The 286,184-nt window shown below is 40.4% G+C and overlaps 1 protein-coding gene across 2 annotated transcripts; it reads right to left on the bottom strand.

Moving 5' to 3' along the window:
• Positions 1-76,146: 76,146 nt before the first annotated feature.
• On the bottom strand, positions 76,147-280,785 carry GRAMD4 (GRAM domain containing 4). 2 transcript variants are annotated; one of them, XM_081330928.1, is made up of 21 exons: positions 280,372-280,785; positions 239,318-239,522; positions 224,900-225,020; positions 215,969-216,089; positions 208,652-208,710; positions 198,437-198,569; positions 195,369-195,394; positions 194,441-194,532; positions 192,791-192,882; positions 190,080-190,128; positions 187,953-188,024; positions 187,514-187,557; positions 187,295-187,404; positions 184,560-184,714; positions 179,847-179,994; positions 178,764-178,857; positions 177,563-177,647; positions 174,454-174,522; positions 95,287-95,382; positions 85,230-85,298; positions 76,147-76,166 (listed from the first exon to the last, which is right to left on the bottom strand). In XM_081330928.1, exons 1-19 carry the CDS (start codon positions 280,398-280,400, stop codon positions 95,338-95,340), a joined length of 1,749 nt encoding a protein of 582 aa, XP_081187054.1. In that variant the 5' UTR covers positions 280,401-280,785; the 3' UTR covers positions 76,147-76,166; positions 85,230-85,298; positions 95,287-95,337. The 2 variants fall into 2 exon arrangements, with proteins under 2 accessions (XP_081187054.1, XP_081187053.1); XM_081330927.1 differs by lacking the exons at positions 76,147-76,166; positions 85,230-85,298; positions 95,287-95,382 and adding an exon at positions 169,101-173,353.
• Positions 280,786-286,184: the final 5,399 nt, after the last annotated feature.

Genomic DNA, 286,184 nt, shown 5'->3' with positions numbered 1-286,184 from the left:
GATTGAAATCCTAAAGTATGACTTCAATTGTAGACAGCCTTGTTTGGAAATAGGTTTTCTTCTTTGGAAATGTGAAACATATATTGCATATATGCGGCTCTGCCAAAAGAAATAAAATAGTCAAGGGAACCAGTTGTTTGCAAGAGTGTTTTAAAATTACTGTACATATGTTTTCTCCTTGTTATTAAAATACCACATGAAGTTTAAGATCCATTTCAAATCTATTTGCTAGTCAGCTACATTTATGTCTAATGAATAACTATAGTAAAGGCTACAGCATTGCTTGGTAACCACAATTATTCAAATCAGGAGGGAAATGAATGCATAAACATCCATAATTTTGGGGTCTGCAGTGTGGAATGATTTAAAAGCAGTATTCAAAGCTAAAGTCTCAGCAAGGCAAATGAAAACCATAATTTCCATAGATGTACAGAAATCACAGTACTTCGAGTTTAAGAAGTCAGCATTTAGAGGAACATATGTTTAGATTGCTTATAATTATTCTCATTAGATGCATCATGTATTATTGTCTATATAGATAAATATTCAGCCTTATACACAAAAATATTTTACATTTCTCTGGTTTAAATAAAGATCTCATATAATAGGCTGATATATGAAATACCATAATCCTATGCCCCCAAAAATCTCATTGCCCTTTAGTCAAAGGAAGTCCATAGTCAGATCAGAAGAAATTGATAATATATTAGATATCTGCTTCTTCTCCATATCCTGTTTTTATATGATAATTGAGGTACAATTTTGGATAATTCAAAAGTCTATACATTTATATGGTGAATAGATTGATCTTAACAAATGTATTTGGGTGTAATGTTTAGCAGACTCCTGAAAAGGAGGAGAGCCATTATAGAAAAGATTCCTTTAACCCAAGATAAGAGAAAAATGTGCAAAAGAAACTCAGAGCAAGTCTGACTTGAACTACACTAGATATAATTTATCTGTGGTAGACTTTCAAGACTGTTTATCCTACTAATAATAAAGATCATTCCAAAAATTCAACTGGCTCTTGTTTCTTGAGTTTGCCAGTCTCCAAGTGTTGATTTTGGTATTATTTCTTTTATTGACAAATTTGGCTAACATTCTCTGGCGATTGAAGGATAGTAATATTCATTTGTTGCATTGCAAATATTGTGTGTGTGTGTGTGTGTGTGTGTGTGTTGCAATATGCTTTAAATTTAAGTTGTAGGAGATTAGATGTTCTAAAATCTCAGAATGTTGAGGCAAATAAAATAGCTCTCAGAAGACAATTAGAAAGATAATTAAATTGATTTCTGTGATTCCAGCAGAGAAGTAGCCTTCGTAGTTGAGAAGAACAACCATTAGCAATAACTCACCCATTCTGTCCATAAAAACTGAATTGTTACTTATAATTGTCACCAGAAGCCTTTGAGTTGTCCTAGTGATAGAGCTTGGTTACAGTTTTCTTCAGTTTTATTTTAGTAAGAGGCAGGTCAGGGACGGAGTACTATGCTGTTGCCCTTGTGGCTTGTCACTATTCCAAAATCTACCCGTTGATCCAAATCAGCCTTCTGCCTGCCCCTATTATGTACAGTAGCTGACATTATGAAGAGCACTCTGCCACTGCATAATGTATTGACTACAAGCAGTTGTAAATCATTGTCAATGGAAAAAAAGAACTTCCTTCACATTGATCTCATTCAGCATAGGCTACCAGATCTGGCCTGCCAAAATCCAGCACAAACAATAGAGGAAAGCAAAGGAGTTTTGAATTCTATTCTTCAACCAGAATGTACACATAGAAGGCCTTCCTCTTTATGCAGAAGCAAATGAGAGGAAAATAAACTGAAGTTTGTTTATTAATATTAGTATTACAAAGCTGGATTGCACCTGGCTGATTTGAGAGAAGCTAGCAGCCAGAGGTTTTCATGTCAGTTATATCCACAAACAACCACTCAGCTTTCATGGCCATAAAATATGGGACAAAGTGTGAGTCTTTTCAACTGCTATGTTTATGTCATTTTTAATCTTTTTAACTCTCTCGTTGTCTTTTACTATTTTATTCTGTTTTACTTTTTGAGCCACCCAGTCAGGAATACGAGATGAGTGGCTATTAAATTTACTAAACCTATTTTTAAGGGTTGGGCTAAGCCTATGTTTGCAAATCATGCCGTAGAGCACTGTAATCTAGCAAAGTTTGGTTTATTCAGCAAATTATGATTAAAATAAATCAGGACTTAACACAGTACATGAGACATTAAAATAAATTTTGGTTTCTGAAGAGAAAAAATCCTAATCGAATATTAAAAATACACTGAACTAAAGAACTGAGCACTTCTAATGTATGCCATGCTATTGACATATTGTAATAGGCTGAAAGGAGGGATATACATTGAAGAAATAATAGTAATAGCAATATTTTACTTGCAATTATAATTGCAGTCTCAGATCTGTTCTTAGGGAAGCCTGCTTTGCCTACCCAGTGGGCAACAGTCTTAAAAATACATTTCCTCTGGGATCAGTTCTTGCTGAAAAAGAACCTGATCTATTAGTTGGAGTTGCAGTCTTGGGAATCCACAACTTTGTTCAAATGCAACAAATGCCAAAAATAATTTTAAAGGTTCCTTTGAACATGCAAAGAACAAGAAAAAGGTCAAGGAACTGGGATAAGGTTAAAAAAGAAAAGAAAATCAAGACTGTAACTACAATAGTGCAATTAAAAAAGGTCCATTTGAGGGGGGGTGCCTCATACATAAAGAACAGGCAAAGCTTTAGTTGCTTTGTGACTGCCCTTATCTTGATTTTTTTTCACCACATCCTGTGGATACCCTGCCAAGCAAGCAGTAGCAATTAAACATCTGTTCTGTATTTGCACAACAGTCCTAAACAATCACAGTGTGGTACTAGGTTAGAATTACAGACAGAAGAGAGGATTCCCTGGAAGATTTTGCCTTCCAATTTCTCAAATGTTTTCCTCCTGGGGGGGGGATTTTTCTCTCTCTTCTTTTTACTGATCCGAAGACAATCCTTGCTGCAAATTAAATCCATCATGGGACTTATAAAGTCCCTTACTTTAGGACCCAGGCTCAAAAACAGAAACTGTGACAGGGACCTTGGAATCCTAGTGGATGATCACTTGACTATGAGCCAGCAGTGTGCAACAGCAGCCAAAAGAGCTAATACAATCCTGGGTTGTATAAACAGAGGCAGAGAATCAAGATCATGCAAAGTATTAGTACTACTTTATAAAACCCTAGTAAGACCATAACTGGAATACTGCAACCTGGGCACCATACTACAAAAAAGATGTTGAGACTAGAAAAAGTTCAGAGAAAAGCAACTAAGATGATCCAAGGCCTGGAGACTAAAACATATGAAGAACGGCTGCAGGATTTGGGTTTGGCTAGTCTAAAGAAAAGAAAAATTAGGGGAGACATGATAGCTGTATTCCAGTATTTGAGAGGCTGCCACAAAGAAAAGGGGATCAAATTATTCTCCAGAGCACTAGAGGGCAGGACAAGAAACAACGGTTGGAAACTAATCAAGGAGAGAAGCAAACTGGAATTAAGGAGAAACTTCCTAACAGTGAGGACAATTAACCAGCGGAACAGCTTGCTTTCAGAAATGGTGGGTGCTCCATCACTGGAGGTTTTTAAGACTAGACAGTCACTTGTCTGAAATGGTTTATGTTCTGCTGCTTGAGCAGGGGGTTGGACTAGAAGACCTCCAAGGTCCCTTCCAGCTTCTATTCTATTCCATTCCATTCCATTCCATTCCATTCCATTCCATTCCATTCCATTCTATTCTATTCTATCCCTGCATCCCACTAGGAGAACTTACCCCAGATTCACTTTTTGTTGGAAATCATGCAATTGAATGAGCATAGTGAAAAATGCAGAAGGCATATTTAATATAAAGCTTATTAAAACATTTTTTACAATTATAAAACTAAAGAAAGATATAAAACAAGTGAAAATTGGAGAAAAGAAAAACAAATATATATATAAAAGCTATCTCTGATCTTCTCTACAGCAGTTTAAAAATGCATTTATCATCTGTCCTCCCTCTTACATCGCAATTCTCTTCTTCCCATATTCTGCCCGTTCTAATTATCAATCCATGTCACCAATTCTTTTTTTTTTTTTGCATTTTTAGCAAAAAGTCCAGGAAGAGTTTCCAATCACTAATAAATGTATTTGTTGTCTTCTTAATCAAGCAAGTTAATTTTGCCATTTCTGCAAATTCAGTCATCTTCACCAGCCATTCATTCCTCTGCTGTGACTATTTTGGAATTTTTTTCCTCTAAAAAAGAAGGTATTTTTGATACCAGATCAGTTCCCAGCAAATCTCAATTGGCCCTGAATTTTTGTTAGGGCTAGGGATTTCCTCCACAAATGCCGTAAGCTGCCTCAACCTTCAGCTCTTTTCCTGCAAACATGATTTAAAATCTGCAATGCTCTGTTCAGTATGTGAAACCACTTGATCCATCCACTCAACTGCAGTACCTTACCAAGAAGCAGAATCCAAAGACAAGTGGAAGTTATTTTTTTGCCACTCTTGAGACATTTGCCTTGATAAAAAAAAGAAACAGTAAACTTACCAGCAAGACTAAGGATAAAAAAATGGACATCAGAATGGCATTTCTTCATCAGCCGAAAGGCCCAGGTAGAAATTCATCAGTAATCCCAGTGGTCATTACATAAGTGACATTTACATAATTTAGTTAGGCTGAACAATAGCCAAGATGGAAATTTGTAGTGATAAACACGTATAAAAATTCTGGACACTTGACTTTGTCTTCTAGCTCCCCCTGCTGTAAATTTCCTTTTCAATCGCTGTACTTCAGAAAACTATCTCTTTTGCTTCGCACAGTTTTACATTTGAATATTCATTACTAATGTAATGGCCTGGGTATTTTATAGCACTCTTCTTGTCGTCTTTTTACAATCTCTGAGACTTTCCTGGCTTAGCCTTACTGAATGTAACTTCCAGATCTCGTAATTGTCTTAAAGCATAAAAAGCCATTTTTGCCACGGAAGCAAACAAGTACAGATCTGGAAATTTTGATACATGTAATCCTCGATTTGCAACCATTCATTTGCTGGCCATTCAAAATTATAATGGCACTGGGAAAAGTGACTTACAATCATCAAGTCTGACTCAGCCTTCAATCCTTCTGAGGTCGGTAAAATGAGGAGCCAGATTGTTGTGGGCCATAAGCTGACTGTAAAACCGCCTAGACAGGGCTGTAAAGCACTGTGAAGTGGTATGTAAATCTAAGTGCTATTGCTATTTTTCACACATGTGAAAAATTTATGCATCCCCAGATCACATGGTTACATGATTAAAATTCAGACGTTTGACAACTGGGGTCATGTGACTACCTTTTGCGGATCTTCTGACAAGCAAAATCAATGGGGAAGCCAGACATACTTAACAACTGCAGTGATTCACGTAACAATTGTGGCAAGGAAGTTGGTAAAATGAGGCAAAACTCATTTAACTTCTTGGAATACGAAATTTGGGGCTCAATTATGGTCGTAAACCGAGGATTACCTGTATGTAAAACACCCAGTAACCCCAGAGCAGTAATCCCAGGCCAAAACATTAGTCTAGTTCAGGGGTAATCAACCTTGGCTCTTTTATGACATGCTGGCTCAGGAATTCTGGGAGTTGAAGTCCACCAGTCATAAAAGAGCCAAGGTTGCCTACCCCTGGGCTAGGTTAATAGAAAATTTGTAATAGAATATTGTAATAGAATATTTGTAGCTCAGGGTTGAACTGTGGGGTCTGTGGTGCTCTCTGAGCTTGGTGGTTTTCTTGCAGTTGTTTTGTTACCCAACTAGGTAATATTACCAGCATTGAGCTGAGAGAGCACCAACAACCTCACAGTATTTTCATATTATTGTCAAGAGAATAACATGGACATGAAGCGTTCATGGGATGTGTAGGTCAAAACCAGCAAGATGGCAGGCAGAATGTTGTGATGCAAGTCATGCCTCTCTTACACATTGTAGGTTCAAAAGGGTTGGTTCTTACATCACAATCTCTCTTTGCCCCCTTGCTGATTTTGATTTTAAACTTAGGGAAAAGGTTCTATACTTCGGCAAAGAAAACAAAATCCATAGGTATAGAACAGGTGGTACCTGGCTCAATAATAGTAACTGAGAGAGGGGTCTAGTGAACAACCATGTAAATATGAGCCAGTGGTGTGCTAAAGCTGCCAAAAACACAATGCAATCGTAGGCTGCATTATCAGAGGGATAGAATCAAGATCACGTGAGGTATTAGTACCTCTTGATAAGACCACACTTGGAATACTGCATCCAGTTTTGGTCACCACAATATAAAAACTCTAGAAAGACTGCAGAGAAGAGCAACGAAGACAACTAGGGGGCTGAAGGTTAAAACATATGAAGAACAGTTGCAGGAATTGGATACGGCTAGTCTAGTAAAAAGAAGGGCTAGGGATGACATGATAGCAGTGTTCCAATAATTGAGGAGCTGCCACAAAGAAGAGGGGGGGTCAACCCAATTTTTCAAAGCACCATAAGATAAGACAAGAAACAATGGATGGAAACTAATTAACGAGAGAAGCAATTTAGAATTATAGAGAAATTTCCTGACAGTGAGATCAATTAACCAGTAGAACAGCTTGCCTTCAGAAATTGTGGGTGCTCCATCAGTGGAGACTTTTAAGAAACAGGACAGCCATTTGTCTGGAATGGCATAGGATCTCTTGCTTCATCAGGGAGTTGGGCTAGAAAACCTTCAAGATCTCTTCCAACTCTGTTATTCTGTTTATTCTGTTATTCTGATCTGCCTATTTCCCTCTCCTTGGACTCTGCTGCATGGAGTGCCCGGGAATTAAACTTAGCATGAGTCTTTATCATTTTAATTATAATTAAATCTATATAGCCAAAGTAGAAAATGAGCCAGGACAGATTTACAATAAGCATGGTAAAATATCTTTCCTGATGCTTAACTGAGAAAGTTGCCCAAAAGCAAAGATTCTCCAAGGGTACTTGGCTTTGCTACAAAGGAAATGGCTTGTAGCTGGATGATTATGAAATTCAAGCCGCTTTTCCTTTGAAGCCCTCAATGTGTGACCTCTCCATTAGCTTAAACCTTTGAAGTTCAAAAGAGTCTTAGCAAAATCTTTAGAGCCTAGGTGGGAAAATACCCTATAGAGAACATCCCTGGTTTTTTTTACTCACCTTTAGACACATAGGGCACAGAATAGATACAGAATCTGTGACGGTCGAGGACTAAACCATAGACTATCTGCAAAGTCCAAGGGAGTAAATACAAGTTGAATCCCAAATGAGTACAAAGTAACCTGAGCAATATTTTTCATGGTATGATTGGATAACATGAGGATTTCCATAGTCAGGGAAGGCAGAAAGAGAGGCACAGAAGGCAGGTAAGTAGAAATGCCCCTGGTAGCATGGAATAATATGATTTTTCTGCTGCCCTAAATAATACAGTTCTATTCAACCTGCATAAAAGCTAGCATTTAATTTCCTCTGTAAGAAGCAAATGCCTACTTATTCAAATGTAAAGTGGAAGAAAAGACCTGGGACTTGCATTTTATTTTTTCCACAATAATCTAAAGTGGCATTTTTTATCATCATCCAGTTTCTCATAAGTTTGGGGAAAATGAACTGGGAAATGAATAGTGATGCTTCTACCTTGCACAGATTTCTTGGAGGACTTGCCCCCACCCCATACAAAAATGCATTAGGCCTAAATAAGAGGAGTGAGTTTCTTCGGCAGCCTGAAGGACAAAGATACCTCTTAGGGTTCAAGTTGGAAAGACCAAAGCTGTATATTAGCAGATGAAGATTCCTTCTGTCCTTGCAATTAACCCAGCCTGAGAGTAGTGGTTATATTTCATCTTATCATGAGCCTGAGGATAAGGGAGTGTTCAACCTAAGGTAAAGTAAAGATTCCCCCGCACATGCGTGCCAGTCGTTTCCGACTCTAGGGGCCGGTGCTCATCTCCGTTTCAAAGCCAAAGAGCCAGCGCTTGTCCGAGGACGTCTCCATGGTCATGTGGCCGGCATGACTAGACGCCAAAGGCGCACGGAACGCTGTTACCTTCCCACCGTAGTGGTCCCTATTTTTCTACTTGCATTTTTACGTGCTTTCGAACTGCTAGGTTGGCAGAAGCTGGGACAAGTAACAGGCGCTCACTCTGCTATGCAGCACTCGGGATTCGACCCGCCAAACTGCCGACCTTCTGATCGACAGGCTCAGCGTCCTAACCCACTGAGCCACCGCGTCCCTTCTGTTCAACCTAAACAGGGCACCTATTGCTCAATCTATTAGCCTCATCTTGACCTGACCACATTTGTCTTCCAGATATCTTTATAGATCTTGCTTCTCAGTTTAGAAGCATGTTTATGGAAGGATGTTTATTTATTTAAAGCATTTTTAAATCCTCCTCTTTAGCCACCTGGGCTTCCACAGTCCATTGGAGGAGGGAAAGGGACTTTCATGTCTGGAAAATAATGATCTAAAAGATAAAACACAACAGGAAGCGAGAATAGGGAAGGAAGAGAGGCAAAGATACATTCCAGTACTGAGTCTTAAATTTGTGAGAAGGGAATCAAACCTCCACACTAGTCAATCTCCCCATCGTTTAACAGGGCAAAAGGTTAAAAATTACAGTCAGGACAAAAGGTAAGAAATTGCAACAGGTTCAACACAAAGATTAGAATGTAAACGGAGGCCCCAGCCTCTCCAGGTGAACATTCCTTCCAGGATGTCAGAGTTTTTTTGTGGATTTCTTTTTTTTTTTTGCAGATTTGGCAAAACTTTTGCCAGAGAAATTGGGTTTGGCTAGTCTAGAGAAAAGAAGGCCCTGGGGTGACATATTGGCAGAGGGGCTGCCACAAAGATGAGGGGGGTCAATATTTTCCAAATCACCAGAAAGGCGAGACAAGAAGCAATGGATGGAAATTAATCAAGGAGAGAAGCAACCTAGAACTAAGGAGAAACTTCCTGACAGTGAGAACAATTAACCAGTGGAACAACCTGCCTCCAGAAGTTGTGAGGTCTTTCTTTAAGAAAAGACTGGACAGTCCCTTGTTTGAAATGGTATAGAGCCGTGGTGGCGAACCTATGGCACGCATGCCACAGGTGGCACACAGAGCCCTCTCTGTGGGCACACGCACTGTTGCCCCATTCCTAGGCCTTCAGCTGGGTTTTATAAAACCTTTTCGTTTTAGGCCTCCACTGCCATGGGCAAAAAAAAAAAAGGTTCATTCAATCAATCAATTTCAACTTCTCAGGGGGAAAAAAAAGATCTCGCAGAGTTGGAATTGATTGATTGAACATTTTAGTCCCACCCAGTCTGCCATTACCACTGCAGCCACACCCACCCAATGGGCCACATCCACCCAATGGGCCACGCCCACCCAATGGGCCACGCCCAGCCAACTGGCCACACCCACCCAATGGGCTACACCCACCCGGCACCCAATGACACATAAGTGAGTTTTACGTTGCAGTTTGGGCACTCGGTCTCTAAAAGGTTTGCCATCGCTGGTATAGGGTCTCCTGCTTGAGCAGAGGGATGGACTAGAAGATCTCCAAGGTCCCTTCCAGCTCTATTCTAATTAAGTAACAAAAGATTCTTTCCCCTAAGAGTGTTACCTCCAACTGCAATGTTAATTAAGCAGAAGCTGCAAACTCAGCTGAGAACCCAACCACAGAGTGCTCCCTTTTGGAAATCTGGGTAATTACACCAGAATTCCTACAGGAAGGGCAATCTTTTACCTGCCTTTGAGAAATAGAGGCAAGAAGACTCTCCTATAAAAAGAGCTATAAAGAAAGACTTAATTTGTGGCCACCTTTGATGGTCCTCAACCTCACCTCTGATTCAAGCAGCTGTGTGCAAAAAGATACTGATTTCTTTTCTAACAAATTTAAATATTAATTTTTAAATTATGATTAGCTTAATTTTGTTTAAAAGGTGACTGGAGGTTACGGCCCCGTTTCTTCTCTGTATTTACTTTTGTTTACTTTTTCAAAAACAGGCACTAAAATGTCACAAAAAGTAATATAATTTGATATTTTATAGAATAGTATGTAGAGGGATGATCTCATAATTTCTGAAAATGAACGAGTGGTGATATACAGTTAATAACCCAGTATTTTATTAAAGAAAATATTCCGTTCTTGCATATGGATGTGCCCCCTTGTTAGACTGGAATTATAATAATAATAATAATAATAAACCTTTATTGTCAAAGTACAACATGTGTACATTGAGATTAGCTGAGCCTCCCCCCGTGCTCTCTCCCCCCAACACACAGTGACAACAAACCCTCCATCCTACCACACCGTGTGAACCAACTACACCACACACCGGCCTCCCCAGTCAGTTCTGCATAAGTTCACAGAGATTATGTCCCATTTAAAAGCCTAACAGCCCACGGATAAAAGCTATTTTTCAGCCTGTTGGTACGGCTGGCTATATTCCTATATCTCCTACCGGATGGTAGGAGAGTAAAGAGATACCGTCCAGGGTGTGAGTCATCCCTGAGAATCTTCCTCACTCTTCCAAGGCAACGAGCCCTGGCGATGTCATCCAGTGGTGTCAGAGAACAGCCCACAATGTCTTGTGCTGTGCTCACTACCCTCTGTAATACTTTCCTGTCCGCGGCTGTCAGACCAGCATACCAAACCACAATACCATACGAGAGGACGCTCTCTATAGTAGACCGGTAAAAGAGGGTCATTAGCCGTTGTTCTACCCTAAGAAAGTGAAGCCTCTTTGGGCATTTCTAGCCACCTGGGTTGTGTTAACTTTCCAGGTCAGATCTTCACAGAGGTCGACTCCCAGAAATTTAAAGGAGGAAACTCTCTCTACACAGTCCTCCCCGATGTAAAGTGGGGCAGGTTCCTCCTTTTTTCTCCGGAAGTCTAACACCATCTCTTTCATCTTGTCAATGTTTAGGTGCAAGTTGTTGTTACTACACCACATGGATAGTTTTTGTACCTCCGCCCTATATGCCGTCTCATCCCCACCTGTAATAAGACCCACCACAGTTGTATCATCTGCGAACTTGATTATCGCAGTGGATGGGTCAGATGATACACAATCATAAGTGTATAAAGAGTACAGGTAGAGGCTAAGCACACAGCCCTGTGGCGTGCTGGTGCAAAGCTTCAGGGGGGTGGACAAAGCAGACCCAACCCTAACTGTTTGTAACCGATCCCTAAGAAAGTCTTGAATCCAATCACAGATGGCGGGGGAGAATTTCAAGTCAGTCAGCTTCTCAATGAGAATGCTCGGCAAAATGGTGTTGAAAGCCGAGCTGTAGTCAACAAAAAGCATCCTGACATAACTTCCAGGTCTCTCGAGATGACTTGCTACAGAGTGTAGAGCAGTAGCTATGGCATCGTCTGTCGACCTATTTCCCCTGTAGGCAAATTGATGTTTATCAAATACACTGCATTAAGCCAACTCTGATTGATTAAAAAGCACAAGTTTAAACTAATTCATAATTTAAAGCAGGGGCAAACTATCTTTTTCAGCTACACTTTGGATGAGACGTATTGAGCCATTCTCCAATAATGTGATGGTCTCAAGATTTGGGAGGATAAACATTTTTTGTCTTTTCAGGAAGCTAAGTGATAGTTTAACAATGAAAATAGCTGTGTCAATGTTGATGTTTAATTTGCTGAAAGATTATATTTTGGGACAAAGGTGGGGCTTTGTGAAGATATGATGGACCATCACATTTGTTATATGATTTGTGTAGAATCCAGCCTTGATGCTGAAATGAAAAACAGCTGTCTCGTCTCCACTGCACTGGGAATATGGACTGAATTGGATTCACACATCATATGAAGGCAAAAATAAACCAATACCATCTATGTGTGAATCAAGCTACATTCTTTCATGTCTATCAACACCTGTAATGAAATGATTCCTCTTCTTCAACCACCTTCTTCATCAAGCTAGAGTGATGCTTTCTCAGTAAAAAAAAAATTCCCCTTATACACTTGAACAACTGAAACATTAATCCTACTCACCAATTTCCTTGGCAGGAATGTGTTGCTGATAGATGTGTTTCTTATCTTGAATGCACATCCCTGATCCTTTAAAAAAACAACAGGTGGGGAAAAAAAATAACCAGCTGCCTCTCACAGTTCTGAAATAGAGATGATGACTGCAGGGTATATTTTAGTTAGGTTTTTAGGCAGCTTTTTCACAAGTATCTCTTAGCCAAAGAACCTTGTTACCTTTTAAATGATAAAATATAGAATAGAATATTTTATTGTAGGGTATAGAATACTTTATCTGTCCAAGTGTGATTAGACACATAAGCAGTTTGTCTCCAGTGCAGAAGCTCTCAATGTACATGCAAAGCAATCACAAAAATAATGCCAATAAGAGGGGTAGTAAAGAAGGTAAAAAGGATAACAATAATGCTATAGCCATGCAACATGGGCAAATTCACATAGACATTAGACAGTACTGTGAGAATTAGGTGTTCAGCAGAGTATTGGCACGAGGGAAGAAACTGTCACTGTGTCTATTTATTTTGGCTCAGAAATAACATGCAATGCCCTATAGCAGAGTCTAAAGGGGAGGAGTCAAAACAGTTTATGTCCAGGATGTGAGGTGCTTCCTTCTCATCCACACAATATTCAGGTCTTCTAGGAAGGCAAGCTGGTTGCAACTGCTCTTTCTGCAGTCCTAACTATCCATTGGAATCTGTACCTGTCCTGTTTGGTTGCTGCACCAAACCAGACAGTTATAGAAGTACAAATGGCAGACTCAACAATTCATCTGTAAAACTATTTCTACAACTCCTGGGGCAGTCTGAACTTCCTGGGCTGTCACAGGAAAAATGTTCTTTGTTGTGCTTTTTAAATGATGGTTCTAATGTTAGGGAATCTCTCCAGTGGTGGGATTGAAATATGTGAACAACTGGTTCTCTGTCTGGATGCAGCTTCCAGAAGTCCATTCTGGGCCTGGGCAACAAAAAATTAGCTACCCGTTCTGCCGAAATGGTGCAAACTGGCTGAATCCCACCACTGGATCCATTTCAAATCCTGGGAGATATAGAATCCAAAAATGTGAAGGATTCTACTGCTGATACTGTGCTGTTGAATATAATAAGAGACGGTAGAATAGAAGGGTCCTCCTAAAATCCACTCTCATATCTACAGTGTAAAGCATGTTCAGCTCCAGATAGGTCTGGCTGCACCACAGGGCTAGCTGTTCAACCTCTTGTCTATATGCAGACTGATCACTGTTTCAAATGAGACCAATGACTGTTGTATCATCTGCAAACTTCAGTACTGGGGATTCAAGATGTTGCAAGATGTAGTGCAGTGCCATGTTGACAGCATCACTTGCTGATTTTTTGTTTGGTAGACAAACTGCAAGAGGTCTAATAGCAGATCTGTAATGATTGCAGCACTAACCTCTCAAAGGTCTTCATAACTACAAATGTCATAGCAACTGGTCTTTAGACATTTAGCTCACTGATGAGGGTTTATTAGAAACTGGAATGATAGTAGAGTGTTTGAAGCAAGAAGGAACATAACACATCTCCAGTGATTTATTAAAGATGCAGGTGAAGAAGGGGGCCAGTTGTTCAGCACAGGCTTTCATACAAGAAGCGATTATTCCATCTGGGCCTGGTGGTTTTCCAATCTTTTGTTTATGAAATAGACCTCATGCATCTTTTTCTAAAATTAACAGAGGTAGGCCCAAAAGGATGGAGATAGGTGTAGGATATTTGGCTGCTGTTGGTGTATTTGAAGTGGGGAAGGTAGCAGTAGATGACAGTGATCACCTCTCAAATCTACAGTAGAACACATTAAGGTCATCTGCCAGTTGATGATTCTCTTCAGTAAGTAAGTAAATCAACCTAATTAATTGTGTATTCATTCTTTGCTTCTTTTACTGAAAATCATAGAATCATAGGGCTGCAAAGGACCTTGGACATCTTCTAATCCAACTCCTTGCCCTTATATCATCCTGGACAAATGGTTGTCCACTCTTTTCTTGAAAAAGTCCAATGATGGAGCAATCATAACCTCTGGGAGGCAAGCTCTCCTTACTATCCCTCATCTAGAACATTCATGAAGATGTTGAAGAGTGCTAGCCCCAAAGCAGAACCGTGAAGTACTCCACTGCATGCTTCCTTCTATGTAGACATAGCTCCATTGAGGACTACATGTTGAGTGTGATTTCTCAGCCAGTTGCAAATGCATCTGGTGGTGATGCTGTTTATGACATTGTTCTATTTACCAAGAAATAGGTTGTGGTCTACTAATTTATCGAAGAAGGCAATAGGATTTGTCTGGCATGATTTGTTTTTAACAAATCCATGCCGGCTTCTAGTAATTGCTTTGTTTATTTCTAGATGCTCACAAATCTGCTGCTTGATTATCTTTTTTTCAGGATTTTTCCAGGTATTGATGTCAGGCTGATTGGTCTATAGTTTCTTGGTTCCCCTTTTCCCTTCTTTGTAGATTGGAACCACATCAGCTCGTTTCCAGACTTCTGTCAGTTTCTCCCATGCTTCAGGAGCTGTAAAAGATTTTGCTCAGTGGCTTTGAGACCACATGTGCCAGCTACTTCAGAATCCTGGGATGTAAACTATCTGGTCCTGGGGATCTGAATTCTTCTAGAGTAGAGTCCCATTTTCTTACCTTACATTTACTTGCAGTTTGCCTGCATCTCCCACAGAGCTGCTTTTCATAATTTGGGATTCCCCCCCCCCCTTTTTGCATGAAGACAGATGCAAAGAAGGTATTGAGAAGCTCTGCTTTTTCCTGCTGCCTGTCACCTTCCTTGCCACCTTCTCCCATTAGCGGACCCATAAATTCCTTGACTTTTTTCTTGTTCCTTAGGTATTGAAAGAAACCTTTTTGTTATTTTTGGCGTGTGTTGCAAGGCTTAGTTCATTCTGAGCCTTGGCTTTTTTTAATTCTGTTCTTGCCCATTCAAGATATTTGCTAGTATTCTGCTTTAATTATGTATCCCCATTTCCATTTTTTTATATATATACTTGTCCTTTTTTCTTTCAGTTTGTAAGAGAGTTATTTATGCAGCCATGCTGGTTTCATCCAAGGTCTCTTATTTTTATTTCTTTGTGGTATTGTGTTTGACTGGGCTTTTATGATCTCATTTTTCAGAGTTTCCCAGGGTTATGATCTCGTTTTTTCAGAATTTCCCATTTGTTTTCCCTTTAGGATTTCCATCCATAGAATCCATATTAATCTCTCTCTTAGTTTTTGAAGTCACTCTCTTAAAGTCTAAAATACTGTTTGACTTGATTCAATGACCCATGCCTGTATTATGTTGAATTCTAGCATGACATGGTCACTCTCCCCTGGGGCTCCTACAAGTTCTATTCCTTCAATCATTTTAATCCTATGGTAAAAATTAAAACCAGTATAGTTAACCCATTAGTTCCCGCTACCTTTCAGGTGACAAAGTTGATGTCAAGAACCTGTTTGATCTCCCACTTAACCATGTGTCCAAGGAGAATTATATCATTGATAGTCCTATCACACTTTGGATAAAAATTTTCTTTTACTTACCATAATGGTTAATGTGATTAAGTTAGTAGCCTTTTAGCTACAAAATCCAAATGCTTGCTCATGAACACTCTTAGCAGAGATAACTTTTGTGGTGTTTGAGATAATTTTTTTATTTTTATTTTTTTTTTAATTTTAATTCCATTTATATCCCGCCCTTCTCCGAAGACTCAGGGCGGCTTACAAGCTTAGCAGTAGCCTTCATTCTATGTATATGCCTGCTTATTAGGGTTTTCACACACACCCCAAGCGGCATTATTACAAAGTCAGCTTAATTGCCCCCAACAATCTGGGTCCTCATTTTACCTACCTCGGAGGGATGGAAGGCTGAGTCAACCTTGAGCCTGGTGGGATGCGAACCTGCACTAATTGCAGGCAGCTGGTGTTACTTAAGGAGGCATAATGCTTTCCAATCAGAGGAAAACACTCATTTTATCCAAATTTCTCCAACTTGACACAGCAATTCCCATCCAGGAAAGAACTGTAAGAGAGCTTGAGTTAGAGAAGCCTAATTTAATCTCTCCACAAACTCTGCCAGGAGATGTGCCTGTTTTTCCCCCAGTGGTTTCGCACTCTGATAGAAGCACAGGAAAAGAGTTGACACTATACTGATGTGCCACAAGAGAGACACATCCTTCTTAAAAGGTTTTGTTTGCTAAGAAAAGAATGTGCAGCCGCCTGTTTAATTAACTGTCTTAAAGTGACAAAGACAAATTCTCCACTTTATCTGTGTATTTCCTTGTACCACAATTAAGCTTGTGCATTTAATACAGCATGGAAGCAAAGCAAAAGCTGAAAGTTGGAATCATTAAATAAAGAGGGAGAAAAAACCAAGGGGTAGCTTAAAAAACGACAACACAAAGACTTTTTAGAAAGGTTATCACATCAGTTGGATACAATGCTATGCCATGCATTTGAACTGTTAACGTATAATAACAATATGTGTAGTAGTAGCATTCTTAACTACATTAAATGGCATGTGAAACATTATTGTTAACTATTCATACCTACTAAAAATGCAGCTAAGGCCACTTCCTTACTACTTCCTTACTACCAGATTGTAACATCATCCAATCAACACTGTTTGTAATATCATCCAACAGTTATGGAATCATACTTTTTATTGCTTTAATGATGGCTAGGTGGTGATATCAATTATATGTAAGGAAAAGCCTAAATTTGCTCATGACTTAATTCTAGACCCCTTTGTTTGGGGGTAGTATAGCCCCTGATGGAGACTTAAATTATCCAACACATTAAAGCCGCATTTTCAGTCCTGATCAGCAAAATTACCAGAGATAACAATGTATTGATCTTAATCTCGATCAAACAAACCAATTTTATATTCCTTCCTTTTACTTTTTAAAATCCCTTTTCAATTATTAAGACATCAGTCCAATTCTTCTGTATGCCCAGTGAAGCATTTTTTCCATATTATTCTTTTTAAGTCCACTTTCAGATCAGTCTTTTTCCACTTTCATAACATTTTCAAACACAGTCTATCTATAGTTAGCTATACTTCCAAAATGTATTTCAAATCCACTTGGACCCTTAATCCACTTTTATCCTTTCAAAATTAAAGTTTAATCACACTTTTGCTGTATTAGCCCCCACCCCATATTTTAATCCTGAAACTTATATTTAAACTTCTTTCACTAAGGATGAAGGAAACCCACCTGGTGCTGTAAAACCTGTGTATCCAAAGAGAGCTAATAGCTGAAAAGCAATTAACAAGACATTTCCAAAAGTGATTAGAAAAGAAGTTATGCAAACCCAGTGTCCATTTAAAGGTGCCAATTTGAATTTGAACAACATGGTCATTCTCTTTTCTCTCAGAGCTATACACTCACCTGAAAATGCTATCTTGTAGTTTCCTCATGAGGAGCAACTGTCTGGAGCACTTGTGGGCAATCTCATGTCTCCTGAAGAAGAATTATCAAGAGCTGGTCTACTAACCAGCTCTTCATTCCGTGGTTGTCAGCTCTGCTTTAAGTTGGGCAATTTTCAGTTCACCACTTATTTCCTGGAAGTCTGTATATTGATCCATGTTTTTTTAGATTATTCTTGTCTGTTTTTTATGCCTTGCCTGCCACCCAAAATACAAAGAAAGACCATCTAAAGAGAAAGAAGGGAAAAAAACAGGGCAGGAATCAAAAGCAATTTGTTTATCTTGGAGCTACGGCCTAACAATACGGTGGTGACCCAGCAGTTAGAATGCGGTATTGCAGGCTAATTCTTCTGACAGCCAGAAATTCGATTCTGACTAGCTCATGGTTGACTCAGCCTTCCAGCCTTCCGAGGTCAATAAAATGAGGGCCCAAATTGTTGGGGGCAATTTGCTGACTCTGTAAACTGCTTAGAGAGGGCTGTAAAGCACTGTGAAGCGGTATACAAGTCTAAGTGCTGTTGCTATTGCTATTGTGTGGACTCAATAATGTATGGTAATTTCATATGATTCCATACCTTATATTCCTTTTTAAAGGTAAAGGTAAAGGTTCCCCCGCACATGCGTGCTAATCGTTTCCAACTCTAGGGGCCGGTGCTCATCTCCGTTTCAAAGCCAAAGAGCCAGCGCTTGTCTGAGGATGTCTCCGTGGTCATGTGGCCGGCATGACTAGACGCCAAAGGCGCACGGAATGCTGTTACCTTCCCACCATAGTGGTCCCTATTTTTCTACTTGCATTTTTACGTGCTTTCGAACTGCTAGGTTGGCAGAAGCTGGGACGAGTAACAGGCACTCACTCTATTACGCGGCACTCGGGATTCAACCCGCCAAACTGCCGACCTTCTGATCGACAAGCTCAGCATCCTAACCCACTGAGCCACCGCGTCCCATATTCCTTCTTGCAGGATGAGTAAATAACCACAGCCTCTTTGACATATTTAGATTTTTTCAGGACTCAGCCTAGTGTTACCTTTTTCTCAGTTACTACAGAGGTTATTGCTATTTTTATACTCATACTGAAACATTATGGATACAGATTTATTTATACATTGGATATGGCAAGCCATAACTAACTTATGTATTTCCACAAGATAATGGCAATCAGAATCTAATGCAATATTTTCCTTTCTCTTCCCTAGCAAGGGAAAGGCCAGTTATTATTCAACATGGCAATAACTTGGTTAAGTATGAATGATAAATTAATCTCAAGACATTCATTTTTGTTATTGATCCAGTTTTTTTCCCTTCTCTTTAATGAGTTCTAAGGTCTGATTACTGCTGATAATAAATGGGAACAGGTTTAAACTACAGGCATGAATTTCAATAAAACTAAGATTTAATTCTTGATTTTCCTAGTCAGAATGGTTTTTACCAGGAATGAGCAGGCTACTTTAGACATCCCAAAAGCATAATCATGATTTTTTTTCTTCATTTTACTCAAATAATACAATAATACAGAGTGCTTTTCACTTTCAATAGAATGCATCTTGATGAATGTGGAAGAAAACTCCAAAGTAAATGCAACTGGCAATGACCACAAAGTATGCTAGAAGTAAACCAAAGATCTAAGAACTTAACTATACATGAATTAGTCTGTTATTAAGGATATTTAATTAAGGGTGGTGAGCACAGCACAAGACATTGTGGGATGTCCCCTGACACCACTGCATGATCTCGCCAGGGCTCGCTGCCTTGGAAGAGTGAGGAAAATTCTCAGGGATGACTTACACCCTGGTCGGTATCTCTTTACTCTCCTACCATCGTGTAGGAGATATAGGAGTATAGCCAGCTGTACCAACAGGCTGAAGAACAGCTTTTATCCATGGGCTGTTAGGCTCTTGAACGGGAAATAATTTTATAAACTTTATGTATGATTGACTTGCGAGGCCGGTGTGTTGTGCAATTAGCTTACATAAGATGGAGGGTTTGTTGTGACTGTGAGTTGGGGGAGGCACGAAGGGATGCTCAGCCAATCTCAATGTATACATGGTTGTACTTTGACAATAAAGGTTTATTCATTCATAGATTTTAATGGCAATGTATGTATTTTCATTTACAGATATAGTTTTTTCCCATTATAATTTCCACCATTGCATACTACACCTAAAGAATTTCATCTACCTTTAAAGCCTCAACATATTGTCATTATAACTGTAGTTAATCAAATGTGTAAAATGGCCACCAAATAAATAAGAATGATTCTTATATCTGTCCACAGATTGATATGCTAACATATGTTTGATGTTCTCTGATGTTCATCAGAAGCTTTGCATTTCAGTCAAGATCACCATGTGACACACATTATAGTCCAAATATTGTTATATCCCAGGAGAAGGGTATTTTCTGAAGTGACAATGACCACATTTTAGTCATTCATATATCATAGTTTGCAGGAGCAGAAAAGACATAGGAAGAGAAGGGACCATCCCTAGTTTTCCAAAGACTGAAAGGAAAGGCAGTGAGGGTGGGGGAGGAATACTTTGAGACTTGCAAGATTCTGTTATAGACTTCATAGATCTGGACCGTGTCAGAGCAAGCACCATCTTATTGCACTGAGATAACCCAGGAATAAACACAGTAAACAGTGGTTTGTCTTAAATGGTGGTTTATCTTACACTATCTACAATATCATACACCAGGAACAATATTCATACATGTGTTAATACAGCAGGATCCAACAAACCACAATTATAGCAGGAAACAGAAGAGAGAGAAACACTCCAGCAAAGCCTTCCCTTTTTATACTCAGGATCTTAAAGGGACACAGACCTTGCTGAGTCATTCCTATCATTGCATCATCCACCTTATATTACTTTACATCATTACATAAGCTGTTTAGCTATTAAATTAATGCCTTGGCATACGGTTCACTGTTGCACTTCTTGTCTGGACTATCTTGAAGGGCGAACATCAGTCTTGTAAGTCTGAAAGTATTTATCTCCTCCATTCTTCTCTTGACTCTGCTTCAGTGGACTGAAATGTCTTTTTCAGTTGTGTAGTCTGTGGCTCTGCCTCCTGTCCCTCATGGTTATTTCCAAATACCATTACATCCAGTGAAGGAAATCAAAACAATACCAAGAAGAAGATAAAGATAAACCACTTTTATAATTTTGCCAAGAAAACTGCATGGATATAGTCAACCAGGATTCAAATTTGAGCCTTAAGTGTTTTGTTTTTTTAACATGTCCTAAATTTTTCAGTACCATCAATGATCCTTGATTCCAGTCTAACAACCAGGAAAGCGTCTGCTTCTTGAGCACACTGCTTCTATTGCTTCCATCTGCCTTTCTCAAGGGTCTAGGGGTGCATTGGGCCCTCCATTGGGTAGCACTTCACAGGCAAGAATAGAGGTGAAGCTGTCAAGCAATGTCAGGTTGCTTTCACCAGCCCATGGTGAAATTTTACATACTGCCAACTACAGAAGTCTCTTTGTAGTTTACAATAAAAAGGTAATTTTGAAAGCTCCATTAAAAATTTGGCCTCTGCGGATGGCAGATGATTTTCCTTCTCTTACAGGGGGAAGTGGCTCTCTGCCTGGATATGGAGGTATGTTGCTAGGATTCTATAAAGAATTCAAGCTGGGCTAATCTACCCAACCTGGCTCATTGCCCTGTTGGAAGGCATTCCTCAAAAATAGGAGGTTGTCACACTTACAAATGGGCTTCAAAGAAGGTCTTTGAATCTTCATTAAAGCAAAGAGTCCTTCAAAGAGCTCCCCACTGATAGCAAAACTATGACTTTTAAATACGAACCATTAAAACAGTCCAAAGACAATAAGAGCCTTAAAAATAATGTGAAGATGAAAAATAATGTGAGAAGGTGGCCTCTGAACTCCACGGGGAACCAAACAACCAGAACAGCTTCAGAGAAGGTTGAAACAGTGTCAGTGTCTGTTTTTTTTCTCCTCAATTCCAGTCAAGATTACCTCAGTGAAAGCCAAACTGTCAATTAAAAATGCAGCAAGGCAGATACCAGCCAGGACATTTCAGTCCTTAAAGTGCAGTATTCAGTGCAGTAAAATAGTACAATAAATGTAGCTGCCAAACAGCTACAGCATGAGCGAGCCTACCTATAGGAAAGGTGCACCTTCAGGCACCTTAATCTGTCTATTCCATCTGCCTTGGAGCTGGCTGTGGTCAATGAATAGCTTGTGTTAGTCCCCAACTATCTCCCCTTGACAAAAGATGAAGAGGGAGGGAGTGAATGACTATTCTCTACAGCACTGTCTTTTTTCATTTTAGCCAATTCATGTCCCTGGAGTGTTCCTGCCAGTTTTTTGTTTTTTTTCCCCCCAGTTCCTTTTCAGCAACGCTCGTACAGAAAGGTTGGAAGTAATTTCAAATTCAGTTCTACCTCTGAGAAAACAAGCCTGTCCAGCATAGTTGATAAACCCATTTTCTGTAGCCATATGCCATAGAGGTCCAAACTAAACAGTCAATCCCATTGCTCAATTCCTTACATTTTGGTAATCCAAAAGAAAAGCCCAGTTCAGAGCACGGGGATTCTAAACATTTCTATACAGCAATTTTTTTAAAACAACAACAACAACCAACTAACAAGGAAAATCAATTGTCTGAAGCAAATTGGTAACAATCTGAAGATTCTGGTTTTAGAAGTTGCCACTCTGAGTTTGCACTCTGATCCATCAGGGTGCCAAAAGCCTAAAATAGAGAAGATAATGTAGAAACATCCATTTTAGAATCTAAATTTCTGCTAAGTTTCCTGTAAGACAGCGACAGCACACACCAATAGGTGACAACACATAAAGTCCTGGGTTAGAGTTCCTTCACACACACACCACATCCCATACACACAGCATCGCTGGTGAAATTTAGATTTATCTATATTTCTTAATTGTTATGTCCACCAGTAACTCAATACTGCTTATTTTGTATTTGGATTTTTATTATATGTATTTCTATTTTCCCCCAGTTTCACCCATCCTGTTCCTTTAATAAAGCATTCAGATCTACACACATGGTCTGTTTTATTGGAGGATATGTGGATTTAGTTGCATGTCAAGCTGCACACACACAGTACTATGTATAGTAAGGACAGAACACATATGGACAGACTAAGATCCCTTTAGTATCATGCAGCCGACATCTATTCCGTTCTTAGCTCCTTCATAATGATTTTTTTTATTTCTGATAGAACTTCTCACACTAAGATCGGAAATGATTACTGTTTGATTTACAGAATAAGATTTGCACAAGTCCAAATGCACCAGTAAACATTTGGAACTCTACATTCTTCCCATTGTGTGCCTTTCCATAATGTGGAACCTTTAGTCTTTTCTACCTGAGTTTCCAATAAAAAGCCATGTTTGTGTGTAAAATAAATCTATTGAGGCAAAATCACCACATTTGATTTAGAAGGTGCTATGGAAATCTTGATGTAGACCACATGTCTTCAGCTGTTATCTGGGGGCTCTGCAGATAAATATTAGAATTGGGATCTGAAGAATACTGCCACTTTAAGCCAACAAAAAATATCTGATACAAGTTGTTAATTTTACTAATGAGAGAGAATATTTGTAGCTCCAGGTTGAGCTGTGGAGCTCTTGGCGTTCTCTGAGCTTGGTTGTTCTCTTGCAGACATTTCATTACCGAACTATGTAAGTGCAGTAATCCTGAACATCAAAAAAAAGGAAAGAGATCATCCAGACAACATCTTCCAACAAAACGGATATCCACACAACTTCATCAAAAAATGGCTGACCACTCAACCCAATACAACACAACCAACACAAACTGTGAAAAGGATAATACTGCCATACATCAGAAACATCTCAGAAATCACCCAGACTTCTACAACCGTATGGCATCACAGTAGCACACAAATCAACTGAAGGCCTCCAAAACATGCTAAATGGAGCAAAAGAACCAGTGGTCCCAGAACAAAAAAATGGAGTCATCTATAACATACAGTGTAAGGACTGTAATAGCCACTATGTTGTACAGACAGGCAGAAGACTACCGGAGCGCATCCATGAACAACAATTAGCAGTCAGAAGACATAATGCAAACTCCTTAATTTCATAACACATGGACAGACTTAACCATAGTTTCAACTGTGAACATCCTAGACCAGGGGTAGGCAACCTTGGCTCTTTTATGACTCGAGACTTCAACTCCCAGAATTCCTGAGCCAGCATGGCTGGCTCAGGAATTCTGGGAGTTGAAGTCCACGAGTCATAAAAAAGCCAAGGTTGCCTACCCCTGTCCTAGACCAAGCCAAGTCCATAAATACTAGAGATTTCCTGGACGTCTGGTACTCAGACAAATGAATCATCAGTAGGCACATAGAAATAAACAACATTTACATACTATTCCAAAAAACACAAATTAAAAAGCCAAAAAGGAAACAAAAAGGCCAACACACCTCCTCACCAGCAATCAACATCCAGATGAACAGAGATTAACTACAAGATCAAAACTAGATCAACAATCAAAAAGTAAATAATATCCCAATCAAGAAACTATGAACTCAAACAAACAAGCTAACAACAGCCTAATCAAGGAACTATCAAGACCGCTCTCCCTGGCATGTATGGAACAGGCTACCAATATATAAAGTAAGAGCAAACCTCACTCCTCCTAGCACTGATGTTACCTAGTTTGATAATGAAATGTCTGAAAGAACACATCCAAACTCAGAGAGCATCAAGAACCCCACTGTTGCTAATTCTGCGATGGTTTTTTTTTCTTTTTTTATGTTTAAGTTCTTTATTAGTTTTCTAATATTACATTTACATATTTGAAAAGCAACATGGCAGCTGAGTACAATAATTCCATTACATTTAAATATCATCAATACAAATCTCAAGGGATTACAACAACTAATTTCCTCTCTTTCCCCCTTAATATATACTGTCCCATATTCAAGCCAATACAATTTTTGTTCTATCAATCAAACAATAACTTTCTAACATTCATCAATATTCTTTAGTTTATTTATTTATTTATTTATTTAATTAAATTTTTATACCGCCCTATTCCCGAAGGACTCAGGGCAGCATAAAATATAATATAAAAATAGTATAAATTAAAATAGATTAAATTACATAAGCCCAACAATTAAAACAATATTAAAAGCTAAAACCCCTTCAGTCCAGGCCTGATAGATCAAAAAACCAGGTTTTCAGATCCTGGCGAAATGAACGCAGATCGGGGGCGGTCCGAAGTTCCACCGGTAAATCATTCCAAAGGGCAGGCGCGCCCACAGAGAATGCCCTCCCCCTGGGGATCTCCTGCCGGCACTTCTTAACCGCCGGCACCCTGAGAAGGCCCTCCCTGTGGGAGCGCACAGGACAATGGGAAGTTGATGCCGGCAGCAGGTGTTCCCTTAGATAATCCGGACCCAAGCCATTTAGAGCTTTATAGGTCATTACCAGCAGTTTATGCATATCTTAATTAATTTAACATTCCATCTTTTAGATAATCAATGTCCTAATTTTTTCTTAATTTTAATTTTCCATTAATATTTTAAATTCAATGTTTAATCTTTATCATTTCCAAATTTTAAATGACTCCAATTTCTACTGCGATGATTTTTTCACACACTGATGTGGGGCTGGCCATGGCATTACCCAAATAGGTCAAGTAGACAGATACCTGCAGATCTCAGTCTAGATTTATTTTATTTTTATTTATTTATTTCTTGGCTGCCCATCTTATCATGGGGTAACTCTGTATAGTTTGCAGAGAATCTGTATGTGCTATGCCATAGTTAGACCTGAACCTCAAAGCAGTCAATGACAAATGCACCTGAAGGGTTTCAAGCCTCAAAAGTCTGTCTGTTGGCAGAAGGGGGCTGTCCACGATCAGAAAGTTTCATCTAAATATTTTGCAAGGACCAGAGATGGATGGAGAGAGTGACCCCGTGAACAACTGGATTTCTGGAAAGTTTGGAGCCCAAAACACTTTTTAAAAAAGTGCTTCTTTCTTTATCTTGCATATACCTCCAATTCATATGTTGGGCTGTAAATGATTACAAGCAATTATTAACATGCTTGGCAATTACCTTTCCTACTGATTTACAGGCTGTATTTGAGCATTGTCAGATAACATCTGAGAAGCCTATTTATCTAGTGGCTGGAAGCAGGGACAACTGGTAACTCTAATTGTAGTTGACAGAATACAGAACACAAGACCTTTCTCCATCAGCTTCTCATGCTTATTCTTTTTTCGAGCAGATGCTTCTACAGCTTCAGGCACTTGTCTGCTAATTCCTGGTCCCGGAAGAACTTATTAGGAAGCGCACCTGTCAGCAGAGACATGGCAAATATGTGCCAATGCATGTAAAGGATAACAAGCAGCAGAAATGCCACAAAACAAGTCCTTGCCTGTCACTTGAAGACTGCTTTCCAAAGTGAGAAATTACCCAGGGAAGGTCCCTGTCAGTTTGCCAGGCATGACAAGTCCTAGGGGTTGCAGCTGCCAAGGAGAGATCATATTGGAGAAAACCAAGATGTATCCCTGTCCAATTGCTTTAAAGCTGACATGTTCCCTTAATCCTTGCTCAGCCCAATAATGTTTTTCAACTTCCCTGGTTCATTACATGGGCTCATGCTTGATTAAGTCACTAAGGCAGACAAGGCGAGTTGGTGATTTGGATAAGATACGTCTCTGATAAATCACAACAGGACAGTCTGTCAAAATGAATGATTTGATTTTTCATTTTGTTGGTTGGCATATCTTTATTTTTATTTTCCTACATTTGCCAACTTTCAATTCACAAACACAGTTTGACCAACGACTTAGCAGCCATGATGAAAGCACAAAGATAATACAGGCCATAGCTACACTCTTGGTGGAACAGCTGCCCAAAGGTTCAGAGGAGTGCACTACATTTTGAAGATGAAATGTTCCAATTCTAAAATATCCCATTCTGACCTAGAGGTAAGGCATTCCAAGGATAAAATAGAGGTCACAACAGTTATTTGGGGATTGGGGACCATTTCTGACCAGGGTGGAGTTACTTCTTCCAATTTAAGAACATTACCAGTGACATAGACTGCTCCAAGATCAGAATGGCAATTCCAAGGTTGGGACATTTTGATCTCCATAAGTTTTACACACAATCATTGAGAATCCATTTTTTTAGAGAAATCCTTTGGTTTTTCTACAAAAGTAGGAAATTCTTGTAGGGTTTCCTTTGGTTATTCAATCTTTCAGGCAGCTGATTATATACATTTATCTTAAAGAGTTTCATTCTGAAAATTGCTTGTTGAATTTTCAAGAGAAAGAATAAATAAACACAAAAATATTTATTTATTCATTTATATATATATTTCTTATTTCTTAACCACCTATCTCCCTCAGAAAGAGGTTCCAATAATTGATTGGAATCAGTTAACTTAATCAGACCTTAACAAATTAACTAATTCATGTGCATATAACAATTTGATACAGCAACCCACTATAACTCAATTTAAGACCACCACCCAGAATTGTTGTAAGTCAGACAGCATATATACATTTAATAAATAATTGTTAAAAGCAACGTGAATGGCTCATAACATTTAAATAATCATTGGAATCTATATCTGAATGGGAATAAGAATTGGTATTTAAACCTATTTGAAACACTCATAAATGGAACCATATGGTTCATATGGAACCAGATGTATTCATACACAATTAATTTGATTAAAAATAATCACAGCACCATCCCACAGAAGCATACTCAGAAAGCCTATGGAATTCAAAATAGATAATGCCATGAGGCTGTTGCATAAACTATTCCATAGTGATTTCAAAATTATATATTACTTTCTGATTTGCATATTATAAGGTATGCATGGACATCAAGATGTTCGAAATCAAAAATCCATACATTATAAAAATTAAACTTCCTGATTCTCTGATATATCGATTTGTATTTTGTCTCTTCATTATTCTGCCCAAAAAACATAGTCTCTTGACAACTACAAAGGCTACTCTACAAAATATGGGGGTTTGATTAAAAGTAATGCTTCCACCTCTACAACTTTGGTGTCAATGGAAATAATTAGTTCTATGATCCATTTGTTTCTTTTGTTGCTGTCCATAAGGAGTTTTCTCCAACACCAAAATTCAACAGCGTCAATACTCTTTCTAGCCCGCATCTTCAAAGCCCAACTTTCACTTCTATTAGAGGAAAAACCATTGCTTGTACAACTCTGGTCTCTGTAGGTCACAGCAACTCAACATTTTTTTCAAGCCCTTCATTGCTACTACATCAAATGCTAATCTGGAGCATATTTCTTGAATGCCGGTTCCTTTATGGTTGATTTTTGTATGCATACTTTCAAGTTTTTTGTATGCATACTTTCAAGTTAATCTTCACTCCTGGCAATTGCCTAGAAAAACCCAAACCATTTTCTTGCAAAACATTTTCAGAAATAGTTTGTCATTGTCTTATTCCTACAATCAAGAGAAAGCGACTGTCCAAAATCTGCCAGCTGGCCTCATGCCTACGATAGAGCCAAAACTCACAGTCTCTTGGTTTCTAACCTGGTGTCTTTAATGACAGAATCTCAAGACCCTGCCAGAGTATCCCTCTAGCCCCCCTCTTCTACCAAACTGAAATCAAGGTGGGGATATTTGGAGAAGAGTTGGCATGCAAATGTTTGCAAATCAATTAATTAGTGTGTAGAGTAGGAAGAAAATGGGAAATATCATAGGTTCAAATAAATGCATATAATAAATAAGTTAGAAGGTCTTAGTTCTGTCTGAGAGATGAGATGAGAGCAATCTCTTGAGGAAATATCCTCAAAGAATGGCTAGGATGATATCTTTGTGCGATAGGTAAGGGGATGTGTGGATGAGCCTATTAATTGGAGCAAGAGATGGTAATTGGACTAAGATCATCTAATGGGTTTCATGGTGATATAAAACCTGATTGGTTTGACTCTTAAAAGAAGGTTCATAAAGTAATGTGAAGCAATTCCCTTGGATAGCAAATATGCAAGCCATCACTTCTTTAACACAGTGTGACATCTGGCTGTCAAGTTTTGACTACAAAAGGATGATGATATGTCAGATAATTTAATCTGTTACCACAGGATGATGAATGCATCTGTGCTTACATTAATATATAGTATTTGAAGTATAGGGCTATAAGCAAGGTTAGCAGATAAATTTGTTAACTTTTTACTTAATATGCAGAGGCCTGAATTAAGAGGCCAGTTCTACAAAAAGGCTAATCAGTTGGGAGGGTTTGTAATTCTAATCCTTATTTTTTAATGCAGTTTAGCTTGAAATACATATCCAAGGTACGTCATAAATGCAAGTCAATTATGAAACCCACACAAATTTGCTCAGAAACAATTGAGTCTCTCTAAACGTGGACATTGGATCACAACGAAAAAAAATCTCAAACTCTTTTGGAGTCAGTAAAAAACCACTCAGGCTGAAATATACAAGCATTACCACCACCCCAAAAAAACATACATCCTGTCCCTAGGTGACTGCATTTAAAATATTGAAATATAGCATTCTTTGAACATGCCCCATTCAAGTAAATAGAGTATTATCTATCTGTTCTCTTTTAACTTCAGCTGTTTGCTTGCCTGCCTAATAAGATGTTCTGCTGACAACTGTGTCACCTAACAAGTGAGTCCCTAATGACATATTTTATTGTCAGCAGTATAAATAATTTATCTCTTATATTTTACATAGTAGAACTAAAATATTACTACACAGTTTGACATCATCAAAGTAAACAACTGAATTTCTCTAAGCACTAAATGGGATGTTCTAATCCTTTCAAAAGTACAAAATATTGCAAGGGTAGGAGAAGGCAGTTAAGAAAAGCTGAAAATTCTTTTTCTTTTGGTTTGCTCTTTTTTCCTTTAGCACAGAATCGAGCACAGATATGTATTTATTTACCAGATTCAAATCCCACAGGATCCTGGTACAAATCAGCTTTATAGATATTAGCTCTAAAGATCTATTCCCATGCTGTGCCTAATGAATCATGACCTCTGTCAGGTAACTTGTGAACCAAGCTAGAATCCCAAACTTTTTCTTCCAGTCATTCTGGTCGCCTTTTAAAACATTTCTTCTATTCAATTGTATCCTTTTGCAAGTGTAGCAACTAGACTTACCAATAAAGAATATTTGTAGCTCAGCAGTCCTTGGTGCTCTCTGAGCTTGCTTGTTTTCTTGCGGATGTTTCATTATCCAAAGTAGGAAACATCATCAGTGCTAGTGACTAGCTCTCTGATGATTTTACCTAGTTTGGGTAATGAAATGTCTGCAAGAAAACAAGCAAGTTCAAAGGGCACCAAGGACCCCTCAACTAGACTTACATTAAGTATCCCAAGTACAGTGGTATCATGGATCTGTAGAGGGCAATTACATTACTGACAATTTTATTTTCAATTATTTCTTAAAGATCCCTAGCATGGTTTTTGCCTTTTCCCAGAAACCACATATTCAGTCAACATCTTCATTGAGTTATTCAGCATTTTCCCAAGATCTTTTGTCTGGATAGTTATAGACACCTGAGAGCAGATAACTGTATACGTGAATTACTTATATTTCATTTCCCTGTATTGACCATCCAATTTTACCATCTTAGTTTAGGATCACTTGCTAACCTGGCCAACTCACTATTTACCTTAAGTTAATTTATGGATATATTCCAATGCAGAGTGTTGAGATACTCAACTTTTTACATCTCTCTATAGAGAAACTGCACACTTATTTCTATTCTTTGCTTTCTATTTTTTAATCAGTTAGACTCCATAAAAAGGATTAGGTCTTCTTAAACCAAGGGCTATTAAGTTTATGCAAAAATCTTTGGTGAGGAATTCTCCAGTGGCCTTTTGAAAATCCAGATATACAGCGTTGTCAAGGTTACCAGAACCTATGTGCCTACTGAATCTCTCAAAAAACTCTGAAGGTTGGTAAGGCCAGATTTCCATTTGTGTTCTGTTCACTCACTGAAATTGAGAGCACCAAACATGTTTCCTCTTTCCAAAGCATGCTGACTAGGTCTGAGTGGTTGGCTGAGGAAGTGACTCCATCTCCTAGCCAGTCACTTGCCAATGAGTCAGTTGCAGCTGTAAGCCACTAATTAGACCATGAATTTAGCAAGCAAACTAGCAAAAAGACACCCCAGCTAGAAGAAAAATATGCAGCTTCACTCCACTAACCAAAAATCTGAAACAATCTTATTGTATCCAAATTTATAATACTAATATCAAAGCAATCCATTATTACTATATATTCATTCATTCATTCCATTGTGCCAATGGTAAAGGGTTCTATGTACAGGGTGTACATATGTTAACTATACATTACTTCTGCATTCTCAAAGAAAGTCATCATCATCACTGAAAGACAAAAGATGATATATTTGCATATAAATTCAATTTGCTAGTATACTGCATGTATTTATTACAATTTTATAGTGCTTTGGATTTGAACGCCAAAGGTGATGTATTTGGGTCCCCACATACCTTAAAGCAGCTTGTGCTATAAAGTCCCTCAGGCTTGGAAATAGACCAAATATTGACATATATAGCTTAACATAAAAGGAATATATGCACAGTCACATACCGAAGATCCAAAGAGCCATGGTGGCACAGTGGTTAGAATGCAGTCTTGCAGGCTGACTCTGCCAACTGCCAGCCGACTGCCCGCAGTTTGATTCTCACCAGCTCAATGTTGACTCAGCCTTCTATCCTGAGGTCAGTAAAATGAAGACCCAGATTATTGTGGGCAATATGCTGACTCCATAAACTGCTTAGAAAAGGCTGACTGTGAAATGGTATAGACGTCTTCGTGCTATCATAATAATAAGAGTTAATAATAGCTAACATTTCAGCTAAAATATGGAATGTCTTCCCATAGTAAAAAGTGTATGACCAGATGATGAGATCCTGCTAGGATTTTAAATAGCTTTATAGTAGATGTGGACAGAAGAAACTTCACAGTATATCACCTATATAGTTGTTCTCCAACAGAAGTTCAATGACAAACACACACCCCTAACCCAGTGTGAAGTCTCCTCATCAGATAGATCAGGCAAGGAACTGTTTCAAACAGCAGCAAAATGGAGTCCCAACAGTGTCCAAAATGGTTCTGGTCATCTAAGACAGAGTTCCTCAACCTTTCTGGCTTTGCAGACCGGTGGGGAAGGGGGGAGAGCGGATGGTCCCATGTGAGTGGCTGGCAAGCACACACACACACACACACACACACACACACAAACACAGTTCCATTTGCATGAACAGCATGCATATGCACCCGCTGCGGACACAAATAAAGTACACTTGCGCACGTGCTCGGCCACTGTTCATGCAAGTGGCAATGCGTGTGCACGTGCTCACCCACCATTTCTGCGGCCTGGTTGCAAACCTCTCATGGCCCACTAGTGGGCCACATCCCAGAGGTTGGGGTCCCCTGATCTAGGAGAAGTTGGAGAAATGGGTTTAAGGATATGTATCTCAGAAAAACACTTTAAACAATATACCTAGTTTAGCTTGCACTGATTGTTCAGTTCTGGGTGTCTAAGTGAACAGCCTGGGTTTAATCTCTATTTGTGTCAGAATCATTTTGGAGACAATATTGTCAGGTTAGCTTGTTGATTTGTTTATCTGGTGTGGTAGTGAGCCAAGAGATTTTCTCCATAGACAAAAAATTAAATCTTTGGCCTTTCTTTTTCTTTCTCTTTCTCCTGGGCTAGCAATCCAGGAAGGGAAGAGAGACATAAACAAAGAGAATATTCTAGGTCAGGGGTAGGCAAACTTGGCTCTTTTATGACTCATGGACTTCAACTCCCAGAATTCCTGACCCAGCCAAGCTGGCTGAGGAATTCTGGGAGTTGAAGTCCATGAGTCATAAAAGAGCTGAGGTTGCCTACCCCTGTTCTAGGTTATGCATTAATGAGGAAATAAAATTATAGAGCTGAGTCTTAATTAAAAGGCAGTAAAATGAGAGAAAATTTTGAGGCTGGACTGCAATATGATAAGGCTAAAATTTAGCAGGCTCAATGGTAATGCCAAATAAATAGAGACATCTCCCAGAATACCTCTTCCTAGAGTCCTTATTGTTCCATCTATCTACAATGTCAGGGCATTTTGAAAGGGTCATATAATTATAAAGATCTATAATTTGCTTCCTGACAAGGCTGTACTAGCCATATGTACAGGCAATTTTTTTTCAATGACTAATGATGCTTTAGATCTTAGACATGGATTTTCAGTGCTATGGCTAATTTGTCAAAGAGAACTTTGGTATTGATCATTTGCTGCAAATCGCCTAAGAACATTTTTATCCTGCAAAATATATCAATTTGTATTGGAGAACTGAAGCCTGAAAAATTTGCATTTGTGATTTTTTTTTACCTTTTTCAATAAAATTTATCTTCAGCTTTAGTTTTGCAACACAAACTAATATTATTTCGTTTATTCTTTTGATGTGCTGCAATTGATTTACTTGTCCCTTAAATGAAAACATTCCTTCCTGCCCTTGAATCTAAGTAGCTGGTAATGGTAGAGCTCAATATTTTTCTAACTTTTTGTTTGTTGGTTCCACGTTAAGAATTAAGATGATGTATCTGTATATCAGGCATTTGCATTCATTCTGGTATTCACATTACCTTTCTTCACATTCTTGCCATTCCTAGCAACTCTAGAATCTTTTGCTATTAAAAGCTAAGTGTACAGTGACATCTCCTTTCCCCAGAAGCAAACTAAACTGGCTGTAAAATCTTACTTCCTAGCCTACCTGAAACTTTGGTCTAGCTTAGCGAGCCAAGGGTAAGTCATGACATTCACACAGCTCTGCCAACCAACTAATGAAAAGTTGGAGAGTTCAGGAGGAACATCTAAGAGACTGCCAACACTGTCTTTCATTCATCTCCCTCTGTAGGACTGGCTCCATGTATCCTTGATTGCACTGACAGCACTCTTCTTACGGCTGAAGGGTACATTCCATTCCAGAATAAGTCTTAATCTATAGGAAGGAAGAGAAATTCTGAATAAAGTTAAGAAAAACCTATTAATGGTTAAGAGCAGTTGATTGGTAGACTAAATTAATAAGGAACACGGTAGGGTTCCCTTCACTGTCTTCAAGTAGAGAATGAGCTTTCCGCTCAATGACACTTTAAATTCAATTGCTGAAATGGGCAATAGGTTGATTCTGATGAGCTAAATTGCCTCTTCAAACTATTGAATCCTATTCTGTATAGATGTGAGAGCCAGTTTGCTCTGGAGCTTAAGGCACCAGGCTAGAAACCAAGAGACGGTGAGTTCTAATCCCACTTTAGGCATTAAATACAGATGTGTGACTTTGAGCCAATCACTCTCCCTCTCAGTTTACAATGTCAGGCTCAGGTGACAAGCTAGGTGACAAACCAATGGATCATCAGTCAGCTTATTTTCCCCCGCCCCCCCCCCAAAATAGTAGATCCTTCACTTGCAGGAAAAACTATGAAGGAAAAAAAAACATATATGTACACACACACACACACACACTCTCTCTCTCTCAAGTTGCATTTCTGAAATGATAGTAATACCCCACATTAAATAAAAACCAGGGCTTTTTTTGTCATAGAATGCACAGAACGGCGTTCCAGAACCTTTGTTTGAATGGAAGAATTGGTTCCTTCTAAGCTGCCAGTGTGAGTACAGGTATGGCTGCAGAGTGATTTTGTGGACCCCCAGCAGCCCGATCCGGGCTCCTCTGCCGCCCAGATCCATGGTCAAGGAGTGATTTTGTAGCCCCCACACGGCTTGATGCAGGCTCCGAAGGCCTGGAGAATGCCTCCGGAGCCCAGATCTATGGCCGTGGAGCAATTTTGCAGCCCCCTGCAGCCCAATCTGGGCTCTGGAGGCCTTTTCCAGGCCTCCGAAGCCTGGATCAGACCGCAAGGGGCTGTGGACGGTCTCCTGGCCTCAGATCGGAGTCACAGCAGGAACCGTGGCAGAAAGGAGACAGACCTTTTCCAGGTGAGTGATCTGTGCCTCGGAAGCTCCCTAAAAGCAGTTTAAGGGCTTTCAACTGGACCCGGAGCTGTGCATAAATTCCAGCACCTTTTTTTTTAACAAAAAAAGCACTGAATAAAACCTATATTATTTCTGACATAGCACTTTCAACATACATTGATTCATACAACCAGCTGCTTATTTATTACACCTCTTGGTTATAAAAATGTGTATACCACCCGAAACAATTGATTCCCCTGTGATGAAGTAAAATCCATTAAACAAACCAAAAGTCTTTCATAACAGCAGTACCCTACTTGGTCTTCAGATCTTTGTAATTTTACCTTGTTTTCATCCTTTACGACTGGAATAATTGATTCCCAGGTGAATACCTACATGAAGTTGGATATCTAAACTGTTCTAAATTTAATTTTTTAATTGCTGATGTTCTTCTTTCATGCTTGCAATTTGCATTATAGCCACCTCAAATATATAGCCAATGTTTACATTCTATAAAGTTAAAGGTAAAGGTTCCCCCATACATGAGTGCTAGTCGTTTCCAACTCTAGGGGCCGGTGCTCATCTCCGTTTCAAAGCCGAAGAGCCAGCGCTTGTCCGAGGACGTCTCCGTGGTCATGTGGCCGGCATGACTAGATGCCAAAGGCACACGGAACGCTGTTACCTTCCCACCGTAGTGGTCCCTATTTTTCTACTTGCATTTTTACATGCTTTCGAACTGCTAGGTTGGCAGAAGCTGGGACGAGTAACAGGTGCTCACTCTGTTACATGGCACTCGGGATTCGACCCGCCAAACTGCTGACCTTCTGATTGACAAGCTCAGCGTCCTAACCCACTGAGCCACCGCGTCCCTACCTTACATTCTATAGGAAGGGCTATTACAGTTGGTTTGTCTCCTGCTTCTACAATATAAAAAGTAATATTACCTAGGAAACATGCACACTTTCCCTTTGTTCAGGCAGCTGAAGCTTGTAAGATAGATGGACTGATGAAATTATACAAATCCCAGCTGAAAACAGCCAGTTTTCCCTACTCCCTTAATGTTATTTTCTAAAGTATTTGTCCAGTTTATGCTTAAATCATTCAGAAGATGGAACTTCACAACTGCTTTGAGAAGCTATTTCACAGTCTATTAGATTTCCCTCTTAGAAATCTTGTCTGGAAAGTCAACCTTAATCTTCCTTTGCTCAATTTCACCACATTATTTCTAATTATATCTTTTTGAGCCACTCTAAACCTGGCTTTTCTTGATATCTATCATTTTTTTATATTCACATAAACTGATAGGACCTCTGGATGACTTTTGAGGAATCACTTTTCCTCCCTTTTCCTCCGTCCCTCTCTTCTCCACGTTTGATATTTCTTTTTTAATTCAATTTTGGAAATGTCTGCCCATTTGTTACCATCATACCTCTGATTGTTAAACCCTAGGATGGATATGAGACTTTTAATTGGTGCAATAATTTGCATTGCTAATTAACCTATATATAAAACCAATTAGCCTGCCTTTTACATCTCTCATAGGTGCTGTTATAGGAGTAGAGCACCCAGGGAAACAGGTCTTGGTACATGAGTATAAAAACATGCAAGGTGAGGACAGGAAGAGAATGAGTTGAAGTTCAAATGACAAATGTTGCAGTGAACCACACTCCTGTTTGAAATGGCAGCATGTTGTTACCCTCTGTGACTAGGGGTCTTCAAACTTGGCCCTTTTATGACTTGTGGACTTCAACTCCCAGAATTCCTCAGCCAGGCACGCTGGCTGAGGAATTCTGGGAGTTGAAGTCCACAAGTCATAAAAGGGCCAAGTTTGAAGACCCCTGCTCTGTGACACTTTCCTGCCCTCTTCTAGAAAGTAGGCAGTCCGTGTGCCCTGAGTATCCTCGGTTGTCATTAGTCAGTTTGGGGGGTGGGGTTCCTCATATAAATCTTTGAACAAAAATAAAAACCTAGAAACTCTACAACATTAGTGGGCGTGAATCTCCAGTTCGCTGTACAACAATAGCATGAAGAGAACTGAACATGGATAATATATCGGCATATATGTGTGTTGTGAAAAGAATAGCCTGCAGGGCAAATTATCTGAATGCAATGAAAAAGAGGGGTTCAAATTCATTTTCTTTGATACGATTACAAGAGATAGGCACAGCGGTTGAAGCTCTTCCTTCTCTCTCATCTACGTAGATGCAGCTTCCTTCCCCTCTTGCCCTGCTTGTTAGCTGGGTTGCCTATCCAAAGGAGAGAAGAGAGATAAAATGGTTTCGTAGTTTCTCAATGCAATAACAAGACGCAGCTGTTCAAGGCAACAGAACTCAGGCAAACAGATAAATAAGCAAACAACAAAACTGAAGCAAAATGGTTAAACCTCTCCTTAAAATAAACCCCATGCACACATCCCTGGTGCCATTCACAGATTGTGTGTGTCAACATGTCAGTCAGATGTCATGTAAAGCATGCCGTTTATGCTCCTGGAGATTGTTTTGGAACAGGGTTTCCTGTGTGGCAAGAGGTGGAGTTGATTAGAGGTGCCATGGAATATATTTTCCATAGGAGTGGCTCAACAGGAAGCAAACAAAATTCTGCAAGCATGTGCATGTTGTTAACAAATGCCTAGCTAATTCTAGTTTTTATCCTTCTGCCAAAAGGAAACCCATAATATTCACCCTAGGTTGTCAGGTGAATTATGGCCTGTTTATGGTGGCTAATGACTGAAACCTTAAAAATTCTTCCTGAATACTGTTGCCCTTCCAAGAAGATAGGATCTGTCTTAAATTTAGTTCACCTGGACAGTCCCTTTGCCCCAAAGAACAATTGCATCCAAGCAAAGAAGGTCCAGAGAAATGCTAGTAGTACTAATGAGTGAGACTTTATTCACTGGGCTCGTGAATTGATTGTATGTTGCACATTAGGAGCTGACTACAAACTGCATGGCAATTTATCACTGGATTAGTCAAGGAGCTTAGGTAAAGCTCTTCCAGTAAAAAGAAATGAATAAGATGGGAATTTCAAGAGACAATCTAATGAAAGTACCAAATGAGTCTTTCATCTTCATTCTAAGGCCTTCTCTTAAAAGAAGGTCCATGTAACTGCTGGGAATCATATACAAGGGTTGCCCCCAGATTATGACAAATGAGATAACAATTCTACTGCATTCCCCACTACCTTAGGCAACATATTAATCACATATTGTAAAAATAAATCAGATTTTTCAGAGAACTGATACTCGACCACTGTTCAACATTTTTGTCATTATGAGTTGAAGATATTTATGCAACGCAACATGAGCAATTCTGTCATGAAGCCAACTAATTAACTTATTATCCAATGGATGTGCTGCAATTCTTGCTGGACTCTGTTACTGTATTTTAAAATCAATCAGGCCACAAAAAATAATATCTCAGGCAAACAACTAGGCTATAACTCCTTTCTTCAACCTGTTCTTTTTCTAGAAACAGGAGACATCAATGAGAATTCTTCTCTCTGCAACACATATGTCAATATAACTTTTATTAATAAAGCATTACCAGTCCAGATTGCTGAGCTTGGTAAATAAATACTCCAAAAACTCAAAATACAAAACCCAATAAACCCCCATTCCCCTGCCAACAACAACAACAAAAAAAAGCACTTGATGGGCTCCATATCATGCTGGGGTCCTAAAAACCATGTTTTTAGGTCCTTTTGAAAGAGTATCAAGATGGGGGTCAATCTTATCGCTGATAACCAGCTTAATTGAACTCAAGATCTCCCAATTTCTAGCCTGGTGCCTTAACCACTACAAAAAAGCAACAGCACTTAGACCAGACATGTCAAACTCGTGACATCACATGACATCGTGCAACGTATCGGGACGTTTTTGCCATTGCTGACAATGGGATGGGCGCAGCTTCCATGTGATGCATATGGCCTGCAGGCCGGCAGTTTGACACCCCTGACCTAGACCTATATATTGCTTCACAGCCTTCTCTAAGCAGTTTACAGAGGCGCCATATGGCCCCCAACAATCTGGGTCCTCATTTTATGGACCTTGGAAGGATGGAAGGCTGAGTCAACCTTGAGCTGGTGAGATTCAAACTTCCAAACTGCTGGCAATCAGCAGTCAGCATATTTAGCCTGCAATACTACATTCTAACCACTGTGCCACCAAGGCTCTTCAAAACCTATTCATAGAATTATCTTTTACGATAGTGCAGAGAACATACTGTAGCTACTGAGAGTGCAACCAGTGGTAATATTAGTTATAAGGCCATGGCAACAAGGAATGTCTGAGCTTGTTAACAGTAGGATTTGCAATGGTTTGACTTCAGTTATTTCAGAGTTTACGTGAATACAAAAAAAAAACCCCACCTGTTGGTAACTCATTAAAAAAACTGGATCAAATCCAGGTTCACGTCAAGAATGAAACTTGACTTCTTTAATGAGTTTTAAATAGGTTCTGCATTCATGTTGCTGGTACGATGGCAGCTTTTCAGAATTGCATCTCAAGCCCTACGCAACCCGAATACACCATCCTATTATGTTTCCTAGAAGTTCATCTTTCAGTTGGTATAATAATATTTATGAGAAACATGCTGAGATTTTCCCTTTCTCTTTATAACATGCTGCCATATTCTTCCACAACTGATACAATTAGGCCCTGCGGTCTCCCATTTTTCATAGCAGCAGCCAATAGTCTGCAGAAAACATGAAGAAAAGTCATGCGGCCAAAATGATTACATTGTATTTTTTTTCACCTTGATTATGAATCACTGCATAATACAGGTAGAAGTAGAGGTAGAAAAACACACATACCAATTAGGTGTATTACCAGCTGCAGAAGAGAAGGTTATATAGTGAAAGTCCTTTCATAGCATCGTTACATGCTGGTTTTCGCCTCTGAAATTTATTCAGTTGTGGAAGCTTTTGCTTTGTAACCTGGCAGTGGCTTTTTGAATAAAGGTCATTTCTCCACTAAATATTTATGCCTACTTCTAGAACATCCAACTATTGAGCCAAAGTACAGGGATAATACCTGTATATCATTCATCAGTAACTGGGTGAGGATATAAAGGTGCTATAAGTCACTACTCGGGAAATAGCAAAGAGCATCAGATTGGCAGTATAGCATTTACCTAAATTTAACTCCTATTCTTAGCTTTTAACCAAAGTTGTGGGTGTAAAAACTTTTTGATGTTTTCTATTATAACTTTTTTTGAATAAAATATAATATATATTTTTAAAAAAAGTTGTGGGTGCACCATCACTGGAGTTTTTAAGAAGAGACTGGACAGTCATTTCTCCTAGATGTTATAGGGTCTTCTCCCTACGCAGGGGGTTGAATTAGAACAGGGGTCTTCCAACTTGCCCCTCTTATGACTTGTGGACTTCAACTCCCAGAATTCCTCAGCCAGGCACGCTGGCTGAGGAATTCTGGGATTTGAAGTTCACAAGTCATAAAAGGGCCAAGTTGGAAGATCTCTGAACTAGAAGATCCTCAGTGTCCCTTCTGACTCTTGTTATTCAATTTCCTGTGTTCAGGATGCATTGAACTGGCTTAATAGTGATTGCACTCATGTATTTTGTTCCTATGCTGATCCCACTGTTTCTTTGTTTAACATTTCACAGGGTTATAATCTTAGACTTTACAGTTATATAACTATTGTTCCACCTAAATCATCATTCCAGCCCTCTCTGGGCTACACAGAAAATTGAGTTCTTGTCATAAATAGTTGCTGGAAAGATTCTTATAATCTAAAAACATAGTTTTTAGGTTTTGGTTTTAAAGTGTGAGAGGATGGATCACCCAAGTGGTAATCCAAAATGTGCAATGAGCTTCTAACAATAAAATGTTTAATAATCCCACCTTATTTTCCACAATTTAAGGTTGTGTCCATAATGCTCCCATCTCCTATTATCCTGCATACAACCAGAGCTTTTTTTTCTCATAGAACGCTCAGAACGGAGTTCCGGCACCTTTTTTGGATGGAACCTTGTAGAGTAGGCAAGGTGGGTTGTATGACATGTGTGAGTTCCAGCACCTTTTTCTTTGACAAAAAAACCACTGCATACAACAATCCATGAAGTAGACAGGACTGAGAGAGAGCAATATGACCAAAGTCTAAGGATTAGAATCATGACGTCCCCATTTCTAGTCCAGCACCATAACTGCTACACTAGACTAGTTATGAGCATAGGAACAGTTGGTAAATAACTCTGCTGCAATTTATCTTCAGTAGATTTCTTATTTTTTTTTTTACTTTTAAATGGGAAATGGAGACTAGAAAACATGAAATGTCTAAAATAATAAAGATTCGATTTGTGTTTCTAATTCATTAGGAAGACTGGATCCAATCTGAACAGGATCAATTTGAAAAAAGTCCACTAAGTCTTGGAACTGATAAGAAAGCAGCTGATCAAATCCAAAGGATCATAGTTTTGATGAACTGAAAAGCTTATTTGATTGAATCTTTTTTAAAGTTCTGAAGTGTCAGCCAACCACCATGTGTATACAGATATACACATTTTAAGTGGCTAGGCAAATAAAATAGGCTACAGGTTACTAATAAATTAATTCTAAGGATGGAGCCATGTATTATATCTAGTCAATTTATTTATTACTAAGTCACATGAGTTGCTAATGGTTCCCCAAAGTCAGTGGTATATATTCATTCGTAAATTCATACATGTTTTACAACTCCTTAATTATTGAATAAGGTATAAGTACGTTTCCAAGGCATCTGTTATTCATAAAATAAACTTGGGCACTCTTAAACAAATGCACTGCTCTCTACCCAAGAGTATTAAAATGAAAGCTATGTATCCCCTTCATGGATTACTGCCTTGTCGTGGCGAAGGGGCTTGCGTAATTCAATGAAGCTATGAGCTATGCCGTGCAGGGCCACCCAAGACGGACAGGTCATAGCAGAGAGTTCTGACAAAACGTGATCCACTGGAGAAGGAAATGGCAACCCACTCCAGTATCTTTGCCATGAAAACCCTATGGACAGTACCAAAAGGCAAAACGATATGACGCTGGAAGATGAGCCCCTCAGGTCGGAAGGCGTCCAATATGCTACTGGGGAAGAGCAGAGGGCTAGTACTAGTAGCGCCAGAAAGAATGAAGCGACTGGGCCAAAGCCGAAAGGACGCTCAGCTGTGGATGTGTCTGGTGGTGAAAGGAAAGTCCAATGCTGTAAAGATTTTTTCTCCATAGGAACCTGGAATGTAAGATCCATGAATCAAGGAAAATCCTACAAGCTAGACTTCAGCAGTATGTGGATCGAGAACTACCAGAAGTACAGGCAGGATTTCGAAGAGGCAGAGGAACTAGAGATCAAATTGCCAACATACGCTGGATCATGGAGAAAGCTAGGGAGTTCCAGAAAAACATCTACTTCTGCTTCATTGACTATGCTAAAGCCTTTGATTGTGTGGATCACAACAAACTGTGGCAAGTTCTTAAAGAGATGGGCATACCAGACCATCTTATTGGTCTCTTGAGAAACCTATATGCGGGTCAAGAAGCAACAGTGAGAACTGGACACGGAACCACTGATTGGTTCAAAATTGGGAAAGGAGTCCGGCAAGGCTGTATACTGTCGCCCTGCCTATTTAACTTATATGCAGAGCACATCATGAGAAAGGCAGGGCTAGATGAATCAAAAGTTGGAATTAAGATTGCCGGAAGAAATATCAACAACCTAAGATACGCAGATGATACCACTCTAATGGCAGAAAGTGAAGAAGAACTAAAGAGCCTCTTGTTGCAGGTGAAGAAGGAGAGTGCAAAACTTGGGTTGAAACTTAACATTAAGAAAACCAAGATCATGGCATCTGGCCCTCTCAATTCCTGGCAAATAGATGGGGAAGAAATGGAGGTAGTGACAGATTTTATTTTCCTGGGCTCCAAGATCACTGCAGACGGGGACTGTAGCCAAGAAATTAAAAGACGCTTGCTCCTGGGGAGGAAAGCCATGGCAAATCTAGACAGCACACTAAAAAGCAGAGACATCACCCTGTCAACAAAAGTGCGTATAGTCAAGGCTATGGTCTTCCCAGTTGCAATGTATGGCAGTGAAAGTTGGACCATAAGAAAGGCTGAGCGCCAAAGAATTGAGGCCTTTGAACTATGGTGCTGGAGAAGACTCCTGCGAGTCCCTTGGACTGCAAGGCGATCAAACCGGTCAGTCCTAGAGGAGATCAATCCTGACTGCTCTTTAGAAGGCCAGATTCTGAAGCTAAAACTCAAGTACTTTGGCCACCTAATGAGAAGGAAGGACTCACTGGAGAAGAGCCTAATGCTGGGAAAGATCGAGGGCAATAGAAGAAGGGGACGACAGAGAATGAGGTGGCTGGATGGAGTCACTGAAGCAGTAGGCGTGAGCTTAAATGGACTCCAGAAGATGGTAGAGGACAGGAAGGCCTGGAGGAATGTTGTCCATAGGGTCGCGATGGGTCGGACACGACTTCGCAGCTAACAACAACAATGTATCTGTTTTAGCAACTTCCTGCTTTGATGTAGAACAAATCAAAACAAAACAGAGAATCTGCTGATGCTGAGGAGGAGGAGTTGCTTAAGTGAATCTTCAAGAGTTTGCCTAGGAGTATTGGCAGGAATTTAGGATAAAAGTATTTAATCAGATCTGAAAGATTAAATTATAGAGTGGAAAAGGATTGCTACAATCCAATTCTTGCCAATAGCGTTTGTGTATATGCATTGGGATCATAGAATTTTGAGTGGAAAGTTCATCTATGTAGAGGATTATAGATGGCTAAGCAGACAGCTCCTCAAACTGCAGATTATAGATGGCTAAGCAGAGAGCACCTCAAAGTAGAGGTCCAATAGGATAGCAGACAAGATAGCTTACTTAATCCTTCTTTCATCAACTAAGGAGTTCTTGCAGTTATTCCCATGCTAGCCATGGTTGCAGTTCAAAAGAAGGATTGAAGCTCTTCTGTAAAGTAAGTCAGGGCTAAATATAAAGGAGATTACTAATAATCGTAGGGTCTTACAAAGTAGATTTTTCTGGAGGGCAAGGAATGGTATCTAGCAGTTACACAGTTGCAAACAAAATCAGAAGCTCAAGGCATTTCCTCAGATATTTGCTTTTCAGAGGTAAAAGATAAGATGGTCCCACTCCTCCTGCTGCTAGCAATTGTAACATTATTGGAGATCTGAAATCAGAAAGAGCCCTCACTTGTTAGAGGGTGTACCACTGAAGATATGCAGAGTTCTAAACGATTACAAGGGATGCGGTGGCTCAGTGGGTTAGGACGCTCAGCTTGTCGATCAGATTGTCAGCAGTTTGGTGGGTCGAATCCCGAGAGCTGCGTAACAGAGTGAGCGCCTGTTACTCGTCCCAGCTTCTGCCAACCTAGCAGTTCGAAAGCACGTAAAAATGCAAGTAGAAAAATAGGGACCACTACAGTGGGAAGGTAACAGCGTTCTGTGCTCCTTTGGCGTCTAGTCATGCCAGCCACATGACCACGGAGACATCCTCGGACAAACACTGGCTCTTCGGCTTTGAAACGGAGATGAGCACCGGCCCCTAGAGTCGGAAACGACTAGCACGCATGTGCAGGGGAACCTTTACCTTTACCTTTAAATGATTACAGGATAATTCAGTAGCAGCAAGTCTCATTACACATAAAAATCTTCAAAACACAGTTGCACGGCCTTAGCCCAGTTATCAATGAATGCTGACAGAACATTCACAATATATCGAATAAAAAAAAGATTAAGAAATAGATAGGGGAGAAGGCCTTCCTAAAACACATCTTGAAGAGAGGGAAATCTAAAAGAGAAGAAGGGCTGGGGGAAAGTTTCTTTTTTCAACAGGTCAGGAGAAAACCTGGCATAGGAAAAGCTTTTGAAGACCCTTCTCTTTACCCCTCCCTCTTTACCCCTCCCTCATCATTTACTCCAATGGCTCCTTAGTGCAAATAGATGGTGCCATTTCTCACAATTAGACAATTACAAGGCCAACAAACTAGTTGAGGGAAGGAGGCATAGACATTGTTGCCCCCCTCCATATGCCTTACAGCTGATTGCTTGGTCCTCTGCCCGAGGCTTGCACTTCTTGCTCAAAAGCAGCAATTCAGCAGCAGCAGCAGTAGTAGTAGCTGTTATATGCAGCAACAGTTGTGAGAGTTGAAGCTGGCAAGGCTTGAAATAAGTAGCTGGAACCAGGCAGGATTGTAGTGTAAACTCAATAGATGTGCTATCCACAGTCCAGGCTGAGAAATCGTGGCAGGAAAGGAAAACAGAAGGATAGCCTGCATTGAACAAGTGGGACACTAAAGATAGACAGCTAGATTTTCATTGTTACCAGGGATGCCAATATTTGCAATATAGGTTTCTTATCTACGCAAGCCAGAGACTCTGCTGTGCAAGTTCTTGAGTGTCCTTGAGCTCTCATGGAGGCAGAATTATCGCACCATTGCAACCTAAGGTAAAAGGTAAAGGTTCCCCCGCACATGCGTGCTAGTCGTTTCCGACTCTAGGGGCCGGTGCTCATCTCCGTTTCAAAGCCGAAGAGCCGGCGCTTGTCCGAGGACGTCTCCGTGGTCATGTGGCCGGCATGACTAGACGCCAAAGGCGCACGGAACGCTGTTACCTTCCCACCGGAGTGGTCCCTATTTTTCTACTTGCATTTTTACGTGCTTTCGAACTGCTAGGTTGGCAGAAGCTGGGACGAGTAACAGGCGCTCACTCTGTTACGCGGCACTCGGGATTCGATCCGCCAAACTGCCGACCTTCTGATCGACAAGCTCAGCGTCTTAACCCACTGAGCCACCGTGTCCCTTTAAGATACATACAAAGCTTGTTGAAGGGACACTCTGGATTGGTGGCTTCTCTGCCTGCTCACGTAGAGACCTTTCCAATGGAATTGCTGCCCAGACCCCCAAATAAAAAGAATAATTGCTCTCAGGGATCCAGGACAGTTAAGGAATAATAGGCAAATGTCCCGCATTTGTTCTCACCAACATTTGCTGCCTAATCCTTTCAGTGTCCAGTGTGAGGTCAACTCTCGTCACTCTCAACTAAGGAAGAAGTGAAAAGGCTTGATATCACACATTGTTATTAAAAAGGCTACAGGAGCAATTTATATTTGGACGTTTCAACATCTTTGTTAGGGTACTTTTAAATTCTTATTATTAACACCTACTTCATTAAAAAAATATCATATTTTTTCCACTGCTTCATCATAGACTACATTTTTGAGGTTGCTATTCTTGGAAGATTCTAATGGCAGCAAGAATTAAAATGTCGTGCTTTTAGAAATAGTGGCAATTATCGGGCTCATGACTTTCTGTCAGAAAAGCGGAACCTGGGATAATAAAAAGATGTCATTATTTCAATTTCACAGCTTCCTTAGAAAATGCAAGTATTAATAACATAGAGACAATTGCATATTGAAGTAAATACAGGCAAATGTTCTGGATTTAGACAGGCAAGAATTCAGATTGTTCTCTCTTTAATTAGTTTCTTATTCCCAAGGTATTCATGGAAACACAGCCAGACCAGAGGGCATCATTACCACAAAGGAATTCAGTTTCCTCTTTTTCCCCCTCCTTCTTTCTCCCATTTACACACCTCCTCCATCAAGCCGCCTTCAGCATCATCTTCTCAGTTGTCTCCTCTGTCTTAGCCTAGACAATCATGGTGGTGCTAGCCTTCCGAGCCACAAAGCCAGGAACCATCCGAGGAAAAGGTCTGGCCAATTTTATCATCCTTTCTTTCTCTGGAGTTCAAGTTCCAATCTGTGTCACCTGGCTGGGAGTTTCTTCTCCTTTCCCTGAATTTGACATGAGTTCCCAACCTAGAGAGACCCTCCTTCTATGCAGAGAAGAGTCTATTGCTATGTGTTATGGAGCCCTGGGCTACTTGGGCCTCCTATCTACCACCAGCTTCACCATGGCTTTCCTCATTCTCTTTTAAAGAACAAGAATTTGGGGAAACTTAGTTACTTAAGATCAGCATAGTTTTAAAATTGGAGGAGGAAACATCAACAACCTGTGATGTGCAGATGACACAACCCAGATAGCCAAATAGATAGTGGGGGAAAAAAATGGGACTAAAAGACCAAATGAATGACAATGGGTACAACTGCCATCCTTAGAATTGATAATGAAGATATTGAAGTAGTGGAAAGCTTTTAGGATCAACCATCAGCAGTAAATTACCCACAGCTAACAAAATATGCCTCAGACTAGCACTTAGTAGTGCAGCCATGAAAGTCTTGGAAAAGATATTCAGATGCCGAGTTACATATATACCTAGTAAAGGTAAAGGTTCCCCCGCACATGCGTGCTAGTTGTTTCCAACTCTAGGGGCTGGTGCTCATCTCCCTTTCAAAGCCGAAGAGCCAGCGCTTGTCTGAGGACATCTCCATGGTCATGTGGCTGGCATGACTAGATGCCAAAGGCGCACGGAACGCTGTTACCTTCCCACTGTAGTGGTCCCTATTTTTCTACTTGCATTTTTACGTGCTTTCAAACTGCTAGGTGGGCAGAAGCTGGGACGAGTAACAGGCGCTCACTCTGTTACGCGGCACTCGGGATTCGACCTGCCAAACTGCCAACCTTCTGAACCACAAGCTCAGCGTCCTAACCCACTGAGCCACCACGTCCCTTATTATGGCATATTCCCTGTGATTCTCTGAGGAAGGAAAAGCTGGAAAGGAGGAGTATTAGTACTATTAAACTTTGGTATTGGAAAAGAGTCTTAAGGATAGCACTAGTACTTAGACTTATATACCACTTCATAGTACTTGACAGCCCTCTCCAATCAGTTTACAGAGTCAGCATATTGCCCTCACAATCTGGTTCCTCATTTTACTGACCTTGGAAGGATGGAAGGCTGAGTCAACCTTGAGCCAGTCGGAATCAAACTCCTGCAAGTGCGTAGAGTTGGGTAACTGAGAAAACAAACAAATGGATCCTTGAACCAGTCAACAGGGAGTTCCCACTTAAAGCACAAATGACCCAGCTCAATTTGCCCTACTTTGGATATATTATGTGAAGATGTAGCTCTTAGCTCTGTAATTCTGGGAAAGGTAGAAGGAAGAGAAATGGATGACCAGTAGCAAGTGGATTGACCTGGTTACCATTAGAAGACCTGAAAGCTCAGGTTAGGGACAGATTGTTGTGGAGAATATTGTATCTTTATGATCGCTAAGAATCAATAACCGTTTTATGGCACATAATCGGTCAAGCAATTCTGGAAGCATCATCCATCTATCCTATAGACATTTTTCCATTGTCGTTCATTTATTGTATAGACAGTCCTAACCCTGCACAGACAGCAGTTGTTAATGAGGAACCAAATACTGCAAATACCTGGAATACTGCATCCAGTTTTGGTCACCACGATGTAAAAAAAGATGTCGAGACTCTAGAAAGAGTACAGAGAAGAGCAACAAAGATGATTGGGGGACTGGAGGCTAAAACATATAGGGAACGGTTGCTGGAATTGGGTATGTGTAGTTTAACGAAGAGAAGGGTGAGGGGTGACATAATAGCAGTGTTCCAATATCTCACAGGCTGCCACAAAGAAGAGGGAGTCAAGCTATTCTTCAAAGCACCTGAAGGCATGACAAGAAGCAACGGATGGAAACTAGTCAAGGAGAGAAGCAACCTGGAACTAAGGAGAAACTTCCTGACAGTTAGAACAAATAACCAGTGGAACAACCTGCCTCCAGAAGTGGTGAATGCTCCAACATTGGAAGTTTTTAAGAAGAGACTGGCCAGCCATTTGTCTGAAACGGTATAGCGTTTCCTGCCTGAGCAGGGGGTTGGACTAGATGACCTCCAAGGTCCCTTCCTCCTCCTCCTCCTCCTCCTCCTCCATCATCATCATCATCATCATCATCATCATCATCATCATTATTATTATTATTATTATTATTATTATTATTATTATTATTATTATTATTGTCAAATATCCTCTTACTAGAAACAGATTGGATGTCAGAATTCAATTGGAGTCAGATGACATGAAAAATTAATAAATAAATGTCTAATTCACCCCACATATTATTTGGGCCAGCCACACTTGCTGAAAAGCAGTTCCTTTTTGACACAGTATTTCACAAGATACTATCTGATTCATACCCAAGTTAAACCTACAAAAATTCTGAAATCAACATGTTCTCCTGCATGTGCTTAAAAAAACAATACCGCCTTTATGTGTTTGGGCATCCCGGTTTTCATTAAGGATACCCCATTAGTATTTCTCCGAGCTGATGTTCAGAAATAATTGCTTAGAGTGTTGTACAATTATTTTTATAGTTCTCACCTTTTGTCTTCTCTGGGGTTGCTTTTCTCCTCTGTGCCTGTGGTTCTCTGTGCAACATCCTTAAAGAAGAGCGAATGAGAAAAGGATAAGGTGCAGTTGTAGCAGCTGCTTTTAATATTTAATTTCCCCCACCTTCTGTTTTTCTAAAATCTCTCTGAAAACCTGACGGGAATGAAGCATTTTAAGGGCGACAGGCAAAGCTGGTAACAAAACACATGCTTCATTCAAAACTGAAAATGATGTTTACTTATTTGCAAATGAGAAATTATGCAAACATTCCCTGCCTTCCTGTATACTCAAATTGATCGGGGAAATGCCTAAAATCACATCAGTAGTAAACAGGGTCTATCACCACCTCTGCTTCAATAGCAGTGCACAGGGTATTTGCAAAGGAAGCTTAGAAGAACGTCTGTTTCATTAAAATGCCATTCAAGTTCTGATATGACTCTTTTGTGGAGTAACAACTGGTAACGAGGGGGATGAGCAAGGGGAGGGGACAGATTCCGGCTGCTTTGTTAATATTTATTGGTATGTGCAAACTTGTAGGAGTGGTGATACAGAGAGCGATAGAAAGGGAAAGCATTTAACAAAAGCCAATGAAGAAAATGTACATGGCTCAAAATATAATATACAGACCTTCATTCCATTGGCAGAATTAAACACGTGGGGTTGAGTACACTGTACAAAGCTGTAACTGGGCATCATATTTACGTGCTTAACAGCCTTCTCCGAAAAGGAAAGGTTGGAGACCAGGTGAATATGGTCAAGTATGGACAGAGAGGCTTCCTTCTTCTTCACTCTGGCTTTCAGAGGTGATGGCATAATAAAGGTAAAGGTAAAGGTTCCCCCATACATGCGTGCCAGTCGTTTCCAACTCTAGGGGCCGGTGCTCATCTCCATTTCAAAGCCAAAGAGCCAGCGGTTGTCCGAGGACATCTCCGTGGTCATGTGACCGGCATGACTAGACACCAAAGGCGCACGGAACTCTGTTACCTTCCCACCGTAGTGGTCCCTATTTTTCTACTTGCATTTTTACGTGCTTTCGAACTGCTAGGTTGGCAGAAGCTGGGACGAGTAACAGGCACTCACTCTGCTATGCAGCACTCGGGATTCAACCCACCAAACTGCCGACCTTCTGATCAACAAGCTCAGCGTCCTAACCCACTGAGCCACCGCATCCCTTTTGATGGCATAATACCTTCCCTCAAAAAAAGCATAAGCATCTCCGCATGCATCCCTGCATAAACCAGACATAAATCCAGTCTACAGGAGAACGAGGCCAGGCTTACAAACCAATTGATTATATTTGCACAGCAACCTAAGCCAAGAAAACAAACAAATCACTTTGTGGTTTAAACTGATATGTGAACGGAGCCTAAAATAGCCTTCTTTTTAAATAACCACAAGAATTCCGGAATTGTCAGTGAGAAAACACATCTCTTGGGTTGAATGATATTATTATCATTCGTACAGACTTTCAGTCCAGAGGATATTCAAATTAAGTGATATTAAAAACTATGAGAGGAGAATATTTGCAGCTTATGGTTGAAATGAGGGTACTCTCTGAGCGGGGTTGTTTTCTTGCAGACATTTCATTACCCAAACTAGGTAATGTCATCAGGGTTAGTAGGGAGTGAGGTTTGCTCTCAATGTATATTCTAGTGGCTTGCCTTGTCAGTCTGGGTGGGAATAGTCTTGGTGGTTCTTTGCTTGGGCTGATGAAAACTCTTTAATTTCACAACACGTGGACAGATGTAACTATAGTTTTAACTGGGAAACTGGGAAACTGTGACCAAGCCAAGTCACTAGAGAATTCCTGGAAGCCTGGCACTCTGACAAATCAGCCATCAATAGGCACAAATATATAAACAAGTTCTACATACAGTTCAAAAAAGACAATCAACAAACCAAAAAGGGAACACAAAGACCAAAACACCTCCTTACTACCAATCAAGACCTAGATGAGCAAAGATTAACTCCAAGGTTAATATCAGATCAACAGTCAAGAAGTAAACAATACCCCAATCGAAGAGCTAACAAACAAGCTAACAGTAAACATCCAATCAAAGAACCACCAAGACACTCCCACCAACATAGACAGGGCAAGTCACTAAAATATAAATTGAGAGCAAACCCTAACTTCTTACCAGTACTGATAATGTTATCTAGTTTCGTTAATAAAATGTCTGCAAGAAAACAAACTCAGAGACCACCAAGTACCCCTCAATAAAAACTAATATATATATATATATATATATATATATATATATATATATATATATATATATATATATATATATATATATATATATATATATAAATCTTTTTTAAATTGGTTTTTTAACTTTTGTATGGTTGATTTTAACTCCCTGTAAACTGCCCTGAGTCCTCAGGGAAAGGGCGGTATATAAATGCAATAAATAATAATTATATATATATATATATATATATATATATATATATATATATATATATATATATATATATATATATATATATATATATATATATATATATATATATATATATATATATATATATATATATATATATATATATATATATATATATATATATAAAATCTGATTCTGATTAAACCAACTATACAACCATATGATGGTGGCGATTATTGGATATATACAGTAGCTTCAGCACATAGAAGGCAATTGTGTCTTTATGCCATTGTAGCTTTATAATTCACACAAACCTAGGCCAAAAGTAACTTCTGAAAGTGATATCTTATATTAAGTGATGCCAAAGGAAAATCAAAAGAAAGACAAAGATTCTTCTTTATATTAAATTAAAACTGGATTTAATTTGGGTCCTTCCTGAAAACTCAACCAGCCAAAAACCTTGAAAACCTTTAATGTTTTCAACATTAATATTTGGAGACTACAAAAAAAGCCTTAACTCTCTTCCTCCCAGAATGTTTACATTACGCATTCAGAAAGCCTGTCATTTGGAAGTGAGATCTTCAATTCTGCATTTCTTTGGAAACACCTTACCATAGATGCTTCCTTACCATAGATGCTTCCTTTTCTCAACTGGGCCCAGCTTAACATGCTCAGGTCTACAAAATTTGCAAAATTGCCTGCCTGTGCAAGTCTATTAACATACCTGTGATTTTGCTGAAAATATATTCTGTAAAGTTGCCAAGTTATGCAGAAATTATTTTTAAAACACCAAAAAGCATCAAAACAAGTTTCACTTCATCATCACCATGAAGAACTGATTGAAAATATCACTTTAGGTGAGAAATCACACCTAATGAATCACGTTCATTATCAGCTTGAGATTCATAACAACTGTGTTGTTTCACTTTAAAGCAACCTAGACAAAAGACAACGCATGTAGCCTTGCTGTAATTAAATCACACTCCAGGGTAGAGATAATAGCAAATTATAAAATGGCTTGGAAAAGTGACAGTAATTATTCTTCAGGGATCCTTTTCTACCAGAGTTTATAGAGTTCTAAGACTTGACAGAAAAATCTCTGTTTCAATGAATAACTGTGAAAGATCAGAGCAAATAAGGAATCTTGAGTCATTAAGCATTTTACCCGCTATATATTTCTTTGTCAAAGTTCTTGGTCCTAATTCTTTCCTACTGAAACACACATTTTTGGTACCCATATATCATGACATTATTTGTCACTCTCCTACATGAAATATATGCATCTGAATTACATTTTCATTTTTTTTTAATTTTGTTTGTTATCTGCAATTCTGAACACTCAAAACATAAGCTAAAGAATGCGAAGCTCAGAGACCAATCCAGTTAACTCTATCTTTTCTAAACTGGATGAAAATCATGTTCCTTTTCACTGCAGGTGTCAAGGATAAAAACCTGGATTTTCTGCACACAATGTCACATACTACATCTACCAAAGAGCAAGCTAATGCATAATATGTCCAATAAATAAGCTACAATACACAGAATGGATTGTATCAGAAAGGTAGGCAAAAAATGACCCCTCAACCTAAAATCCAAATGAGACAGAATTATTAGACAAAAATGTAATATGGCTTTGGTGCATGATGAACCCCCATTCCCTATAATCAAATGATGTGTAACCAACAACTTGTAGTAGCATGAAATATCAATATTTAATTCAGTTGAAATATCTCTATTGTCTCAATGAATAGTTTCAGCTTCAATGCAATTGATCTCTCTCTCTCTCTCTCTCTCTCTCTCTCTCTCTCTCTCTCTCTCTCTCTCTCTCTCACACACACACACACACACACACACACACACACATTGTCCCTTTGCTAATAGCTGTCTATTGCTAATGAGCTCTGATCATGCTGCATGGACTTTTGAATACACAGAAAGAACTGCAAGAAGATAAACCAGCGGTCAAAACAGTCCAGATTGTTTTTCATACTGAAATCAGGAGGATTGGGAAACACAAATACTGGACATTTGGAAATTTCCAGTGTATTATATATTAGTGCTGCAGGGAATATGTTGATGATCAAAGAATTCTAATATGATCATTCAGCTACGCACTGAGTTACATGATGGTCAAAATGTGAATGCAAACTTAAGTACAAAATAGCTGTAAAGTGAATGATTTTCATTTCTAATGCAAAGTGGAAGTCTCAGGGCATTTTGCTTTCACTCTATTTCCTCTTTCTGACCTCTCCCAAAACAGTTTGAAACCAACCTTCAGTTATTTTCTTCTCTGCAGTGCTTGGAAATGGCAGAGGACCCTGTAAGGCAATCAGCTCTTCAAAAAAGAGAAAGTAAAAAATAGATGCAAACAATGACATTACTATTGTGTATTGGGTTCTGAAGTGTAGTGAAGACGCCAGGCATATGAGTACAAATGAACAGTTGTTTTATTGGCAATCATAACTGTACTGAGGGCTTAGGGTGTACATGCATTCTTATATACCTTTATACAACCAATCAGATTGAACCCAACAATCCCGCCACTTTGACTCTTGCCAGAACTGTTAGAGTTCAATACAAGTGCAGGGGAACTGTTAGTTCCCAATATACATGTGAATAGATGTTTCCCAAACCTCAATACATAACACCCCTTCCCCTTTTAAGGAACAGACAGTATACTCTTATAACATTACAGCTTACATTTTTTTCACTCCAAACTTCTAATACATAGTTGAATGATTGACCCCATTCAAGGTTACATACTCCTATAACCCTTATTCAAGGATTATAACACTCACTCCCAACCACCATCAGATTCTGTGTGATTGACCCCACTCAAGGTAACATCCTCGTATTACTTGCATTTACTGGACATTGCAACAAGCTCTATATCTTTCTGCATAATTAACAGAAGCCTCCTCCCAATGCACTTTTTCTTTCAAAATGCAGATGGCTTAATCACAAAGGCATGCATGAAAAAATACCATAATAATTGTCTTACAGGACAAGATGAGAACTACACTATGACATGGGGCAGGAACCTTTTCTGCATAAGCACGACTACATCAACAAGGCTAGCTCTTCTCTTCTCTTCTCTTCTCTTCTCTTCTCTTCTCTTCTCTTCTCTTCTCTTCTCTTCTCTTCTCTTCTCTTCTATTCCATCCCATCCCATCCCATCCCATCCCATCCCATCCCATCCCATCCCATCCCATCCCATCCCATTTCATTCTATCTGAATATATAAGCCACCCTCCAAAGGACTCCCACTTCAATGAGTTTAGCAGAGCACATAGGTTTTTCTAAAGTAATCTAAAAAACCAAAACTTCCAGATTTAAATTTCTCCTGAGCTGCCTTTAAAGGTAAACAAGGAGTTGAGAGATTAAGACAGATAACTCACTTGCAGACTGATGTATCAATAGAGTTTTATATGGGCTTTTGTTGCTGTATTTTAAATTAACCTAAGTCCCAGACAGATTTTACATGCAACCTGGGCTCTGCCATTTCATTGTAGGAAATTAAGCCTACATAATAACACTTCCATAAAAAGGGAGCAATGAATAAAGCCTTGCAATGAAAGGAAATGTTAGAGAAACTCCAGAGAAAAGATAAAACTTCCAAGCAATAAACATTCCATCCACACTTCTGTGAAAAATATGAGAAAACAATTCACTGCTTATTCTTTCAAGGCTCTTCTCTGGAGACAAGCTTTTTTTGTAAATTGCACTGTTTTGATGATATAAAAGTATTTCATGTTGCTATAAACTGGCAGTCATGCAAGAGTTGTCTTATTAATATTGCATGCTGCAAGGATAAATTAAGAAGCAAGTTCAGTGTTCGGGGAGAGTTAACTTCGTGTCATTTGCTATGCTGGGACAAGAGCTGAAAACAGATGAACAGCAACGTCACTTTGATGCTGTGTAAATGTATTATTTGACTAACATATCAAATATATCACGAGAAATACAGGACTATGAGAAATAGAGATTGGAATTAAAATTGCTGGGAGAAAAGTCAAACTCAGATATTCTGCTGACACTACTTTGATGACTGGAAGCAACTGAAGGTTAAAGAAAATAGTGCCAAAGTTGCCACATTGCTCAATGTATTTTTTAAAAAACTAAGATTACATCAAAAGGCAATGCAAACTCACTGCAGATTAATAGATAAGAAGTTGAAATAGTAACAGGGTATATCTTCCAAGGTCAAAATACAGAGATAGTGACTATAGCCAGGAAATAGACATGTCTGCTACCTGGAAGAAAGACTATCCAGTGTGGGTAAACTAGAGATATTGTATGGACTTCAGAGATACTTTCAAGGCCATGATATTGTTAATGGTTACCTATGAACTGTAGTGTAAGAAAATTGCTGGCAATATTTGGATTTGTTGTTAGCTGCGAAGTCGTGTCCGACTCATCGCAACCCTATGGACAACGTTCCTCCAGGCTTTCCTGTCCTCTACCATCTTCTGGAGTCCATTTAAGCTCACGCCTACTGCTTCAGTAACTCCATCCAGCCACCTCATTCTCTGTTATAGCCTTCTTCTATTGCCCTCAATCTTTCCCAGCATTAGGCTCTTCTCCAGTGAGTCCTTCCTTCTCATTGGTAGCCAAAGTATTTGAGTTTTAGCTTCAGGATCTGGCCTTCTAAAGAGCAGTCAGGGTTAATCTCCTCCAGGACAGACCGGTTTGGATGGTAAGAATAAATAACTCATGACTAAATAAAGTAAAACTAGACTTCCTGGAAGCCCTAATAATAAAACTAAATCTTAAATAATACTGTAATATGAAGGCAAGAATTACTGCAGAAGACTCCAATTTATGTTATTGTTTTATTTTATTTATATACCATATTTTTATTTTTACAAATAACCCAAGGTGACAAACATATCCACCCAACATTCTTCCTCATATTTTCCCCACAGCAATGTCCCTGTGAGGTGAGTTGTGTTGAGAGAGTGACTGGCCCGAGGTAACCTAGCTGGCTTTCAAGGCTAAGGCAAGACTTGAACTCACAGTCTCTTGCTTTCTAGCCCGATACCTTAACAACTAGACCAAATTGGCTCTCTTGTTTACTAATGCTTGGTAAACTCAAAGTTCATCAAAATAGGCCAGCAGACATCATGAGGGCCAGATACTGCTACCAATGTCACAGGTATGAATTTACAAGAACTCAGATAAACAGTTATTGACAAACAATTCTAGCAAAATGATATGCATTAGATCAGCAGAAGCAACTGAAAAACTACTTTTCAGCAATATTATAGAATATCAATTAACAGTATCATAATAAACGTTGTGAATCTGCTATAATATTGTTTGCCATTCCATCAGTGTGTTCATTAATAAAATGAGCAAAGACAAAGAAAAAAATGAATAATCAGAATTCTTATCATGAAGGTTCTCAGAATTGCATAGTTTAGACATTTATAAAGGGATAAAATAATGCTCAGGGCAATTCCATAATCTAAGCAGGATTTCAAAATTCTCTAATATTAAGCCCAGATAGCTCACCTCAGAATTTACACAAGATGGACTCAGTAATGGCCAGTCTTTCAGTGATTGTGTGTAAATACACAATATAACATGCATACATGTATAGAATAAATATGGACCACCTAATTACAATATGAGAACAAATTCTTATTTCTAAAAAACCTACTTAATTTTCGCTCATATTAGTTAACAGTCTTTGACACTTGCTTAAAGTAAAAGTAACTAGTTTCCACGCACAATTCTCCTAAAATCTTTTTAGCAAGTTGTTGAGAGGAGAAGAAAGAAGATTTCAAGACCTTCAGGGTATCCCAAAACAACCTAAGGGCACAAACACCTTTATATTTCCTAACTGAATTACCATGAAGTAGAGTGATGGGTCTTTTCACTGATAATGCAGCATCATGGAGCTGACTCTTTATGTTGCCGATTCTTCCTCTGCATTCTCGACTCAAAACTCCTGCAACCTTTTCTTTTACAAATGAGACAGGCAGAATAAAATCTATAGTTTTCAAAATTCCCAGCATGAATCAAAAGTATGTAGGGAAGGAGAAAAAGTCCCCTCCCCAATACTTTTGGAGGCTGATGATTCAGTACTATGTTCCTAAGACTCAGGCAGAAGTCTTACTCCATTGCCCCTGTATTCAAAAATGCCAAAAAAATTGAAACTCAAACCTACTTCATAGAACTTAGCAGTGACCAGAGGAAGTCTCTGGAAAACAGATTAATGACAGGGATCAGTAACAGTAATAGAGTTGGAAAGGAACTTGGAGGTCTTCTAGTCCAATCCCCTGCTCTCACAGGAGACCTATAATATTTCTGATAGATGGCTGTCCACTCTCTTCTTAAAAGCCTCCAGTGTTGGGGCACCCAGGATTTCTGAAGGCGATTTGTTCTACTGGTTGATTGTTCTCAGGAATTTTCTCCTTAGGTCTAGATTGCTTCTCCCCTTGGTTAGTTTACATCCATTGTTTCTTGTCTTGCCCTGATGGAGTTTGGCACTGCAGCATTCACAATCTTTTAAAACTGACTTTAGAGTTTGCAGTTGATTAGACATTAAACCTAAAGCAGTGGTTAACAATCAGTGAAGCTCACTAGTTGTCTAGGATAATTCAACGAAACTTGAAAATATCCTTAAAAAAACCTGCTATTAAATCATCAATGTGGTAATAAGGTGCCTGTAAACAAATAAAAGTCCGTCTTCAAAATAGGGTTGTTGTTTTTTTGTTTCTATCTTGCTGGGAACCCAGGTTTGATGAGGAAGTCACTGTAAGGATTTAAAGCATGTAAAACTGAAGCCCATTCTGTTAAAGCACCTCAATATCAATTCCTCTGCTACTATCAGGCTTTAGCCCCAGGGTTTGAAGTAAATCACAGCTCCATCAATACTTCACTCTTAGTTCAAACTCTTGGCCTGACTTGGCAGCAAATACACAGATATTATCAGTAAGATTAAAATCTTCATTGCTGACAAGAATGAAGGATCCCATATAGCCAATTGCTCCGCTCCAGTGCAAAAATATCAGAGTCTTAATGTGTGTTCTCAAGGTTTTAAACCCTATGCTTCTTCCTGCCCTTCCAGATTAATAGGCAATTGGCTGGTGGCTTCAAGGTCTTGGGCAGCTAAGATATATTTACCTAACACCATCCCTTGCCTGGGAAAGCTAATTCCCATCTTATCAGCCTAAGACTCATATTTACAAAGTAACTCCCATTAGGAAAAAGAGAAGAACTGGAAGTTCATGGATTCTTGAGATGTCTGCAAAGTACTACATGTGGTCCTCACTTACTGACCGTCTTGGTTAGCAAATGTTTAAAGTTACAATACAATTTCCAATACAACTGTAACAACCAAGTTTGCAACCAATCACGATCACCATTTGTGAGCTTCACAATTAACTTCCAACAAGCAGAATTAATGGAGAACAAGGAAGTGAAATTGCAAGTTGTATCACATGCAATCTTGCTTACTGATCACAATTACTCATTTAACAACCATGGTGGAAGTGAGGTTGTAAGTCTGGCACAGTCACACGGTTTTTTACTTAGTGACCACAGTGCTTTAAGACAGAGTTGCCAGTCCCCAGTGAGGACTATCTACATAATATCTTGACTCATGTAATGGAAAAAAATGTTGTCTTATTTTCTGTGGTGAGATTTCTAAACGCACAACTATTCTAAGCAGGATGCCAAATCTGGTGGATCCCTAATCTGATCTAGCTGAGCTCCAGTCATTACTACTGCAATAAAATAATATTTTATTGAACAGCTAGTAAGCCATATCAAAATACAGAATACAAAATACAGAATAATTGAACCATGTTAGAAAATAGTAATAAGTAATAAAAAAATGCAAATCATATTTCTGTGTTGCCTTTACAATTTACCCCTAATAAGATCCATATATGCAGTTCTCAATTGTACTGTTTTGTTCAGAATAAAGGGATCTACTTCAATAGATTTTCCTTTAAATAGTACTTGAAGCCTTTGAATGCTGCTTCTGAAAAGAACACCTAAGTTACTGCAACAAACTCTGAAGTCACTTCTCCATGTGTATTTGTTCATGGAGTGAACCAATGTATCTTCTGAAGTGTTGATAGTGGGAGCTTTTGTATTTTAATTTGTTATTGTTTTTTTCATGTTGTGAGCTGCTGAATCTGCATACATTTGTGGTGGGATATAATAATAATAATAATAATAATAATAATAATAATAATAATAATAATAATAATAATAATAATAATAATAATAATAATAATAAGAAGAAGAAGAAGAAGAAGAAGAAGAAGAAGAAGAAGAAGAAGAAGAAGAAGAAGAAGAAGAAGAAGAAGAAGAAGAAGAAGAAGAAGAAGAAGAAGAAGAAGTTGGAAGGGACCTTGGAGGTCATCTAGTCCAACCCCCTGCTCAGGCAGGAAACCATATACCATTTCAGACAAATGGCTGTCCAGTCTCTTCTTAAAAAACTTCCAGTGTTGGAGCATTCACCACTTCTGGAGGCAGGTTGTTCCACTGGTTAGTTGTTCTAACTGTCAGGAAGTTTCTCCTTAGTTCCAGGTTGCTTCTCTCCTTGACTAGTTTCCATCCGTTGCTTCTTGTCCTGCTTTCAGGTGCTTTGGAGAATAGCTTGACTCCCTCTCCTTTGTGGCAGCCCCTTAGATATTGGAACACTGCTATCATGTCACCCCTCACTCTTCTCTTCATTAAACATATAATCATGATTGATCAATCAATCAATAAAATGATTTCTATAGGCCAGTTAAATTGTTCCTGTTCTATGTCAGCCTTTCATTCAGCTGATTTCAGTTGAGCAAGTATTGCTCCAGGCAAGTGCTGAGCATGCAGCATTTTACTTTCAAAAAAAAAACAATTTACAGTTTCTCAAAATTGTGAAAGCAGAATCGTTTGGGCCGGCAAATAGAAAACTTCCACACAACTGCAGAAAGTATCCAAAGTAATTAAATAGAAGGTAAGAAAAGATAAGGGTGAAGGTTTGTTCTCCAAGCTTTGTTCTCCAACCCACAAGCTCGGAGAACAAACCTTCACCCTCATCCTACACCCGAGCTACAGATATTTGCCACTATTGCATTAAGAAAAGACCTTAGAGGTTATCTAGTCCATACTTGCTCAGGGTGGCATCCCCTGCTGCAATGTTTCTCAAACCTGGCAACTTTAAGATGTGTATGGACTTCAACTCCCAGAATTCCCCAGCCAACAACCTATCATAGATAACCTGATGGCGAGTTTATAACTCTTTGCAGGTACCAAGTATTCATTCTGTACCATGCCTAAAAAGCTACTGAGATTTCATTCTTTTTATTTATTTTTTCCGACTTGGGTTTTTCTGAATTCGCTGCTTGGTGTGTGTGTGGGTGTGTGGGTGTGTGGGTGTGTGTGGGTGTGTTTTTCAAAAATTGCTGATTGTAATGCAATGCACATTTCTTCACCCAAGGGGAAAACAACTGATCTTGTCCAGCCTACCAAATCTTCCTCATATTAGGAAAGACCAAATGGAGACCTCTCTTTAACGTGCTGCCATTGCAGTGAGGCAATTTATCAAATGCACAAAAATCCAGACTGTGGATTTCATAGTTATCTGTAATGTCAGAGGCTGCTAATGGACCATAAGATTTTCCAACTTCTCCATAAGCAGTTGCTTAATGAAAAATCAGTTAAATCGTTCACAGATCACTTGCAGCTGTGCCCTTTTGATTTGTTCCTGCATTGCCTAGCAAAGGTTACATTAACAGAACAGAGAGCAAATGAGGTGTAATTTTCTTTTTTTGTTTGTTTTCCTGCCCTCCAGGCTTTTCTGATTCACCTCTTTTCCCCCTTGAACTCAGAGCATAATTGGAAGATTTGCCAATGTCTGAAATATGTCTGAAACAAAGAGTATTTTGCCTATCTTGTAGATAGTAGCTCCTGGCTGAACTTGTAAGGGCTTGAAAGGCTAGGCCTGGTGAGTACCTGGATGGAAGACTCCCAGATAATTATAGGGCTCCTAGGCTCAAAAAGACATCCTAGAAAGGACTCAGCAGTAAACCACCTTCATATTACCAGGGCTTTTTTCCCCATAGAAAGCTCAGAACCACGTTCCGGCACCCTTTTTTGCACACACACACACACACAAAAAGCTGAAGGAAACTTTCCGGAGAGCCAAATTCTCCTCAGGCAGCCAGGTTGCAGAGCAGCAGAATGCATCGCAGCGACGGGCCTTCAGATGGCTCAAATCGAAGGAAATGCGATCCTTACAGGCTAATTTAAAAGTGGGAGGATAAGAAGGGCCGAGTGTGAACAGGTTGCCTAGCAACCTGCTTAAACAGTCTCTGTAACTTTCAGCTCCCGGTGCCTTGCCTTTTTTAAGCTGGGAAGTTTAAAAAAAAGGCTAAAAAGAAGGCAATAGAGTGCTATCAAGGAAAATGTATAGATATAGCCCCCAAATGTTTAGGGAACCTTTATTTTTCATACACTGTTCGAATTTTGTTTTAATGCCATGGTGATACACAATCAAATGTACTCAGTCTTTTTTTTTAATCCCAAAGCATCTGTTCATTAAATATAGTATAACAAAGTTTTGGATGATGGAATTATTTTTTATCTAAGGATAATTAATAACAGCTCTTAAATCTGTTATTTTGTTTTATTTTTGCACAAAAAATTGTATAATTTGCATTTGCATTCATTTACAAATATAATATGTTGTTAAAATGTATTGGTGTTGAAATAATTAGTGCACACATATACCTAAAACCAGTTTATTGCATTTGGCAATTGTACTAAAAAAAAAATCTCATTGTCAACCAATATAATTCATTTAATTTGAAATCAAGTGAAAAATTGATTTAAATTATTTTATTAAAACAAATTAATGGCAATTCTTTTATAAGACGTTGCCTCAAACAAAATGAGTTTGACATGCCTGCTCTAGATAGTTGAATGCTCCAAAATAAATTCTAGACCAGGCCTGTACATGCAGCCTACCAAGCACCCTTGGACAGAGCACAGACTTTTTTTTAAAAAAAGTAATAAAATCACCACCACTGCCCTGAAAGTCCTGTTGCCTAGTGCCTCGATGGCTTACCATGACCACGAGCTCCAACACTGTAGATGCTCCTCTAGTCACCAAATCATTGATTATCCCACCAGCATTCCTTTGCAGACCACAGAGAGTTTTAATTTATCAGTGTGGGCCTTTCCCTTCTACAAGTTGCACAGACCTCTTCTAGATTTTCTTCTTGTCTTTCCGAGTTAACTCCTTGGTCTGTCACTGAGCAAGAATTGACTTTGTAGGGAAGCATATTATCATTTGATGTATATTTAACATATGTTCTACCTTTATTTACCGATTATATAATATTTGTGTGAAATTCACATGGCGAGGTTTGGGGCAACTTACAATAGAAAAAAAATATATTTTTAAAATCTGCCAAGATGAGAGTTCCGGCACATTTTTTTTTTAAAAGAAAAAAAGCACTGCATATTACTGTCAAATAAACTTGCATGGCTGCATCCATGATGCTGCCAGGTGTTAAGGCTGACTCACAGCAGACTTTATTTTTATAAAGATAACCAGTTTCCAGGTCCTTCCAGATGTGTTCATCAGCCTGTTCAAAACCATCTCCAGTTCTGTTTGATCTCTTATATCAGTTGAACCAGGAGCTGAATCAATTACATTGATGGTACCGCTGAGTTCTAGATGAAATGCAGAAAAGTCATCTTTCGAGATATGCTGCAGCCCTGTTAGAATTGGGAGTAGTTCACTTCCTTATCTGTGGGAAGTATTTATTTATTTATTTATTAGTTGAATTTGTATACCGCCCTATTCCCGAAAGACTCAGGGCGGTTCACAGGGCAAGTTAAAAACAATACAAAAGAGAGAATAAAATTAAATTAAATTAATACAAGGCCACAATTAAGATAACATTAAAAATTAAAATTTAAAATTAATTTAATTTAATATTTAATTTAATTTAATTTAATTAATATAATTTAAAATCCCTCAGTCCAGGCCAGACAATTCAAACAACCAGGTTTTTAAGTCCTGGCGAAACGAGCGAAGGTCGGGGGCAGTCCGAAGCTCCATCAGCAGTTCATTCCAAAGGGCGGGCGCACTCACAGAGAACGCCCTCCCCCTGGGGATCACCTGCCGGCAGTCTCTAACCGGCGGAACCCTAAGGAGGCCTTCCCTGTGGGCACGCACAGGATGATGGGAAATTGATGCTGGCAGTAGGTGCTCCCTAAGGTAATCCGGACCCATGCCATTTAGGGCTTTATAGGTCATCACCAGCACCTTGAATCTCACCCGGAGGGCAACTGGAAGCCAATGCAGCTCGCGGAGAAGAGGTGTTACATGAGAGTATCGGGAAACTCCCATTACTACTCACGCAGCTGCATTCTGCACCATGCTTCACTTCCTGGCTTTTTTCTCCACCTCCTGCAGAGAGGTGTCCTTGGCAATTTAAAGTCTTTGTTTCTGAGCTTTGGCAACTGCATGGACTTGTCCCTGCAGTTTTCTTGCAAGACTTTTGGAACCAACATACCATTGCCTCCCTCTTTCCAGGCATAAAGAGAAGAACTGCCTCAAGGTCACCTATCTGGCTAAGGTAGGACTCATGGTCTCCCTGATTCTAGTCTGCTATTTTTAACCACTATACCAAATTTAAGGTTTACATATGACAAAACACTGGCTATTTCCCCAGTATGTCGTAACCCATAACAAAATAATAACATATTGAACTGTTGCTTAAAATAACAGTACCACATACAAGGACCCTTTCATCTATTTAGTGAAGTTAAAAATTTCAGCAGTGACAGAAAGTTATTGCTCTTCCAACATAGCTTGGCTCAAATGCATTGAATCTTTTCTTCCTAAAACACATTATTTTTTAAAAAAAATTATGTTTAAAGTTTCAAGCAGGGCAATGGCATCATTAGGTACACACACAATGCACATAACACAGAGAATCACACCCAAACACACACACACACTCTTTCCATCACAGAATGGCAATCAAAGAATAACATAAGGCAAATGCATAAAGGAACATCTGGATAGCTTAGCATCTAGCGCTTTTTTCTGAGCCTTCAATTTTAGTTCTACTTGGATTTAGTCAACAAATTTTAAATGAATTCAGGGACACCTCTCTTTTTTAGCTGTCATAGGTCACAAGACAAAGGTCACTGCAAAGAAGTTATGGGAATGTAGGAATAAAACCAACCACCTACACAACACACTGACACACTTTAGCCCTACTGTATAATCTGAGGAAGGCATTTATTTCAATATATTATTTTTTAATTTTTTTCTTTAAATCTTAAATCGAATTTAGTTAGATTGGGCCTAGCTGACAGGCCTGCTTTTTGGGGATAAATGTTTTACTATTGATATTTTATACATGAACAGTAAAATGTTTTACTATTATTAGACATCACAGAGGAAGCATTGTTGCTAAGAAAAGGTTGCCAAGGAAATGTTTCTGTGTTACTAAGAAAACACCAAGGGTATGTCTGGGCAATGACCAAAAATTAAGTTCAGCAGAATTACCTTGACTATTACTTAACAGATACTTAGATTCACTGAGCTGGAAAAGCCATTCAGGTCTTCAGTTTAACCCTTTTTTCAGGATCAAATTGAGACATTCCCAAGAAATGCTATTTTTAACTCTAAAAGAAACCTGAGAAGTATTTTTCTTAAACAGAACTGATCCTCCCAGCAACGCTGTAAGGTAGGCTGGTCTGAAAGAGAGTGACCTGGGTCTTCTAGCTTTTAGTCCAACACCTTAACTACAGCCCCACATCAAACCTTATCCAAAAATTGCAGTGCAGTGGGGAGAAAAGTATAGCTTTACACTTAGGCAAGAAAAACCAAATACACAGATGTAGAATAGGTGGTAGCTGACTCAACAGTAATAACTGTGAGAGGGATCTAGGTGTCCTAGTGGATCTCCACTTAAATAAGAGTCAACTGTATGCTACAGCTGCCAAAAAAGCCAATGCAGTTCCAGACTGCATCAACGGAAGAGCAGTGTCACGATCACTTGAAGAGTTAGTACCACTTTGTATTGTTTTGATAAGACCACTTTTAGAATACTGCATCCAGTTCTGGTCACCATAATATAAAAATAATAATGTTGAGACTCTAGAAAGAGTGCAGAGAAGAGCAACAAAGATGATTAGGGGACTGGAAGCTAAAACATATGATGAACGATTTCAGGAACTGAGAATTGCAGGATCCATAAATGAAGGACCCATAAGGCACTGTATTTTGATTTGCTTTCATTCTAGCATGTTAGCCTCTAGGGTGCATTGCAATAACATCAGAATGTTTATTTTATACTATTGTGCTTGTAGGCCATTAAGAACTCAAGGGGACATACATGGGGTTTCCTCTGATTTTTATCTCCTGCAGGTTGTTTAGTAGGTTGGACTGGGCGAGAGCAACCAATCCAAAGTCACTGAATAAACTCCATGATCAAGTGAAGACTTCACTTTGATTTCCTTGATCCAAGTTCAACACTTTAACCATAATACTTTCCTGCTTTTCTATAAATATAAAAACATTACACTCATAACTTGAGGACTACCTGTAGAAGCATCTTCAGCCAACTGATTTCCCACAACAGATTGACAATTTATTGGGCCTGCATCTTCCATCTTGGGAGAGATAGAGAGGAAGGGATGATGCTTAAGGAACAATCAGATAAGAGAAGGCATAGCCCACAGCTGCCCAATGGGCAGAGAAAGAGACTCTGAAAGGAACCACCCTAACTTCTCAGGCTGTAAGAGAGACGGTGAAAAATTTGTTCTGTCAGACTTGGAAGATTGGGGTGACTTACAACAAAATAGAATTAGGGCCATGTTTCCTGTCTGGTCTACCTGGGAAAGATGAGACATAGTTATATTGTCCTATACTCAAGCATTTTTGCAAATCCTGCTAGTCAGAGCTGTCTAAGACACTCAAGTCAATAGTCCTATTAAGAAAACCAGTTATTAAAATTCTTTCCAAAGATGGGAATGATACAATTCTGCCCTCCAAATCCTAATAAATTTCCATCTATTTTTCCCTTGCCTTCATTTTGTAAAAGCTTTTCTATCAGCCAAAATTACCTATATGGTAGTTATGATATGCCAAAACAAAAACTCTGAATGATTCATGCTAGAGATAAACAACTGAGCAATTCCATTGTCTCATTGTCCAGGCAAATGTCTTAGATAGAGAATCATTTTAATGGGTATTGTTGTGACAGCATGATGAAATCATGGAGACAAGTGATTGTACCAAACTAAGACAAATGAAATATTGAGAAACAGAATACTATACATCAATAAAGGTAAAGGTAAAGGTTCCCCCACACATGCGTGCTAGTCATTTCCAACTCTAGGGGCCGGTGCTCATCTCCGTTTCAAAGCCGAAGAGCCAGCGCTTGTCCGAGGACGACTCCATGATCATGTGGCCGGCATGACTAGATGCCAAAGGCGTACGGAACGTTGTTACCTTCCCACCGTAGTGGTCCCTATTTTTCTACTTGCATTTTTACGTGCTTTCAAACTGCTAGGTTGGCAGAAGCTGGGACGAATAACAGGTGCTCACTCTGTTTATTTACCATCAATACATGGTTTATTTACATGTTTATTTACCATCAATACATGGTAAATAAACAAATAAGCTATATGTGACTTGCCCAAAACTACAAACAGAACAGTAAAGCATCCAGGGATGCCTACTGGAATTTGTCCTAAGAAAGGGATTTAAGAAAATCTGAACTACCTTCTTCTTTGCTTTTAGCAGCCATGCATAAACCAGGGATAAATAGAGGATGAAGGATCAGATGAAAAAATATTTAACCCTTGCTTCTGCATCAGATCTTTTGTTATTTAAACTGATCTCAGGCTACTTTTTTTCTTGTAGAGTTCCAAAACTATTTTTGAAATTTTGGAGATAGGAAGATAATTTGAGTGAAAAAGTGGATGAAATCTTAAAAGCATTTACCCATTTCATTCTACCATTTGCCAGTACATTAAAGCAAGGAAGCAATAAAAACAGTTCTAGCCCTTAATTTGCAGCACCATTGTAAAACAAGGGTAGAGAGTCTTCCTTTTTCTGGATCTTTCACTGTTTTACTGAGATCCACCAAATGTATCTAGTGATCCTGTTGGGTGGGAGGAGGAGTGGGGAGGGGAAGGAAGAAGAGGGAGGAATAGGAAGTAGTAGTAGTCACTAATTTCAACTCTCTGCTGGATGCCAAAATTCAAACTAAAGAATCCCTGTTGACAATTCATCAGCTCTCCTGAATAGACTGAGTGAACAGTAATCTACAACCTCCCCAGTAATTAGTTCCACTTTGAACCACAGGAGTGTGTGGGTTTTTTTTTTTTTTTTGAGAAGAGTTATTATTGCATACATTTTATGGAATCCCATTTTTACCTTTGGGGGGGAGGTGTTATGTTCGGAACGACGAGCGTTGACAGCGAGCAGACCATTGTGCTTGTTAGAGAACGTTTATTGAATGCACAATGGTCTGCCCGCTTGTGGCCGTTAAACCCCATATTTATATACCAATACAACTTACCGTAAACAATAACCAATCCCCGGCCAGGAATCTCCCGCCGGGAATACACGTCCAATCCCTGCACCAGGTTTTCCCGCCTAAGGAAAAACCACTCCCCTTTAACTACGGACACAACACCCCTTCCCCCCCAGATGAATGTTATTATTTGACATAGTCCTTTAAGTAACTAGGAGGCTTGTGAACCCTGGCTGGGTATCTGCCAGATGTGCCATCAGTTGATGTGCTATCCCTGGCTGGGTATCTGCCAGATGTGTCATCAGCTTCGTTATTTGATTCCCCTTCCGTCCCAACTATTTGTGTTGGTGTATCAATTGATGAAGCACTAGTGGGTTGTTGGGTTACAATGAGTGGCCCAGACATTGGTGTAGAGCTACTCTGAGGAGATAATTCCACCCTGGTTTGTATTCCTACCCCCTCCCCACCTAGTGTTGTGCTTGCCTGGTCTAGTCTGTTCATATTGTTGTGTGTTGTAACAATCCTATCATTATTCGCCTGCACAATTTCAGGAGACCTTTTCCTTAACTGATCGATGTGTCTCCTAATCAGCCGATCCCCTTCCCCCTCTATAATGTAAGATAACGGCCCAGTTTTGTCAATAACTACCCCTTGTGACCATTTATCCCCCTGTCCATAGTTCCTGGCCCATACTAGGTCTCCAATATTGAGAGACCTGGTCGGACTGTCCAGTTCAGGTTCCATAGGAAGTCTGTCAGGGTGTAGTCTGTCAAGTTTGGTGGTTAAACGTCTGCCCCACCTCATTTCAGCTGGACTTTTCCCTGTGGCCATGCAGGGTGTTGTATGTTGAGCCAACAGGAACTGAGCCAGTCTCTGATGCCAATTACCGTGGATGATTCTTTTCAATGCGTCTTTTGTTGTTCTGACATGTCGTTCAGCCAATCCGTTGGAGGAGGGATGGAAAGGTGCCGACGTCGCGTGCCTAATCCAATTGGCCTTGAGGAAATCCTGAAATTCAGTAGATGTGAATTGGGGCCCATTGTCAGAGACAATCACGTCAGGTAACCCATGGGTGGCAAAGAGTCCCCTCAGAACCTGTATAGTTTTGGCGGAAGTCATGGACTTTACAGGCACGACCTCCAACCACCGGGAGTAACTATCCACAACAACCAGGAATGTAAGACCCTGGAAGGGACCTGCAAAATCAATATGAATGCTGGACCATGGGTTCCTAGCCACCTCCCACTTGTGTACCGGTTTGTGTGATTGTTCAGGCCTGGACCGCTGACACTGATAACACCCAGCTATTCTTTCCTCAATTGCCGTGTCTAACCCAGGCCATAAATGACTCCTAGCAAGGGCTTTCATACGAACAATTCCAGGGTGCCCTTCATGCAGTTCCCCAATAACTGTGTTCCTATGACTTTCAGGAATAACCACCCTATTGCCCCACAATATACATCCCTGATGAGATGACAATTCGTCCTTCCTTCTAAAATAAGGCGTGAATTTGGGGTCAGGATTTTTATTAGGCCAACCACCCTGTACCCATGCTACAATTCTGCTGAGGATGTGGTCCTTATTGGTGGCTGCTGCAATGTCCTTAGCTGTCAATGGGCATTCAGTAAGTTCGTGTAAAGAGAGGATTTGCCCCACAGGTGCTGGGTCAAGTCCTGTATCTGCTAGGGGTAATCTGCTGAGGGCATCAGCATGACCCATCTCCCTCCCAGGTCTATGTTTGATGGAGAATGTGTATGCAGATAAGAATATAGACCCAGTGGCGTAGCGTGGGTTGTCAGCACCCGGGGCAATTTGCGCCCCCTAACCCGGTGACGTCATGGCACCGCCGAAAAGACACGCCCCGCAGCGGCGTAGACTTTCCAAGAAGAGTCACGCGCATGCGGGATGCTTCCGGGTCCCTCTCGAGGGCGGCTGGGCGGGGCTCCGACCTGCAAGAGCCGCTGCATTCAAGCTCGCACGTGAGCCCCACTAAATAAAGCCACGCATGCACACGAAGCTAGGCCAGCCGGCCGGCGGGTCTGTCTTCGCTCGGCCAAGCCTGCCGGGGCACCTGCGGGGCGCTTGCGGTTGGCCTGAGCCTGGGCGGAGAGTTGGGCGCTTCTATTTATTTTATTCAGTTTATGTGGCCGCCCATCTCACCTGCCGGACTCGTTTTGCTTTGCAAGAAAGAGCAGCTCGAGAGCGGAGCCAAGCCAACTCTGTGCAGCCCTTGGGGCTCCCTGAGCAGCTCAGTGCGAGCGCGCCCCCCCCCAGATGTTGCGCCCGGTGCGGCCCGCCCCCCATGCACCCCCCACGCTACGCCACTGTATAGACCATCTAAGCATTCTAGGGGACATGATTTGGGGTGTCTGTTTGTCTGTGGTGAACAAGCCAAGTAGAGGTTTATGATCTGTGTATATTGTGAAGTCCCTACCATAAAGGTAATCATGGAACTTTTTAACACCAGCCACTATGGCTAATGCTTCTCTGTCAATTTGTGCATAATTCCGTTCAGCTTTGGTTAGAGTTCTGGAATAGTATGCAATTGGCCTCTGTTGTCCCTGGTCATCCATGTGGCTGATGACTGCCCCCACTCCATATGGTGAGGCATCACATGCTAGATATATTGGCTTGTTTTCAATAAAGTGGGTAACCGTGGATTGGCTAGACAATATGTCCTTCAAAGTTTGGAAGCTGAGTTTGTGCTTTTCTTGCCACTGCCAAGGGGTCTTCCTGTCTAACAGCCTGTGTAAGGGTTCAGCAATAGCTGCCTTATGAGGCAAGAAGGTGTGATAGAAATTTATTAATCCTAGGAAAGCTTGCAGTTCCGCCTTGTTTTTGGGTTCTGGTGCTAATTTAATTGCTTTAATTTTCCCCTCTGTGGGATGTATACCCAATGCATCAATTCTGAATCCTAAAAATTCAGTAGATTTTACACCAATAAAACATTTTTCCCTTTTTAACTTAAGCCCAGCATCTCTAAATTTTCCCAGTACCTGTTCCAACCGGTCAGCTAAGATTTCTTCAGTTTTTCCAGCTATTAGGACATCATCGAAGTAAGGGCATACACCTGGTATGCCCTTTAAGGTCCTCTCCATCACCTCTTGGAAGATGCCTGGAGCTGCAGCTATGCCGAATTGAAGTCTGTGAACGCGGAACGCCCCCTTGTGGGTAACTATCGTTTGGGCCTCGGCGGCTTCCTTAGACACAGTAAGTTGCAAATACGCCTGCGCCAAGCCAAGCTTGGCAAAGATGGCGCCGTCCTGGATCGTCGCGAGGACCTGCTTCACCGTCGGAACCGGGTAAGCATGCTTTTTCATTGCTAAATTTAGAGTGGCCTTATAATCGGCACAAATCCTCACATCCCCGTTTGGTTTGAGGGGTGTGACGATTGGTGTCTCCCAAAGGCCTCCTTCTACCGGCTCCAGCACGTCCTGGCCTACTAGCTTATCTAATTCGGCCTCGATTTTTTGTTTAAGGGCGAACGGCACCCTCCGGGCCTTAAGCCTAACGGGCTTAACTGCTGGGTCTAAATTAAAATTAATGGGGGAGCCCTTGTATTTACCTAATGACCCATCAAATACGTCTGCGAACTCATCGCAGACAGATTTGAGGGTCTTACTGTGTATGGTATTAATTCCCCCCATCCAGATTCCGAGGGCCGAGAACCAATTGAGGCCTACTAAGCTGGTTCTCTGGCCTTCGGTAACCAAAAGATCTAAAGAGCCTCTGAACCCTTTATACTTAACACTGACTGTGGCCTTGCCTTTTATTTTTATGGGGTTTTTTTGAAAATCTGCTAATTGAATTCGGGTCGGGTTCAGGGGAATTCTACGGCCGCTTTTGTTTTCTATGTACTTAAGGGTATTGCACGATATTATTGATACTGAGGCCCCGGAATCTACTTCCATCTTGCAGGGAATGCCCTGCAGTTGGACTTCTATTTTCAATTTAGGCCTCAGTATATGGTTGATCCTGGGGTTCCTTACATAGTTGACTCCCACCCCCTCCCCGCGGGTGGAAGTGCGTGCCTTTGGTCTGGGGGTCTCTCTGCCACAACAAATGGGGGCTACCTTACCTTCGGGCCATGCGTCGATTTCGTTGAGACGGTTATCGCGCGGTCGGCTACAGCAAATGGCCTGGATGTGGCCCGTTTTTCCGCACACTCTGCATTTAGCAGTGCGGAATCGGCAGGTTGCTCGGGGGTGGTTGCCACCACAGCTACCGCATCTTGCTTCTGGGTTGCGTGGTCTGGTCTGGCTGTCCCTCTGGGGTCTTTGTTGTCCTGGAGGTTACTGTCTTCTTCCGTGGTCGGAACCATCTGTGCGTGAGGGTCTCGCCGCCATCTTCCCAAACCTACGGGCGATTTCGTCAACGTCGGCTTCCCACTGGTAATCCACCTCCCCACCGTTCACATGGCTCTCTAGGTTGATTTCAGCGGAGGTGCCCATGCTGTTGTGGGGGGGGTCTCGTCTGCCGGTTGACTCGTACGTTAGTAGTTCGTCTAAGACTTCTTGTAAATTTCCTGTGGGCTTTGCGATTATCCTGTTCTGTAAATGTTCGTCTCACAGCCCCAAAACCACTCTGTCGCGGATTCGAATTTCCAGATTGTCATATTTGCAGCGCAGGGCCGCTTCTCTGACTGCCGCCACGAACTGTGTTATCGACTCGCCGGGTCTTTGATTTCGTTTTTCGAATATTCTTCTCCAATATAATTCCGACCTCTTCGGGGTGAAATGGACCTTAAGCTTGGCCAGTAAGTCGGCGTAAGACACACTGGAGACCGGCAATGGTTGGCACAGACCGACGGCAACCCGGTAAACCGGTGTGCCACTGATAGTGAGAAGTGCAGCCGCTTTCTTCCGGTCATCAGTTATGCCATTTACCAGCATAAACCCCTCAACTTGGCCAACATACTCTTCCCAATCTTCGGGGTAGTTGGGGTCGAATTCCTTCAGGGAACCGACTTGCGCCATTCTGTTCGTTTTTTGTTGCGGCGATCAGCTTCGGTTGACTGTGATTCAAATTTCCCGCTTTTCGCGCTGCTGGCTTCCCACTGCTCCTTCACTGTTCCGTCGTCAATCCCACCTTCGTCGCCACTTGTTATGTTCGGAACGACGAGCGTTGACAGCGAGGTTCAACAAGAGAACGTTTATTGAATGCACAATGGTCTGCCCGCTTGTGGCCGTTAAACCCCATATTTATATACCAATACAACTTAAACAATAACCAATCCCCAGCCAGGAATCTCCCGCCGGGAATACACGTCCAATCCCTGCACCAGGTTTTCCCGCCTAAGGAAAAACCACTCCCCTTTAACTACGGACACAACAGGAGGGAAATCAGAACTTTAAAAGTAGATGCACTGGCTCTCAAACAGTTGTTTTAACCTAAGGATCACAAATCTATGCATATAGCACCACTTACTGGCAAAGTCGTGAAAACAAGATTATTAATTCTTTTTTAGTCATACGTTTTATAGGAAGCTAGTGTCATGGTCTTCCCAGTTGCTATGTATGGCAGTGAAAGTTGGACCATAAAAAAGGCTGAGCGCCAAAGAATTGAGGCCTTTGAACTATGGTGCTGGAGAAGACTCCTGCGAGTCCCTTGGACTGCAAGGCGATCAAACCGGTCAGTCCTAGAGGAGATCAGCCCTGACTGCTCTTTAGAAGGCCAGATCCTGAAGTTGAAAATCAAATACTTTGGCTACCTAATGAGAAGGAAGGACTCACTGGAGAAGAGCCTAATGCCGGGAATGGTTGAGGGCAAGAGAAGAAGGCAACGACAGAGAATGAGGTGGCTGGATGGAGTCACTGAAGCAGTAGGCATGAGCTTAAATGGACTCCAGAAGATGGTAGAGTACAGGAAGGCCTGGAGGAATGTTGTCCATGGGGTCACGATGGGTCAGACACAACTTCACAACTAACAACAACAACTATTTTGCATGTGAACAGCATAGGAAAACCTTCTCTTTTCCCCCCTTGGACCTCCCATTGTCCATTGTCCACCAATGATTTGCACTCGTTTTGTTTTGTTTTGGGAACAATTTGTCTAGCTCAGATGTTCCCAGCCAGTGACCTTGGGGTGTTAGGTCTGTCCCAACTTCCAGTCAACTCACTTGCATTCCAAATTTCCCTCTCAAGCCTCCCTCAGATTCCAATGCATTCTGTCCCTGCTCCTGTTACTGTTGCGAGTGGGGCTGCATAGCAAGTCAACCATGACAGATACATTCTAGAACCTCAGTGCTACTACCGAGAAATCCGGGTGATCCATAATGCCACCATTACAAATATAACATGAATTTGAGGAACTGGAGTAGAAGTGACATACACAGAGTTTGGAAATACAGGTTTTGTTATATAATTCAGGGGTCCTCAACCTTGGCAACTTTAAGACTTGTGGACTTCAACTCCCAGAATTCCTCAGCCCTGATATAACTCACAGTCTTGGAAAAACTTAAACCAGTGTTTTGGCAACTTTAACTGAGTGGAATCTCAACTCACAGAATTCTGCAGTCAGAACATTTGAAAGTTGCCAGGTTTGAAAAACACTGGCTAACCCAACTGAGACTTCAAATAGAAAACAAGCCACCTATCTAATGCTGCAAATGATGGTTAGAGAAAGAGGCATTGATGGCAATGGAAAGAGCAGCTTCAGAGAGGCTAGTCTAGCAGAACGTTTAGAAACTGGAATATTGTAGACTGGGAAAATCTGTTTCAAACACATTTTCTAATTTGATAACATTGTGTATTTTATTACAGTGAAATACAATTAAATAATGTAATGCATCTCCATATGCTTTATGCTTTTCGTTACTGCCTTGTCCTTCCAGTGAATTTCTCAACACAAATATTGGTTCCAGTTGTGGTAACTGGCAATTACCAGAGACTAAATAAGATTTTTGCATGGGGCAGGATTCTATATGGGAGCAACCTCCAACATACACACTTTCAAAACAGGAGTTTGCAGATTCTCAAAAAAGGTGAAGTGAAGCTTTGCCTGTAGGGAAACCTCTGACAGTGTTCTCAAAGACAGATCCTCATGACAGCCATTTTAAAACTCCAGGTGAGTAGATGCTGCACTGCTGGGATTTCGGGAGGATACAAAGACAAATACAGTGTCTTATGAAAAGGAACAACAATGCTGCTTCAAATGTCAGTTCTAAGGTTTGATTGTAAGCATATCATAACGTGAACAGAAATTAAATTAGAAACACTGCTTTTATTTCGGGTTTTCCTTGGACTCAGGCATAATCACGTAGTTCTCTAACCTAGAGTATGGAAGAGATTTGCCCCTATATTTTCAGCATCACAGTCTCATTGGAACATCTTTATAACATTCCATTCAAGATTTAAGCAAGCCTAACATTAAACCTATCAAATATTCATACTAAACATTGTTGTAAGGGCCCAGCCCCGTCTTTCACTTCATCATCCTCTCTCTTTCTCATGATTTTCTAGGGTTATTCTCCATCCTTAGAGTCTATGTTTCTGTGTTTGCTTATACCCTAAGTTAGCTTTCTTTAAATGCACCTTCCAGCTACATTGTCTGTACTGGCTGAGAATTCAGGACATTATAGTCAACCCTTCTAAAATTCCAGATTGGATAAAGCTGATTTGTTATTTATGATTATTCATCAGATCCTATCCACAAAGATTCAGGATAACCACCTTGATATGCTTAGATAACCGTACAAACAAGTAGCATAAAAAAATCTAGAATCACAACATCTCAAATCAGGGACGCGGTGGCTCAGTGGGTTAGGACGCTGAGCTTGTCGATCAGAAGGTCGGCAGTTTGGCGGGTCGAATCCCAAGTGCCGCGTAACAGAGTGAGCGCCTGTTACTCATCCCAGCTTCTGCCAACCTAGCAGTTAGAAAGCACGTAAAAATGCAAGTAGAAAAATAGGGACCACTACGGTGGGAAGGTAACAGTGTTCCGTGTGCCTTTGGCATCTAGTCATGCCAGCCACATGACCACGGAGACGTCCTCGGACAAGTGCTGGCTCTTCGGCTTTGAAATGGAGATGAGCACCGGCCCCTAGAGTCGGAAACGACTAGCACGCATGTGCGGAGGAACCTTCACCTTTACATTTACCTTATGGCTATCTACAAAACAATCAATTAAAATACACCCACGTTACAGCTTATTTTAGGGTTAATGTTTAGTTCTGTACCTGGGTATCTCCATGCTTGACTTCCAATCACAAACTGACACACAGGCTCACACATTGCACTAAACTATGCCTTGTTTCAATTTGGATTTATTGAATAAACTACATAGTATGCAGTGTGAACATAAGTGAACTCATCAGCTGGGATTTACAGACCACAGTGCCTGAGGTTAATAGCCTATATGAAAAGAAAAGAAATATTACGATTTATATGGTTTGACTGTAACAAGAGATTGAGTGAGACACTCTTTGTTAATTGCAACTAAGAGCTTTCCAAAGACAACAGCTGCAAGCACTGTTTGCTTTCCATGAAAACTATTTATCAGTATTCTTACCTCAAGCCATTCCTTCAGCAGATCTGGGGCCCTTGAAAAGACATAATGAAAGAAGCTCTGGAAAACATGCTTTTCCTTCCTTAAGAGCCCAGATAAATGCTAATTATTCCAAGGCAAGCTTATGGATTGGATCACAACCAAGGGAGTTTTCTATAGGCTTGAAGACAAGCATAACATAATATTTCCCAGAAGTACATCAGTAACATTATGTCCCAGAAAGCCTATTATATAAAACTGTCAGATTGCAGAAAATCACAACTAATGAATCCTTTGGATATAACAAGTACCAACTTCAGACTAAATGGAGGAGAAAAGTAGATTGCTAACATCTAGTCAGAGAATTGTTAATTAGGGTGTAGATAATTTGGTTGACCTCCTATTACTTTGAAGGACTACCATTCCCATAGTGACTTGCAATTGTCTATGGTAGCTATGGTTAATAGGAACTGAAGTCTCTAACATTTGGAGAGTGAGACCCCTTGCTTTATCACATTTGCAATCTTTATCTTTTACTGATTTGATTGCAATTTGTTTCATGTTGTGAGCTGCCCAGAGCTTGGGAGGGTTGGGTGATATACAAGTTTAATAAATTATTGTTGGTTGCATGCTCAGCCTGATTTTTAGTCCAGAATCTGGGAGCCTCCCAGAGTTTGTGATAAAATGAGTGACTACATAAATATTTTAAATAAAAGAAATAAATAAATTTGGCATTTTTTGTCCACCTATCAAGTCTTTTAAAAGGACCCGGAATAAGCAGATGTTGTTTGATGGTGTTAAAGGTATGGTTGCAAGGTGTAAGCTGTTCCACGTAAAGCTGCCTTTTGCAATGGTGACTTTGTCAATGCCAGTAATGTTAAAATGGTGCTTCAGTTGTTTTGCATCCAAGGTATCTAATACTATTGGTACCACTTTTGCTTTCTTTTGCCATTGTTGTTCTACTTCTATTTTCAGGTCTTTGTATTTTGTGATTTTCTCCAGTTCTTTCTCTTCTGTTCTGCTACCTCCAGATATTGCCACTTCCACTATCCAAACTTTTGTTTTGTCTTTCTTATCAACAACTTTTAAGTCTGGGTAGTTGTGTGGCATAGCTGTTTGTTTAACTGAATTCTAAAGTCTGAGAACACTTTAGGTTGTGTTTTTTCCCCCCAATTTCTATTACATCATCTATTTGGTGGTCTCAACCATCCTTCCTTGCAGGCAAGTGGTATTTCTTGCAGATCTTCCAAAGCATCGTGGTTGCCAACTGTCATGTCATTGTTTGTAATCAGCCTGTGCACCGCAGCTGCCATGGCTATAAGAGAAGAGGAAAGGGATTCCAACCATTTTGGTGTCATGTCCCTTTTTTATTATTATTGTCATTTGTTTTTATTGTTTTAACTGACCCTGTTAATTCACTTTGAGATTTTTTAATGGAAAGGCTTAAACAAATATTTTATGAATAAATGAATTGCTTTAGGAACCCTCTACCTCCTTACCCAAATGCCCATTCAATGCATCCTCTATTTTGCACATGTGTCAAAATGCAGATCCGCCTTCCTATTTTTTCAGGAACCCCTGCCAATGTTCTCAGTAGTCCACCCAATCCCTCTATTCCTGTCTCTGCTCACCAGTTTTTGCAATGCGTTGTTCTGTACCAGCCTGCTACCGGCCCTGCAGAAAAAGCAGGGACAACCCCTTTACAAATGGCAAGAGGCTGGAATAAAGCCTGCCAAATTTATTAACATAAAACAGAGCAAAATAAGACACCAACCATGAAACAGGAGCTATGAAACAGGAACTATTCAAGCGGTTGCCTTCAGCAAACCAGCCCTCCCACGCATTCCCCTTTTATACAGTTCAGGGCGTGGCTTCTCTCTGCCTCCTTCCGAGGTGCCCCATTGCCTTCCCCTGTTTACTCCTGATTGACTGCCTCCTGCGTCGGGCGTCCTTGAACAGGGCCAGCTGTGGGTCATCTTCATCCACGCTGTCAGGCTCACACAGCTGGGTCTCCGTCGTGACCAGGTGGGAGGGGCCTGGCTGAGGGCTCTGCGGAGCCACAAGGCCATCAGCAGCAGGCTCTTCAACACCCCCCTCCTCCTCCTCTGAGTCGTCCGACCCAACTGCCGAACCCACAGGCTGACCCTGAATCACAACATGCGTTGCTTCTCCTCCTGTACTTCTCTCCCTCCTTTTCGCCCTAGTCCTCCCAGACTATTTGAAAATTATTGGTGGTTTTTTTTTATGTTGATTCTTCTACAAATTTTACTCCCTCCCACCCACTCATCCTCTCTTGGAATTCTCTTAGTTTAGGAACCCCCATGTAAAAGGTGATTGGGTTGCATTCTGAGGGCAGAACAGTTTAAAAAAAAGTCTTTTAATATGCTAAGAAACTGTGCAGCATGGTGGGAGTGCTGAGGTGAGCCCAACGAGAGTTCATTTAAGCCTGTTTTTATTGGGAGAGCTTAGTTATATGTTATATCTCAGCCTAATCTTTCAAGTCTATAATAAAGAAAAAACAAGAATGCAAACCACCACAAGGAAAAAGGAGGTTAAAATGTCATTTGAAGAAAAAAAAAGGGAATTCTGATGTCAACTGAGATGAATGCTACTGTGACAGCCCTGTCACCCAGCAGACAAGCTGGAGTAGATGCTCGAGGCGCAAAATGCCACATCTTTTCATGTGGGCTTATTTGAAACCAAACACAAGCGCTCCAGCGTGGAAGAGGTCTGGGGCCAAGAATCATTTCCCTTAAAGGAGAGTCATAACATGTAAATTTTATTCTCCTTCTCTATAATGTTCATGGACGTGTTTGGAAGCAATTGTCCCAACAACACAGCTTAATCATAATAGATCCCCTTCACAGAATATATATGACAGAGTGAATAAAGAAAAGCCATTTTTAGGTTGATTGCAGATGTACTAGCTCATAGAGAAGCTGTGGTCATAATTCAGAATACCTTGTATGGAAGAGAAACAGCCATAACCATTTTTCTCTCTTCCTTGGTTATCAGAAGGGTACATAATACAGTCCACCTACCCTTAAATTCTGAAAACAGGCAGACACAAATGTTCTATTATGTTGTGCAGCACAACCTGATTATGGCTTCCCTTCTTTCTTGTTCTATATAAAGGTTGGCACTAATATGATACTAAATGCTTCTTTTTAGTAATATACATTTTATCCCCAAAGTAAATACTCACTTTAGAAAAGACATTTGCACTGACAACTATAACAATAGGTTTTAGTTCTTTCTCCATGTTTTGTTGTTCTCATTACTAACTCTCTCCAAGTTAGTGCAATCTGCATATTAAAAATAATTGTTTTCACCTGAAAACAATCCTTATGTGTCTAATCACACTTGGCCAATTGTTAGGCATATGGTGTTAGCCTACAATGTTGGGTTGAAAATATATTAACCATAATGCTATGTCTTTAAGTTGTTAATTGGCCAATGGGTGTGTAAGTGTTCTCATGGCCATAAGAGGAAGCTAGGAACGTAGCTTCTCTCTCTCTCTGAATTCACTGATCTCTACTGTTACTGTTTTTTGCTCTGCTGTTGGTTTACTACTGTTGTAAACCTGAACTGTGTATTGACCTCTGGACCGGTAAGAAGACTTTGTATTTTGGATTGCTACTTGGACTGTTTATTTTTGACTGTGCATTTTTGTTTTTACACCACCTCAAAGTAAAATACTTTTTGCTTTTAGAACTCAGTGTATTTCTGTGTGTGACTTTTACTGCTCTCAGTGCCCTTCCTTGTCTGTGCAACTCTTTGGTAGCACAAGGAGACCTCTGCACAACAAATTCCATAACACTGGTTATGGGCCCAGGCCTGTACTGAGAGTTAGTACACACAGTATTCCTAGCTGAGTTTGTATTTGGTGTAAAATGGCACAGGAACTGTTGTCAGGCATCTCCTGGATAACCCGGTTGGATGGGACAAACTATGTTTCCTGGTCCACAAAATGCTGCTTGCTTTTGCGCAAGGAAGGACTATGGGCTGTTGTAAATAACCCACCAGATACTACTGCTTGGGATCCAGATGACGAAGAGGATGCAAAGAAGTTAGACAACTTTAAACGTAGCAATGAGAAAGCTCTTTGCATTATTGGACTAACACTGAATGACCAGCAGCGTGTCCATATTCGTGGTGAGGAGTCTGCTGCTAGGTGTTGGGATATTTTGCGAAGGCTTTATGTTCGAGACAGTGTGGGTGCACATATACACCTTACACGTAAGCTGTTTAGGGCTCGTCTGCAGAAGAATGGAGATATGCTGACCCATTTAAATTACATGAAGGCAACTTTTCAAGAGCTTCATGAAAAGGAGCTGATTTTTTCAGAGTTGCATCAGGTCTACATTATTCTGTCATCTTTGGATGAGAGTTATGATGGATATGTTTCTTCTTTGGAAGTCCTGACCAGAGAGGAACTGACATTGACTAACATTACTGGGAGACTGCTGGAAGAGTCCAGAAGGAGGCGTGACAGAGACCAGCTGAGAGAGACACAGCCACAAGAGGAGCAGCAATTCACCACTGCTTACAACGTCAAGAAATGTTATTCTTGTGGGGCTAAAGGGCATATAGCCAAATTCTGTAGAAAGGGTAAAAAACAGAATGCAAATAGCAGTGGGAAGGCTAAAAAGAGCATTGGTTTGGCTATTTCTGGTAAACCAACATCCAGAAACAATGAATTGTGGGTTGTTGATAGTGGGGCTTCACAATGCATTACTAAAGTGAAAAAGAGGTTTGTTAATATGAAAAACAGCAACCAATATGTTTCACTAGCAAACGGTTGGAGGATGAAGGCCTCTGGTGAAGGTAATTCCTATTGTCCATGCATTGATGAACAGTTACCTATGTTATATATACCTAAACTAAGATTCAACTTGTTATCTGTAAGGGAATTGGTTAAGGTTGGGTTTGTGGTAACATTCAGAGGGGAGCAATGCACTATTGAGTGGAATGGAACCTGTGTAACTGCTAATTTGAAAAATGGTTTATTCATTCTCACAAGTAACCAGGTTAGTACAGTTAAAGCTAACTCGATATGTGAGAACAAGAAGCCACATGATGAATGTATACATTTATTGCATAGGCGGTTAGGGCATGTAAACTTTAACTCACTACGTAAAACAGTTGAGTTAGTAGAAGGAATTAAACTGAAGCCATGTAGTAAGTATTTGAATTGCAATGCCTGTAATCAGGAAAAGAGTAAGGCAAGTCCGGCAAACAGGATAAACAGCTTCAAAACAACTGTACCTTTGGAAGTTGTGTTTGCTGATTTAATTGGACCCATGAAACCAAGTTTAGGAGGGTCATGCTATATGTTAAGTATATTGGACCACTACTCTAGATATGGTTTTTGTTATCTGCTTAAGTCAAAGGCAGACACTTTCCAACAATTTGCAAACTGGCTGAAGTTCGTGGAGAGAAAAACAAAGAGAAAGGTTCAGTGCATAATTACTGATAATGGTACTGAATTTACAAATAAGTGTTTTGTTGATATGCTACAATCAGCTGGCATTGAGCATAAACGTTCAGCCCCTTATAGACCTCAACATAATGCTTTTGTTGAGAGACGTGGGCAAACGTTACAAGCCATGATTAGAACCATGTTAAGAGATTCTGGCTTAACAGATAGACTGTGGGGGGAGGCAGCAAAATGTGCAAACCATGTTCTGAATTTAGTTGTTAATACTTCTACTGGTAAAATACCATATACAATATGGCATGGTAGAAGACCAAACCTTGATTACCTGCACACGTTTGGCACCCCAGCTTGGGTCCACATTCCTGCACAACTCAGGAGTAAAGGCCAACATAGGGCTAGGCAATTATACTTCGTAGGTTACGAAGCTAACCACAGATCCTATCGTTTCTGGGAACGAGGCACAACTAATGTATATAACAGTGCTAGTGCAAAGTTCCTTGAGCACGTTGGTTGGGATAGGTTAGAGCAAGTAACTGTTAATACTGATCCTCTAGTGTTTGAGGACTCCTCTGATAACGTAACTAGTAATGATAATGCATCTCCTGTAAATATAAAAGATGAAGAGGAGATAGGGGAGATAATAGAGGAATCAGAGGAAGGAAAGGAGTCTGAAATTCAAAGCCCTGTAATTCCTTGGCGTTCAATGCGTATCAGACATCCACCTGATCGCTATGAAGCTAGTATAGTATGTCAAGTTAGTGTAGAGCCATCTAACTATGATGAGATCAGGATGTATCCTGAAAAAGAACAGGCATCATGGAAAGCTGCAATGAACAGGGAGTTGAAGTCTTTGCAGAATCTCAAGGTTTATCAGAAAGCAAAACTGCCACCTGGTGAGCAAGCTATAGGTTGTAAATGGATATATAAGATAAAGAAAGGTGTAGACGGGACTGTAACCCATAAGGCACGTTTGGTTGCACAAGGTTTTGCCCAAACTACTGAGGATTATGACGAAGTGTTTGCACCCAGTCTAAGGGCAACTACTTTAAGAGCAGCTTTAGTATGGGCGGCTAAAAATCAATATATGGTTAATCATGTAGATGTTGAAACTGCATATCTACATGCTCCATTGCAACATACTATTTATTTAAGAATACCACCAGGATTGACCAGTGATAGAGACCATGATTGTTGGGAGTTAAAGAAAAGCCTCTATGGATTGAAACAATCAGGCTATGAGTGGAATAAATGTATAGTTAATGAGTTAAGTGCATTAGGTTTTGTAGCCAGTAATGCTGATCCTTGTTTGTTTAGAAGAGAACACAACGGAGCATTATCTTTTCTCTTATTATTCACAGATGATATTGCAATAATAACAAAAACTGAGTTAGAAGCACAAACTATCATTTCAAGATTGCAAAATAAATTCACAATTAGAAATCTTGGAGAAATTAGCCACTATTTGGGGTTAGATATTGTGAAAACAAATAGGGGTTTTAAGATGTCACAAGCCAGTAAAATATCTCAGTTATTAAAGAGATACAATATGGAAATGTGTAAACCAGCAAAAACTCCGATGGCTATGGATTTTAAGGACACTAATGTTGAGAGTCCTGTATTTGATAAGACTATGTACCAATCTTTGATAGGAAGTCTTATGTATCTGAGTAATTGGTCTAGACCTGATATTTCTTACTGTGTAAATCAATTAGCTAGGTACAACAATAATCCAACTGTTAGACACTGGCAATCAGCTAAACGAGTATTAAGGTATTTGAAGCAGACTATTCACTACTCGTTATATCTAGAGCCAAATCGTGAGTTAATCCTTACTGCATATGCAAATGCGAGTTTTGCCTCTGATTCAAACACTCGTAAATCTACCTCAGGGTTGGCTGTAATGTTGGGTGATTCTTTGATTGGATGGAAGTCCATTAGGCAAAAACACATAAGCTTGCCTACAATGGAGGCTGAATTTTCATGTCTATCAGTGTTATGTACAGAACTGCTAGTGTACAAACAATTATTGTTAGATATGGGTTTAAATATAAATGATCCATTTATTGTGTATGAGGACAATCAAGCTGCAATAAAGATGGCTAATAATGCTGCAGTAAGAACAAGATCTAAACATACTGATCTTCGTTATTTGAATGTCAGACAATGTATCAAAGATAAATTAATACAGTTAGAGTATTGTCCATCTGATGTAAATATTGCAAACCATTTTACGAAGGTACAAAGTGCTGTGAAACACAATGCTAATTGTGAAAGAATGTGCATAAGATTGTAAGAGTTATATATTATTCTACCCAAAGGGGAGAATGTTAGGCATATGGTGTTAGCCTACAATGTTGGGTTGAAAATATATTAACCATAATGCTATGTCTTTAAGTTGTTAATTGGCCAATGGGTGTGTAAGTGTTCTCATGGCCATAAGAGGAAGCTAGGAACGTAGCTTCTCTCTCTCTCTCTGAATTCACTGATCTCTACTGTTACTGTTTTTTGCTCTGCTGTTGGTTTACTACTGTTGTAAACCTGAACTGTGTATTGACCTCTGGACCGGTAAGAAGACTTTGTATTTTGGATTGCTACTTGGACTGTTTATTTTTGACTGTGCATTTTTGTTTTTACACCACCTCAAAGTAAAATACTTTTTGCTTTTAGAACTCAGTGTATTTCTGTGTGTGACTTTTACTGCTCTCAGTGCCCTTCCTTGTCTGTGCAACTCTTTGGTAGCACAAGGAGACCTCTGCACAACAAATTCCATAACACCAATGAAATATTCTATTCTATTCTATTCTATTCTATTCTATTCTATTCTATTCTATTCTATTCTATTCTATTCTATTCTATTCTATTCTATTCTATTCTATTCTATTCTATTCTTTCCAACGTATATTCTATTCTATTCTATATTATTCTATTCTATTCTTTCCAACATCTATTCTATTCTATTCTATTCTATTCTATTCTATTCTATTCTATTCTATTCTATTCTGTTCTGTTCTGTTCTGTTCTATTCTATTCCTTTCCAACATATATTCTATTCTATATTATTCTATTCTATTATTTCCAGCATCTATTCTATTCTATTCTATTCTATTCTATTCTATTCTATTCTATTCTATTCTATTCTATTCTATTCTATTCTATTCTATTCTATTCTATTCTATTCTATTCTATTCTATTCTATTCTATTCTATTCTTTCCAACATCTATTCTATTCTATTCTATTCTGTTCTGTTCTGTTCTATTCCTTTCCAACATATATTCTATTCTATATTATTCTATTCTATTCTTTCCAACATCTATTCTATTCTATTCTATTCTGTTCTGTTCTGTTCTATCCCTTTCCAACATATATTCTATTCTATATTATTCTATTCTATTATTTCCAACATCTATTCTATTCTATTCTATTCTATTCTATTCTATTCTATTCTATTCTATTCTATTCTATTCTATTCTATTCTATTCTATTCTATTCTATTCTATTCGATGTCAAGGTGCATTTAACAAAGAGATATGGCCCTCCAGATGTTATAGGCAGATATACTGTATATTTCATTTTGTAAAGGGAAGATAAGGGAACAAAAGCAGGAAGTACAGGAGAAGGCCATTGGGTTTGACCAATGTTCATTGAACTGTATTTCAACTCCCTTCAAGTAAAATTACCTGTTGTTGAAAGAAAGAAATCATCAGTTCTGATCTTTGATTATTGTATCCTGATCTTCGTGATTGTATCTGTTAAAAAGAAAGAGAGATTTTGTTTCCCATCAGAATGAGGAGGAACAGGAGAGTAAGTAGATTTTCATACCTCATGGGTGTTCAGGTATCTCAGTAAATCACTATGGGAAAGATATTACAGAAGAAAACATATGTTGCGGAAGGAAAAAGAGGGGGGAAAGATCTGCAAGTAAACATTATGTTTCTGGGAAATCAAATAGGTTTAACTATTGGGTATTTAAATTGAGATTCATAAAAGTTCTTTATTGCCCCCAAGCAAAATGAACAGAAATTGCTTAAATGGTATGAAGATGGTAGACCAGCTTTCCTAAATGGGAATCCAAATCCAGCAGCCAATTTTTGCTGGAATTTAGGAAGGGAAGTCCCAACATATGTTGAGGTAGCAGCTTGAATATGACTGCTGTAGATTAACAATGGAAAGTATCCAGCAAAAAAAAAAGATCAGTTTGACCAGACACAGACAAGGGTGTTCCAATTGTCCAAAGAAGATTCAGGAATTGATTTCTAAGGATTATCCATAGATCTTTTTATTCAATCACAGTAAAATCAACCCATAATGTTTGTTAGGTATATAATCCTCCTCTACTCATTCATTGAACACACCTACAAAGAAAATACTGCAGACTACAAAACAGTTGTTGTTGTTAATCTTCAATTTGATTCACAGTCTGGGACTGGTAAAAACTTAACAGTTCAACGCCTAACCAAGGACCTAAGAGCAATTAAAGTAGTGTCTGAGTTCTGAGTATCCAGGCTGCCCTTTGGGTATTGCTCCAAAGGCTCCTACTACTATTGGTACAATTATTGATTTCTTCCTCCATAGTCACTCAACTTCAATTTGCAAATCATGATATTTTGTTATTTTTTCTAGCTGTTTCTCTTCAATTAATGTGTCACCTGGTATTGCAATATCAACAAACCAGATTTTTTTTTTCCGCAATAGTGATGTCAGGCATGTTGTGAGTCAGATGTCTCTCTGTTTGGATCTTAAATTCCCACAGGATCTTGACTTGCTCATTTTCAAGAACTTTGTCAATTTGGTGCTCCCAATAATTTTTGCTGCATTCAAATCCAAACTTCTGGCAACGCTTCCAATGTACAATTTTGGCAACTCAGTCATGACATCATAGATAATCAGCCTGTGAGATTTTGCTGCAGCCACTGATAAGGTCATCCAGTTTTATCTTTCCTGTTGCATAAGCAACATTTGCTGTTGTTGCCAACCTGTTAACTTTTTGCTTTCATGGAATTGGTCTGCAAGGCTTGTTGTTGGGCAGCCAAAATGAAGCCTTCAGTTTCTTTCTTCAGAACTCCTGATCTCAACCTATTCCATGTTAGCTTGAAGGACATTTCCTTCAGTGTCCTTCAGGTATTAACTGTGCATAGGCTTCTTGCTCAATTGTTTCCTTTCAATATTCTGCTTTTAATCTTGTTGTTTTCAAGAGGTTTCCCTTGTTCACTTCCTTCAGCAGAGGCTCTTTTGCTTTTTTTATGTCATTTAAGCTATATTTTTCCTCTTCCACAGTTTGTTTTACCTGTAAGAGATCTCTGCCACCCTGATTTTTACTGCATTTTTACTGCATTCGAACTCAAATTTCTGGCAAAACTTCCCAGCTATGATTTTGGCAACTCAGTCAGGTCAAGTCAGGTCAGAAGCTTCCTAAACTCCTAAGTTCTTGTACCTTTCTTCTGGTGTTACATGTTTTTATCAATTCTTTATTATCGAGTTTGAATCTGTCATCTTCAACCATTTTTCCTGCCTTAACAGCAATTGTTGCACATTTGTCAATGCCAAATTGCATCTCAGTGTCTCTGTTAACTCCTCAGTGTTTTTCAGCAGTGAGTTCAATTCAGCGTTTGTTTTTCCAAATAATTTTAAATCATCCATGTAGATCAAATGGGAAATTTTCAATCCTTTTTTTGTCAATTCATAGCCACAGTTTGTCATGTTCAAACTGCTTGTTAGTTTAAATATTAGTTTGACTTTGTTCAGTCACCTTTGCCTGCATTATGGTGAATTCTAGTATGACATGGTCATTCATTGTTCCTACAACTCCCACTCCTTCAAACCTTTCATGCCTATTAATTAGAATTAAGACCAGTAGAGCTGGCCCTCTAGTTCTGGCCCCCACCCTTCAGAAGACAAAGTTTTCAGCTAGGCACCTCAGGAAACTGTTTAATCTCCCACTCTCTGCAGAGTTTGTTTCCCAGTTGATGTCCTGGTAGTTAAAGTCCTCCATTACTACAGTGGTATGTTTCCTGCATACCTCAGTTAACTGATTTGCAAAAAGTCCATCTATTTCCTCTGCTTGGTTATACACACCTACAACAATGTCATTTCTTTTACCTCTAATATTCACCTCTTCTTCCCATATTGTTGTTTTGTCTGTTTCTTTTGAACAATTTATATCCTCCTATCAGTATGTTCCAATCATGTGTTCCATCTCACCAAGTTTCGGTAATAGCAACTGTATTCTGCCTGTCTTCATGTACTTTGAGTTCCCCCTCTTTGTTCCCCAGACTCTGAGCATTAGGGTATAGGCATCTTAGCTCATTGTGGCTGAGTCTGCATTTGCTTTCTGCATCTCTTGTTGACCAGGAATTCAGACATAAAACTGGTGTTACCAGCTTCTTTTTCTCTTCTACAGTACAAAGAGTTGACCTTGAAGTCCCTTCTCAACCTACAAGTTGGTGAGAATGGTAGTGTCATATGGCAGAGCCATGTAAAAAGGTAAAGGTTCCCCTGCACGTGCGTGCTAATTGTTTCCAACTGTAGGGGCCAGTGCTCATCTCCGTTTCAAAGCCAAAGAGCCAGCGCTTGTCTGAGGACGTATCCGTGATCATGTGGCTGGCATGACTAGATGCCAAAGGCGCACGGAACACTGTTACCTTCCCACCGTAGTGGTCCCTATTTTTCTACTTGCATTTTTATGTGCTTTTGAACTGCTAGGTTGGCAGAAGCTGGGACGAGTAACAGGCGCTCACTCTGTTATGCGGCACTCAGGATTCGACCCGCCAAACTGCCAACCTTCTGATCGACAAGCTCAGCATCCTAACCCACTGAGCCACTGCGTCCATGTACAGCACAGTAAAAAGAGCCAATTTGCTGTAGTGCTTAAGTCATCAGGCTAGATATTGGGATACTGTGAGTTCTGGGCCCTCCATGGGCACAAAACCAGTTGTATGACTTTGGACCAGTCACTTTCTCTCAGCCCTAGGAAGACCATCTCTCAAATCTTGCCATGAACACTGCAGGGATTAATCCAGGCTGTCACCAGGAGTCAAAAATTGAATCAACAGCACAAAAAAATGTGTTAGGGGAAAAAAAAGAAAAGAACTTCTTGAGAACAAAGGGTTACTCAGCAGTTCTTAATATACCATTTCGCACATGGAATTTAAAAGTAAATCTGTACAGAGCATCTGGCGGGTTATATCATTAAATGTGTCTGCAAAATATTGATGGGATTGACTCTCCCTTAAGACTGAATAAAGGTACTTCAAAATCTTGCCAGGCACAAACATGCACAGATGACCTCAAAGAAGCTGTGCCAAAGAGTAACACTGTTCTTGGTTACACTAGGCTTCCCTTTAAATGAACAGCTCAGCCATGCAAATAAGCTACAGTAGGACATATAAATTGGGAACAGAAGGCAGTCAGTTGCTGCAGGTGATGTACGCTTACAGTTCTCCTTGTATTTCTGACTCCATTTACTTAAAAAGAGATTCCTAAATGTTGGTTATCCTCCTCTTCCTCTTCTGGATTTTTAATATCATCTATATTATTCTGATCTTCAGACTGGCCTTGGACTACCTTGGACTATGGAAACTAATCAAGGAGAGAAGCAACCTAGAACTAAGGAGAAACTTCCTGACTGTTAGAACAATTAACCAGTGGAACAGCTTGCCTCCAGAAGTTGTGCATGCTCCAACACTGCAAATTTTTAAGAAGAGACTGGACAGCCATTTGTCTGAAATGGTATAGGGTTTCCTTCCTGAGCATGGGGTTGGACTAGATGACCTCCAAGATCCCTTCCAACTCTGTTATTCTGTTATACTTCATTTTTAACCATTCTATCACATTGTTTTCTGTGTTCTTGACCCTTTCAGCCCTCTGATTCAATGTTCAGTGATCTTGCACTCTTTGGAATAACAGACAGAGCTTTACCTATTGCATAGGGGGGGAAAAAACTTTATACATAGAGATGTAAAGAATCTATGCACATCTTAATGTTTAAAAGCCAGAACCTTTCTATTTCTGAAGAGAGACCTGAGTGTGGATCAAATCAGCTGAATACACCAACGTTAGAAAAATACATGTGCTGATTGTAACTCAGATGTAGTTCTCCTTGGTGTAGTAGAAAAATGTATCTTGTTCTGAGACCAAGTTTAGAATAATACTCTTGCTTTTGAGTTTCTTTTCCACTTGATAATTCTGGTAGGTTCTTGGCCAGAGAGTTCAAGCAGACTCATATTCTCTTTCCTATTTTCCCTTTGATCTCATAGGGAAATTGAGTTACTGTGCAAGGTTTCTGATTTGCAAAGTATGGCTTGACCTAGTTCAGAACCAGTTTTATCTATAAGGATCTCAAATATGTCAATAAACAACTGCTATTTAAGAAATAATAATAATAATAATGTGTGATTCACTAGAACAAAAAGTACAACTTAGGGCTTTTTAACAAATACTAAACACTTAAGCATTTATGTACTTTATTTCATTCTCTTACTTTGAGCTGTCCTTTTCTGCAGATCCAAAATAAGTCTTATAGAAATCAACTCATATGGGTGTTGTTCTCCTATAGTTGAAGAATTTGCAGTCACTCCAGAACAGAAAGTTGGCATCTGAACATTGAGATTCATGACAACTAAACCTAAATAGGTAACTCAGGCTGCAAAATCTCATACTCTCTCCCATCCCAACCAAATGTATCTTCTACATGTCTAAAAAAGAGATAATTAAATGAGTTAAAGCTCTTCCTCAGGCTCAGTTTCAATGCTGCAGTAATCTGATTCTGGGAATGAATTCCATTAGCATTGAAACCTAATATGCTGAGTGTGATATAAAAACAGAACATTAAAAAAGATCCCTACAGGGTGACAGTGAAGGACTATCTTGTCCTGCATGTTTGTATCTATGGGGAAATGCAGAAGGAGAATCTCAGGCCTGCACTAGCCTCCCAGATTTTTTTTGAAGCAATTGGTACAGAAATACCTTCACTGATGTTACATATTCTGTAGGTAAATGTAGTCTTTGTCAGTAGTGCTATACTGGATTTAGTTTTCAGAAATTAGTCTAATTCCCAAACAAGTTATCAATAATCACTTCATGTTGTGATTCAGGGTCAGCCTGTGGGTTCGGCAGTTGGGTCGGACGACTCAGAGGAGGAGGAGGGGGGTGTTGAAGATCTTGCTGATGAGAGCCCTCAGCCAGGCCCCTCCCACTTGGTCACCACGGAGACCCAGCTGTGTGAGACTGACAGCGTGGATGAAGATGACCCACAGCTGGCCCTGTTCAAGGACACCTGATGCAGGAGGCAGTCAATTAGGAGTAAACAGAGGAAGGCAATGGGGCTTCTCGGAAGGAGGCAGAGAGAAGCCACGCCCTGAACTCTATATAAGGCAGGGGTGTCAAACTCAATTTCATTGAGGGCCACATCAGCATTGCGGTTGCCCTCAGGGGGCCGGGTGGGTGTGGTCTGGGTGGGCATGGCCTACTGGGTGGGCATGGCTAGAGTGCATATGGCCTACTGGGTGGGCGTGGCCAGCTTTACGTCGTTCGCATCAAGGGTGCCTATGGGGGCCTGCGCAGGAGTGGGACAGATCTGGGGGTCTCTGGCAGAAGGAGGGTCTCTGGGCCAGGGCCAAGGCAGTGGGGGCCGTTCCCTCACTATTTCCAGGATGGCTTCGCGGGCCACATGAAACCACTTCGCGGGCCGGATCCGGCCCCCGGGCCTTGTGTTTGACATGTCTGATATAAGGGGAATGTGTGGGGAGGGCTGGTTTGCTGAAGGCAACCGCTTGGATAGTTCGTGTTTCTTAAAGCTCCTGTTTCTTGGTTCGTGTCTTGTTTGTTTTTGTAACTATAAATTTGGCAGGCATAATTCCAGCCTCTTGCTGTTTGTAAAGGGGTTGTCCCTGCCTTTTCTGCAGGGCCGGTAGCAGGCTGGTACAGAACACTTCACTTGGTAGAAAGCAAATGTCTCATTACCCAACATTCATTTGATGTTCTGTTGTAGTGTACCAAAAAGCTGGGCCCTATCATTTTATCTACACACTTCCTTTCTGATGAAGTATTGAACGCAGTATCAAAAATAGAAGGAATGGCAGTTTTGTGTAGTGGTTAAGGTATTACACTAGATTCTCAGTGAAAGCATCAGTAAATGTAAAAAAAATAGCAGAAGAGTTAGCTTTTGTTCAGATAAGCTAACAGTGTGAAAGATTTTAGGCCTCCACTATGTTTTTATGTATAATTAATATTTACATTCATTCATAAGAAACAGTTTCATTTTCAATTGTGTTTCTAAATAAAATACTTTCTGTATGCAAGAAAGGGAAGATCGGTAAGGCTACCAAATCTGGATTATGAAAATTAAATCTTAGCTAAGAGAAAGTTTTGGTATCTCTCTGCTGCCATCCAGCTGTTTCCCAGATCTAGTACCCCCAAGACAAGGAAAGTCATATGAATATTTGCCCCATGAAAAGGACTCTCATTTGAAACGAGATAAGACTGAAAATTCTGAGAATGATATCAGTCTCCAAAAACCAAGGAAGGTTCTTAGCAACTTCCTTTATTGTTCCTCATCTATAGAGAGAAATCTTGCCAAACTGAAGTGGACTATTTGGATGAGGGGATAGATGAGGAACTCATCAAATTTGCAGATGACACCAAGCTGGCAGGAATAGCCAATACTCCAGAAGATACGCTTAAGATACAGGAGGATCTGGACAGACTCGAACACGGCACTATCTAACAAAATGAAATTCAATTGTGAAAAATTAAGGTTCTAAGGCAGGAAAAATCAAATGCACAGGTATAGTATAGGTGGTACCTTGCTCGATAGTAGTAACTGTGAGAGAGATCTCGGAGTCCTAGTGGACAATCACTTAAATATGAGCCAGCAGTGTGCTGCAGCTGCCAAAAAAGCCAACACAGTGCTAGGCTGCATTAACAGAGGGATAGAATCAAGATCACGTGAAATACTAATACCACTTTACAATGCTTTGGTAAGGCCACACCTGGAATACTGCATCCAGTTTTGGTCACCAATGATTCAAAAAAGATGTCGAGACTCTAGAAAGAGTACAGAGAAGAGCAACAAAGATGATTGGGGGACTGGAAGCTAAAACATATAGGGAACGGTTGCTGGAATTGGGTATGTGTAGTTTAATGAAGAGAAGGGTGAGGGGTGACATGATAGCAGTGTTCCAATATCTCAGGGGCTGCCACAAAGAAGAGGGAGTCAAGCTATTCTCCAAAGCACCTGAAAGCAGGACAAGAAGCAAGGGATGGAAGCTAGTCAAGGAGAGAAGCAACCTAGAACTAAGGAGAAACTACCTGACAGTTAGAACAACTAACCAGTGGAACAACATGCCTCCAGAAGTGGTGAATGCTCCAACACTGGAAGTTTTTAAGAAGAGACTGGACAGCCATTTGTCTGAAATGGTATAGGGTTTCCTGCCTTAGCAGGGGGTTGGACTAGATGACCTCCAAGGTCCCTTCCAACTACTAATTATTATTATTATTATTATTATTATTATTATTATTATTATTATTATTATTATTATTATTATTATTATTATTATTATTATTATTATTATTATTTACATCATCATTCTGAGAATTCATGAGGAACTGTTTTACCTCTCTTCCTTCCAAACTGTCTACGCTATAGGACAGATACTGGATGCATTAAGATAGCTATGAGTAAGAGTATAGAAATAGGGTTTAAGGAATAAAAAATGGATAATAAACAAGAAAGCACGTTCCTGTTCAATTAAGAAACAAACTTTGTGGTGCACCTTGATAATATCATTTGCCCCAACAGGCCTGGGTCCTACTTGTGTTTGAACTTAAAGCACAGATATGCTCTATCTGCAACTGGGTTCACAAAAAGAACAGCTGTTCTCAACCAAAGCTAATTATGTCAGCCTCAACATAACATAATTTTCTGGAGTATTCAGTCCTTGCTATTGAAGATGCTTTTATTCAGCAAATTTTAATATATACATCCAGAAAAACAGAACTGTCAATAAGCTGAAGCCCCAGTATCTATCAGCTTCTGCATCACTCTTGTCTCTGAGAAATATTAACTCTCAGCTGTTAGGAATTCTTACTTGCAAGTACTGCTATAGCAGTATTTCTGAATCTTAACAACTTTAAGATGCATGGAGCTCAACTCCCAGAATTCCCCAGGCAGCTGGCAGGAGAATTCTGGTAATTGAGGTCTACACTTCTTAAAATTTATGTGATTGAGAAATACTGTAGTAGAATAGGCAGGCTGAAAAAATTAGAAGTTAATTTAGACACTAGCTCTTTCTTCGCATTCTTCTCATTATTTCATATTCAGGAGATTTTGCACTCAGTCCAAAGTTCTGAGTCACCAGTGTACAATCAAAGGAAAGGAAATGTGTTTGCCTTTGGATAATCTTTATCCACAGCAAACCTCAAAACATCACACGAAACTAGTCTAGACAGCACAGACGTTTACATCATAAGGGATTATATTTTAGGAAAGAGATGAATAACCATCTCCTCAACCAGCCATGGTGCTCAACTGAAGAATTACTCACCCCCAAAAAGTTTACAAAATAAATCCATGTCCTGCTATTTTCATTAATCTCTGTGTTGACACCTAATTTAGAATTTGTAGGATGGATACCAAAGAACGAAGGACACCAAGGGATATGCCAGGACACTAATAAATCTTGGAAAAGTTTTATTAAGACATCGCCTGGAATATATTTATAGCATTAGGAGAAGACCTCAAACAGCCAGTGAGTCTGAACAGCAAGGAAGACTATATTCCCAGAAGTCAACTCATAAGGAAGCTGGAGAAAAGAGGCCAGTACTAGAGTCCTTTTACCCACTCTCCCATCCTTTGGAATCCTCTCCTCTGTTCTGGGATAATTAGCAAGGGAAATTAATGTTTGCATTTACATCCAATGGAGAGGGACAGATTACAAGAGAGTAAGCAAGCATGCAATAGGGAATACACATTAAAAAGAATGTCTCGGTGCTGGCCATTTGCTGAGGGGGCTGGCGGCTGTGAGTTTGGAGCCACTTCATACTGCAGCACAAACTGGTAGGAGGGTATTAATTAACTTCCTAGGGGAGAAGAGTTTGAGAAGAGACGGATTATTTAAGCAATCTCTCAACTCTGTGAGGGGGAAATTCTTTAGGGAAAGGGGGAGGAAAATGGGTCAGAAGGTCAAACATAGTCTACCCACTTAACATCAACCCAGATAAGACAGGAAATCCTTTTTTTTTTTACAAAAATGCTGAATATATTCAGGAGGAAGTCTCTATCCTCTTCAATTTACTTGTTATATTCCTACCACAGCTTCCAATCCAATTGAACATTGAGAGTCTTGGTTAACAACTGCCTTGCCAAAACCACTCTACACAGCCTGTGCTACCTTCCCTATTTTCACCCTCTGTGAACTATCCAAGGGAGTGTTTTTCAAGCTTGGCATTTTTGCTGCCAGGAGAATTCTGGGAGTTGAAGTCCACACATCCTAAAGTTGCTGAGGTTGAGAAACACTGCTCTAAGGCCTTTGGAGCACAGAAACATGAAGCCTATACTCTAAAGCAACCTTCCCAACAATGGAGCCTTACAATGCATTGGGATTACAATCTGCCATCCCAAAACACCAGGTTGTGATAGCCAGTTACTTCACATATTGGAGCCATTTCTAGTTTGAAACAGAAAGTATCTGAATACATTGTGATGCCATTCTGTGGGAGTGCCAGCCCTATGGAACCAACTTCTCCTTGAGCTCCGGATGGCCCCGGATCTCCGGTCCTTTCGCCGCGGCCTTAAAACACTTCTTTTCCATCAGGCTGACCTGGAGTGACTTTCACCTGCAAATGGGATTACAAACACAGTCATTAGTCCAGATTGCCCAAGAAGCTTTCACCATCTCACAATTAGATTTCCCATTCTAGCAGCATCTAAATCAATACGATATGATTAGTTACTCTCATGGATTACATGCTGCCGTACAAAACCTTCACATTAGGGTTTTTAAAATGTTTTTTAATTTTTAACTTCAATTTTAATTTATTTTATTGGGGCTGTTAATTTAATTCTTTTTAACTTTTGTATCGTTGTATTTTATTGTTGTTAGCCGCCCTGAGTCCTTCGGGAGATAGGGCGGCATATAAGTCCCAAAAATAAATAAATAAATAAATAAATCTAGCTGTCTGGCACAGGAATGGCTACAGTGTAGGATTTAAGCTGGATGTTAATGTTGGCATGCTGAATTCTGATAAGTATATACATGCTTCATCTGCACAGAGTAGAGTCTCTTAATCATGCTTTATTAAAGACATATCGCCATGTCAAAAAGTTGGCTAAATGAGTCATGGTATTGTAGATGTATATTTCTATAGCCCCAGGCTACACTACTAGAACATTACAAAGAAAATAGATGAAAGGCATTAAGCCTAATGCAATAAATGGATCATTAAATGCAAAATAGCACACAAAGTTATCACGTGAGAGCCATAGATACAGAATTGTGTTGCAAAGACCTTACTCAAGGTCAACTGCTCAACATGCCAGGATGAAAGGGCATTGTAAAATTATTATGCTTGCTGTTACTGTGTCACAAAAAACTAAACACTAGCAAAGAAAGCCATCTGGACAAAATATTGCCTTTGGCTTCCTCAACCTCATAAGATAAATGTGCTGAGGTTTTTCCTGTAAGAGCATGGATCTTAAGAATGCCACTATTCCATCACAACTGAGGCATGAATTCCAGCAAGGGTGAAGGACAAGTTACACTCAATAGCTTCCTAGTAGAAGAGAAGCTGAACAGAGCCTGTTTCTCGCTGCACTTGCAATGGTTAACACCTCTTCCCATGGTGTTTGCTGCATTAGTCAAACATCATTTCCAGCAGCAAAAGTAAGGAAAAGAAGGAAAAAAAGAAAAAGAAAAAGAAAACAAAATCTTGGGGAAAAATAAAAAGCTGCTGAAATGCACACCACAATAATATCATTAAGATAAACACCCCCGGGGCTTTCCCCTTCCTTAGTGGGCTTTCAAAGTCCAGTAAAGGGTGTCATTTTCTACATTTCACAGATACGCTCAGAACTTTCACCTGCAAATGGGATTACAAACACAGTCATTAGTCCAGATTGCCCAAGAAGCTTTCACCATCTCACAATTAGATTTCCCATTCTAGCAGCATCTAAATCAATACGATATGATTAGTTACTCTCATGGATTACATGCTGCCGTACAAAACCTTCACATGCTCAAATCTGAGTAATTCAATCAGGCGCTAATGGATTCTGGGAAGGCTTCCACTGTCTAGAAACTTAAAGTGATTCTATCTCTGTAATAACTTGCTATTATGCACCTGAAGCTAAATTGCCTGACAGGCCCATCGCTGGACAGCAGTGATTAAAAGAGGTCAACGCTCATCATTGAAAGTGGATCTCTGTTGAATTCACTTTAGAAAACACATTCCAACGAGAAGAAAAACAAGCCTGTTAATTGCCTTCCAATGGGGAGAGCCCCTGAAATTCAAGTGTACGAATTAAAAAATTAACTGAATCATATTTCTTTCTGACAGAGCTTTGTACCGTTGAAAAGAATATCAAAAGGCTTTAGTACATTATATCTGCTTTTTCTGGGGCTTTGGGGTGGGGGGGTTTTGGTCCTAATACAAACTGCTATTCTCTGAAAGAAGCTGTCGTTATGGCAATGAACTGGGATCTCTCTATCTTTCAGAAACAAAAGCTACAGCTCGCTGCTCGGTTGATTTCATTATATAACTCATTGAGTTGGCGCGTTTTTCTTTGCATTATTGGTAATATGCAGCATTTAAAAGGCCGTGCAGCCAAGAAACAACAGAATGTATACAAGGGAAGAAACAAAGCTTTCCCCCATACAATTACTTTTCCCGAAAGTCCACCAGCTCCCCACAAGGTAGTATCTAGCTAACCTGGCTGATCTCCAAAAGTTAAGTAGGATCAGACTTATAGGTTCCAGAAACTAGGAACTCAAGAGACAAAAACGATTTTCCCTACTACTGTCAAGCAACTACATCAATATGGTCAGTCACTAGGAATTCAGTCTCATGAAGGGAGCCTTTACCTTTCCTTCTATAAGAGAGGCACAAACAGACTGATTTTGGGGGGTGGCGGTGTGTGGAATCAATTGTTGAAGGAAAAGTCTTCATCGTGGTTCAATCTAAGCCAGGAATAAACAACATGGTGACTGCTTTAGGAAGAAGGTTGCAGTGTATTGAAGAGGACACCCAGACAGGAAGATGGCTCTGGAAGAAAAGAGAGCAAGCACATGTAGGGAGTGGGTTTTTATACACTCTGGAGTCTTTTGTTTAGCGTTCTTCCTGTGGCATAAACTTTGACCTGAGTCTGAGTGTTCCCTTTGGCATCTGTGGGTTAATCCTATTATGTCCTGTTTTAGAGTTTGGGTGGGGTATGTAGATTTTAGGTGTCTTTGTCTTCTTAATCTTCTAGCTGGGGGCCTCCAACCTTCCTGGATTATTTACATCTGCATTTCTACAGAGCTGGTTTTTGCTTGGGGGAGGGAGAGGTGGGGCTATTAAGAAAACTGGGCATGCTTTTCTGCCTCTTTAAGATCCTTTGAGGAAATATATTTTTCTGCCCTTTTAATATTTCCTTCTCTGGGGGGCTGACTTCCCACAAAGGGAAAGGGGCACTGAAGAACCCACAGATGCCACCTGGAAAGATTTCTTCCTATACATGAGTATTTCTCCAAAGCAATCAAACTTATTCTAAAATCTGCAATTCACCAATTGTTTTTGTATTGGACAAGATTTCCTCCCCCCCCATCTTATCCAATACAAAACAAGCTTTTAAATTCTTCCATACTTTTCCTTGGGCAAAATGGTGTCAAAAGGGGGGGGGGAAGGAACTGGCACTGAAACTGGCCTTGAGATGGACAAGTGACAGGTTAAAAGAAGAAATTTTTGGTAGGAGTTGCAGCTATAAAGGTTCTGAGACAAAAAAAAGCCATGGGAAAAATGGAATTAAAAGAAAAAGAAAAGCTGTTACACTTCAGTGCCTAAAATCTTGGAGCAAAATACACAAGTTCTTAGTAGGCAGAGAAGAGGTGAGCAACCTGGCAGCCTTTATGGTAGCAAAACTAGAGGTTACTTTTGGCTGATTATGATAAAAAAAGGAGAAAGAAAAGTAAAATAAATCAAAGTCAAATTGTTTGGTATTATCTAACGTTTGGAGTGAATAGAAACTGTTGCAGTTTGGCCGGCATGACTAGACGCCAAAGGCGCACGGAACGCTGTTACCTTCCCACCGTAGTGGTCCCTATTTTTCTACTTGCATTTTTACATGCTTTCGAACTGTTAATGAATGGGAAAGCAACAGGTAGAAAAGAGAGAATAGGATGGTGTGTAGAGAGACCCATTCAGCGAGGCAGATCTTAGACCTAAGTAAAATACTCAGGAGAGACTGCGGTGACTGTTGGAGAGGATGGAACAGAAGTAAGTAGAGCATGAGTACTTGGGAAGGGGGTGGAGGAGAGAAAATTGATATATCTGCATCAAGGTAGTGGTACAGAGAGATGGAACTCTGTGTTGGAATCTACTGAACTACATGAATGGAAAACACATGACATTTTCGCCTCAAAGGCCAAATGTTGGAGAACAGCAAACATCAACAGGACAGTCTCAAAAAGAAGAGACGGGGCAGTTCAGGATATCAAGTTCTACATTTTTACCTACGTGTTCCAAGACATCCAGTCTTCACATTGTTCCACTTAAGACCATATTTACAGCAAAAATATGACCCGCATCCCATCATAAGTTCAGGATGCTCATCACTTCCATAGCTTTGCACTGCTGGCTTGGAAATGGCCCGGTTCCAAGATGCATTTTGTTTGTGTGCTATCAAGCAGAAACAGAACAATACGCTTTTCCCTTAGGGATAAGACTGCTTAATGCAGCAGATTCAAAAGATAAAAGAAAAAATAACTTTCCACAGAAACTTTCCCTAGCAATAATCAGCAGTGAACTCTGCCCTCATTATAAAACTCTACACAGCCTATCATAGGGAAAACCGGTACCCTGAAATAATAACATGTTATTTTTCACCTCAATATTCTCTGCAACATTCTGTTTTTATTATTCCATTCTGGTATGCTAACCATTTGGAATGTTAATCTTCATACTTTTTATTATTTGTCACAAAACATTAAGCTGCAAAAGAGCTCTGGGATATTATGTGTGCTGCAGTGTCATCTAGTGAGTAAATATAGTTATTGCATCCAACAATGAAGCTCAAAAATGAAGGGAAATTTTGAGGCAAGGCTTCAACTCCCACTGAAATCACTGGGCAGAGAGGCCTGACTCCATTTGGTGATTTACTGTGGTCAATATTTTTAACTATGTTTTTGCAAACCACTTAAACAGGAAACAGCTACCTAGAAAAGGGGCCACTTTAAATGTAGCAAACATTGTTGAGACTAATAAAAATTTCTTCATTTAGCACCAAGGACCACATAGAAAAATTCTTAATTAGCATAGAAAATACCATGCCGATATAATTTCAAAGCTGCAGTTTTATTCACAATTACTTGGGCGCTAAACGTCTAAGGGGATTCTCAGTCATCCAGGTGATGAATGATATGACCCCACTTATCCTACAGTTCTTTCAGCAGTTCCAAGAAGTTTCCACACCCATTTGCACCTTGATGCAGGTAACCCTGAGGATATAGATCAGGGATAGGCAATCTTGGCTCTTTTAGGACTCGTGGACTTCAACTCCCAGAATTCCTGAGCCACCATGGCTCAGCTTGGAAACCTCTCCCTTTCTCCTCAGCATGGCTGGCTCAGGAATTCTGGGAGTTGAAGTCCACGAGTCCTAAAAGAGCCAAGGTTGCCTACCCCTGGTATAGATAACCCCCCCAAGTGGGCTCAATAACTGTCAGAGAGCTAACAACAGACTTCCAGAGTGCTAACAACCAGATGACTGAAAGGAATATAAATTCTTCTATTCCCCACCATTGCCAGAACTGAAGAAGCTTCTTGGATGAGAAGCAAAATCTCTTCAAGGAAAAAAAACAGACAGTCCGTTTGCCTTTTGAAATGCACCTTTAGGACGTACTCAGGAGTTTGTGAGCTAGAAGCCACTGAGTCAGACCCAAAGCAAATGGAAAATGCTCACCTTCTTGATCTACTCTCAGTAACAAGCCCTTTCGGGAATATTCTGGTGATCCCTGATTCCATCCCATGCATCCAATTTCATGCTGGAATTCTGCTGGACATTATCCTACCTGTCTCTCACAGCCCCATTCTATATCTTGGCTTGCATCTCTTCCAATTTGCTACAGAACTTCTTAAGATCTTCCGCATTTACCTCCATGAAAGGTGCACAGTGTCATTTAGGCTAAAGCTACTGCATTCAAACTTTCCCATGATTATGTACAATAACCGAATACTTAATTATGGAGTTTTCTACTCCAAACGTTCATTCACATGAACTAATCTGTCCTGGTTCCGTGCAATTCTGCCTTGAGAAACTGAAGACCATTGACAGAACATCCAGAGTACTGTTGGCTATTAGCCCTCCTAATCCTTACACTTTCTGAGTCTTTCATAAAGAGAAAAAGCCGACATTTAAAGTTTACGGTTCAAAACCAGACTGGTACATTACTACTATTAAACAATAAAGCTATTAAAGTAAATTTAGGCTGAACAATGAGCCTGTCACCAAGGATGATGTACAAATCCATATAAATACTACAGACAAGCTGTAATTAAATTCCAGTAGTCCCTTAGCATCTTCTAAACACGAGCCCGTGGACATTGAAGGAAGCTTAAAATAAAGGTGTTGCCTCGTAGGCTTTTAAGAAGAGAATATTTTCATGCAAAAACTCCTATTCATTGCAATTTGCTTAGGGAGTCAAGAAGCTTTCATATACTGTATAGCAGGGGTCCCCAACCTGTGGGCTGCTGCCTACTATGGATAGTGAGGGGATTGCAACCGGGCTGCAGAAATGGCCAGTGAGCGTGCACACATCCTCACTTGTGCAAAGCACATGAGGGTGTGGGTTCCATTTGTGTGAGCGGCAAGTGCACATGCACGCTGCTTGCACAAATGGAGCTGCATGCACACACGCTTGCTGGCAGCTCAAGTGGAACTATCCCCTCTCCACCCCATCCCCCCCCATCTGCAAAGCCAGAAACATTGGGGAACTCTGGTGTATAGTGTATATGTATGTTACATGCACACACACATGCTAACTGTTCCGATTCTCACTCAACTCACCCAAAGAAACAACCAAAAAAGAAATGCATGCCCATCTAAACTGGAGGGGAAAGGATAAAATAATAAATAAATAATACTGCCAAGACTTGTCTAGTCATACATCATGTGCTTTTATTTGAAGACTCTGTATTGCACCAAAGGATATAGGCACTTCCTAATTTATCCAAGAACCCAGATCACAAGGTAAACAAATTTAATTCCCACATTATTTCTATTGTTATTAGTTATAGTCATAACATAAATTATTAAGAAAAATTAAGAATTCAGTATAGATAAATGACTGCACTCTTTATTTAGAAGCCTTAACCTGGTTTGCCTCTTGCTCTTGAATTTTGTTTGATCACATGTATTGAACCTGCACAATAGGACGCTGAGCTTGTCGATCAGAAGGTCGGCAGTTTGGCGGGTCGAATCCCGAGTGCCGCATAACAGAGTGAGCGCCTGTTACTCGTCCCAGCTTCTGCCAACCTAGCAGTTCGAAAGCACATAAAAAGGCAAGTAGAAAAATAGGGACCACTCCGGTGGGAAGGTAACAGCGTTCCGTGCGCCTTTGGCGTCTAGTCATGCTGGCCACATGACCACGGAGACGTCCTCGGACAAGCGCTGGCTCTTCGGCTTTGAAACGGAGATGAGCACCGGCCCCTAGAGTCGGAAACGACTAGCACGCAAGTGCAGGGGAACCTTTACCTTTACTTTACATATATATATATATATATATGTTTGTGTGTGTGTGTGTATGTGTGTGTGTATATGTGTGTGTGTGTATATATATATATATACACATATATTTGTTTTCTGAGGTTTTCGCGGGTGTTCGTATGTGGATCTTTGGTTATTCGGGTTTTTCCCCGCGTAGAACTAAAGGTGTAGGAGCGACGTTTCGACGGAATCCCATCCGTCATCATCAGGCTGGTGGCTTCTGCTTCCTTCTTCTGGGAGAAGCATGTGGCTGTTTGTTCCTCTTTTTTAAACTGCCAGAGGTGGTGTGTTCTGTGGGTGGAGGTGTGCTCTGATTGGGTGGGGGATTACAATATATATATATATACACAATATATATATATATATATATACAATATATATACACACAATAAATATATATATATACAATATATATACACACAATATATATATATATATATACACAATATATATACACACAATATATATATATATATATATATATATATATATATATATATATATATATATATATATATATATATATATATATATATATATATATATATGCAAATTATTCAAATTGCTAATAAAGAATTTTGGGAGGCTGAGATGGCCATTTCGAACTCTTTATGTTCTCATCAGTCAGTCATACCCTTTATCTGAGATTCGAACCTGGGCTGATTGTATATTAGGCAGTTGTTTTTAACTTGCTGAGCCACAGGTTCTTTCTCTCTTTTTATTAGCTAGAAGGCAAGGCTAAATATATGTTAAGTATTTGTCAAGGCTTTGTGAAAGCACCTTGCTAATTAACTCTTTCATTCCTGCTTTGGCCTGTCTCAAGGCTTATCCACAGGATATAGTCAACTATGACAGCTCATTATTTGTGCAAATTATTCAAATTGCTAATAAAGAATTTTGGGAGGCTGAGATGGCCATTTCGAACTCTTTATGTTCTCATCAGTCAGTCATACCCTTTATCTGAGATTCGAACCTGGGCTGATTGTATATTAGGCAGTTGTTTTTAACTTGCTGAGCCACAGGTTCTTTCTCTCTTTTTATTAGCTAGAAGGCAAGGCTAAATATATGTTAAGTATTTGTCAAGGCTTTGTGAAAGCACCTTGCTAATTAACTCTTTCATTCCTGCTTTGGCCTGTCTCAAGGCTTATCCACAGGATATAGTCAACTATGACAGCTCATTATTTGTGCAAATTATTCAAATTGCTAATAAAGAATTTTGGGAGGCTGAGATGGCCATTTCGAACTCTTTATGTTCTCATCAGTCAGTCATACCCTTTATCTGAGATTCGAACCTGGGCTGATTGTATATTAGGCAGTTGTTTTTAACTTGCTGAGCCACAGGTTCTTTCTCTCTTTTTATTAGCTAGAAGGCAAGGCTAAATATATGTTAAGTATTTGTCAAGGCTTTGTGAAAGCACCTTGCTAATTAACTCTTTCATTCCTGCTTTGGCCTGTCTCAAGGCTTATCCACAGGATATAGTCAACTATGACAGCTCATTATTTGTGCAAATTATTCAAATTGCTAATAAAGAATTTTGGGAGGCTGAGATGGCCATTTCGAACTCTTTATGTTCTCATCAGTCAGTCATACCCTTTATCTGAGATTCGAACCTGGGCTGATTGTATATTAGGCAGTTGTTTTTAACTTGCTGAGCCACAGGTTCTTTCTCTCTTTTTATTAGCTAGAAGGCAAGGCTAAATATATGTTAAGTATTTGTCAAGGCTTTGTGAAAGCACCTTGCTAATTAACTCTTTCATTCCTGCTTTGGCCTGTCTCAAGGCTTATCCACAGGATATAGTCAACTATACCATCTCAGCCTCCCAAAATTCTTTATTAGCAATTTGAATAATTTGCACAAATAATGAGCTGTCATAGTTGACTATATCCTGTGGATAAGCCTTGAGACAGGCCAAAGCAGGAATGAAAGAGTTAATTAGCAAGGTGCTTTCACAAAGCCTTGACAAATACTTAACATATATTTAGCCTTGCCTTCTAGCTAATAAAAAGAGAGAAAGAACCTGTGGCTCAGCAAGTTAAAAACAACTGCCTAATATACAATCAGCCCAGGTTCGAATCTCAGATAAAGGGTATGACTGACTGATGAGAACATAAAGAGTTCGAAATGGCCATCTCAGCCTCCCAAAATTCTTTATTAGCAATTTGAATAATTTGCACAAATAATGAGCTGTCATAGTTGACTATATCCTGTGGATAAGCCTTGAGACAGGCCAAAGCAGGAATGAAAGAGTTAATTAGCAAGGTGCTTTCACAAAGCCTTGACAAATACTTAACATATATTTAGCCTTGCCTTCTAGCTAATAAAAAGAGAGAAAGAACCTGTGGCTCAGCAAGTTAAAAACAACTGCCTAATATACAATCAGCCCAGGTTCGAATCTCAGATAAAGGGTATGACTGACTGATGAGAACATAAAGAGTTCGAAATGGCCATCTCAGCCTCCCAAAATTCTTTATTAGCAATTTGAATAATTTGCACAAATAATGAGCTGTCATAGTTGACTATATCCTGTGGATAAGCCTTGAGACAGGCCAAAGCAGGAATGAAAGAGTTAATTAGCAAGGTGCTTTCACAAAGCCTTGACAAATACTTAACATATATTTAGCCTTGCCTTCTAGCTAATAAAAAGAGAGAAAGAACCTGTGGCTCAGCAAGTTAAAAACAACTGCCTAATATACAATCAGCCCAGGTTCGAATCTCAGATAAAGGGTATGACTGACTGATGAGAACATAAAGAGTTCGAAATGGCCATCTCAGCCTCCCAAAATTCTTTATTAGCAATTTGAATAATTTGCACAAATAATGAGCTGTCATAGTTGACTATATCCTGTGGATAAGCCTTGAGACAGGCCAAAGCAGGAATGAAAGAGTTAATTAGCAAGGTGCTTTCACAAAGCCTTGACAAATACTTAACATATATTTAGCCTTGCCTTCTAGCTAATAAAAAGAGAGAAAGAACCTGTGGCTCAGCAAGTTAAAAACAACTGCCTAATATACAATCAGCCCAGGTTCGAATCTCAGATAAAGGGTATGACTGACTGATGAGAACATAAAGAGTTCGAAATGGCCATCTCAGCCTCCCAAAATTCTTTATTAGCAATTTGAATAATTTGCACAAATAATGAGCTGTCATAGTTGACTATATCCTGTGGATAAGCCTTGAGACAGGCCAAAGCAGGAATGAAAGAGTTAATTAGCAAGGTGCTTTCACAAAGCCTTGACAAATACTTAACATATATTTAGCCTTGCCTTCTAGCTAATAAAAAGAGAGAAAGAACCTGTGGCTCAGCAAGTTAAAAACAACTGCCTAATATACAATCAGCCCAGGTTCGAATCTCAGATAAAGGGTATGACTGACTGATGAGAACATAAAGAGTTCGAAATGGCCATCTCAGCCTCCCAAAATTCTTTATTAGCAATTTGAATAATTTGCACAAATAATGAGCTGTCATAGTTGACTATATCCTGTGGATAAGCCTTGAGACAGGCCAAAGCAGGAATGAAAGAGTTAATTAGCAAGGTGCTTTCACAAAGCCTTGACAAATACTTAACATATATTTAGCCTTGCCTTCTAGCTAATAAAAAGAGAGAAAGAACCTGTGGCTCAGCAAGTTAAAAACAACTGCCTAATATACAATCAGCCCAGGTTCGAATCTCAGATAAAGGGTATGACTGACTGATGAGAACATAAAGAGTTCGAAATGGCCATCTCAGCCTCCCAAAATTCTTTATTAGCAATTTGAATAATTTGCACAAATAATGAGCTGTCATAGTTGACTATATCCTGTGGATAAGCCTTGAGACAGGCCAAAGCAGGAATGAAAGAGTTAATTAGCAAGGTGCTTTCACAAAGCCTTGACAAATACTTAACATATATTTAGCCTTGCCTTCTAGCTAATAAAAAGAGAGAAAGAACCTGTGGCTCAGCAAGTTAAAAACAACTGCCTAATATACAATCAGCCCAGGTTCGAATCTCAGATAAAGGGTATGACTGACTGATGAGAACATAAAGAGTTCGAAATGGCCATCTCAGCCTCCCAAAATTCTTTATTAGCAATTTGAATAATTTGCACAAATAATGAGCTGTCATAGTTGACTATATCCTGTGGATAAGCCTTGAGACAGGCCAAAGCAGGAATGAAAGAGTTAATTAGCAAGGTGCTTTCACAAAGCCTTGACAAATACTTAACATATATTTAGCCTTGCCTTCTAGCTAATAAAAAGAGAGAAAGAACCTGTGGCTCAGCAAGTTAAAAACAACTGCCTAATATACAATCAGCCCAGGTTCGAATCTCAGATAAAGGGTATGACTGACTGATGAGAACATAAAGAGTTCGAAATGGCCATCTCAGCCTCCCAAAATTCTTTATTAGCAATTTGAATAATTTGCACAAATAATGAGCTGTCATAGTTGACTATATCCTGTGGATAAGCCTTGAGACAGGCCAAAGCAGGAATGAAAGAGTTAATTAGCAAGGTGCTTTCACAAAGCCTTGACAAATACTTAACATATATTTAGCCTTGCCTTCTAGCTAATAAAAAGAGAGAAAGAACCTGTGGCTCAGCAAGTTAAAAACAACTGCCTAATATACAATCAGCCCAGGTTCGAATCTCAGATAAAGGGTATGACTGACTGATGAGAACATAAAGAGTTCGAAATGGCCATCTCAGCCTCCCAAAATTCTTTATTAGCAATTTGAATAATTTGCACAAATAATGAGCTGTCATAGTTGACTATATCCTGTGGATAAGCCTTGAGACAGGCCAAAGCAGGAATGAAAGAGTTAATTAGCAAGGTGCTTTCACAAAGCCTTGACAAATACTTAACATATATTTAGCCTTGCCTTCTAGCTAATAAAAAGAGAGAAAGAACCTGTGGCTCAGCAAGTTAAAAACAACTGCCTAATATACAATCAGCCCAGGTTCGAATCTCAGATAAAGGGTATGACTGACTGATGAGAACATAAAGAGTTCGAAATGGCCATCTCAGCCTCCCAAAATTCTTTATTAGCAATTTGAATAATTTGCACAAATAATGAGCTGTCATAGTTGACTATATCCTGTGGATAAGCCTTGAGACAGGCCAAAGCAGGAATGAAAGAGTTAATTAGCAAGGTGCTTTCACAAAGCCTTGACAAATACTTAACATATATTTAGCCTTGCCTTCTAGCTAATAAAAAGAGAGAAAGAACCTGTGGCTCAGCAAGTTAAAAACAACTGCCTAATATACAATCAGCCCAGGTTCGAATCTCAGATAAAGGGTATGACTGACTGATGAGAACATAAAGAGTTCGAAATGGCCATCTCAGCCTCCCAAAATTCTTTATTAGCAATTTGAATAATTTGCACAAATAATGAGCTGTCATAGTTGACTATATCCTGTGGATAAGCCTTGAGACAGGCCAAAGCAGGAATGAAAGAGTTAATTAGCAAGGTGCTTTCACAAAGCCTTGACAAATACTTAACATATATTTAGCCTTGCCTTCTAGCTAATAAAAAGAGAGAAAGAACCTGTGGCTCAGCAAGTTAAAAACAACTGCCTAATATACAATCAGCCCAGGTTCAAATCTCAGATAAAGGGTATGACTGACTGATGAGAACATAAAGAGTTCGAAATGGCCATCTCAGCCTCCCAAAATTCTTTATTAGCAATTTGAATAATTTGCACAAATAATGAGCTGTCATAGTTGACTATATCCTGTGGATAAGCCTTGAGACAGGCCAAAGCAGGAATGAAAGAGTTAATTAGCAAGGTGCTTTCACAAAGCCTTGACAAATACTTAACATATATTTAGCCTTGCCTTCTAGCTAATAAAAAGAGAGAAAGAACCTGTGGCTCAGCAAGTTAAAAACAACTGCCTAATATACAATCAGCCCAGGTTCGAATCTCAGATAAAGGGTATGACTGACTGATGAGAACATAAAGAGTTCGAAATGGCCATCTCAGCCTCCCAAAATTCTTTATTAGCAATTTGAATAATTTGCACAAATAATGAGCTGTCATAGTTGACTATATCCTGTGGATAAGCCTTGAGACAGGCCAAAGCAGGAATGAAAGAGTTAATTAGCAAGGTGCTTTCACAAAGCCTTGACAAATACTTAACATATATTTAGCCTTGCCTTCTAGCTAATAAAAAGAGAGAAAGAACCTGTGGCTCAGCAAGTTAAAAACAACTGCCTAATATACAATCAGCCCAGGTTCGAATCTCAGATAAAGGGTATGACTGACTGATGAGAACATAAAGAGTTCGAAATGGCCATCTCAGCCTCCCAAAATTCTTTATTAGCAATTTGAATAATTTGCACAAATAATGAGCTGTCATAGTTGACTATATCCTGTGGATAAGCCTTGAGACAGGCCAAAGCAGGAATGAAAGAGTTAATTAGCAAGGTGCTTTCACAAAGCCTTGACAAATACTTAACATATATTTAGCCTTGCCTTCTAGCTAATAAAAAGAGAGAAAGAACCTGTGGCTCAGCAAGTTAAAAACAACTGCCTAATATACAATCAGCCCAGGTTCGAATCTCAGATAAAGGGTATGACTGACTGATGAGAACATAAAGAGTTCGAAATGGCTATCTCAGCCTCCCAAAATTCTTTATTAGCAATTTGAATAATTTGCACAAATAATGAGCTGTCATAGTTGACTATATCCTGTGGATAAGCCTTGAGACAGGCCAAAGCAGGAATGAAAGAGTTAATTAGCAAGGTGCTTTCACAAAGCCTTGACAAATACTTAACATATATTTAGCCTTGCCTTCTAGCTAATAAAAAGAGAGAAAGAACCTGTGGCTCAGCAAGTTAAAAACAACTGCCTAATATACAATCAGCCCAGGTTCGAATCTCAGATAAAGGGTATGACTGACTGATGAGAACATAAAGAGTTCGAAATGGCCATCTCAGCCTCCCAAAATTCTTTATTAGCAATTTGAATAATTTGCACAAATAATGAGCTGTCATAGTTGACTATATCCTGTGGATAAGCCTTGAGACAGGCCAAAGCAGGAATGAAAGAGTTAATTAGCAAGGTGCTTTCACAAAGCCTTGACAAATACTTAACATATATTTAGCCTTGCCTTCTAGCTAATAAAAAGAGAGAAAGAACCTGTGGCTCAGCAAGTTAAAAACAACTGCCTAATATACAATCAGCCCAGGTTCGAATCTCAGATAAAGGGTATGACTGACTGATGAGAACATAAAGAGTTCGAAATGGCCATCTCAGCCTCCCAAAATTCTTTATTAGCAATTTGAATAATTTGCACAAATAATGAGCTGTCATAGTTGACTATATCCTGTGGATAAGCCTTGAGACAGGCCAAAGCAGGAATGAAAGAGTTAATTAGCAAGGTGCTTTCACAAAGCCTTGACAAATACTTAACATATATTTAGCCTTGCCTTCTAGCTAATAAAAAGAGAGAAAGAACCTGTGGCTCAGCAAGTTAAAAACAACTGCCTAATATACAATCAGCCCAGGTTCGAATCTCAGATAAAGGGTATGACTGACTGATGAGAACATAAAGAGTTCGAAATGGCCATCTCAGCCTCCCAAAATTCTTTATTAGCAATTTGAATAATTTGCACAAATAATGAGCTGTCATAGTTGACTATATCCTGTGGATAAGCCTTGAGACAGGCCAAAGCAGGAATGAAAGAGTTAATTAGCAAGGTGCTTTCACAAAGCCTTGACAAATACTTAACATATATTTAGCCTTGCCTTCTAGCTAATAAAAAGAGAGAAAGAACCTGTGGCTCAGCAAGTTAAAAACAACTGCCTAATATACAATCAGCCCAGGTTCGAATCTCAGATAAAGGGTATGACTGACTGATGAGAACATAAAGAGTTCGAAATGGCCATCTCAGCCTCCCAAAATTCTTTATTAGCAATTTGAATAATTTGCACAAATAATGAGCTGTCATAGTTGACTATATCCTGTGGATAAGCCTTGAGACAGGCCAAAGCAGGAATGAAAGAGTTAATTAGCAAGGTGCTTTCACAAAGCCTTGACAAATACTTAACATATATTTAGCCTTGCCTTCTAGCTAATAAAAAGAGAGAAAGAACCTGTGGCTCAGCAAGTTAAAAACAACTGCCTAATATACAATCAGCCCAGGTTCGAATCTCAGATAAAGGGTATGACTGACTGATGAGAACATAAAGAGTTCGAAATGGCCATCTCAGCCTCCCAAAATTCTTTATTAGCAATTTGAATAATTTGCACAAATAATGAGCTGTCATAGTTGACTATATCCTGTGGATAAGCCTTGAGACAGGCCAAAGCAGGAATGAAAGAGTTAATTAGCAAGGTGCTTTCACAAAGCCTTGACAAATACTTAACATATATTTAGCCTTGCCTTCTAGCTAATAAAAAGAGAGAAAGAACCTGTGGCTCAGCAAGTTAAAAACAACTGCCTAATATACAATCAGCCCAGGTTCGAATCTCAGATAAAGGGTATGACTGACTGATGAGAACATAAAGAGTTCGAAATGGCCATCTCAGCCTCCCAAAATTCTTTATTAGCAATTTGAATAATTTGCACAAATAATGAGCTGTCATAGTTGACTATATCCTGTGGATAAGCCTTGAGACAGGCCAAAGCAGGAATGAAAGAGTTAATTAGCAAGGTGCTTTCACAAAGCCTTGACAAATACTTAACATATATTTAGCCTTGCCTTCTAGCTAATAAAAAGAGAGAAAGAACCTGTGGCTCAGCAAGTTAAAAACAACTGCCTAATATACAATCAGCCCAGGTTCGAATCTCAGATAAAGGGTATGACTGACTGATGAGAACATAAAGAGTTCGAAATGGCCATCTCAGCCTCCCAAAATTCTTTATTAGCAATTTGAATAATTTGCACAAATAATGAGCTGTCATAGTTGACTATATCCTGTGGATAAGCCTTGAGACAGGCCAAAGCAGGAATGAAAGAGTTAATTAGCAAGGTGCTTTCACAAAGCCTTGACAAATACTTAACATATATTTAGCCTTGCCTTCTAGCTAATAAAAAGAGAGAAAGAACCTGTGGCTCAGCAAGTTAAAAACAACTGCCTAATATACAATCAGCCCAGGTTCGAATCTCAGATAAAGGGTATGACTGACTGATGAGAACATAAAGAGTTCGAAATGGCCATCTCAGCCTCCCAAAATTCTTTATTAGCAATTTGAATAATTTGCACAAATAATGAGCTGTCATAGTTGACTATATCCTGTGGATAAGCCTTGAGACAGGCCAAAGCAGGAATGAAAGAGTTAATTAGCAAGGTGCTTTCACAAAGCCTTGACAAATACTTAACATATATTTAGCCTTGCCTTCTAGCTAATAAAAAGAGAGAAAGAACCTGTGGCTCAGCAAGTTAAAAACAACTGCCTAATATACAATCAGCCCAGGTTCGAATCTCAGATAAAGGGTATGACTGACTGATGAGAACATAAAGAGTTCGAAATGGCCATCTCAGCCTCCCAAAATTCTTTATTAGCAATTTGAATAATTTGCACAAATAATGAGCTGTCATAGTTGACTATATCCTGTGGATAAGCCTTGAGACAGGCCAAAGCAGGAATGAAAGAGTTAATTAGCAAGGTGCTTTCACAAAGCCTTGACAAATACTTAACATATATTTAGCCTTGCCTTCTAGCTAATAAAAAGAGAGAAAGAACCTGTGGCTCAGCAAGTTAAAAACAACTGCCTAATATACAATCAGCCCAGGTTCGAATCTCAGATAAAGGGTATGACTGACTGATGAGAACATAAAGAGTTCGAAATGGCCATCTCAGCCTCCCAAAATTCTTTATTAGCAATTTGAATAATTTGCACAAATAATGAGCTGTCATAGTTGACTATATCCTGTGGATAAGCCTTGAGACAGGCCAAAGCAGGAATGAAAGAGTTAATTAGCAAGGTGCTTTCACAAAGCCTTGACAAATACTTAACATATATTTAGCCTTGCCTTCTAGCTAATAAAAAGAGAGAAAGAACCTGTGGCTCAGCAAGTTAAAAACAACTGCCTAATATACAATCAGCCCAGGTTCGAATCTCAGATAAAGGGTATGACTGACTGATGAGAACATAAAGAGTTCGAAATGGCCATCTCAGCCTCCCAAAATTCTTTATTAGCAATTTGAATAATTTGCACAAATAATGAGCTGTCATAGTTGACTATATCCTGTGGATAAGCCTTGAGACAGGCCAAAGCAGGAATGAAAGAGTTAATTAGCAAGGTGCTTTCACAAAGCCTTGACAAATACTTAACATATATTTAGCCTTGCCTTCTAGCTAATAAAAAGAGAGAAAGAACCTGTGGCTCAGCAAGTTAAAAACAACTGCCTAATATACAATCAGCCCAGGTTCGAATCTCAGATAAAGGGTATGACTGACTGATGAGAACATAAAGAGTTCGAAATGGCCATCTCAGCCTCCCAAAATTCTTTATTAGCAATTTGAATAATTTGCACAAATAATGAGCTGTCATAGTTGACTATATCCTGTGGATAAGCCTTGAGACAGGCCAAAGCAGGAATGAAAGAGTTAATTAGCAAGGTGCTTTCACAAAGCCTTGACAAATACTTAACATATATTTAGCCTTGCCTTCTAGCTAATAAAAAGAGAGAAAGAACCTGTGGCTCAGCAAGTTAAAAACAACTGCCTAATATACAATCAGCCCAGGTTCGAATCTCAGATAAAGGGTATGACTGACTGATGAGAACATAAAGAGTTCGAAATGGCCATCTCAGCCTCCCAAAATTCTTTATTAGCAATTTGAATAATTTGCACAAATAATGAGCTGTCATAGTTGACTATATCCTGTGGATAAGCCTTGAGACAGGCCAAAGCAGGAATGAAAGAGTTAATTAGCAAGGTGCTTTCACAAAGCCTTGACAAATACTTAACATATATTTAGCCTTGCCTTCTAGCTAATAAAAAGAGAGAAAGAACCTGTGGCTCAGCAAGTTAAAAACAACTGCCTAATATACAATCAGCCCAGGTTCGAATCTCAGATAAAGGGTATGACTGACTGATGAGAACATAAAGAGTTCGAAATGGCCATCTCAGCCTCCCAAAATTCTTTATTAGCAATTTGAATAATTTGCACAAATAATGAGCTGTCATAGTTGACTATATCCTGTGGATAAGCCTTGAGACAGGCCAAAGCAGGAATGAAAGAGTTAATTAGCAAGGTGCTTTCACAAAGCCTTGACAAATACTTAACATATATTTAGCCTTGCCTTCTAGCTAATAAAAAGAGAGAAAGAACCTGTGGCTCAGCAAGTTAAAAACAACTGCCTAATATACAATCAGCCCAGGTTCGAATCTCAGATAAAGGGTATGACTGACTGATGAGAACATAAAGAGTTCGAAATGGCCATCTCAGCCTCCCAAAATTCTTTATTAGCAATTTGAATAATTTGCACAAATAATGAGCTGTCATAGTTGACTATATCCTGTGGATAAGCCTTGAGACAGGCCAAAGCAGGAATGAAAGAGTTAATTAGCAAGGTGCTTTCACAAAGCCTTGACAAATACTTAACATATATTTAGCCTTGCCTTCTAGCTAATAAAAAGAGAGAAAGAACCTGTGGCTCAGCAAGTTAAAAACAACTGCCTAATATACAATCAGCCCAGGTTCGAATCTCAGATAAAGGGTATGACTGACTGATGAGAACATAAAGAGTTCGAAATGGCCATCTCAGCCTCCCAAAATTCTTTATTAGCAATTTGAATAATTTGCACAAATAATGAGCTGTCATAGTTGACTATATCCTGTGGATAAGCCTTGAGACAGGCCAAAGCAGGAATGAAAGAGTTAATTAGCAAGGTGCTTTCACAAAGCCTTGACAAATACTTAACATATATTTAGCCTTGCCTTCTAGCTAATAAAAAGAGAGAAAGAACCTGTGGCTCAGCAAGTTAAAAACAACTGCCTAATATACAATCAGCCCAGGTTCGAATCTCAGATAAAGGGTATGACTGACTGATGAGAACATAAAGAGTTCGAAATGGCCATCTCAGCCTCCCAAAATTCTTTATTAGCAATTTGAATAATTTGCACAAATAATGAGCTGTCATAGTTGACTATATCCTGTGGATAAGCCTTGAGACAGGCCAAAGCAGGAATGAAAGAGTTAATTAGCAAGGTGCTTTCACAAAGCCTTGACAAATACTTAACATATATTTAGCCTTGCCTTCTAGCTAATAAAAAGAGAGAAAGAACCTGTGGCTCAGCAAGTTAAAAACAACTGCCTAATATACAATCAGCCCAGGTTCGAATCTCAGATAAAGGGTATGACTGACTGATGAGAACATAAAGAGTTCAAAATGGCCATCTCAGCCTCCCAAAATTCTTTATTAGCAATTTGAATAATTTGCACAAATAATGAGCTGTCATAGTTGACTATATCCTGTGGATAAGCCTTGAGACAGGCCAAAGCAGGAATGAAAGAGTTAATTAGCAAGGTGCTTTCACAAAGCCTTGACAAATACTTAACATATATTTAGCCTTGCCTTCTAGCTAATAAAAAGAGAGAAAGAACCTGTGGCTCAGCAAGTTAAAAACAACTGCCTAATATACAATCAGCCCAGGTTCGAATCTCAGATAAAGGGTATGACTGACTGATGAGAACATAAAGAGTTCGAAATGGCCATCTCAGCCTCCCAAAATTCTTTATTAGCAATTTGAATAATTTGCACAAATAATGAGCTGTCATAGTTGACTATATCCTGTGGATAAGCCTTGAGACAGGCCAAAGCAGGAATGAAAGAGTTAATTAGCAAGGTGCTTTCACAAAGCCTTGACAAATACTTAACATATATTTAGCCTTGCCTTCTAGCTAATAAAAAGAGAGAAAGAACCTGTGGCTCAGCAAGTTAAAAACAACTGCCTAATATACAATCAGCCCAGGTTCGAATCTCAGATAAAGGGTATGACTGACTGATGAGAACATAAAGAGTTCGAAATGGCCATCTCAGCCTCCCAAAATTCTTTATTAGCAATTTGAATAATTTGCACAAATAATGAGCTGTCATAGTTGACTATATCCTGTGGATAAGCCTTGAGACAGGCCAAAGCAGGAATGAAAGAGTTAATTAGCAAGGTGCTTTCACAAAGCCTTGACAAATACTTAACATATATTTAGCCTTGCCTTCTAGCTAATAAAAAGAGAGAAAGAACCTGTGGCTCAGCAAGTTAAAAAACAACTGCCTAATATACAATCAGCCCAGGTTCGAATCTCAGATAAAGGGTATGACTGACTGATGAGAACATAAAGAGTTCGAAATGGCCATCTCAGCCTCCCAAAATTCTTTATTAGCAATTTGAATAATTTGCACAAATAATGAGCTGTCATAGTTGACTATATCCTGTGGATAAGCCTTGAGACAGGCCAAAGCAGGAATGAAAGAGTTAATTAGCAAGGTGCTTTCACAAAGCCTTGACAAATACTTAACATATATTTAGCCTTGCCTTCTAGCTAATAAAAAGAGAGAAAGAACCTGTGGCTCAGCAAGTTAAAAACAACTGCCTAATATACAATCAGCCCAGGTTCGAATCTCAGATAAAGGGTATGACTGACTGATGAGAACATAAAGAGTTCGAAATGGCCATCTCAGCCTCCCAAAATTCTTTATTAGCAATTTGAATAATTTGCACAAATAATGAGCTGTCATAGTTGACTATATCCTGTGGATAAGCCTTGAGACAGGCCAAAGCAGGAATGAAAGAGTTAATTAGCAAGGTGCTTTCACAAAGCCTTGACAAATACTTAACATATATTTAGCCTTGCCTTCTAGCTAATAAAAAGAGAGAAAGAACCTGTGGCTCAGCAAGTTAAAAACAACTGCCTAATATACAATCAGCCCAGGTTCGAATCTCAGATAAAGGGTATGACTGACTGATGAGAACATAAAGAGTTCGAAATGGCCATCTCAGCCTCCCAAAATTCTTTATTAGCAATTTGAATAATTTGCACAAATAATGAGCTGTCATAGTTGACTATATCCTGTGGATAAGCCTTGAGACAGGCCAAAGCAGGAATGAAAGAGTTAATTAGCAAGGTGCTTTCACAAAGCCTTGACAAATACTTAACATATATTTAGCCTTGCCTTCTAGCTAATAAAAAGAGAGAAAGAACCTGTGGCTCAGCAAGTTAAAAACAACTGCCTAATATACAATCAGCCCAGGTTCGAATCTCAGATAAAGGGTATGACTGACTGATGAGAACATAAAGAGTTCGAAATGGCCATCTCAGCCTCCCAAAATTCTTTATTAGCAATTTGAATAATTTGCACAAATAATGAGCTGTCATAGTTGACTATATCCTGTGGATAAGCCTTGAGACAGGCCAAAGCAGGAATGAAAGAGTTAATTAGCAAGGTGCTTTCACAAAGCCTTGACAAATACTTAACATATATATATATATATATATATATATATATATATATATATATATATATATATATATATATATATATATATATATATATATATATATATATATATATATATATATATATATATATATATATATATATATATATATATATATATATATATATATATATATATATATATATATATATATATATATATATATATATATATATATATATATATATATATATATATATATATATATATATATATATATATATATATATATATATATAAAGACCTTTTTGTAGATTATCAAAGTTAAGAAAATAAATCCAGTAGATCTTCTTGAAGCAACTTATCCTTAAACTTCCTTTCTCTCTTGATATGCTTACTCTTGTGAATGACAAGCCATTCTTCCATGGCTAACTTTTCAAGCAGAAACTAAATTCCCAGGAGCTTTTGAACTGCATTTATTCATGCCAGATGGGAAGATATCAGCCACTATTTGACACACACACACACACACACAAATATTTGAAGACAGATGTATTCTAAATTCAGTGCTCGTGTCTCCTGCCACTCTTACTCCCAGGTTTTCTTAAGAATATCTGAATGGACTATTCAATAGGTGAATCCCAGCCCCAGTAATGATATTGGAACACATAAAGCCAACACTGTAGAGAAAAAGATGTGGACTGACTCCTGTTTCCCCACTGTGGAAACAACAAAAGTGTGAGTACAGATCAACATCTTCAAGACCCTGTCGCACCGCCAAAGAATACAGCCCAGAACTCAGTAACAAGACAGGCCTGCTTGCTAACCCTCCAAAGACTCAGCCCAAATTACTTGCACAGAGCAGGGACATAGCCTCTGGCACCCTACTCCCCCCCCATCCACCCACCCACCCACAAAACTAGTTTCCATAAGGTGTGCCTTCTGTCTGCAGAAATGCTGTCTTTATATTGCAATGGCTAAATGACATGGCAGTCAAGGTGGAGATTGCTTTCAACAAGTCCTTGAGCTGCAAATCCCATGGCAATCGGGGATTAAAATGGCAGGAGAAGCTGGCCACTTTGGCATTTCAGCAGCCTGCCCCACATTATCAAAAAGGCACCTGGAAACAGTTGTTACAGCCAAACCACCCCTGACTGCTACAGAAAAAAAAATCATTCCTCCTAACAATCCATCAGAATAACCATAGATGGAACAGCTTACTATGACTTCCCTATCTCAGGGCTTTTCAACCAGTGGTACGGGTACCACCTGTGGTACATTGGCACCTGGCAGGTGGTATGCGACCATCCTAGAAAGGTGGTAGCAGGGGAGGGGAACCGCACCGCACAAGCCTGAGCGAGAGATGGCTGGAGCTGCAGGTGTGTCAGGGCTCAGCAGAAGCCCCAGGATCAGAGCATCTTCGGGGCTGTCAGAGCTCAACAGAAGCACCAGAATCAGTGCCAGGCTCCAGCTGGAGCTCAGCACTGATCCTGGCGCTTCTGCTGAGCCCAGAAGAAGCGCCGATCAGATGGAATGTTGCAGCATCTCCAGAGTCTTGTGATTTACATTCAGATGCTTGGCAACTGATTCATGTTTATGACGATCACGGTGTCCCAGGGTCATGTGAAGTGACCAAAACCTGCTGCAACCACCCAGAAGACGGGGGGAATAAAAACCAAACACCCCCACCCCATCCCCACTGCCAATCCTCAACAAAAATGCTCACAACAATGAAAACCTCGGACAGGAGGAAGAGCACCACTGGGCGGGCAGGCAGGTGTCTTGCTTGGCTGTGGATTGAGGGGCACTTTTTTCAGTGCCATTGTAACTTCGAACAGTCACTAAGCGAACTGTTGGTTGTTGGGGTTTTTTGGTCATCTAATTTTTGTAGTTTTTGACACCTTGCTAGGTGACTGGTGGTACTCGGATATTGCCATATCCTAAAAGTGGTACAATGGGTGAAAAGGTTGAAAAGCCCTGCCCTATCTTACCTCTTTAACTGCTAAAGTAGAAAAAAATTGATCTGAAAGACTTTCGCTATCTATCCAATTCAAAATTTACTAGGTACATATGATCCATACAAATGAGCAAATTCTCACGACAGACTCATCGCATCCAAACTGTCAGAGTTCTCAAGGATGAGTTAGTCCACGATCTCATTTCTGAAAAAGTGACAAATGGTCCTGATCATGTAGGTAAGGGCCATAAAAACTGACGAGGAGGAGCAGAACCACCCTCTCACACAAGGATGATTTCATCATTACGTGGACCCAACCACCTCATTTCCTGGGAGGCCTTAACCAACCAGGAAGGCCATAGATCTCACGAGAGATGGCCACGTTAACACTTCCAAAGACCTTTTCCACTTCCCTGGGAGTCATAGAATCAAACACTTTCTAGAAAAGAGGACAAGAGCATGCTTCAGCCCAGCTGCCTGGACCTGCCCTATCGGATTCTAACTCAGACTGGATCGAGCAACTTTACTTATCAGATACCTTGAATATTCCGTGCACTGACTTGTAGATATTCTTGTGGCCCTTCCCTTTTCAGTAGATAAAAGTAAAGGTAAAGGTTCCCCCGCACATGCGTGCTAATCGTTTCCAACTCTAGGGGCCGGTGCTCATCTCCGTTTCAAAGCCGAAGAGCCAGCGCTTGTCCGAGGACATCTCTGTGGTCATGTGGCTGGCATGACTAGATGCCAAAGGCGCACGGAACGCTGTTACCTTCCCACCGGAGTGGTCCATTTTTTCTACTTGCATTTTTACGTACTTTCGAACTGCTAGGTTGGCAGAAGCTGGGACGAGTAACAGGCGCTCACTCTGTTACCCGGCACTCGGTATTCGACCCTTCAAACTGCCGACCTTCTGATCGACAAGCTCAGCTTCCTAACCCACCGAGCCACCGCGTCCCTTATTATTACAACAAAGTAATCCCTAAATGTGGGCTTTTAGTGTCTCCACCAGATTCATTCTCCACCTTTCTCCAACAGCAATCTAGTAATCTTTTCTCTCATTCCCTCTCCTGGAGATGTGATAGTTTGAGCTCTTAAGTCAAGGGAGGTGAAGTCAAGTTTCTCACAAAGTAAGCTGGCATGCAGGCAGGACAAGGTCCTTTGAAATGTGGACTAAGTTGCTTTCAACATGCACAAGTGATTGAGACAAGCTGCACCCAAATGGCGGAAGCATCAGCAACCTCCTCAATAGATCAGCAGTTATCATGGCTGATCATGATACTGTCAAGGAATCATTCTTCCTATCAGAGGGTGATGGACCGTGCTTCAGATGATGCATAATGCGTGTGGGTGAAGGAAATAAAGCCCGACGCATATTCTATTAAAAACCTTTAATCACAAAAGAAAAATATATATAAACAAAGAAAGTTAACCGACTACATCCTCTCTCATCAGACAGTAAAAGGAAAAATGTAAAGACAAAAACTAGACAAACTTTTTACGCTTGCGCACACAGCAAAGCTAACTCATAACATAGCTAGACCACATGACATTCACTATGGTTACCAGATAGGTTATCAACACAGGTGCAGAACAGAAGGAAATGTACAATTAGAATTGAGCTTTTCGGACGAACTAAAAAAAACGTGACAGATACAGCATAAGAATATCTGTATGGGCCACCTTTGGTGGTCATCCTGCTTCAATTCCTACCTTAAAGAGTGACAAGCAAAGATATATTCTGTCCCACTTCAATCTAATTTCTATATCAATTCCATTATAAAAGCTGCATTTAAAAGAGTGTTTCACCCTCCAATGTGAAAAACTACCGTATTTCCACCCTACTTTATGCTGATGAAGTTGCTATTCTCTCAGAAATTGGCCTTTGGCAATTTAAGAAAAAAATATGTATTCCTAATGTATTCCATGCAGCTATAATTCATATCATAACAGAGGCTAGCAAATTGCGGCTGAAATGTCCCAAATTGCATTTCCTAGAGCGATTTAAAATAACTATTTCAGCTTGGGCTGGGATATTGGAAGAATGGCACCCTTCAGTCGTGGATCTATCTCTACTCAACATTTTAAACTCTGCAAATTATGAAGCAACCAGAGATTTATGAATTTACTACTGTGTTTCTTCTCTGTTATGATTGACTAAGCAGGTAGCCTTAATTTAGCCAGCCATGCAGAAGCCTTGGGAAAAAAAAACTCATCTGAAAATAATAACCTGCATTACCCAAAAATGGAATAGAAAAGGACAAAAGATAAATACATGCTACTCAGAAAACTAATGTTCAATCATATATTTCTACTAAGTGTAAACTGTGCTTCACCTGGGTCATTACAAAGAAACTACTGGATCTGAATAAAACAAATGACCTACCACGAACTGGGTGGGCTGGAGAGAAATCTGGCTCCAAAATCTGCACATTGTACAATGTATGAAATTCACATGGCAGCTTACACTACAAGGGTTCTGCGAGCCTTTCAATACACGGCTTTGCTCTTATGCCTGAGTTAGGCTGTTTGTTAAGCTCCTGGATTTCATCCAGGCAACTTGTCTCTTTTCAGTCATTTTGGCTTCTGACTCTAAACAAACAAAAAAGCTGAACATTTTGACAGGGACTAAAAATGCAGTATCTGGGGAGAAGTGAAGACATCCAACAAGTTAAAGTTCAAAACTGTCATGGAAAAAGCAAGTATAATCAGGGCTTTTTTTCTCATAGAACGCTCAGAACGGAGTTCCGGCACCTTGTTTGGATGGAACCTTGTAGGGTAGGCAAGGCGGGTTGTATGACATGTGTGAGTTCCGGCACCTTTTTCTTTTACAAAAAAAGCACTGGGTATAATGAAAGGCATAAGGAAGAAGAAATTAATGCAGATTTAACTTAGGCACTTCTTTAAAAGTTGTAGAAAGCTCTTTAAATAAATAAACCATCAAGGTTGAGCTTGATATCTTTCTTTTTTTTTTAAAAGTTTTATTGTTGTTTTTTTTACAATAACAACCTTAGTGCAGGGCGTACAGCGTGTTCTCTTGGTTCATAATTTTTTTTAGAAAAGAATATACAATTAATAATAGTCAATAAACAATCAATAATAATTAATTTTTATATTTCCATAATTAGTATATAAATTAATAATATATTTCCATGATCTTTTCTTCACTCAGTAGTATTCTCCTTCTACAATGTTAAACAAATATAATTTCTAATATTTGATATTTTCCATATTTAAATGATTAAATAAAAACATTTTCTTCTATATACCAACAATAGTAGCATCCATATATAGCATTTTTTTCTTATCAGCTTATGTTATTTTTGTAAGAGTCACCTTATGGATTTACCGTATATCTTATTTTCGTAAGTCTTGTTTAAGCTCAATTTCTCCATAATATTCAAACAATTCTTGTCAATCATATTTTTCCCAGTATTTAACATCTAAATATCCAAATTTTCCATTTAAATATATCATTCCAGTATTTTCAAATTTCATATACTATACTACTTATCTATCATAACATCTATCCATAACATCTTACTAGTCAATTTATATTTCACTTCTATTTGTAAAAAATAGTTAAATCACTATATATCCTTTTTTTCAAAGTTCTTATTAAGCCTAATTTCCCCTCAATATTTCAATCCTAAACCTTTTTAAACTTAATTTGTCTTTAAAATTCAAACTTTTCCTTCACTTACAACATCCTAATATTTTTACATTTTGTATCTTATCAAAAAATACTATATTACTTATATCTCTTATCCCACTTGTGCTAAAGTCCCTTTATGGCCAAAGTTATTTGTTTATTTAGCCATATTCAAGCAAGTGTTTACTCATATAATATTCCATCTGGTAGGGCGAATCCAGTCTCTTCAGCTCATCTCTAATCTTCTTCCTTTGCCGAATTGTTGTCCAAATTAATATTTTCAACTTGTCTAGTTCTTGTATTTTTGTAGTTATTGTTAGGAGTAGAGGATACATAGTAGATAGGATGTATGCTTTTTGTCTCCCAAGCAATGATTCTCCTGGCAGTATCCATTTTGTTAAATCTTCTTTCTTCTCAGGTTTATTTTGACATTCTAATGCATAAGGTATCTTTTCCATATTTATCGTTGTAGCCAAGTCTTGTACGTTTTTTCTTGTTTGTATTAAGGTATAATTCCCTTCATTTGTAACTTCACCAGTTAAGTCATTTTTTTCTAGTTCACATTTTATTGTCTGGATTGTTTGTTCATTCTTTACCATCATTCTTTGGAAGTTTTTTGATTGTAGATTTAAGTTAGAAGTATATTCAATTATAGTATCCAAGTTATGTTTAATCTCCTCGTGGTTTAGGTCTATTGTAGTTTGTATCTGTCATAGGATTGCACAAATTTCATCTTGGAAAGTATTTGTCTTGTCTTGAAGTGTTTCTAAAGGTCTTTGATCTTTCAGGCTAAATCTTTCAGGAGTAGATATTAAGTGTGGTTTTCTATCATTTTTTGATGAGTATGTCATATCCATGTTGTCTCCCCCATTTGAGTAGTCCGTCATACATGTCATAGACTCTGTAATTAGCCTTGTCAAACTAACCAAACCTCAAAATCCATACAGTCCAATTTTGTACAGTTCTTGTTTTTTATATAATTTTTGTAATCCACTGTAATTTTCAGTTGTCAAGGTTTCAGTAAAATCAATGTTTTATAACAATTCTTTCTTTCAGGAGTTAATTGTCAATTCAATATATCCTTCCTGTAACTTTCCTTCTCAATAATTTATCATAGATCAAAGTTTTTAAACAGTTCATAAATTTAAACCACAATCAAAGTATTTCTTTTCCTTCAAACACTTTCCAATCTTATAGCCAGCCCAGTATGCAATCTCTTCTCTGTTCCTTAGCAACTATCTTCTTAAAGGTGATTAGAGTTCATGGGAACAGATTTTTTTTTCTTTGTTTCTGGGCATTGTCTTTAATGTGCTATATTCTCATTGTCCACTAGATGTCACCAAATATTTATTTTCCAACTCTTTCAGACAAAAAGTTCTTATTTTTTTATGTAGTTCAATCAAAATCCTTTAGAATATAATCTTAGCAGTTTGTTTTAATTTCTAAGTTTGATCAGATTGTAGTATTTTGAGTTTAATTTCAGTAAGGTTCTTTCCTCCTTAAAGGTCAATTTGCCACTACTGTCTATGGGGGAATGGGAATGTAGTCCCCTCCCCCTCACTTTTGGAGGTTGTTTGCTTTGGCGATCTTTCCCTAGGACTAGTTGTAAAATAAGGGAGAGAAGATCAAATACTCTCACCAGTTCCAAGCACGCTGTTCACCGTTGTTCTTGGTAGTGCTCTTGGACTTTGGCTGCAGTAGCTTGGGCTAGACACTGGCATGCAGCTAGCCTTTCTCCTGTTGGGTTCTGAGGGCTTTACCGGATCAAACAAAGCGATTGCCATCACTTTATGATCAACAGGGCACCCCTCCTTCACAGTCACCTCTACGGCGTGACTTCGGTCCCATCTAGGGTCCCCCTGGCAGGGCAAAATTAACCGCTATGAGTGCAAACCGGAAGTCCTAAGTTGACCTTGATATCTTGCAACATCATAGATAGATCCATGTAGTTTTCTTGGCCAAAATACAGTATGGAAGAGACCAACACATAATTTTTCCCCTTCAGTATATTGAGTCAATTCACTAGGTTGGTTAAATTTGCCATGGCTGTTCTGTGGGATGTTTATTTAAATTCCTAGACTCACCTGCAGTTCTAGAAATCCCTAGTGATTTTCTGTCTAAGCACCAACCAGGCCCAAATGTGTTCTGCCTTCAAGCCTAAGGAAGTTCCCTCAGATACTGCCATCTGGTAAGAACTAACTTCATAATAACCAAGCATCTTGGCATGTCATGTTGTAAAATGACTAAGGGCAATAGCAGTAAGCTGGAGGTTGTGTCCTAAGGGATAGGAGAAATCCAGGAATTCAATTCCAGCTGTCTGGGTTTACATATTTTCTTAACTTATTTTACAAATCATACTTGCTGAGTTCACATATTAAATTCAAACTCAAATAAACCATATTATAGTTTAGTGCAATTGACATATTTAGCCAACATGTTTCATTGGTTCAGTATACATAAAAAATAGTGTGTTAAGCCTTATAAAATATTTTTAAAACATGTACTTAAAGCCCATTTGTGTTAGTAAATTCAATGGGGATGTTTAAAAATGTAAGTCTGTAGATTAAAAAATGAAAAATAAAATATTTATAAGAAGCAGGAAACTTCTATTTTGCCATTTTTAAACCCAATATGTTGGGAATCAGACTATCATTTCCAGAATTCTTATCCAATACTGGTCAAAAGACTAGGTGAGATTGCAATAGGCATTGTAGGATTTTTATTACCCTAAGCCAATGGTCATTCCCCAAGTTTCATACAGTACAGCAAAGCTACCAGTTAGGGATTAAAAACCAGCAGAGTACCCATGTAAGATAGTAGACTGCAAGGATTTATGATAGACAGCCATTCAATCCCAGTAATATAAAGCATTTCTAAAAATTAGATGGAATCAGGATGAGCTTTACACATTGTATTATGACTTGAAATTGTTACATTTTGGCTTAGTAAGATATGAAAGCTCATCTGATTGTAGAATATTTAGCAAACTGTGGTTAAACAAACCAGTAATAGAGCTTTGTAAATATAAGAGAGAAATTAATCTCTACAAGGACCAGTTCTCAAATTGGGGGCCTGGATTCATTGGGAGCCAGTTACAGGGAAATCTGTTTATAAAAAAATAAAAATGATCGTATTTCAACAAGCAAAGTAGAAACACTGTCAAAATTCATTACAGGCTTCATTAGTGTTCAGACTGCAGAAGCTTACAATGGGCAGTTTCTATACAGAAAACTTGAGAAACATTGTAATATATAGATCAAATTTTAATTAAAATGGTATGTGTTTTTTTCTTGGCCAGGCCCAATGCCATTAAAACCATTCATTTTATTCTTGGGGAATCAGACAAATTCATTAATCATTTTGGAGGCTACAAAGTCTGGGAAGCAGTATCTAAGGAATTAAAAAAAATTGCAATCTTATCTAGATAAAATGCAACCTGATGTGTTCAGGCATTTCAACACCATTTAGCAGAAAGCAGGAGTTGTGTGCTATTAATAATGCAGGCTACTTAATCCTTTGAAAGTGAGCATTAGCCAAGATTTCCCCCTCAATTTTGATTTAATCTCTTTTTAAAATCAAAGCACTGCAGCTCCAGTTCACAGGAGACAGGTGTCCAATTAAACTCTGATTATGGTTCGCATTTTGGAAACACAATTAATGAAAGAATTAATCAATTAATCACAGCAATTCCTGCTTAGACAGTCACTGGTCCCTATTTTGACTTATTCCATTTAGCCCTTGTTCCAAAGAAAGAAATTAATTTGTAATTATTGTTAAGTCAGAAAGCAAGCCAGGAGCTGTCACAGACTCTAAGTTTTAGCAATTTGATGGCCTCTTTGCACCAGCCCTGGAAGCATCTAATTATCAGCATCCATTGACTTGAATCCAAAATCAATCTGCAATGTCCAAAAATCCCAGTCTTTCTTGTAATGCAAAACATCCAAAACAATTGAGGAAGTAAATTAAGAGAAAACACTCAGACTAATTTACTGTGCTATAGTTATTCTCTCCCTGCACCAGACACAACTGAAGTTATATTCAGTTTTAATCCACAAAGGCAAAACACACTGCATTCCTTGGAGGTTATAAATTAAATATAATACCTCATAGTTGACATAGCAATAGCTCTTAGACTTATATACCCAGTGCTTTTTTTCTAAAACAAAAAAGGTGCCGGAACTCTCATCTTGGTGGGCGCAGGAGGTGGGGGCGTGGGGGGGGCGGTGCTGCTGCAGTCACAGGTGTGAAGGGTGTTGGCAGCGGGCTCCCCTCCCTGGGGCCGGAGCCGGCGCGGCTGGTGCTGTGGGAGCAGCAGAGCCCACTCTATATGGTGGGGCTGCGCAATGCAGGCAGCGGAGGCAGTGTGGGCCAGGCGATGTTTTAATCTTATGATTTTAAAAATATATTTTTTCTATTGTAAGTTTCCCCAAACCTCGCCATGTGGATTGCATACAAATATTATATAATTGGTAAATAAAGGTAGAACATATGTTAAATATACATCAAATGATAATATGCTTCCCTACAAAGTTAATTCTTGCTCAATGACAGACCAAGGAGTTAACTCGGAAAGGCAAGAGGAAAATCTAGAAGAGGTCTGTGCAGCTCTTCAACATCTTCATCAACGATTTGGATGAGGGGATAGATGGGGAACTCATCAAATTTGCAGACAACACCAAGCTGTCAGGAATAGCCAATACTCCAGAAGATAGGCTTAAGATACAGGAGGATCTGGACAGACTCGAACACTGGGCACTATCTAACAAAATGAAATTCAATTGTGAAAAAGTAAGGTTCTACATTTAGGCAGGAAAAATCAAATGCACAGGTATAGTATAGGTGGTACCTTGCTCAACAGTAGTAACTGTGAGAGAGATCTTGGAGTCCTAGTGGACAGTCACTTAAATATGAGCCAGCAGTGTGCTGCAGCTGCCAAAAAAGCCAACACAGTGCTAGGCTGCATTAACAGAGGGATAGAATCAAGATCACATGAAGTACTAATACCACTTTACAATGCCTTGGTAAGGCCACACCTGGAATTTTGCATCCAGTTTTGGTCACCACGATGTAAAAAAGATGTCGAGACTCTAGAAAGAGTACAGAGAAGAGCAACAAAGATGATTGGGGGACTGGAGGCTAAAACATATAGGGAATGGTTGCTGGAATTGGGTATGTGTAGTTTAATGAAGAGAAGGGTGAGGGGTGACATGATAGCAGTGTTCCAATATCTCAGGGGCTGCCACAAAGAAGAGGGAGTCAAGCTATTCTCCAAAGCACCTGAAAGCAGGACAAGAAGCAATGGATAGAAACTAGTCAAGGAGAGAAGCAACCTAGAACTAAGGAGAAATTTCCTGACAGTTAGAACAACTAACCAGTGGAACAACCTGCCTCCAGAAGTGGTGAATTCTCCAACACTGGAAGTTTTTAAGAAGAGACTGGACAGCCATTTGTCTGAAATGGTATAGGGTTTCCTGCCTGAGCAGGTGGTTGGACTAGATGACCTCCAAGGTCCCTTCCAACTTATTATTATTATTATTATTATTATTATTATTATTATTATTATTATTATTATTATTATTATTATTATTATTATTATTATTATTATTATTATTATCTTGTAGAAAGGAAAGGCCCACACTGATAAATTAAAAATCTTTGTGTTCTGCAAAGGAATGCTGGTGGGCTAATCAATGATTTGGTGACTAGAGGAGCATCTACAGTGTTGGAGCTTGCGGTCATGGTAAGCCATGGAGGCACTAGGCAACATGACTTTCAGGGCAGTGGTGGTGATTTTATTACTTTAAAAAAAAGTCTGTGCTCTGCCCAAGGGTGCTTGGTAGGCTGCATGTACAGGCCTGGTCTAGAATTTATTTTGGAGCATTCAACTATCTAGAGCAGGCATGTCAAACTCATTTTGTTTGAGGCAACTTTTTATAAAAGAATTGCCATTAATTTGTTTTAATAAAATAATTTGAAATCAATTTTTCACTTGATTTCAAATTAAATGAATGAGATTTTTTTTAGTACAATTGCCAAATGCAATAAACTGGTTTTAGGTATATGTTACTGGAAGGAAAAAGCAATCCCTGTTGTGTTACTGATCCCAGAGAAACATTTGCATGTATGCAGTTATCCTTAGGGTGCCATAGTTATGGATGAGAAATATTGGTTGCAAAGTTGGCATTTCTGGGTGTAATACAGATATTTTGGACTTATTTTTGTTTCTTTGCATGTTTGATATTTTTAAAAAGGCATATGCTACTGACTACGCTTATGCATATATGTAACATGATCACTGCTTGTCCAAAATTTTACTATACAGATAATACCCCCAGAAATTATTTTAGCCTTTTTAATAAATGTTGTTATTGATGTTAAGCTCACCAGGGAAAACATCATATATTGTTATGTATATACTAGGTTAATTATTTAAAGACTGAAGTGCAACATAACTAGATTCTAAATAATCTATTTTTCAAAACACACAACAGTCCAAACAGTAAAAGTAAAGTCCAAATTAAGAATATTTCATTCTTAAGAATTGTTTAGATTCAAAATAGTTTTCAAGAGTGTACAAAAGATACTATTTTTTTTCTAGAATCAGCTAAATTAGACATATTACATTGAGAAAAATGTTTCTCATTTCTTTCCTGTTACCTTTGATTTTATTGCAGAGATGTTAACATAAAAAATAGATTATTTTGTTATCTAATTTTACCTTCCAAAAGACAGAAGCAGATGAAAAATGTGAGGTTCTTTCCTGTTGGCTTTTCTGAATTAGCTGTTTTAGATTCTAAAAGTTTAGTTCCTAAAGAAGTAATCCTGTAAATAATCTTAATGTCCTCCTCTAGTGCAGGCTCTTTTATGACTCAAGGACTTCAACTCCCAGAATTCCTGAGCCAGCATGGCTCAGCTTGGAAACCTCTCCCTTTGCCCTCAGCATGGCTGGCTCAGGATTTCTGGGAGTTGAAGTCCACGAGTCATAAAAAGAGCCAAGATTGCTAGCCCTGCAATAGGCTTAGGAAAACCAATAATGGAGCTGGGTTGTTTGTTGTTGTTGTTGTTGTTGTTTTTGCAAAAAAAAGGTTCCGGAACGCCGTTCTGAGCATTCTATGAGAGAAAAAGCCCTGTATATACCACTTCACAGTGTTTTACAGCCCTCTCTGAGCAGTTTACAGAGTCAGCCTATTGCCCCCAACAATCTGGGTCCTCATTTTACCGACCTTGGAAGGATGGAAGGCTGAGTCAATCTTTAGCCAATCAGGATTCAGGGAATCAAACTCCTAACAATGTGAGCAAAGTTAGCCTGCACTGCTGCATTCTAAGCACTGCGCCACCATGACATATGGGATTAAAACATTGATGCCAGCCTTTCAAGGCATACCAGACTAGGAAACCAATGCCATGAGGATCAGGGGTATTTTTATTGTAACAGAGTCTTACCCCTCCCTCCCTTTATCTCTGTGCGAACTATGGAGGGGCTTGTTACTTTTTTGACCTGCTGCTCAGGCCCCTTTTATCTGCCTCCTGTCCTCTACAGTGCATTAGATCCTGCAATTCATCTAGTGCAGTACACTACAAAGAGATCTTGCATCACTTTGTACTGCACTGCAAAGACTTCAATAGATTTACTCAGAAGTCCTATCCATATGCAATTTTCATTACAAATATAGGGTGCCGTTCAAAATAGGATGACCGTATTATATCAACTACTATAATGGACTGTGGAAATAATCTTGGCGATCAGGAGGAAGAGCTGCCCACACAATAGTCTGATAAACAAAACCTGAGGGAGGGGGTAGGGAGGGGGGTGGAGAAAGCAAATCAGAAGGGTCCCTTCTCTTAAGAGTAAAAGTAAGGGAAGAGAAAGGTGCTTTCAAACTTGCAAGATTTTGTTATTGGGACCTTACAATAAAGATGTCAGAATTCATGGTTGGGCTTCATATCTGGGCTACCTTGCAACTGCAGATGGTGACCCTCTTTGCTATTACCTAGAGGCTATCTATATTTTGCTGCCCACATATGATAGGCCAAATTTAAAATCAAACTGAAACACAACTTTATTTTTGCTCTTTTCGTTTTCACAAAATCCAGGTCTGAAACCATGGCCAGAATTAAGACAGATTCAACTGCAACAATCTGTTGCGAAAAGGACAGGGTGTGTGTGAGTCTGCAGCTAAATTCTTCTAATCGGTACTTTTCAAGTCCTGGAAACACAGTCATCTGGCAAAATGTTATTGGCTCTTTGAAACTCCTTCTTTGGGTTTGCTTCCATAGCAACAACCACTGGGAAAAGTGGGCACATATGGCAAACAAGCAACAAAACTTCATTTGCTAAAGGAAAGACTCCCAAATATATGTCATGGTCCCTTTAGTTCCTCACCCCCAACACATGCATACACACACAGTAACTAATGATCTGACCACCTCTTTTGTTTTGCTGTGCTTGCATATTAGTTAGGATGCTTAATGATCTACCAGCTTTAAGTACTGCAGTTTTTATGTAACACTTGGGTTGCTGTCAATTGATTAGGCCGCTGGGATATTTACATTAGACTAAGGACAGCTCTGGGTATCACTATTAAAAAGAGAAATGCCCCCCCCCCAATAAAAGAGAGAATTGCATAAAATTTGGAAGTATTACTAAATACCTATGCAGGTTTTCCATGACTGACATCATATATAATATTGCCACAAAAAGATAGCCTTCGGCACATTAAATATTAGGCCAAAAAATATGTGCATTAAATGCCAGAGACAATTCTGAGGATTATAACTTTAACAGAGTTGCTGAGATTATCATTATAGGCTTTCAGATCCAATTCTGAACAAATTGAAAATTGTTTGAAAAGCCTGCCCCAACCATAGGATCCTGCAGGGGGCAAGGGAAACAAAGGACAACACATGAGTGACCTTATTACACAAATGCCAGACTTCTGTATTTACGAAAGAGGTAAGTGCACACCCTAGGATTTGTGTGATGACCTGGAATCATCCGAGTTTGTTGGTGGAACTGTTAACCCCTACTAGATATTCCCTTAGAGCTGGAAGTTTTATAAAAGTAATGGAAAGAAAATGAACTTCTTTCAGGCATCAGACTCAAGTCTCAGAAATGGATACATTGGCCATGTTGGGCTTAAGCTAAACCATTACATCTACAAATATATCTTTTCTGTTAGTTCCATTGAAGAAGAGAGAGAGAGAGAGAGAGAGAGAGAGAGAGAGAGAGAGAGAGAGAGAGAGAGAGAGAGAGAGAGAGATGTGGGTATCATAAATAAACATATCAACATGATGCCCATCCGTGATGACCACCACATGAATTTTCAATCATAAGAATGATCCCTGCTGCAGAATTTCCCAGCAGGTTAAACACATAAACTAAAGCCAAACTCCAGATTCCCATGAAGAGATAAGCAAATTCACAACTCCAAATTAAATTAGTAGTGAGCATAAAATCTGCAACCTTCAAGTCATGCTGGTTCTCTGAATGTTTAAGAGATTGCATCTCTTTTTCTTACTCAGCGTTCCTGTTCTTTCCAACTTTCTTCCTCCTTAGTTGGTGAGTTCATGCTCTGTCTTTAAAACAATGTAAATGGAATAATGGAAAGCAATTCCCAAGTTGAAGAAAAATATTGGTTAATTTGATTTCATATAAAATGATACGTCATGTGGAAGCCGCGTCATGATGCGTCATGTGGAAGCCGCGCCCACCCCATTGCCGGCAATGGAGAAAAAGCTCCAATACTTCACACATCACATGTCATCGTGAGTTTGAAATGTCTGGTATAGGTGGTACCTGACTCAACAGTAGCAACTGTGAGAGGGATCTAGATGTCCTAGTGGACCATCACCTAAATATGAGCCAGCAGTGTGCTGCAGCTGTCAAAAAAGCTGATGCACTCCCAGGGCTTTTTTTGTCATAGAATGCTCAGAACGGAGTTCTGACACCTTTCTTGGATGGAACCTTGTAGGGTAGGCAAGGCGGGTTATATGACATGTGTGAGTTCCGGCACCTTTTTCTTCTACAAAGAAAGCACTGTGCACTCCTAAGCTTCATCAACTGAGGGATAGCATGAAGAACAGAATTGATAACACCACTCCATACTGCACTAATGAGGACACACTTGGAATAGTGTGACCCTAGAAAGAGTGCAGAGACGGTCCGGAGTCTAAACCATACAATGAATCATGAAGGGAACAAGGTATGTCTAGCCTAACAGAGAGAAGGATTGGGGTGACATGATAACTGTCTACTAATACTTGAGGGCCAGTCACAGAAAGGAGGGGGCGGGTTGACCTACTTTCCAAAGTGTTATGTATTAGGTTTAAAGGAACACCTAAAGCACTTGTATAACAGTCACCACCAGGAGGCATTGAACTGTAACTGTTTTGGCGGGAATCAGTTTCGGCGGGAAACAGAGGTTTAATCCGATTGGGTGGCTGCATACCTGGCCAGGTATATGAAGAGTGCAGGTAACCCCTATTCCCCAACACAGTCACTCCACCTAATAAAGAGCTGTTATGCTGTACTCATCATCCTGGCGTCCTTCCTGCTCTCCAGAACCCACTACACAACACAAAGCACAGGAGGGCAGGACAAGAAGTAATGGGTGGAAGTTCATTAAAGAGAAACCCAGCCTGGAACTAAGGAGAAGTTTCCTGACAATGAGAACAATTAATCAATGCAACAGATTGCTTCCCAGAGCTGTGGAATAAAATCTTATGCCTTGGGCAGGTGGTTGGACTAGAAGACCTCTGAGGTTCCTCGCAGCGCTATGATTCTATGAACCTCTATGAACCTCCATATACTTGTGGATAGGCCCAGAATTTTAGGTGCCAAAATATACCCACACACCAAAATTGGATTTGGTTTATGCATGGATAGGCTTATTTGTGAGTGTATACAGTAATATTTTAAAAGTACCCTTATATCCCGTATATACTTCTGCATAAACCCATTACAGCTTAGTAGACTCTTGAATTTTTAATCAAAGTACCATGAAAAATGTGGATTGGCTTATCCCTAAGTAAGCACATTTTTCATGGTATTTTAGTTAAAAATGTGAAAGTTGGCTTATTTGCAGATTGGCTTATATGTGAATATATACAGTATTTAAAGGGATCAACTGATCTGCTCTCAAATTCCAGTAGCCATTACAATTAATCTCCATAAACAAAATCTTTTGGCTAGTTGTACAATCAGGGACATGTAGAGAGAGAATCTAATGTGTTTTGCCAATGCTGCAATCTGCACATTTTTGTCTTGTTCTGTACTGTTGTCCATCTGCTTGCATTCTCTTTTGTGAATCAACTGGTGCTGTTGTCTGTTTAATTTCTACTACCTTTCTTCCTCTCCCTTTCCATTGCTCCCCTACATCTGCAAAATATAACAATCTTTTGTTTTAAAGACACTATTTTTTTCATTCAGAAGAATTTTGGCTAGTTTTCCTCTCTTTTTATTCCTTGTGTTTTTATATTTCTAATTATGCATAACAAAATGTAATATGAACTCATTATGATCTTTGCCAAAATACCAAGAAGATTTTATTTCATCTTGGGTAGGGGTGAGCTGTGGTGTCACAGTGGTTAGAATGGAGTATTGCAGGCTAATTCTGCCAACTGCCAGCAGTTCGATCCTGACTGGCTCAAGGTTGACTCAGCTTCTATCCTTCCGATGTGGGTAAAATGAGGACCCAGATTGTTGGGGGCAATATGCTGACTTTGCAAACCGCTTAGAGAGAGCTGTAAAGCACTATGAAGCGGTATATAAATTTTAGTGCTATTGCTATTGCTAGGGCACTTCATAAGAAATTGAAGTGATTTCTTACTTAATTGAAACCAGACAATGAGTTCTGAATACATAGATGCAACCCTTAATCAAGCCCTAGGACTTAGAGGCCTAATTAGACTTGTTTTTCATACCTAAATACAATAGCAATAGCACTTAGACTTATATACCACTTCCTACTGCTTTAGAGCCCTCTCTAAGCGGTTTACAGAGTCAGCATATTGCCCCCAACAATCTGGGTCCTCACTTTACCAATCTCGGAAGGATGGAAGGCTGAGTCAATCTTGAGCCAGTCAGGATCGAACTGCTGGCAGTTGGCAGTCAGGAGAATTAGCCTGCAGTACTACCTTCTAACCACTGTACCACCATGTCTCTAAAGATCTGTTCCTGGGAACTCTTTCACTGTTTTTCAAGCCAGCTAGGTATATAAGTCAAATAACAACTCCTCAGAAGGAATGCTAAAACCCTAGCAAGATTTAATGTCTCCCAACAACTATTCTTGAGAAGATATTGTAGAGGCTTTCTATTTGAACAAAGACTTTGCTCATGTGGTGAAGGAATTTCTGAAACACTATTCCACATTCTTTTATAATTTTCACATTACAAAGATGCCTTGTTGTAGCTAATCACAACCTATCTAGTCAAATAATCACACCTTTTCCCAAGACATTTCTACAAAAGATGCAATGTGCTGGTTGCTTTTAAACAGAGAAGAAATATTTCTCCCAAAAGCCCCTCCTGACTAGGCCACTGCAAATCACCTTTGATTCAATTTGAACCAAACAATCAAAATCCAAAGAGAATTTGTTTCAATAACATTTTGCAATATAAAATTCAAAGGCAGGTTGGAGGTTTGAATCAGAAGAAAGGATTCCTCTGCAGGTTATAATGGAGAGGCATCAAAATCAGCTGCAGCCACTTTAGCTTTTGGGGAAAACAAGATGAAAGTAGAGGAAAAGTTGATTCTTTAGAGGTCATCAACTATGCCTAGTTTCATATGTTTATCTTCAAAGACTTTACAGAAAGACATTTTTGAAATATTCCTCTAAACCGCTTTCAAGACAGAGATAGCAGCAATGCAGAAAGAAACTGCCTAAGGACTAAGTTGTGCTAGATCAATGTATCAAATGTCCTATCATAAGTTAAAAGAAAGCCCTTTAAAATTGTTTAAAATGGGTCCATTTTGCTTCTGGAATGACAGCTTGGCCAGCAACCATCTTCCCATTCAGATGTCTTGACTTTCATGACTTATTTAGGATGCACCTTTGATTCCTTACCCACAATGGTAATAGACATACACGACCCAGTTGATATTAAAATGTCTAGAGCTCAGATAGTGAATTAATCTGCACTAGTCAGGGCCACTGCAAAGAACTCCATGTGTCAAATTGGGACCCCTAAAGAAGTCGTCCGATCAAAATCTCTCTGGGCCCATTCCATCTGCTCAGATATGGAGTCAGTTCTTTATTAAAACTAGGTTGGACTTTATTAGAGATGTTGCCCCTCCAATTACTTGGCCTTCACTCCCTTGTCACTAACTGAGATAATATCTGATTTAAGAGTCTCTGCATTTTCTATACAGTATTATCTCAATTGATCGTGAGGAAGCTCTGTCAAAAATTAAATCACTGGATTTTTGTCCTAGACTTACAAAAGGACCCAAGGTTTATTGTACAACTTAGGCATGCTAGGGATACTTTTCAGAGGAGCCAAACACATTGCTAAAGTTTTGTGCTTAATGCATGGAAGAGCTTGTGCATTGCTTGTGCCATGGTGGCGCAGTAATTAGAATGCAGTAGTGTAGGCTATTCTGCTGACTGCCGACTGCCAGCAGTTAGGCAGTTCAATCCTCACTGGCTCAAAGTTGACTCAGCCTTCCATCCTTCCAAGATTGGTAAAATGAGAATCTAGATAGTTGGGGGCAATGTAAACCACTTAGAGAGGGCTGCAAAACACTGTGAAGCAGTATATAAGTCTAAGTGTTAGTGCTAGTGCTAGTGCTAATGTACATTAGCTAGATCAGGGTCCTCAACCTTGACAACTTTAAGACTTGTGGACTTCAACTCCCAGAATTCCTCAGCTAGCAAAACTGGCTGAGGAATTCTGGGAGTTGAAGTCCACAAGTCTTAAAGTTGCCAAGGTTGACGACCCCTGAGCTAGATCTCATATCTAACTCTAGCTTAATTGGAAGAGAGATTCTACCACATACAGTACCTATACAAGACTACAGTATTTATTCCTATCTCCTTTGGAAGATATTGAATCAATGGCACATGTCCTTCTTCATTGCCCCTTTTACTTATATTGACCCAGACTTAATTACATCTCTTTTAACAACCAGATGGATAAAAATAGATGCCAGTCTTATTCTTCTCCTTTTAGCAGACCCCTACGAGATGACCTCCAGCAACATAATCAAATTCTGCTGAGTCGCCATTGCTAATAATCAAGCCACAGTTTAGTTCCCCTGTTCAGAATCTTGTGTCCCCCTCAGGGCAGAATTGCAAAACAGTCATTTTATGATTCTATAACACTGAGTAACAGTAACAAACTTCTATTCATTATTCATGTTTATCTTCCTAGAGCTATCACTTAAGTAGCATAAAATTGTAGTCATGATTGAATTAAAATTTAAAATTTTACTGCTCTTATTTTTAATACTTTGTAATTTGTTCAACAACCCTAATACGTCAGTAAATTAGTTCAGTATATATGTTATTTTTATTCTAATTGTCTTCAAATTGTACTCAGTTTTGGTCGCAGACCGTAATAATGAAGTTCGTTAAATTAAAATTAATGATCCTTTAAAAGCAAAGTAAAACCTACTTCGCATAAAATGTCCTGGTGCTATAAATGTGCAGGTTCTCATAATAATCACAATAATTGAAAGAGGAATTACAAATCAGTATTCTCTCCAAATTGGAGCAAAGCTCAAAAAATGTTAGAAAATCCATCCTGAATGAAAATGCCTGCTAGAAAAAATGTTTATGATTTCTTTGTTTATGGCCCCCACCCTGTTGCTTTTCCAAAAGGCCCTAATAGTATTGTTTTCTCAGTGGGCCTAGAGACCACAAATTGAGATGGAGCCAATCAAGAGGTTGATTTGATTGTGTTGTTGCTGCTATGGAGGGTGGGTGGGGAAGCTTGTTTCATGGATGTTTTACATGGTGGATTTTTAAATGTTGCAGACTGCCCAGATTCACGTAAGTATGAGTTGGCTAGCTATATACATTTGTTTAAATAATGGTAATAATAATAATTTATTCTCCCAATGTCCTATACCATCCCAGACAAATGGTTGTTCGATCTTTTCTTGAAAATCTCTGACAATGGAGCAACCAACTTCAGGTGGCAAGCCATGCCACTGATTAATTGTTCTCACTGTCAGGAAATTTCTCCTTAGTTCCAGGTTGAATATTGCAGTAATGATAGCTTCCACCCCTTACTCCTTCTCCTGCTCTCAGGTGCTTTGGAGAACAGGTCAACTTCATCTTCTCTGTGAGAGCCCCTCAAGTATTAGAAAACTGGTGTCATGTCACCCTTAGTACTTCTCTTTGTTAGACTAGACATACCCAGTTCATCATACTATTTAGCCTCCAGACCCCTTATCCTCTTTGCTGTTCTTCTCTGCACTCTGCATCTTTTTTGTATTATGGCAATGATACAAAATGATACATATGGCAATGTCAACAAAAGTGCGTATAGTCAAGACTATGGTCTTCCCAGTTGCAATGTATGGCAGTGAAAGTTGGACCATAAGAAAGGCTGAGCGCCAAAGAATTGAGGCCTTTGAACTATGGTGCTGGAGAAGACTCATGCGAGTCCCTTGGACTGCAAGGCGATCAAACCGGTCAGTTCTAGTGGAGATCAACCCTGACTGCTCTTTAGAAGGCCCGATCCTGAAGCTAAAACTCAAATACTTTGGCCACCTAATGAGAAGCAAGGACTCACTGGAGAAGAGCCTAATGCTGGGAAAGGTTGAGGGCAAGAGAAGAAAGGGATGACAGAGAATGAGGTGGCTGGATGGAGTCACTGAAGCAGTAGGACTGAGCCTAAATGGACTCCAGAAGATGGTAGAGGACAGGAAGGCCTGGAGGAATGTTGTCCATGGGGTTGCGATGGGTCAGACACGACTTCGCAGCTAACAACAATGATACAAAATCATGTATTAACCAGTAATACTAATCATGTATTAATGTGTTAATAATGTATTAACCAGTAGAAACCAGATCATGCTTTTCTGAGTTCTGAGTTCTGCTCTATGCTACTCTACTCGCTGTGACATTCCCTGCTGACGCCTGACTTTATAAAAGCCTTTATTATGAAACCTTTCTTACTTTAGGCAAATGATTGGTCAAAAAGCAATGCTTACTTTCCTACTTTTTAAACTCTGTATTTTGCAATTTAATTCTATCTATTTTAGTTGGGAAAATAACAGCAGCAAAATATGATATAACAAAGTCAAGGGGGGAAAAATGGTAAGGATCTTAGAAATCAGCACGAGGAAGGAGCAGTCAAAGTGAAAAGAGAACCGATTTCTAGAGAAGAAGACGTGGTCAAGGCAGTTGGTAGGAGAATCCATTTCTCACCCAACTGGTCCATGAGGAAGCATGCATAAACCTATGTTAGGAATTCATCCACTCTTTTCCCACAATGGGAAGAGCATCAGTGCCTCTTTCAGGCAGTAGCTGATATTTGCTGTAACTGATCTTCATTGTAGAAAAGTGGCCAGATGCTGTGACAGCTTATTGGCACTCTCTGAGTCACTTCAAGTACAGCTTTTCCTATGATTATCCTCCTCTAGCCTTGAGGGGTATGATTAATTCATAGTGTGTCATCAAAAACGCCTTTCACCAGCACACCAAGCAAAAGTGCCTTCTCCCCACTGCCTCCTCAGATGATGGTGAAATTTGCACAGACAGTCCCACCAGGTAGTTACACTTGTAAAAGCACAGTTATTACAAAGTAAATACAAGAGATGTATTTATTTAAGGTTATTACTCTGACCTACAGGGTATTAAAACAATCTTTTGATTGACAGAAGACATCAAGTTGCTGTTTCCCACTAGATTACATCAAATAAATTCCTCAATCCTCCTTTTCTTTTCATTTTGTTTTGTGTTTTTTTCTTTAGCTACCTAAGAGTATTAGGGAAGTTCGTCGTTTTTTTCCTGATAGGGTGATTAGGACGCATTGCACAAAGCAAGACTTTGAAATTCCGTTGAAACACATGTATTTGAACTACTAAATAATGCCTTTATGTGTAGAGACCCTAAAATTTAACTTAAGTCAGCTTTCAATCACCCCTGTGATTTTTTTTATTTTGTCTCTGAATACATTCAAAAGCACCAGAATTAAAATACTGGAAACGATGGTTAAAGTAATTAGAACGGTGGATTTCTAAATTCAACTTTTCTAATCGCAGCGGTACAGCAGAGACATTTCATAGGTTGAAAGGCTACTCCCTCTTGGTCTGAAACAGAGGACAATGCCGCTTCTTCCTTTCAAGATAACCCATCAACCTGCAGGAGAACTCTAGAAAAGTACAAACATAGCTGTAACAGCAGGAACTGAAACACTGATATGGGTAAGGGCAGTGCTTTTTTTGTAAAAGAAAAAGGTGCTGGAACTCACACATGTCATACAACCCACCTTGCCTATCCTACAAGGTTCCATCCAAAAAAGGTGCTGGAACTCCGTTCTGAGCGTTCTATGAGAAAAAAAGCCCTGGGTAAGGGTGATTCCACTACTCTGATCTTAGACACACAGAATCATAGCACAAGTCTCATTCAGTTGGAAAGAATCTCTTTGGACATCAAGATCAACCCCCAGATTAGTGCAGGAATCCAAATTCACACATTCCAGAGAAAAGGCTAAGTAGGCCATCACTTGAGCCAGGGAAGACTCAGCTCAGCTTCTCTCTTTCTCTGCCTCAGTCTATCAGAATATATTCTCTCATCATTATTTCAGCACATGATAGAAGTGGATGAAGAACTCTCTGACAAATTGAAAGATAAAAAGGACAAGTATAGAAAGTGGAAAGAGGGGCACATAACTAAGTCAGAATATCAGCAAATAGCCCGAGCCTGCAAAGATGAAGTGAGGAAAGCTAAGGCTCAAAATGAACTAAGGCTTGCGACCAAAGTCAACAATAACAAAAAAAAGCTTCTTTCAACATGTAAAAAACAAGAAAAAAGTGAAGGAAATGATTGATCCATTAGTGGGTGAAAGTGGCAAGAAGGTGACAACCAACAGGGAGAAAGCAGAACTATTTAACTCGTTTTTTGCATCTGTCTTTACACAAAGGGAAAAAACAGACCAACCTATCAAAAATAGTGCCATAAAAAACAGAATAGAAACACAAGTTAAGATAGGCAAGAAAATGGTAAGAAAGCGCCTGTCCAGCCTAGATGAGTTCAAATCACCAGGACCAGATGGATTATACCCCAAGGTTCTCAAGAAACTGGCAGACGTGATCTCAGAACCACTGAACTATATTTTTCAAAGATCCTGGAGCACTGAGGAACTACCAGAGGACTGGAAAAAAGCTGATGTAGTTCCCATCTTCAAAAAAGGGGGAAAAATGGATCCAGGAAATTACAGACCTATCAGCCTGACCTCAATAACTGGGAAGATTCTGGAAAAGATAATCAAACAATGAATAAGCGAGCACCTAGAGGCAAACAAAGTCATTACTAAAAGCCAACATGGGTTTGTCAAAAACAGATCATGCCAGACAAATCTTATTGCATTCTTTGACCAAGTGACAAAATTAGTGGATCAGAGGAATGCTATGGATATAATTTACTTGGACTTCAGTAAGGCATTTGATAAAGTAGATCACAACCTTCTACTTGGTAAGATAGAAAAATGTGGGTTAGATAGCATCACCACCAGATGGATTCGTAGCTGGCTGACCAGTCATACTCAGCGTGTGGACCTCAATGGAAACGCATCTACATGGAGGGAAGTGTGTAGTGGAGTGCCCCAGGGCTCTGTTCTGGGCCCAGTGCTCTTCAACATCTTCATCAACGATTTGGACAAGGGGTTAAATGGGGGACTCATCAAATTTGCAGACAACACCAAGCTGGTAGGAATATCCAACACTCCAGAAGACAGGCTTAAGATACAGGAAGATCTGGACAGACGTGAATACTGGGCACTATCTAACAAAATGAAATTCAATGGTGAAAAAAGTAAGGTTCTACATTTAGGCAAGAAAAAACAAATGCACAGATATAGTATAGGGGGTACCTTGCTCAATAGTAGTAACTGTGAGAGGGATCTCAGAGTCCTAGTGGACAATCACTTAAATATGAGCTAGCAGTGTGCTGCAGCTGCCAAAAAAGCCAACACAGTGCTAGGCTGCATTAACAGAGGGATAGAATCAAGATCACATGAAATATTAATACTACTTTACAATGCCTTGGTAAGGCCACACTTGGAATACTGCATCCAGTTTTAGTCACCAGGATGTAAAAAAGATGTTGAGACTCTAGAAAGAGTACAGAGAAAAGCAACAAAGATGATTAGGGGACTGGAGGCTAAAACATATGAAGAACGGTTGCTGGAATTGGGTATATCTAGTTTAATGAAGAGAAGGACGAGGGGAGACATGATAGCAGTGTTCCAATATCTCAGGGGCTGCCACAAAGAAGAGGGAGTGAAGCTATTCTCCAAAGTGCCCGAAGGCAGAACAAGAAGCAACAGATGGAAACTAATCAAGGACAGAAGCAACCTAGAACTAAGGAGAAACTTCCTGACAGTTAGAACAATTAATCAGTGGAACAACCTGCCTCCAGAAGCTGTGAATGCTCCAACACTGGAAGTTTTCAAGAAGAGACTGGACAGCCAGTTGTCTGAAATGGTATAGGGTTTTCTGCCTGAGCAGGGGGTTGGACTAGATGACCTCCAAGGTCCCTTCCAACTTTATTATTATTATTATTATTATTATTATTATTATTATTATTATTATTATTATTATTATTATTATTATTATTATTATTATTATTATTATTATTATATAGGGGTGGACGAAAATATTGTCTGCAAAATAACATCTTGCAATGAATAAAATTAAAATGAATAGCATTTTAAATCCAGATATAATGTTTTTCCATCAGCACTACTTCAAGGTAAGTATAGTAGAATCCCTATAGCAGAATGTATATGCAATGTCGTGTGGTCACACAGAGAGACGGACACTGGAGCTGGTTAGTAACTTCTTTATTGGATCAGGAATGAAGCTGGGGCAAAGGGGTTACCTGGCGTCTATTTATACCTGCCCAGGTGAATCGCAACCAATAGATTCAAACCTGGGCTTCCCGCCAGTGCAGGTGGCCAATGGATTTAAACCGTGGCTTCCCGCCAGAGCTGACCATGCCCTGGGGCTGTCAACGACTTGCTCTATTCAGGCTTTCCCGCCAAAGCGGTTGTAGCCTGGAGCTGTCCAGCCCCCTGCTGTGCTGACATCCTGTGTATGCTTAAGAGCATACACTACACCATATATCTCTGTGATGATACAGAAGTTGAAACCATCTTACACATATTTTGTGAATTTATAGGGAAATAAGATCTATTTATATTTTGCTCCTAACAGATGAATTCCCATGGAGATCAGACAAATTTTATCTGAATTATCCTGTCCAGGGTTTAAAATCCACTATTACCTGTGGAGTAGCCAAATTGTGTGTTGCCACAATGAAGATAAGTGAGAATGGTTAAAGAAGTAACTGGTTTAAGAAGTTCTCACTTTTACCCCTAATATTATTATCAGATAATTGTTTTTTGATTAGTAGGTGGCTGGGAGATATTTACTCTATATTATAGTTCTTTTCAATTTTTAAATTATCATTACTTGGGTAGACAAGGTACTAATACAGCAATAGAAGTATGAATGAAATATCATTACGTGATTTGTCTTTGTCTGCATATAATGGAATAATTTCCTTCATTTTGTTTTTGTTCTTTTAAATTTGCTGGTGATTAAATGGTTATTGACTAAATAAATAAATAAATAAATATTACTACTACAGATGGAGAAGGTGGTCTTGCAAGTATCTCAGTGCCAAGATATATTCAGTTTTATAGGTTTAAAGCTAAACTTTTAATTTTTATCTGGAAACCTGAAGACAGTCAATTGAGGGCTTGTCATCTGTTCCTGGCATGTTGTCCTAATTAATAGACAGGCTGCTGCATTTTGTATCCACTATTATTTCTGAGTGGTCCTTAAAGACCAAGTAGTGATAATTAATAGTTTGAAATCTTCCACTGCAGATAGGACAGGGGTGTCAAACTGCCGTCCTGTGGGCCGAACGTGTCACGTGGAAGCCGCGCCTACCCCATTGCCAGCAATGGCAAAACCATCCCAATACATTGCGGGACGTCATGTGACGTCGCAAGTTTGACATGTCTGATGTAGGACATACCAGGTAAAATTGGGCAAAGGTCTTTCTGTGTAATGGGCTATGAATTCAATAAATCAATCAATCAGAATAGAGCTGGTCCAAGAGATCGGAAAGGTTGGAGACCTCTGTTCTAATCCAACCCCCTGGTCATGCAGGAGACCCTATGCCATTTCAGACAAGTGGCTGTCGAGTATCTACTTAAAAACCTCCAGTGCTGGAGCACCCACAACTTCTGAAGGCAACTTCTATTCCACTAGTTAACTGTCCTCACTGTTAGGATGTTTTTCCTTAGTTTTAGGTTGCTTCTCTCCTTGATTAGTTTCCATCCATTATTTCTTGTCCTGCCCTCTGGTGCTTTGGAAAATAAGATGAGCCCCACCTCTTTGTGGCAGCCTCTCAAATAGTAGAATAATCTTGGGGGACGGGGAAGAACACAGCCTATACAATGGTCAGACAAGAGATATCTCAGCACAGAAGGAATGAAGAATGGAAAAAGCATTTTAGGAGAGATTCCGTCCCTAGTTCTTTGGAAAGTAAAGGCAAAAGAGGGGAGAAGTACTTTCAGACTTGGAAAATAGCAGTAAGACTTATATATGGCTTCACGGTGCTTTACAGCCCTCTCTAAGCAGTTTACAGAATCAGCCTATTGCCCCCAACAGTCTGGATCCTCATTTTACTGACCTCAGAAGGATGGAAGGCTAAGTCAACCTTGAGCCGGTGAGAATCAAAATGCCAAACTGGTGGCAGTTGGCAGTCAGCAGAATTTGCCTGCAATACTACATTCTAACCACTGTGCCACCACGGCTCTTGAATTCTGTTACTGAAACCCCACAATAAAAGAAATGTTAGTATTCGTGGTTTTGGTTTCTTGTCTGGACTACCTCAGAGGGCTGACATTCTGCCACAGCTTCTATCCATGCATCCAGGAGGACTTTGAAATTACAACGTGCTATCCTCTTCAGAGTTAATACAGGAACAGACAACTTCAATGAACATACAGCAACTCAATTTTGCTTGAGTTTAATTTCAGCCTGCTTGAAAAATGTTTTTAAAAATAATTACTCTAGGATTGGCAGCAATATCTTATTTCTGAATATGTAGATATCACTGATATAATCCAATTAGTGTAGATGAACAGTAATCTGGATAATGTGCATGAAACCAAAATGGGTTTTTTTTTGTTTCGGAAGAGACTAATCTTGGGGATCAGATAGTACAGACACATTATCCAGGCATTTGCCAAATTTCAGTAAATGTGTGAATACACAGGACCAAGCACAAAATCATCTCTACATTCTGTTGGAAAAAGAGCCAGGTTTTTAAAATTATTATTCTAATGTTTTTCTCTCCTTAACAACAGTAATAGAAACTGCTTTCCAGCTGGCCAAGAGGTGGTCCTTTCGTGGAGTGAGTGGAATACATGAGAATTCTTGCCCATTATCAGAGGTTTAACACAGAAAAGCACAGCTGTGAAAACATATTAGACCTTTACTTTCTATGACTTGTACTTAAGTTATGGGTCCTATTTTTGACTCTGTTGCCCATTTTTTGAGTTAATGGAAAATAAAGATCATTTTTACCAAGAGATTGAGTTGCTGGAGAAAGGGATACCAAAGGAATATAATAAGTCTCTCCTCTGCCTCGTTCTGTGAACTGAATGCTCCCAGTATTTCTGACCTTTGAATAGTGTGGTTATTGGTTTCCATTTCAAAGAAGAGACTGGTTTACAGATGCAGTTAGGAGACCAATACAAGACTTCAGTGCTACTATATGTATCCAGAAGCAGTGGTTCAGGGGCAGAATGATCTGCTGGAGACAATGATTTTTTCTAAAGTAAGGGTCCCCAACTCCCGGTCCACAGACCAGTACCGGGCTACGGCATGCCAGCAACCGGACCACAGAAGCAAGCAAAGCCCCATCCGCAGGATGCAGGCAGCACACAAAACCACGCCCCCTCCGGTCTGCGGAAAAACCTCTCTCCATGTAACTGGTCCCTGGTGCCCAAAAGGTTGGGGATCTCTGCTCTAAAGGCAACTTTGAGATTATGGAAGGGGACAAGGTAATTCTGGAGTACAACTGACACCATACTCTCAAACCCATAAAAATAAACCTCAAGAAATACGTTGCTTCACCCTGCAACATAAGATGCTCATTGCCAATATGAAAATCAGCAAGCACACAAAGAGTGACAGAAGCATGACAGGTCCAGAGAAAATCAAGTGGTGGAAGCTAGGAGACCACAGGGTGGCATCAGTAACTGCATCACATTTCTCCCAGGCTCAATTGATGCCACGTGGATTGGTCTCCATGATCCATTACCACTGCTGTGAGAATAACCCTAGGTCAGGGGTAGGCAACCTTGGCTCTTTTATGACTCGTGGACTTCAACTTCCAGAATTCCTGAGCCAGCATGGTTCAGCATGGAAACCTCTCCATTTCTCCTCAGCATGGCTGGCTCAGGAATTCTGGGAGTTGAAGTCCATGAGTCATAAAAGAGCCAAGGTTGCCTACCCCTGCCCTAGGCACTACGAGACCAGATTGTCATCAAGTCAACAAGCAGATGGCTCTGGACAGAGCAAGTGCAGTAGAAAGTATGGGAAAAGAAAACGGTTTATAGGAACTGGTATGCGACAAGACCAACAAGAACTGGCAAAAGTACATCATTGCCAGAGAATGGCAAAGCAAGCTGACAAAGGTGCCCAAACCAATCACTGCTGGGATTTATATAAACAACCAGACACAAAGAAAGGCAAGAATTTCTTTTATCAACTAGCAAAAATATATGCCAAGATGGCAAAAGAAATTGTACATTATATGTATGTGAAGGACAAAAAAACTGCAGGATAAGCTCAAAATCTTGGAACACTGGCAGCAGCACTATTATCAATTAGGGAAAGTTTTTAGAGTAAAATTTCCACACCTGTCTGTTTCTGATGGCTCAGCTAATGCTGGTCCATACCTGTGCATTTTGCCTGAAGACGTTACCATGAAGAATGTGAAAATATCTGGCTCAGATAGTCTACCAGGAGATAACCTAAAGTTGACACAACTCTGGGGTAAAGCAGCTGACTGGCTGATAAACTTATTCAATGCCATTGTGAACTCTGGCCATGTGCTACTGATTGGGCCACAAGTATCACAGTTCCCTCTTCAAGAACAAAGACAACCCAGTAGACTGCTCCAACTACTGACCAATTGCCGCTCATGACACACAATGCAAATCCTCAACGAGAGAACTCCACAATGTCCCTAAATCACTATCAACCAGGGAGGTTTTGTCAAAGGTTTGAGTACTTGTGTCCAGAATGACCATCTTAGCCAATTCAGTTTGTGCCTCAATATCAAGAAAACTAAGTACTTTCACCATCCAGGTCAGTGGTGAAGGTATAGTGAAGAAAAACTCCTTACGTTACTTTGGATCTCATATGCAAAGTGTTCATGGCATTAATGAAATAGTGTACGCAAGAATCAATGCAACATGGCTGCAGTGGAAGGGAATCACTGGAGTGCTCTGTGATACATGTATGCTAATTCACCGAAAATCAAAAGTGTATAAAATGTAGTTCATCCACCAACACGGTATGGCACTAAGGGCTGACCAGCCACTAAAGTGCAGAGCGCTTTTTACATGCCATGGAGATGCACATGCTCCATTGGGCATTGGGCATTTCCAACTTGACTAGCCTAGTAGGAGATGAGTGTTGCACCAATAACAGAGAAAATGGAAGAAAAACACCTATAGTGCTATGGCCATGTTCCATGGGTGGGATTCAACCAGTTTGCACCAGTTCGGCAGAACCGGTAAGTAATTTTTTGTTGCCCAGGCCCAGAATGGACTTCCAGAAATGGCATCCACACTGTTGTGATTCAGGGTCAGCCTGTGGGTTTGGCAGTTGGGTCGGACGACTCAGAGGAGGAGGAGGGGGGTGTTGAAGAGCTTGCTGATGAGGGCCCTCAGCCAGGCCCCTCCCACCTGGTCACGACGGAGACCCAGCTGTGTGAGCCTGACAGCGTGGATGAAGATGACCCACAGCTGGCCCTGTTCAAGGACGCCCGACGCAGGAAGCAGTCAATCAGGAGTAAACAGAGGAAGGCAATGGGGCACCTCGGAAGGAGGCAGAGAGAAGCCACGCCCTAAACTGTATAAAAGGGGAATGCGTGGGAGGGCTGGTTTGCTGAAGGCAACCGCTTGATTAGTTCCTGTTTCATAGCTCCTGTTTCATGGTTGGTGTCTTGTTTTGCTCTGTTTTATGTTAATAAATTTGGCAGGCTTAATTCCAGCCTCTTGCCGTTTGTAAAGGGGTTGTCACTGCCTTTTCTGCAGGGCCGGTAGCAGGCTGGTACAGAACACACACAGAGAACTATGTTAACATACAGTATTTGAATCCCACCACTGCCATGTTCTACTACCAGCAGCTCACACCATCACCTGTACTGCCTACCATTTTAACATTGATGGCAAATGTTCACGTGGAAGACCAAATCAAGGTGGCAAGCACAATTCACACAGATGTGAAAATCATCCAGTTGAACCAGGTTGCTACATTTGATCATATGAAATAGCATTCATTCACCTGAAAAGCAGGTCCTGCACCTTTGGGAAAACACTAAGATGAAAAATTTCAGGTGTCTAAATTTGGGGGTTTGACTGACCATATTAGACTCCTCTGATATGACAGAGAGCCTTAGGCACATGCTAAATTTGGGAAGGGGTGTCTCAAGATCAGCCATTTCATTTCTTTTTGAAATAATTCTTGGCTATAAGCTGTTGGATCTTGTGATTTCTTTTCATTCTCTGAGGAATGACTAGAATTTCATGTCTTGTCATCAATATTTGCCTCCATTTATCAGACTCCTTTCTCAAAAATTTCAGTTTGAACATGAACCTTATATCTGTTACAAGAAAGACAGAGGGCAACATTTTCAACAACTATTTTTTCTGGAAGCCTCACTTATTCAGAACTTCAGCGCTCCCCCCACCCCCAATTTATTCTAAGAGTAAATTATCTGGCCTATTTTAAAATCTAAACCAGGAAAAACATTTCTGAGTATGTAAAAATGTAACTTGTGTATGAAAATCCTAAGATTACAGCCAGATTTTTAACTATGGCTATAAAAACAAAGGGACACGGTGGCTCAGTGGGTTAGGACGCTGAGCTTGTCGATCAGAAGGTCAGCAGTTTGGCGGGTCGAATCCCGAGTGCCGCATAGCAGAGTGAGCGCCTGTTACTCGTCCCAGCTTCTGCCAACCTAGCAGTTCGAAAGCACATAAAAATGCAAGTAGAAAAATAGGGACCACTACAGTGGGAAGGTAACAGCGTTCCGTGAGCCTTTGGCATCTAGTCATGCCGGCCACATGACCATGGAGACGTCCTCGGACAAGTGCTGGCTCTTCAGCTTTGAAACGGAGATGAGCACCGGCCCTTAGAGTCGGAAACGACTAGCACGCATGTGTGGGGGAACCTTTACCTTTACCTTATAAAAACAAGGTTTTTAATAACAAATAAGATACCAACAAGCTAGTCCAGGGGTAGGCAACCTCGGCTCTTTTATGACTCATGGACTTCAACTCCCAGAATTCCTGAGCCAGCCATGCATGGCTGGCTCAGGAATTCTGGGAGTTGAAGTCCATGAGTCATAAAAGAGCCGAGGTTGCCTACCCCTGAGTTAGTCAATCAAAGTCTATGATGTAATATGCATTAACTCTTTTACTTGTTGAACTGTTTTATCCAATACCAAGTTCAGATTATACTTGTAACTTGCTTTTGAGCCTTTTGTCTGTAAATAAAATTGATTGATTGATTTTTTTTCCTACAGTTTCCAGGCAGACCTTTAAAAGGGAAAGGTGCACAATTCATTAAACGTACTTCAGCAGCATTGAGACATCCACATTGTCCTTTTGTCATCAGTCATGTTTTCTTTCCCTTTCATTTTTTTTTTAATCTCTTAGCAGGGATAATCAATTTAACCAAAAAGAACCAAAACAGAAGGATACTGTGAGGTTCCAAATATATAATTGTTCTGACAGCTTGAATTTAGTGGATTTTGGGAGAAATATCTTTCATGTCAGCAGTGATGCTCACCCCTCCTTTTCCTTTACTCTGAGTAGGGATCTTCCCCAATGAACCCAACTCTAGGGCTTCTCTTGATTGGAATTAGAACTGGAGGTTGCACAGAGAGGTATCCCATGGCACAGGTTTGTAATAAACATCAGGCTTACTGCAACAACTAGGACAGGGGTAGGCAACCTTGGCTCTTTTATGACTCGTGGACTTCAACTCCCAGAATTCCTGAACCAGCATAGCTGGCTCAGGAATTCTGGGAGTTGAAGTCCACGAGTCATAAAAGAGCCAAAGTTGCCTACCCCTGAACTAGGAAGACCGTTACAAAAGAATTCCAGTAACTGCCAAAAAATTTTTAAAAAGCTTGATTTGCAGTATTTTCTTCTGCTTCCTCCCACCAGTGCAGTGCAATAGTCTAGAGGCCTTCTACTTTAGACAGGAGGAAGGATCTCTATCTATCCCTTATTGGTGTAATGAATTAATCCAGTTTCAGGCTTCTTGCTTCTGGTCTTGCCCCAAATAAACCTCAACTCTACTTTTTTGGGAGATGAGCATCATCTGTCATATAAGGTAAAGGTTCCCCCGCACATGCGTGCTAGTCGTTTCCAACTCTAGGGTCCAGTGCTCATCTCCGTTTCAAAGCCAAAGAGCCAGTGCTTGTCCAAGGATGTCTCTGTGGTCATGTGGCCGGCATGAATAGACGCCAAAGGCGCACGGAACGCTGTTACCTTCCCACCGTAGTGGTCCCTATTTTTCTACTTGCATTTTTACGTGCTTTCAAACTGCTAGGTTGGCAGAAGCTGGGATGAGTAACAGGCACTCACTCTGTTACGCGGCACTCGGGATTCAACCCGCCAAACTGCCGACCTTCTGATCGACAAGCTCAGCGTCCTAACCCACTGAGCCACCACGTCATATACTGTATCACTTGCTTATTCGCAAAGGCTGCCACAATGGATGTTGTAAATTACAACATCCATTGTGGCAATTACCAATACACTAAAAGGCAAACTGATGACCCATGTCTATACAGAGTTCTCGGCAACAATAGATTTAGTTTGAGCTAACCTTTATTGTCATTTTTTTTTACTGTGGGCACAACGGCACACATCAAAAATGAAATTTAGTTGCCCGCTCTCAAAGTGAAACACATACATGACACACACCTAAGCATACTATATATGTAAAGACCCACACCCCTACATTACATAACAAATAAATATTAAATACTGTCCATCTTGAATATATAACGGAAGGAGGAAGCCTGAGAGTTCACAAGGTTAACGCTGTATGGAAAAAACTGTGACTGAGTCTGGATGTTCTGCTTCGGATACCACGAAGCCTCCTTCTCCCAGAAGGTAACAAGGAAAACAGGTCGTGAAGAGGATGTGTAGTGTCCCAGATAATCTTATGGACCCTGCTCAAGCAAAGCTTCTGTGCTATGTCCTGGATGGAGGGGAGGGAACTGCCAATGATCTTTTCGGCCATCCTCACCATTCTCTGCACTGCCTTCTTGTCTGAAGCAGTGATGCTTCCAAACCAGACTGTGGTGCTGCATCTTCTCTCCTGTTTGAGTTTGGGGTTCCCTCTCTCAGTGGACTAGCTTTTCTTTCCCCATACAGGCAGATTTCTAGGTGCTCTCACTCCCTTTTTGATCTTCCTGGCAAGGGTACCCATACTAGGAGCAAAATTACTCCAGAGTTTCTCATGGGAAGTAAAGACACTGAAGCTTCCCATTATATCACATCACTAATCCCTTGGGTGAATTACTCTGGAGAGAAGAATAAGCTTAGAGACAGTTACTATCGCAGAGTTAAAGAAGAACAGATGAATCAATCCATGACTACTCATCTAGGCTAAAAGAAACTCACATATTTGACAGACAAAGTAGGTAGTATTCTAGAAACAACGATTGTGCCTGGCAAGCCTGAAGAAATAAGACAAATGACTATTGCGGATGGATGGAATCAAAGAGATTGCTGGAATGTACTTGGAAAAACATAGTTACTGCAAAAGATAAGAAGTATTTATACATGCAGTCATCAGCAGTGAAATCTAAGTCACTAGCTTCTAAAACTGCTCTGCCATTATCTCTATTCCCACATCATGTCTAGTGCCCACCCACCCACCCACCCAGAATATTCCCAATTCACTTTTCACTTTTTTCTGGATATTTATAAAGGATCAAACTGACAGGCACTCGCTCAATACTTTTATTTTGTAAAAATACCCACGGGGCAAATTTTTGAATCCAAGTATGTTCTTGGCTGACACTTGTTTGCAATGTATTAGCTTCCTTTTTAACATTGCTTTACTACTAAATGTTTTTTTTAAAAAAAACACAGTTAAGCTGCAGGCTTGGTAGATACCATGGAAGAAATCTGCAAGTAGACCTAGAGGTATGTACTGCATCATGTACACCTTTCACTACAAATGGAGTCAAGGGATTTTCTTTCCTGAATGTCCAATCTGGGACAGCCTGACATACTTGAGCATATCTGTCTGTCTGTCTGTCTGTCTGTCTGTCTGTCTGTCTGTCTGTCTGTCCATCCATCCATCCACCCTCCCATCTATCTATCTATCTATCTATCTATCTATCTATCTATCTATCTATCTATCTATCTATCTATCTATCTATCTATCTATCTATCTATCTATCTATCATCTATCTATCTATCTATCTATCTATCTATCTATCTATCTATCTATCTATCTATCTATCTATCATCTATCTATCTATCTATCTATCATCTATCTATCTATCTATCTATCTATCTATCTATCTATCTATCTATCATCTATCTATCTATCTATCTATCTATCTATCTATCTATCTATCTATCTATCTATCTATCTATCTATCTATCTATCTATCCATCTATCCATCCACCCTCCCACCCACCCATCTATCTATCTATCTATCTATCTATCTATCTATCTATCTATCTATCTAGCTATCTATCTATCTATCTATCTATCTATCTATCTATCTATCTATCTATCTATCTATCTATCTAAATATACCTTGTCTTTCACAGCCTTTGTTCTAAGCAGAACCTGCATTTTCAGATACCTTCCCTTTCTAGAATTGGAGGTAGAGATAGATTTGGCAATGTTTCTTTGCAGAATGCCTTGCAGAGCTCCCCATTCAAATGGAATAACTGGAAGATGTAAATCTTCATATGTCTCCTATCCCCTGAGCCTCTGCTTCTCCTTTAGATGAAAAATCATCCAGGAGAGGCCTACAGTAGATGGCTCCTTTTAAGAGATGATCACAGATGCCCATCCTGGTTGGAAAATTCTGGGATCTGAAGTCCTGGAGATCATTCTAGACCCAGGAGAGGCTCAGCCACATTAATTGAATCAGAAAGTTAACAATTTCCTGTGTTCCAAGAGCAAATCAAAGGACCAGCTTAACAAAACATACAAATAGGCAGATAATTAAAAATCCAATCTACATACTATTAATGTTAGATATTACAAGCTGTTTATGTTTTAGGTTGTGGTGTTTTGGGATTTATTTATTTATTCATTTTTAAGGCTAGGGATATAGAAAATTTCCAACTATTTATGTTCAGGTTTTCCCTAACATTCAGTCTCTTTAAACAACTGATTTACATAGCTTTAAGCATACTTTTCCCAAGAAACTCTTCTTTAAAAAACATTAATTGGTTTTCTCTTTTTCCCTCTTGTAATCTCTTCGGGCAACTCTTAGAAATCCACATTCTTTTGAGATGCATATTTCATATCCCAAAGAGGTTTATTTTTTGACAAACAGATACAAATGGATTCATTCTGTACTGGTGTTTATAATACAACGGGCCCTGCTTTGGCAAGCAATATTTAGCACAAAAAGAAATCCTTCAGAGATTTCTTTTACATTTCTAGCTTTATAGTTAAACTTGCAAAAATAGATGTCATCCCAGTATCCTATCAAGAAAAAAGAAAAGACCGTTTCTTTGAACAATCTTATAGACTTAATAGCACCAGCATATTTGATTCCATGTTTCTTCTAAAAACATCTGTAAATAAAATCTTACTTTTGGGCTAGAAACCAATCAATACTAAGCAGCTCACAATAATTCTCTTCACTTGTCAGATCCAACTTATGAAGCCACAGGTTCTATCGTGCAATTCTTGGTTTTCACCCGGTTTTCCCAACTATGGATTGTTGGTGAAGTGTTATGGGAGTTTAAATCCAACCCATTTGGTAGATACCGAATAAACAAGCTGCCTTAATGCAACCTGGCTACTTCACATTATGTAGCATAATCATACCTAGGTTCAATAATACACAAGACCACTTTTATATTTTCATTTTAGAAGACTTAGTTGAAACAAATAGTTCTATGAATTAATGCTAAAAAAAAGTTCCCAACCAGCTTTAGAAGTTGTGACACAACTACAAAAATTCACCTGAAACATAAATATACAAGGATAGTGTCACAAAATGAAATTACTTTTATTGTTCTTTACTGACTACGTATTGACCATGAAATTGAACTGCTCTCTGCAGTATGTTCAATTTTCTCCTGGAAAGTTCTTTATATCAAATTTAAAATGTTGAGGATTTCTCAGGAGAACAAATAAAAAAATATATTGTCTGGGAAATGTCCAGTCAACAATAATCAAGTCTGGCAGATCGAACAAAGATGTTTAGAAAATACTAAATGTGTAATGCCTTCAGGTATTTTAGGGTAGATGTAGTTTTTCTTAGGTTCCGTCAAATAAGCAAGCAATGTTTCTTCTTTCTAGCTCAGAGGACTTTATCCTGATTCTGAATCAAATTCATCCACCATGCATACAGCTTTTGTTTCTGTACCTTGCACATTTTCTTTCAGAGAATGGGTGGATGTGATTGAACCAAAATTACGTATGAGCTACAGTACATCCCAATTTCTTCACATATCAAAAGGACAACCGACTCAGAGTACTCAGTTCTCAAAATAGACGGCATGAAGGTTAGATAGCATGAACTTTGGGTTTCCATCATGAAAACTGCTACACAAGAAGGTGCATGGTGAATATGGAATTCACGTATTTGAGTGACAGCAACTCCAAAATATACTTTTAAGAGTCTGAAAGCATCGGTCGTGACCTAGGAAAGCCTAACACACCAAATGTCACAAAGAAGCTGTTCTCAGAATTTTTGATACTTTCTTCAGAATATGAACTTATTCGGCAGCAGCTGACATTGTGAAGCACATGTCAGTGTCAACCTTCAGTTAATAAATGTCTCACTTAGCAGCAGAAATTTTAGTATCAATGGTCATCATAAGTTAAGGACTACCCGTACTAATGTAGCCAGAGAGAGACAGAATAACACACTCCAGGGTTTGGGGTATGTTTAACACTGATGGCGCAAATGGGTGTGGAGACTTCTTGGAACTGCTGAAAGGACTGTGTTGTAGACTGGAGATAGATGGTATTCCCCCCCCCACTACCCATCTATGTCAAAAACTGAACAGCCCTCTCTCAACAGAGGGGGTGTCAGGACCCACCCCAAACCACGTCTTAGGAAGACTAAACTCTTGGAGCCAAATCTAGTCCAAAAGGAATCTTTACTATGACATGCTTGGTTGTAGGAATACAAGACAGGACTTAATATTGTACTACAAACTAAACCCTTATAAAGAGTTCCCGGTTCAACCCCCCCTTAACCCCATTTGGTCAGACCCCCATCATTTACCTCGTATCATCCCTCTCATGGGAAAAAGGAACTTAGGACCTTTTATGTTTATTGCTCTCTTCCATGACACAAGCCAGATGCTCCTACCCTAACCCCCCCCCTTTTTTCCCCCAGTTCAAAAGGCTTCTCTTTTCCTTTGAAATGCCTAATACCGGCTCAATACACATCTGTTCCCTCCTCCTCAGGAGATGGCAGGATCCATGGAATAATGTTTTAAACATACATTTATGAATATGATATAAATGGATACTGACAGGGGGAGGGATATGACACCATCTGTCTTCTGTCTACTATACGATCCTTTTAGCAGTTCCAAAAAATCTCCACACCCATTTACACCACTCAGGTGACCCTGAAGACAGAGGTAAACCTCCAACTCAGAGTAAACTCTGCTACTTTTACTTTCTAAAATGGTTTTAGGTGCAACAGTGAAATTAAACGTGTACACCCACACACACACCCCTCAATTCTCTGCTCTGAAGGAACATTTTGTAGGTTTTCTACAGCCCAGGTTTGAGACTTATGGCTGAATTTTGTAACCAGTTGGATTCAGGCCAAAGGAAGGACACCTAGATTCAAAACCTGGCTCTGGCCAACAAAACATAGCACCTAACCTTGACTGGGATTTAATAACAATCAATATTTAAGATTTCCCCTTTCTGGTTTCGCCTCAGCTTCTTCATTGTGCTAGGGTGGGGATTGGGAGCCATCTTCTGGACATTATTGGAACTACAGGCATCTTAAACTTTTCTTAACCCAGGCTAGTGTCTCATGCACAAGTTTTCTTTTGCAAATCTTCTATGCATTAATTTGACACATTTTGGACAGCTTTAAAAGACACCCCCCCCCAGGATACAGCACGGTGTATGTATGTGTGTGTGTGTGTGTGTGTGTGTGTGTGTGTGTATGTATATTTAAGCCAAGCAAACTCTTATTAACTTCCTGTCATTCCCCTTTCTGAAGCCCTGTAGACACAATATTTTTTTAAAAAATGATCTCCCTGTTTGGCAGAAAATAAGCCAGAGTAAATATGGTCAGTTGCAAACGGAACATTAATCAAGGGAGTAACAGTAAAAGTAACAGTAACAGAGTTAGAAAAGGACCTTGGTGGTCAGATCTAAATGTGATCAGAATAGAGCTGGAAGGGACCTTGGAGATCTTCTAGTCCAACCTCTTGCTCAGGCAGGAGACCCTATACAATTTGAGACAGGTGGCTATCCATTCTCTTCTTAAAAACCCCCAGTGATGAAGCACCCACAACTTCTGGTGGCAAGCTGTTCCACTGTTTAATTGTTCTCACTGTTAGGAAGTTTCTCCTTAATTCCAGGTTGCTTCTCTCCTTGATTGGTTTCCATCCATTGTTTCTTGTCATGCCCTCTGGTGACTTGGAGAACAGCTTGACTCTCTCTTCTTTCCCCTCTTAGTACTAGCTGTACTAGGTCATCTATTACAATCCCCTGCTCTCATCCAGTCTCTTCTTAAAAGCCTCCAGTGATGGAGCAGCCACAACTTCTATTCCCCTGGTTAATTGTCCTCACTGTTAGGAAATTTCTCCTTAGTTCTAGGTTGCTTCTCTCCTTGGTTAGTGTCCGTCCATTGTTTCTTTATCCTGTCTACAAGTGCTTTGCTAAATAGGTTGGCCCCCCTCTTCCTTGTGGCAACCCCTTCAACTATTGGAACACTGCTGTCATGTCACCCCTGGTCCTTCTTTTCATCCCCAGTTCCTGCAATCATTCTTCATATGTTTTAGCTTCTAGGCCCTGAATCACCTTTATTGCCCTTCTCTGCACTCTTTCCGCAGTCCCAACATCTTGTTTTGTATCACGGTGACCAAAACTGGATGCAGGATTCCAAGTGTGGCCTTACAAAGGCTTTGTAGAGCAGTAGTAGCACTTCATATGATCCTGATTCTATCCCTCTTTTAATGCAGCCTAGGATTGCATTGGCTTTTTTTTTTTTTTGGCTGCTGCCACACATATAATGCATCTATGAGATTCCCACACATGAAACCCACTCAAAGGGGGAGGCGGCTTGATTGCACGGTCACGTGACCATTTTGCCTTTTTTTTCTCTTTTTTTAAACTTCCCCCCCCCCATGCATGTTCCTGTAGTCTTTTAGGACCCAGTTCAAAATGTCGATTAGCTGCTTCTAGGCCTGTCTGCTTTTAGAGCATTTCCTTTCAGAAAGCCATATGCTGCTCTTACTCAATCTCTGTGATTCTTAACCATCAGGTAAGGTAGGTAGAACATAAAAAGAGAGGCTTATAAGAATCTGGGAAGAAGCTACGTTAGTACGATGGTATTGTGCAAACTGTTTAAACTGGAGCTGTTTAAACTTCATCAGTCATGTCACAGTTATGTCCTTTGGCCTCTTTGAGACATGCAAAATATTAAACCTGCTATTTGCCTTTGAATTTTATTTTATTTTTATTTTATTTTTTTTGTAAAGGAAGGTGACTTTTAACAACCGCCTCCAGAAATGGTGAATGCTACAACACTGGAAGTTTTTAAGAGACTGGACACCCATTTGTCTGAAAAGGTATAGGGTTTCCTGCCTGAGCAGGGGGTTGGACTAAATGACCTGCAAGGTCCCTTCCAACATCATCATCATCATCATCATCATCATCATCATCATCATCATCATCATCATCATCATTATTATTATTATTATTATTATTATTATTATTATTATTATTATTATTATTATTATTTATTATTATTATTACATGGCCTTTCATGTATATTGGTATGAAAGATGAATAAATTTCTCCCTAGTTTATTCTAATTACAGAGAGTCCTCAACTTATGGCTACAATTGTGATCGGAATTTATATCGCTAAGCAAGGCGATTGTTCAGTGAGTCACGCCCAATTTGGTGATCTTTTCTTGCCACAGGGGTTAAGTGAATCATGCGATCATTAAGCGAATCTGGTTCCCCCACATTGACTTTGCTTGTGGGAAGCTATTTGGGAAGGCCACAAACGGTGATCACCTGACCCTGCAACCGTCCTAAGTACATGTCAGTTGCCAAGCGTCCCAATTTTGGATCACGTGACCACGGGGGATGCTGCACTCATTGTGCAAGGACCAATCCTAAGCCCCTGTTTTCAGTGTGGCTGTAACTTTGAATGGTCACTAGAGCAATGTTCGTAAGAATTATGCTATCTTAACAATAGCATTTTAGGTGGATGTACTTGTTGCACCTTACGTGTGAAAGTAGACCAAACGCACCATGTGGTTTTACCAGGAGTGTTTTTATTTCCTAAAGGATGGATAAAGAGGTAGAAGAAAGCTCACTTGCAGACCAAAATGATTTGTTCAGATTGCTTCTATCCTAAAAAGCCATTCAAAAGACACTGAGAGGTTAAAAGAATGGACTCAGAAGGTAGAACAGAATACAGAACAGCAAGAGTTGGAAGGGACCTTGGAGGTCTTCTAGTCCAACCCCCTGCTCAAGCAGGAGACCCTTATAGAATTATAGAATAACAGAGTTGGAAAGGACCTTATTCTAGTCCTATCAGTTTCCACGCAGTATACACTAACACATTCTGTTACCTTTTTTTATTATTTTTATGGCTGCTGGTACAAACTAAGAAACAGGGACGCAGTGGCTCAGTGGGTTAGGACGCTGAGCTTGTCGATCAGATGGTCGGCAGTTTGGCGGGTCAAATCCCAAGTGCCGTGTAACAGAGTGAGCGCCTGTTACTCGTCCCAGCTTCTGCCAACCTAGCAGTTCGAAAGCACGTAAAAATGCAAGTAGAACAATAGGGACCACTACGGTGGGAAGGTAACAGCGTTCCGTGCGCCTTTGGCGTCCAGTCATGCCGGCCACATGACCACGGAGACGTCCTCGGACAAGCGCTGGCTCTTTGGCTTTGAAATGGAGATGAGCACTGGCCCCTAGAGTCGGAAATGACTAGCACGCATGTGCGGGGGAAACTTTACCTTTTACAAACTAAGAAACTCAGAAAGACCAACTGTGAAAAAGGAGTGATGGCATTTTTCAGCTAACAAGACTGTCATCAGCATAGGTCAAGAAGACAATTCGATCCCTGCCAAAGTCAACCCCCCTGTCTGGCATTGATTTCCGAATATTATCACCTATAACTAGGATCAGCTAACCCTTAGTGTCAGGAAATTCTCATTCTGAATGAAAACACTCTGAAAGGTTGAACTATATGATCTGTTATCAGGGATGCACGTATTGTTGTCCCTTGTTTTTCTATATCTATCCCATTCATTCAAAAAGCTCACTTTTCTAGAATTGTTTTGAAATTTAATTTCTGACATCAAGCATCAAAGTGCCTTTCACGCATTAGAGAAATCTATTAATAAGTCTGCTAAGCTCAATTATCTCATTGTTTCCAGCCAGGCAGAAGTGAAAACAGAACAGAAAAATCTATTGGCACAATCAATTAATGGGCGGGAGTTGAGTGTCTCTTGTGTTGTTCAGCCAGCCATGAGCAGCTATTGAACCCGCTCTGGGTTTTTTCTGCCCCTATGCTTGAAGGGAATTGAATTGATAGGTGACCTATTATCAAGAAGTACATGAGGTTTGTATATGAGTACAAACAAATTATGCAGAGGCATCTGCTGGACTTCTGAAACTTTAAATCTCATCCTGCAAGCCTATGAGATAACACATGATGCTCAACATAATCAAACTGCCCAGCAATTATAGTAACGATTATGCAAGGACAGTTTACAGACTTGGGTTGACCCTATTGCACCATCTGGGACTCCATTTATAAAAGCCAACTTTATACTTGACAAAGCTAACCAGTTTTGGAGCCTCAACATCTCTGTAGTGTCTCGGTATAGGTTATGCGCTGCCAGAGCATAATAATGAAAATTTTAAGCAGTCTACAACATCAATCTCTATTAAACACCTACCTGTCACTGTCTCTAACTGAGGCCTTTTTTTTACTTCATCAGGTTGGGGGTTTCATGGGAAGGACCTTAGCCACCAGAATTTTATGGACCCTTGTCTACTTGCCATCAACAGCTAGCTATGACAAAACACTAAAATTGACTGCCAGTCCACAAACTAGAAAGATGTTATCTATGACCAATGACCTGCCCTTGGGTGAGGATTACTCCTGAAGGACATCAAGTAGTGAATACTCACCTTAGAACAGAGGTCCCCAACCTTTTGGGCACCAGGGACCAGTTCCATGGAGAGGTTTTTCCATGGACGGGAGGTTGCATGGTTTTGTGTGCTGCCTGCATCTCATGGATGGGGCTTTGCTTGTTATGTGGACCGGTTGCTGGCATGCCATGGACCGGTACTGATCCACAGACCAGGGGTCGGGGACCCCTGCCTTAGAAGATTGAACGACAAGCAGTTAAATGTATACCATCTCTTATTTCTTTTTTCAGTTTTTCTTCTGTTTGTTTATGCTGTAAGTTTTCTAATAATAAATGTTTACTAATAGTAAAGCTGAGCTTGAAGAGCCAAACAAATGCAAGCAATCTCATGTAACGAAGGCCTTCGCATTTTAAAAGAAAAGTTTTCTCCAATTAAATAAAAAGAGAAAACTTTTTCCCTGACATTTAGCTTTCCAAATAACAAACAACAAACTACAATGGAGGCCCTTGTTTTAATCAGACTTCGGCCTTTAATTCTACTCTCAGAACAGCTAAGAAATATTTCAACAGCTTGCCAAATTGAATTTAATGTCTCAACATGACCTTAGAGAAACCTCTTTTAGCATTACAGAATGGCTTTACTTTTTAAGCTATTCATTTGTAAAACTTTAAATTTCCTATTTCTGCATCAAAAAGTTCTGGAGAAAATGAAGTCCCCACCCGCAAAACCATTATTGGCCTGCATATAAATTGGAAGCAATCAATTGCACAAAACAACATCAAGTTCATTTCAAAGGAAATGGATTAAATGGTTGAAATTTCTCAAAGAAACAGATTTATAGTTCATCCCTTTTCAATTTTCTCTCAAACAAGGGCATTTATTTCTGTTTGATAATGTTGTTCTTCCTGGAACACAAGCACCCGTTAAGTTCTTTGTTACATCTCTTGAGGAGATGCAATATGTCTTCTAAAGGTCTAATAATAAAAATAATGAATACAGAAAATAACTTTCTTGTAATTTCTCCTGTTATAAATTGTGCTTGGTGAAGTTTCTTTTTTCCCCCAGCTACTTTGTCCATCCAGTTAAATTTATTTGGAGAGCTACTGCCATCAACTGATTCTGTGTGATATTGCACTCAGGTTGCACAAGTTCTATCTTTAAGTGTTCTTGGAATATAGGAATCGGTGTCTTACTGCCAATAAATGGTACATTATTATTGAGATATACAAAAGATGGAGGGTTGCCAGTCTGGAAAATTCCCCAAAAGTTTTTGCTTCTCAAAAGGAAAAGTTGTTTGTAAAAAAGACTCTGAGACCCTAGAACAGGGGTAGGCAACCTTGGCTCTTTTATGGCTCATGGAATTCTGGGAGTTAAAGTCCATGAGCCATAAAAGAGCCGAGGTTGCCTACCCCTGACCTAGAAGGAAAAGGGCAGTAACGATGATTAGGGGACTGGTGGCTAAACTGTATACCGGTATTGAACAGGTAAGAGAACTAGTTATGTCTAGTCTAAGGAAGAGAGGACTTATGGGAGATCTGATAATAGTCTTCCAATACTTGAAGGGCTGTCACAGGGAAGTGGGGGTCTGTTTATTCTCCAAAGCACCTGAGGTTAGGATAGGAAGCAATGGATGGAAGCTTATTAAAGAGAAATACAACCTAGAACTAAGGAGAAATTTCCTGACAGTGAGGATAATTAACCAATGAAAAGCTTGCCTTCCAGAGTTGTGGATGCTCCATGGCTGGAGGTTTTCAAGAATAGATTGGGCAACCATTTGTCTGGGATGATATAAGGTCTCCTGTCTTCAGCAGGTGACTGGACTAGAAGACCTTTGAGGTTCTTCCAGCCCTATGATTCTATTCTATTCTGTTCTGTTCAGTTCTGTTCTGTTCTTTGCTGAAGCTAGTAATTACTATTATATTCTTGCTGAAACTAATAATTGCATCACATATAAGAAAATATTTTCTGGGTATGCATAATTCCAGTGTAGTGAATCTGTATGTCATTGAATACCAACAACAAGCGTTAATGGGCATTAATATTATTAATATCATTACTAACATCACCTAGAAAAACTGGCATAGGCAAAAATGCCCTTGTCATACAACAGCCGATCTAATTGTCTCTACATAAAGCAAAGCCCAAATCAATTCATTTACTTTGGTATAAATAAAAATAAAATTAATACATTATAGCCAATTATCATGATATTGAATTAGTCCATGAATTCAAATTATTGCAGTAATATAGTAACACGTTTAATTTACTTAATTTCCAATACAAATGCTTCTGTATCTGATTCATAGTCTACGGCAGTGTTCCCTAATCTGGTATTTATGCATGTGTTAGAAATACAATCTGTACACCAATGCTGGAAATTTAGTCCTAACAAATTGGGAAAGCATCAAGTTGGATAAATCAGAACTATGGCTTTCATCAGTAACACGGGGCTTTTCACCAGGAGCTTCCGTAATTTGCTTTACATCAATTTGTTTCTGTAAGTCCATTAATTGGATTCATTGTAGAATCCAGCTGCCAAAATGCCACTAGAAAAACAAAATCTGAACACATTATTCTCATGTTCTACTTCTTGCACTATCAGGTAGTAGCTTTCCATTGACCAAAGTACAGATTTAACTTTAAAGTACTAATTCACTGGAAACCAAATTTATGCAAGGAGCCTTTTTTCACCACATCATTCTTGCTTGAGGTCATTCTCTAAGCTTCCTATGATACCCAATTTAATTAACGGGGCCCAAGAAAAAGGGCTTCTCTTGATTGTTGCATCAAAGCTGGAATTCTCTAGAATAAACATATACTTTAGTCTAGTAATACGGCTTTAAGTAGCATAAAGACTTTCTCTTAACTTGTATTTTTAATTTGTGGCATTTTCACTTTTCCCAGCTTCATATATACACACACGCAATCCTTCGCTGAGCACTCTGAATCTGATTTGTTTATTTATTTATATTTCATATTTCTAAACTACCCATCTCCCTCAAAGAAGGGCCCTAGGCAATGTATAATATAATTGATAAATATAACATGTATAAAAATTAAGGTCTTCCTTATTCAATATATTATACAATGTATAGGGTCTCCTGCTTGAGCAGGGGTTAGAAGACCTCCAAGGTCCCTACCAACTCTATTATTCTATGTTCTAGGATTTAAAGTATAAAATAATCACAATTAAATAATTATCATCTTCATTTTTGTTGAACTTGAAACAGTGATCTACTTAGGAACACAAATGCTCTGTGCTCACTCTCCAGGTGACCAATAGGTTGTGCAAAGGTGATAATCCTCATTGTGCTCCACTTTCTGAGCTACTATTAGAGCAAAATATTCCCCAACTCAACCACTACCACAAAACAAGGAAACAATTTATTAAAAGTCATTTTTTTAATTAGTGTGTATTTGTGGGGTGATTTTCAAATAAAAAAGTCTAATCGGCTGCCTTGAGGTGAAGCTAAACAAAAAAAGAATCAGGTGTAATAAAATATAACAAAATCATTACAGTTACATAAGCCCTTCCAAGCTGCACTACCACCATTCCTCCATTGCATTTAGAAGTCCCTGTGACCAATAAAGATAAAATAGTAGCATATTGACAATTTGTTATACATTTTTCCTGGTAGTTTAATTGTGATTGCATGTTGGTTGATTTGAAAGAGACAGTCAATTCATACTGGAAGAAGCAATTACCAATTGAGCCTAGAATTACGGTCATAGGTCATGTCAGTTGTTAAGTAGGTCACTCCATGATCATGCCCAATTTTGCAATTTTTGTGGCAGTTGTTCAGTTGTTTTGCAGTGGTGAAGTAAATCCATTGTCTGCAATGGGCCTTTTTTCCCCATGGAAGTAAATGTTCATTTTTGTTTCTGGCAAAAAGAAAAAAAAAGTTTTTTCAAATACAAAAACAAAGAGCCAACTTTGATTCAGGATGGAAAAGTATGCTTGAAAATGGTTCTGGATTCTTTTTTTTGAAAATGGCTGGTTTTGGGTTTCTGAGATGAAAATTCCTGATGCTGGTGGAAACGTGGGGAGACAAAAAAAAATATTTCAACACAAATGAAAAAAAGGAGAGTAGGGTTAGATTTTGGGTGGAAAAGTATACTTAGGAGTTGTTCCGCATTCTCTTTTTTGAAAACTGCCAATTTTGGTATCTGAGATTAAAATTCCTAAAATTGGTTGTAGGTAGAGAATTGAGCCAAAAACAAAAATAGAGGGCTGGATAACACTCAGGCTGGAATTTTATGCTTAGAACTGGTTCTGGAGTCTCCACCAAAATCACTGAGATTAGGCCCTTGGGAAGAATACAGGTAGTCCTCGACTTATGACCACAATTGAGCCCAAAATTTCTGTTGCAAAGCGAAACATTTGTTAAGTGAATTTGCCCCCTTTAAGACCTTTCTTGCCACAGTTGTTAAGTGAATCACTGCAATTGTTAAGTTAGTAGCAGGGTTGTTAAGTGAATCTGGCTTCCCCACTGACTTTGCTTGTCAGAAGGACATAAAAAGCAATCACATGACTCTGGGACATTGCAACCGTCATAAATGTCAGTCAGTTTCCAAGCATCTGAATCTTATTCACGTGACCGTGGGGATGCTGCAAAGGCCGTAAGTGTGAAAAATGGTGATGTCATCTTTTTCAATGCCGCTGTAACTTTGAATGGTCACTAAATGAATGGTTGTAAGTTGAGGACTACCTGTATTCTTGATGCTGACAATAGGTATGCAGGACGGAGGGGTGGTGGAAAAAAATCAATGCAGAAATTAGGAGCGGTATTAGGTTCCTTCCAAAAACTTATGCTTAGAAACAGTTCTGCATTTATTTATTTATTTTGAAAATAGCTGTTTTTGGGGTCTCCAAGGTGAACATTTCTAATGCTGATGGCAGGAGTCCAGAGCTGGGAGAGTGGATAAAAATGAAACTAAAAACAAAAACAGAAGGTTGGGTTGAGACTCAAGAGTGGAAGTTACAATAATCATATTCTAAATAAAAATTATGCATAATATACAATTAACCAAATTCATAATGTGCTTTAACTCCCCTTTAACATAACTACAAACAAAGTACCAATAACAATATCCCACTAAAATCTACTCATAAGCTAAATGGAACTTTTCAGTCCCATATTTGTTCTGAATATAATCTATCCATCTCCTCCAAACTGAAATATATCTTTCCTGTGAATGATCTTTCAAATAAGTTGAAATCTTAGACATTTCTGCAAGATTCGAAACTTTAAACACCCATTCTTCTATAGTGGGCAAACTATCCTTCTTCCAATATTGTCCCACCAGTAACCTTGCTGCTGTTATCATGTTCAACATCAAGTTAGTTTCTTTAACATCACAATCTACCACAATACCCAATAAAAACAATTGCGGAGAAAACTTTATCTTTCTCTTAAAAATTTAACTCTGGGAAGTGGGGGGGGAAGTGGGTGGGTTTGGGGTGGGAGGGATTTGGGGATATATTGTAAAATTTTGTTTTTTGTAAAACTCTTTAATAAAAAAAGAGTGGAAGTTTATGCTTAGAATCAGTTCTGGAGCCTTTTTTCTAAAATTGGCATTTTGAAAGGAAAATTCCTGATGCCGGCGGTAGGTGCACAGGGCAGGTAAAAACCATTCCGACTCACATTCAGAAACTGAGAATGGGAAGAGAATGCAGAATGCGGCCGCGCGAGTTGTGATGGGGGTCTCCCGATACTCCCATGTAACACCTCTACTCCGCGAGCTGCATTGGCTTCCGGTTGCCCTTTGGGTGAAATTCAAGGTGCTGGTGATGACCTATAAAGCCCTAAATGGCGAGGGTCCGGGATATCTGAGGGAACACCTGCTGCCAGCATCAAGTTCCCTTCGTCCAGTGCGCTCCCACAGGGAGGGTCTTCTCAGGGTGCCACCTGTAAGAATTGCCGGCGGACGACACCCAGGGATAGGGCCTTCTCAGTGGGTGCGCCTGCCCTGTGGAACCAGCTGCCTGTGGAGCTTAGGACTGCCCCTGACCTCCATTCATTCCGCCGGGACCTGAAGACCTGGCTCTTCGAGCTCTCTGGCCCAGGCTGAGAATTTTTAATTTTTAATTTTAATTTTAACTGGGGTTTTATTTGTTCAGGGACGGATGTAATTTTTTTAAATTGTTTTTAACTTTTGTATTTTTTGTTTTAATCACCCTGTAAACTGCCCTGAGTCCTTCGGGAAAGGGCGGTATATAAATGTAATAAAATAAATAAATAAGTAAGTAAGTAAGTAAGTAAGTAAGTAAGTAAGTAAATAAATAAATAAATAAATAAATAAATAAATAAATAAATAAATAAATAAATAAATAAATAAATAAATAAATTTGGGTTGGAAAATTATTTTTAGAAATGGTTCTGGATTCTCTTTTCCAAAATCACTGATTTTGGTGTTCTCAAACGAAAATTTCTGATTAACCACCAGTTAGGTGAACGGGCCAGGGCTGAAAAATCGGTCAAGTTGAATGGAAAAATGGAATATGCTTTGAACCCATTCTGGATTCTCTTTTTTGAGAACTGCTGATTTTGGGTCCATAGGACAAAATTCCGGATAATGGCATCATGAGTAACAGCCTTCCAAAAAGGTTGAGGCTTGAATGCAAAAATGAGGATGGGATTAGATTTAAGGTGGAGGAATTTAATGCTTAGAATAGGATCTTGATTCTTTTCAACAACAGCTGGTTTTAGGTCCCTAATTGCAAATATCCTGATGCTGTCAATAACTGATTGGTTGGGGGGAGGGTGGTTGAAAATAGTTCCACTCAAATACAAAAATGGAAGCCAAAACTTCTAGGAAACCGTATAATCGGATGAGATTCGTGGTAGAATTTTATACTTAGATGCTGCTCTGGATTCTGTTTTCAAGAACAGCAAATTTTGAGCCCCTGTAAAAAGAATTCCAGTAAGTGATTGGAGTACTTGGAATGGGGTTAAAAAATATTTCAACCTGAATGGGAAAATGGTGGGTGGGATGAGATTTGGAGTGGAATTTTAGAAACAGTTCTGCATTTTCTTTGGGGGCGGGGAATATCCAGTTTGTGTTGACCAGGAGGAAAATTCCTGGTGCCAGTAGTAGGCATGCAGGGCCAGGGTGTACGCAAAATATTTCAATCCAAGTACAAAAATGGAGGGTGGGATAAAATTTGGGGTGGTATTTTATGCTTCAAACCAGCTGTGTGTTTCTTTTTCCAGAAATGGGTCATCTTGAGTCCCCTGGAGGAAAATTTCTGATGTTGCTGGTGAACCTTGGCAAAATAAATGATGGACTTGGCACTTCTCCTGGTGCATGGAGGCTGTAGAGCAGACATGTCAAACACAAGGCCCGGGGGCCGGATCCAACCCGCGAAGTGGTTTCATGTGGCCCCCGAAGCCATCCTGGAAACAGTGAGGAAACGGTCCCTGCCGCCTTGGCCCTGGTCCAGAGACCCTCCTTCTGCCAGAGACCCTCAGATCTGTCCCACTCCTGCCCAGGCCCCCATAGGCACCCTTGATGCCAATGATGTAGAGCTGACCATGCCCACCAAGTAGGCCATACGCACTCCAGCTGTGCCCACCCAGTAGGCCGCACCCACCCTGGCCATACCCACCCGGCCCCCCGAGGGCAACTGCAATGCTGATGTGGCCCTCAATGAAATTGAGTTTGACACCCCTGCTATAGAGTTTCAGGTAAGGAACGAAGAGGCTTCAGATGAACCTGGCAAGGCTGAGTGGATTTGGGTTTGGGGGTCTTCTGGTGCTCATATTTTACCATCTTTGTTACTGGATGGTCTGGCATTGCCCCAGACGTTTGGCGCAATTTGGGGGCTCCTTCTAGTGTGCTTGAGAAACAAGTGGCAGTCATAGCTAGGAGAGCCTTTTCAAGCTTTATGTTGTGTGCCTTCCTGGACCATGAGGCTGTACTCACAGTCACTCATGCTCTACTCACATCCAAAATGAATTACTGTAGCATGCTCTACATGGGACTGCCCTTGAAGACTATCTTCAGCTGACTCAGAATGCATCTGGGCTAATAGTTATCACACCTTTTTTCTACGAATTGCATTAGTTCCCAGTTTGCTTCTGTGTGTAATTCAAGATGCTCATTTTGACCTTTAATACATGGGACCATTTTATTTGGAGGACCACCTCTTCCAAATTAACACCTGCCCATCCATTCACCAGGTCAGGTAGGAAGCAGCGTGCTGTAGATCCTGTCCCCAGAGGAGCTTCATCTAGTGGGAACCCTGTAGTAGGCTATCCTTTGCCAAGGTGAGGTTAGCCCCATCGCATTAGCCTACCAGTTGGCCCTTAAAACTTGTTTTTTTTCACCAGCATTGGGATCCCAGGAACAGCATACAAGGTGGTTATATGAGATTAAGTGATATTTGTTCTCCCACTTTAAGTTTTATTGCATATGTTTACATTATATCTTCTTTTATTTGTTTTAGATCGTTAGGGATTTTTAACTGTTACTGTTATACGCTACTCAGAGTCACCTGTTTATGAGATGGGCAGCTATATAAATATATTAAACAAATAAATTCCCATGAAAAAAACAACAACCAGAGAGCCGAAAGTATTTTTTAGGGTTTATTTAAATAAAAATTATAATTTATACCAAGATACCCTATTCCCCCTTTTTTAAACAAAGAAAGTTCTCTTAAAAAATGTACAGGGCAAATTGTTTCATTTCAGTTTTTCATACAACTCTCCTGTTTGAACAAATGTTACACTGCTAATGTATTATTTACAACTTCAAAATATAGACTGAATTTCCAGACATAAAAAGTATTTCACATCCATTCTTTTAATGATTAGTAGCAGAAAAAAATATCTGCCAAAATGTACATAATTAGTTATAAACTACCAGATTTGCTTTTGCAGGTCAAACACTCCCATATCTCTACAATATCCCCCCTCAATTTACACAGCACATCCATTGGCTTTGAAAGACTTTTGCATTCTTGTGCTACATGATTTGCCTAGAGTCAAATCCTGCAAAATTAACATGTTAATGTAATAAAATTTCGGATTCCGGCAGTTTGGGAAGAGAACATAAGTTGTGATCAGTTTTCATTTCCTTTTACGCTGAGAAAAGGTCTCCAACATGACCACTATGTTTATAACAAAAGAGCTCATTCAACTAAATATTTAAAAAAATCATTATGAGTCACAAGAGATACTACTATCTGTATCAGCGCAACAAATTTATAAAATGGTTTTTAAAAATGCTACTTTAAGGTAACACTTTGTATTAGTAGCACTAGTGGAGCTACATTCAGTAAGTAGATAATGAAAATCTCATGGGAAAAGATGGGATTTAAATCAAACCTAAGAGTGGTTGCCTGAGTACAGAATAGACTAACAAATATTCAGCATTTTAGGATATAGGAAAAAGAAAAGCACTGAGATGGTCCAGCACACCAACATTATTTTTAGGGCATGGTATCAAATATCCGACATAAGAAGAAATAGTAGTCAATTATGCACTAGTCCTTTGAACAGGAAAATGTACATGGTTGCAGCAAGGAAGGAAAAAAAATAGTTCACATTTTAATGCATATTCACCTAATTCCCCAAATGCTTGACCAAATTAGATTGCACTTCAGTGGTGAAATGTACATTTCACATCTCCTACACATTTTAGTGTATGGGTGGATATGTGTATGGTTTTTGTCTTTTTTTAAAAACGAATGTCATCAAAAGTCTACAAAATTATACATTTCACCGTTGAAGTGTTGAATGGATAGATCTGAACAGATTTGAAGCAACCACCTCCTAGGACAGTAGTTTTCAACTTTATCAGTTTTAAGATGTGTAGACCTCAACTTCCAGAATTGGGGAATTCTGGGAGCTAAAAGCCAGACATCTTGAAGTTGCCTAAAGCCAGACATCTTGAAGTTGCCAGGCTGAAGTGCATTGTTTTAGAAGTCTTTGGGTGACTAGAATAGAGATAAATTTTAAAAAACAGAACTCCGTTATCTAATTTTCACCAGAACTAGTAATTTTGGAAACAGAATGGTTAAAAAGTATACTTGAAAATGATACAAAAGGGGGGGGGGGGAAGAAAACTAGCTTGCTTACTAATCTATCCTCCCACCCCCCAAAAAAGAAAATCTCACAGAACATAGAATAACAGGGCTGGAAGGGATCTCAAGAGATCTTCTAGTCTAACCTCCTGCTTGAGCAAGAGACCCTGTATGATTCCAGACAAATGGCTGTCCAGTCTCTTATTGAAAACCTTCAGTGGCACACATCCGTCTAGAGGTCAGCCGTTCCACTGGTTAATTGTTTCCACTGTCAGGAAATTTCTCCTTAACTTTAAGCTGGATCTCTAATGGTTTTTCACCCACTACCTCTTGTCCTGACCTCAGTAATAGACAGGTAGTCCTCAAATTTCAACAGTTCATTTAGTGACCATTTGAAATTACAACAGCAAAAAAAAGTGACATGACAGTTTTTTTCACACATGCAACCGTTGCAGCACCTTTGTGGTTATGGAATTAAAATTCGGATGCTTGGCAACTGGTTCATATTTTTGACCGCTGCTGTGTCCCAGGGTTATGTGATCCCCTTTAGCGACCTGACAAGCAAAATAAATGGGGAAGCCAGATTCCCTTAACAACCATGTTACTACCTCAAAGATGAAATCCAGATTTCAAGGGTCATAAAGAAGGAAACAAGTTTATTCTTCCCATTAAAATTATGGTTTGATAGCTTTATGATTTATTTCCAGTGAAAAGGTTTTATGTTATGAAGTTGCAATATTTTCTCATGGTTTAATTCTATTTGGATTGCATTTGTATATGAATTGAGTTTTAATTATTAAAGATTAGTGATATATTTTTGCCCTGCCCTAAGCCCAGTGAAATCATGAGTTTGATTCATCATGGAGAATCACATATAGTAAATTCATTTAATATTTTAGGGGATCGCATTACCAATGAGTTGAAAACCTCTGTATCACCTTAAGGAAAATATATGAACATTCTATTAAGCCTTTTCAGATAGTGATTCTAGATCAATAATTAATGTGTGTTTTAATCCTTTTAAGAAGAAACAAGGTTTTCTCCATACATAAATCAGTTTGCTAAACCTTTCTAGCATTTATTGCCCACAATTTTAGTCATGCTTCTGACTTTAAAATATATATATTTTTTTGCAAAAGTCCATCTTCTTATGACATCTGAACATATAATAATTAAGATTAATTCAGCCGCAGTAACATGTTACATGCAAACGCATGCAACAGAGCCAACAACAGAATTTAAAGCAAGGGATTGCTTTGGGAGAGAGCGCAGAAGCAGCCTCTCTGTTTTCCTACCTGACAGTTCCAATCATATTTGTAAACAATTGACTCTACGTACATAAGAAAAAGCAACTGAGGGGATCATTTGGAGTACAGAATAGATCCCAGGATCTACTGCTGCTCTGTTGAGGGCCATCTAATCCTCAAACACTGACTTTGAAATAAAAGAAACCAAAATTAATGTATTGTGGCCACCATTATAAAATATTAAAATTAATATGTGGCGTTTTAGCCATCTACTCAACTTCTTTTCATGATTAAAGGCTACCACACGCAAAGTTAATTACCACAAAAAGTGTAGCTAAAGCTGTCAAGAAACTAAAATATCAATAACTGCTAATTAACGTTTGTGCAATAACAAATTTACCAAATAGGAATACCAAAGAAAAGGTATTATGGACATGTGCAGAAGTAACAGCAAGAACCAGGGGTTTCATCAAAATTATGTTGATCTAATGTTGCAGCACTGCTTTTTTACATGTGTATGACATTTCAAAATACTACAAAGGGTGCAGAGCTTGTAGTACATTGATGCAACACTATTTCCATTATTCCTCTTTCACTCCAATGAATGCATTTTTGATAACTTTAAACTTTATGTTTATCCAATATTTTAAGGAAAATACAGGATAATGCAGCATGCCAAATAATTCTAAAAAGTTGCTTTTCAATTGAAAACACTGGGAACATTTGTTATGTCAACACAGTGACATAAAATAAATGACAAAGCAAGATGCGTAAGGTAAGCCAAGAAGAAGTGAGCATACCAACTCTCAAAGGACTGAAGATTAATTGCATCTCCCAACTGTCTCTAAACTATAAATGTCTTTTGAAAAGATATAGAAGTCAGCATGAAAGTTTTCTGGAAGCACAGCTTCAAATACTCATACTTTCAAATATTATTTACACATTTAGGAAAACCAGCACCCCTCAAAATCATGTTCTTGACAGATTTTGCCGAGTTCAATCACAAACTTGCACCCATTCGTGTACATATAGTAATGCCACTGAAGTCAATGGAAATTGTGCAGTGGGAGTGTGCAGAACCATAGCTAAAGGAATATCGTATGAACCACAGAGTTCAGGGATGTCTAATTAAGACAAGACAGTATCCTTCAAGCTAATTTTGCTAAGAATCTTCCTAAGCTTTTTAATGTCAGTGAGCAAACATTAAAAGTGCTTAATGTGCAAGGCTAACAGTGCCGATAGCATTTTCACTGTTCTTTTCTTTTATTACAAAAAACAGTAAATAAAAACCAACAGAAACCATGGAAGGCATGTATAAAATACACTTCTGTAACATTAGACATATGCAACAAAGAAAATTATTGCAGGACTGATGATGAAGGATGTTCCACCTTTTTATTCACTACTGGGTGAGTAAAATTCATGATGTTTCCTATAAAAAACCAGCAAAGATGATATACTAGCTTTCACTGGCAGATGCTGCAGAAGTTATCTTCACATACTGGCTGAAAATAGTCTCAAAAGCTTCATCTCTGTGTACCATGGCACCAAACACAAGCGGCTTTCAGGTGGAAAGGAAAAAAAACCCAAAGAAGTTCAATAAAAGAATGACTAAAATGTGAACATTGCAATACATTAGTAAGATTTAATAGCAGAACCCTACACAGTACCCAAAAGGATGTTCATCTCAATTTTAGTCTTAGTTAAAATAGGCCTACTGGGTATTTAGACAGAGGATGTTCCAGAGAACTTTAAATCCTTCCCTTCTCCCCAAATGCTACGCTGTTTGGGGCTGATTTCCGAAAGCAAACATTCTTGAAATTGAAGCGTTGTGATCTAGGGTCAAAGCAGTCTTCCATTTTGGAGCATTTCCTTCAAGAAACTACTGAACTGACTTTGGAAGAGCATAGCCTGGAATGTTTTGGCATGGTCTGGAAAAGGAATGGGGCACTCCAGAGTTATCCTCGATATTATGTTCCTGAATTGGAAAATTTTCCATGTACATGCCTTGTCTGCTCTAAAAGGTAAAGGTTCCCCCGCACATGCGTGCTACTCGTTTCCAACTCTAGGGGCCGGTGCTCATCTCAGTTTTAAAGCCGAAGAGCCAGCGCTTGTCTGAGGACATCTCCGTGGTCATGTGGCCGGCATGGCTAGATGCCAAAGGCGCACGGAACGCTGTTACCTTCCCACCGTAGTGGTCCCAATTTTTCTACTTGCATTTTTACATGCTTTCGAACTGCTAGGTTGGCAGAAGCTGAGACGAGTAACAGGCGCTCACTCTGTTACGCGGCACTCGGGATTCGACCCGCCAAACTGCCGACCTTCTGATCAACAAGCTCAGCGTCCTAACCCACTGAGCCACCGCGTCCCTTTGTCTGCTCTACTCTTCAGCTAAGAAATCCTCTCAAAGGGCTGATGGATCAGTAATAAGCCAGCCTTCCCACCATTCCAACTTAAAACTACAAGAGTTACAGAAAAGGCATTGGTTTTATTTTTTTCATTAAATAAAAAAAAGTTCATTAATAAAATGATTCATATATTTGTCAAACCAAGAAGTGCTCCAAAAGGGATAGAATCAATATCCCACACAGACAAAATTGTCAGTGATGGTAGTAACCAGTATGCAAATGAAATATGCATGCTTCAGATTTTTCTGCTTACTTTTTGCGTAGATGGTGTGGATACCGCAATACCCATCCCAGATCCTGGGAGAACAGAAAGTACTTTGTACTAAAATAAACATTAAAAAAAACATGATTTATATATTGAATACTTTCACATGCAACATAAAAAGTAGATTTAACCAGTGCAGAAATTTAAACCACAATATCTTATCTAGATATCCGAAAATCTTTAATAGATGCGCTAAAAATAGTGTGTTACTGTATAATGTAGAATAGCCCACATTTGAGATAAGCATTTCTGAATATTGCTTTCACAGTGGAGGAAAAAGGAGCAAGGAGAAGGTGCTAGCCTTCCTTGAGAATCACTATTTTCTTGTCAAGCAGATGTGCTCTACAGCAGAGGTCCACAACCTCTGCTCCATGGACCGGCCCCAGTCTGCAGAATGTCAGAAACCGGGGCTGCACAAACAAGCAAAGACTCATCAGTGGGATACAGGCCACACATAAAACCACGCCCCTTCTGGTCCACAGAAAAACCTCTCTCCGTGGAACCAGTCCGTGGTGCTCAAAAGGTTGGGGGGTGCTGCTCTATCATCATGTTCTACACACAGTTAAAATCCAACCACTGGACTGTATAAAGATTTTTTTAAAAAACAATAACTGAGTACTGATCAAAACAGCCTAATCCTACTGTTTTTTAAAACCTCTCTGCTTGGTTATACTTTCATGGCTAATGTTAACCTGAAACTGTTATTTAAGCAGAATGGTTGCCCCAGATGTATTTATGCATAGAACAAATCCATCAAAATAATTGAACATAGGCTAATGGTTCAGTGAGTCAGGATTTATTATAGAAGATCAAACCCCGCATATGATGGAAAACACTAACCACAGCTATTCAATTTGTTACAGAAACAGAAATAAAATCTTTTTTCTGTGGTATTTCAAAAATTAGAAACCAATTTATAAAAAAAATGTATTAATGCCAGTCATTCCTGGTACATACAACATGGTACATGCAACAAAGTAACCACAATGTATCCAGGGAATTTAGCATTTCTAGAAACCAAATCATTCATTCATAAAATGAAAGATGTTTGGAGACATGACCAACATTCTATATCCATAAACATCCTTCAGTGAAAAGGTGTTTAAAGAAATGATTTGTGGTCAGAGAGTAGGACTACCTCATCCTTGTGTCCCCTTCCAACTCCATAATTCTGTGATTTTGTCACTTCCTTATGTAGAAAATGTACTGTATATGGTTGCCTATCTTAAATAAGTAACTCTGGGCAGCTACCAAATAGTACATTAAAAATGACAATAAAAAACAACACAATACAGAATATAATTTAGAGTAATAATATTTCATAGCAATAGCACTTATAGACCACTTCACAGTGCTTTACAGCTTTCTCCAAGCTATTGCCCCCAACAATCTGGGTCCTCATTTTACCGACCTCAGAAGGATGAAAGGCTGAACCAACCTTGAAAGCCTGCAATACTGCATTCTAACAATTGCACCACCACGGCTCATTCATAATATTATCCTCGGAACAACTCAAAACATAGCAAACATACTGGGCTCCATTAATGTCCCACCCTAATATTTGAAGAAACAGTCAGCTTTCTCAATCTTCCAGATCTCAGGGGAAACGCTGTTTCAAAGGTCAGTAGCTGCGTCAAAAAAAACCCGCATCTCCTGGGTCTTGCTATGTGATCTTGTTTCAGAGAACTGACTCAGAATATACCTGCCTTGCCAGATCTGGTAGAATGAGCTGAAGCCACTGGAAATACACAAGGCCTTAAAAGTGGTAATCAACACTTTGAATTGCACCTAAGAGACTGCTGGGAAATAGTACAGCTTGTGCAGCAGTGATATCACATGTATGATGAATCTGAGGACTCTCAGATGGTGCGACAAATTAGTCTGGGGAATTGCTATCCCATTCAAGAGCTAGAGAATGGAGAATTCCAGAGCCAGGGAGGAAAAACTCGGAGTCATTCAGTCTTTTCTTTGGTTGGGTCACAAGCTGTTCTTTTCCTTCCAGACCCTGACCATCTCCAGGTGTTAGATAAGAATAAGAATTACACTACACTACACTAAATTGTGATAAAATTTAAGTGCAGAAATAAAATAACATTTTAATAATAATATGTATGTATGTAAAAGGAGACAGGGGGGCACAGTGGTTAGAATGCAGTATTGCAGGCTAATTCTGCCGACTGCCAGCAGTTCGATTCACAGGCTCATAGCCGACTCAAGCCTTTCATCCTTCTGAGGTTGGTAAAACGAGGACCCAGATTGTTGGGCGCAATATGCTGACTCTGTAAACCGCTTAGAGAGGGCTGTAAAGCACTGTGAAGTGGTATATAAATCTAAGTGGTGTTGCTATTATTATACATTATATGTATATATTCCAATATAGACAGACTTGAATTAAATTTAATCCTGGAAAGGAAAAGAGACTTTTGATCAGCAGAAAAAATAATTGATGAGTAGAGGTACAATTTACTATGCTGTATATACTTTAGCAATCAACTGGAAGATCTACTTCAGGCCTCATATGAGCATATACTGTAAGCATAGCAAATCACCAATAGTCATTAAAACAGTTCCTCTTTGTTTTCAAGGTTCTTTGGAATCTTCAAAAATCTTTGGCAAAAAAAATGTAACTTAGCTGTTTAGGGCAACTAACATCAGGCTTGCATAGAAATATGGGGGAAAAATAACAGTTTGTTTAAAGAATAGCACAGAGGAGAAAGTCTGAAATATTTTCCCCAACTTATTTTTGAGGCATGAGCAGTCCAACAGCTAACGCTAAACGGGGTCATAGATTTTTGAACCTTACTGTCCAGTGGCAGCTGTGAGTGGATGTGCCTTTTAGTCCTAATCAGTGTTAGTAAATCTGAGATTATATTTTACAGAATTTCACTGCATCCATTTGCTATTTAATACAGTGTTTTTTACAAATATTTTTTTTACCATGACATGAGTCCTTCGGGAATAGGGCGGTATAGAAATTTAAATAAATAAATAAATAAATAAATAAATAAATAAATAAATAAATAAATAAATGATAAATAAGCTTCTTCAACATAAAAGAAATTAAAAGCAAAACACTGAAGAAATATCAAGTACTTACCTTTTGAATATCTGTTATATCTGCAAGTTTTATAACTTTATTTCTTTTAGATGAACCAGATTTGGAACTTTCAAAGCATAAATAGCTAAAGGCAAGGAAAGAAAGAACATAAACAAAAAAATGATTTAAACACTGCCATTGAGATAGATTGACTGATTTAGTTGTATTTTGCATTTCTAGACCACCCACCTCCTTCAAAGAGAGACTCTGGGTGGTGCACAGTATAATATCAGCATATAAAACAAGAATAAGTTCCAACTTTAAAAACCTAATGATTATATATATATATATATATATATATATATATATATATATATATATATATATATATAGAGAGAGAGAGAGAGAGAGAGAGAGAGAGAGAGACAGAGAGAGAGAGAGAGAGAGATCGTACTGTAAGCTGCTCAGGGTCGCTTTGGATAATGAAAAAGGTAGCATATATTTTAATATTTATATGCTGAAGTTGGGTAAATTTTGTTTTATCCAATTAGTCCAAACTACATATTTTCTAGCGTTCTTACCATTTCATATGGCATGCCCTTATCGCTTTTTTTTTCCTTTTTGCCTTTGAGGCAGTGTTTTTACTCCTGGCACCTGCAAATTTTGGGGGCAAGGTTTTCCAGAAGTGTTCTGCCCTTGCTTTCTCCTTTCAAGGGCTGAGAGAGAACGACTGGCCCACGATCATGCAAATGGCTTTGTATCTAAAGCAGGACTAGAACTCACAATTTCCCAACTTCTAGCCTGATGCCTTGATCACTATGCCAAAGAGGCTTTCTCCCTTACTTATATATTAACTGTGAATCTGTCCTTGTGCAAAACAATGAAGATCTCATCTAAGGAAAACCCACTGAAAAACAACCCCCCTTTTTACTGAGCCTTGTATAAGGTTCTTTTCCATTAACCTTTATATTATATCTCAGTTTTGCTCGCAGAGGCTTGTAGCAAGCATCTTCAACCTCTTAAATAGCACTTTTATAGATTCACCAAAAACCTCTGGAAGTTATTTTCTTCAAAACACTTTTTTTGTAGTTCATAAAAAACACTTAACTCCCCCCCCTAAATAGAGCCATCATATCAGGGGGGCAAAAATATGGACAAGACTAGAACGTGAGGGGAAAATAGCTATCGCCAGCTAGTAACCCTCCCATTTTTTTGCAACCCAGATCTAGCTTCAACGTTCTGCTGTAAATCATGCACTTACTTTTCAGTAACATAGAGAACTCCATTCCTAATGTAATCAGTGGTTATCTTCCTATCTCTGTTTATCAAGCAGCAGCGCCAGCCATTTTCACACACTATAAAATAGTACAATTATTCCATTTTACTTTTACACATTAAGCAGCTGTAATATTAGTATATTTATTATTTATTTATTAGTTGAATTTATATACCGCCCTATTCCCGAAGGACTCAGGGCGGTTCACAGGGCAATTAAAACAGTACAAAAAAGAATAAAATGGAATTAAATTAGTACAGGCCCACAATTCCTAATAACAATAAAATTAAAATTTTAAAATTAAATTAATATAATTTAATATAATTTAATTAAATTCTTTAAAATTCAAAATCCCTCAGTCCAGGCCAGACAATTCGAACAACCAGGTTTTTAAGTCCCAGCGAAAAGAGCGAAGGTCAGGGGCAGTCCGAAGCTCCATCGGCAGTTCGTTCCAAAGGGCGGGCGCACTCACAGAGAACGCCCTCCCCCTGGGAATCACCCGCCGGCAATCTCTAACCGGCGGAACCCTAAGGAGGCCCTCCCTGTGGGCGCGCACAGGATGATGGGAGACTGATGCTGGTCGCAGGTGCTCCCTAAGGTAATATTTCAGATACAGCTTAAAAATTCTATATCCAGAGTTGGCAAACAAGATCCTAGAAAGAAAACATTTTCATAAAGGAGTGAAATCTTCAATAAACTTTGATTTATGTGGTAAGTTTTCTTTTTAATAGTCACCAAAAACAACAGAACCTAAATCTTGAAAATGGATACAAACTCTTCTAGCTCTGAAGTACATGTTTCAAGCTAGGGTAAAGTTAGTTCTCTGACAAGCGTTATGCTCCATTTCCTCAAATTTATATTTTAACGAAGGTCAAACTCAGCCATCCCACTTGCACAGTAAATCTGTTGACTGCAAGATAAAAGATTTAATATTGACCTGCTCTCCATGGAATCTAACAGTAGATTACATTATGATGTCAATCATTTCTTAATAATGTTACTTTATGGACCTTAAAAAAAATCTCATTACTTAATGTCCACCTCCAAAGTTTAGAGTTGTGTGAATACCTGCCAATGGACGCTCATGTTCTGACAAGTTAAATACTTCATGGAAGTTTCCTCTCTTCGTACTGTGAAAGCGACTGGTTTCCTCATCTCGATTCACTCCTGTTGAGGCGTTCGAACCTACATAGCTTCGGGATGCTGCTGTTTGAGGCTGAAACAACACAAACCTGGTTTACTAAACACTTTTAGAAATCACACAAGCTTCAGTTACGTTATCTTCCCTTTTCCTCAGGAAATGTCCTGCTTCATTCAGTGCTAGAAACCCATGTCTGATGCAGCTACAATCCCTCTCCACAATATCCAGGGTTGATCAAGTTGTGAATGATACCATCACATCAGGCTGTGAGTTATAATTAATATAGTTTGCTCAGCTTCATCACGTGATACAACTGCTCAGGAAGGTGAATTCTGACAAACCTCTTCCATACGTAAGCAGTTTTATTCAATACAGAATCTTTTCTAAAGGCTGCCACGCAGAGCTGTACCCCTTCAGCTACATCCTCCACAGGACTTTTTATTATGTAACTAGCCTGTGTTGTGACCTAAAACATTGCATGTCCCTGAGGTTTTGACATCCTTTTGAGGGGTAAGAAAATGCATTTTTTCATTTAAAAAACAAACAAAACCTAGTCTCAACTATCGGAACTTCAGAGAGGAACTTTCCATGAGGTTCCAGGACCTGCCACCAATAAAGAAGCAATCTGCAACGGTGCAATTTAAAACAGTGTAGCTATCTCATCAAACTCTCAAAAACAAAGAGAGGCACTTGGCATGACTTTTTTTTGCAGCAAAAATTGGTCAGCGGGGCTATTACAAGATGGGGGGAAATAGGCGACAGAATATTACCACAAGCCATCCTCATAAGCTTTATTTTTTTAAAAAAAATAATGATAATACAGCAGATGTTTGTTAGATGGGAAGTACCATTCACATTCCCACTTACACAGGAAGTCTATTTCTATTCTATCCAGCTTTTAATAAGCATAAGCTCAACACTGATGTTGAATATACACAAGTAGTCCTTGACTTATAACCATTAATTTATCAACTTTTCAAAGTACAATGGCACTGAAAAAAAGTGATTTACAATCGGTCCACTGGTCGTGTAACCAAAATTTGTGACTGGCAACCAACATGTATTTATGTCAGTTGCAGTGTACTGGGATCCTGTGGTTTCATTTGCAACATTATTTATTTATTTATTTTTATTTTATTTATTTATTTTAATTCCATTTATATCCCGCCCTTCTCCGAAGACTCAGGGCGGCTTACAAGCTTAGCAGTAGCCTTCATTCTATGTATATGCCTGCTTATTAGGGCTTTCACACACACTCCAAGCGGCATTATTACAAAGTCAGCTTATTGCCCCCAACAATCTGGGTCCTCATTTTACCTACCTCGGAAGGATGGAAGGCTGAGTCAACCTTGAGCCTGGTGGGATGCGAACCTGCACTAATTGCAGGCAGCTGGTGTTACTTAAGGAGGCATTAGCCCACTGCTCCACCAAGGGGTGGAGGTTTCGTTTAACAATCATGTGATTCACTTAACAACTGTAGCAGAAAAGGTCATGCAATTGGGCATGAGTCACATAACAGTTCTGGCCCCAATTGTGATTGTAAATCGAGGACTACATATACCAATTCTTTCCTATTCCTTGGCACTGTAAGAAGGGAAATGGTGGGGAAGAAATGCACAAATTGTTTTTTTTTCCAACTTGCATTCTGACCCATGGTCTCCAAAACTTAATTTGCTGTTTTGCATCAAGTGGCCATTTACTTTTGGACACATCAAATATATTCAGAGGGATTCCAATATACAGAGTTTTAAATTGGGGGTAACAAACATGTAGGCTTATCAGTGCCAACACTCCCAGCTGCCCAGACAACTAGATTGGTCTATCACAATATTCTTTCATTTCTGCATCAAACATTTTTCAAAGTACTGTAATATGCAAATCATTACAAGCAAGAGAACTTTCATGATTATTCATTTTGAAGTTCTATCATATTGTTAATACTGTTGCATGCTTCTAGAGTTTTTTTTCTATCGATTAAGCAAAGTAAAATTAAACAAAACAATAGTAATATAAAAGCTCTGCCACATCAAGTTTATCAAACCATGTCTTCAACTAAATAGGGAAATACTGAACACTTGGCAAAATTGATCCACTTATAGTAAAAACAGTTTCTACGTGTCTGGATCCTTGGATTCAAATCAAGACCAATTACTATAATTACTACAAATGTAAACATTACAGTCAAACACATTTGCATACACACCAGAGGTGGGGAGAGATAGCGGGAGAGAGAAAGTAACAAAATTGCTGTTCATTCTGAATACAAATGATCAACTGAAAGACAGAACACATTCCACTCTAAGATCCATACCTTTTCATGACCTGACAGCTAGCAGGAGGAAAAAACAAACAAACAAACACAATGTGATGATGACAAAATAAAAAAAACAAAACCTATTTAATTTATCATAGGCAGAATAAAATCATGAGCGAGTTGAGAAGACTCTTTTGCATACCAAAGGACTAGAACTAATAACTGGGTTTTTTTCTCTCCCTAAAAGGTATCAATGGATAGAGCAGAGTTTTTGAATTTTATTAAAAGTATGCATGCCCAGCTAGATGTTCCCATCTCTGGTTCCTGATTTCCTCTGCACAGGTTAAAAAGGTAAAAGGTTCCCCCGCACATGCGTGCTAGTCGTTTCTGACTCTAGGGGCCGGTGCTCATCTCCGTTTCAAAGCCGAAGAGCCAGCGCTTGTCCGAGGACGTCTCCGTGGTCATGTGGCTGGCATGACTAGACTCCAAAGGCGCACGGAACGCTGTTACCTACCCACCGTAGTGGTCCCTATTTTTCTACTTGCATTTTTACGTGCTTTCGAACTGCTAGGTTGGCAGAAGCTGGGACAAGTAACAGGCGCTCGCTCTGCTACACGGCACTCGGGATTCGACCCACCAAACTGCCGACCTTATGATCGACAAGCTCAGCATCCTAACCCACTGAGCCACCGTGTCCCTCTGCACAGGTTAGTGATGTTTAATAATTTCTCTAATGATTATTTAGCTAAAATTGATTCACGGAAATATTTGAGCGTGTTCTGTAGTATTTTTTTTTTTAAAAAAGAGAAATGATTTTAAAAGGAGTGACAATCGGAATGAATTTAGCTTTGCTTTTCTCTTCTTTATTAATTTGTCACTAGCTGAATGAGGCAAATTGCGGACGTTGATGACAGAGGCATTAGTGGATCTCTCATGCTAATAACAAGGATTGAAACATATCCATCAGGAGATCATTGTTAAGTACGTAGGAGCCACTTTCAGGAAAAAGAGTCTGATAAAACATCTTCCTGCTAGTACCAAATATGGATGGAAAAGAACAGGATTTCTTTGGATCCCCAAATCCTCCAATTCATCCAGCCATATCCTTCCCTCTGAAGCTGCAGGACACGATTTCTATCTAATAATCACGTCGAACTGCTTGGCTTTCTACGTCTTTCATGAGCACAGTCCATGGAGCTGCTCTTACTTCCCATTAGAAAAACCATGAACGGAAGACAGGGTGGGAAAGCTTCTTATTGTCTATTACAGGGGTCTTCAAACTTGGCAACTTTTAAGACTTGTGGACTTCAACTCCCAGAATTCCTCAGCCAGCCAGTTTGAAGACCCCTAGTCTATTATCACATGGAATACTTTCAGGGGGTTGAGACCTATCATATATCTTCTTTTCCGTTCCTTTCTATTCCCTCCAGTTTTAAAAGCTGAGAAGTTTTCTTTTAACCTTTTCTTTCTGCTCTACCTAATTTAGGATTTAGTTGCATATGTTATATACATGTTCTCACTTCAGGGTAGCAAAAATATATATTTTATTGTAATGTGTATTTTAGCTACCACATTTGGAAGGTGAAAGAAACTATAACAGAGACACCAATTATTTACCCCTGATTTAAGGCTAGAAGTATTTGATTGCTTTAAAAAAAGAGAGAAATTTCCATGTTTACTATGTGTTATCTGATTGCAGACAAAGCTAACATTTGTTCAGGACATACAGGAAGACCTCTTATCTTTTAGCTCTTAACAATGTATTCAATGTCTTAACTACTAGATTATAACTTTAAGAGTGAAGCACAAAGAAGCAGTTATTGGTTTCTTAACAAGTCACATGGATTAAATATGCAGCCCCAGAGTGCTAATCTGGCTAGCTGCTGCATTTTTATTCCCTAAACATAGCCAAGATGATCATTACTTCACATACATGCAATGATTACAAAGCAAAGTTAATAATTAGTTTATGTTGAACAATGGCATTACCAGAGTCAAGTTCTTAACTAGTTTACTTGTATACTTCAAATCTACTTTCCCTTTGAATTCAAGTATTGTTAACAACATATTACAATATTTCAGATGCTGACAAACATTTTAGAGGAAAACATTTCATTTTTAATTAAAAAAAACTGGGCACTATTTTTTTTTAAAAAAGTCCTTTTTCCATTGAACAATCTCCTACTTTAAAAACATAGTATTCCTATGCCTGAAGATTTAAGAAAGAGGTTGGCAGATAGGAGCAGTAACCTATTAGTCCATGGGAATGTAAATATTGGATCTGAATCATGAATAACTAGCTCTCTATGTGCTCTGCTCGATGAAGCTACACAGATGGTGTAGAGTTGTGTTACGGAGAAAGAAGCAGGAAAGAAAAAGGAATTACCCGTCTTGATACTGTAGCATTAGCCCTCTCTTTGAGTTGAGGATCCGTAGGCAAGTTCAACCATATGATATAAGGAGTATCGTACTTTGCTTGTAGTCTCGGACAACGTTTGAAGACAAAATCAATCAGAAAAAACTTAATTCCTGCATAAAGTCCTGCATAATTAGAAAGTCAAAGATTGGAATGAGAAAAGTTTTAGGACTGAAATATGGAAACAAAATTAAGTAGTAAGTAAGTAAGTAGTCCTCCACTTACGACCACATTTGGCCCTAGAATTTATGTTGCTAAATGAGAAATTTATTAAGCACGTTTTGCCTCTTTTAACGACTCTTCTTGCCACATCTGTTAAGTGAATCGCTGCAGTTGTTAAATTAGTAACACGGCTATTAAGTGAATTTGGCTTCCCCATCGACTTTGCTTGTCAGAAGTTCGCAAAAGAGGAACACATGACCCCGGGACATTGCAAATGTCATAAATATGAGTCAATTGCCAAGTGTCTGAATTTTGATCATGTGACCATGAGGCTGCTGCAATGAATGTAAGTAAGCATGAAAAATGGTCATAAGTCAATTTTTTCAGGGCTGTTGTAACTTGGAAATGGTCACTAAATGAAGTGTTGTAAGTCGAGGGCTACCTTTCCTATGAAAGAGATCTTTTAACAATAGGCATATCTCAAGATGCTTTATTTGGATCATTAAAGCAGTTGCCTCTTTTCCCAGGCTTTCATAGCTTGTTATGGAAGTATCTCCGCGTAGCTGTTGTGTTCCCCTCACCCAAATTCATCTTGAAAGCAAGCTTCCAAGGTGTCTATGGAGATTTTCAGTCATTCAGGTCATGGTTGTCCCAAAGGTGCTTTTTCCAAGAGGCAACTGGACTTTCTTGTTTTCCTTTGAAGACGTTTCGCTTCTCATCCACGAACCTTCTTCAGCTCTGACTGGAGGGTAAGGAATTTCCCCATCATCCAGTCCGAGCTGAAGATGCTTCTTGGATGAGAAGGGAAACGTCTTCAAAGAAAAACAAGAAAGTCCAGTTGCTTCTTGAAAAAGCACCTTTGGGACAAGCTTGCAAAGTGAAAGAGGTTCAGAGACAGTGACTCACCCGAAGTTGATAGTAGCCATTTTTTTTAAGGAGTTTCAAACTTTATTGCAACAAATGGTCAAGTAAGAACTTTTGTAAGTGTCTAAACCAGGGGTCTTCAAACTTGGCCCTTTTATGACTTGTGGACTTCAACTTCCAGAATTCTGGGAGTTGAAGTCCACAAGTCATAAAAGGGCCAAGTTTGAAGACCCCTGGTCTAAACTTAATGTACGGGAGGATTCTATCAAGAGAGCAACCCCACAAGAATCATGATTTGGAAAACCACCTCTAAGAACATTACAAGTAGAACTATTTAGCTTATAGGTAAAGGTAAAGGTTCCCCCGCACATGCGTGCTAGTCGTTTCCGACTCTAGGGGCCGGTGCTCATCTCCGTTTCAAAGCCGAAGAGCCAGCGCTTGTCCAAGGACATCTCCGTGGTCATGTGGCCGGCATGACTAGACGCCAAAGGCGCACGGAACGCTGTTACCTTCCCACCTTAGTGGTCCCTATTTTTCTACTTGCATTTTTACGTGCTTTCGAACTGCTAGGTTGGCAGAAGCTGGGACGAATAACAGGCGCTCACTCTGTTACGCGGCACTCGGGATTTGACCCGCCAAACTGCCGACCTTCTGATCGACAAGCTCAGCGTCCTAACCCACTGAGCCACCGCGTCCCTTTAGCTTATAGGTACTGCTAAATACACAATTTCAGGCTTTGAAAATAATGCCTAATTTATCATTGTCATTGACACTTTTATTGAACACAAACATTGTAAGATCCCTTTCCTGGAACATTTATTTCCTGGTAACTCCCAGGCAATTTAGGATGCAGACACCTCTTATTATACTGCAAATTTTTCAAGGATTTAAATGTCACCTTGTTTTCCTACAAGATGTTCCAGTTGAAGAAGAGTTATTCATCTCACTTCCTTTGTTAGACATCATTCTAGACCAACATCGGCCTGTCAATAGCTAAAATGGTTGCATTACACATTATATCTATACAATTTCCTTATGCTAGGAATGGGGGTGGGAATTATGCTCCTTATGTTTTGTTTTGTTTTATGAATGCTAACAATAATTTGTTTGATTTTAGGCCTTGGGCAGATGATATACTGTACTTTAAATAGCTCATATAAGCCTCACATCCTCTAGTTTGATAAAGAACTATATATTTCATCTATAGTATTGCCTCTTTAATGTCTTCATATTTCTGATAATCTGATTGATCATTGACTCAAGCAATAATTATTGTTGTTATATTAATTAGTGTTGTACCTGATTCAGCAACCTGTATTTGAATATGCTAAACCAGGGGTGTCAAACTGCCGGCCCGTGGGCCAGATGCGTCATCTGGAAGCCATGCCCACCCCATTGCCAGCAATGGCAAAACTGTCCCAATATGTTGCGCGACGTCATGTGACGTCGCAAGTTTGACATGCCTGTGCTAAACTACCGTAAGTCAAAAATAAAGAGAAATAAAAAGGACATTGCTGACAGTTGAGAACAGATAAATTTAATAACCATCTCCAGACAGTGTGATGTTAAAACATAAACTGTATACGGGGATGGAAGCCAAACCAACTGCTCATTTTTCAGTAGGATGTGGAATTCTAACATTTAAGAAAGCACACAATGTGAAAATATAATAGTTTTACCTATTGAAAGCCCAATTATCCTGTAAGGAATACAGCAGGATGCAATAAAAGCTGCCCATAAAGCAATATATAGTTTCTGCGTTACTTCAGGCTGGACCCACATGAACAAACTGGAAAGAGAGAACAAAAAATAAAGGTAAATAGGCAGCATTTAAAGATATTACCATTCAGACCTGATGAAAAATATGTTGTTAGAAGGAGAAATACATAGAAACTTACTTTTTAATTTTTTCCAGTATATCTGACATTTTCCCAAATAAATTCTGTAACCAAGAAAGGAAGAGAGTATTAGATTGGAATACATGTCTGTGTATGTGAAAAACAAGAAGCTGTTTAAAAAGTTTACTTTTTAAATCAAACCCTATACCAGGGGTAGGCAACCTTGGCTCTTTTATGACTCGTGGACTTCAACTCGTGGACTTCAACAGGAATTCTGGAAGTTGAAGTCCACGAGTCATAAAAGAGCCAAGGTTGCCTACCCAAGCCCTATACATTTACTATGTTCTGTTCTGCCATTTCTCAAATGATGTGATTAATACCAACTACCTTCCATAAACATTCTAGTCCAGTAGAGTATACTTTCTGGGGATCATTTTTCACATGCAGATCTCTGACTCCTACCTGCAACTTCTAAGTGGAGATGCCAAAGATTTCGTACCTGTGCTTTTTGTGCCACATCTAGAACAAGCTGGAATTTTTCTGATACAGTTAAGTCTTCTTTGGGAGGTTCCTAAAACAGTAAATATAACGTGTCATCGAAACACCAATAAACATAAACTTAAAAGAAAGAAAAAAATACTCTCCAATAATGTTATGATTTAACTATAATTTACTGAAACAAAGCAGCTGCATCAACTGCACTTTAAAATTAGCCAGCTGTCTCTGTTAAACTATGATTGTTTTAAAAAGAAAGAAAACTATCCAATGTATTCCTCAAAGCTATCCACTAAGGCAGGGAGATGGGAGAGCCCTAGGCTTACCAAGTATTATTCATTCGCAAAATAATACATGTTTTATGGTGACAAGCAGATCCGGCTTTTGTAAATATAAGTTAGTTTGTAGCCAATGTTATTTTTTTCATCACTTGACTGAACAATGCTGGTGGACAACATTCACTTCTCTGCTCCATATACCAAGTCTGCACTAGAAAGTTTGGAGAATTTGGGCCACAATCTATAGCCCAGATGCAGAGATAAAACAGTATCAAAAGAATTGGAGATGGATTGTTTCAGATATTTTGCAGACTTTAATCCAATCCAAATTGCTTCTGCTAGATCAGACATGTCAAACTCGTGACGCCATGTACGTCGTGCGACGTATCGGCATTTTCCCCCCATTGCCGGCAATAGGGTGGGTGCGGTTTCCTCGTGACGTGTGCGGTCCGTGGGCCGGCAGTTTGACACCCCTATGCTAGATGTTCTGACCAGTATGATCACATGGATCACTCTTTTCCATAATGTTAAAATAGATTCATTGTCTGGAACAACTGAAACTACACTATTTGAAGGACATCTTGGTGCCTGGTGAACTAAACTCATCCTACTATAAACACATAATAAAATATTAAAACAGATAGTGTAGATTTAACATTTCTTTTAAACTTCTAGGGCAGACTATGCATTTATTTTGTATTTAACCTCTTAAATTTTTTGCAGACAAGTAGGCTTGGTTCTGGCCAACATAATGTGCTTCTTTATAAATGACCTCAACGATGTAGCTGCCCTCAAAAAGAAATAACTAGACATACCCTGACATGGGCAAATTATTTTAAGTCATAGTTCAGAATTTCATACTGTATTTATTAGACTCCTATACTTCAAAATATAAGTTATATGTTCTACATTTCTGCTTTAACTAAGAAGAAATACTGCTAAGCTTGTAAGCCGCCCTGAGTCTTCGGAGAAGGGCGGGATATAAATGGAATAAAAATTAAAATAAAAAATAAAAATAAAAATAAACATTATAACGTGGTCTTTTATATAATATTTTTTTAAAATAACAAAAATGTTGGACAGCAAATGAAGTCACAATATGATTAAAGTTGAGTTGATTAAAATAATCAAGAGTATAAAATGCCTAACAGATAGTACAGGTAGTCCTCAACTTACACTCAAAATGTTTAGTGATCACTTGAAGTTATAACAGCACTGGGAAAAGTGACTTAGAACCAGTCCTCACACTTATGAACTGTGGTGGTACAATGGTTAAAAGGCAATATTGCAGGCTAATTCTGCCCACTGCCAGGAGTTTGATCCTGACCAGTTCATGGTTGACTCAGCCTTCCATCCTTCCAAGGTCGGTAGAATGAGGACCCTAAGATTGTTGGGGGAAATATGCTAACTCTGTAAACTGCTTAAAGACGGCCGTGAAGCACTGTAGAGCAGTATATAACTCTAAGTGCTCTTGCTATTACAACCATAGCAGCCTTCCCCATGGTCATGTGATTAAAATCTGGTTGCTTGGCAACTGGCATATGTTTACAACACGTCCTGGGATCATGTGATCATCTTTTGTGACCTTTACAGCTGACTCCCAACAAGGAAAGTCTAGAGGGGAAGTGGGATGTGTTTAATGACATGCTTCATTTAACAACTGCAATGACTTAACAAACATGGAAAAAAGGTCATAAAACTGGGCACAACTCACTGAACAGCTGCTTTGCTTAGCAGTGGAAATTCTGGTCCCAAATGTGATTGTAACTTGAGGGCTACCTGTGTAAATTTGAAACGTATCAAAACATTCATATAAACATTTCAATAGTGATCTCAACATCATTTGGACTTACAATAGGCTCAGAAACTTCAGGCACAATGCTCCACTGGATTCTCCACCCTCTAAAAAAAAGGCATTTGCATTAAACAGGAACACAGGTTTTCCATGTGGCTTCATAACAATGAAATAGAAGAGATCCTTTTAAAAAGCAACCCGTGAAGGCAACAGAATATATCTTTTCAAAATTTAAAAACTTTCTTTAATACAGTGCTGACATCCATCTTAAGGGGATCTTGTAGCTCTGAATGTTCAATAGATTACGGTAGATCAAATAATTAATAAAATTCTTTTTTAAAAAAAGAAATAAAAGAAATAATTTAAGCTATTACCACAGTGTTCTTGCACGTAAAGTAATGATTCTATGTAGATTACTTTATTAGGCAACGCAATCAGGGTTTATCATCCTGCTAATTATCATCAATTCCATCACACTGTAAAAATATAGTAAATAAGTATTTATATTTCAACTTTCCCAAAAACATGAAATTGGAACTCCCCCTATACATTTCTTATGTAAAAGGATCTCTATAAATACAAGTGGAAATGGGGCCATATTTCAAATTTTTATCTTTTTCTGGAAAGCCACATGAATCTGGCAATCAGTTCCTGATTGCAGCAATGACTTCTCACCTTAGCTATTGTCAATGTGTGGCTCTTTGCTATAAAGACCTTGATAGGCAATGCTGCAAACAATGAATCTGAACAGACTCTGTACAACTCAATGGAACACACTTGCTGACTGAGTTTTGTTCTGTACCAGCCTACTACCGGCCCTGCAGAAAAGGCAGGGACGACCCCTTTTACAAAACGGCAAGAGGCTGGAACCAAGCCTGCCAAATTTATTAACATAAAACAGAGCAAACAGAGCAAAGAGAGCAAACACGAACCATGAAACAGGAGCTATTCAAACGGTTGCCTTCAGCAAACCAGCCCTCCCACACATTCCCCTTTTAAACAGTTCAGGGCGTGGCTTCTCTCTGCTTCCTTCCGAGGTGCCCCATTGCCTTCCTCTGTTTACTCCTGATTGACTGCCTCCTGCGTCAGGCGTCCTTGAACAAGTTTAAGCCATTCCATTACAAGAAATGCAGGAACAGTGAGTAGAAGTAATAATAATATTAGAAATAAATTTGGCGCATGAAAATGTGATGAAGAAAGGTTGGGAAAGGATTTGCTAACACAGCCACAATTCAAATTCTGTGGTTTGTTGTTTACTTTCTCCTTCTATTGTAATTTGTAAAGAAGCTACAATTGTGCTGAATTTCATATTCCCCAAACATCTGAAAGGCAATTGAACCAATTTGTCTCCTTTCCATTTAAACATAACACAGAGGGTGAAACAGAAATCAAATTTTGTTTGCAAGGATAATCGAAATGTGATCATAAGTATGCACAGTGCATTAAAGTTGTCGTACTAGAGTAGAAGTAAAATCCTGGATGAAAGCCAAGATCAAAACCAATTAATTTAATCTCTCTAATAGTGATAGGTTGGGAGTTCCTGAGTTTCTGAACGGCCCCTGAAAGAAGATCTTTTCCTTTAGTCAATACTTCAGTAACTAGATGGGACATCTGAGCGGTTTGGTTGGCAACAGATTGGAAGACTAGCTCTCACCAATGTGAAACAATTGGAAACCAGGTTGGTTAAATATAATTCAGCATTCAGGACACCCAGTTATAATAAATACAGAAGCCCAGTCAGTCCTGCTCAGTTGCCTGCAGTTTGTACTGTATAGCAGAACACCTTGCTTCCGATTATGCCAACCATGGTTTCTGGAGAAACATCAGGAATTTTGGTCCCTAGATCAGGGGTCTCCAACCTTGGCAACTTTAAGACTTGTGGACTTCAACTCCCAGAATTCCCCAGCCAGAGTTCTGGGAGTTGAAGTCCATAAGTCTTAAAGTTGCCAAGGTTGAAGACCCCTGCCCTAGATCACAGTCACTAAATCCTGAAGCTCAACAAGATGGTAATAGCTTACTCCCACCTTCATCCTAGGAGTTTCTCATCTCCCCAATTTAGGCAAAAAAACCTAGAATTTCCTTGGTGGTCTCTCAGCCACATAAGAATTAAGGCCAACTCTGTTTAGCTTCCCTGCACAGATGTGGTTGGCCAGGCGGAACAGGACAGCTAGCCGCGGGCAACTCGCCTCAGACAACTCACCGAGGGACAATTCCACACAGGATAACTCAACTCAGTAAATGTTATCTGCCACTGTTCTTTTGACATTATTTTCATTGACAAAAATGGAAATAACAGTGAAGAAATAGTAGCAGATAACATTTATCACATTGAGTTATCCCATGTGGAATTGTCCTGTGGCGAACTGGCTGCAGCAAAATGGCGATGCCAGTTTGGCAGCAACGAGATGGTCCAGGCGAGTTGGACGTGGTGAGATGGCCGGGATGAGATGGCCGAGGCAAATTATCCTAGACCGTTCGCCAGGTGCTGCCATTCGCTGAGACAATTAAAAAGCTAGAAACCGAATACTTCCATGGGCAGTACAAAATTTTTACACAGCCCTAATTTTTAAAGCACAAGAGCACCAAAGACTGGAATTTCCTATTTTGTAACTAATTTTAAAATTAAGTGCATTAAATAGGAAGACAAAATAAATATTATTTATTTATTTATTTAGACAAGCTCATACACCATTTTAAATTGCATAAGTTCTAACAGTACATACTGTTAGAGGGATACATATTATTGACAACATATTGAAAAGTGACTACCTGGCTATGAGGTAATTTAGGGACAACCTCAAAATTGCTAAAAATAAGAACATAGGAATGGCCCAGCCATGCCATACAGCATTCATGTAGATCTGCAAATAAAAGAACAAATAAACTACATATGTGAACATGCAATTATTATATTAAAACATTTTAACAGCAATGGATAGGAAACTTTCATTGCAATCCTACATACCTTGAATTAGATATTAATCACATTATTTCCATTATGTAAATTTAAAAGCAAAGCATTCCTAATGTCATGTATTTCTTAAATTTCTATCCAGTCTTTGTTCAGAAGCTCATGGCAAGCATGGATGCAGTTTTCTTTAAATTAAAAAGAAATATACAATATTTGTTTGATTGTTTGTTAGCTAAACAAATTTATAGTGACCCATCTCACTGAACATGACTCAGATGGTGTAAAACCTCTCATAACAGAGGCAATACTTAGCCAATTTTAAGATTTTCTTTTAAGTGTCACTTCTTAAAGATATATTAAATCCTCTTTTGTTTGGAATGATTAAGGCAACTGAGAAACAATACCCTAACCCTAACCCTAACTTACAACAGTTTGTTTTGTTCAAAGTTACAACGGCACTGAAAAGAGTAACTTATGACCATTTTTCACACTTTCGACCATTGTAGCATCCCCATGGTCACATGATAAAAATTCGGATGCTTGGCAACTGGTTCATATTTATGACGGTTGCAGTGTCCCAGGGTCATGTGATCACCTTTTGCAACCTTCTGACAAGCAATGTCAATGGGGAAGCCAGATTCATTTAACAACTGGGTTACTAGCTTAACAACTGCGATGATTCACTTAACAACTGTGGGGGGAAAAGTCATAAAATGGGGCAAAACTCACTTAACAAATGTCTCACTTAGCAACATAAATTTTGGGGTCAATTGTGGTCATAAATCAAGGACTACCTGTATTCTATAAAGAAATATTACCCACTGGTGAAAATACCAAACATCCCTCAGCTTTATTTTTTTTTAACTGCCCTGCAGATGTCTCAGCTTTCCAGTTAAAATTCTCGACTTAGCAACCATTCAAAGTTACGATGAACCCTCCCCCAAAGCTACTTATGACTGATTTTGAAGATATGATGAATTAACCCCCCCCTCCCTGCAGTCACATGATTCCATTTGGGGCACCTGGCAATTGGCACACTCTTATGGCTGTTTGCAGTGTCCCTTGGTCATGTGACAATTCACGACATTTTTGCAAGTTTCTGGCATTTACTTCCAGGTTCTGGTAAAAAAAGAAATGCCCATTGGGTAAAATGGATTTGCTTAACAACTGCCATGTTTGCTTAATGGCCATGGCATTTGCTTAACAACCACAAAAAATAACAAAAAATCGGGCCCAGTCACATAATGCCTCAATTTACAATCGCAATGACTTGTACCTGTAATTTTGGGCTCAATTACAGTCATAAGTTAAGGACTACCTCAATGCACTGAATGTAGCAGATCAGATTGATACTAAGCCACATTTTCAAAGGAATCACGAACAATTGCAAATATTGATTGAATTGTTAATGATTTTTATCATTCTCTTTTCTACAACAGAATTTAAATAGCAGAATATTATTCTGTTAGTCAAATTGTGTGTTGCTCAACTAAGAAAGAACAACTTACAATAAAGGCAATAGCAGAAGTGTAGACAGAAAACCAGTCCGATAAGGCAGAAAGATTCTTCACAAAATTTGTAACAGGCTTGGCACCTCTCTCTAGGCAGAACAGAAAATATAGATACAACTTTAACTACTTAGGTATGTGGTTTACAGGTACAATTCAAAATGGTACATGAAAACACAAAAAGTAGAGACAGTTATTTTTTTAAAAAAAAAAAAACAAATCAAGCATTATTCAGAATATTTTTACAGATAATCCATAGGCACCCATTTGTATAATCTTTTTATCCACAATCTTCTCTTACTTCGTATTTAAGCAACGCTATCTGTTTTTTTTTGGAAAGTTAAAGTCCAGATGCTAGGAGCTGAATAATCAACTGATTTATATCACTTGATTTACTAAACCACAAACTAGTACAAAACAGTCTCCAATGAAAAAAGAGAAATAATAAAGGGGCTTTGCTCTTGTTATGATCCACTTCACACATGTAAATTGCCTCTTGAAGTTCATAACAATGAGAATGTTCATCTGAACTTATCCCCAAATCTTTCATATTAGAAGCATCCTAAATCTAATTTGTTTGCTTGTTCTGTGGCATATATAGCTCTCCTTATTTTCCCCTGTAAAAACTCTTGTCAGGTAAACGAATTCAGAGACAGAATACTAGCCCAAACTCTAAAACTTGGTAGCCTAAAACCTGGCTTTCCCTGCTAATAATCCTAAGCCACTATGCTACATTGCCTCTCTTAGTATAGGAGACAGCAACAGAACGTACCAATCTATCACTTGCTTGCATTGCATATACCAGGCCTGGCCAATTTCCATTCTCCCACTCAAAATGAAAAAAATCTACTGAAATGTTACTCAGCTGCATTTGATATGTCATCCCATTACAGATATATAAACAATATAAACATGGTTCAATACTTACTTAATCTTCTCATATTTTCTGTTAGCCTGAAAGTAAAGAAAAAATATTTAGAGAAGCCCTTTTAAAAACTACGTAATGCATTTCTGTTTCCTATTAGTACATCTAATGCAGACTTGATTCTACAATGATAAGCATTAATACATTCATTTTAGAGTTGTCTTTAGCACTAGCATTAGCTCTTAGACTTGTATACTGCTTCACGATGCTTTACAGCCCTCTGTAAGTGGTTTACGGAGTCAGCCTATTGCCCCCAACAATCTGGGTCCTCATTTTACCGACCTCGGAAGGATGGAAGGCTGAGTCAACCTTGAGCTGGTTAGAATCAAACTGCCAGTTGTTGGCAGTCGGCAATCAGCAGAATTAGCCTGCGATACTGCATTCTAACCACTGCGCCCCCACTAAGATAAAAAATCTTTGGAAGCTCGGAGTTAGAATAAAAATATGGAACAGTACCGTATATACTTGAGTATAAGCCGACTCGAGTATAAGCCGAGACCCCCAATTTCACCCCCAAAAACTGGAAAAAGTTGGTGACTTGAGTATAAGCCGATCCGCCGTTCTGCAAGCCTCCGCCGCCGGCTGCTTCGTTCCGCAGCGGAAAGAAGCAGGCAGGCTGCTTCGTTCCGCAGTGGAAAGAAGCAGCCTGCTTCGTTCAGGCTGCTTCGTTCCACAGCGGAAAGAAGCAGGCAGGCAGGGGGCGGAGGAACGGAGACCCGGCGACGTTTGGGGAGGTTTGGGCGCCTCTCCAAATATCCCCAAACGTCGCCGGGTCTCCGTTCCTCTGTGCCCTGCCTGCCTGCTTCTTTCCACAGCAGAAAGAAGCAGGGAGGCAGGGGGCGGAGGAACGGAGACCCGGCGACGTTTGGGGAGGTTTGGGCGCCTCTCCAAATATCCCCAAACGTCGCCGGGTCTCCGTTCCTCTGTGCCCTGCCTGCCTGCTTCTTTCCACAGCAGAAAGAAGCAGGGAGGCAGGGGGCGGAGGAACGGAGACCCGGCGACGTTTGGGGAGGTTTGGGCGCCTCTCCAAATATCCCCAAACGTCGCCGGGTCTCCGTTCCTCTGTGCCCTGCCTGCCTGCTTCTTTCCACAGCGGAAAGAAGCAGGGAGGCAGGGGGCGGAGGAACGGAGACCCGGCGACGTTTGGGGAGGTTTGGGCGCCTCTCCAAATATCCCCAAACGTCGCCGGGTCTCCGTTCCTCTGTGCCCTGCCTGCCTGCTTCTTTCCACAGCAGAAAGAAGCAGGGAGGCAGGGGGCGGAGGAACGGAGACCCGGCGACGTTTGGGGAGGTTTGGGCGCCTCTCCAAATATCCCCAAACGTCGCCGGGTCTCCGTTCCTCTGTGCCCTGCCTGCCTGCTTCTTTCCACAGCAGAAAGAAGCAGGGAGGCAGGGGGCGGAGGAACGGAGACCCGGCGACGTTTGGGGAGGTTTGGGCGCCTCTCCAAATATCCCCAAACGTCGCCGGGTCTCCGTTCCTCTGTGCCCTGCCTGCCTGCTTCTTTCCACAGCAGAAAGAAGCAGGGAGGCAGGGGGCGGAGGAACGGAGACCCGGCGACGTTTGGGGAGGTTTGGGCGCCTCTCCAAATATCCCCAAACGTCGCCGGGTCTCCGTTCCTCTGTGCCCTGCCTGCCTGCTTCTTTCCACAGCAGAAAGAAGCAGGGAGGCAGGGGGCGGAGGAACGGAGACCCGGCGACGTTTGGGGAGGTTTGGGCGCCTCTCCAAATATCCCCAAACGTCGCCGGGTCTCCGTTCCTCCGCCCCCTGCCTCCCTGCTTCTTTCTGCTGTGGAAAGAAGCAGGCAGGCAGGGCACAGAGGAACGGAGACCCGGCGACGTTTAGGGATATTTGGAGAGGCGCCCAAACCTCCCCAAACGTCGCCGGGTCTCCGTTCCTCCGCCCCCTGCCTCCCTGCTTCTTTCTGCTGTGGAAAGAAGCAGGCAGGCAGGGCACAGAGGAACGGAGACCCGGCGACGTTTGGGGATATTTGGAGAGGCGCCCAAACCTCCCCAAACGTCGCCGGGTCTCTGTTCCTCCGCCCCCTGCCTCCCTGCTTCTTTCCGCTGTGGAAAGAAGCAGGCAGGCAGGGCACAGAGGAACGGAGACCCGGCGACGTTTGGGGATATTTGGAGAGGCGCCCAAACCTCCCCAAACGTCGCCGGGTCTCCGTTCCTCCGCCCCCTGCCTGCCTGCTTCTTTCCGCTGTGGAAAGAAGCAGGCAGGCAGGGCACAGAGGAACGGAGACCCGGCGACGTTTGGGGATATTTGGAGAGGCGCCCAAACCTCCCCAAACGTCGCCGGGTCTCCGTTCCTCCGCCCCCTGCCTGCCTGCTTCTTTCTGCTGTGGAAAGAAGCAGGCAGGCAGGGCACAGAGGAACGGAGACCCGGCGACGTTTGGGGATATTTGGAGAGGCGCCCAAACCTCCCCAAACGTCGCCGGGTCTCCGTTCCTCCGCCCCCTGCCTGCCTGCTTCTTTCCGCTGTGGAAAGAAGCAGGCAGGCAGGGCGCAGAGGAACGGAGACCCGGCTTCGTTTGGGGACTTTTGGGGAGGTGCGCGCGCACCTCCCCAAACCTCCCCAAACTTCGGCAGGTCTCCGGACGGCGGTGGCTTGGGAGAGGTGAGCGCGATCCCGGAAGCTCCAAAGCCTCGGCCGCGCACAAGTCCTCAGTAAGTTTTTTTGTTGACTGGAGTATAAGCCGAAGTGGAATTTTTCAGCCCAAAAAGTGGGCTGAAAAATTCGGCTTATACTCAAGTATATACGGTAATACATACTGTTGCTGATTACAGAAATACAAAGACACATACGCAAATGAGTGAGAAAGAAACAGAGAGAAATATGTTTGACAAAAATTAGTAGTTTTAAAATTTCATTTCAGTATAAATCAAATATAAAAGTAACAATTAAGAACTATAAGATATAAAATATAGAATATTATCCAATATCAAATGATGATAGTATGAAGAAGACTTTAATTAACGCTATGGTGTTTGTTACCTATGTACATTGAGTCCAGGGACTTTTATATTTATTGTTTTTACATAATGAAATAGCCTTCCAATATAATTTACCGTCTAGCACTAAGCGGCTCTTCGGTTTCCACTGTGTTTTCTTCTGGCTGAAATCTAAAATCTTCAATATATTCTCCAAATTTATCATAAATCCACTTCTGAACTCTTGAACACACCATGTGGCTGCGTTTATCTAATAATCAAAAACACATCGCATTTCTAAGTGACTTCCAAAACAATCAGTTCAAAAGTACTGACAGAAGCAATTACTCTGAAGCATAACCAGAAATACTTAGTTGGCAGGATAATTAATACCAGGGCTTTTTTTTGACAGAGAACACTCAGAACGGAGTTCCGGCACCTTTTTTGGATGGAACCTTGTAGGGTAGGCAAGGCGGGTTGTATGACATGTGTGAGTTCCGGCACCTTTTTCTTTTACAAAAAAAGCACTGATTAATACTAACAGAATCTATTACCCTACAACAACCAGGGAACTAAACTTGTCCACTGATAAAAGGGCTCACCAGGAATGGTCATATTGGAATTGATTTTCATCCAAGTCTGAATGCGTTACTACTGCTAACCATCTGGAATTTTTTAGTTTTCTGTGGAGATGAACTATGCTCAGTTTGGCATATTCTAAAATGAGAAAGAGCTGCAGTTTATCCTGAATCCTGCAATTGCCATCACGTAGTTTCCTCATGGTCATCTCTCTGTTCTGTCTATAATAGCTGGTATGTTGTGTATAGATCTACTCACTATGTCTGACAAAAATGTAACCAAGCTGGCAAAAATGTAAAAGACTGGACAAAAAATGATTAGGGAAAGTCAGATAACTTCCCTAGGAGATAACTGTAGAACGTCTGAGATCCCAAATGTGATTTGAGGGGGGCAGGGGCATGATTGAGGAGTAAGAAATTATGCATGAGATGAAGAAAATGATCGGGGATGATCTCAAAACATTGCTACCAGATTTTTCTGCTGTTGTTGTTCTTACAATGGTGCTGATTAAAATAAGATTTAGACAAATCAAAGCATAACGTCAGATCCCCAAAGAAATGTTTTGCTTTTCTTCCTATAGTATATATGCTTTTGTAACCATTTTTTGGGGCCTGCCATTCTGTTGGGAGAGGGGGGATACTTTGCACTGTCTTGCCACTATGCCCTTCCCCCAGGAGAAGGAATGCAACACCCTTATCTAGGAGACGGTTTGCACTTGGAGCCAAAGAGAAACGAAAGCGAGAGAGACCTTGAAGAGCTCGCCAAAGGAGCCAGTTACCAAAACAACACGCCACCTGTGGATTGGCTGGCATTCAAATGGACACTGTGACCCGGGCGGGGGAGGGGAGTAACAAATATCGCTTTTAATATACTGCTTGTGTGGGTCTTTCCTCAGAACTTGCCTTATTTTTCCCACTGTCACTAGCCCCTAATAAACGTTCCTTTTGAGGCAATGCCTGTTTCAAGAATTCTGCTTTCTTGGGAGGCCTAGATGAGGTAGGTCCTTAATCCACATAAAACATAATTAATCTGTGAAATTCATTGCGTTCTTCATCACCACTAGCTTCAATGGCTTTAAAGGGCAATTGGAGAAATTCATAGATGCAGGTCCATCAAGAGCTATAAGTCTTGAGGCACAAGATTACCTCCGAGCTCAGGTCATGGGTGCCTCCCAATACCAGCTGCAAGAGAGCAGTGGCAGGAGAGGGTTATGTCTCTACTGCAGTGATGGTGAACCTTTTAGAGACCGAGTGCCCAAACTGCAACCCAGAACCCACTTATGTATCGTCGGGTGCCGAGTGGGTGTGGCCCATTGGCTGGGTGTAGCCCATTGGCTGGGTGTGGCCAATTGAGCAGGCATGGCCCGTTGGGTGGGCCTGGCTGTGGTGGGTAGCGGCAGACTGGGTGGGACTAAAAAGTTCAATCAATCAATTCCAACTTTGCGAGATGTTTTTTTTTCCCCTGCAGGAAGTTGAAATTGATTGATTGAAACTTTTTTCTTTTTCTTTTTTGCACACGGTGGCAGAGGCCTAAAATGAAAAGGTTTTATAAAACCCAGCTGAAGGCCTAGGACTGGGGCGACGGCGCACGTGCACACAGAGGGCTCCATGTGCCAGCTGTGGCACGCGTGCCATAGGTTCGCCACCACGGCTCTACCTCCTGCTTGAGACACCTTCAGAGATCTCTGGTTGGCCACTGTGAGAAACAACATACTGAATTAAGACAGGTCTTGGCCTGATCCAGCAGGGCTATTCTCCTATTCTTATGTCTTTATCCTGTTTGGAGACAAGACTACAGAATTCAATTCTGACATTATGCTACCAAGCTATATTCTGCACTAGCCTCTCACACTTTTATACTCAAATGGACATTGATTTAGGATTTTAGCATTTAGGTTTAGAAGAACGCTCTTTTTTACTTTCTTGATGCAGCCAGCCTATGAAAGAAAGCAAAGATAAAGCTGTAACTGCCAGTTGTTGATTCAACATCATGTAAAAACACAGTATGACGTGAGGGAGGAAGCGGGCATTTGCAAAGCCAAGCACTGGGCTTATGTCACATCTTTATTTTCAAGACTGCCAGAGTCCATATGGATTCCACAAGCATTCTCTAATATACACAAAAAAACAAAAACAAAATTAAAAAGGAAACTGGTAGGATACAAAACAAAACATCTGCCTCAAAATTTTACAAGCATGTCCCTGGAGTACACAGCCTCCACAAACACCCTTAGAAAATAAGTGTTGTGATTCAGGGTCAGCCTGTGGGTTCGGCAGTTGGGTCGGACGATTCAGAGGAGGAGGAGGGGGTGTTGGAGACCTTGCTGAGGATATTATTGAGGCTCCGCAGAGCCCTCAGCCAGGCCCCTCCCATCTGGTCACGACGCAGACCCAGGTGTGTGAGCCTGACAGCGTGGATGAAGATGACCCACAGCTGGCCCTGTTCAAGGACGCCTGACGCAGGAGGCAGTCAATCAGGAGTAAACAGAGGAAGGCAATGGGGCACCTCGGAAGGAGGCAGAGAGAAGCCACGCCCTGAACTGTTTAAAAGGGGAATGTGTGGGAGGGCTGGTTTGCTGAAGGCAACCATTTGAATAGCTCCTGTTTCATGGTTCGTGTTTGCTCTCTTTGCTCTGTCTGCTCTGTTTTATGTTAATAAATTTGGCAGGCTTAGTTCCAGCCTCTTGCCGTTTTGTAAAAGGGGTTGTCCCTGCCTTTTCTGCAGGGCCGGTAGTAGGCTGGTACAGAACAATAAGAATGCTGGATAGTTAGTTACCAGTGCTCTATTTGCAAATATGCCATCAAGCCACAAAAAGGGCAAGATAAGAGTGGGTAGAACAATTCTGAGAGACCCACGGAAACTATGAACTAACTATTTCAAACTTAAATTTTCTGTGGTTTCGGGCTTGATTTTAGTTTAGTAACAGAGGGGACAGAAATCTGTCTAAGAAGCGATGAGAATTCTTCCACTGCAATGTTTTCTGAGAAAGTAAGTTCTGGAGAGAACAAAGTTGTGAATAAAACAAAAAAATATAGCTCTAAAGAGAAAGAAGTTTACATAAAAGGTCATAAGACAGAAACAACAGTTTCAGTTGTGGCCCAGGTGTTACAAGTGAGAATTTAATAAAATACTAAATAAAACTTCAAACACCTTTGCAGAATAGCTCATATGCACGAATGAGAACTCCCATAAATATTATTTCAAGTCCTCTGTTTCAAGAAATATTGCATTCATTCATCCACAAAGCAGCCAATTATGAATTTAGCTGCTTCTGAAAATTTATATTTTGAGTTGTCTTGAGGGACGACAGCGAAATAGCAGGCATGGTTCAGACAACGCTTTATTTGGGCAGAGGTCCCGGGCGATACAATGCCGGGAATCTCTCGTATTTATAGTGAACAGCGATAACAACAACAACAACAAGAACCAATAAACAAGCAAGAATCTCCCGCCAGACAAGGACGCCCAATAAGAGGGAGACCGGCTAAAGGTAGGCGCGGCTGAGGCGGCTTGTTGCCGGGGCCAGCTGGCAGCTTTGACAGCTCCGGCTGAGCTGCGCGGCTCTCTGAAGTTTGACAGCTGTCAGTGCACTGCGCATGCGCGGCAGTTTGACAGCTGTCAGTCGGCCGGTTTGACAGCTGTCAGTGTACTGCGCATGCGCGGCAGTTTGACAGCTGTCAGAATCGGCCGCTAGCCACGTGGGTGGGGGGGGATTGCCGCGGCAGCCTTTTGACAGCTGTCAACGGCTGCCGGGGATCCCTTATAGATGTGAGGGGGTTGTTTGTGTCAGAACTGGCGGAGCGGCGGAGGCTCGGGCTGGGCTGACTTGTGCTGGGCTGGTCTTCCCTTTCCACGGTGGGGAGAATTTCGGGGTTGGTAGGTTGGGGGTCGTTGGCGACGTCAGGAACGAGCGGTAATGGGCTAGGTGGCGTTGACAGTGTTGCTGGGGAAAATAGTGTGCCCGGTTGGGCTCGGGAACTGCGGTCCTGCAGTGTGCGCTTCCTTAGTTGGTCAGCGTGTCTCTGGATGAGCCTTCCGTCTCCTAAGTTGACGAGGTAGGAGACTGGGCCAGTTTGGTCGGAGATCACGCCTCGTAGCCACTTGTCGCCGACCCCGAAGTTCTTTGCCCAAATGGGCTGGCCGGGAGGGAAGACCTTTGCAGTCGGTGCGTTGGTTTGTTCGGCGGCTGCCCTGTCGGGGTGCAAACGGTCCAGTTTTGTGACTAGGCGGCGCCCCCAACGGAGTTCGGCCGGAGACTTGCCGGTGGTGGTGCATGGTGTGGAGTGCTGGGCCAGGAGGTATTTCGCCAGTCTGCAGTGCCAGTCGCCGGAGATGATTTTTCTTAGGGCATCTTTGGTCGCCTTCACCATGGCCTCTGCGAGACCGTTCGTGGAGGGGTGAAAAGGCGCGGAGGTGGCGTGCCTAATCAAGTTGGCCTTGATGAAAACCTGGAAGTCAGTAGAGGTGAATTGGGGCCCGTTGTCAGATACGATGACATCAGGCAACCCATGGGGGGCAAATACCCTCCTTAAACCCCTGATTGTGGCTGCTGAAGTTGTGCTGGAAACTGGGAGGACTTCGAGCCATTTGGAAAAACTATCTACTATTATTAGGAAATTTTGTCCCTGGAAGGGGCCGGCGTAATCAACATGAATTCGGGACCAGGGGTTTTTTGTCACCTCCCACTTATGGACAGGAGCGTGAGGAAGCGGTGGCCTGGTCTGTTGGCACATGTTGCAGGTTGCGACAAAGTGTTCGATGTCTGCATCGAGCCCTGGCCACCATAAGTAGCTGCGGGCGAGGGATTTCATCTTGACCACCCCTGGGTGGTCTTCGTGAAGGGAGGTTAAAACTTGTTGCCTGTGTGGGGCGGGTACGATGACCCGGCTGCCCCAAAGGACGCAGCCGAGGTGAGCTGACAGTTCCAGGCGCCTTAGGAAAAAGGGCTGAAATTCTGGCCCCGGGGATGTGGATTGCCAGCCGGTTTGGACCCAAGTCAGAACCCTGCCCAGGATTTTGTCCTTGGTGGTTGCTGCAGCTATTTCTTTGGCTGATACGGGTTGGTCAGGCAATTCCTGGATCGCCAGGATTTGGCCGGCGGGTGCGGGGTCTGGGTCGAGGTTGGGCAGGGGCAGTCTGCTAAGGCCATCTGCGTGGCCCATTTCCTTGCCTGGTTTATGTTCAATTTTAAAGGAGTATGCTGCTAGGAATGTTGTCCAGCGAAGCATTCTGGGGGATAGAATTTGCGGGGTCAATTTGTCCCAGGTGAAGAGCCCTAGCAGGGGTTTGTGGTCAGTGAAGATTGTAAAGTGGCGGCCGTATAAGTAATCGTGAAATTTCTTCACGCTCGCCACCAGTGCTAGGGCTTCCTTGTCAATTTGCGCGTAATTGCGCTCGGCTTTGGACAAGGTCCTGGAGTAATATGCGATGGGCGATTGAGTTCCATCGCTGTGGAGGTGGCTGAGGACAGCGCCTATGCCATAGGGGGAAGCGTCGCAAGCGACACAGAGGGGCATTTTCTCTTTGTAGTGGGTGACAGTGGACTTGCTTGAAAGGAGCTGTTTTAAATTGTTAAAACTGTCTTCGTGGGCTTGAGTCCAGAGCCACTGGGCTCCTTTGTCTAATAGCCTGTGGAGCGGCTCTGCTATGGAAGCTTTGTGGGGGAGGAAAGCATGATAAAAGTTTATTAGACCCAGAAAGGCTTGTAATTCTGCCTTATATTTTGGGGGGGGGGGTGCTGCCCTGATGGCTTTGACTTTAGAATCCATGGGGTGGATTCCATTAGCGTCAATTTTGTACCCCAGGAATTCCGTAGAAGGAACTCCGATGGAGCACTTTTCTTTTTTTAATTTGAGCCCGGCGGTGCGAAATCTTTGAAGCACCTCTCGCAGCCTGTCAGCTAGTATGTCTTCCGATTCCCCTGCGATGAGCACGTCATCGAAATAGGGGCAGACCCCAGGGATTCCCTTAAGAGTCCGCTCCATGGTCTCCTGGAATATTCCAGGTGCTACTGCTATTCCGAACTGCAGGCGATTCACCCTGAACGCTCCGCGGTGGGTGACTATGGTTTGGGCATTGGCGGTTCGATCTGAGACTGGCAGCTGCAAGAATGCATGGGCCAAGTCTAATTTGGCAAATATAGTGCCTGCCTGGATAGAAGAAAGCACGTCCCTGACAGCTGGGACTGGGTAGGCGTGGGGGTTTAAAGCCCGGTTCAGGGTGGCTTTGTAGTCCGCGCAGAGGCGGACCTCCCCGTTAGGCTTGACAGGGGTGACTATGGGGGTTTCCCAAGTGCCCCCATCCGTGGGTTCTATGACTCCCAGTCCAATTAGTCTGTCCAGCTCTGCATCAATCTTGGATTTGAGGGCAAAGGGGACTCTTCTTGCCTTAATCCTAATGGGCAGGACTTCTGGATTTAATTTTAGGTCAATGGGGGGGCCATTGAATTTCCCCAGCGACCCGTCAAACACGTCTGCGAATTGTTGGCAGACGGCCTGTAATTGGCGAGGCTGGAAGTGGTTCACGCCCAAGATTTTTATGCCTAGGGGTTCAAACCAGTCGAGGCCAATGAGACTGGCTCGTTTACCTGTTGCGATTTGGGCTGTTAATTCCCCCTGGAAATGTTGATAGCTAATAGAGAGCCTCGTTTCCCCTTTTAATTTGATAGGGGCGCCCTGGAAATCAGCTAGCAGAATTTTGGAGGGGGTAATAGGAAAACGGCGCCTGCATTGGCGCGCGATCCCTTGGAGAGTGTCCCAGGACAGAATGGAGACTGAGGACCCAGAGTCCACCTCCATTTCGCAGGGAATCCCCTGAATCCGGACCTGAATTTTAATTTTGGGGCGGATAAAGCTGGTAGTTAGGGCCCCCTGGTCCGTATTAGTGGTCATGACAGATGACCGTAGGGCCTTCCCTAGTAATTTGGGGGGGGGGGAATATTACCTTCCGGGGCCGCCTCCAGGTCGTGAAGGGTCTTGTGGCCGGTGCTGCGGCAGGCGGAGCGAATGTGGCCAGTTTTGCCGCAGCCATGGCACTTGGCGTTACAAAATTTACAAGATGCCCTGGCATGGTTGCCACCGCAACTGGCGCACTTGGAGCGGTTGGTGGTCTCTCTTTGGCCTCCGGCCGGACGATCTGGCCCTTTGTCGCCCTCCCGGCGAGTCTGGGGGTTGGTGGGTCTTGGACGGATGGCGTCCACTTCAGACTTCTGCTCGGCCGTTCCTGGGTCGGCACTTCTAGGGCAGTCGTGGTGGACTGACCCCGTGAAGGGATTTCCAGGTGGCAGCGCGTCTTCCCGATGGCTATCTTCATATGCCATAATTTCTATAGTTAATTCGGCCAGGTCCATCGTCGGCTTAGTAACGAGCTTCTTCTGGAGCTTCAGGTTCCGCAGACCGACGATGACCTGGTCCCTTATACGGTCCTCGAGGTCCGGGAAACGGCAGCATCGGGCCGCTTGTCGGACCGTGGCTATGAATGATTTGGCCGACTCGCCTGGTCGTTGGTACTGGCGGGCGAAGTACAATCGCCAGTACAGCTCGGACCGTCTCGGGGCAAAATGACGATTGAGGCGGTCGACCAGCTCGGCATATGGCACAGAAGCCACCGGAGCAGGGTCGCAGAGCCCCACGGCGACATCATAGACCGCTGGGCCGCTGAGGCAAAGGAGCGCCGCGGCTTTGGGGCGATCCTCGACAATGTTGTTGACGAGGAGGTACCCCTCCACTTGCCCGAGATGCGATTCCCAGCCCTCGGGCTGGGAGACATCAAATTCGCGGACATGCCCAAGATTTGCCATACTGTCAGGTCCACGGGTCTGCTTGGGGTGGAATGCGTGGAGGGCTCTCCCGACCAGCAAGTGACTTCAGCGGTGTCAGCTGGTGGGACGGCTTCCCTCCTTCACTTGTGGCTTCAGCTAGTGACTTCAGCTAACAAGCAGACCTGGATCCCACCTTCGTCGCCAGGTGAGTTGTCTTGAGGGACGACAGCGAGACAGCAGGCACGGTTCAGACAACGCTTTATTTGGGCAGAGGTCCTGGGTGATACAATACCGGGAATCTCTCGTATTTATAGTGAACAGCGATAACAACAACAACAAGAACCAATAAACAAGCAAGAATCTCCCGCCAGACAAGGACGCCCAATAAGAGGGAGACCGGCTAAAGGTAGGCGCGGCTGAGGCGGCTTGTTGCCAGGGCCAGCTGGCAGCTTTGACAGCTCCGGCTGAGCTGCGCATGCGCGGCTCTCTGAAGTTTGACAGCTGTCAGTGCACTGCGCATGCGCGGCAGTTTGACAGCTGTCAGAATCGGCCGCTAGCCGCGTGGGTGGGGGGGGCTTGCCGCGGCAGCCTTTTGACGGCTGTCAACGGCTGCCGGGGATCCCTTATAGATGTGAGGGGGTTGTTTGTGTCAGAATATGTAACATATTTATTCATGTATTTTACAAAGAGACTCTGTTATGTTAAAAACACTGTAAACTATTTATTTTGGTTTTATCCTTGTAATATATTTATTTTGAGGCAACAAAGAACACCATCTTCTCCATGATGTAATCCCCATCTTCAGATAATGTAACAACCCCTTCCCGTGACAGACAAGATACATTTCAGCAAAGAAAGGTCTGCTTTATTTGTAGGATTCTTGGGGAAGAGGCCCTATCTGCAAGGTAGATTTTGGTAAAACGTGTCTTAGATCAATAAATGTATACATTTTCTCTGCTTTTCTTTTGCAGAGAAAAGGCCTTTACAATTGTCAATCTGATCATTTCCAGATGTGACAGAACTCACATCATCCTCAGGATCAGTTGTGAATCCATAATTTTCTGTAGTACATTTTTCATGAGTATTGCCAAGGAGATTAATATATGTTATACCTGGGAATGCAGAGACTTTTACCCTAGAAAAATTTATGTTTTTCCTCTTCCCCATTTTCTCCTTGGAATAATTCTTCCTTACTCCAATAAAAAGCATCATTTCATCCCACTCCAAATGCTCATAATGAACGGTCAGACATAAAGCTTGACAATTACTCAGATGTCCACAGAACAGAGAACACAATGCCCGATTTAACTAGCTTTCAGCCACCTTATTTTTTTTTCTATGCTGAGTGTGTGGATTAGCTGAGTTTCTCCTTCTCAAAAAAAAAATAGCAATAGCACTTAGACTTATATACCGCTTCATAGTGCTTTAAAGCCCTCTCTAAGTGGTTTACAGAGTTGGCATATTGCCCCCAACATTCCAGGTCCTCATTTTACCGACCTTGAAAGGATGGAAGGCTGAGTCAACCTTGAGCCGGTCAGAATCAAACTCCTAGAGCAGGGGTAGGCAACCTTGGCTCTTTTATGACTCATGGACTTCAACTCCCAGAATTCCTGAGTCAGCTATGAATTCTGGGAGTTGAAGTCCATGAGTCATAAAAGAGCCGAGGTTGCCTACCCGTCCTAGAGAGTGAACAGTGAGTTAGCCTGCAGTACTGCATTCTAACCACTAAGCCACCAATGCTCTTAAATCAAATTTAAATTTAAAAAGTCAAATTTAGATTATTATTTTTAAAAAGCCAGCTTTTATTTTTATTCACTTTCAATGTAGAAAGAGATGCAATTTCTACACAACAGAATGTGTTAAGACAGAGAGATACACATTCTGCTAAATGTTTCATTTATAAAACTCTACTAGTAAACAGGGGCATTCTCGATTTTGTTGCTCTTCCACACTCCTACAATTAAAGTAAAGCCTTTCTGTAATCATGAACAATTTTAGTAAGGAGCCAGATATACCTGTTCCATTCTGTGGTTTGGGCGGCTGCTGAGTAGATGGAGGCGATTCGTCTGCTGCTCTAAAACAAATTACAAAACAAGTGCAATTTAGAATACATTCATTGAACAACACAAAACGTCGCTGTTTCAAAGGAACAGAGAGAGGATTTCTTATCTTAGAATTTCCACGAGAAAGATAAATCAAAGCAGATGCTTTGAACAGCCAAGTTGGGACAATTTTTAAAGCAGCTCTGTAAGGTTTTTAAGGCAATGGCTGCTTTCTTATTTGAGGGAGCTGCTTCGTTTATGCCAGGGGTCTTCAAACTTGGCAACTTTTAAGACTGGCTGGATGAGGAATTCTGGGAGTTGAAGTCCACAAGTCTTAAAGTTGCCAAGTTTGAAGACCCCTGGTTTATGCTCTTCTGTTGTGAACGCCTCTTTTCAACAATCTCTAGATTTACCACCTATCACAAGTACCATAATGACATTTACTTTATTTTGAAAATGTATTTAATATATCTAATTTATGTACCTCAGTGATTCCGGGCAGCGTACAACAAAACTAAAACAATAGCGATCTAAAATCATTATAGTTAATAATTATTTTTAAAAATGTAAAAACTGTAAGAACAGACTTAAAACAAAGAATAATAGATGAATGGACTTCAATACTAATGGAACCACCTCACTAGTTTGCTTGTCTAAATTTAATTCTTTATTCTGAAATTGTGAAAGACTAAAATGCTCAGGTGCATCTAAGGCACCAGACTCCTCAGGACCATTCACGCCTTGTTCACCTTCTGAATGGATTATTGCAATGTGGGGCTGCTCTTGAAGAACATCTGGAAGCTCCAACTGATCCAGAATACAATATTACATGCAGCCAGTTATGGGCAGTGCATCTCAATGTATTTGTGTTATACCACTGCTCTGCAAGCAGTGCCATATCCAAATATACTTCTGGGTGCAATTCAAAGCGCTGGTTGTCACACATAAAACCCGTCTTAGCATGATGCTGGCTTATTTTCAGCACCACCTCTCTGCAGCTGATTCCTCCCAACCCATTAGGTCTGGCAAGGAGATGCATGCTGCGGGTCCCATTAATTCAGAGGTCTTCCAACTTGGCCCTTTTATGACTTGTGGACTTCAACTCCCAGAATTCCTCAGCCAGCATGCCTGGCTGAGGAATTCTGGGAGTTGAAGTCCACAAGTCATAAAAGGGCCTAGTTTGAAGACCCCTGTATTAATTAAAGGATGTCATATTACTGAACCTTCAAAGGGGAGGTGGGGTTTTTCTTTTTTTTAACCCACTGAGATTAAACTGGCCCTGAATTAGCTGGATTTACAAAATTAACCCGAAGAATCAGGCAGGTGGATAAGGAGGTAGTTGGAACCTGTTTTCTAGATTGGGTTTTTACTTTGTTGGTCAGTATAAATTTTGTACATTGGTTGGTTTTTGTTTGCTGCTTTATATATTTCATATATCTTATTGTCACGCAGAGTCATTACATCAAGATGGGCATCTATATACATTGAATGAAAAGAAAGAAAGAAAGAAAGAAAGAAAGAAAGAAAGAAAGAAAGAAAGAAAGAAAGAAAGAAAGAAAGAAAGAAAGACACCTCCAGCGTCTGTCTCTTCCAATTGATGATACAGTTGTGTACTAGTCTTTGCAGGTTACCCTGGAAAGATGCAATATGCAAAAAGTAATTATCCCACCCTCTTCAAATAAGCATTTGAGTGATTGCAGCATGCCTGTAATGGGATACGATCTTCTTTGAAATCATGCATAGAAGTGGAGGTTTTAATCAGGGAGGCACTCAAGAAAAGATACTTGATTGCATTAATGATTAATGATATTAAAATATATGAACAGAAGTACCTTAGGAGTAGCCCTGCCTAGCCAAGAACATATACCGTATGATATCAAAGTAATTCTAGACAAGATAACTCTTGTAGAATGATGTTGTATCTGCTTTAACATCTTATTTTCTAGTAACCGATTTCTATAAAGTTATTGGTGGCAATATCGTTAATTTGTGTTTTGGCACACTGCAATTAGAATAGCATGCAACTGGCCATGAATGGCTCATGCCATACAATTTTACACAGCAGCAAAGTATAGGTTTACATTCCCAAATCCATCTTCACCTCAGAAATATCCAGGACTGAATGCCAAAGAATTAACAAACTTTTTTTTATTTCTACAGCTAGCATGTGTAGTGCAAAAATTAAACATGACATCTAGCCAATAGTGTTCCTGAGCGCCTTGAAAGTGCCCCACAGGGTTTGAAATAACATATATTACTCTCTAATATTGCTCTCCTTCACAATAAGCAATGCTAAGTTTATACTTTGAGGATGCCCAGTCTATCCCAAATGTTTTGGAATGTACTCACAACAGAAGCAGATATCTAAAACATTTCAGGATACCAGATTGTCTATTCAGAGTTTAACAGAATAACAGAGTTGGAAGGAACCTTGATGGTCTTCTACTCCAAATCCTTGCTCAGGCAGGAAATATAAATATGGGTTTATACGTATGGGTTTATTCATGTCTATTACAGGTTCCAAAAGTACTTCAGCATTTAAACCCTTCTAAAGGCAAATTTTGAGCTACAAGAGTTGAAATATATATTGAAAACAAGTAAAATTATTTCCTGTTCTCCAATAGCTGGGTAGGGAAGTGCTAGGAATTGATCCTCGTAATCTTTCCTCCTGTACTGAGCCAGTAACATTGCCTAGGCCAGGGGTAGGCAACCTCGGCTCTTTTATGACTCATGGACTTCAACTCCCAGAATTCCTGAGCCAGCTGGCTCAGGAATTCTGGGAGTTGAAGTCCATGAGTCATAAAAGAGCTGAGGTTGCCTACCCCTGGCCTAGGAAGAGAGAGGGAATCCACGCATACTCCATATCCATACAAACAATGGTGAAAGGAAAACTTGTTCAAAGCACGTGTCTCATCATTCTTTTGGAATAAATCATTAAAATACTAGTACAGCATTAACAGGTGTGTGTCTTTGTAATTAAGAGTACAAATTAGGGCTGCACATAATCTTGCCGTATTCACTACCACTAACCAAGTCAGTTGAATACATCTAAGCTTTCTTTCTTGTAGTCATCAGTCTAATTTAAAAATATTTTATTAAGTTTCTGTGGTTCACGTTTATGATAAGAGACAGAGATTAGTAATCAAGAAGCAGTGGACTACAACTTCCATCAAACCCAGCCAGAACACATCTAATTAGGGAAGACTAATGGAGGTTGATATTCTTTGATACCAATAAAGGAGAATATTTGTAGCTCAGGGTTGAAATGAGGGTTTCATGGTACATTCTGAGCTTCCTGGTTTTCTTGCAGATGTTTCATTACCCAAACTAGGTAACATCATCGCTGTCACTATCTGCTAGTCACTGTCATTATCTTCTAAAGTGTTGGCAAGTCCCTCCAGCTTGGTGTTGTCTGCAAATCTGAGGAGTTCTCTCTCTATTCCCTCATCTAAATCATTTATGATGTTGAAGAGCACTGGGCCCAAGAAAGAACCGTCAGATACCCCACTGCATGCTTCCCTCTAGGTAGATTTAGTTCCACTGAGAACTACATAATAAGTGTGGTCATATAGGAAATAACAAACTCAATTACAGCCCCCAATTTACCAAAAAAAGGCACTGCTAGCATTAATTATGGTTCTGTTAGGTCACGGGTCGGCAACCCGCGGCTCCGGAGCCGCATGCGGCTCTTTGAGCCGTCTCCTGCGGCTCCCAGTCGCCTGGTGCGCGCGCACCTCTCCGAACGGGTGGAGGTGCGCGCGCAGCTCTCCAAACCTTCAAGGCGGCGCTTGGCCCAAAGAAGCGGGAACTGGAGGGGCCACGATTTCCCCTCCAGAGGAAGAAGGCGCTGGATGCGGCCGGCTCCGCGGGGAAGGGGGAGCGGCGGCGGGGGCGACGGAAAAGCTGCAGAAACGGTAGGAGAGATGCTGACTGGCGGCGGCCTCGGAGGAGGCGGAGGGGGAGGAGGGAAGGGTGACCTGGCGGGGGGGGTGAGCCAGAAGGAAAAGGGAAACTCATCCCGCAGAGCGGTTGCGAAAAGAGGGAGGAGATAAGCCAGCCCGGTACCTGGATCCGCTTCCTGTGTCTCCTCCGCTCTGCCATGATGTCCCCGTTTTGGTCTCCTGGTGAAGTGGGGCTGAGCCGGAAAAGGGGGATGGGGAGACCGAGGGAGGGAGGAAGGAACAGAGAGAGAGAGACGGAGCCAGCGGGCTCACGAGGGGCAGCAACCTTGCGAGAGGCCGCGCACAAGCCATTAGGACGCGCACGAGCCCTTGGGGAGGCAGGGCGGGAGCGCGGTCCGGCCGCTGGGCTTCCTTTCCCTCTTGTCCGCATCGCTGCAAGGAATTGCGTTGTTTGGGGAATTTGTTGAATTGGAGCCATGGGCTAGTCGTGGTTAAGGCACTTGTAGGCGAAGCAAATCACAAAAGCCCCCAAATCCTTCTAAATGCAGCTCACGGGCGAGCTTCCCAAGTTGTTTTAATTTAGTTTGCACGTGGCAATAGAAATAAGCTTTTTTCCTCCTCAGCGGATCGGTGCGGTGAAGAGGCTGGGCTTCCTTCGGGGGGCCTTTCATTCCTGTACAAGGGGAAGGGGAACTCTCTGTGCTTTTGTGTGTGTGTGTGTGTGTGTGTGGCCCATCTGCAAAGCTGCCGAGGAAGGAGAAGCGGGATACTGGTTGGGTGGGGGAGCGGCAAAAGCGGGGGGGGAGAGAGAGAAACGGCTCCGCCTTTGGTTCCCCCTCCTAAAGCACAGGGGCGCTAGAGAAAGTTTGGAGTTGGGTAAGGAAGCGCAAAATTCAGGAAGGAAAGCGGGGCGGCGGGCGAACGGGAGACCTGCCGACGTTTGGGGAGGTTTGGGGAGGTGCACGCCGGGGAAAAGGCTGGGAGAGGAGGGGGTCCGGGCTGGGGGGGAGGGATGGGGTGGGGGAGAAGGAGGCTTCCCGGGCTGGGGGGGAAGCAGAAGCGAGGGATCAGGACTCCTCCTGCTTGGCTGCTGCTGCCGCCACCACCACTCCTACGGCCGCCGCCACCTGCTCTCTCGGCTGGTTGCTTTCTGCTTCTCTCCCCTGCCCTGCCCCCCGCCTGCCCTCCTTCCTGCCTTCCTTCCCTCCGCCTCGCCTTCCCCGCTCCCGCGTTTTCCCTCTCCCCGCCTCGGATTCGGGGTGATTCCCCGGGAGAGGGCGATGGGATTCCAGCAAGCTTTCAAGCCTTCTCGGCGGTCTCCGGCACGGCTCAGGAAGCGTTTCTGTGCCGCCCGGCCTTTGCCTCCTTCCCTCCCCCAAGCGAGGCGTCCTTTTTCAAGTTGCAAAACCAAGCGGGGTGAAGTGGGCTGTCGGGAAAGACATTGCCGCCTCCTCCTCCTCCAGCGGCGACACCTCCGGTCGGGCCCTGGTGGCGGAGGAGGCAGTGGCAGAGGCGGCCGCAGCACCGGCAGCCTTCCTAGCAGCGGCAGAGACAGAGGCGGCGGAGGAGGAGGAGGAGGAGGCGGCGGCTGCAGAGGCAGCTTCCTGGCGGTCTTCTTCCTCTTGGCTTCCTGCCTCTCCGCCCGCGGTGCGAGCTCGGATGTTACGGGGCTGGCCGGCCCGGACTGGGTCGGGCGAGTCGATCACCTCCTCCTCCTCCTTCTCCCGCTCCCTCTCCTCTCCAGGATGACCCTCCTGAATGTCTTTCCCGACAGCCCGCTTCACCCCGCTTGGTTTTGCAACTTGAAAAAGGACGCCTCGCTTGGGGGAGGGAAGGAGGCAAAGGCTCCGGCCGGGCGGCACAGAAACGCTTCCTGAGCCGTGCCGGAGACCGCCGAGAAGGCTTGAAAGCTTGCTGGAATCCCATCGCCCTCTCCCGGGGAATCACCCCGAATCCGAGGCGGGGAGAGGGAAAACGCGGGAGCGGGGAAGGTGAGGCGGAGGGAAGGAAGGCAGGAAGGAGGGCAGGCGGGGGGGGCAGGGCAGGTGAGAGAAGCAGAAAGCAACCAGCCGAGAGAGCAGGTGGCGGCGGCCGTAGGAGTGGTGGCGGCGGCGGCAGCAGCCAAGCGGGAGGAGTCCTGATCCCTCGCTTCTGCCTCCCCCCCAGCCCGGACCCCCTCCTCTCCCAGCCTTTTCCCCGGCGTGCACCTCCCCAAACCTCCCCAAACGTCGGCAGGTCTCCCGTTCGCCCGCCGCCCCGCTTTCCTTCCTGAATTTTGCGCTTCCTTACCCAACTCCAAACTCCGCCGGCAGAGGCTCGATCTGCTGTTCTGCAAGCCTCCGCCGCCGGTTAATACCCTGTATTCAGCTCTGGGAAGTGGGAGGGAGGGGGAGTTTGGGGGGAGGGGGAGCTCCACGGTGCAAAAATAAAGCCCTGCCGCTCTTCGCGTTGCTTGCCCGACTGGCTGTCACGGGACCAGCCCTGCCCCCATCCACCTCCAGTATGGATGGTTCTGCCAAAAGAAAAGCAGCCGAAGCAAGTCTCCCATTGAGAGAATGGGGCGGCGGCGGCTTGCAAAACGGCGGATCCAGCCTCTGCCGGCGGCAGAGGCTGGATCCGCGCTCAGCAAGCCTCTGCCGCCAGCAAAGGCTCGATCCGCCATTCTGCAAGCTGCAAGCGTGTCTGCCGGCAGAGGCTGGATCCGCCTTTTGCAAGCCTCCGCCGCCCCATTCTCTCAATGGGAGGCTTGCTTCGGCTGCTTTTCTTTTGGCAGAGCCATCCATACTGGAGGTGAATGGGGGCAGGGCTGGTGCACGTTTTGCCTTGTTTTGCGCATGCGCGTGCGTGCATGCACGCGCGTGCACATTTTGCGGCTCCCACTTTTTTGTGTTTGTGACGGAACCGGTTCTGAGTGGCTCTTTGCCTTTTTCCGGTTGCCGACCCCTGTGTTAGGTGATAAAACTTGCTCACAGCTTGTAAACTACAAGTAGTGACAGAATGTAATTTATACCAGACAAATGGATGATCAGACCATTTCAAATCATTTAGACACTTGGCAAAATGCCTCCCCAGAAGCAGATGCTATTTTATTGCAATCCTTATGCATACTCATAGAAAAGGCCGCTAAAATTCATGCTATTGTACTATTTTGTATTTCTTTTCCATATTTTCATGGTAGAAAGAAGATAGGGTGAGAAGGGAAAAAATGGAGGTTAGAGAAGACAATTTTCTTGCATTCATATCCCACTTTTTGAAATGAAACATCTTACAAAGCAACATATAAAAATAAAGGGGGTAGCTACAAACATGTACTCATTGCCTTCGGGAATAGATGTTTCTCTTTTAAAACTCAAATTACGTTCTACCTTGCAGACAGATCTCTTCTTACCTTGCTTTCAGAATTTCATTGACTTTTTGTTCCAGTTCTGTCCTCCTCAAGCGTTCTTTTTCCAACTCCTGTTTAAGTGTTTCAGCGTTGGTTTCTTCTCTGAGCTTTCTTAGCTCCTCCTCTGTTAAAAAGGGGAGAAAAATAATTCAGGTATTATGTTTTCGTTATAGACTTACTTTTGAAGGTTTTGTGCCACTCCAAACTATCAGATACTAGGCAGCTTACAATTCTCCCATGAGTAGTTAAAAGTTTTTGTTTTTATAAAAATCACAATATATCTTAACAAAATATATCACACAATCAGGAATCCTCACCTGTGGATCTTCAACATTCTGGCATAAGTTCCTTTGGGACTATTGAAGATAGTCATTGAAAGAGCCTTGGTGGAGCAGTGGGCTAATGCCTCCTTAAGTAACGCCAGCTGCCTGCAATTAGTGCAGGTTCGAGTCCCACCAGGCTCAAGGTTGACTCAGCCTTCCATCCTTCCGAGGTAGGTAAAATGAGGACCCAGATTGTTGGGGGCAATAAGCTGACTTTGTAATAATGCCACTTGGGGGGGGCGAAAGCCCTAATAAGCAGGCATATACATAGAATGAAGGCTATTAAGCACATTGATTTGTGCTTTAGATTGTAAGCCGCCCTGAGTCTTCGGAGAAGGGCAGGATATAAATGGGATTATTTTTTTTAAAAAAAGTCCTATGTAAGAGCCAAGCCCCTGCTCTTTCAACTAATAGGGATAGAATCGTCCTTTACATGAATCATTGATTTAAAAATGAATACTGTCACACAATGCATTCAGGAAAAGGGTGAAACTCTGGACTTCACAACTCTATTATTAGGCATCTATATCAGGAGAACAAAATTATTGTTTGTCACACAGACAACATTGCTTTGCATGCATTGCTACATAATCTATATCACCTACCCATATTGTGCAGCAATTCCAGTACATGGATTACAACATGAGTAAAACTGCACCCAGGTTGTCATTTTAACAACAGAACCAATTCTTGGGTGATTCTTGTTATCTTAAGGAAACCCACAGTTCAGGGTTAAATTACTTGCTTTGCTTCTAGAAGGATTAGTCTCTGCCCTCTTAAAAAAATGAATGAATCAATGAATGCAGAAGTAACAGGAAGTGGATCTATGTAATATTCTGGATTATCGTTGCCAATCACAATAGTCAATGTTGCGTGAGAGGTATTAAAAACTCCATTCATAGGGAGACCGAAGCAAATGCTGAAACTATGCATCAGGTCAGAGACACTAGTACTGTTAAACTATTATATCCAATTATTAATGGTGGCTCCCTATTTTACAACAGAGGGTAAAAAATACCGTGATCTGAATGAAACAGATAACTTGAAGTTCCATGAATAGGAATACAGCTCTTACACTCCTAAAACTTGGTTAACATTGAAGGCACTACACATAACATCAATAAGCTAATTCACTGTATTCAGCTTTTAACTGCTGGCTGGCTGTATGCAGAAGTCAAAGTAGCAATTATTTTTGTGCCAAATGGCACCAACTATTGTTGTTTTAACCTGGGTTGCCAGCCTTAAAACCTGGGAAAATGTCATTACCATCATGCAATATTTAGGCATTTACCAAATTTGAAAGGCCACCTCACCTACGGCAATATGAATATTGTTCCACAGGACTGGTGCTATAACAGAGAAGGCTCCCTCTGGGAGTCTCATCAAATAAAAATTGTTTAAGGAATGGGATCATGAGTGTGCCAATTCTGTTGGATCATACAGGATGGGTGGATACTATGGAAGACAGATAGTCCCCCAGATATTCAGGCCCTTGTAATATTAATATTAAAGAAAAGACTCCAGGCAGAATGGTTTATCCCAGTATCACAGATTAGGAATATGATACATTTTATGTAAGATATGCGGATGATACCACTCTAATGGCAGAAAGTGAAGAGGAACTAACGAGCCTCTTGTTACGAGTGAAGAAGGAGAGTGCAAAAGTTGGGTTGAAACTAAACATTAAGAAAACCAAGATGATGGCATCCGGCCCTCTCAATTCCTGGCAAATAGATGGGGAAGAAATGGAGGTAGTGACAGATTTTATTTTCCTGGGCTCCAAGGTCACCGCAGACGGGGACTGCAGCCAAGAAATTAAAAGACGCTTGCTCCTGGGGAGGAAAGCCATGGCAAATCTAGACAGCACACTAAAAAGCAGAGATATCACCCTGCCAACAAAACTGCGTATAGTCACGGCTATGGTCTTCACAGTTGCAATGCATGGCTGTGAAAGTTGGACCATAAGAAAGGCTGAGCGCCAAAGAATTGAAGCCTTTGAACTATGGTGCTGGAAAAGACTCCTACGAGTCCCTTAGATTGCAAGGCGATCAAACCGGTCAGTCCTAGAGGAGATCAACCCTGACTGCTCTTTAGAAGGCCAGATCCTGAAGTTGAAACTCAAATACTTTGGCCACCTAATGAGAAGGAAGGACTCACTGAAGAAGAGCCTAATGCTGGGAAAGGTTGAGGGCAAGAAAAGCAGGGGACGACAGAGAATGAGGTAGCTGGATGGAGTCACTGAAGCAGTAGGTGTGAGTTTCAATGGACTCCAGAAGATGGTAGAGGACAGGAAGGCCTGGAGGAACATTGTCCATGGGGTCGTGATGGGTTGGACACGACTTCGCAACTAACAACAACAACAACACATTTTATGTGCAATTGATAACTTCTGATTTCATAAGAAAACAATAGCTAATATTAGATCAAGAAAGCCTGACCTAGAGCTAACAATAAAGGATACATCTATAGGATGTATTCCAGAATTATTGGGTTTACACTAGCAAGTGGAACAGATAAATAAAATCTATTTAAAAACACAATTGCAGTGCATAAACAACTCTAATGTCATTTATTTCCTTCTTTCTATATAAAAAAATGTTGCTTGCCCAGAGTTTCAAATGACAGTATGGCATCAGAATAAAGATCTTAGAACTAATACACGCCTGGGATGATTCAGAAATAGCCTGAACTGGTTTTTGCCATTTACCACCTGCGTTTATAAGCTTAGTAGCTGAGCAAACAATTCTAAAAAGGTCATTAAAAGAACATGAAGGCAAAGGGCAAATATATAAAGTGTTCTAACACTGGACATAGCGAAGCATATTTTTGAAAAATGGACCTATAAATTAATAGTGTCAACAGAGACAACTTTATCTTTGGAGGAATTGGGTCTAAAAGATGTTATGGAAAGGGAACAAATTTTACCTGCCAGAGTTGAGACTGAGTTGAAAGTGGATTTACAAATGGCTACAAGAATGACATGGAAAAAGATGTTATACTGGACATACAAAAGAAACTGACTGATGTCTTAATGATTAAAACAGGTATGAAAACCATAAACTAAGACCATCACATGGATAATTTGCCTATATTTGATTTAAAAAAGAGACTTATTAAAGTTTTGAATAATCTCATGAGAACAGTCAGAGAAAAAAATGAAAAGAAATCAAGTACTATGACTTAGGCGTGAGCTTAAATGGACTCCAGAAGATGGTAGAGGACAGGAAAGCCTGGAGGAACGTTGTCCATAGGGTCGCGATGGGTCGGACACGACTTTGCAACTAACAACAACACTATGACATTTGAATGGATTAAGATTATTAGAAGTAAAAGTAAGGAATATAAAGTTGGTTTGTTGCTCTTCTCTCCACTCTTTCCAGAGTCTCAACATCTTTTTTATATTGTGGTGACCAGAACTGGATGCAGTATTCCAAGTGCGGTCTTACTAAGGCTAAAGGTTCAATAGATGTTGTTACCAGTGGTAATACTTAATGGACTTTTGCTGATCAGGACTGAAATGATGAGAATTTAAGGTTTTTTTTTCTAGATATAGATGGAGTATGGGAGAAATAGATCATTTGTTATATTTTAAATTGCTAAAAAATAGACTTCTGAAAGTCTAAAGGATGAAAGTTGGAAGTCATTACTTTTGTTTTTCTTCATTATATTCCTATTTTTAATTTCCTTTTTATTTCTCCCAAAGAAACACTTGGCATAGTGTGATGGGTGGCACTTAAATATAATAAATTAATACATAAAATTTATTATTTCCTTTTCTATTTTTGGCACCTTTCACTCTTTCTTTCTATTCTTTTACCCTTCTTCCAATTTGCATTACTTTTTACTACTGGTATTGCAATTATATTATTCAAGGTAGGGAGGGAGTGAGGGAGAGAGGGAAGGAAGGGAGGGAGGAAGGGAGGGAGGGAGGGAGGGAGGGAGGGAGGGAGGGAGGGAGGAAGGAAGGAAGGAAGGAAGGAAGGAAGGAAGGAAGGAAGGAAGGAAGGAAGGAAGGAAGGAAGGAAGGAAGGAAGGAAGGAAGGAAGGAATCTAGCAGTACTTCCAGGGAAGAGACGAGTTTTATTTACCACTTGCTGTACAAATTTTGGTTAGGCCATGCTGGATAAAAACATAATACTTCATGTTTAGTTTCTAGAAAATGATCGAACAAATTCAAATATTTTGCTAACGAACTGTTTATTAGCCTCAAGCAGAAGGGCACAGTAGAGTACTGTAATTATAACAGCATCCTAGCTCTGTAGCAGAACTCTAGTTGGTGAGGTGCCAGGCATTAAGAGAGCCAAAGAGGTAATGTAGGTCAGCAAAGCCAGACCACTCTATTTGAGATGATTAGCTGTCAACTGATCCATTTACTTGGCTGGCTCAGGAATTCTGGGAGTTGAAGTCCATGAGTCATAAAAGAGCCAAGGTTGCCTACCCCTGGACTAGGAGATAGACAATTCTCAAAGAACATGTGATTTGTTTACTCTTATTGCACATAACTGGGGAACTGAAAGGGGAATTGGCAGATTGGCAGATTGTTTGATTTGAGTTCCCATGCTGAATTTTCTTTACTACAGAGTTCAACATTCCACACAGGTGTCCTACCTTTGCTTAATTATTTTTCATTCCACCAACATTCTTGTAACAGCTCATTAATTACAAAGAACACCCATAAGCACATATCCAAGGCAGGAGACCTATTCCATTATGGATAAATGGTTATCCAATCTTTTCTTGAAAACCTCAAGCAAGGGAGCACCCATAATTCCAGGAAGCAAGCTGTTCCATTGTAACTGTTCTCAGCGTCAGGAAATCTCTCTTTAGTTCCAGATCAGATATCTCTTTAATAATCTTCCACCCATTAGATTTTGTCCCACTCTTCATTTAATTTAATCACAATCTTCATTTAATTTAATTTTTCAGTAATGAGGCTGCCCAATTCCACAACTCTGGTGGAGCCTTGGTGGAGCAGTGGGCTAATGCCTCCTTAAGTAACACCAGCTGCCTGCAATTATTGCAGGTTCGCATCCCACCAGGCTCAAGGTTGACTCAGCCTTCCATCCTTCCGAGGTAGGTAAAATGAGGACCCAGATTGTTGGGGGCAATTAAGCTGACTTTGTAATAATGCCGCTTGGGGGTGTGTGAAAGCCCTAATAAGCAGGCATATACATAGAATGAAGGCTACTGCTAAGCTTGTAAGCCGCCCTGAGTCTTCGGAGAAGGGCGGGATATAAATGGAATTAAAATAAATAAATAAATAAATAACTCTAGTAGCTTACAATTAAAGAAAATTAAAAAGAAACATATATCAAAAAATGTAAAAGAAGCAAATAAAAGCTATAGATATATTAAGTTCAGTGTGGAAAGAACTTCAACAACTTTGGGGGATAAATAACACATGGAGTTCGATCATGATGGGGTTCAAGGTTGACTCAGCCTTCCATTCTTCCAAGGTCAGTAATCTGAGGACCCAGATTGTTGGGGAAATATGCTGACATTGTAAACCACTCAGAGAGTGCTGTAAAGTGAGCCTAAGTGCTACTGTTATTAGTATTGTTATTGCTATTTGGTTTTTGTTTTATACTTCTGCCTCCCAAGGAATACAGTGCAATGTATCAACAGGACAATAAAAGTCTTTTCAATAAACTGTTTCTGCGGCCAAGCAAAACAAGAATACAGCAATTAAAATTAAATTTATTTTTAAAAGGCAGTTGAAAAGAGTAATCCTAGAGAAGCTGTCATCCTGCAAATGGCTGGGTGAACAAACACATCTTCACTTGTCATTTAAAATAAGGCAGCGTGAGAGCTAGTCACACATCCTTCACAATCTAGCCATCTAAAAACCAACTAAGGTTTCTGAAGAGTGTTTGGAGAAACTTTTCAGTATGAGGCTATTCATTCAATATATATCAAGGTAGATATTACCAAGCATCTTGAATGCATCTGTTTTCCCCCAGATGGCCCAATCTTTTCCTCTTATACACAGAACACTAATGTATATGTGTAATGGAATGTACAAGTGACCTTGGGCATCCTAGGCACCGCTGCCTAGGAAACAATTAGACAAGAGAGACAGGAGACTCCAGAGGCTTAACTGTCGGAGAAAGAAACTTTGGTCGAACTCCCTATAAGACAGGGGTGTCAAACTGCCAGCCTGCGGGCCAGATGCATCATGAAGAAACCACGCCCACCCCATTACCGGCAATGGGGAAAAAGTTCCGATATGTCGCGCGACGTCACGTGACGTAGCGAGTTTGACATGTCTGCTATAAGAGATCAAGTGGTTAAAAGTAATAGAGGGAAATCTGTATCTTCAGACTTACAAGTTTAATAGACATAGAATGTAGGGTTAGGAGGAGTTCTGGAGGTCTTGTAGTCCAACAATCGGAATAACAGAATAACAAAATTGGAGGGGACCTTGGAGGTCTTCTAGTCCAACCCCCTGCTCAGGCAGGAAGCCATATACCATTTCAGACAAACACCTCCAGTGTTGGAGCATTCACAACCTCCGGAGGCAAGTTGTTCCACTGATTCATTGTTTTAACTGTCAGGGAATTTCTTCTTAGTTCTAGGTTGCTTCTCTCCTTGATGAGTTTCCATCCATTGCCTCCTGTCCTGCCTTCAGATGCTTTGGAGAATTAGCTGATTCCCTCTTCTTTGTGGTAACCTCTTAGATATTGGAACCCAGTTATCATGTCACCCATAGTCCTGCTTTTCATCAAACTAGACATACCCAATTCCAGCAACCATTCTTTATAGGTTTTAGTCTCCAGTCCCCTAATCATCTTTGTTGCTCTTCCCTGCACTCTTTCTAGAGTGTCAACATCCTTTTTACATCGTGGCGACCAAAACCGGATGTAGTATTCCAAGTGTGGTCTTATCAAGGCATTAAAAATTGGTATTAAAACTTCAGGTGATCTTGATTCTATCCCTCTGTTAATGCAACCTAGGACTGCATTGGCTTTTCTGACAGCTGCAGCACACTGCTGGCTCCCTCTCTCAGTTACTACTGTTAAGCCAAGTAACACCTATTCTATAGTTAGTGTTTGGTCTTCCTGCCTAAGCACAAGATCTTATCTTTCTCATCACTGAACTGTATCTTGTTGGATAGGGACCAATCCTCAAGTCTATCAAGATCCTTCTGAACCTTGAGTATATCTTCCTAAGTGTTAGCAATGTAACATTAGTATTCATGGTTTCGGTTTCCTGTCTGAACTACCTCAAAGGGCTGATGTATTATCCCTTCTTCACAACAAATAGGCAGATAAAGGATTGCTGCTGGATTTTTAATCAGATAAATTTTGGAGATCTGGGTATACTGTAGATATTACCTTCAGTGATACAATGAAATCAAACATATCAATCCTGCTGTTCCTTTTATTTAGCAAACTTGCACACTTTTCATTTTTTTCACAGGGTTTTTCCTTACCAGATCAATTGTATCTTGAACAAAATAGTTAAACAAACTAATGCTGTATCCCATAAATTTCCAGTTTCCACAATAATTACTTAGATGCCATTCCTTGTTTACTTGTACATTCGAACCAGAGATTTATGGTGTCTGGGAGAATGTTTTTGGCTTCAAAAGGTTTTTACTTAATTCAGCTACAATTTGCCTAGCTATCCAAAATGCTATAACAATATAGCATCTCCTTGCACTATTTGTCTTGCAACCAAATTTGTAACGACTATGGTTCTTTTCTGCTCTTTAATGCTTATATCTTAATTTTATACTGTACATAATTAAAAGAGTATACTTGAAAATATATCAAATGCATGAATTCATTGTGTGCATCAAGTCCAATAAATCTGATAAACAGAAATGAAATGCACATACAATTTAAACAAAGCCAGACTAGCCTTATGCCCCAACACTTGAACCACCAAACTAAAACCCTTACTAATCCTAAAAGAACTGTGTAAATAACAGAATCTAAAAAGTGGGCTTGTTTTATTATCATAATCCAATTCATTCACCACAGGGAGGGTTTTCTCAGGGTGCCACCGGTAAGAGATTGCCGGCGAACGACACCCAGGGATAGGGCCTTCTCAGTGGGGGCGCCTGCCCTTTGGAACCAGCTGCCAGTGGAGCTTAGGACTGCCCCCGACCTCCGTTCATTCCGCCGGGACCTGAAGACCTGGCTCTTCGAGCTCTCTGGCCCAGGCTGAGAATTTTAATTTTAATTTTAACTGGGGTTTTATTTGTTCAGGGACGGATATAATTTTTTAATTGTTTTTAACTTTTGTATTTTTGTTTTTAATCACCCTGTAAACCGCCCTGAGTCCTTCGGGAAAGGGCGGTATATAAATGTAATAAAATAAAATAAATAAAATAAATATTCAATCATTAACATATTCTGAATTTATACTGAATGGAAAGCAAACTAGTTTGGAGGTTATTGTGTGCTATATACTTCTAACTAAACAAAGAAATCTTTCCTGAGTCATTGCTGAAAACTTCTTTCTAATTAGGACTTCAAATTATAAAAATATACCTTTGCCAGAATGACAGGATCATGTCAATAAAAAACATAATATCAGCTAATAATGAGGAAATATATATATATATACAATACCAAGTACCCAAACTAAATGTCTTTGTACTTACGGAGAAAGTGCTTTTCCAGCAAGGCAATTTCCAAGTGGCCTTTGATCTCGTTTAATCTGTCAGACTCTGTTCTGTTATAATCGGGAACTCCTGTAGCCATGATGACAGCCCCAGGAACAGCCTATGGAGGGAAAGAGGGGGTGCATGAGAAAAGAGAAAATATGCTGGCAGCTCAGAATCCAATCAAGAAGCAAGAACATCCACACAACCCCCTCAGACACACACTCCAAAATGAAAATATAAAACGGTAGATAAGCTACGGTTATTTTTATTTACTAGTTTATTTGGGCTAAACCAAGAGCTGGGCAGAACCACAAACCTTTGTACAGCATTAGGCTGCTGAAATGAATCAATGGAAGCTTATGAAAGAAACCATATCTCTCACGGCGTGTCTCACATCACTGCGCTTGCTCAGACCTCCAGAGCAAATGCTTTGATTTCTGCAGCACAAACCGTCATTATCTAAAATCCCTCTGATTGGCTAGAAGCCTGCTCCAAATAAGGATCCTTCCAAGTCAATTATGGGTCACGGTTTCAAAAGGACCATTTGAACAATTATGAAGCCTGTAAACTGGATATGCTCCACTCAGGATAAATCCTTTCTCATGCATATTCAAGTACAGTTTGCAGCACAGAGTAAGATAGAAGAAAGGGGAGCAGAAAGGGTGAGGAGGAAAAAAAAACTTGCAACGTTTAAAATTGCCACAACTGTAATATCCTTGAGGTATTATTTTCTTTATTGATTGATTAGCCCTTGGGCCATATCCAAGTGCGAAGTTCCATAGACGAATTATTACTAAAATTTGATAAAAGCAATTTAAAATAGAATTGGATAAAATACAATTTAAAATGAAATTGGAATAAAATAAATTGGGGATCAAATACAGTCTAAAATGAAATTGGAATAGAATACAATCATTTAAGATACAGATAAAATGTGATAAAATTATATATCGGTGTCACTCCTGCAATCTACCCCAATCAGTCCCACATATGCAGATATCAACTGGGCCATTTTACTTAAGTACTGTGCTGTGTTAAATGTTATTTTCAGATTCTGACCGCAGATAAGGTAAGTTGTTTTGATATGGGGATCCCAATGGGTCATTCGTTTGGTATATAGACTGAGGTACCTGTCTCTCTCCCTCTTATATAGGCAACAATCAAATAGGATGTGAGTCAGGTCTTCTACCTCTGGCACTCTGCAAATGCAAAGATGTTCATTGTAGTGTATAGAATGGAATCTCCCATATCTAACCATTGTGTCGAGCTGTTCGACTCTCGTTCGCGTAAATATGTCCCTTAGATGTTTTGGCAGTTGTAACTTCAAATAGCTGTCTATCTGAAAAGTACCTCTGTATATATTTTTTTAATCCCATTTATATCCCGCCCTTCTCCGAAGACTCAGGGCGGCTTACAATTTAAAGCACAAATCAATGTGCTTAGCAATAGCCTTCATTCTATGTATATGCCTGCTTATTAGGGCTTTCGCGCCCCCCCCCAAGCGGCATTATTACAAAGTCAGCTTATTGCCCCCAACAATCTGGGTCCTCATTTTACCTACCTCGGAAGGATGGAAGGCTGAGTCAACCTTGAGCCTGGTGGGATGCGAACCTGCACTAATTGCAGGCAGCTGGTGTTACTTAAGGAGGCATTAGCCCACTGCTCCACCAAGGCTCAGTCATTTCAAGTTATCCACCTTACTGAGGATAGCTATCCTTAAGATATTTACTTTTTTAAAAATGGAGAGAGAGAATAGGACAGATAATGCAGGATTGCAAAGATCAGGACAGATTTGTATTCTCATATAAACTTGGGTATATTAATAAAAATAAATTATCGGTGGGTGGATGTGTGCATTAATTGCCAAGCAAGACAGAAGCTATACAGGTGATCCTTGAATTGCTACTGAAATTGAGCCTGGCAACTATGGTTGTACGTTGTGATTTTCATAAAGCCTGATTCTGTTACCTTTTTGTGGCTGTCATTAAGTGAATGTGGTGGTCACTAAGTGACCCACTGTTTGCTAATGGGCGGGGTTTTTTTGCAGGAAACCAGAAATAAAGACTGCTTTCTGGCAAAACTGTCATAAATCATGGCCACATGACCTTGGGGTGCTGCAAACACCTATAAATGTGACCCCATTGCCAAGCACCCAAAATGTGGTAATGTGACTGCAAGAGGGGTGATGTTGTAACTTTGAAGCCAGGTTTCAAGTAGCTTTTTTGGGGGGGGGGGTTCCATCAAAACTTTGAATGACCATTAAGAGATTGGTCATAAATTGGGGAGTACAGTATAAACTTAAAGAAAGGAAGAGATGCAAATGAATAAGAAGGTGAGTGAGTGCTAAAACATCTTGTAAGAATAGATGCCTATGCATGAAAAAGATCAAGAAGACGTTAATAGTCAAGATCACAATTGTCACTCTATTAATATTATAGATTATTTCTTCTAAAGCTGCATCTTAGAACATGTTGTGTACGGATTATGGGAGCTGACAGTAGTTATGCCTGGTGGGAAAAATAAATATAGACAATAAAGTTTGCTTTAGAACATATCCGTGTATTATAATGAAGATAAAAATTGTATAACTTGAAGGTAAATATATTGCCATTGATAATTATAGTTTTCCTCTTCTGAGAAAATGGTACCGTAGCAAGAGATGTACAAAAATGAAGAAAAAGTCAGTATTTGCTCAGCACTGGAAAAATAAAGAAATGCCATTTGAAGAAGAGATAATCAAGAAAATACTGGACTATGAAGAAATGGATAGACTTACAGTGAAGAGTAAAGAAAAAGAAGATACAGAATATTTTCAAATATGGGACGTATTTTATCAATGGCTGGAGAAACGAGGTAGAGATTAGGAATTTAATGTGTATTATTAAATAAAACAAACATATTGTCTACCAAGCACTATGGCTGGTGGCTTTAGCTTCCTTCTTCTGGGAGAAGCATGTGGCTGTTTGTTCCTCTTTTTTAAACTGCCAGAGGGGGTGTGTTCTGTGGGTGGAAGTGTGCTCTGATTGGGTGGGGGACCAAGTGTGTTCTGATTGGGTGGGAGTGTGTTTTGAATGGTGGGTGTGTTCTGATTGGGTGGGGGTGTGTTCTGAGTGGATGGGCTGGTCTCAGCTGCCAGCTCCAGACCTGAGCTGGTGAGTTGTGCTGCTTTTGTTCGGCTTCGTGTTTGTGGTGGTGCCATGTTTTTATAGTGGGTGTCAGTTTGCTTATTGTGTGGTTTGGAGGGGTTTAAAGTGGCTGATGTTGCAGCTGTAGTTAGGTTTTTGTTTTGTGGTTGTGCCTTGTTATCATTGTGGGTTCGGATTTGCTTTTTGAATGGTTGTGTGGTGGTGATGTCATGTGATGTTATCATGAGTTTGGGTCTGGTATCATTCTTGGTGGTTGGGCCTCGTCTGTCAATCAATGATTCTGTCTGTGGTCCCTTTTAAGTATGGGAGGAGGGCTTTGCCATTTTCTTGTTCTCTGTCTTGGGTTTTTGTGGGTGTCTCTCTTTGGATTAAGTTGGTAATCGTGTTTCTTTGGAATCCATTGGCTGTTAGTACATTAGTGAGAGTGTGTAGTTCGGGTTTTAGGTGTTGTTCGTCAGCTAGGTGTTTTGTTCTGGAGATGAGTGTCTTGGCTACGGAGTTGATCTGTGCTGGGTGGTGGTGTGAGAGTGCGTTTAGATAGCGGTTTGTGTGTGTTTTTTTATGGTAGATAGTGTGTCCTAGGGATTCCGTCCTAGGGATTCCGTCGAAACGTTGCACCTACACCTTTAGATCTTTGGTTATTTGGGTTTTTCCCCGCGTAGAACTAAAGGTGTAGGCGCAACGTTTCGACGGAATCCCATCCGTCATCATCAGGCTGGTGGCTTTAGCTTCCTTCTTCTGGGAGAAGCATGTGGCTGTTTGTTCCTCTTTTTTAAACTGCCAGAGGGGGTGTGTTCTGTGGGTGGAGGTGTGCTCTGATTGGGTGGGGGACCAAGTGTGTTCTGACTGGGTGGGGGACCAAGTGTGTTCTGATTGGGTGGGAGTGTGTTTTGAATGGTGGGTGTGTTCTGATTGGGTGGGGGTGTGTTTTGAGTGGATGGGCTGGTCTCAGCTGCCAGCTCCAGACCTGAGCTGGTGAGTTGTGCTGCTTTTGTTCTGCTTCGTGTTTGTGGTGGTGCCATGTTTTTATAGTGGGTGTCAGTTTGCTTATTGTGTGGTTTGGAGGGGTTTAAAGTGGCTGATGTTGCAGCTGTAGTTAGGTTTCTGTTTTGTGGTTGTGCCTCGTTATCATTGTGGGTTCGGATTTGCTTTTTGAATGGTTGTGTGGTGGTGATGTCATGTGATGTTATCATAAGTTTGGGTCTGGTATCATTCTTGGTGGTTGGGCCTCGTCTGTCAATCAAGGCGGGTTTCCAAATGGCTGGTAGGCGAGAGGTATCATCTCGTTTATTCATGCTGTGGGGGCGTTTTTCTATCTCAATGGCTTCTCTGATTATTCTGTTGTTAAAATGTTCAATTTTGGCGATAGTTTTGGTTTTTTTAAAATCAATTTCATGTCCCGTGGCTTCAAAGTGTTGGACCAGGGATGAAGTTTGTTCTCCCTTTCTGAGTGAGTTTTTGTGCTCTTCAATGCGTGCACTTATTCTTCTGTTGGTCTGTCCGATGTATGTGGTGGGGCAGGTGGTGCATGTGATTCCGTATACTCCTTGGTTTTCTAACCCAATTATGTCCTTGGGGTTTCTTAGGATGGTGGATATTTTTCTGTCTGTGTAGAATGCTGTTTTGATGTTGTGTTTTTGGAGGACCTTGCTGATTCTGTCTGTGGTCCCTTTTAAGTATGGGAGGAGGGCTTTGCCATTTTCTTGTACTCTGTCTTGGGTTTTTGTGGGTGTCTCTCTTCGGATTAAGTTGGTAATCGTGTTTCTTTGGAATCCATTGGCTGTTAGTACATTAGTGAGAGTGTGTAGTTCGGTTTTTAGGTGTTGTTCGTCAGCTAGGTGTTTTGTTCTGGAGATGAGTGTCTTGGCTACGGAGTTGATCTGTGCTGGGTGGTGGTGTGAGAGTGCGTTCAGATAGCGGTTTGTGTGTGTTTTTTTATGGTAGATAGTGTGTCCTAGGGAGCCGTTGGATTTCTTGTAGACTAAGACATCAAGGAAGGGAAGTTGATTGTTAGCTTCTGTTTCCATGGTGAATTGTATTTTGGGGTGTAGGCTATTGAGGTGTATGAGGAAGTCATCCAGTTTTTCTTTGCCGTGTGGCCAGATACGTAGATGACACCTTCGTAATCTCCACCCACACCTTTAGTTCGCCTACACCTTTAGTTCTACGCGGGGAAAAAACCGAATAACCAAAGATCCACATACAAACACCCGCGAAAACCTCAGAAAACAAATATATATATATATATGATTGCTAACAAAGTATTAAAGGGATTTAATTTAATTTAATTCTTTGTTAGCAATCTAAAATTTATACAAATATGAGTTGTCACTGTTGTGACTACTGCCTGTCGATGGCCTTCGGTTAGGCTGAAACAGGAAATAAAGATTTGTCCCATGTTTGGGGCCTAGGAAGGTAATCTAAATAGTTAACAAGCATCTAACATATAGCATCTGCCAAAAAAGCCAACACAGTGCTAGGCTGCATTAACAGAGGGATAGAATCAAGATCAAGTGAAGTACTAATACCACTTTACAATGCTTTGGTAAGGCCACACCTGGAATACTGCATCCAGTTTTGGTCACCACGATGTAAAAAAGATGTCGAGACTCTAGAAAGGGTACAGAGAAGAGCAACAAAGATGATTAGGGGGCTGGAGGCTAAAACATATAGGGAACGGTTGCTGGAATTGGGTATGTGTAGTTTAATGAAGAGAAGGGTGAGGGGTGACATGATAGCAGTGTTCCAATATCTCAGGGGCTGTCACAAAGAAGAGGGAGTCAAGCTATTCTCCAAAGCACCTGAAAGCAGGACAAGAAGCAACAGATGGAAACTAGTCAAGGAGAGAAGCAACCTAGAACTGAGGAGAAACTTCCTGACAGTTAGAACAATTAACCAGTGGAACAACCTGCCTCCAAAGGTGGTGAATGCTCCAACACTGGAGGTTTTTAAGAAGAGACTGGACAGCCATTTGCCTGAAATGGTATAAGGTTTCCTGCCTGAGCAGGGGGTTGGACTAGATGACCTCCAAGGTCCCTTCCAACTTTATTATTATTATTATTATTATTATTATTATTATTATTATTATTATTATTATTATTATTATTATATTATTATATCTCAGATGCAATGCAGACATACAATGCAGACATACAGAGCTTTCTATTTTATAGTCAGATATTTTCTGTCAATGAACTCAATATACATATATCTAGAAATTAATTTTCTGCATGCACCCCCTCCTCCAACATTTTAGGAATGTGAATTCCTATGCAGTCCTTTTATTTGTCTCTGCATGTTAAAAAAGGAAATCAGAATCACTCCTGTTTTTGTCTTTTTCTTGTTTTCTGGAAGATTAGCTATGCAGTCATCTGTGGAAAATAACATCAGTGACCGACCTAACAGTAAATAGGCAGGTAGGCAAGTGTCACTTTGAAAGGCTAAAATTGCACTCCATTATCTGCTTCAATGCTTTACTGTGTTCTGAGAAATGGTGATACTTCAAAAACAGCCACTGGGAATCACAAGTATTTCTGCTATTGAAATCAGGGTTTACAGTATGCAGATTGAGGAACTATCAAGTAATCCTGAAACAATATAACAGAATTTAGTTCCATGTAACTGGTTATAGAGGGACGCGGTGGCTCAGTGGTTTAGAACGCTGAGCTTGTCGATCAGAAGATCGGCAGTTTGGTGGGTCGAATCCCAAGTGCCGCGTAGCAGAGTGAGCGCCTGTTATTCGTCCCAGCTTCTGCCAACCTAGCAGTTCGAAAGCACGTAAAAATGCAAGTAGAAAAATAGGGACCACTACAGTGGGAAGGTAACAGCATTCCATGCGCCTTTGGCGTCTAGTCATGCCGGCCACATGACCACGGAGACGTCCTTGGACAAGCGCTGGCTCTTCGGCTTTGAAACAGAGATGAGCACCGGCCCCTAGAGTTGGAAACAACTAGCACGCATGTGCGGGGGAACCTTTACCTTTTTAACTGGATATAATACCACAATCAGTTCTAATCCCCATCCCCTATTAATTATGAGCAGCAATGCTCAACAATAAAAATGATGTAACAAGTTATATTTTTGGCTTTTATTTTTACCCCAAATTTCTATGTTCCCCATCAATCTGATTTTCTTATTAACACCCTGGCCACACAAATGAAAAGTTACACTTACGTAGCACTTATTTTTGTCCCCATAAAATATTAATCTAACTGCACAGTATTTTAGACACATCAACGCAGAGTTGTTAGATTCAGTCTTCCAATATCTCAGGGGCTGCCACAAAGAAGAGAGAGTCAAGCTATTCTCCAAAGCCCCTGTAGGCAGGACAAGAAACTATGGATGGAAACTAACCAAAGAGAGAAGCAACCTAGAACTAAGGAGAAACTTCCTGACAGGGAGAACAATTAAATCAATGGAACAACCTGTCTCCAGAAGCGGTGAATGCTCCAATGCTGGAAGTTTTTAAGTAGACATCCATTTGTCTGAAATGGTACGGAATTTCCTGCCTGAGCAGGGGGATGGACTAGAAGACCTCCAAGGTCCCTTCCAACTCTGTTGTTCTATTCTATTCTATTCTATAAGATGAAGCAGAAATGACTTTAAATTATAAACGAAGGCAAGGATTTCACATAATTATTGAAGAAAGGGACATCTAGCATTTAAATCTTATACATGCCTGTTCAGAAGTACCCTGAGTTCAGTGCCATCCCAAGTTATAATTTTATATTGATTTATCTAGGAGTAGGATTCAAGGAACTCAGTCAAGCTTAATTCTGGGCCAGACTATTCAGGAGGAACAATCTGTTCTTCTAGAAGTCCCTTTCTCTCTTTTAATTTTAAAAACTGCACAATGTATTAATAATTTGACAAATGAATCACATAAAAACTACAATACAAGCCCTACATAAAGCTGTTTCTCCCAAGCCTGTAAGTGCTGGCAGAGTTGATATATTATGAGCTCCTTTTAGGTAAACAAGGTTATTTCTCAGGACCCAAATGAGACCTTGGAAGTGCATTTTCCATTTAGCTCTCCCGGCCTTTTGAAATAGCCTTCCATCTGAAATTTAAGGGGATCCTACCCTTCTAGCCTTTCAAAAACCACAGTGGCGTAGCGTGGGGGGTGCAGGGGGGACCGGCCGCACCGGGCACAACATCTGGGGGGGGCACGCTCACACTCGCAGCTCTCTGCCCCTGCCTCACTCTCTCTCACTGCAGTGCTGGCCGTGCGAATCCGATCTGAGCCGCCGGGTTAGGGGGCGCAAATTATTTGCCTTGCCCCGGGTGCTGACAACCCACGCTACGCCACTGAAAAACCATGATGACCTGACTCATGACATAAGCATTAGGCTAAAATGGGGGTGGAGTCAGAAGGTTAATAGTTTGGTTGGTCTGAAGCCTGGTGAAAAGTATTGTTCAAAACGAACCTGGCAAACTTGGACACTGGGCAGTTCAGTGGTAAGAAAAGTAAGGACCTGCACTTAGGCATGAAAAACGAAATGCATAGGTATACAATAGGCAGTAACTAATTCAACACTACTGGCTCAACTCTCCCGGAGAGAGGGATTTATGAGCAATGAATGTGCTGCAGCTGCCAAAAAAGCCAATGCAGTCCTAGGCAGTATCAACAAAAGGATAGTGTCCTTTTGAGTATTATCATGAGAAGTGATAATACTGTTTGATATACTGCACTAGTGAAGTCACAGAGAAGAGCAACAAAGATTAAAAGGCGTCTGGAGGCTAAACTATACAAAGAATGGTTAAGGGAACTAAATAGGTCTAGCCTAACAAAGGGACGTGGTGGCTCAGTGGGTTAGGGTGCTGAGCTTGTCAATCAGAAGGTCAGCAGTTTGGCGGGTCGAATCCGGAGTGCCGCATAACAGAGTGAGCGCCTGTTACTCGTCCCAGCTTCTGCCAACCTAGCAGTTCGAAAGCACGTAAAAATGCAAGTAGAAAAATAGGGACCACTACGGTGGGAAGGTAACAGTGTTCCGTGCACCTTTGGTGTCTAGTCATGCCGGCCACATGACTACGGAGACATCCTCGGACAAGCGCTGGCTCTTCGGCTTTGAAACGGAGATGAGCACCGGCCCCTAGAGTTGGAAACGACTAGCATGCATGTGCGGGGGAACCTTTACCTTTTAACAAAGAGAAGAGAGGGTCAACTTATTCTCCAAAGCACCTGAGGGCAGGACAAGAAGTAATGGGCGAAAGCTTGTTAAAAAGAGATTAGACCTAGAACTAAGGAGAAATTTCCTGGTAGTGAGGAAAATCAATGGAACACCTTGCCTCCAGGAGTTGTGGGTACTCCCATTGATGGAGGTTTTCAAGAACAGTCTGCATAACTATTTGTCCAAGATCATATAAGGTCCACTGCCTTGAGCAGGGGTTCAACTAGAAGACTTCCAAGGTCTCTTCCAGCCCTGTGAGTCTATGAAAATCTATTCCACCCACTCCATCCTTGCTTTACCCACTATGTCCCTTGGACACCCAATAAATCATAAATATAACTTCACTTTGGCCTTTAAATGTCTTTCAAGATAATTTCTAACTGAAACATTAAAGGTTCTGTAACTGTTTTAGTGGAGGGATCTCTTGTCCGTGCACACCAGGAACTCTTCCTCTGTTGCATTTCCTATGGCCATAAAAACACAAATATTTCACATAGTTTGGGGGGGGGTTGGCTTGGACCTGCCCTGACAGAGGGCACTATTACTATATTATTTATGTTGTGTTTTGTTTTAATGCATTGCATGTGGTTTCTTGTACACTGCTCAAAGCCAGTGTGAACTGGAATGGAACAGAAATTTTAATAGTGTCATGAATAAATAATTGGAAAAAAAATGTCAGCTTCAAGATGTAGATCAGCTCAATAAATCCACATTAAGACTAAAATGGAACAGAATCATCCACGTCTGACTGTGTTTTACGTTTTCCCTTTATTGTACTCATGTGAATTAGGCGGACATATGCCTAAAATGCTTACAAATACTTTCATTGTTTCATCTTCATTGTTTTAAGCTTAAGCAATATGTTTGCTTGTTGCCTTGGTAAGGGATCTCCCCTCTCTTTAAGGGTCTACACTTTATTCTCTACTTTTCTCATTATTCTCTACGCTTACATAGCTGTAAGGCCTAAGCAACCACACTCACGCGTAGAGTTCAGGCTTACTACTTTGTCATATTCTGCCTACTATAAAGGGATCTCCTCAGACTGGCAGCCTTAGCCTGAGAACAGACAGATAAGGCGCTATGAAGCTTAAGGCGGCGCGGGGGGGTGGTGTTGTCCATTCTGAATCTCTTGTGGCTCTGCAAGGACTCAAAACTAATTTCCTTTCCTGGCTAAGTGTTTCCCAACAACAGCTCGAATCAGAAGTTGATAGGGCTAAATAGCACATAGGATTAAAGACAGAAAATATTCTTCCGAGCATGCCAGGATGCACATGGAGCCCCTGTACAAACACTGTGAACATGTCTTTGCTTAAACCGTAGAGGATGACTGCACAATCCCAGGAAAAGCTGCTTTAAGGAACTGCCTGCAAGTGCTAAGTTAATACTCTGACGTGTTTCCAAATGCCCTTTTATCCCTGAAGTCCAAGTGACATACTGCTATAGAAGTTAACATTGCAACTCTGCCACTTTTTTTATAAATTTCAATAAATTTCAATCTTTTTCTGATTGGGATGCTTTTTTTAAGCACTTCATGTGCCATAAGGCAGAAAAGAATTATTTCAGCAATTAATATTCTACCCTTCAGTTAAAAATTGTCAGAGAGGGAATTGTGCAACACATAGTTTTAAGAGACAGAGGAACAATTAAATCCAGCAGCACCAACATTAATTAAAATTAAGCTTCAGCAAAAGGTTGGAAAGCTTCTATTTCCAACAAGCCTCTATTCTATAATTGGTGCAAGAAACCCTTTTCTCCAGTCACATCCACCCACCATTATTATGCAATGATTCTCAACAGTCAGGTGGAAAAATGGGGGAGTTTGAAAAACTGCAAGAGAAGCTGTAGCCAGCTTACTAGCATGCAGATATGGCAACAAAAGCAATGTTCCTTGAAATACTCAGGGCTTTTTTTGTCATAGAACGCTCAGAACGGAGGTCCGGCACCTTTTTTGGATGGAACCTTGTAGGGTATGCAAGGCGGGTTGTATGACATGTGTGAGTTCCGGCACCTTTTTCTTTTACAAAAAAAGCACTGGAAATACTTATATATATTTCTTCATATGGCACATACAAACTTTGTATAACACCTACCTCAGAGACTCAGGGGCCATTAAAATAATAATACCCACACAAACAAAACTCCCCAAAACAACAAATTGCCAAATTATAACAGTTACCTGAATCCCCCATCAACACTAGATTTTTAATGGAATATGCCCATTTTAACAATCTTAAGAAAGGCTAGCTGGATTGAGGTCACTACAGGACACTGCTTCAGGGCAGACCCTTATTAAGAAGGAGTGCTTTCAGACCCCTCAATTCGCACAGGGTGGGACCGTTACGTTCTTGAGATAAGTGCAGAGAATAAGAGAGATGGTTCTGGAGATACACAGAGGCTGAATCACATAGAGTTAAAAGTTAAGAACAGATCTGATTATACCAGAAATGTAAAAAATGCTTCTGAGACGCAATGGTTAAGATGCTGGAGTGAGACAAAGAAGACCCACATTCAATTAGATGTCTTGAAGCTCACGTGATGACCCTTGAGCCAGTCACTAATTCAGCTGAACCTTTTTCAAGGAATTGTTATTGTAGGAGAAAATCAGGAAAAAAAAGTAATACAGCACCTAAACCCCTCCTGGATGAATGGTGGGATACAAATATAATAAACAAATAAAATATTGACTGTGTGTATTCAGTGCTTTGAGTCTATTATGTGAATTGTCTGGTTTTGGCTTAATCCATTAAATAAACTAAATGGCATGGGCCCAGATTATTTACGGGAGCACCTTTTGCCGGTGTTAACTTCCCATCGTCCTGTGCGCTCCCACAGAGAGGGCCTCCTCAGGGTGTCAGGGAATGTCGACTGGTGGCCCCCAGGGGGAGAGCATTCTCTGTGGGTGCGCCTGCCCTCTGGAACCAGCTTCCTGTTGAGCTCCGGATGGCTCCCGACCTTCGCTCTTTTCACCACGACCTGAAGACTTGGTTATTTGAACTTGCCGGCCTGGACTGGGGGATTGGGGTTTTAGATTTTAAATTCCAAATTTTAAATTTTAGAACATGTTTTATTGCTTGGGCTATTTGGTTTAATTTATTTTAATTCTTGTATATTATGTGCTGTATATTGTGTTTTAATTGCCCTGTACACCGCCCTGAGTCCTTCGGGAGAGGGGCGGTATATAAATCTAATAAAATAAAATAAAATAAATAAATAAATAAATAATAAACTCGGCCACTCTGTTGGTAAACCAACCCTGGTTTATGAGATATGGTGAAACGTGAACCTAGTCAGCTGTGGCTTATTCAATGAAATTTAGGGAGCTCTGTGAACATAAGTCATTTAAAGGAAAAAAAATTACTCAGGATTTTCAACTAATCAACTTCAACTAATCTCAGGGCTACCAAATAAAACACATACAAAATAATCAGAAAGAAGTAAAATGTTTTTAGGTTTGTGAGAGAACCAGCAACAGGGAAAACAAACTTAACAATACTAGCCTTGGGAATGCTTTGCTTTGATGAACCTTCCAATTCACATTTCAAGGTCACATCATAGGAGGCAATATAAGAGCTCATCTATCCACTTTCTTTTCATGACATGGCACAGAGCAAGTTATTTTTAACTGAGGAGTTTGGAACAAGCAAGTCCACTACACTGTAGAACAGCCACTAGAGAGATCTCATTACTTTCACCGTGCTTTGAATGTAAACCTTTATCGTATTAGTACAAATTAGCTGCCTTTGGCTGTTCCAGGTTTAAAGTCCACGTTAGTTCAAATAAAATAAAAGATATTAAGTTTTTACTAAATTGTTATTTGTATATATTCTTCTTCAAACTTGAATTTAGAAAAAAAAAATCATGTTTGGCTCTAATCTCTCTGACAAAGAAGCTCTTCTCTCAAGGTCCAATACAGACTCTCAATATAGATTCATATCTCAGAAAGATGAGAAGAACCATAGTCACGTCTCTTTACATTTGCATTTTTGCCTTTCAGGGAATCTCCAGATTCAATCAGTGTACCGGTAGCAAGAAAGTTAAAATATGCCATTGTCCTCCTAACAACTTTTGCATCATATTCCAAGTTCTTTACAATTATATTTAGATATAAATGAATATATTACTGCATGCATACTGTATGCATGCCTAATTTTTTAGTTTGGTTTGTTTATTCATTTATTTGTGAAATTTATAAAACCACCTCACTTACAATTAGTGAGTACATCAATAATAATTTAAAAAAAACCAAATTAAATCAAAAGATAAATTCATACCCAGTCTGAGTGTATTATACCCCTCTGTAAGAAAATCTCCAGATATAGTGAAATATAATTCCCAATAATATCAACTAATATTGGATGGGCAATGAATTAATGAATTCTTAAGGAAAACAAAATATAGCTAAGCTTAATGTCTAGATGGAGACCAACAAGAAAAACTAAACTAGGAAATATAATTTTAGTTTAACTGATGCAAGGATTTGATTTTATGGCCTCAGGGTGGGTGCACAAAGAGCCATAGGATTTTGGTGGTTTCCATTTTTATAGGCCAAAAGGGAAAATATTCTGCTCTTGAAATATATTTCATAGTTCCAGTGAAAAGATTCATCACTGTTGTTCTTCATAGCACTAAAAGGAAGCCATCTGAAATAGACCAGGAAAACTTTTATCCATCAATTCCAAAGCACTTGTATTACACCCAGCTATCCTGAGAACTAAAGGAATAATGGAAAGAATATTTAATAATCCCCTTCTTCCCCCCCCCAAAAAAAAAAGAATGCTGATGAAAGGTGACAAGGCAAAAATCCTTCCTCCATCTTTGCTTTCCATGCTATAGGCCAGGCATATCAAACTGCCGGCCCGAAGGCCAGACACGTCATGCTGAAACCACGCCCACGCCTTTGCCAGCAATGGGGGAAAGGTCGCGATACTTCGCGCGATGTCACGTGATGTCACAAGTTTGACATGTCTGCTACAGGCCTAGTAAGGTTTTTAATGTGTCTATTTCTTCTGCCACAGGTTCTCCTTCCATTCAGATTGTTCAGGCTCGTTTCTTCAAAATAAGCAACAGCAATAAAACGTGCAAGCATCTTGAAAACTTACAGTGTCTCTCAGTTCATCGTAGCCTGATGTACGAGGTATTTTCATAGGGATTTCATCTCCACATTCAGTATCTGAAGCATTGGGAGACTCTGCTAAGTCCGGGAATTCATCTCTCTTATGTCCTCTGAACCTTATTTTGTCCAGCCTCTTTAGCATGTTCAGCACTGCACCTTTCTGCTTTATCTTAACATGACGGTTGGAGTCCCTGAAGAACACAAAGGGAAGGAGAAGAAAGCATTAGATTATTTTCAGGACATGTAATTAACATAGGTTCTGTACTACATCAATAGCACAACTCTTGGCCGTGCTCAAGAATATCCAAAGCAATCTTACAGTCTAGAGCAGACATGTCAAACTCGTAACTTCATGTGACGTCGTGCAACATATCGCGACTTTTTTCTCCATTGCTGGCAATGGGGTGGGCACGGTTTCGGCATGATGCATCTGGCCCGCGGGCCGGCAGTTTGACATGCCTGGTCTAGAGTGACCTCAGTAAAAACAATGAGAAAAATAACAAGAAAAAATTACCACTTTCTCTTCCCATTTGGACTCAAAGAAGAAAGGTTTTCAAAATTATTCTAAAAGCAAGAAAGGAAGGGGTCAAAAATATTTCAAGGGATGTTATGTCGCGATTGGGGTCACAAGTGACAAGGCTTGTTTTCTGCTCCATACAGTCCTCGCTTCATGTGAGGAGAGCACCCTGTGAAAGGATTCTACCGAACACTTAAAAAGATAGGCAGATTGGACTTCCGGTGGCTCCGTGGCGCCGGAGACAGCCTTCCCGGGCTGCCCGCCGCCCAGCTGTGTGATTTTTCGCCCGAAACAGCGCCGATCAGCTGTTCGGGCGAATTTGAAGCCCCCTCCTCGGGAGAAGAGGAGGGGGTGAGCCCCCAGGTAGGGGTTGAGTTCTCCGGGGCCGCCTGAGCTTGGAGCTTGGGCGGCTGAAGGATCGAACTCCCCCGCAGCCTGGGCTGCTCCCAGCTGGCTAGCGTCTCTGCTCCGCACTTTATGGAGCAGAGCCAGGCGTCTGCGACCATCCCTGCTTGAAGGAGAGACTATGAAAGGAAAAGAGCAGGCAGAGCAGTACAAGAGGGAAAGATGAAGAGATGAAAAGGATTATTTTATTTTACTCTCGAGCTTGATGGACTTTGCTTAAAACTTAAAGTGAAAGTGCGACACAATTGTAAGTAAAAGATGGCGTCTAAACCTCCCCCTAGAACTTTTCGGAGTGCTGGAAATTCTCCGGTGCAACAACAATCATTACTGCAGGCGTTGCATTCTCCAGATGTAGTGACATCGAAGGATCTTGAAAAACATACCCAGTTAATTTTGGAGTCAATGGGTGTTAAATTTGCACAGATGGAGGAGAAATTGGAGAAATTGGAGCAGAGAATGGAAGAAAGGATGGAACAGAAACTTAGAGAGATGAAGGTAGACATTTTGTCCTCAGTGCATAAAATAGCTAAATGTGTGGAGGTGCTGGATGACAAAGTGGAAGAACTGACTCAAAAGAATGCTATATTAGAAGCAAAAGTATTGGAAATTGAAGATTTCAAAGACAAAATGGATAGCGAACTGAGTTTGGCCCAATTTTATCAGATGCAGTTTGCTGTTAGAATTAGAGGCCTAAAAGAGAATATTAAGGAAGATTTAAAGCAGCTGGTTTCTGAGGCTTTTGAGGTGGTATTGAACCATCCAGCATCTGAAATAAAACAAGGCATGGACAAAGTGTTTCGTGTGAACTCGTGGATTGCTAAACAGAGAAAGTTGCCTAGAGATGTGGTGGTTTATTTTGTAAAAAGGGAAATTAGAGATGAAGTTATACAAGCTGCCTATGATACTAAAGTTGTGATTGCTGGTCAAGAAGTTTTGGTTCTAAAAGAAATTCCTCCAAAGATTTTAAAGAGAAGGAAGGACTTTATATTTCTTGTGCAAGAGCTCAAGCAAAGGGATATAAGGTTCAGATGGGAGATCCCAGCTGGGTTGAGCTTCATGTATGAAGGCAAAAGGTACTGTTTGGGTACTGTGAAGCAAGCGCATGATTTTTACAACAATGTCTTAAAAGCAACCCCATCAACACTTTTGGAAGCTGCAGAGGGATCTGGAGAAGGAGAACATCAAGAGGATGAAGATGGACAGATAGACGAGAATGGTACAGGAGGAGATCAAGCTGCAACTCTTTTGGATGATCCTAGAGAACAGAGGGTGACGCGTGCTGCCTTAAAACGCTCAAAAAAGAAAAGAAGATAGGTCTAGTAGAAATCTATGGAACTTCCACAACATACTGATAGTCAAGTGGTAGTTGTGTTTTTAAGAGTTTTGGGATGATATGTATGGTAACAGAATCTTTAATTTGGAATTAATGGACAATTTATTACAGAGGAAGAGGAAGAAAGTTTTGTGGGTTAATGTGGGTTAATTTGTGTAAGAATTATCTATTATAGCCTATTTTGGCTAGAGAGGTTAATAGGGATAGGTGTTTGTGATGTGTAAATGAGAATATGTTTAGGAAATAGTGAATTGTGGAAGAACATAGATGGGAATGACGCTAGTTTTCTTTTATTTTAGTTCTTTATACATATTTAGTATTATTAAGGATTGGTTTACTCTATATAAGCTAGAGAGTGATGGATTTTAGAGTTTATAATTGTTAGTATATGATTGTTTATGATTGCTTTTTAGATATATACCTTGTATTTTGCTCTGGGAAGTCGGGGGGGGGAGGGGGGGAGGAGGGGAAGTAGGGGGGGGAGGCAGGGGAGGGAGGAGGGAGAGGGGGAGGGGGGAGATAGGGGGGAGGTAGGGAGGGGAGGAGGGAGGGGGAAGGGGGGGTTTTTTAAAGGAAAACTGTATTTTAAAACTTTTCAATAAAAAAAAAATAAAAAAAAAAGATAGGCAGATTTATTTTGGATTTGTGTGAGTAACTCAAGAGTCATATATTCCAGATTAGAAACCATATAAATTGAAAGAACAAATAAAGTGACCCTCACCTGTGATATAAGAAATATTGTAATTATACAGTATGTCTTACTACTAAATCCTTGATAATAAAAAAGCCACCATACTTCAGAAACCATGTTTTTTAAAAAAATAATTTGAATTCACATTTTATTTTACCCAATAACTTTCTATAAAAAGATAATACTTTTTGCGCATGAAAGTATCAGACTGCATTCAGATCCAGTCATATTTGCCCAGGTACACTAAATCAAAGGGATATATTAGATTAGCTACTTACATTGATTTCAATAATTCAGTACTAAATAAATCAGTATCAAATCCATGTTCCCTTCCACCAGACACATAATGAAAAAGATTGTTGGGTCAAAGTGTGTGCATTTTATCCAATTAAATATACATTCCACCAAGACAAAATTTTAGTTGACTTAATACAGCAGTTCCCAACCTTTTCTATACCCCGCACCCCTAGAACACTTCTGATATATTCTTGCACCCCTTACAAAAGTTCAAAATAACGGCAACAAATTATGGATATACACTATAATTTTGAAAACCAAGTTTTCACACCCCCTGGAATATTGTCTCACACCCCCAGTTGGGAACCCCTGACTTAATAGAATATGAATATAGGTATATCATTCATTATAAAGATCTGGAAATGTATTGTTTCTAAATGTATGAGCTAAGAAATTCTAGGTTTGGTTCTCAATCAAACCTACTTAGGCAAACTTATCCTTAGCCCCAGCACGGTACAGAGATTAAAGTATTAGTATTGCTAATATTATTAATAGAAGCAGTATTAATAAGCTAGTATCACTGCAAAATTAAAAAATATACCAAAGAAAAATGTAACTATTACTGTCTTATTAATTTACACAAAAGCGCCAAAAAGGGCCAATAGAGAAAAAAATAGCCCAGATATGTTCATTTACCTTTTTTTTCAGATTTATATGCAACAACTTTGGCTTATTGGCATTCCAATAAGATTAAAATAAATTCACAATTATATACCTTACAAATGAAGAGAAATGAGCATAAACCTATCCAGGATCAAAGATGAAATCCTACTGGAATCCATAGGCTTCCATACTGACAGCTACACATCTTGCTGGGATTGAAGTTAAACCTGTTTCTCCCTATTCCAAGACTTATAGTCATGGGAACAAAAGCTTAAATGCATCTGTTATTTGGAGATAACAGCACCATAAGCATATTGATGACACCTCACATGTCCTATAAGATTACTTTTTCATTGGCTTTGTGTGGATAGTAGGATAGAGGAGAGAGTCCACAAAAGAGAAACCACAGACTCAACCATTCGTACCCCCCACTGCCATCATTTGTAACAATCTGCTCAGGAAGGAGAGCCACAGTAAAAGTGTCCTCCATTGACAATCCTTGCAAACGATCCAGAAGGAACTCTTAGGCTATAACAGTGATGGCGAACCTTTTAGAGACCGAGTGCCCAAACTGCAACCCAAACCCCACTTATTTATCGTTGGGTGCCGGATGAGTGTGGCACACTGGGTGGGCGTGGCTGGCATGGGCATGGCCTACTGGGTGGGCGTGGCCAGCTCAACATCACTCATGTCAGGGGCACTTGTGCAGAGCTGGGCAGGACTGGGGTGGATCTGAGGGTCTCCAGCGGAGGGAGGATGGGACCAGGGCGAGCGCTGGGTCATGGTCCACTGGAGGAGCCTTACTGATATTAAAGGGGATGGGGGAAGAGATGATATTAAAGGGGGTGGGGGAAGACATATTAAAGGGGATGGGGGAACACATATTAAAGCGTGTGGGGGAAGACATGATATTAAAGGGGATGGAGGAAAATAGCCGCCTCATGCGTCGTGGCAAATATCCGGTTTTGGTGCGGCGCGGATCTTTGTCTCCAGCTGGAGGCAAACAGCCAGCAAGTGGATGGATCTTTGCCTCTGACCAGAGGCAAAGAACCAGCAAGTGGCGTGGATCTTTGCCTCCTCTCAGCCCCAGCCCTGGTGGCGCGCTCGCCTTCTGCGGCAGAGGGGCCAAGACGGCAGCCGGGCGTGGCTCCAGCAAGGTGGGCGGTGCTTGGGTGCTGACAGGGCGGGGCCACTAGGCAGGTTGCCAGCCAGGAATTGGCGGCCTTTTGGGAGAGCAGAACCCCCATCCCCCCCCCCGTAGCCCAGGTGGACGGCTCCTTCTGACCAGGGACGAGGTGTCACAGCTGGCCTTTGACTCCCACAGCGTGCCATAGGTTCGCCACCACGGGGCTATAACATTAAAGACAGTAGCAGACCATCAATACCACCATACTAGAACATAATGCTCTTGCCCCATGCTTATGACCTCAAACCAAAGTATGATTTGAACTGAAAAAAATCCACAGCTGGGTACATGCTGTGTACCAATTAGAAGAGGAAAATCCTCATATCTGCAATCTTAGAAATTGCTTAGAGCAAAACAGTTCAAGCATTTAAAAGAAGCCATGAAATATGCAGATCTGCATTCCTGTGAATGACATATTCTGTGTCCCTGGCTCTTCTTTTATGGCCCTCTCCTATTCACATAAGCACAACCAGAGATACTTAACATATCATTCATATACATGAATACATTTTCCCATAATCTTTTTCTTTCACAATTAACTAACATTTAGTAACGCTAGCTATCCCTTTTCTTAACTGGTGTCCTGCCAACCCAGCAATACGCCGTCCCATCTGTCTCAAGTTCTATCCTTGTAAGCAGTCTGAAAATCCACCATAAACTATTCTCTAACACTTCAATAGGTGTTCCAACACCATGAGAACACATAGGGTATATCTTTGATTTTTATTTTACATCTAGGTCTTCGTACATGAAGGTCAAATTTTGCCCAATCCTCAGGTGCATTTTCCCCCAAAGTACATACTGTATGACACTATAACTAAATGCATCCAAGAATTTCCTAAGAGTATCCCTCATTATGAGTGAAAATATCAAAACACTACCACTCCATCATGTGTCTCACTACAGCCCATTTGCTTAGCCCACAAAGAAGCAAAGCAACACCTATCTTTTAACCCAACCCATGTCATAGCAGATGAACCCCCAAAAAAGCAAAGCCAAACAGAGTGAGTGCCTGTTACTCGTCCCAGCTTCTGCCAACCTAGCAGTTTGAAAGCACGTAAAAATGCAAGTAGAAAGTAACAGTGTTCCGTGCGCCTTTGGCATCTAGTCATGCCAGCCACATGACCACGGAGACGTCCTCGGACAAGCGCTGGCTCTTCGGCTTCGAAACAGAGATGAGCACCAGCCCCTAGAGTCAGAAACGACTAGCACACATGTGCGGGGGAACCTTTACCTTTACATATATATAAGCAGGCATATAATAAGCAGGCATATACATAGAATGAAGGCTATTGCTAAGCACATTGTGCTTTAGATTGTAAGCCGCCCTGAGTCTTCAGAGAAGGGCGGGATATAAATGGGATTAAAATAAAAATAAATAAAATTTATATATATATATATATATATATATATATATATATATATATATATATATATATATATATATATATATATATATATACACACACACACACATACATACACACACACACACGAAGAAAAAAACACAAATCAACTTCCAGCTATAATAATGTTGTCCATTTAAGAGTTCTTTTCTCATTCTTATGATTTCCACATATATACTTTTAAGTCTATGCATCTTAGAAAGCAGCCACTTTTTCACAGAAACTCATACCCCAGTATCTTGTACACTATGACAGGATGTTTTGCTGCAACCAACTTAGTATATCAAATTCTGGAATAAACCCACTCCTCTTAAAGGGAACCTTTTCTTTAGCTGCCAACATTTAAGAAGCCAGTATATCCTTACATAACATAAAAGTTTGAAGTAGAATTCTTTGAGGCAGGTGGGCCCTTCAGAAATGTAAAATATATACATTGATATAGTCCAACACACAAGCTGCCTAAACCAGCTAGTTTAAAGAAACTGTAATCACAAATCCATATACGCTAAAAAGAAAATCTATGAATATTTAGAAGTAGCTCTTCCTGAATAATAATAAATAATAAACCTTTATTGTCAAAGTACAACATGTGTACATTGAGATTAGCTGAGCCTCCCCCCGTGCTCTCTCCCCCCAACACACAGTGACAACAAACCCTCCATCCCACCACACCATGTGAACCAACTACACCACACACCGGCCTCCCAAGTCAATTCTTCATAAGATTATGTCCCATTTAAAAGCCTAACAGCCCACGGATAAAAGCTATTTTTGACTCAGCCTTCCATCCTTCCGAGGTAGGTAAAATGAGGACCCAGATTGTTGGGGGCAATTAAGCTGACTTTGTAATAATGCCGCTTGTGGGGTGTATGAAAGCCCTAATAAGCAGGCATATACATAGAATGAAGGCTACTGCTAAGCTTGTAAGCCGCCCTGAGTCTTCGGAGAAGGGCGGGATATAAATGGAATTAAAATTTAAATTAAAATTTTTCAGCCTGTTGGTACGGCTGGCTATACTCCTGTATCTCCTACCTGATGGTAGGAGAGTAAAGAGATACCGTCCAGGGTGTGAGTCATCCCTGAGAATCTTCCTCACTCTTCCAAGGCAACGAGCCCTGGATGTAGTGGGGCTTGCTCTGTAACAAACGCACTTAGAATTAAATTACCATGCTTCACTCCTTTGTCTTCAATATAAGCTGTCCTTCTACATTAAAGTTTTGAGAAACATTTTGAAATGACTTCTATAGGAAAAAAGTTTCTGAACTGCATGACTTACTAAATCTAAGATGGCGGCGCCTGGAATGGCTGCGGCTGCATTGGCTCTTGAAGGCAAATAGTTTTGGGAAGGATAGTAAGGGTTATAGGCCACATGATCAGGAAGATTTTAATGTGTTTGAGCAACATGGTGGAACTAAGGTAACATACGACATACGACTGACAATCTTTGCTGGCATGGCAAGTTTCTAGTTGTTTTCGAACTGTTGGTGAGACCGTTAAAAGTCGTTGGCACTGTTTGAATTTGTTCTACCAGCAGCAAGATCTGACTGCTGGCCCAGTGATGGATTCTATTTCAAATCAGGGCTGTTTCCAGGGGAGGCAGAGGAGGAGAGGACCTGGAGCTTATGGAGTGAATGAACTGGATGAGGCTGTCGGCAGGCCCAGAGGAAGAGAGAGAGGCTTTTGGAGGAGTTGGTGGCGGCGGCAGCAGCATGCTCCAGGGGCGAAAAGAAGCAAGGCCCCTTTAAGGAAAGGGTGGAAGAGTCAGCATCAGAAAAAGGAAAGAAGGCGAGGTTGTCAGAATACAAGCGAATTTGAGGGCTAATCCACATGGAGCCCCATTTCCATCTGTCCTGTTTGCTATCGTTCACTCCCTAGAGACTAAAATGGACAATGTGAAATTTGAGCGGGCCCCGAACAAGGAGTATATATCGGAGGTGGTGACCCTTTGAGAGCTGTATGCAACGAAATTTCATTTTGATGTATGCCAATTGGTGTACACTCAAATTGACAATAAAGTTATCATCATCATTATATTTCATATATATTGCATATTTCATCAAGATCACCGTAAAGAATTTTCTTGCACCATTAATAATGTACCATCAAAGTTAAGCTGCACATATTAGTGAAATGAAATATAAATATTTATTATGTTCTTTTTCAAAACAGTTTTTTTAAGTTGCAGAAAATCTAAGTACAAGCTATAAACCCTGATTCCATTCTTTTTGTCCCGTTATGTACTATTGGTTACTAAGCTAATAGTTATAGACCTTTTAAATCACTAAGATCATTATAAGTGCTGTTATTGCATGTACTTCATCATGGGCTTTCTTTCTAGTGGATACATAGTTTCTGAAATTGTCCCCCCACCCCAAAAAGTAATTCAGGCACCCACTATTAAGTGCCTCCTACATAAAAATGTCAAAATACTGCATTAACAGTATTGGCAATTTCCTGGGAGATCTGGAAGCATCTGTTCTTCCTATAGCTCATACTGATTCAGTCATTTTCAAGGGTGGTCAGGCAGTTATATAGAAGTAAAACTTCCAATAAAGTAGTATTTAGTGATGTTTAGAAACACTCTGATTTACTTTCAAAAGAATGGATCAGCAAAGACCAGAAAACATTCTAGAATATTTCACCACAGAGTATTCTTTGCATACTAGTGATGACTAATTCAGGTCTTTCCTTTATGAATGTTTAATGAATGCAACTATATCTATGCAGTAGGGTACCTCAAGTGTTCTTCAACATGAGACCATGAGTTCAAGTCCTACCTTACTCATGAAAACCAGTTGGGTGACGTTTGGCCAGTCACCCTCTCGGTCCAGCTCACCTCACAGGATGGTTGTTATGGTTAAAATAGGAGGAAGAAGGTGTGTTGCATAGGTTCGTCGCTGTGAGTTATTTGTAAAAATAAAGGCATGTTATAAATAAGTAAATAAAAATAAAATGATAGTAGCACCCTACACTTCACAAGTGAGGCTACACTTGGAATACTGCACCCACTTCTTGTCACCATGACACAAAAAAGATGCTGAAACCCTAGAAAGTGTGCAAACAGCAACAAAGAGGATAAGGGGTTGGCACATTAAATTGTATGATGAACAGCTGAGTGAACTACCCATAAGTATGTTTAGCCTAATGAAGATAAGGCTCAGAGGAGACCTGTTGTGGCCCCGACCCCCGCGCCTGTCCTAACCAAGGAAGAGGACTCTGAGGATGATGGGGAGGAACTGGCAAGGCTTCCCTCTCCAGGGCCCTCCTCTCTGGCAAGGCCTCCGTCTCCATCTGGAGGCCGAGAGGAGCAACCTGGGAGCAGCCAGGTTGGGAGGGAGCTCGAGCAGCTGCAGCAGTCTAGCGAAGATGATTCATGGCTAGACCCTCGAGAAAGATGCAGGGCCAAACGTTTGCAGCAACGTAGGTTGGATAGGAGGGCCAGGGAGTAGCTGAGTCATTGAGCCACACCCCATAAGGTATAAAAGGGGGAGTGGCTGCTCTCAGAACTTTGTGACGAACAATAGTTTAAACAATTTCTGGTCACATCTTTGGAACTCTGCTTCTTGTTTGAAACCCTGGTCTGAATTCTTGGCAACGCTTCTGTACATCTGCTACTGGACTGTTTGCGTGGACTTTATCTCATTCCAACTGAAGTTTGAGGTAACGAGCCTATTTTGCTGCCAAGGCCTTATCAGAAGGCAATTAACTAAAGCCTGTAGAATTAACTCTTGCTAGCCGTGCCTGCTTGTCTGTTTGTACTCCGGGAGGGGGGAACAGAACAAGACCTGAGGGCTGTCACAGGGGAAAGGGAGGTCAAGAGGGGATCAACCTGAGCAGGACAAGAAGCAAAGGATGGAAGGATGGAAGCTCATTTAGAGGGATATCCAACCTAGAAATAAGGAGCAATTCCCTGACGGTGAGAACAATTAATCAGACAGGAAGGCGGTGCAGAGAATGGTGAGGATGGCAGAAAAGATAATTGGCAGTTCCATCCCTCCCATCCAGGACATAGCACAGAAGCGTTGCTTGAGCAGGGTCCGTAAGATTATCTGGGACACTACACATCCTCTTCACGACCTGTTTTTCTTGTTACTTTCTGGGAGGAGGCTTCGTGGTATGCGGAGCAGAACATCCAGATTCAGCCATAGTTTCATTCCATACAGCATTAACCTTACGAACTCTCAGGCTTCCTCCTTCTGTTATATATTCAAGATGGACAGTATTTAATATTTATTTGCTATGTATATGTAGGGGTTAGGGTCTATACATATGTGCATATAGTATGGTCGGTTAGGTGTGTGTCATGTATATGTTCCACTTTGAGAGCGGGCAACTAAATTTCATTTTTGATGTGTGCCGTTGTGCCCACAGTAAAAAAAATGACAATAAAGGTTATCTTATATCTTAAATAGGAAGGTTTTCAAAAAGAGATTGGACAATCATTTGTCTAGGACAGGGGTAGGCAACCTCGGCTCTTTTATGACTCATGGACTTCAACTCCCAGAATTCCTGAGTCATTCCTCCCTACATCTCTCTTGCCCATGAGAATCTCATCAAATTTTTATTTTCTTTTGGGAAAAATAATCAGAAGCCATTTTGTTTCCACTAACCTTAATGGTTATGAATGATAAAAATGCAAAGAATTTTTTCAGCACAGCACCAGTTCAAAGGATCAGCAATAAATTCTAAAGACTTTACATAATATTTTACAAAATCACAGACTACAGTAAGATCCTGCTTAACAACTGCAAGTAACATGTTTGGGAAGACTGGCTTGCAAAACTTACACGAAAGCCAAAAGAAAAAAAAATGGGCATTTCATACTGAAAAATATAAAAGCCAACAGATGGGAAAATCTCTCCTATATATTCATAGTAAGTATTGTTCACTTCCATGCAAGTTTCATTAGCCTCTGGATTTTATTTCTGTTTTCAAAATTGGAAACCATATCCAGATTGCAAGACTGCCAGTGTGCAAAAATTCTAGGCTTCTGATTACATACTTCAGTTAGTTCATACAAAAGGTCTAAAGGTCATATTGTCAATTTATAAACACATTTCAGTAGGAGCTATAAGGAAAAGACTGCCACTAACAAGGAACAGAACAGCTCCAGCTGGCACTATTAAACAAAGAGAGAGTTGAAGAAGAAAATAGGTGTTACAAGCAATAACCCTGTCTATTCGACTGGCTCAGTCTGAACTACTCACATAATTTCCAGACAGACCCATCCATATTGCTGAGAATAGCAGTGGTCTCAATGAGGAAAGAGTGTGGGAAGCACCAGTTGCTTCAGTCACTTATAAAGCATCTTCAGGTTTCAGAACAAACAAGGTCTATTGGTGACCAAAACTAATCTTTTCTGTGCCTGTTTATTTTTTACAGCAAATATTACCGTATTTTCCGGCGTATAAGACGACTGGGCGTATAAGACGACCCCTGACTTTTGAGAAGATTTTCATGGGTTAAAAAGTAGTCTTATACGCCGGAATCTACGGTATTTATTTTCAAACATTTTTCTCCCAGCTAAGTGTTAAAAATGGGCTGACGTTTAACTTGATAATACCTTTTAATAGCTGTGGACTACACTTTTTTTACTATCGTAATTTTATTTAAAAAAACTACCATAAAAACTAATACAAACCAAAAAGAATAAAAAGAACAAGAAAAGGAAGAAAAGGAAAAAAGGGGGAAAAATAAGAATACAGTAAAGAAAAATAAAATATGTGAAAAAGTGACTTTTCCCTTCATCAAAGGGAGCTTAGTAACTTATCACCTTTTCTTAAAATACAATAAATGTTCTCTTCTTGCCATATCCCATCTCTTATCTATAAACAAATCCTTAAAACCTCATCATTTCAGTTCTGATCAGCAAAAGTCCATTAATGACTGCCCCCCTTATTTTTTTCCAAGTCCTTAAACTTGTATTTAAGATTTCTTTCACTAAGGATTGAAGAAAACTCACTTGGTGCTTTAACTTGTCAATCCAAAGTTTCCTAATACAGGTAGACCTTGACTTACGACCAAAATTGAGCCCAAAATTTCTGTTGCTAAGCGAGATAGTTGTTAAGCGAATTTTGCCCCATTGTACAACCTTTCTTGCCACAGTTGTTAAATGAAACACTGCAGTTGTTAAGTTAGTAACACGGTTGTAAAGTGAAACTGGCGTCCCCATTGACTCTGCTTGTCAAAAGGTCGCAAAAGAGCATCACATGACTCCGAGACACTGCAGCTGTCATAAATATGAGTCAATTTGTCAAGCATCTGAATTTTGACCATGTGACCATGAAGGTGCCGTAACAGATGTCGTAAATGTGAAAAACGGTCATAGGTCACTTCTTTCAGTACTGTTGTAATTTTGAATGGTCGCTAAATGAACTGTTGTAAGTCAAGAACTACCTGTAGATGAAAAGCAGTTAACAAGCTATTTCAAAGGTCTATGGAAGGTGGAGCCAAGATTGCTTTTCTCCCCATTTCAGAGGATCATTAAGCATGGTCTCTATCGTTAAGGGTGATATAATAATTAAGAATAATATAGTGGACTTTGGGGAACATGGATAGCAATTTACAAAATATCCACTGGAAAATATGCACAAGCCTCTAGGATCAAGGAAGCAACCAAGATAGTTCTTGGTTAAAAACAGCAAGTAGAACCTGGAACTCCGTCATTAAGCAACACAGTCTTAAAGCACAATGTCATGTGACCATTTGCAACCTCCTGCCAGCTTGCCCATTGACTGTACTTGTCACAAGCCAGCAGTGAATGTTGCAAATGGTGATCATGTAACATGGGATACAGCAACTGTCATAATTGCAAGCCACTTGACAAGAGTCAAGATTGCAATCAAGTGCCTGGAGGGATGCTGCAACGGCCACAACTGGTTGTAAATCTTGTTTATCAGTGTTATTGTCAGTTGGAACACTTGCTGAGCGAATGGCTGTTAATCAAGGACTACCTGTAGTAATAGCCCCATCGCTTCAGAAAAAAATTAGTCAGAGGATCAAAAAAAAATCACCATGCTAACCACACTTACTAATAGGATGTTATCCATTTTTCAATATTGTGTGACCTACAAATCTTTTTCCTTTCAATAACTCTGGATGCTGAGGGCTTGAAGTAAAGTGTTAATGTATGCCTCACTTAAAATGGCAGAAAATCTTTTCAAAAATCATGCCATCAAATTCAGTGGTACCATCAGAACAGATTTAGAGGTGCCACTTAAAAAAGGAAACAGGGCCCCCAAATGTTCCTCCTGCTTTAAAAGGGCAGCTCTGAAATTAAAAACAGGCCAGCCACCATTTTCCATACTTTAAACTGCAGGAGGTTCCCATGACTTGACAACCAAGATGACAGGCATTGTAAATAAGGCAGAGAACACTTTCCATCTCACACCACCTCAAGCTATGTTTTTCATATGCACAAAGAAGCTAAGTGAAACAGCAACCAAGGGATAGCAAAAAAAACCACCACCCATTTCTTAGCAAACAGAGAAGGTGGGACGCTACTCTTTTTAAAAGAGAGACTTATGACATTTACACACACTTCATGAAACAACTTAGTAAAATTAATATAGGTCGTAGCATGCCTTTATCCTTCAGCTCAAGAGACATTGACTAACATCTCTGTATTTTAATTTTCAATCACCAGCAATGTTAATCTACTCAAGACTCCGTTAAAAATTAGTTTATTAAAATAAGAGAGCTCTTAATGCTTCTTTTGCTCCCAATGAGTATGCTATGAATTTTAAAATATGTGTTGCTGCATTAATAACCAAGGCCCGCTTTCTTTAATTATAACACTGATTTTCATTAAACTTACTTATATTTTAATCCCTCTTTGAGCTAAAAGAAGGGCAAAAGCTGCACTGAATCTTTGGGAAAGCAAGGAGGGTGATGATCCTTTGTAAAATTGTTTGATTATCATATATTATACTGCTTCTTTCTGGATGTGTATGACCTTTGCTTTTATTTTATTGTGTGATTTTATTCATCTTGTGCTTTTAAAGTTTCAAAGTCTTAAGGGCCCAGTGTCATGTGGAGACAAATAGCCCTTAATTGTAACTAACCTAACTAACTAATCAAGTAAATGAATGGGTGAGGAGAAGAATATCCATTCTGCTAACCCCAATAAGGGTCAAATATGTTGAAAAACAAGAGTTGGTTAGAAAAATAAGATCGTGGAAAGACTTTACCAAAAAAAACTGTTGCACCAAGAGAAGATGCAAAAGATAATGATTCAGTGGTCATAGAAAGTTTCTTAAAAATGAATGGATTCCTGACATGGCATGATCAGCTCATAGACCAGAGAATCCACCAATCCAAAGGGCTGGAGCCTGCATATATTTCCTAAGCATCACATGGGTTAAGAGGGAAAGTTCCTTCTTTAAAACCCCCTAAGAAAAAGGATTACAGAAAGCGAAATCTCCTACTGGATAAAGAAGGTACCATCCTCCTCCTTATCAACCATAGAGTTCTCTATTTCATTTATCACCTCATCACTCCTCTACACAAATGGACATCCTGTATAGGCAATTGTTTCAAATCTGCAGCTAGACCAGGGGTAGGCAACCTCGGCTCTTTTTTGACTCATGGACTTCAACTCCCAGAATTCCTGAGCCAGCTGGCTCAGGAATTCTGGGAGTTGAAGTCCATGAGTCATAAAAGAGCCGAGGTTGCCTACCCCTGAGCTAGACTGTATGTGACTGAGTAATACTGAGTAAAAACATAACCAAAAATGGGGAAGAGCAGCTACTTTGCAAAGGGCAGCATAAGTAGTTGTGGGAAGAAATATTTTGGGGGATATTAAAAGGCAGATTATATTTCCCCAAAGGATCTTAAAAGGCAGAAACCACCATCACCCAAGTCTCTGCCCCAAACAGAAACCAGGTCTGCAGAAATGCAGATGTGATAATCTTATCAGAAAGATTTGAGCCAATAAGCTTGTATTAGAAAGACAAAGATCTCTAGAATCAACAATCCCTCACACCAAAAAAATCCAACACAGGACATAGCCATCAGCCACACCCCCAGGGAAGCAAGATATGACTTTTGGGACGTAATAGGATTAACCCACCAGCATCAGAATACCAGAAAGGGACATTCAGACTCAGTTCACAGTTCATGACACAGGAACAACTCCAAACAAAAGCTCAAAAAGGTATAAAAACCCACCACCCCCTACTACAAGTGGTCAGTTTTTCCCAGAGCCATCTTTCTGTCTAGCTCTCCTCTTCAATAAACTGCAACCTTCTTTCTAATGCAGTCTCCATTTTGTTTATTCCCAGCTTGGACTGGACCCTAATGAAGATTTTTCTTTCAACGTAGCACTGGAGGATAGGAAAACTATGCAAGAAATACAACACTTCTCTTGTGCCACATGTGCACCCTAGAAGAAGGCATGAGATTTTTTGGCACTTACACATATGATGATACTAACACCACCCCATTATATTAACACAAAGTTCTAGGGAAAGATTAGGAAAGAAAAAGCAAGAAAGTCAAACCTAGACAACTAAACAGTCTGATGTGCATGCAATATCTTATCTAAAACCTACTAGGAAAATGAAAACCTATACAAGTAGTCCTTGACTTACGACCACAATTGTGCCCAAATTTCTGTTGCTTAGTGAGACACTTGCTAAGTAAATTTTGCCCCACTTTACAACTTTTCTTGCCACAGTTGTTAAGTGAATCACTGCACCTGTTAATAAAACAATTGTTAAGTGAATCTGGCTTACCCATTGACTTTGCTTGTCAGAAGACTGCAAAAGGTGATCACAAGGCCCCGAGGACACCGCAATTGTCACAAATATGAGTCAGTTGCCAAGCAACTGCATTTTGATCACGTGACCATGGGGATGTTCCAATGGTCATAAGTGTGAAAAACAGTCATAAATCAATTTTTTCAGCAACTTCAAATGGCCACTAAATGAACTGTTGTAAGTTGAAGACTACCTGTAGTTATAGGGCAGGGCTCTTCAAACTTGGCAAGCTAGGAGTTGAAGTCCACAAGTCATAAAAGGGCCATGTTTGAAGACCCCTGTTCTAGGGGAAAGAATTATGAAGAGAATGGATGTTATCTAGCTGCCAGCAGCCAGAAGATACATAAAAAAGGATAAAAACAAACACAGCATCTTAACAAAAATGGCAGGCCTGAAGAGAGGCAGCTAGCATAAAGATATTGAGAGGATGGGAAAAGAGCCAACTAATATTTAATTTCTTATGTCACTGAAGAGAATATCTACTTAACCATATCATTGATGTATGCCGATTGGTGTACATTCAAAGTGACAACAAAGTTATCATCATCATCATAGACTACTGGTGCTCATTAAACTCTAGAGCAGAAGCAGCATTTTATCTAGTGGTATTCATCACATGGAACAAACTCTCCATGGAGGTTAGGAAAAGATTCTTGCCATAAACTACACATTTGTTTGTTTTCTAAGGATTTTACTCGTGTCTAGATTTTCTCCTTCAGTCCTAACACTAGCTTCTTGAACATAGGTTCATTATATATACTATGCATATTTATTTATTGTATCAACTAATTGGAAGCAAAATTACATACGTAAACTAAATTAACCAGACAGTACAACAATAAATTTTACTTTTAAGAAAGGAAAAAAGGAGGAAGGCAAAAAGAGGAAGGAGACAGAAAATTTATCTCTGGTACAAAATAATTCCAAAAGACATTGGGGTCCATCAATGACCTCACCACTAACTTTATTGCCTCTTTTTCTGTTCTATTTTAATGTTTTAATTTTTTAATTCTAGTCCAGGGGTAGGCAACCTCGGCTCTTTTATGACTCATGGACTTCAACTCCCAGAATTCCTGAGTTAGCTATGCTGACTCAGGAATTCTGGGAGTTGAAGTCCATGAGTCATAAAAGAGCCGAGGTTGCCTACCCCTGTTCTAGTCTGTGACCATAATAAATGATTGATTGAAACATTGCCTAAAATGCTAAAACATCCTTCTTCTTGTCCATATTCTAACTTAAATTGCTTTGCTATTTCTTTAATAATGATAAAGAAATTGCTACATATTTATTGTTTCTTTGATTGAAAAGTTTCTTGAAACTTGGGAAAAATTTTCTTGGGAAAATTTTCTACTAAAATTTTATAATAAATCCAGTATCAGTTCATAGTTCATATCCCTTAATAATGCATATGAACTGATGCAACAATTTAGAAACTGATTCTTTGTTAGTGTGGGCTGTTAGATTCATTGAAACACTGGAGCATATATTTTATTACTGTGATGGTATTATACATGTGACAAATTGCATCAAAAAAAATTTAACACAACCAAAATAGAAATAAACTTACAATGAAGAATAAATTTAATCAAATTTGGTCACCTCTTATTAGCTGTATTGATATTTTCCGTAATAATTACTCATTTGTAAAACTGTCATCTTGGATCAATATAGTAAATATGGAGGACTGCAACAATTCTACTCGTCAAGCTCATATAGACATTTACAATTGTTAAATATTTGTCTAACCTAGGCCCATGTAAAGAAATGAACATTCCTCTTTCTAATATTAAGAAAACCTGGTGAAATGCCTTATAAAAACAACAGAATAAAGATTAACAGTGCCATTCCAGCAGACTTGCAAAAAAAAGCCTATTTGAGCGTCTATGAAGATCCTTTTATTTCTGTTTTTTAATGCAAAGGAATAACATTAATTAAAAGAAAGCTCTTTCTGGAGCAGCTTCTACAGTATTTGTCAGCACAAGGAGAAAAACAAAAACCATGGCATTTCAATTATTATTTTTAAAAAAAATTATGTCTTCCCACCAGCTACCTACAAAGAGTCTATTTTGGTTTTCATATGCATATTATTAGTAAACATCCCAATTATATCAACGATTCATAGGAAGCTACACAAGTATTTAGGCTCAGAATCGTTAATCTACATTGTAGAGTTGTTCAAGCAACAAATTCAAGGTCTTTGCTGGGACAAGAATATTTGCTCTTCCTTAAGATGATAGTTCCCTTTCTTGTTATTGCAAACATACTTGTTATGCAATAGCAGTATGATCCCTTTCTGAAGTCTTCCTAAAAAAGAACAGACAGCATGAACCTCTTGACATCAATATTTATTGAATTAAACTGTCTCAATTACTATCAATGTCAAAAATATTTACACGAGCTTACACAAAACTCCTCATTTCAGAAAGTCATGAGTATCTTCCCAATGAAAATTCAGAATCTTCATACTTTAGGCATCAATTTCTTTTTTTCCTAACATTTTCCCCCCCAAGTGCATAGTCCACTTTTTTTTAATCAGTTGAATGTTGATTCATTGGTTGTGAAAGGAATTGATCAACCAAGCTTGATGTGATGGGTTGGGAGAGTAGTGACCAGCCCAGCCAGTTTTCATGCCTAAAGCAGGACTAGAACTCACAAATCTCTTGGTTTCTAGACCAACACCTTAACCATTAGACCAGGGGTGTCAAATTCAATTTCATTGAGGGCCACATCAGCATTGCGGTTGCCCTCAGGGGGCCGGGTGGGTATGGCCTAGGTGGGCGTGGCCTACTGGGTGGGCGTGGCTAGAGCGCGTATGGCCTACTGGGTGGGCATGGCCAGCTCTACATCATTCGCATCAAGGGTGCCTATGGGGGCCTGGGCAGGAGTGGGACAGATCTGAGGGTCTCTGGGCCAGGGCCAAGGCAGTGGGGGGCGTTCCCTCACTGTTTCCAGGATGGCTTCGCGGGCCGCATGAAACCACTTCGCGGGCCGGATCTGGCCCCCGGGCCTTGTGTTTGACATGTCTGCATTAGACCAAACTGGTCCTCTGCTTTAGGCACTGAGTAGTCAGTGTCTGCTGTTGTTATCCTTAAATTGCTCCCTTCCCAAATTTCAAAACATGAGACAAATCCTTACATATGCAACAATTTGATTCAGCTACGTTGAAATCTCAGCACTAAAACAAATGTTTCAGCTTTTTAAGATTTTTTTCTGAGCTCTCATGCATGTGCTGGACTCTTAAGAATTCACAGAATTCATAATCCATGAATTAAGACGAATGCTGAAGACTAACAAATTCTATTTGTCCTTCCCCACAAGATAAGAGCTGGGCCTCTAGAAGTCTATGCTTTATCAGAATTAGAAGGGCACTATCACTAGTTAGTTGGCTCTTGGATTTCAGCAGTCATTCCCACAGCTATTATGTTCGCTGAGTCAAGCCAAGGAAAATCATTTACCTTTTACAGATAACAGCATGCTCAGCTATATTAATCATAGGAAGCACAGACTTGTATTGGAGTCACAGAATCACATGCCAGTATCTCACTTTGCCACTGCTGTGCAACCCAAAAGAATGCCAACACTTAGAAATACCCAGATAAGTTGTTTGGGCATATGATTTAGACAAAGCACAAGGCATGCCAGACTCACTTAAAAAACAAACAGCAGTGGCATATTAAAATACCCTAAGTCCACAAAGAAATACATCTGAAAACTTGGCACAGGCCTGGTGGCCTTAGAATATGCTGTCCTATCATTCTCAGCATCCCCAGTGGAGCCACATGTCTAATAAATCTAGAGGGTATCATGGTGGCAGTGATTCTTTCAAAAGAAAAGAATAGTGAGTTTGTGTAAATCACGCATACCACTTTTCCTGCCACATTAAAACCATCTGCATGCTTTTTTGTGGAAAATCTGTGAGGAGAAGGCTACCTACCAGAAGGTTTAGGAGACAAGAGAGCTACAGATTAGCCCAAAACAGCACTCTGGGAAACCTTTCTTGTAGACTAGAGGAACTCCTAAATCTGTGGTGGCGAACCTATGGCACAGGTGCCAAAGGTGGCACGCAGAGCCCTCTCTGTGGGCATGCGCACCATCGCCCCAGTCCTAGGCCTTCAGCTGGGTTTTATAAAACCTTTTCGCTTTAGGCCTCAGCCACCGTGTGCAAGAAAAAAAAAGAATCGATCAATTTCAACTTCTTGCAAGGGGAAAAAAAGATCTTGCAAAGTTGGAATTGATTGATTGAACTTTTTAGTCCCACCCAGTCTGCCCTTACCACTGCAGCCAAGCCCACCCAAAGGGCCACGCCCACCCAGCACCCGATGATACATAAGTGGGTTTTGGATTGTAGTTTGGGCACTCGGTCTCTAAAAGGTTCGCCATCACTGTCCTAAATCTAATATCAAGAGTCAAGACAAAGATTTGCCTGATCCAGCATCCTGTTCCCAGCCAATAGCGAACTCTTATTTAGAACAAATGCTGTGTTCCATTTACATTCAGGCTCTACCATCACATCAGAAGCAGTAACTTTTACTATTTACTTTCCATCTTTACTTTTAAAGGTGAAGGTCATGCAAGATAACACACAGGTTCTAAATTTAAAAACATCAAAACAGCAATAACGGGTCAGATTAAAGAGCCTCTTTCCATCCTGGCCTTGCAATACCATGAGCAGGATGCTAGCAACTCATGCAAATGTCATTTAATTGGCATAGCTATTACCAAAAATTGTTTGTTTCATCTAGGTTAGGCATGTCAAACTCGTGATGTCACGTGACATCGCGCGACATATCACGACATTTTCCCCACGGCCAGCAATGGGGGTGGGTGAGGTTTTGGCGTGATGCATCCAGCCCACGGGCCAGCAGTTTTACATGCCTGATCTAGGTCAAAGCAATGTTCAAATGTGCTTTTCACAAAATCATGAATATCAAGATCTTTGACTCCCAAGCAAACCAGGATAGGCAGATTGGGGGGGGGGGAAATTCCTCTCTTTCCACAAATATGTATAAGACACTTGAATATCTAGGCGTATACTGTAATTGTGTATGCATGCCTGTCAAAACAATGCTCTCAAAATGCCCAGAGTAAAATAAGTACATAAATAATATTGGTATGAATTGGATTTATAGCTACTAACTAAAATCAATTGACTACCTGCCTTAAAACAGGGTCACCCTCAGCATTTATCAACCATCCTCACTCTCAAAGAGAAATTCATAAATACCACCATCCAATTATAAAAGGATGACTTTAGTAAAGGCACATAAAGTTATCATGAATAAACTTTTCAGCAATCAAAAACCAAAGATGATGCATGTGGCACTTCTAAGTATGTCTACTCAGATGTAAATAACACTGAATTCAATGCTGTGTTACCTGATGTTTAAATCCTGATTAAACTAATTTTAGTGGTTAATGATCCCAACATCTGTTTCCTTGTTAAAAGCTGTCTAGGGAAGCGGATGGATTGTGCCTACTATGCTATAGATCAGTGTCCATAAATTTGCTTAATTACTTCAAGGGTAGGAGATGTATTACGTGTCCATATACTTCTTTTATGAGCTAAGGCAACAGTGAGGGAAAAGTTCAGATGAAAAAAAGAGCGAATATTAAAAACCCAATGCTAGCACAACTGCAAGACAAGGTTAACTGAAGCAAGCAAGCAAGCAAGCAAGCAAGCAGGGAGGGAGGGAGAGGAAGGAAGGAAGGAAGGAAGGAAGGAAGGAAGGAAGGAAGGAAGGAAGGAAGGAAGGAAGGAAGGAAGGAAGGAAGGAAGGAAGGAAGGAAGGAAGGATCTTTGTACTTGGAAAATAGGTCCCAAGGGCATGATGCAAAGAGCAAAATTGACCTGGGTTGATCATTGTGACTGACACAGTCCTGCCTATAGAAATTGGTTTGTTATTGCCTTCTTCCAAGAAATTTTTTTATTTTCCAATCTACTCTATCAGGTCTCCCATTCAAGTACTAACCCATCCTGATGCTGTTTAGCCTTTCAGGTTCACACAAGATAAGCCAGGGGCTGATAAGATTAATTCTTAACTCAGTTTGAACCTCTGCAATGTGTTATTTTTTTTATTTATTTCTTTAGCCACCCATCTCAACAACTGACTCTAGGCAGCATTAATCATAAAATATAAAAACAATCTAAGCAATTTAAACAGTACAAAATAAATATATCGGCACAAAGTAAAAATGATACTATAAATATTAATAGAGCTAGGAAGTGGGGCCCAGGCATTGGCATACAACCAAGTCTTCAGGCCTTGTGAAAAGCCAAAAGGGTTGGGGTTATCCTCATATCTGAAGGGAGAATATTTCAGAGGGCGAGGACTACGACTCAGGAGGCACATCTCCTGATTTCCACCAGCCAACATTCCTTGGCTGATGGGCCTGTAACATGTCCAACCTGCCTGAACAAATTGGATGAGTAGAAACAACCGGGAGAAGACAATCCCTTAGCTAACCCAGCCTCAAGCATAAAAGGCTTCAAAGGTAATAACCACTTTGAATTTTATCTGGAAACATACTGGCTCCAGAGAGTATGGTGTTACATGTGTTAAATACCCAATACCTTTTACTATCTGTATAGCCACATTCTGCACCAATTGAAGCTTCTGAATTTTCTTCAAGGGCAGGCCCATGCTGAGTGAATTGCAATAGTCCAGAGGTATTGGGGCATGAGCAACTGAGCAAATCTCCCAATCCATGAATGTTGCAATATTACCTTCTTAATTTAAATTAAACATATATTGGAGTTAACTTTTAGCATGGTCTTAGAAATCTACACAAAATGGTGAATTTGTTCTTAAAAAGTGAATTACCAAAGACTTTCTAGATAGCAAAAGTGCCATTGCTATAAAAAAAATGCTTTAGTGCATAATGTTGTTTTACATAATTGAAAACATAAGGCCTTTCTTGCTGATTTTTTTTTGTAACTGAAAATATTAAGCAAATTCTTGTAAGAGCACCCTGTGTGTGTATGTACATGTGGGCACACCCCTGTGTATTATATTTGCATAACTTACTATAATTATTTTGTTATAATTTATTACTCCCCTTCAGCAAGAAACTGGGAAAAACTGTGAGCCAAACCCCTACTAATTTATCAAAATAGCATCGCACTACAGACAGGTGTGATATTGTAATGGAATGACCTTGGGAGATGGAGGAAGAGATGCCCACTAGGCAAGAATCAGGTAAGAGAGGGCATAGCCCACACAGATGCATAATGGGCAGAGAAAGAGATTCAGAAAAGAACTTCCTAACCTCTCAAGACTGTAAAAGTGATACTGGGAGATTTGCACTATCAGACCTGCAAGATTCTGTAAATGTAGCCTTACAATAAAGGACAGTTAGCTCATCAGGCAGTGTTTCCTGTTGACCTGGTTGACCTGGGAAGGCTGACATCAATCTTGCAAGCCATGTCTTCACCCCCATCTCCCAATTACATTAGAGATAGATTTCTAAACAGGCAACTTGACAGTGCTAAGCTTGGGAAAGGTTGACATGGAACATAGTGTGGGTGAAAGAAGGGTGACTCAGAACATGGAAATGAAACATCTGCTATAGAGCAAGCCTAGGAAAGAAAAGGGCAAAAGGAAGAAATCAGAAAGTTCAGTATGTAGATGAAAAAAAGGGTAAACAGCAGTCTTCAGTCCAGAGTTGAAACATGAAACTCAGCAAGAGACTGAAAGAGAGTATCAAGGCAGCAATTTTATTGAGAGAAATGACATTATTTTTTCATAAACGATAATTTATGACAGTTGATCAATGTGGTGACATGCATTTGGTTCACACTGCTACAATGAATGTTTAGACAAGGTTGTCACTGAGAATATAGAAATGGACATATAATATATACGTGAAAGAGACTATATCTGTCATGGTTCCGACAAATGAAACTCTTCAAAGAACTTCGAGGCATTGTTTACCTTCATCTTTATTCGAGTAGCATTGCATCGCCACATACATAGCAAAGCCAAAATCTGAATTTCCCTCCCCTGAGCACATAGTATCAAGAACAATTCCCTCCTCTAATTAACAGTCATAAATCACATTCAATTAGTTTGAAATGCAGGCTTTCCCTCCTGTTCTCCAACCTGCCATTTCTTATCATCTCTTATTCCAAAAAACCTTGCTTCTCCCACTGTTACAATATTGTTATGTCTAACTAACTCCCATAGACATTCCTCCTCCTCCCCCCAGTATCATCTAATTCCAACTCTAATTCTAAGAGTAAAACATAAGAAGGAAAATGGCTGCATCTCCATATGTTGTCAAAGCAAGAACATCCGATGTTAGCAGCGTTGACAGTGGATGGATACTAATCAAGGAGAACCAACTTAAACCTGAGGAGAACTTTCCTGACAATGAAAACAATTAATTAATTGGCTTTGGGTGAAGGGAGCTTTAGGATCTGGGACTTTAACATCTTAGTTCTGGATGGGGTGGCACTACCCAGACAAACCCAATCCGCAACTTGGAGGTTCTCCTGGCCTCACGACTCCTGCTCAAAGAGTAGGTGGCAGTTGCAGCTAGGCAGGCTTTTGCACAAGTTTGTCTTGTGCTCCAGTTGCAGCCTTTCCTGGATCGGGAGTCCATGCACTCAGTCATTCAAGCCCTGGCCATCACGTATTTGGGCTACTGCAATGCATTTCACATGGAGCTACCCTTGAAGACCATTTGGAAGCTACAGCTGGCACAGACAGGCAGTTCTGTGGTACAGGAAGTTCTTAGGGCTCTTAAAATAACCCATGTTACACCACTGCTCTGAGAGCTGCATTGGTGGCCAGCTTGCTTTCAGGTGCAGTTCAAGGTATTGGTTAACTCCTTTAAAGCCCTGGAGGGCTCGGGACAGGGGATATTCCTCTGTCCTAGTCCTATTAGACCTCTCAGCGGCTTTCGATACCATCGACCATGGTATCCTGCTGCGGCGCCTCAGGGGATTGGGAGTGGGAGGCACGGTCCTTCAGTGGTTCTCCTCCTATCTCCTGGGACGCTCGCAGTCGGTGTTGGCAGGGGGGCAGAGGTCGACCACGAGGCCTCTCGTTTGTGGAGTCCCTCAGGGGTCGGTCCTCTCGCCTCTCCTGTTCAACATCTACATGAAACCGCTGGGTGAGATCATTCGTGGTTTTGGAGTTGGGTATCATCAGTATGCTGATGATACCCAGCTTTTCATTTCGACCCCAAACCACCCCAGTGATGCCCTCGACGTGATGTCCCGTTGCCTGGAGGCGGTTCGGGTCTGGATGGGGAGGAACAGGCTTTGACTCAACCCTGACAAGACTGAGTGGCTGTGCGTACCGGCATCTCGGGATATCCAGGATATTCCACCCCTTGCCATGGGGGGTGAGTTATTACCCCCCGTAGATAGGGCTCGCAACTTGGGAGTCCTCCTAGACTCACAGCTTTCCCTAGAAGACCATATAGTAGCTGTGACTAGGGGAGCCTTCGCCCAGGTTCGCCTGGTGCGCCAGTTGCGGCCCTATCTAGACCGGGATGCCCTACGTACGGTCACTCACACGCTCGTGACCTCTCGTCTTGACTACTGCAACGCTCTCTACATGGGGCTACCCTTGAAGACCACTCGGAGGCTCCAACTGGTACAGAATGCAGCTGCGAGAGTTGTGTTGGGAGTTTCCCGACACTCCCATGTCACACCTCTGCTCCGCGAGCTGCATTGGCTTCCAGTTGTCTTCCGGGTGAGATTCAAGGTGTTAGTAATGACCTACAAAGCCCTACATGGCATGGGTCCGGAATACCTTGGGGAGCACCTGCGGCCGGCGTCAACTTCCCTCCGCCCAGTACGCTCCCACAGAGAGGGCCTCCTCAGGGTGCCACCGGTCAAAGAATGCCGACTGGTGGCCCCCAGGGGGAGGGCGTTCTCTGTGGGCGCGCCAGATTTATGGAACCATCTTCCGGTCGAGCTCCTGATGGCGCCTGATCTCCGCTCCTTCCGGCGCGATCTTAAAACCTACCTCTTTGAACAAGTTGGCCTGGCCTGATGGGATGGGGTCGGGTTTTATAAATTGATCTTAACCTTTTAATCTGTATTAATTTATTACGGGCATTGCTGTTTAATTACTTTTTAATTTTTGTATCTTGCTTTTTATTATGTATTGCCCTGTTCACCGCCCTGAGTCCTTCGGGAGAAGGGCGGTATACAAATTAAATTTATAAATAATAAATAAATAAATAAATGGTGTGGGTCCAGGTTTCTTGAGGAACTGTCGCACCCTGATGGCACTGACCTACCCCACCCACACTGGCAGAAGCTGGTGAAAAGGGTAAAACGTTCATCTCTGGTATCAGTCAGTCATTCTGTTTTGTTCACTAACCAGCAGAACCAGCAAATCCTTCAAGTCACATTTAACTTGCCAAGTTTCAACGCTAGCTAGTCAACCTATACACCAAAGAAAGTGACCAGAATAAAACAAGCTATAAAATCATATAGCACTATTTGTTATCGGTCGCAAACAAAGAGTTTTCACATAACAAAGGAGCCTTTCAATCACCTTCAAAACTTTTACAACAAATATGATGCAAAAAATTATTAAAAAGTAGTTGTTTTTGTATTTACAGTATGACGTAACATAAAAGCACATAAGGGGCCAAGTTTGTGTCATGCCGGTCATGATGACTAGGCACAAGTATTATCATTTTTGATAAAATCAGGGCTTGTTGAATGCAACTACAATTTTCTATGATTTTTCATCAAAGAATCTGGATCCCACCACAAACCAACAAAATGACCACTTACCCCAAAGAAGAAAATCGGGATAACAGAGTTGGAAGGGACCTTGAAGTTCTTTTACTCCAACTCCCTACTCAGGTTTTACCCCTATAACATTTCAGACAAATAGTTGTCCAATCTTTTCTTAGAAATCTCCAGTGTTGGAGCACCCACAACTTCTGGAGGCAAACCGCTCCACTAAATTAATTGTTCTAACTGTCAGAAATTTCTCCTTAGTTCTAGGTTGATTCTCTCTTTGATTAGTTTCCATCCGTTACTTCTTGTCCTGCCTTCCGGTGCTTTGGAAAATAGGCTGACCCCACCTCTTTTTTGTGACAGCCCTTTAGATATTGGAACACTGCTATCATGTCAACACCTACATGTTTCCATAAATTATATAATTATGTTTATTGGCTATGATATATTTAAAATAAAAAAGCAGTAATACTATCAAGAATCACTTTTATTGTTATAAAGCAGAAAATGTAGCAATAATTTCATACCAGAAAACTGCAATATACTAATACAAATTAGTTTGCGAGAAGCCTGTAGTTGCATTTCTCTCTCTAGTGTCTCAGTCAAAAGGAACTGAATGCTATCCTATAGTAAATTGCAATGAAAGCAATACAATGAGGTGGTTGTCTTATTTAAAAGAAATCCCAATTCTCCGTAGAGTCATTTGGTGCAATTAAGTTTTTGCTTCACTCAGTCCACATTGTTGTCTAATAAAGGTAATTTGGTAATGCTCTATCCCAACAACTGCTCAACCCCTGGATTGCATGTCCTAAGCCACTCTCTTGCCTCCTTCCCAAAAAACAATGGCGTAGCCTGGTTCCTGCCCACTGCAGTTACAGGGCCACAATCAACAAGCTAATTTCTCTATGCAGGAGATAGTTGCTTTGGCCTTATTCTCTGTAGCTACGGACTTCTGCAGGTGGGCTGTGTCCCACACAAGTTTCTTCCATGCACCACCAGAACACTGAAAACACACATGATAAATAGGCTAGAAAGAGGGCCACTGCAACCCTTTTGCCACATCAATTGCAGACAAGCCATTTTCTACTTAATTTGCCTTTATGCAAATCCATCAAGGGCAGAAGGTTGATTTTAATACACAAAAAAGTCTGCATTTGGTTTGCAAAAAAAACCCAGGAAAACCCCAAAGGAAATAGAAGTCTATTAGTTTTAACTTTAGATCTTAAGCATTGTTTCAAAACATTCAAAACAGTATTAGTGAAATTGAGAACATTTTGGTATCTATGCATGCTTGTGAATCAGTGGCTTCATCTGATTCTTGAACCCCAACTCCAGGAATCAGAATTTTCTACTGTACATATAGGTCTTTTACCTGGGGCTTCTAGACATTGGATTTTAATTTTTAAAAAAAACAGATTCTACGTGCCTGAAATCTGACCAAGCACAATGGAAGAGGATTTAATCATTGATGCAATGCAAACTATTTCAGAAGAATTTATCCAAATGTTCTTATTTGCAGGCTGTGTATTAAAACAAGCTTCTACCTATTTTTTTTTTGGCAACATTATCAAATGGAGAAATTAAAAGCAGCCTAATCAAAAAGTGAGAAGGAAGGGCTTACAAGACTAGACTCTATGTGTCTCTTTATCTTTTCTTTTGCCCAATATATGTAGGCCTTGTGGCTATTAAGAAAAATGTTAAACAGGAAAGAGATATGGCAGCAGAAACTAAACAATTACACAGCTCTGTTATTTTGGCCACAATGGGACCATTTAAGCTTAAAAGCATTTTTTTGGAAAGATTTTAGCACTTCTGGTTTCTTGCCACTGGTTTCCTATACCTCAAAAGATGGGAAAATATAACTGGATGCTAAGAACAACAATTGGGATGTTAAAACCACCGTTTGGTAAAAGAGAAAAAAACCATGCCCTGTGGAAGAGCTGTAGCAGATAAAACAACAGTTCTTCTCAGCTCCTACATTAAAGCACCAAGAACAACAACACAAAAGAACAACAACGCAGCAGGGTATCTTAACACCATTTTGCTTTGGAAAGATAAATTGTAAAATAAGAACAACTGACTCCTTTTAGGAAAAGAAGCCTGCAATTTTTTTGACCGCCAAAGGTCAAATTTAATATCGGGAGAGGCAAGAATTACAGTGTGGGCAGGATCTGTGACAACTCTGTCAAATGCACAGTGGTAATTGGGGGGAGTGGGGGAGGTCTTCAGTTTTAAGACTCAAAATGATGAAAAACCGGACTGTCCATTTTCAGCAAAAATAGTCAGAGGCGGCACTGGAAGCCTTTTATGGAAACCATTGGAATTATTAACTGAACACCCTAATCTAGAATATATTTTTCCTCTATTGGGTCAGACACTTATCTTTACTGTCACAAAAACCCCTTAACTCTAAATCAACTTTCCATAATCACCCACAGGTAGAAAAAAAACAGTCCTTTCTCCTGTTTCATACTATACTTATTTATTTACAGACTTATTAGTTACATTAATATGCATCAAAGCTCAAGGCAACAAACAAAATGAAGCCATTAATGCCATTCCTCTAGCCCAGAATTCCCTAAAAAGGTCAATATCCACCTCCAAGAGTCAATGGAAGTATCCAAAGGGTTGAAAAATATTTGAGGGTTTGAAGGAGGTCAGTAAATGGCTGGGAGGGTAGGTGTGTCAATAGATGGTGGATAAATGAAAAAAAAAAGTTGATTGGGGTCAATTAACATTTGGGTTCTCTGCAGAGCTGTAGGCTAGTCCCTAGATTCAAAAGCTGAGGTAGCTAATAATATCCAAAGTTGGATGGTCATCTCTATCCTCCTCTTTCTCCTCCACCTCATTAGTTAAAGTATTAATTAGATTATTTTCATATAATAAATTGAGGGTTGATGAAGAATCTGAAACTTTATAAAGGGGTCAGTGAGCTGAAAAGTTTGGGGACCCCTACTCTAGCCAGAATCCTTCCAGAGCAACCCATAGGAGATGTAGTAGGAGGGGACAGGTATTTTGGTTGAAGCCCTCAATATTTTTCCCCCAACAGGCTAAAGTTGAATCCCTAGTCTTCATCCTCAAATGAAACATGCCCAAAAGATTATCCTCTTTCTTTCCATTGTGTTCCTCACTACTTAGCTTTATACTGAAAGCTGTTTCTACAAATTGAGATTCGTGGTTCAAATTGTATTTGTTAATAAAACTAAAAATAAATACTAACATACAGACAAAAAAGATAAGTAAATTACTAACAAATCTAGCAGTGCAACTCTCCTCCCTTTTAACTAGGTATAACAACAGTTGACATCTGACCCATCAAATTAAAATTAAAATAGCACTCTTGTTTGTTGACCAACCTGTTATACCTTAGTATAGGATTTCCTGCCTAAGCAGGGGGTTGGACTAGAACAGGGGTAGGCAACCTTGGCTCTTTGATGACTCGTGGACTTCATCTCCCAGAATTCCTGAGCCAGCCATGCTGAGGAGAAAGGAAGAGGTTTCTAAGCTGAGTCATGCTGGCTCAGGAATTCTGGGAGTTGAAGTCCACGAGTCATCAAAGAGCCAAGGTTGCCTACCCCTGGACTAGAAGATCTCCAAGGTCTCTTTCAACTCTGTCTATTCTATTCTATTCTATTCTATTCTATTCTATTCTATTCTATTCTATTCTATTCTATTCTATTCTATTCTATTCTATTCTATCCTATTCTATTCTGTGGGAAGTCAAATACCCCCCCAGAGAAGGAAATATTAAAAGGGCAGAAAAATATATTTCCTCAAAGGATCTTAAAGAGGCAGAAAAGCATGCCCAGTTTTTCTTAATAGCCCCAAGTCTCCCTTCCCCAAGCAGAAACCAGCTCTGTAGAAATGCAGATATGATAATCCATTCAGGAAGGTTGAAGCTAGGAGATTAAGAAGACAAAGACACCTAAAATGTACATACCCCACCCATACTCTTAAGACAGGACATAATAGGATTAACCCACAGATGCCAAAGGAGCACACTCAGACTCACGTCAAAATACATGATGCAGGAAATACAAAGCCTCAAACAGGAACAGGAAACAACCTCAAGAGTCCCAGAGGGTAAAAAAAAAACCCACTCCCTACATGTGCTCTCTCTCTCTCTCCCTTTTTTCTTCCAGAGCCATCTTTCTGTCTGGCTCTCTTCTTCAATAACTGCAACCTTCTGTCTAAAGCAGTCACCATGTTGTTTATTCCTGGCTTGGACTGAACCATGATGACTTTTCCTTATTCTATTCTATTCTATTCTATTCTATTCTATTCTATTCTATTCTATTCTATTCTATTCTATTCTATTCTATTCTATTCTATTCTATTCTATTCTATTCTATTCCATTCCATTCCATTCCTACTCCTACTCCTACTCCTACTCCTACTCCTATTTTTGTAGTCAATCTCCTATCTACCTACTTAAAATATTAGCTGCCTTGCAAACATCATGTGAATTGTTCTGGCTAGGCCTTTAAGCTATTTTACACAAGAAGGATCACAACAAACCAATTTCTTAGCCTTCTTTGTTAAAGGAAAAGGATCGTGGAGCAATATATTTACACAAATGTAGCCATTGACATCACATACAATTCTTGAAGAGATATCTACCACTGTGAAGATTAAATCTGATCCAGATAGGTCCATTGTTAAGCAACAATCAATAACAGAGGGTAAACAACCAGTTCCAAATGGGAGGGAAAGCTAAACTTAAGGGCTCCTTCAGGGAGCAAAATATCATTTCTTCAGTTCACTGAAGATAACCTTAAAGTATAATTTTAGAGTACAACCATTTATGGATGTTGTCATCATTCAGTCGCTGACTCTTTATGACCCCATGGACCATAGCATGCCACACACTCCAACATCCTCCACTGTCTCTGGAGTGCACTCAAATTCATATCCATTGTGTCATTTATAGATGAGCATATCACAAAAACGAATAGCATAATTCCCCCCTTTTTAAAAAGTGTGCACTTGAATGTTCCTCCAAACTAAGTGACTTCTTAACTTTTTTAAAAATGCCCCTTTTAATAGTATCTCCAACTCTCTGTCACATTATGTCCTAGAGTGGTGTTTCACAAGGCTGGCAACTTTAAGACACGTTGCTAGGGAATTCTTAAACTCACCAAAATTGAGAAACATTATAGTAATGATGACTGTTTCTCAGCCTCAGCATCTTTAAAATGTGTGCACTTCAACTCCCAGAATTCCCCAGCCAACACACACCTACGTATATTATCCATCCTAGGATCAGAGAAGAAATATTCAGTTTCGTGAGACTGGAAGCCCATAACTAAACTGGAAAAAAGAGTTGCCATATCTTAAACCAGCGTTAAGCTTTTTTTTCTCTCAGGCACCTTCCTACTTTTAAAGATTATGGAGGAGAACTCCCAAAGAGCTATATTTATTGTATATTTATTCAAAATTAAAACTGATGCATTCACTGCTGCTATGGGTTCTCACAGTCGTTTGGTGGGATTTTAGTAGTCCACTTATTACTACATTATTGTAATATTGTACTGTATTGTTCAATGTAGATTGGCAAATAATTTTGATTTGTGGACCCGAAAGTGTCTACGAGGCCTCCTGAAGCCCTCTGTCCCATTCTAAGAAACACTGTCCATATGTTCATGGGTGTCAGGAAGGGAACTTCAGCAGTACCATCTGAATAACAGCTTCTGCCATTGCTTTTTCCTCTTCCTTCTCATCTTATTTAAGAGCTGCACGCTATCTGCATGGCCTAATGCATTTGTGCACCCTTGCTGAAATGAAACTATTCCTCTGAACATGTCTGCCACTTGCTGAGAATTATAAAATGAGCTAACAATGCCAAGAGTCCTAAAAATCCTCATCACCCTTGTGTCCCAATTTTCAACAGCAGCAGCATGTAACACCGTCTGAAGCTTGGAATATACGTATACACATATTTCCATTACTTAATCCCTACAATTTTAGATGATTATCTCTAATCCATCAATCTAAACACATGGATGGAGCTTTTGTTTCATCTAATTTGACCTCAAACACTATGCTTCTCAATGAAATGGATTCGTGCCTTTTAATGGACAGAAGTCAAGCATTTGGTTGTAGAAATGCAATTTATTTACATACTTAGAAGTCTACCCATAATTACAAATAGCTCATAGGAGAACAAGCTGCTTATTATTACTGAATACAAGGAGGCAACATGTCATGAAGGAATTGGTAGGAGATTTAATCAAATAGTTCAATCGAAAGCCCCCCTGAAAGAACAAGAAAATCTGCATCACCTCGAACACATGTCACACAAAAAGAAAGTCTATCAAACTGAATGCAACTCATCAAAATTAAAGTTATGTTTTTACTCCATGTCTGAAAGGGCTACAGATGATACAAAGCAATTGAGAGTCTGAGTGCTGAGCTATATTTTTATTTTATTTATTTATCCTATCTTTATTATTTTATAAATAAAAGATTTAATTTAATTTAATTTAATTTAATTTAATTTAATTATGGGACTTGTATGCCGCCCTATCTCCCGAAGGACTCAGGGTGGCTAACAACAATAAAACAACAATAAAAACAATGAATACAAATATTAAAAGAGATTACATTTTACAAAGCCCCAGGGGACCCGCTGCGTCACCCCCCCCCAAATCTCCCTGAATCTAGATTGAACCTGGTTCCTTCCCAACGGGAGTGTCAGCAAGGCAGAACATGGACACGGGGAAGGGTTGTTTGTTTTGAAGTTCCGACATTTTAACGTGAGGCAGAAGCACAGCCGCAAACCCAGAGGAACCGGACGAATGTCTGAATGGGTGGACAATGCTGGCACCCCTTAATTGCTTTGGGAAGGAACCCCACTGTGGTGGGTTGGGTGAAAGCCAAGTACTCTAAAGTGGCAACTGGATTTTTTTTTCTTCTTTAAATGTCTCCCATTAATTGGGAGGGGGGAGAGCAGGAGGCACCACCTACACGTATTTCTATGGATATTCCCAGTGATCCAGGTCATGGTTGCTCCAAAAGTGCTTTTTCCAAAGGCAAAACTGGACTTCCCCGGTTTTCCCTTGAAGACGTTTCGCTCCTCATCCAAGAAGCTTCTTCAGTTCTGACTGAACTGAACTGGAGTCAGAACTGAACTGAAGATGAGAAGCGAATCGTCTTCAAGATGAACTAACATATCTTCCTCCACCTATTTTTCCCCACAAAAACAATCCTGTGAGATGGGCTGGCCTGAGAGATGACCCACCCAAATTCATCTGGATTGACCAGTCACAAATCATGCAGAATCACAGCAAAAAAAAAAAGATTGCATGCTGGCCTCAATTTCCTGTGAGGCCGCCATTCATAATCAAACGGAAAGAGTTTTGGTGATGTACAAAACAATGCTTCTACAACTTATGTGATTGCCTGGGATGTAAAGTGGTTCTAGGACTTGCTTCTTTATCAGCTGCCAATGCATTCATTTCACTGTAATAGCATGTACAGATTCAAAAGCCGTTTAAATTTACCATGGGGAAAAAAGATAAGTGTTTTATGTAACTGACAGAAAAGCAGTCTGACCTCCGTTACCTTTTCGCAAAAAAATGGACACATCTCTTTTTTGCACTTTGAAAAGCAAGGGTGGGTCATTCTTTTAATTAACTCTTCTCGAGAATGGAAGAAGTTACCATGTCTTAGGTTAGGCCACCTAAGCCAATTTTAGGTAGAGTTTGATCCCATTATTTGATCCTTTTCAACTGGTGATGCCGGGACTCAGACATGAAACTTACTGCATGCAGTTCACATACAGCAGACATGTGAAACACAAGGCCCGGGGGCCGGATCCAACCCGCGAAGTGGTTTCATGTGGCCCGCGAAGCCATCCTGGAAACAGTGAGGGAATGGCCCCCACTGCCTTGGCCCTGGCCCAGAGACCCTCCTTCTGCCAGAGACCCTCAGATCTGTCCCACTCCTGCCCAGGCCCCCATAGGCACCCTTGATGTGAACGATGTAGAGCTGGTCACGCCCACCAAGTAGGCCATACGCACTCTAGTCACGCCCACTCAGTAGGCCACGCCCACCCTGGCCATACTCACCCGGCCCCTTGAGGGCAACCGCAATGCTGATGCGGCCCTCAATGAAATTGAGTTTGACACCCCTGACATACAGCGAGAGACTGACCTGCCTTCCTTCATTTCTCTCTCTCTCAGTTCACTATTCTTGATCCTTGGTATAGATATGCTAATCTAAAATACTGACATAACAAGGTGACTTCATGAAGATTTTTACAAGGGGAGAACTCCTGGGCCTTTTTTTTCCCCCTTGACCTTCTCTACTCTCTACTGCGCTCTTGCCTTTGAAACAAAAACAGAGCATCTGGGCTTTAACTGTCACAAACCTGCAGTACCTCAAAAGGCATGAATAAAGACAGAATTCAACAATCCTTCTCCCCACCCCCACCCATCCCTTAATTCTTGCAACAATCAAATATCTCTTTGGTTGTATCAGGTTGCAATTTCTCTCCTTTCACTGCAGGTATCTCTTATGTAAGTGTCCATTTCCCCTTGACTTCTAACAAGAACAAAAGCTCAAAAGAAAGTAAATCAAGGAATGCTAACAAGCAGCAAGAAATCTCACATGATGAGGCCTGTGAAAGTCAAGATCAGATAAACAAAACAAGTGGGAGGCACCACAGACTTCCAGGCCAGCTTCACCGAGGTTTCTTTACACTTTTTATACACAGCCAGAGTTTTAGACTATCCCTTGATCAACCTCCCAGATTCTCTCCCAGTTAGCTATGCAGGATGGGAATCATAGATGCTTCACATTGGGTAGGGATACATGCACAATATTATTACGGCATAAAAGGTAAAGGTTCCCCCGCACATGCGTGCTAGTCGTTTCCGACTCTAGGGGCCGGTGCTCATCTCCGTTTCAAAGCCGAAGAGCCAGCGCTTGTCTGAGGACATCTCCGTGGTGGCTAGAAAGGCCCAACAGAGGCTTCACTTTCTTAGGGTCTTGCGGAAGAACAGGGTAGAACAACAGCTAATGACCCTCTTTTACCAGTCTACTATAGAGAGCGTCCTCTCGTATGGTATTGTGGTTTGGTATGCTGGTCTGACAGCCGCGGACAGGAAAGTATTACAGAGGGTAGTGAGCACAGCAAAAGACATTGTGGGCTTTTCCCTGACACCACTGGATGACATCGCCAGGGCTCGTTGCCTTGGAAGAGTGAGGAAGATTCTCAGGGATGACTCACACCCTAGACGGTATCTCTTTACTCTCCTACCATCCAGTAGGAGATATAGGAATATAGCCAGCTGTACCAACAGGCTGAAAAATAGCTTTTATCCATGGGCTGTTAGGCTTTTAAATGGGACATAATCTTATGCAGAATTGACTTGGGAGGCCGGTGTGTGGTGTAGTTGGTTCACATGGTGTGGTAGGATGGAGGGTTTGTTGTCACTGTGTGTTGGGGGGAGAGAGCACGGGGGGAGGCTCAGCTAATCTCAATGTACACATGTTGTACTTTGACAATAAAGGTTTATTATGTGGCTGGCATGACTAGACGCCAAAGGCGCACGGAACGCTGTTACCTTCCCACCGTAGTGGTCCCTATTTTTCTACTTGCATTTTTACGTGCTTTCGAACTGCTAGGTTGGCAGAAGCTGGGACGAGTAACAGGCGCTTACTCTTGTTACGCGGCACTCGGGATTCGACCCGCCAAACTGCCGACCTTCTGATCGACAAGCTCAGCATCCTAACCCACTGAGCCATCGCGTCCCTTATTACGGCGTATTACTACACAGTAATGAAGGTTGAGGTTACAAAATCTGCAGAATCAACATATCTCTAAGTGTAATACAGAATCACCTGACAATTCAAGAAAATATTTGCCAGGATGGTCTTTAATAATTTGAGAGCAAATCCACCAGGACCTTCCAAATAACAAAGGGTAGAAGGAGAATAAAAAGTTCATTTACAGTTACACTGACTTCATTACAGTGTAATACATAAATCTACAAAGCTGTTCCTCTCACCTTCAAGCCCACATACGGGCTTCCCAGAATCAACTGGTGGCCATTATGGGAACAGAACATTGGACATGGAGCTTTGGCCCAATTTCTTTGGTACATTTATATCCCACCCTCCTCCCATTCTATCTCCACCAAGTTTTTCCTTTGGTATTTTTCATCTTTCCCTGTTAAAAGAGATGCATAAGACACGTGAAGTGAAACAAATTCTTTTCAATGGACCTGCAAACCCAACTTGAGCTCAAAAGAATTTATTTGCTTCTTTTAACAAGCTGGAACTTCACTTCTTCTTACTATCTGAACAAAGGATATGACAATATTTCATTTTATCTGTACAGCTAAATGATGAAAGAATCTAATTTCAATTTCATAGGCCTTCCACAAACACTGTAAACAACCTGCTCAGCTCTCTAAATGCTTTTTAAAAAGCAAAGTGTAGATAAGGGGGGGGGGGTTGATGACGCTGTGTCGACAAGAACTTGCTGCAGACAGTGGTTTTTATGGAAATTATTACCACCAAAGCTTAATGGAATTCTGTTAAGAATATTATGCTAATCTCTAAAGTGCATTAAGCCCACCATTACACTAGTATAAGAAAGACATTATAAATGATGTCATCCATTGCTACTACAAAGTTAAAATAAAATTCTCTCCAGCAACATAAATGAATTGTTTTGTCTATAATCATACAAATTCATTCAACAAGAGTAATAAGTCAGATAGAGAATTAATAAGCATTTATTGCATTATTATTCCACCTTGATTCCAAGGAGACTAAAACATTATAGCAACAATAAAATAAGTTTGGTGGACCAATACCACATCTATCTACGTAAGCTCACTCATTGCTCTTCAGATCTGAGCTGAGTTTTCAGCAAAGGTTTTCCAAATAAACCAGAAAAACTCTGTTCTCAAGGGACAATGGGAGAAGAACAAACAGATTTAAATACTACACCAACTCCCATAATCTGGTGCCTTCCAGAAAAATAACATTGTGATTTATTTATCTATGGTTTATGGACTACCCTACACCTGACTAAGTTAATCCAACATATTAAGAAACCACATGATGATTTGCGATGCTGTTTGAATCAAGCCACTGAATCAGACCATAGGTCCATCAACCGAGTATTGGAGACATCAGCTAAGCTGGGCAACAGATTTTTAGGATTTCCCACTGTAATCTTTCCTTATCTTGAGATGCTGAGGTTTGAACTTCAACTTTTGTCCATGCAATGTTTGTTCTTTTGCCCTGCCATGGTGAAAATAAAGTCCATGACATCTGCGAATCATAATTTGGAGACTGCTGTTCTATTTACATTGCAGAAGTTTGCAACTTTGTTGTTAACAGCCAGTTCTCAGGAACTGTCTCTCATGACTAAAAGAAAACAATTGCAATCTTCCAATTTCATGTCACTGGTTTTTGAAGCAAAAGTAAGACGTCTACTAATTCAAAAGTAGACCCTAGCAATCTGCAGTGTTCAAATCTGAAGCAAGAAAAAATGCTTCAGTTGCAGCATGGGTACCTTTGCTGTATCTTTAAACAGTTCCTTCTAGGCTTAGGAAAATATATGTTGGAGTTCAGGAGACAACAGCGAATGACATGTGATTGCATTCCATAAGATCTCTGAATAAACACACACAGAGAGAGACACACATCTATGCCAGCCCAGAAAAAGGTGTGGCTTCTTTGAGGAGTTGCCAACACTTTGCCTGCTTTAGATCCAAACACTGCACACCACTGTTTACAGGTCAGGCCAGTCCTTTAGATTGAATCTCCAAAAGGTTCTTCACAGCATTTGGACATTATCCTAGGACAGGGGTCTACAAACCTGGCCCTTTTATGACTTGTGAACTCAGCCTGGCTGAGGAATTCTGGCAGTTGAAGTCCACAAGTCATCAAAGGGCCAAGTTTGAAGACCCCTGTCCTAGGACTTGTATGCAATAGCTTAAAGCCCAGGTGCCTCTTTTCAAGGTGCAGCCACTTTGTTAGAGAAAGGCACTTGATATATACTCCAAGAGAGAATGTGAAGCACAGCACAACTCTACCAGCATAAACAAAATTTTGCTGCCACATCTGCCAGCCATGGCAATTCTGTCTTCCCCAAACCAGGCTTAAAAAGCTTGAAAGCAACAAATACAGGTAATCCTTGACTTATGACCACAATTGAGCCCAAAATTTCCACTGCTAAGCAAGACAGTTGTTAAATGAGTTCTTGCCCCATTTCATGACCTTCCTTGCCAGAGCTGTTAAATGAATCACTGCAGTTAAGTTAGTAACATCACTGGTAAGTGAATCTATCCTCCCCCCTAGACTTTGATTGTTAAAAAGTCACAAAAGGTGATTCCAAGATACTGCAACCTTCAAAAATACGTGCCAGTTGCCAAGTGTTTGAATTTTGATCACATGACTATGGGGATTCTGCAACAGCTGTAAATATGAAAAACATTCATAACTCACTTTCTTCAGTACTGTTGTAAATTCAAATTTATTTATTTATTTATTTATTTATTATTATTTAAATTTATATACCACCCTATTCCCGTAGGACTCAGGGCAGTTTACAGGGAAAATTAAAATACATAGTGTACAAAATTAAAATCAATTAAAACTATTAATTAAATTACAGTCCCTGAAGTTAAACTAAAACCCGATTAAATTAAATTAAATTAAAACCCCTCAGTCTGGGGTTGCTAAATAATAAATGGTTGCTAAATAAATGGTTGTAGGTTGAGGATTGCCTGTACTACAAATTATAACTGAAGACATGTTTCAAGGGAGAAAACCAGTAAGGTAAAGTTTGCTTCTCCCAGCAGCCAAGTTTAAATAACAAACTGTCAGAGCTCCACCAATCCTACAACATATGAAACATATCTTTACTTTCCAAAAAGTAAACAACCCTCTCAAGAGTTCTCTTTATTCACCAGTCCCAAGGACAATATTTAAAAGAAACTCGCTTTTTTCCACACATCTAGCCCCATCTTCCAAAAAGAATCTTATATTGAAACCTTATGGGAAAACAAGTCACAGCAATCAGTAGCATCTGGCTGACCTTGGCTGATTTGATATTATGTTTAGTCCTTGGGATAGGACACCATCAGGAAATCCTTCGGCTGTTAACGAGACTGGAAAACCAAGCAGGTAAACGACAAACTATTTCCATACTGTTGCCAAGAAAACTACACTGAGGCCTACCTATAATTATCACAAGTTTGGGTCAAACCAGGGCAGGAAAGCAAGGAAACAATTTCCTTTACCTACGGAAAGGATGCTGGAGAAAGCAGAAGAAACGGCGAGGAGGAGCGATAGTTTCAGGAACAGAAAGTTGTTTGCCAAAAGCACAGAGGGGTTGCACAGATTTTGTCCCTCATTTTTTTTGGGGGGGGGAGGAGGAGGAACACCGGCAAAGTGAAGGAATGAAGTGAGAAGAGCCATAAAACACCATTTTCTCCCAAGGAATCCTTGGAACTGGCTGCTGCTCTGCCTCGATCCCTTCCAGGTGGCAAAAGCATTTCAGGATTTTGGAAGGGGGGGAGGGGAAAGGGTGTCTTCCTGTCCATGGGGGGGGGGCGGAGGGGAAAACGCCCGCAGCCTGTGCTAAAACAGGAACGAGGCTCCCACCCAGAACCTGAGAAACTTCAAAAGATCCGAAGTGGCAGCTGAACAAGCCCAGGGTGGAAAGTGTCAAAAACGTCCCGGGTGGGTGGGTGGGTGGGTGGGGGCGGGGGGAGACTTACAGCCATTCCTTGAGCGGGTGGGGGGCTTTCCAAAGTCCCGGCGAAGGAAGACTCTCTTTCCAACCAGAGAAACCCCCCCCCAAAAAAAAAAGACAGAGAGAGAGAGAGAGAGAGAGAGGAAGGACTGGTTTGAGGCTTGAGCAAAAAAAAGGGGGGGGACGCCGAGGGGATCGGCGACGGGACGGGACGGAGAGGGCCAGAGGGAAGCGGAGGCTCCTTTCTCCATCGGGGATGGCCGAGGCCCAAGCGACGGCGAAGGGAGCAAAGCTGGAAGGGAGGCAGGTCGTTCTGCGGGGAAGGGGCTCCCCGCGCTTCTCCGTGGCCACCAGGAGGAGGAGGAGGAGGAGGGCGAGAAGCAAGGGCGGGGACGGCGGGACGCTTTGTTCCTTACCCTGCACGGAATTCGGACCAAACTTTCATTCACGCTGCCCAGCCGGCGATGCCCTCGCTCAGCTTCCTTTCCACCGATGCGCGCCCCGCCGAGCCTTGCCCAAGCCTTCCTTTGCCGCCGCCGCCGCCGTAGTAGCTTGGGCCGGCTTGCGCGGGAAGCCCGACCCCGGTTTCCGCCCGCCTTCGGTAAGGCTTTCAGCTCAGGCCAGCCCACAAGCCCCTTGGCGGGGCTGGCAGCAGCAGGTGCTCCGGCCGCCAGGCCCCCTCGGCGCCCCAGCCAAGACCGCGACGAGAGCCCTGCGCAGCCGCCGCCGCCGCCGTCACCGCTCTCCCCTTCCTTCAATCGCCAGCCTCGGCTGCATCCTCGGCGCGCAAAGGGGGGCGGGCTCGGCGCGCGCAGCTCCGCCTGTTTTCCCGTCTGATTGGCAAAGGCTTCGGGCCGGGAACCGGGAGGGGGTCCCAGGGCCCCCGGGGGTGCTTGTGGGGAGTGGGGTGGGGGGGCGGCGGCGTGCCTTTGGCCCGGTGGCTGTCAGGGTTGGTTGCGGGCTGGCGGAGGGTTTCATTTTGCTGCGCTCCGCTAAGCAGGTGGGCGCCGGGGAAGGCAGGGTTAAATCAGGGGTCTTCAAACTTGGCCCTTTTATGACTTGTGGACTTCAACTCCCAGAATTCCTCAGCCAGCATGGCTGGCTGAGGAATTCTGGGAGTTGAAGTCCACAAGTCATAAAAGGGCCAAGTTTGAAGACCCCTGGGTTAAATAATCGCCAAGCCTTAGCCTAGCCTGGCAACTTTATTGTCACTTTAAGTGTGTATGTATGTATTTTATTTATTTATTTATTTATTTATTTATTTATTTATTTATTTATTTATTTATTTATTTATTTATTTATTTAATTCGATTTGGACTAGATGACCTCCAAGGTCCCTTTCAACTATTATTATTATTATTATTATTATTATTATTATTATTATCATCATCATCATCATCATCATCATCATCATTATTATTATTATTATTATTATTATTATTATTATTATTATTATTATTACATACCGCCCTTTTCCCGAAGGAGTCAGGGCGGTGTACAGGGCAAATTAAACAATATAATACGCAGATTAAAATACGATTAAATTAATAGCCCCAACACATTAAAATTGGATTTAAAACTTTCAAAACCCCTCAGTCCAGGCCGGCCAGCTCGAATAGCCAGGTTTTTAGGTCCTGGCGAAACGAACAAAGGTCAGGGGCGATCCGGAGTTCCACCGGCAGCTGATTCCATCATAGGGCAGGCATGCCCACCGAGAATGCTCTCCCCCTGGGAATCACCCGCCGGCACTCCTTGACCGGCGGGACCCTGAGGAGGCCTTCCCTGTGGGAGCGCACGGGACGATGGGAAGTTGACGCTGGCAGTAGGTGCTCCCTAAGATAATCCGGACCCATGCCATTTAGGGCTTTATAGGTCATCACCAGCACCTTGAATCAGCATACATTAAAAGGAGATTTCGTTGCCTACAGCTGTCAAAAGGGTAACCACATCCAGTACACGCTGCATAAACACGACCAAAAATAAAATAAATTATGCATATACCCACATACACGCATATGTGGCCCAGAGAAACAATACAAGTCTAGTTTGGATGTATACATATACGTGGCGAGGAAAAACAAATCTTGCCAGTTTACCAGACAGATGGCATAGGGAACAAAGCTGTTACAGAATCTGATAAGTCTTCTTCGCAATTTAATCAAACGAGCATTGGCGTAGCAATAAAACTATATTTAAAGCGTTTCATGCAGGCTGATTAAATAGGAACTAGCACATTTATTTATTTAGCGTATGGCTGGTCACACACAGAATTAAAAGCACTTCATATTTACACAGAATTGCCCTTGTTGGTCTTGGAAAAACTCTGTGGAAGACCTTACCATCTTCCGGACATAATTGCTTTTTACTGTTGTTTTATTTTGTTTTTAACTTTAATCTGAGGCTTCCTCATGGCTTTGCATCCAAGTGCAGGTAATCCTTGATTTACAACAGTTCATTTCATGAATGTTCAAAGTTACAACTGCACTGAAAAGTGACTTAAGGCTATTTTTTACACTGATGGCCGTTGCAGCATCCCCATGAGCACTTGATTTACATTTGGAAGCTTGACAACTGACTCACATTTATGACGGTTGCAGTGTCCCAGAGTCATGTGATCCCCTTTTGTGACCTCTGGACAAGCAAGGTCAACGGGGAAACCAGATTCAGTTAACAACCATGTCACTAATTTAACGACTGCAGTGGCAAGTAAAAGTCATAAAGTAAGACAAAACTCACTTCACAAATTTTTAATTTAACAACATAAACTTTGGGTTCAATTGTGGTCATAAGTTGAGGACCTAGATTTGTTAGGTCCTGACTTATTTAGGGTTGTTGTTTTTCCACCGGAGATAAAACAAATTTCAGAAGGCACCAATGGCACAGTGTATCATTTTAAGATTTAATATGAAGTGTGAAAATGGCATGCAGTGTGTAGGTTGGAGAAAAACAGCTATTTATTTCTTAGGCCAATCCTGGAGGAGTGTCTAGAACTGAACATTGAATATTTATTTTATTTATTTAATAATATTTATATACCGCCCTTCTCCCGAAGGACTCAGGGCGGTGAACAGGGCAAGAATAAAAAAATACAAAGTTACAAAAGTTAAAAAAGAATTAAATATATGCCCACTAAAAACAGTAAATAAAAATATTAAAATAACAATAAAAAATCCCACCAATCCCCCATCAGGCCAGGCCGGCTTGTTCGAATAAGAATGTCTTTAGATCGCGACGAAAAGAGCGAAGATCGGGCGCCATCCGGAGCTCAACCGGTAACTGATTCCATATGATTTGTATGTGCAAAAATATTTCTTTTGTTTAAAGCAGGGAGTACCTACAAGTATAGTTATCTAATACAAGCTGTAACAATGTTGATGGCTAAGTAATAAGCCTCTTATTGGTATTCCAGGTATGTGAGGTCTTACCTGCACATAAAAGCCTTGTGATATTTTCTGTCAACCAAGATTTTCAAAGATGTCACACAGAAAGTTAATGCTGATTCTCAAATGCAGAGTATTCTATTGTGCAGATTTCACTCTAGAAAACATCTAACTCCTTAGTAAATTTCTTACACAGTAGTTACATTGAGTAATTGTATCACTTTTGCTACAAATTGATCATTTTAGCCATCAGCTCTTTTAGATGAAGTCCCCAAAACAACTTATTTATCAACAATTTCAGAACCCCAAAGCCTTTATATTCATATTTACATGTAAGAGAAACCATTATTGCTCATATCACTTCCTGCTTTTCTGTTGCTGTTCTATTTTTCTTTGTTCTTTTTATTAAATATATAATGCATTTTTTTAAAAACCACCTGCACTGTATTGTGTGAACGAAGAAAGCTAGTTAAACTAGTTTAATAATAGACTCTGCTGTCATTTAGTGAATGAATTAGAATTTCTGCACTGGAGTTAAGGTGGCCCTAATATTTTTATTTTGCCTTCAAGTCAGATATGACTCCATGCAGTTTTCCAGACGGATTTTCAGAAATGTTTTTCCTTGCTGCCTTCTTCCTAGGGCTGACAGAGAGGGGCCTGCAAGGATTAGAACTCAAGTCTTCCTACTTCTACTTCAATATCTTAACAACTAGTCCAAACTGGTTCTCCAGCCTAGTATAAACTAGCTTAATTTATAAGATATTCTACCCTAGTAATCTGTTATGATTCACAGAGCAAAAGAAAGCCTTTTTTATAGAATTTTTAAAAGAAAAAAGAGAATAAACTAAAGAGAATGAAAAGGGATTTTTGGCATTCACTTTTGACAGGCAAGACACAGCAGAAAACCTAAGTAGCTTAGGGCTGAACTCTAGAATCCTTGGTGTTCCCTGCACCTGGCATTTTTTTTTCAGATGTTTTGTTACCAAACTAGGTAACATCTTCAGTGCACAGCCAAGCACAGAGAACACCAAGGACTATACAAGATTATTCTGGAAATTAATGTTAATTTAGGTGATAAATTATGATGCTGCTGGTGTTCAAGTGGTGCTCTAGATGTCTTGGAATTATTATTAATGGTATAGCATACAGCTCAATTAAATGTATCTATTCTGCTCTTGATGGGTTCTCGATAGATAGATAGATAGATAGATAGATAGATAGATAGATAGATATAAACAGAGAGAGAGATGTATGTATACATACACATATACATATACATATACACCATACACACATATATATTGAAAGCCAATTTTGTGTAGCAGTTAAAGCATGAGACTAGAAACAGAAACCATGAGTTTTAGTCCTACTTTAGGCACAAAGACAGCTGGGTGTCAGCCTTAGGAAGAAGGCAGTGACAATCATTGTCCAGGCATTGTGCAAGAGTCGGACATGAGTGAATAAAATAAAATATATTCTCACAGCTAAGAGACTGTACAGAAACCTCAGATTCCCAGGCCTCTGGTAGAGAATGAGGAAGACAATATCACACATAGGGGTGAGAAGGATACACACACACCAGTATATATACATGTATATGTACATGTATACATGTATGAGAAATTACTCATACCACATGTACATGTATATATGCATACAAATGTATATACAGTGTATATATATATATATATATATATATATATATATATATATTTGTTTTCGTAGACTCTAGACCTACATATATATATATATATACACACACACACACACACACACACACATACATCAGTATCTACACACACATGTATGTGTATAAATCAGAATACATACATCAGTGTATATATATATATATAGAGAGAGAGAGAGAGAGAGAGAGAGAGACTGTATACATGAGATATATAGAGATATATGATATATTGCAAAAAATCTTTATCATCAGCATGATCCTATACTAAGCTCCATAGAGTCCAATAGGCATAGTTCCCATTAATTTAGGATTTCACTAAATACCTTAGATTTATCCCTTATGCAGTACGAATAGTCTAGATAAATCATACCTCATCATTTCAAACTAGCTTTAGCAATCATTCCCTGGTTCTGCTTCTCAGCTGAAGTGATGTATGTTTCAGAGCCTTCCTGAATGATCATGGGCAGTTATTTTATATTTTTGGAACTTGGTAAAGAGGTTTGCATGTGCATTCACATGATGGTGAGTCAGATGTTCTTGGCTCTGGGAAACAGTTGGGTACCCTTGTTATCAGAACCTTGTATCCTTTCCTCACGTAAAATGTGTCTGTTATGACTCAAAGACTGGGGAACCATTCTTGTTAAGGTGTCAGCTAATCTTCTGGGGAAGAAAAGGCTGTTGGAGGAGCTTTTATCTCATTTAGAAGTACTGTATTTTACCAGTCTCTAAGGGAAAAAAGGGGCTCTAAACAAGTGTAGAAAGTGCAAAAAAGGAAATAATTCAAAATCAGTTGTGAGAGTTATTTTTGTGTTTCATTTACTTACCCATCAAAGAGAACTCTGCAATGTAAAAAGCCAGCCAACATTATTATTTTTTACTATGAAGCTGCTGTTTATTCTATATAGGCTGATAAAACTCTCTTTTATTAAAGCGGTCCGACTTTAAGACACTTGATTAAGCTTTCTGAGTCTTTATTCCAGGCTCCTAGCTGTTTGACTGCCAGGTTCTTAGCCCTTCTTCACCTGACTTCCTTCTCATATTTCACTAAAGTGGCCCTTAGTGTAAGAATCTGACACACAGGAAAAACTACCCACATCCTTTTCTTTTATTATAACGACATACAGGAAAATGGCAGCTTTGCATTCTGGTGCATGCACACACA

The sequence above is a fragment of the Vipera berus genome (genome assembly GCF_964194415.1).
Source record: "Vipera berus genome assembly, chromosome: 6".
Taxonomy (NCBI): Eukaryota; Metazoa; Chordata; class Lepidosauria; order Squamata; family Viperidae; genus Vipera; species Vipera berus.
This window is presented reverse-complemented; position numbering and strand designations above follow the sequence as displayed.

What these genes read in the sequence shown, in the direction of transcription:
- GRAMD4 (XM_081330927.1), bottom strand. Translation starts at nt 280,400, where the DNA reads ATGAAAGTTTGGTCCGAATTCCGTGCAGG. An exon ending in GTTCTCTATGTTACTGAAAA is followed by an intron (nt 177,648 to 178,763) that starts GTAAGTGCATGA and finishes CCTTGCCTTTAG; the next exon opens with CTATTTATGCTTTGAAAGTT. An exon ending in ATATAACAGATATTCAAAAG is followed by an intron (nt 174,523 to 177,562) that starts GTAAGTACTTGA and finishes TGTTTATTTTAG; the next exon opens with TACAAAGTACTTTCTGTTCT.